This window comes from Camelus ferus, chromosome 12 (assembly GCF_009834535.1).
Source record: "Camelus ferus isolate YT-003-E chromosome 12, BCGSAC_Cfer_1.0, whole genome shotgun sequence".
NCBI classification, from domain to species: Eukaryota; Metazoa; Chordata; class Mammalia; order Artiodactyla; family Camelidae; genus Camelus; species Camelus ferus.
The window spans coordinates 4,938,788-5,148,108 of record NC_045707.1 but is presented as its reverse complement, the minus strand read 5'-3'; the positions used below and the strand labels follow the sequence as shown (position 1 = coordinate 5,148,108).

Sequence of the window (209,321 nt, the reverse complement as noted above, 5' to 3'; positions counted from 1 at the left end):
TGTGGCTGGCTTCATCCCTGCTCACGTCTATTTTCCCAGGCCCTCCTGTGTAATTCAAGTCCCAGAATAGCCCACCTCATGATATATTCTGAGATAAGCTTCCTAGGGCTGACTTTTTTTTTTTCCTCCATGGCAATTTGTGTCATGAGCACCTGTTATAAAACTTCGGGGGCTTTCTCACGCCTCTGTGAAATTCGTGCTTGCTGTCTGTTCCCAGAGAGGATCAGAAAGAAAGAGGTGGTGGTGATAGCTGGTGCCGTGGGGAGGAAGGGTGTAGCCCCTGGGACTGGACAGTTTCACCTGTGACCGGCCCTACTGGCCTGGAGAAATGAACACACTGAGGCCTTTCCCCGAAGGTTCAGGGCAAATCTCAGGCTTCCATCTGCTCGTTCAGAGTGATTTATTGAGCACCGATTAGGAACTAGGCAAGTGCCTGTCCTCCCCGACTTTCCAGACTTCCAGGAGTTGGTTGTATCTGCAACCTTGGGAGCACATAGGCTCTTCTCCCAACCACGCTGCAGCTGCCCCTGCTTCCCAACACCCCGGGTGCCCGGCTTCTCTGCACCTCCCTGCCGCTACTTCCCGGCCTCCTTGGTCCATCCCTTCAACACTGGTGTCCCTCGGGGCTTGGCCTTTAGCCCTCACGTGCTCTGTGAGCACTCCCACCTCCCTATGGCTCAAATGACTCTCACACTCCTCTCTCAACTCCAGAACTTTCTCCTCTGCTCCATACCAGTTGATCAGACCGCCTGCTGGTCATCTCTGCTTGGACGTCCCACAGGCACCTCCAAGGCAACGTGTCTCAAAGGAACCCCTCGTCCGTGTCTTCTCTACCTGCTCACACTACTGTTCCTTCTGGGTCTCCCTCCGCCAGAGTGACGCCACCGTCTGCCTGGCTGCCCGCATGGGGAACATGGATGCACTTAGGAATTTACCCCCTCATGGCCACTAGGCCAGACAAGGCTTCTTCTGTGATGTCTCCTATCAGCCCTCCTGGCTCCATCCCTGCTGCTAATGCCCCTCCGTTCCCCCCGCCCTGCGTTGTTACAAGAGCCCCCTAACTCCCTCCCAGCTCAATCTTGTCCCCTCAAATCCTTTCTAAAGTGCAAATATATGGTGTCATTTCCCTGCATAGAACTCTTCCAAGGTTCCCCATAAGCAAGGTGCTTTTGCTTGGATCATAAGCACCTTGTGGCCACTTATGATCCAAATCTGTCGGGTTTCTTCCGACTCCTCTCCCTCTTCCTGAATCTCTCATGGCTCTGCTCAGGGAGATCCTGCGGCTGGAAAGCTTTTCTGTCCAGTCCATGAGTTGCTTTTCTGACTTCTTTGTCTTCAGCTTGGTCACCTCCCCCCCCAGGCATCTTTCCTGGCCCTGCAGGTCTGGGTCAGGCATCCTCGCTTAACACCCTGCCCCTGTCTAGCACTCGAGCTCTGTGTGAAGTGGCCTGTCTCCCCAGCGGTGGTAGGTTCCCGTGGTGTTCCTAGGCATTCCACCCTACACACTGGACCAGTTTCCCCCTTTTCCATCATCAGTTTACTTTAAACTGACCAGCAATTCCTTCTCAAAACTGGGTAAGATTTTCTCTCTTCCCTGGGATAGATTAAGAACATAAAAATAATAACCTGCAAAAAGCAACCTGGTTGAACTTGAGTCCTTTCAGCCATTCAGTTACACAGTTGACTCTGTGTGTGTGTGTGTATTTGTGTGTGTGTATGTGTATTTGTGTGTGTGTGTGTGAGACAGAGAGAGAGAGAGGGAGGGAGGGAGAGAGAGACTGACTATGTACAGAAGGATACATTACACGGTGGACATTTTTGATCATCTTTAAAGATGAAGTAGGATTTTGGCATCCTTCTGAGAGGTGCAGATGAAAGGGCAGGTGGGGTTGGGGGCAGGATTGAGAAGGGAAGGGAACAGAAGGCAGAGTTCAGCCGAAGTCCTGCCCAGCAAAGCCCAGGGGTTCATGCTTTCCCTCACCCTGGAGACTCTTCCCCTGGCCCTTTCCCCAGGGCCTGGCTGCTGCAGTGCCTCGTCAGAGTCAGCTCACTGCGTGTCCTGGTTGCTGTGACCTAGAGCAAGTGGTGGTCACTGGAGAGATGGCTGTGGCAGATTAGCTTGGAGTCTGCCCTCTCGTCTTCAGTGTCCCATGCTCAGGGTGTTTCTGCTGGTTTAGTATCAGAAGACTCCTGACCATGAAGTAGTGGGACCAAGGCAACCTTAGGTCCCAAACCAGGCTTTCACATCCCTCGTCTCTCACTGCCCGGGCAGAGGCGCTTCGCCTGACCAGATGGCAGCATCCCAAGGGCTTCACGCCCAGAGTCAGAGGGCAGCACGATTACTAGCAAATATGTTGCCTCCACTGTTAGATTAAGTTTCCAAGGGTAGGAACTACTGTACGGGTTTGCCTTTTTTTCCCATAGTATCTAACCAGAGTGCATGCACTAAATATTTTAAAAAACTAAACTGAATTCTGAGTATTGTTATCAGTGAATATACTGATTTTATTAGCAGCGTACATGGAACACTTTGTTAAAGAGGATTTGAAAAAAAAACCACAGACCCACTCACGGCTCAAAAGGAGCTCAGAAAACAAAAGGATTTCCAAAACTGTGTCCCCTGCTGTCCTTGAAGCTGTGAAGGAGGCAGAAATTCCATATGATTTAGGTCAACTGAATACGTTCAAGTCTTTAAAAATAGCGATTTCAGGTTAACAGCAGGTTAGGGATCACCGTCTACAAATAATTATTTAATTTCTAGAGAGAAAAATTCAGATTCAACATATTTTCTAAGCATTCCCCAGGCATCAGGCATACATTTGCTCGTTCCATCTTTACATTGTGTATTACAACCTGATGGATGATGATATAACTAATAAAGCTGAGGCTCAGAGAGTTTTAGCAACCCAAGCAGAGTCACACAGCTAAGAATTCAAAGCCACATCCATTTGCCACCAAGTTTGTGGGACCTGAGGGCCAGATGGTCTTTACAATAGAACTGCACTGTCCAATATGGTTGCTGCTATTTAAATTTAAATGAGTCAAAATTAAATAAAAGCACTCAGAAAGCTGCCATTCTAGGTAGTAACAACTTCTAGGAAAAGCAGGAAAATTGTGCTTTTCACATTTGCATCCCAGGTCTGATATGGACCTGGCACTGAGGGGAAGTTGAGTGGATGAATGAATGAATAACTGAGTGAGTGAATGTAATGCTCAGGGCAAATACAAGTTAAACAACAAATTAGTTTGGATCATGGTGTAAGTGTGTATGTATATATATATATGTGCATTTTTGTGTGTGTATAGAGTGTGTATTTGTGTGTATATATGTGTCTGTGTATATAAGTGTGTACATGTGCATGTATGTGAATATGTACACATCTATATATGGGGCAAGGACAGGGAGAGGGATAGGCCAGAGATACAGGCCTTGTGAGAATTCTTGAATCCTTGAATTCCACAGTGAGTTTGAACTTGACTCTGCTGGCCATGGGAGCCATGGATGGTGCGGGAGCTGGGAAATGGCAGGATGCAAACTGTGCTTGAGATGGATGCGACTGGCAGAGGCAGAGAGAGCCACTGCTGGGCTCTGACCACATTTGGTGGAGGGAAAGAGCTCTGCCCAGTTGGATCTGAGGCTGGGAGGCTTCAGGAGGGCAGCCGCCAGAGAGACGGAGCCTCTTCTCACTTCCCCTTGGCAGCAGCACAGACGTGGGGAGTTCCGAGCAGCACACGCACTCCTGAGCTGTCTTCGCCCCTGCTGGGCAGAGTCCTGTGGACTAAACACCTCTCCTTCCCAGTTGCTGGCAGTCCTGGGAACTGGGATGTGTCTGAAATATTTTTAGACAAATTTTAAAACAGCTCTAACCCCAACCAAGGGACCTGAGCTGAGATTATTTATTTACTAGTGTCTGCTCATCCCTGTCTTTGGGGACTGGGCTCCAAAGTCACAAGGCACAGACCCCGCGCGTGCACACATCCCCCTCCAGGGCAAGGCCAGAACAGCCACATGTCAGGAGAAGGTTCCGCACAGGGAGAGTGACTCTAAGCTGAGGGTGAAATCAAGGAAGACTTTATGAAGGAGGTGGCATTTTCCCTGGCCTTGCAGGCTGGCTAGAATGTGGACAGAGGGAAATAGAAAGGGAGGGGAACTCCAGATGGGGGATCTGCAAGAGCACAGTCACCAAAGCAGAAAATGCAGGGCAAAGGTTTAGGGCAGAGGGTAGCCCAGAGTTTCTGCCTCCACCTCACCCCTTATTTCGGGGGAATCTCTTGACCCTGGAACCAAGCATGGCTGGGGGAGGTTTTCTGGTAGAGAAGGTGCCTGATCTGGGTTGGGTGAGGTAGCAGGGAGCTTGGAGGCAGGCCGACCAACCAGAGGAAGTAATGGTGGCCGCGAGATGCTGCCTCTGCTTCCTCCTCTGCCTTGCCCGCCCAGCATTCTCCCTCTGTGAATCACGCCTCTATTTGGCCAGTACCCTCGGTACTTTGTCCCCGTGGGCCACCATTGCAGAGCAGTCGTCACCTGGAAGAGGGTGGGTAAGGCCCAGGGCGGGGAGCTCTCCCTGAGTTAGTTTACTGTATCAGCAAGTTATCAGTCCGCTAAGTGCCGAGAGACTTACCCCAAAGGGGCTGAATACGCAGGCTAGTTTCAAAGGAGAGTAGGTTTTTGCAGCAACTCGTCTGGGGTGGGTAGGGTGGGTGGGATGGGGACGGCTGCCTCTGCCAGGACGGAGCATGCAGTGGGGCTGCCCACCCTTTGCTGGGCTCCCACCAAGTAGTTCCTACAATTTTGTTGACTTCTCGTGACAGCTCAGTGCTGCTGTCACCAGTTCTCTAGAATAGCTCGGAGAGGTCAAGGCTCAGACTTGTCAGGTGCAGAGTCTGGACTGGGGCCCAGGTCTGACTGGTTTCAAGCTTGTGCCTTCTTGACTTTTCCACATTGCCTGCAGGGGGAGTTAGAAAGAAGGGGGGACTAGGGTGCAGGGCTCAGAGACGTGGCTTCTCTGCAAGGCTGGGAGAATCTAGAGTGCCCCAGAGTGCATCTGGCATCTGAAAGTCCCCGACAACCCCAGTGGTTCTCATTCCTTCTGTACGAGGTATGAATTCCTCCTCCCACCCGCCCCCAGCCAGGCGGAAACTCGGCTGTCGGCTGTCGAGTGGGGGTGGAGAATGTTCCCTGATCTGACTCCAGCATCCTGGGCCACATTCAGACATAATCCTTTTCACCACTGTGTGTATGGCAGGAAGGAAAGATCAGAAGTGGCCAAGACTCAGAACTGGACAGACCAGCTGCTGGATGGGGTCCAGCCTGTCCTCTGGGGTCACAGGGGCCACCGTGACAGTGGACATTGGGTGTTGGTGGTGGTGCTGTGTAGCCCGCGGCACCTGGGGCTCCAGCACAAAGTCACAGGGGTGAGAGGGGTGAAGCGACCGTGGGGAAAGGAGCAGCAGGTATTTGGAGATTCAGGCGGGCAGTCGGGCAGGATGGCAGCGGTGTTAAGAAAGTTCAGCAGCGGGAATCTGGATTCTGGGACGGGGATTGGCATGAACAAGACAGGGGAGGCGCTGGCTATGGCAGAGGTCCCAGCACCGGGGCCTAGGCAGGGCGGGCCTGAGGCGTGGCTCCAGTAGGTGCAGAAGGGCCAGTAGGACCGAGGAGTTGGCAGGCCCTGTCTAATAGGACAGCAGGTGTTAGCAAGCTGGGGACCCTAAGAGGACATCTTTAGGAAGACTGGGTTCGGGAAGGAAGCTGGGGAGCCCACAGACTTATGAACATTGATTCCAGAGGCTAAGTTTCTACCAACAGAAGGGAGAACCTCTGTAATTTCTTTGTGTCCTAATGGAGACACAGGCTTGCTAGTTTCTCTATTTTATTTTGAAGGCAGACAACTCAATCCATTCCTTTTCTGCACTCATCTTGAGTCATTCTTACCTAAGGGGAGTCTGATGATCAGTGTTTATTTCGTTTATGCTGCCTTCGTGCGTCAGTGGTTTAGAGCAAGAAGAGACATGGCCCCTCCCTCATTTTACTGATAAGGAAACTGAGGCCCAGAGGGGTGGAGAGACTTCCCTGAGGACCACTGGCCCAGAGAGAGTTAGGGCAGCGTCCAGGCTGTGGACCCCCGGCCAGGGCTCCCTCTCCTCTGCAAGCCTCAGCTCATCTGGACTTGCCATGGTAACCAGGCCTGCTCCGGCGTGGGCAGAACAGGCTGTGGAGCAGTTACCTAGCAACTCCCCATAACCAGGTCAGAGCAGGGGGAGCGAGGCACCAGGCTGCTCACCCTGGGGAATTCAGACCCGTCGAATAGGGATCACCCACATCAGATCGTGGCCACAGGTGACCCTGGATAGAGCCATACCTGGATGCACCTGAGTGGGGGAGTCTCACATGAGGGTCAGAGAGTTGCTGGGACTGTGGCACAGACCCTGGATGGCTGGGGCCCCCGTCCCCACGGCAGACACAGGGCCTCACTGTGTACCCTTCTGGTTTCTTTGAATAGCGTGGAACCTGTCCCCATAGACATGCTGGCTTAACCTGCATGTGGGAATCTGTAGAGGAGGGCTGATGGCAGGGTGTGTGTGTGTGTGTGTGTGTGTGTGTGTGTGTCCCTGTAGGCATTTCAATCTGGAGGGGGAAAGCTGGGATGCTGTGTTCCCTCACAGCTGCCTTCTTGTTCCTTAATTATCTCAAGAAATGTTTACGGAATGACCTGGCCATAAAATAAGTGAATCTTTTTCTTATATTCCCTGTGAATTGGGTCTTGACAGCCATCACCCACTGCCACCCAACCCCGCCTGCTTCTTCCCTGGGCAGATCTGTGCCTGGCTTCCCGGATTCTGCCTCCTGTGGGGTCCCACCAGTTGATCTAAGCCAACCTCGGTGGTGTCATCCCTTGGAAGCGGTTGGTTTCAGAGTGGCAAGTGATCTGGTCATTGCCAGAGGGACCTGAGGGAATGGCTGCTAAAGGACTCTGGGAAAGGTCTTTCTCACTAATCAAAATTGGGAAGGAATGTGTTTCTTCTTCATTGGATGTTGTCAGTCTGCATCTGATGCCTGAAACTGCAACGGCCACTGACTAGAGACACCGTTGATGCTCCGAGGATGGCATTGTTGAGCCATTGAATCCAGCAAGCCAAGAACTGCCCTTCCTCTGGACGTCTCGTACGGGACACCATAAACCCCTTGTGGCTTAGGATACTTCTGGTCAGGGCTCCATGTTCCTGCAGGCAAAGTCCTCCTAACTGACCCTCTTGCTTCTTGGCCTCAGAGTCACTCACTTTCCACTAGTCTGAGTGGGGTGCTCAGTAGATGCCTGGACAAAGCTTGGTATTAAAGGTAAAGTATCCAAAGAAAGCAAATGTCTCTCGGAACAAGTCAAAGCTATGACACCTTGATTCTTCATCTGCTGGGTTGGAACTAAAATCGGACCTGCAGCTGCACGCCCAGCCTCTTACAGGTCTGAATATGCTTTTCTTAAAGAGCCTGAAGGCTCTCTCATATTCCTAGCATCCCGCACACTTCATTCATTCATTCATTCATTCATGCAGTGATGTATTCGGGCTGGTCCCTACCTGCTCGTGAGAGCCAACTGTGCACATCTCTTCCCCACTGTGAGTTCAGTAATGGCATGGTGATAGCTTGAAATCAGCCATGGTGGGAGGTTTTTTTCTAAATGGACTTAATTTTTAGAGCAGTTTTAGGAGCAGATTTTTCTTATCCTTCCTATCCCCACACATGCAGAGCCTCCCCTGTTATCAACATCCCCCAGCGGGGTGGTACATGTGTTACAGCTGATGAACCTACAATGACACATCATGTAGTTTACATCAGGGTTCACTCTTGATGTGGGTTTTGGCAAGTGTATAATGACACGTTGCCACCATTAGAGTATCATAAAGGATAGTTCACTGTGAAACCCTAAAACTCCTCTGTTCCACCTATTCTTCTCCCCCCTGGCCCTTGGAAAACTTTGATTTTTTTACTGTCTCTATGGTTTTGCCTTTTCCAGAATGTCATACAGTTGGAATCATACAGCACGCAGCCTCTCCAGATTGGTTTCTTTTGCTTAGTAATATGCATTTACGTTTCCTTCGCGTCTTTTCATGGCTTGATAGGTCATTTATTTTTAGCACTGAATAGTATTCCGTTGTCTGAATGTCCTGCAGTTTATTTATACATTCACTTACTGAAGGACATCTTGGTTGCCTTCAAGTGCTGGCAATTATGAATAAAGCTGCTATAAACATTCATCTGCTGGTTTTTGTGTGGACATGTTTTCAGCCCCTTTGGGTAAATGCCAAGGAGCATGATTGCTGGATCGTATGTTATATGTTTAATTTGGAAGAAACTGCCAAACTATCTTTCAAAGTGGCTGTACCATTTTGATTTCAATTCATTTGCCCCAGCGGTGAATGAGAGTTCCTGTTGCTCTAAATCCTCGCCAGTATTTGGTGTTGTCAGTGTTTTGGATCTTGGATTTTCTAAGAGGTGTGTAGTGGTATCTCATTGTTTCAATTTGCATTTCCCTAATGAGAGATAATGTTGAGCATCTTTTCATGAGCATCTTACTTGTGATCTTATATCTTCTCCAGTGAGGTGTCTGTTCAAGCCTTTTGCTCATTTTTGAATCAGGTTGGTCATTTCTTGTTGCTGGGTTTTAAGAATTCTTTGCGTATTTTGGGTAATAGTCTTAGAAAACATACCTATCAGATGTGACTTTTGCAAAGATGTTCTCCCATTCTGTGGCTTGTCTTCTCATTCTCTGGACACATGGTAGGAATATTTACATCACAGAATTGATGAACACGACACATCAGGGCCTTTCCCCCGAGAGGCAGTAGTTAAACACCTTTAGCAGCACACTAATGCATTCACGCATCATTGATTTATTGGGTGAATTTTTTGCCCTTATCCTCAAACATTTTCAGTCCCACTGGGGGAGGCAGGGCGCTGCATTGCTGGCTATAGTACGGAGTTCTGAGAACTGACATAGAAGCACGGATGCTATGGGACATGAAGGAGGGGTATCTACATCAGCCATGAAGTTGGGATGGCTTCCCAGTGCAGAACTTGAGCTCTGAGCTAAGTTCTTTAAACTGAGTAGCCGTTGTCCAGATCCATTCCGCCCAATAACGTAGTCATTTCTGGCTATTTAACTCACTCACTAGACACACTGCACACATGGCCAGAGGCCACTGCATTGGTCAGAGCAAATAGAGAACTTTTCCATCACTACTGCAGAAAGTCCTATTGGACAGCACCAGTCTGGACAAAAAACGTGGGAGAAGGGTGTTCCAGGCAGAAGGAACAGAGTGGGAAGACTCAGAGGCCTGAGACAATGTGACTCATTCTGGGAAGAGATGGGAATATCTGCTGAGCTAACAGGCAGCAGTCCGATCACACAATGTCTTTAGTGCAAGGCTAAGGAGTTTAAACTTTAGCCTGAAAGCTACGGGGATCCCCTGAAGGCTTTAACAGGAGCCTGATGCCATCAGCTTTGCAAGTTAGTAAGATCTCTCTGGTATTCGATGGAGGCTGGATTAGAGAGGACCAGCCAGGAAGCAGGGAGACCAGTTCTGAGACGACTGCAGTCACCTGGGAGAGAAGTGAGGGACATCTGAGATGAGGCAATGATGCCACGTAGATAGATGCAGAGAGAGGGCAGAGTAAAGGGATGTGAAGATCCGATGGCTGACTGTATCTGGCTCCAATGAGGTGCTTTGTAAGTATCTGTTGATTTACTGAATGAGTGATAGCCAAGCCCAGATTGTACAACTTGGGTGCACATCCCCTGGGACTCTGGGTGGTAGTTATTGCACAAATGAAGAGGTCCAAGGCTTTTTTTTTTTTTTCAGCTGAAGGAGAAAAGGGCAATAGGAAGAGAGATGGAGGGAAAGGTGGCCTCCCCTGTCCTGTCTGATGGAGGGAGGACTCCGGTGAAAAGGGAACAAGCTGTGGGGGACCCTGGAACCAAGCAGTGCCTCTCTGGGACCCAGGGACAAGGGCTGCTCAGAGCTGGGTGCAGGCCATTCTCCACCTGACCCCCTTCCCCAACCCCCAGGCCTCATGGACTGCAGGGCAGATTTGCTTTCCTAAAGGATCGGGCTGTTTGACCAACAGACAGATCCAGTACATGGTGGCTCTGCAGCATCAGGGAAGACGTTGTCAGCAGAGGGTGTTCTTGGGGACCAAATGTGGCCAGAGAAGATACAAGCAGACTGGCACTTAAACTCATGAGTGATAAGCCCCCTCCACCTTGTGGACGGAGAAGTAACTGGAGATGTTGAGGGCGGGTGGCTAAGAGCTACTGTAATTTGGGCATTTGCAATTTTTTTTTTAATTGAAGTATAGTCAGTTACAATGTTTTGATTCCTGGTGTACAGCATAAAGGGCATCAATGTTAATATCACCTTGTGTGTATGTATGGGTCTGTAAGGTCTGGGACATTTGGATTACGGAATGAATGACAGGTGAGATGAGGCAGGTTTCACTTGTTCATTCACTAAACAAATATTTATTGAGGCTTGGTGTGCCATGAACAGTGCTAGATGCTGGGCGTACAATGGTTTACAAAACAGATGATCCTGCCCCTGCGGAGCTTACCGTCTAACAGTCATACAAATCATCCGTGCATGTGCTATTCAGGAGAAGCTCTGAGAACCACGAGATCATCTAGTGGGAAGGATTATTCTAGATTAAGGGTTAGGAAAGGACAATTTGGGCAAGTGATGTTTAAACCGAGACCTGGAGATGCATGGGAGTGAGTCAAGTAGAGAACAGGGGATGTGCATTCCGGGGAGAGGGAACAGCAGGAGTGGACGATCTGGGGGCAAATCCTCAGCCATCTGGAGGCTGAGAGAAGGCCAGTGGGGCAGGGGTATGAAAGCAAGGAGGAGAGAGGCTGGAGAGGGTGGTAGGGGCCAGGCCTCACAGGGCCGCACTGGGACTTTGGATTTAAACCTAAGTGTGTTGGGTAGAGGAGTGAAGTCATCAGATCCACATTTTCTGAAGCTTGCTCTGTGGTCTGTGTGGAGAACAAGAGGGCATGAAGGAAGGAAAGGGGGGAGGTGAATTCAGTTGCCTGGGGTAGGGATGACGGTGGCATGGCTGTGGTGACAGAAAGAAGTGGAGGAATCTGAGGGGTACTGGCAACAACGTTTTTCTCAGGCTCTTGCCTTGGTGTAGACAGGCCGAAGTGTTGACTTTTGACAGGGTGAACAGTAAATATTTGGACCATGCCAGCCTGTCCCCCATGCGGCCTATTTCTCTTTGAGTTACCTGAGATCTGATGATGTCACAGGAGCCACTCCCCTGCCCCCAAGTAGGACCACACCTGATGGGAGATTAAGGATTTCCTGGGAAATCTTTCGTAACTTCTATAACCTTTGCTCATGTTTACAACAATTATTGTTGGGAAATCCCCATTTGTATTTTATCCGAGTGCTTCTTGCCCTAAAGTTTCCTGATTCTTGATGGAAATGAAGATGCTAAAATAAGAAGTCTGGGCTGCCAAACACGAAGGATGTTATGACAGCTTTGAATCGTGTGTCTATCCCACAGCCAAAGTGACTTATCTGTTAGCAATAAAGAAAAATGACTGAATATGCCTAGAAGAGGGCTTCAATTAGATGTCCGTAGCTGTCCAGCTCATGGCCAAGTCATTTGCCCTTGCTGTTCAAGTATGGCCCATGGACCCAGCAATCAGAGTTTGAGAGAAATGCCGGATTGAATCAGAATCTGCATTTTTTAACACACTCCCCAGGAAATTCATAGGCACATTCATTTTGAGAAGTATGGCCTCAGGTTACCCCAAAGCCATAGAAAAGCGGGTGGGCAGTGAGTGGCCAGGGCAAGATATTTGAAATGCTTCAAGAGTCAGCCAGCTGTTAGGGAGACAGAACTGGTCCAACAGGAACCAGATTTTCTCTGGAAGTTCCCTGTGCCTCCCAAGTCACGCAGAGCAGTTCAGCTGAATTCAGAGACAACGTATTGTTTCCTGGTTGTGTGGCTGGTGAGAGGCACCAGGGGATGGCGGATGGGACACTCCCCTGCAGCTGAGATGCTGTCAGGTGGAGAGCAACTTGCCCTAGGCAGTGCCAGAGGCCAAGGAGTGTCAGCCTCCCCTCCCGGACAGCATGGACAGAGTGGCCTTGTCCCCCGTGGGCCCTTGTTTCCTGTGGGTGGTTAGGATGACTCTCCCTTCCTTCTGAAATGAGACATATGACATGCAGGGACAAGGCTGTTTCAGCACCGCAATTAAAAACACTCCCACAACGGCCTCTGCTGGAACAGAAGGTCTGGTTCCAGGGGCTTGAAAGCTCTGCCCATGCTGTGTGGTCAGCCCCTCGAGGCCAGTGACCCCAGGCCCCCACCTGAGGCGTGTGTGACACAGACACCAGACACAGCCAGCAAAACAAAGGCACTCATTTTATTACTGCTTCTTGAGATGTGTTTCAAGGCACAAAACCCAGGCCAGAACCAAATCTTTTCCCTCTGTCTTCACTGGGGCTGGTCCTCCCACATAATCAGACAAATGGATGAAGTTTGTGAGCTGGTTAAAGCATATGGTTTGTAAATCCTGTCAGATCAAACACCACTTTTGGCTTTTATTTCCTGTAGCATGTTCACATTCTCTAGCACCGAAATAGCTTAGTAGGGCTGCTCGGCCTTTGCTCTCTTTCTCCCATTCGTTTGTCTTCATTCCTGTGGTGTCTTCGCCCCCTGCCTTCCGTGGTCTGTGTTCCTCTGCTCCAATTCCTCCCTCGCCACCTGCCTCTGTCCCTCCTTCCTGGCCGATGTCTGTCCGCTGACTCGTCACCCGATGTCTTCCTCGCCTGTGGCATGTAACCTCCTGTCCCTTCTCCTCCCTTTGTGCCTCTCAAGCTGCTCCTTGACCTTCTGAACCGTCTTCGCTAACTCCCTCCTGCACTTTCCTATCCAAAGGCTGTGAGACGCTCCTCATTCCACTGCCCCTGCCTGTCTCAGGCTGTTTTCTCTTCCCTCCTGAGACCCACCACAGAGTCCTTTCTTTCTCCCTGTTTCTCTAAAGGCAACACGGGGATCAGAGAATAGTGGAATTCAGAGGCAAAGGGACACAGCCTACGTACGTGACACTGACTGTTACTTCTGAGTCAGAAACTCTTCTTACATCACCTTTGCTCGTGGCTGCCTGGTCCTTCCTTAGCAGGAAGGGCTGGGAAGAGGACAAAGCAACAGGCCCCCCCACCCCCACGCTCCCTCACCAGCACTTCCGCCCCAGCCCTTTCTTTCCTGTCTCAGCGTGTGTGTGCACACGCACACACACACACACAGACTTGCACACACACACACCCCTCCTGGGTCCCTCAGGGCAGACAGGCTTGTTCTGGCTCCACTAAAACACTGAGCCTCCACCTCCAGGGTCCCTGCTCCCCAGCCAGGCTGGTCTGTGATTCACGCCCCCAGGGTGAGCTCAGGGAAACACAATTCTATTTTGAGGTGACAAGGGGAGACAGTGGCAGTGGGGTTCCTTCCCCAGGTGCAGCTTGTAGGGCAGGGGAGGTGCCAGCAGTGGTCCAACAGTCAGAGGGAACAGGAAGCTCTCTCAAAGCCAGCTCTGGCTCAGGGTCATGGTCAATCAACCAACCAACCAATCGATGGGTCAATTGCGAACGCAACGCTCCCATAGAGTGAGCTTCTCTCTGTGCCACTGGGAAAAGCATCTTCAAAACACAGACAACCAAGAGGGAAAACAAATAGTGCCCTGAAGAGAAACCCTTGTAACCGTAAAACCATGGCTCTAAAATCCAGCATTCTCAGCCAGGGCTTCTCCAATCACTTTACGGAGTCTAGGATGTTGCCCTGTTGGTCGCCGGGGAAACAGGTTTCACTCAAGTAAGCCCCTGGGGGATTTGTGAACAATCCCTCCATTTCCCAGCGCCCCGCTCCTGGCGGAGCCTCCATTTCTCCATGTCAGCCGCAGGGAGGAGGATGAGCTGAGGAATGTTCACTGCAGGGAGATGAAAGTCTCGGCTGAGCACCAGCCAGGGGGCCAGCCCTAGCCTCGTACCCCTTCCAATGCCCAGCTCAGACTTCACCCCCAGTGCAGCAGTGCCCACCCTGGAGAACAGGAGGGAAGCTGCCCTGCACGCCCTCAGGGTAAGGAGGACTGGCGGGTAAGCTGGAACACGCCCCACCAGGCCCAACTCCGCCCTGCTGTTCCCTGTCCAACGCCAGATGTGGATCCCTGCTTAGCAACTCTCAGCAAAAATTCTCAAGACCAGGAGGAAGTGAAGCGGTGCATCTTAAGGACAGGAAGAATTTCAATTTCATTTCGCTGCCCCCGCTTCCCAACTCCCCCACTGCCTTCTGCACATCCGCTGAGGGGAGGGAAAATAAGTAAAAATATAATTCTCTACCTGAGTTCCTTTCATATTAACTAATTAACCAACTAAACTGCCAATAAATTACTATTATAAAATGTGTGTGTGCATAGGCATATACGTGTGTGTATGTATGTATGCATGTATATGCACACACACACGTATGTTTATGTAGTTCCAGCTTCTCTTTCTTGCCCCATCACTTGCAGGTAGCTTCAGACAAGAGCCTCTGATTCCTCCAGAAGGGCTTCACCGCATCATGGGCGCCACGTAGTTGGCCGGGAAGAGGCCCAGTTTGTTGTGCAGGCGGCCAGTCCACCAGGACGGGTTGGCGCTGTCCAGGACCTCCACCACCTCTCCGCACTGGAATCCTAGCTCGTCATCCTCCAGGGCCTCAAAGTCGTACAGCGCCCGGGCCCACCGCACTCGCTGTTGGGGGAAGCACAGAGAGGTTCTGCTGAGCTGGGGGTGGCCGAGCTGGTGTCGGAGCCACTGGCTCACAGAAGAGTCTCTGCTGGGTCTGGCACTGAGACAAAGCCCTCTGAGAGCAGCCCGCCCTAAAGGCTGACGAATGGCTCCCCAGAGACATTTCAAACCCCACTGCAACTGAAAGCAGACCCAGATACAGAGTCCTGAGCAACGGAGACGTTCTTCTCCAAGGCCCCAGGAGGATCCTGGAGAACGACTCTCCCTACATCAATAGGTGGTCTTTTTATTCTCTTCAAGTGACAAACAGAACACAGTGTGCCCAAACCAACAGCCCTTGGTGCCAGCGCAGCCAAGTCAAGATGGATCTCTGTGATAAAGGCAACAGATCACCCTCTGCTAGAATCGCAGCCAGGAGCTATGAGGACCGGGCAAGGCCCGACAGCCAAGCTGAGAAGAACAGGCTGGATGGTGCCAGCTGGGATTGGCTCTGCCCGGGAATTCTCACCCCACCGTCCCTTGCTGGGTTCCCAGCACCTCTGTGTGAGCTCCACGCAGTTTGGCATCTCTCCTGGCGGGCCAACTATTTTTCTAATTGTCCCCTTTGCCTCCTGCATTGAACCCAGAGGGGGATATTCACATACCCCGATCACCTGGAGTTGCACCGGGTCTGTGTGTCTCCGGTGCATGAGGGCGGCATTCATTTCACTGCCCAGGACCCCGCCACAGTGCCCGTCGTTTATGTCCAGGCTGCCTCCACGGCGGTCCTAGAAACATATGCGACAGGAGACCCGTCGTCACCCTTCCGGAAGCATACCCCATAGGCTCCCCCAGTGCCTTGCTCGGATGCCATGGACACAGCCCAAGAATACTCACTGATGATGGCAGTAAACCCTAGACGATGGAGAGAGGGGAAACAATGACCAATGTGGAGATGATGCCGGATTTCATTCATTCAGTCAAGGAATGTTTGTCAGGCACCTGCCATGTGCCTAGTACAGACCTAAGCTCGGGGGTACGTAGATGGAAAGAGAAGGCCCCTGTCTTCATGGAACATCAGTTTAGAGGGGGTATCACACACATCTAAGTGATAAGTGAGCAGAGAAAAGAGTGTCTAAGTCTGCCTGGGTAATAAAGGAAGGCTTTATAGAGCAGGTGATGTTTGAACTCCAGTTTAAAGGAGGAAAGGGCATTTCAGGCAGAGGGGACAACATATTAAAAGCCTCAAAGGCATGAGAGAAAACACAGTGGACCATCCTGGTAACTAAAGGTAGTACAGCCGGAATGGGTGCTTGTGCGGGGAGTGGGGGAGGGAGCAGGGGACGAGGCTGGGGAGACAAATACGGGCAGCTCACAAAGGACTTTGTACGCCCTGCTAAGGAATTTAAGAATGATGTTATCTGGCTGTATTGTCCACCTCCTTAAGTCGCCTAAAATCCCATCTGGAACAAGGCGGGGGATAAATAAATAAATAAGCAAGCCTCCATTTCTGATGTTAATCTGTTTTTCTTATAGATCTCACCAGCCAGATGGGTTAAGGGGCATGAAGAAACTTGGAATTGCACTGATAGGAAAACGAAGCAATTGTTCACCGAGTCCTCGGGGTGAGTGTGTGTGCGTGTGCGTGTGCGTGTGCATGTTCAAGCAGGGAGCCATTTAGTTCACAGAGACTCCTTTGCCAAGAACAGTTTACCGTATTTCTGCCATCTGGGGACCCAGGCTTTTCTTTATAAACTCAGTGAGACCTGACGGGGCTTGGCGGGGACCAGGATGTTCCTCCCTCATCCAACAGTCCCAGGGCCACAACCGACCCCCAGCAGTTATTTGCTTTGGTTGTTTCCAGCACTGTGGAGGATTTTCACACACTAAGTGGCAGTGGGGAGAAGGTGGCCTGAGCCTAGGGGAAAGCAAGCCCTCCTCCCCACTTTGCTGGGCCCAGCTTCGCTCTTGGGAGATACCTGATGAAAATGCTGCTGCTGCAGGTACCGCTGCTGTGGCGGCAGTTGGGCTGCGGGATACTGCGAGGGAGGGGCGGGGGGCTGGTCTGACAGCTTCCGATTCATCGAAGGCCGGATCTCTTCTCCCACAGCCCCACTCAGGGGTAGGCCTCCCTGGGACCTCCGGTCCAGGCTGTTGCCCCGCTGACGCTGAGAGAGAACAGAGAAGATACAGATCCATTCTCCTCCCGCGTCTGCTGGCCCTACCCCTCCCTTCTGGCAGCTGTGCCCAGACTTAGCGCTTGACGGCTCCAAGAAACAGCTGATGGGGTGGGGACAGCTTAAGGAGAATGGACGGTTTGGATCATCAGGTTTTCAAAGTGGCCTCAGCATTCTCAGATCCTCCCAGTTTGGGGAGTATGGGTGTCTGGTTCACAGACTTTCCACATGGTACCCATCTAGTCCATTCCCAGTGGGCTTGTTTTTCTCTGTGTAATCAAGCTTACATATTCCATTTTCCTGACACAATGCCACTCCTCCTTATCGCGTGTTGCCACACCACTGGACATCCTACCCTCCAGATAAGCTCTGCTATTGACTTTGCATGATTCTGAGCTGTCATTTACAGCCTGGTGAAAGAGACCCAAGCAGCAACGCTCTCGCAGCACCATGGAAACCAGGCCTGCCGCTGGGCGTGTTGGGAAGCAGCAAGACCTTTCTCCTGAATGCTAGGACAACCTCGTGAGTCAGAGATACTTTCTTGTTATTTTTATTTAACAAACAATTACACAGGGCCCTGGGCTCAGTGTATGCCAGGCACTGTTTTAAGCACTTTGCAAAATGAACTCTTTTAATCCAGTTTAATGCAGTTTAATGTTGTCTCTCTTGTCTCTTTGTGCACATCCTTGTAAATGAATACCTCTGTCCATTTCCTGGTTAAAAGTATTCACAAGGTCTTGGTTAACCTTTGTTTTTCTTTCTGAACTTTTGTGTGCACTCGGGAACACCCTTTTCCCCTTTGATTATAACTTCTCAGGCTTAAAATCAACCCATTACTTGAAAGGGATGTTTTTTTTTTTTACTTCCCCAAAGCACATGTTGCTTGGAAAGTCTCAATGCCTTTTCAAATAACCTGTTGTTGGGATTTCAACTACCCTAGTCAATGCCTGTTTCTATAATATCCATCTCTCATAACTGTTATTTCTTTTGAAACATTATTTTATCGATTGTGCATGTGTGAATTTATTTATGGGGGGTAAGTTAACATTTCCTTAGTGCCAACTGTGGGCAGGCTCTGTGGCAAGAGCTGTAATCATGTTATCTCATTTAATCCTCACAACAGCCCAGTGAGAGAGGCATTATATTCTCTCCATGCTATGGATGAGAAAACTGATGCTCAGAAAGTTTTCTTAACTTGGCTATGTGATAAGAATAGTTAGCAATGAAATCAGGACTTCAAGCCAAGTCTATCTGATGCATTTTCTATTAAAACAATACTTCATACTCCCAACTGTTCCAAGAGCATGAATTCCACGGCCAGTTTTCTCCTCCAATGCCCTCTGCCTCCCCCGCTTCTGCCACCCCCACTTCTGTCACAAAGCTCTACCTGCTGCTTTAGTCCTGGACTCCAGGCTCTAATATTCCTGAATGTTACCACCCACCACCCAGCTCCTTCATCCTTGGGCAACTCCTGAGCTAAGGTGAAAATTGTGAGATAGTAACGTCTGTGAAAAACGAAATACCAGCATCCACAATAAGAGCCCATGTGTGCTGAGTGCTTGTAGTGTGATTAGGGATGATGTAAGGGATGGGGACACATCATCTTCTCTAACCTTCACAACATCCTATGAAGTTGATATCACTATTATCCCGATTTTACGGATGAGAAAACTGAGGCTCAGAGAACTTTCCAAAACCATGGAGCTAGGAAGTGTTAAGCTAGGATTTAGACTGCGATCTGACTTCAGAGTTATTCTGCCTTTCAGAATGTGCAGGGACCTGCCCATCAAATGCATGGTCTTGGTGGTTCATGTAGGACCCAAGACGCCCAGAATCTCTGAATTGGGGCTGATGGGGACCTGAAGCATACCTGATCCTCCCGGGTTCTGTCCCTCAGAAAGATCTGCTTCTGTTTGGAGATGGAAGTCGTCCTGTAGTAGTCCACCAGCTTGTTGAGGGATGGAAACTTCTCTGTCCACAGGAAGTAATTACCCTTGTTGTCTCTCATGACTTTGAAGTGCTGAACATCATCCTCATGCCTAGAGATCAAGGCAAATCCAACACTGTCTATTACATGGTGACCATGTCCCCGCCTCCAGGGCTGACTGCATCCAGGGATGCTGGAGTTCTGTCTGGGTAGGAAATGGAGATATGGGTGGCTAGCCCGTCTCTGGGCAGGTGGGCTGGCCCAGTCAAACTCCAGGGGGAGATTTGTGGGCAGGACCACTCAGGAAGGACACAGGCTGCACTAGAGATTTTTTTACTTGAGCAGAAGTTAATCTTTCTTCGGCCACTGGAGCTGATCTTTTACAAGAGAAAAAAGTTCCAAATGCTTTAAAGGCTATGAGGTTAAGGACTATTTTTTTTAACAACGTTCTTTTGAAACATGGCAACTGCTGAAACATTACTAGGCTAAGGACTCTGCCAAGACTAGAGCGGAGGAGTTTTTCATGCCCTTGTTATCTTTCTCTTAACAGAAATAGTTTGAACCAGCTCTTTTAAGCCTGTAAACTACCAGAGAAATTTGTCACACTTTGTTCTGTACATAATGGGGATCTCTTCTTTCGCATAAATAAGGTTACAAAGTATTTTGAGCTTTTGGGAAAAAAATGTGCTGAGGCTCAGAGAGGTGGAGGGCTTTGGTCAAGGTCACGGTGAGTGAGTGGCAGGGCTGCGGCAAGAATCCCGGCTCTCGGTTTCTAGTCTAGTGAGCTGGGCCTGTCATACCATGCACACATGCTAACTTCTTTTGGTTTTTTTGCTATTATTATTATTATTATTATTATTATTAATTATTTTCATGCTAACTTCTTTTAGATCAGCACCCTTGACACCAGCTGGACTCACAAGTGATGGGACACATTTGTGCCAGGGTTGGAGAAATTGAATTGTATTCACTGGAAAGGGAGGACTGGCCTTTTAATAATAGCTCCAGGCTTTCTCCACCACAAAGTCATTCTCTTTCGGATGTCAAGGTCTTTTTTTTTTTTTTTGGTCAAATGAACATACATTTATATCTACATATAAACTTGTGTTAATGATAGCAGTTGTCCGATCCAGCAGAAAGGTCAAAAATTTAAAGCATGCTTGAGAGTAAAGATTCCTCTTTCTTAGGGATGGATTTAGTGGTCCGCGTTCAGAGAGGACAGGAATTCTGATCTTCATTCTCCTCTTATGCGCTGGGCTCTGCTCACAGCCAGGTGAACCCAGACAGTGATGCCTGCTTGACCAACTCAGGGATATCACCGAAGCTTTGTGATCATCGCCTGCTCTTCCCCTTTCGGTTGTGGCCACTCATATAAGCTTTCTTCACTCCAACACCACGTGGCTCAACTCAGTCATCACTCCTCACATCTGGGTGAGGAGGAGGACGCATTCTTGTGATACAATTATTCATCTACCACCTCTTAGTCAAAGAACACAGAATGAGAAACATTAACCCTTTCCCTCTCCTGTGCTGAGAGGATGGATGTCAGGGCTGCAGTTGGTCATCTGGGTGATGGAGAGAGAGTGGCTGGACCATTGTCTCAAATTCTGAGAAGGGCGGAGGAAAGGATGTAACTCAGGGCTCCAGGCTCTAAAGTCTAAATATTTCAAACCTTTAAAAAATGATAGAGCTATACTTAGCTCTTAATTATCTACATCCATGACAGAAAGCAGATGTATAAGTAAACAAAAAATAATTTTGCTTTGGAATATATTATACTACATTTCTGCAGAAGAAGTAATATAATTCTGTTTATGGTAATAATCACCATCACAAAAAGCTACATTGTCTCAACAGTAGGGGAAGACTGGCAGAAGTCAAGACTGCTCTTTTTTTTGTAGAATTCAATTTTTTTTAAACATTAAAAACCTTTTTTTGGGGGGGGGACATAATTAGGTTTATTTATTTATTTAAGTGGAGGTATTAGGGATTGAACCCAGGACCTCGTGCATGCTAAGCACGTGGTCTACCACTGAGCTATACCCTCCACCCTTATAAAATTCAATTTAATGAAGGAAATATAAATCCTAATTCCTAATTGAAAAAGCCAGACTCAACATCATGCAGACCAAAGGCACGAAGAGATGCCTTTCAGTCTAACAATTTGCTTGGCTCTTGCCTCTAAGTGTGGCCCTTAAGAAATTGGTTTGACTTGTAAGATTTATTAATAGAACAGAATTTCATTAATTCAGATCTAGTAAGTTTAGAATTTGTGATACATCAGTATTGGCCTGAGCTAAAACTTACCATTGCCCAAGTCATGAAAAAGAACACTTCAGTGAAGGAAAATTAAAAGTTTAAGCCTGACTGCAAGGGCAGTGCTCTGGAGCCCAAGCTCTTCTTGAGCCCAGCAGGGGCACATATGCATACAAATGGTTGACCTATTATTTTTAAGTCCTTCCTATCAATTCCTCAATATACCCTTTCTTTCTAAATAGCAAACTGGACTCAGCTGATTACCCGAGATTGGATTTATGAATTTAAAGCACTACGGCTGCATGTCTTTCAAATGCTATGGCATCACGCAGACCGGCATTTCTGGTCGGGTAAGTTGACAGTAAGGCCTCACTGTACAGGTTGTCGGGCCTCCTCCTAGACTACGATCGGCTTTAATTCTTGCACTTTCACGTGTGGTCACCAAGTCTGATGTGTGACTTGTGATCCCCAACACGCTGACCACACACCGTGTGTTCAGACTTGGGGCTTCTGCGTGGGGGGCTGTGTCATGTTTCAAGCCTGCGCTGAGTCATTTCCTCCCCGGGGCTGCACAGGAGCCAGACTTTGCTGTCACAGGCCCCCACCCCAGGCCTCCTGGGCTCTGCTGCTGCCCGTTCGGTGGTTTTACAGGGCTTGGAGGTGGCCTTTTTGTACAACTACCCACAACTGCAGTTGTGACCTGCGGCGGGAACTCAGGGTTTTGATTTTTTCAGACCCTTCCTTAGACAAACATCAGTGGTAAAAGAAAAGGTTAAGATCTCAACCTCAAGATGGATGTGGACAATTAGGAACTCTCTTTTCCTTCTCCCTTCCCTTGCCTTCCACAGATATTCATCCAGCACCTATAGGGTGCAAGGCTCTGTAAAAGGTACAAAGATAGTAGATAAAAATCCTGTCCTTCCAGAAGCACCTGGGCTGGAGAGGGAGGCTGATGAATGTACATGTAATTTGGGCCACAAACTAAGGAGTCATGTACATGAGTTACGGGAAGGAAATGGTGGCATCACAGTTGATAAGATGCTTGGGCCTCTTGGCTGCCAGGTTCCTGAAGTCATAGGTCTTTTCAAGAGGGTGGTGTGGGTCAGGGTGGAGTCAGGAATGACCAGTACCTGACAGATATGGAGAAGTCCCCTGGGGAGCTCTGGCTGGCCCGTATGATGAAGAAACCGACCGCCTTGCCCATCAGCAAGTTCTCTGCCTGGTGTCGCGAGAGGCCTTCGTGAAACCATCTAGCAGGTGAGATAAAAGCAGAGGATCTTGGTGAGATGCCAGAGTGATGGTGTGGGGGAAGACGGGGAGAGATGACCCACAGGGAGAGAGGCAGGGGACTGTGTTCAGCAGAGAGCAGAGAGAGATCAAAGAGGGGCCAGGAGCTTTTGAAACCAAACAAACGCTCCAGCAGTTGGCGGGCGAGGCTAGGGTTCCCCTTGATGCACCCACCTTGCTCTGTACTGCGCCCCCTCCCCCCCCGCATCCCCCACAGAAGTGTCTCTCTGGCTTGGAAATCCTGAATCATGGAAATGTGCCACTGCTCCAAAATGGGACAGCGTGGGAGTGACTCCTTGCAGGGAGCGGCCGCCTGCGGCAGCTTGGAGAGGAATATCTCCAGAAAAGAACTGCAGGGACAGACAAGATGCCAGGAGGCAGGGACCCCTTTGGGAACTGGGGCAATCGGGCTGGAGCCGGGCAGGGCCTTGGGCACTGGCTCCCAGGCTGAGACCTCAGTGGCTGGGAAGGAGGGTTACAGCCCAGGGTCCTTGGGTGGCCTGGGGCAGGTCGGTTTTGCTCTGTGCTAGGCAGAGGCTGCAGGGCACCCAGGGAGGCCCGCACGCACACTTGGAAATGAGTGAGGCTGGCAGCAGCCAGACAGAGATATCTACACAACCCGCTTCTGGGCCCTCCCCAAAAAGCCAGGCTGGAAAATCTTCTTTACTGTAGAAAAGAAGAAACTGAGGAGAAACTGTCTTTCAGGGAAGCAACCAGGGTGGTAGCCTTTGGAAGCGTTGCTGCAGGCAGCATGGCGCTTATGAAGAAGGCCCGGGGGGCAAGACAAACAGTGGCTGGAACCGCAGGGCAGGAGACCGGAAACCTCTCTGAACCGTAGAAAAGCGGAACACACGTTGGCAATCACTCCAAGGCCAAAGGTGGGGCAGCGCCCCTTTCCTTCAAGGTGCCTGCCCTAACTGCTGCCCCTGGAAGGCTAGTATGGGTGTCCCTTTAAGGGGAACGTCCAAAGGCCACGCTCTGGATTCCTTTGTGAGCAATTCCCTGTGCTGTCTGGAGTTTAGGAACCGAGCAGACAGGGAAGGTGGAAGGGATGTCCTTATTCCAGACCTGGGGCTGCAGGGGAAGGGTGGCTGGGCTTTGAGGTGCAGGAAACAGAGGGTTTCTGATGTCATCTGCCTGGAGATCCTGCCAGAGAATTTGCCATACAAACCTACATGGCTGACAAGCGGCCACCGCAGGAAACGTAGGAAACGTGATGGGGAGGGGAAATGAAGGGTGCCTCCTCCCCAGCAGCCGTCCTCAGAGGCAATATCTCAGGCAGCAAGCAGTGAGGGGACTGTTTAGAAAACACACACTTGTCCTCCAACAGGAATTTGGTAAGTGATGTCTTTCAAGACTTGCAAAAATGTCCACACACACGACATATGAAATGAAATGCCAGGGTTTCACATTATCTTATTACTCCAAAGCTGTTCATTCAGTCATTTAACAGCTTTTATTAAACATCTATTTTGTGCTGGGCCCCCTTCTGGGCCCTGGGGGTACAGTGATGAGCGGAACCGGTAAGAATCCTTGCGGAACTTACATCCTAGCGGGTGTGGGGAGACACACCACAAACAGCAAAATGATTAGAATACAGAGTGTGTCAGGTGATGTCAGTGCTGTGGAGAACATGAAAACAGAGGAGATATGGGGAGGGGGGAGTAATTTAAAATCTGGTGACGGGGAGGGCCTCCCTGGGAGGGGACATTCTAACCCTAAAGGAGAAGGTGGGAGAACCAGGAGGGAGGGTAAGTTGACGGTAAGTTGCTGACGGGAATGGTCCAGCAGAGAAGGCGGGAGGATGTCCCGGAAGCCAAATGAGGAAGGTGTTTCCACAGGAGGGAAAGATTCCCCAAGTCAAATTGTGCTGAGATGGTGGCCAACAATCGACCACGGGGACCAGCGGTTCACTGTGATCTTGATCAAAAGGTTTCCAAGGAGTCGTGGGGGCTCCAGAGAGAACGGGAGAAGGAGGGTTAGAGACAGCGAATATCACAGTTCTTTTGAAGAAGTGGAGGGGTAGCTGGAAGGGGATTTGGGATCAAGAGTTTTGTTATTTGGCTTAGTTTTTGTTTTTTGGTAAGATGGGAGAAATTGCAGCATCTTTGCTTGCTGACGGGAATGGTCCAGCAGAGAAGGCAAGAAAGTTGATGCGGGAGAGAGGGGAGAACTTGGGCTAGAAGCACAGATGCTTCTTTCCTAACAGCTGCAGGAAAGGCAGAGTCTCAGAGGTTGCAGGATGTGGGTGGATGCAGTGAGTCAGGTCGGGGTGGGGTAGTGGGGCTTTTCTGGGGGCCTGCACTGTGCTGGAAGCAAGGCATCATCTGGGAGTGTGGTGGGGAGGGCTGCAGGTGTGACGCGGTCACCTAGAAGATACAGGGCAGCATCAAGGGCCCCGCTGAGGTCAGTGGGCAACCTGCAGGTTCAGTGGTCAGTGCCGGTGCCCTGGGAGCGGTACCGCTGCGCCTCACCAGGATCATCAGCAAAGGTTTTCTAACAAGCCTTTGCTCTTTGGCTAGACCCTGACTCTCAGACAAGATTAGATTTCTATCTAACCCTTGTGGTCAATTCTTGAGACGCACGAGACCCAATCTCAATTTTTCGTTTCCTCTTTACGAAGGGAGTTTCCCCGACTTCTTTCACTGGCGTGAGCATGGTTTCAGGAAGGCCCAGGGCTGTTCGTTATCCTGGCTGGGACGGAGGCTGGGTTGGGAGACAAGAGAGAAGAACCCCCGAAGGAGCAGCTGTGGAAGTGGGGTGGCCGACAGCGCCCCCTACTGGAATTCTTGGAAACCCTGTGGCTATGATTATAGATAATTCTAGTTTATAAACTTAAAATAGCGATACTTGCACATGGTATAAAATTCGGGGGAGAATGCAGTGAAATGCAAGTCTCCCTCCCACCCGTGGCCTTCAGCTGCGTGGTTCCCTCTCCAGAGGCAACCATTTTTGACGGCATCTCGGCTGGGCGTGGGTAATCTTTACTGCTGAAAAAGCAAGGGGAGTGTGTGTGGGCAGGCCCGTCCCAGCAGGCTGGAAATACTTACTCAGGAAACTCCATGTCTATAAAATTCTTGGGCACGTATCCTTCTTGGCTCCCAAGCTCCGCCTTGAACCACTCCTCTTGGTTACTTAAGATCTACATGGAAGAGAAGGAAGGACACCAAGAAGCAGGAGAAAGGGGCTGCAGGGCGCAGGGTGCCCTTTGGGATTTAGAAGAAAATAAGACAAAGGAACCACTTAGCTGCTCAAGGGCCAGAGCAGCGGGTCTATCTTTGGGATTTGGCTTCTCTTGACCCCAAGCTCTTTTTGTCCATTTGGGCCATCCACTCACGTGACCCCACCCTGGGTGGCCCCCCAGACTCAGTGCTCAGGGGCTTCCCTGAACCCCCTTCTCCTATTTTAGAGAGTCGTGTCCCAGATCTTAGCACCTTAGGCCCCTTATCTAGGCGGGTGGTGAGAAGGAAGGATCGGCTACTCCGTGACTTTCTCCTCTCTGCCAGGCAACTAGGAATCTTTTACAATTTCAATTTGTTCTTAAGTTTTTTTTTGAAACTAGCAAATTAAAACTTAAACATCCAAGTGGGGGCTAGCTTTGAAAATATTCACTCTTGGTGGGGGGAGGGTATAGCTCAGCGGTAGAGCACGCGCTTAGCATGCACGAAGCCCTGAGTCCAATCCCCAGTACTTCCATTAAATAAATAAATAAACCTAATTACCCCCAACAAGGAAAAATTAAAAAAAAAAAAAAGAATGAAAACATAACTCTTGGCTTTCACACCCCATGTGTTTCACAAACAGTTTGGACATAACTCAAGACATTTGGAATGCCTTTTCTAAACTTGCTTTTAGAGCCAGATCATAGGCAAAACCAGAATTGCTGCCTCATTACTATACAGTCTTACCTTGACCATGACCTCAAATGTTATCACCTGCCTGGATTACTCATATGATTCTCCAGACTTAGCTCTATGTGGTTTCTGGTTATTTCAGAAAATCGTTTACCGTTAAAAGATGAATATTCACTGCATCCTCTGACCCCAAGAATGTTTCTAAAGTATGTAGCATAGACTCAAATAATAATTCAAAATGAAGATGGTAGAGCAAAAAGATGAGAAGGATCTTGATGATGCCATGGAACCCCTGAAGAGCCACCCAGGAGCCCTCTGACTACTGGAATTTGCATGAGAAATTATAAATCATTGTTATTGTTTAAGCCATTTTTAGTTTCTGTTTCTTGTAGCTGAAAATGGGTTAACTGATGGGAGTGTGATGATAACAGGGAAAACAGAAGACGGATAAGAAAGATCACCTGGAGGAGAGGCCATCTGGGCTTCCCAGGCAATGAAAGGAGTTACCCAGGTGAAGTCTGAGGGCAAAAGAACTTCTTCTGGGGCACGAGGAAGTGAGGACATTCTGGGGACGAAACGCCTCAGTCTAACGGGAGTTTAGATTGTGACCACAGGACCAGAGACAAGGGAAACCAGGGGCACAGGGCTTTGTGGTCCATGTTGAAAATTCTGGATTTTTACCTCAAAATTTATGAAGAGGCATTAAAGGATTTTCAGCAGGGAAATAGCACAGTAAGAACCAGAGTGAAGAAAGGCGTGCTGTCTCAGAGCATGATGTTGGATTGAGGGGTCAAGTCACGGGAGAAAGAGATGTCGGAGAGAGATGTGTAGCCATCCGGGGAAGAGATGGAGGGGCTCTGGGCTAAGAAGAGGTGAGGACATATTCCAGAGGAATCAGGAGGCACAAATGGCAGGATTTAGTGACGGTTGGCGGAGCTAAGGGAGAAGGGGGATTCTGGGATGGCTCCGGATTTCTGGCTTGGGAGATGGAGTGGGCGGTGATGCCTTTACTAAAATAGAAAACACAGGAGGAGGAGCAGGTCTAAGGGAAAACTCCTGGACTTCAGACCGCGTGTGGGTGAATCAAGTTGCCCTGGGAGGTCTGAGGAGGAAAACTCTGTGAGCAGTTGGAGATGTGTGTCTGGACTTGATGGAGAGGTTGGGACTGGAGTTTGGGATCCTGCAGTCACTTGAAATTGGTGGAGTTCAAACCACAAGTTTTTCTCTGTCCCGGAGTTTGGGAAGAGAATTGAAGAGAGCTAAGTAATTGAGAAGCAGTGATGACCTATTTCTAATGTCACACCTGAGGTGGTAGAAGGGGGACTTTTAGTTTGGGAATGAGGAGGCTTAGGTCCTAGCTTGTCTCTGTCACTAAGTGTATGACCTTAGACGAATCAATTTCCATCTGCAAAATGGGGGCAATAAAAACTGGCCAGCACCTCATGGAGCCAACCCGAGGATCAAGTAAGCCCTGGTATCTGGAAGTCCTTCAGAGAGTATGCACCGTTTTTTTTTCAAGAATGTAATTCTGTAAAAGGTGATATTCTTATGAGGGAGAACTCCAGTTCTGAAGGACACGGAAGGGTTTATAAGTTCTCTAAAGTGTTATATGTTTATGTTTTGAATTCAATCATTTGTTCTGAAGAAATAAAAGTGTGTCCCATATTTGAGTTCTAGAATTGCTGAGAAAAGAAAACTTTATAGTTTCTAACATCAAATGTGACTGTTGGTCTTGCCAAGGACGCGTGGGTACGTGTGTGCTGAGGGGGGTAGTGGGTGGGGGAGGCAGGAAATCTAGGTCAAAAGAAGAGTTAGGAAACTCCGCACCAGTGCCTGGTCTTCACATAAAGAACACAAGGGCATTTTGCTCCATGCCCTCTCCCCTGAATTTAAGGACTTTGGAATTCCTTTCTCCCGTCACACAGGAAGGCGACGTTTGGCTTGGGTAGCAAATGTCAAATACGAAGGTGTACAGGGATGAGGTAGAAGAGGCCATTTGGAAATTGGCTCATTGCGGCAGGAACCATACTTTGCACTTAGTTCTCTGACCTGAAATTGGCTGTAATTTTAGGAATGGTGGTTCACACCCATCTACCTCCTCCAGCAACTGAAAGATTATCCCACTATACAAGCCACTTTCCCCCACCACCTGCTGCTCGGTCTGCCTGAGATTGTGTTCCCAGAGAGGTGAATTTATAGGCTTTTTATGGTGCATAGAAGGCAAGGTCTTTTAAAAAAATCTCATTTTCTGCAAAGAAGAATCTTTGGGGGGAGGTGGTTTCCTCCTGCCGTTGTTGGCCCGGAGCCATGCTTCCTGTTCGTCTTATCTCTCCATCCCTCCCACCCCGTTCCCCTATCTCTTGTCCCCATCGTGTAAACCTGGGCAAGGGGCTCAGCCCAAACATGTGAGGTTTTACCCTTAACTTTGCTGTAACTTAATTCTTATAATGTTGCCTCCCAGAAATCATTTTCTGGGTTACATGGCCTGAGAATAAGTTAGATGTGGGAAGAGGACAAAATGTACGGTTGGAAGAATTTTAAAACTGGATGAAATTATAGCTCTTAGAGGCAGAGCAGAAATCTGAAGTGCTGAAGGAGTTAATTACATAGGATTAACTCTTAGTGCCCCTTAGTCGCTGTTTTAGTGGGAAGAAGTGGGGTCACGTTTAGATGCATTACAGAAGCAGACAGAGATGGGCTGGGCTGAGAGGCTTTTTTTTAAATATCGACTGGCAAATTCTAGTGGGAAATCTAAGTCTGGTGCGGGGAGCAGCTGCGGGGCCAGAGGTTGTGACATGGACACGAAACATCCAACTCTTGACTTTTTAAATGTTTTTCTCACAGGAGACACGGGAGCAAGTCATTTGGCAGGAGTTCCCTGTCCACTGTCTGGCTCACCATTCTGGGAATGGCATCTAGTGAGCACCTACTGTTTGCAGTTAGGTGCTGGGAATAGAGAGGAAGGAGCTGGGGCCTTCACCCTTGGGAACTCACAGTCTGGAGGGGGTGGTTTGGCAGTGAGCTAGTCAGTTTGTTTTGTACCTTCTAATGACAAAGGCTGTTTAGTCTTTCAGCACTAAAGGCCAACCACGAAAGAGCATTCCGGGAGTGAACTGCCCGGGCAGTCAAGAGCTGGCCTTGAAAACAGCTGTGAGCCTCCTGGGGCTTGTTACCCATCTCTGGAGGAGGGGGCGGACGGAGCATGTCTACCACCACGATACAGACCTCCCCGGAGGCTCAGCCAACATGCCCCTTTCCACTTTCGTCTTTACAGTGGCTACAAAGGACAGAATTTTAAAAGAAGGAGGGCTTTGGCCTTCTGATGGAATTCTAAATGTGTAGAAGCGCAGTTTAACAATCCAAGGAAGGCATACCAAGCCCCCGTCTGGGGCCCTGACTTGGGTTAGATGCTGGGAAGATACAAAGACAAACCTGCAAGGATCTGCTCTCAGACCAGTGGAGGGCTCACCCACTCACTCATTCATCAAATATTTATCCCCCTTCTGCTGCTCTGGACACTAAGTCAGACCCAGCCCTGACCTGTACAGACCTCTGGGGGGTGGAGGAGCCACCATGTAAGCAGACAATCAGGATCACACGGGGTCAGGCAGCAGCGAGAGGTGGCTGCTCAGGATGCAGAGAGCTTGGAAGCTGGGCCTGCTGGTAAAATACTGTCATGTGAGGCCAGATCGTAAGCGCCTTGAATGGAGTTTGTGTGAAATGCTGTGGAGGAGCTAAAGAGGTATGGTCGGGAGGGGTGGTTGGGAGAGGGGAGGATTAGTGAGAGTTCCTGGGCAGAGGTGGTCAAATGTCTGTGTGAGGGAGAAGGGCATTCAGAGTACGAGGGAGAGCCTGGAAAGGATGGTGGGTATATGCAGTGTGACCTGGGGCATTTCATACACAAAAATGTGCATGTGTGTGCATGTGTATGTGTGTATGTAAGTGTACGTGTACGTGTTCATGCACACCAGCACGATGTCCTTGGGCAGTAGTTTGGGGCCGTAGGGTTTAGACTTCAATCAACTGGTAATGGGGAACCAGAACTCAAACTGAGTGCTTTTGAGTAAGGACATAATATGATCTGGTTTGTCTTCTAGAAAGCCTCTTCTGGGACTAGTTTGTAGGATGAAGGAGGAAGAGATGGGAGGCGATGAAGTCAGTCAAGGCCAAGCTATGGCAGTAGTTTTAACAGTCAGAGGCAGTGGGAACGGGTGACACTGACAATGTGGAGATCATTTTTGAACATCCACTTTGGGCTGGGGCTATTTATTACCTCTAATCCTTTCCACAAGCCTGTAAGATACATATGGCCTCCACTTATAAAGACACTGAAGCTCAGAGGGGGCGAGTGACTGACCCAAGGCCACACAGCTACTAAGCTGGGACTCAAACTCAGATTTATCTGGCCCCAAAGTCCATGCTCCTTTGTACTGTGTCAGATTCCTCTCCAGTGAAGAAAGGGATACAATGAAATAAAAACTTTCAGAGCAGCGTAAGGTGTTTGGGTGTCAGACAGGGCTCCATTCAGCTGCAGGAGAGGGACAGTGAGCAGGGTCCGATCCTGCAGGCGTTTAAGTAGGGTCCTTATATTCCACACTAAGGAGATCACTGCTGGTCTTTAAGGGAGTGTTGGGGGTAAAAGACAGATTCCAGAGGGTTCCAGTGGAATGAACGGGAAGTGAGGAAGTAGAGACATTTAGCACAGAGAATCCTTCCCAGCACTGGCAGGGAAGGAGAGGAAAGAAACAGGAGCTGGACTGAAAAGCAGAGTTGAGGAGAGTTTTTCATTTCTTTTTACTTTTCTGGAGAATAGGGAAATTTTAAGCAAGAGAGTAGGTTCTGTTTGAAATGGGAGGTGAGGGGTGAGAGTTGTCCCCTTCTTTGGGCTTCCTTTGGGTGAGAACACTCTAGAATGTCAATACTCACATGGTCACAGTTCCCCACAGGGAAGGGAGGGACTGCTCACCGTGTTGCAGAGCCCTCTGTGACCTTGGTAAGATCCCAAAGAAGTGAAGGTCACATTTTCCTGGGTCAGCAGCCCCAGGAACAGTTTTGACCTCGAGAAGCTCGACATTGAAGGCATACTGTTTGCAACTGCCTTAGTAGGTCTTGCACGGTGAGAGCAGTTAGGGGGATAAATACTGGGGGGTTCAAATCCAAACCATCATTCTGCCTGGTTTGTGCTCTGCAGACACCTTTGGAATCATCGTCTTGCGTACTGACGGGGTCCTTCCTATAGCAGACATTTATCTTAGTGGAGGGACAATGGTGGCCTCAGCGACACTGGGTGGTCTGAGAAGGCCCACGTGGGCTGCAGAGGACCTGGGATCAGGATATCTGAGGTGTTCCGAGGCCAGGAGGAGGGCATTGATGCCTTGGTTCCCCAGTGGCCTCTTGAAGGCCTTGTGTTTTTTGGCACAAAACAGGGGCTCACAGGCGGGGTCTGGAACTGTGGTGCAGGAAACGGGGGAGAAGTCCAGGCCCTCTTCAGCTCGGCGAGTGGCCGCTACAATTCAAGCATGGCCATAAGACAAGTTTTAAGAAGCCCCTGAGTTGGCCAGGTGTGCATGGCCTTTGTAGACCCGAGTCTCAACTCTCAGCTGCCTCTCCAGGCTGTCCCCACCCACACCTCCCTCTTGTAAGTCCCAGCCATGCCCAGCATCACAACGCAGACTGAGTTCCGCCTGGGCTTACTCATCTCTGAGCTTTAGCCAAGAGCCCAGCCCACCTTCTTGCATTCTCTGACAACTGATGGCACCACCCAGTCCTACAACCCCATCTTTCAAGGTGGGGTCACTTGTCCCCCAACCCTTGCTCCTGAGCATGTGGATGAGAACATCTATGACAGCCCTCAGGGCAGGTTTGTTCCCCCTCCATGCCACGAGCATCTCAGGGCAAGGATGCTGGCTTGTGCCAAGCGGATTTCCATCACCCAGCCTGGTAGCTGGTGCCCAGGTGCTCAGAAGGAAGCCTTTTGATTGAGGTGAACTTCTCTCTTTGAAAGGAACTGTATATATTTCTTGAGAAACAAAGGCATGGATTGTGAGATTGACTCAGTGACCAGACCAGAGACACCTAAACTCTGTCAGGCTCCCCGGGGCCCCACATCACCTACCTTCAGAACATCTCCGGCGTGAAAGCTCAGTTCATCCTCACCTGAGGCGATGAAATCGAACTTGGCAATGGCTTCCATGTTGTAACGTGAAGCTGGAAGAGAAATAATGTGGTCATTGTGCCTTTCTGGCAGGAGGGGGGCGGCAGAGCCAGTGCCAGCGGGCTGGTAGGGGAGCCCTCAAAAGTCTCCAGCTGGGGAGGGAGGTGCGGGAGCAGCGTGAGGGCTTTTGTTTTCCGCAAGAGCTCCCAGAGCCTCTAGGACCTGCTTTCCGGCATCGTCCTCTGAATCCCCAGATGCCAGGAGCAGGGAGTGAAGGCCAGCGACCGACTTTCCCCTCTCCTTTCTTCGTTTGCTGTCCTGGCCTGTGACCATTTCTGGGGCATCGCTGTTTCCGGTTGATAAGGACGGAAGACTGACTATCATCTCTAACTTGGGGCCCGAGGGATTGGAAAGACTGTTCGGTAAACACTGTCCTGAGGCCGTCCCTTAGCAGCTGTATTTAACCAGGCAGCGTTAATTAGACAGATGCCATTTTCTCTTTTACATCTGAACCATTTAAGAGAACTAGACAGCAGCGGTCAGTGGGGAACGCAGCATCCTTCTGCACGGTTTGGGAGTAGAAAGCACTCTGGTTTTAGAGTTGAGAGACTCAATTAGTTAGATTCCTTCTTTTATTATTATGGTGACGACCAAGTACATTTTGGAAATTTCCGTTTTAATACTTCAATTGAGTTAAAATATTGGTCCCTCCTAGTAATACATGAGACCTGTGTAAAGATAAATAAGTAAACCTACAAATGAAATATAGCTGTTTTTTTGGAGACAGTGGGATTTAATAGAAAGAGAGCAGAGGCCAGGTGTTGCTGGCGAATAGCTGTGTGCCTCCTGCAAGTAACGAAATCTCTTGCAGTCTCAGTTTCCTTATTTGTGAAAGGAGGATCATAATGCTCAACGAATAAGGACATAAGATTAAAATAATGACGAATGCAAAATGTTATACAAGATAGAGCTAAGTAGCATTTATATTTTAGAATAATTTTATGGAATGAATTTATCCTCAGCAAAGGTAGCCTGGCCAAAAGCAGCAAAAATTTTCTTCTGATTTCTCCCATCATCTAGAAACTTTTCTCATTGAAATTTGATATTTATTCTCCATGACCCTCCAATTCTTTGGTTCTCTGCTCACTGTCAGGACACCATCTTGAAAGCTGTTGTTTGGCATTTCTGTTTTGCAAAATTTGCCTAAGTCTGAAACCCTTCAGGTTAATAACCCTTAAATCTACTTGACTTTCAGTGACCGGTAAACTGGGATCACAGTTGTCCTCTCAGTGGGAACTTCTGCCCAGGTGACAAAATTTAGGTAAATAAGGAGGGTAGTGGCCAGTGGGAGGGTGCAGCACGCAGCAAGCGGAGGATTAAAGCCGACTGCAGCAGTGGTGATAGCAAGAGGCTGGTTCCTCTGATTCGCCACATTCGCTTGGTCTTCCAAAGGCAATTTGTAGAGCTGAATATTACCAGTCCCAAAGATGGATCTTAAGCAAAAAATATTTCAGGAGCCAAAGTAAAATGTCACAGCCCCTTGTCTGAGCTTTATCACCAGCCAAAAATTATTTCCAAATGAAAAAAAACCACATATATTTGGTGCACTTTCTTCAAGATCTGTCCATCTAAGGCAAATTAAAATTTTTGTGCCCTAGGATGACCCACTCAACAGGAAGGAGTACTCTGCCCTCCTGAGTGACTGTGAAATGCCTCTGCTGATTTGATTCACCCCATTACTTTAACGTGCAAAGCTTCCCCTAATTAAAGCCTTCCCTCTAGTTTGCAGGAAGATGGGCTTCTGTGGGTCACCCTCATGGTATCAACAGCAGACACTGGTCACATCAGGAGATCAAGTGTCAGGTGAATGGTCCTGAAAACCAAGATCCCATTTCTATGCAAATTTACCTTAATAAGCAGGATGGAGACAAGGGGAGGGCAAGTGCTAAGCATATTAGAAAGTCACATACATTAGAGATGGAAAAAAAAAAAATCCAAGGCTTGCTCTAGATACGACCTTGAGCTTGGGAAGATCTTTCCGACATTACATGTAACTCAGATCAGGCCTGGGTGCTGGGTGCAGGCTGGCTGTAAGTCACCCAGTGAGAAGGCTGTGGCAGAAGTCAAACTGCTTCTGAAGAGAGGCACTTTCCTCTACCTTCCCCCAGGAGGCGGGTGGGGTGGTAAAGCCAACCGCAGAGGCACATCACAGAGCTCCCCAGCTTATAATGTTAATCCTGGGTTGCAGAAACCCAATTAAACAGGCCCACTCTTTGTGCAATCACTTTGAAAAAATTTGTTTGTGTCCCACTTCCATTTGTAAAATGAAATCTGTTCAGATGCTGTTTGGTAGGAGGGAGGTGTTCAGGGTGGCGTGGGGGACGCTCTGTTTTTGTTCAAATTGCAGGGGGCTTTGCAAATTCTTCCCTCGAATTTACCATTCTCTGCTTCCCTAATAGCAGAGAACAGTAAATGTGCCAGCCCCAGGGGCTGGTCTTCTGTTTGATCATAAAACTGCATGGAAATTTATATCCTACTCCTCTATATTCATTAGTTTTAATTTTGAAAAGTTAAAAATTACCACCAGGGAAAAAAGAAAACCCTGTACCCACCACCACAGCAACTGGAAAAGAAAACAAGTGATGGAGCCAAAGACGTGGTAGCAACAATTCCAAGAGAGAAAAGAGGCAGGGGTGGGGGGCGGTGAGAGAGACAGAGAGAGAGAGAGTTCAGCGGCCTCAAGAACTCAATGCGGTGGAGCCTTCTCGCTGCTCTTTGCAGTTAGAGCGCTTCTGACCTCAGGGAAGATGAAGACAGACACCTCTTCCGAGAGCCTCACTGATGGGCTAAATGTGCTTTCCCTTCCAGTAATCAGCTTCAGAAACGGCTGCAATGATACCTGAGTGTGGAGAAGTGACAGCATCCAGGTGCCAAGCCGCTGCCAGCAGCCTCCACCTGCTCAGCCCAGCCCTTCTGACGGTGCCATGGGTCCAGGAAGCCTGCCTCTGAACTGTGCATGGCTCCTGCCCGCAGCGCCTGCTCTGCTTCTCACCAGCCCTCTGCATCTCTCACCCTCCCACTTCACGAATTGCACGGAATACTGATTAGCAGCCCTGGGACACAGACCACCGCTGGACACCTCCACACAGGACACCCCCAGCACAGTTTTCTCTGCCCTTGCATTTCCGCTGAAGTTTCTTGTACCACCAAAAAACCCCCGAAAAAGTCAGGCATGCTTATCTACTTCTAAAATACATCACCGCAGAGGATTCTGAAAACAAAAGCTAGGAGACAGCTCTGTAAAACAGCCTCCATTTGAAAGCCAGATTCAGTGGATGTTCAGAAACATGTAGTTACCATCAAAATGGTACCGGGAGAGAAACTTCTTGAACAGTTTCAGCTCCTCCTAATTTGGCTATGAATAGCCAAGCCTTCCGTTTTGTGCTTCTCTTAAAAAGAGCAATTGCATAACACCACAAAGCTCTTCGAAGATTCAGGCTTAGGACCCAGGGAAAGGAGCCAGGGCTCAAACTGAATCTTGCCAACACTTCCTATTTTGCTGGGGGGAGCCCTAATTTGAATATATAGGACTTGCCCCTGTTTATGCTGTCATTCAGTTGAGATAATGTCTTGGGAAGAAAAAAAACATTACTCTTTTTTAAAAAATTCTTTTTTGTTTGTTTTGTTGGGGAGGTAGGTTGGTTTGTTTGCTCTTTATAAGTATTTTTTTGTAGCCTATTTACCAGGTTATTAGCAACAAACATAATTTGTATTAATTTATTTATTGATAGAATAGTGAGGAGTTTACGTTTTAGAACTTTGGCTGCAGTGACCAGAGGAGCTTAGCTAAAAGTGTAAAATGATACCAGCTCTCTAAGTTCACACAGTAATGCTTGGAATCCACACCCTTTCTACTGTCAGGCAGAACCTCTCCTGGAGACAGTGTGAAGGCAGACAGCGTCCTCCCCCTTGAATCAGCAAGGTCAGCTCAGTTCTGTTTCGGAAGTGGGAAACCTTACATGGCCAGGGAAAAAATGATGACAGCTAAGCCTCACTGTACACAATAGATATGTTCTCGAAGAGTTATTATGATGGACGCTCATTCTGCAAAGGAATCCCATTGCAAAATGAAAAGAAAAATTTGTTATGCAAATAGCTACTTTTTCATTTATCTGTGTTAAAGGCTGGGTTTTCATGCATTGAGTCTTAAAAAGGGCACATCTGTATGTCCCTCTTGGCACCTCACACTGTGAGTTAAATAAATATGTTTCCTCTTTTCTTAAACCCCAAGCATCTTTTAAAAAAACCTCTTCTACTGATATATAACGTTCCACCTTGGAGTATAGACTAGGGGTCCTCAACCTCTTTTCTGTAAAGGGCAGGACATTGTCTGCTGCGACCACACACCTGCACTGTTTTCCGGGAAGGCAGCCGGAGAGAACAGTAAACAAGCAAGCGGACTGGGGTTCTGATAAAATTATGCTCACTGAAACCTGAATTTCATATAATTTTACATGCCCCAAGATATTCTAATTATTATTTTGATTTTTTCCAACCATTCAAAAAAGTAAAAACCATCTTACCTTGTGGCCAGAAATGTGTGATGAGTCAAATTTGGCCTACTGGCTGTAGTTTATGGGTCCGGGGCCCGGATGTCCTTGGCTATATCCTGTCTCCACTAACAGTCTGTAAACTTCTTCAGGGCTTAGGAGTAGGTGAACCTGATATGAATCTAAGATGTGCCATTTACTTCCCAAGTGCCCTATTTCTTCGTCCAAAACCTGGGGGCAATCACACTTACTCCACAGGGCGGTTGTGTGTTAATAAAGACCCTGGCACACAGTAGGCATCAAATGAGTAGTAATAGCAGTTGTTATTTATCCTTAGATGCCCAGCAGCACCTAGTCAGTGCTTTGTAGGCCCTTAGCAAATGCTTGTTGAGTGTCTGGAAACATGATAAATGACCTGCCACCAGAGTTATAACTGTAATTGATTTCCACCGGGAAGGGGCAGCAGGCGGAAGGACCCATTTACAAGGATCAATTAATTTTCCATTCAAAAGTGCCCTAACTGCTCAGCAAATTCAGCCAGAAATCGTGAAACACACGTCCACACGGAAGGTCTGATTTATTTAATCCAATAGAGGGCAATGGTGCACCCCAAACCGTGGATTCCACCTCATAACTTTTCTATGCATGACGAGTCCCCACAACCTTTATCTAGACAGTTTGGCAACTGTCTTCCTGGTCTCTGGTGAGTTTTAAGGCATCTAAACTTTAACATTTCAAAGAGTCTAAAACCCATAAAATACAGAATTGCTTAGATGGAAAAAGAATTGGAAGACATCTGCTCCCACACATTTTCTGATGCTTAAATTCTCTCTGAGCTCCCTGGAAAGCTGGTCCCCTTTCATCTCAAAATGACTAGTTCCTCACTCTTGCTTTTGAGCCGAGGTTTATGATTTGTGTTGAAACCCCTACTATGTATTTTTCTTTTATCTGAAACGTACAGCTGTGGTTGGGCCTTTCTGACTTTATCATCTCTTTCTGGGCATTAGACATAGGAGTGGGAAACTGAGGAAGGTCATAGACCGCCCTTCTTGAAATTTCCTAAGTGGAGGATGGACAACTACCTATGACTCATCTGTTAGCCACTGGTTAAATATTCTTCTAGAGACCCAAACCAATCTATTCTGGAAAAGAATGTTAAAAAAAGAAGAAGGAGAAGGAGAAGGAGGAGGAGGAGGAGGAGGAGGAGGAGAAGGAGGAGGAGGAGAAGGAGAAGGAGAAGGAGAAGAAGAAGAAGAAGAAAGAAAAGAAAAAGGCTGAGCATGGCTAAGAGATGAAGGGCTGATCTTTCCTCATTTTGGGCCCTCAGGTGACATTTTTGGTCTATTCTAAACCAGCAGAATCCTCGCCCACAGGATACCTTTATAATCAGCTGGCCACGTTGGAAATGTTAACCTTCTCGCTCAGTGTCTAATAGGGCTTACATACTTCTTTACTGTGCCTGCTCTTGAATTACTTCTAACTCATCCTCTGGAGCCCTTAAAATAGAGGGCCTCAAATCCTGTTCTAGTAAGATCCTGCTTCTGGTTTCTCTGGAGACTTGGATCTGTGTCCAGGTGCCAGTGGGAGATGGAATCATGGCAGCTACAACCAAGACAGCCGTGGGAGTGGCCACCAAGGGCTTCTGCTTTAAAAGATTTACAACCAACACTTCTTTGCTTATCTGGGTCTCTCAAGTCAGACATGCAGGGCCGTTTCTTTTTGGGTTTTGGACCTCAGGGGCCTTCTAGGAGGACCTGGCCTATTTCCACAGGTGCTCTCTCCACGGGGTATAAACAGTGCTGATTTTTATTGCACCCAGAATAAGCAAAGACAAGCACATGGACCCCACCAAACCAGTTCTGGCAGACATTTTTAGGACCCTCTAAAAGCCTCCATTTTAAATGCTTTTGAGCACACGGGACATTCTTATTTTCCCCTCATCCCTAGGTGACTCAATTTTCCCCCTCCTAAGCCCTAGAAATGCGTAAATCCCCTGGAATGGCTGGCAAGGGTGAACACATGGGACTAGAGGTGCCCTTTGAAGCTTGTCCGAGGATAATAATTCCTCGGTAGCTGATCTGCTGATGCCAGTCCTGGAGGCCACCAGGAAGTGGCTTGTGAATAGAAGCCATCAGGGAGTTTCTCCATCTCTCTGCGCTTGTGTGTCCCTTACCAAACAATTCATCCTCTAGCCGCTTCACTGCGGAAAGCGGTAGTGGGTTCCTGAGTGGGATCCGAGACATGGCGGGGGGTCGTGCTGTGCTCCCCTCCCAGTCTGGGATGGCTTTGGGCTCAGCCCGTAACCACCCACCCAAGGCTGGCTGTACCCACCCGGCCTTCTAACACCTCTACCAGGGCACTGCCTGCAGACCACCTGCCAGCCTCTTAGGTTCAATCCAACCTTGGATCCCCAGCCCCACCTGGACACTTTGGCTTTGCCCTGAGATTTTTTTTCCATACTTTTCCTACTTTCCAAATGGAAACCATCTTCCCAGCTAGAAGGCACTTGGTTTCCAGGTTTGGAAGCTAAAGAAAGATATTTCAAAAACTAACAGATAAACTTTACACAACTGGAGAGTTCTTCTAAGTCCCTTAGATCCTTATTTAATCAAATTGCTCTTCTGCTGGTCCCTGTCTGTCATTGTGGATTAGGGAGATTTCATTGGTCTCAGTGATGCTTCCCTCTTTTTAATTAGCTCCTCTTGTCCTGCTTAGCGTTTTTTTTGTTTTGGGGAAGGGAGGTCAAGGGGAGGGGAGTAGAAGAGGGAGGCAAATCAGAAGGTGGTCCCTGTGCAGGTCCCCTCCCCTGCCTTGTAAATTGAGCGATGCCGAGACAAATAGTCATTTGCTTTTCCTTCTTCTGATTATTCATTACCTTACTCTTCCCCCATCAACACCAGTATGGCTTATAAAACATACTTTTTTTTTAAGTTCAAAGCCCATCATATAAAATCTCATTTGTCTTCAAACTTTTTATAAGAAAAATATCTTTCTTTAAGCGTAAGTGTAAATTTGCCACTCTCTGCAAGGTGAGGCTGCCAGCCACAGTGACTTGGTTTCAAATCTCAGGTCTGTTGCTCACTTGGTAGCCGGAGGAAGAATGTCTCTGTGTGTCAGTTTATTCATTGAGACTGGAGATGCTAATCTTCACCCCCGGGTGTTTCGGGAAGAGGATGTAGAATGCTGGGCTCATTGCTAGAGTTCAGCAGTTTAGTGTGTCTTTCCCCAAAGCATCTTTGCCTCTCGGCTATCTACCATTGTTTCTCGTAGAGAATAGAATGTCAAGACTTCTTTAAAAGGTGTAAATTTTAGCATATATTGGGGCCCATTTTCCCCACTTACCCTGGGCAAGTTCTGGTTTCTCTCTACTTACCTCGGAGCCCTGGCTGCAATGTCCTCAGAAGGTACAATGCATCGTAATCAAGATGATCCAGTAAGTAGAGAGAGAAGATAGCACTAGCCAGAGGAAAGTTGGGAAATGGAAGATTGAGAAACAGAAAACTGTTATGGCTTCTAAACCTTGCCGTGGGCCCAGAGCTCAGTCACCGTGTTGCTATCTTTAAACAGGAAGCCCCGGGACAGCCGAGCAGGGAGAGCTCACAGAACAAGCCTCCCCGACGCCTAGAAACAAGAACCAGTTAAGACTAAGCTCCATTTACTGACGTGGCCTGTCATGTGCCAAGGGCTTCAGAAATGGTCACCCTTTGCAACATGCATTATTATTATTATTATCATTCACATTTTATGAAGGAGACAACGGGGTGAGAGATTAGCGTAAGGGTCTGCTGGCTCCAAAAGCTGTGCTTTCTCCTTCATCCAGCTGCCTCCACTGGTCCCAGCACAGTAGTGAAACTGCTGCTAACTAGCTGAGTGCCCCTGAACCATCCTGGGCTGCTGTCTTTCAGACAAGAAATTGACGGGAACGATTCTCAGCTATCTGCAAACATTCAAGCTCACTGCTCCTTGGTCAAAGAGGCAACGACTACAAAAAACCTGGATGACCTCAGACCAGCAATCATATGCTTTAAGGCAATTGCAGACATGGGTTTCCAATCTCAGTTAGTAAACTTACAAGCAGCTGTTCTCTTTTCCTTTTCTTTCTCTTCCTCTCCCTCTCTTTTTTTTTTCTCCCTCCCTCTTCCTCTCTCTTGATGCCACATATTTCTAGCCTTTCCCACATTCAACTTTCCCCACAATGTGTTCTGCTTTTTTCAACTTCTTTTTCCTTCTCTTTAAAAACATCAGTAACTTACCATGAATCTAGTTAGAAAAAGTGTCTCTAGAATGTTCTTGTTTTTTGATCTTCTACACTTATTTAAATAGCCCCATGGAAACATCCATACAAAACAACAACAACAACAAAAAAACGAAACAGAAAGAGCCCCCCTATGCTGGCAGTGTACCTCTCGCCCCGCTCTGCTGCAAGACGATGTCTCTCTCGCCACTTCCTCGTTTTATCCTGTTTCCTAAAGCAAGAACAATCATCTGCAGAAACACCATGAATCCTGCTGGCAAAAGCCAACGATGAACAAAGCATTAAAAATACCCACCTAGAATCAGAAATTACTTAATGAGCCCTGTAAGAAGGACGAGAAGAGTGGTGGTGGATGTGAGTACAGGGCGAGAAAGAGACAGACAGACAGACATTTTACAAATCTCCAGGCTTCATTTCTGTTCACTTCCTATTTTCTAGTCACATCATGATTTCCCCTCGAATATATCACTGAGATTTTATGGTGCCTTCCTGTTCGCTTTCCTTCTCTTCCCTTCTGTTTGCTTCGTATTTGTTTTTATTGATTTGGGGGCTGAAAGCTTGGCTCATTTATCACATATTTGAAAGCCACCATCTTCTTGCTCTGTCGTCACCAGAACTGTAACATCACTCACAAACGCCACAAATACTCTCAGTGTCCCCTCTCCTCTTTCTCACCATCTGTGCTCTGCACTGCCTTAACTCTTATTCGGGCAAAGCACAAAAGGGTAGAGTGGATGGTTGCATGACCACAGCTGCTTTAATCTTCTTGTCACTTTTACTTAGAGTCCCAAGCCCCCATTTATTATTGGAATGCGGGTCATTTTTTTTAGTTCACTGGTCTCAAAGCTTGCAAAAGTGGACATTAAGCCATGTGACAGCTTCCCTTTCCTTCATTTGAGAAGTCTATCCCTGAAAAGATAAAAGTAATTACATTTTTATTGATCAAGCCGCCCCATAAAGGTACGTAAAAAGCTGCCAATAGAAGGGAGGATATTGAGAATTACTTCCCTCAAGTGAATAACTATAATAGTCTGACTTTTTGGAAATGTAGGTCTTAATTCGAGTCTGCTTGAACTGAGGAACTCCTGTAACTGGCTTTGTTTAAAGGAGTTCTCTTTCTTTTTAATTGCCATTTCTGATCAAGCAGGGCCCTAAATCTTGGCTTCTTGAAGTTGGAAGTGATCCAGAATATAGGTCCAGTCTTTCCCTGTTTAATTGAGTTGATAGAGAATGGGTGGGGGGGTGCACTTGGAAGGGGCAGACTAAGAGTTTGATGAATTGGTTCTATCGAACCAAAATGTCTCACTATAATTTTCAGTCTGAATTTTGCCCTAAGAAGAAAAATCAGATTGAATATAAGCAGATGATGCTCACAAGTCCTAAATTCTTGTGTCTAAGCTTAAATATCCCCCCTGGTCCTCCACCAGCCTCAGACTCCTTCTCCTAATCATTTTCTTCAGGTCGAATTGCAGTTTTTCAGTGTTCTTCTCAAAGTGTATTACCTAGAGTTAAACCCAGTGTGCAAGACGTGGTTTGAGCCATGCTGAGCAGTACAGGACTATCTGACGACTTTACCCGCACAGTGGAGCTTTGTAATTGTCACCTTGTTAGCTGTTAGGGAGTTGAACCACCACCACTACGACAAAACCCCAAGTGTTTCCCAGCGTGAAGAGGAGCCAGGCCAGGCCTCCCCACTTCTGCTGGGGGCTTTTCTGGAACCAAAACGTGAAGTTCAAGTTTAATCCTTCTGATTCTCCTCCTGTTTTTGTCCTCCCTGTTGGCAGATTCTACAGTTCATCACAGCTCGTCTGGCCATGGGCTTGCATTCTGCCCCTCTGGGTCTCTCTTTCAAGTCTCTTTTCATAAGCAAACTTAATGCAGTTTCGGTATTTATTCCATAATAAATGGAACGTGGGCTTTGGAGTCAGGCAGGGTTGGGTTTGAATCCTGCCTCCTTCATTTACCAGTTGTGTGATCACAAGTAAATTGGTTCTCTCTGAACTCAGTTTCCTGCCCTAAGGACTCCCTCCAGGCTGCCACTGAACTTTTCAATCAATATTCCTTGTGTAGCCACTCCAAACCCACCAGATTAAGTAGTTAGCATTCCATCTGTCTTTCTTCATTTTGTTCTCTAGGGTATCATGAAAAATGTAACCAAATGCCTTGCTGAAGGCAAACTGTGCTGTCCAGTAGCCCTTTCCACAAAAAAAGAAAAGGAAGAACAGAGTCCCTGCCTCCTTGAGGGATGTACTTGCGGAAACACAAAGTGGAAGCCATTCATCATCTCCCTCACTTTGCCTCTTCTGTGTTTTCTGTTCCCCACTCCTTGTCCTCTTTTCCAGTCTGTTGAGTTTCCTTTTGTTGTGTCTCTTAAATAGGCTGCTGTCACATTAGCTATCAGCCCCCTGTTCTCCCTCCACCCTGTGCTGCCTGCTTGATGGAGCAAAGACTCCTATGTGTTGAAGTCTTCTGACGCACATGCTTTCTGAGGGTCATTTCTCCATTCAGATTTCGTCAATGTCATGTTGTCACGCTACCTCCCAGATCCACTCAAGACTCTCTTGTTGTCATTTCAGGCCTCCAGCAATCTCTCCCCAACTCGTCTCTCTAAATTGGCTTCAGAATACCACCGACCCCATGCAAACGTGCTTTAGTAAATGGCTTCTCATCATCCTCTCAGCATGCCATCTGCATCCTTGCTTCTGTACTGGTCCTCCTTCTGCCACTTAACTCAGGCTGCTATGTACCGTTGAGCAGGTCGTCCACTGTATAAGGGCCCCTGGCTGGGGCTTCTGTGGCAACTGAAATCCATCTGGTATTCTCCTAATCAAGCTGCCAGTCCTGGTGTGTGGCTGTATCTGCTGAAAGTTCGGGGAACACTTTCAAATGTAAATAAAAGCACCTGGTCTAACTTCAACTGCTCCTTCAAGGCCTTACTCAGGGACCGGCCGGTCGGCCCCTGTGCTCTCGCTCTCTCTTACTCTTCTGGGGTCCTCAGTGCACCTACCCCTTGCTTGCTATGGCCACCACGCCAAGTGAGGTGGGAAAGCACACGGGCTTTGGAGTCAGACTACCAGAGTTCAAATCCTGGGGCTACCACTGGCTGTCTGGGTGACCCTGAGAGAGTTATTTAATTTCTCTGAGCCTCAGTTTCCTCATATTTAAAGCAGGAATGATAACAGTGCCTGCCTTATAGTGTTCTTGGGAAAAACGTGAACTACCCACCCAAACCACTTAGCGTGGAGCCCGGCACACAGTAGGTGTACTTAGTCGTTGTCAGCTGTTGCGGCTTTCCATATACTCCTCGATTACTGAGACATGTTGTGGCTCAAGGGACGTATGAATGAGAAAATGTACACCTCACTAAGTGGGGGTTCCAGATAAAACACAGAGCACTCAGTTCAATTTGAATTTCAGAGAAACAACAAATAGTTTCTAGCATAAATATATCCCCAATGTTTACCTTCTCCATGGGACTCTCAAAGAGGTAGACTGGCTCATTGTCAAGAAGGATGGCAAAGGATCATTTGATCTTTCTACCCTCTTGTCCCGACTCTCCCCTGCAGCCCCTGCACCTCACACAATGCCTGTCCCATGAGATCTTTTACAAGAAAATTGGAGGGTGGGTTATCCTGTGGGGTGAGAACTGGGGTCTTGGCAGGGAGCCTTAGGATGTCCTTGTGAAGGTCACCGTTTGTGTGTAGAAGTCTGTATTTTCTCATTCATACATCCTGTGAGCCACAAAACGTCATACTTCCTACTTTCTCTATCTTTCTGGTGTTATTTGCTACTTTTCATATTGTGCCTTTACCATTATGCATTCTGGAATACTACGTGTTTCGAGAAGTGGGTTTTACATGCTGGAATTTCTGTTTTCGTAAGTGAATTATTTTGTAATCCGTATTTGTGGTAAAGCCAGAATCCTCTAAGCCTTCTTCCACAGTCTGATATTTCTCTTGTGATTATGCTGGCATTTCACATCGTTATTTTCAAATTCACTATCTGCTTTCTCGTATCTGTAAGTTGTCAAAATTTTCCATGCTTGGTATTTGCACCAAGGTAAAAAAAAAATTTCTGGGCATCAGCCCCAGTAACGATTAGTAGTCCCATCATGCAGTCACCAGGCTGACATTTACTTGCATCACTGTGTATCTGGTCCCGATGACAAATAATCCTTGAATGGGTGGCTGGTACCTCAGCCTTTCTTTATATGATTTGTGCCTTCCTAGAGCCTTGTCTCTTCCCAGAATAATCACAGAGGAAGTCACTAAACCACCGACAGTACCAGACGTGGTTCTGTGTTATCATGAACTTCTCTTTTTTATAGTCTTTTATTTCGAATCCTCCATTGCTGACTCCTTGCCCAGATTCTTTCTTCTCTCTCTTAACTCTGCGAGCCCAAGAAGGGCAATTTCTCCTTGGGCTCGTCTTCAGAGTCCCTGCTGCTTGACCTCACTGGGCTCTCTCTCTTCTTATTTCTCAGGAGTCTCTCCTAGACTTCAAGCATTCACTCAACAAGCATTTTCTGGGCCCCACTTTGTGCCGGGGATTGTGCTCAGCACAGAGATGCAGAGGTGACTAGGGAGCTCCTGATGGCCCTTAGGTGGCTTCCAGTCTTGCAGGGCACACAGACCAATTGACCAAACAAATGAGAGCAAGTGTGATAATGGTGTCAAAGTGGTTGAGGAGCCCAAAGGAGTCCAGCCCGGGATGGGTACAGGCACAGGAGGGACCAGGGCATGCTTCCCAAATGAGGTGACGATTGAACTGAGCCTTGTGGACAGGCAGAGGACACATACATGACAGACAGAGTCGTACGTGCAAATAGGAGCTGGGGAGCCCAGCTGGTTCATTGTGGCCATTGCAGACTGGCCAGATGGGGTTGGTATTTCCGTGTGCAGTGGGTAGGACATGGAGGGCCTGCCAGAGCATTCCAAGAATGTTGGGCTTTATCCCAAGGGCTATAGCGATTCACTAAACATTTTGACAACATTTGCTTTAGGAAGTGTTTATTCTGGTGGCAGAATGAAGGCTTAGCGGGCATGGTCAACTGGAGATGGAGAAACTCTTTGCAGGAGTCTTGGTCAGAAATGATAAGGGCCTGAAATATGACAGTGAGAGGCCATGCTCTTTCTCTTGGAGCTGGGCCTTTGCACATGCCATAGTAAGTGTTTTACATGTATTATCTCACTCAGCAATTGCAAGAAACTAAGGAGTAAGAACTACTATTATATCCATCTGACAAATAAGGAAACAGGTTCAAAAAGGTTAAATAATTGCCCAGGTTCACATGTATCAAAATCTCTAACATTGTTCTTTGTCTTAACTCAAGAGAATCACTAACTTTCTGACCAATTAGGAGTGGCTAAAAGGCAGAGAAGAGCCTAGAACAGCACTGCTCTATAGAAATGTAATGCAAGCCACGTATGTAATTTAAAATATTCTAGCACATTAAAAAGTAAAAGGAAATTATTTTCAATAATTTGTCTTATTTAACCCAATATATCCAAAATATTCTCATTTCAACATGAAATGGTATAAAATAGTAAAGTTATTCTGTGGTTTTTTTCTAACCTAAGTCTGGTGTGTATTTTATACTCACAGTGCACCTTCATTTGGACCAGCCATATTTGAAGTACTTTGTAGCACATATGGCTAGTGGCTGCCAGTATTGGTCAGCATGGGTTTAGAAAGACTTTCATTTTCTGCCATGAGCAATATGGCAGATGGCGATAACATTTTCGGAGGTATGAGAATATAGGAAGAAAAGATCATTTGGAAGGAGTTTAAAATGTGAAACCTCTAGGTAGAGATTCATAGTCAGGGGTTGAAGCTGTAGGTGTGGATCTCAGCAAAAAGGGCTGAGTGAACCCATAAAGTTGGGAGCTATTCTCATCTAGATGGTTGTTAAAACCCCAGGTAAGAAGAAATCACATGGGGAGATTATGTAGAAGGGCTGAGCCTTTGGAAACAGCAGGAAGGCATGGATGCCTTGTGCAGGTGAAGGAGGTCACTGGTAGCAGCAGGTGGGGTATCTCCCCTCGATCGGGAGGGGAGGAGGACAAGGTGAGTGTGGATGCGGAGGGTAAGTCTGTAGGTAAAGGGTGTGGGCAGGGGCAGGCAGTAGCCCTCTAACCCGATGTTGGTCGGGTTCTCCTGGCTCATTTTACTTCTTTCTTCTCTTCTATAGAGAAATGAACCCTAGCTTTTATATCTGACTGCTCACAAAATCTGTAAGTGAAAAGGGGAGGAAGAGGTAAACAAAATATAAATACTTATCCAGCCGGGGACCAAAACCAAGATGAGCATTCATTTCTCCTAATTGCCTCCCCATTCTCTTTCCTCTCTCTCTCATTAAACTTTTTATTTTGAAATAATTATAGACTCACAGGAAACTGCAAAAATAGTACAGAGAGTTCCCCTGTATTCTTCATCCTGCTTCCTCCAACAGTGATAAAGATATCACCATAGTATAGTATCAGAGCCAGGAAACTGACATTGGTACAGTACTATTAACTGGACTTCTATCTTCTCTTTCACCACTTCCTCCGAAGAAGTACTCTGAATACAGAGTCAACATGATGTAAGATGTAATGTCCCAACTGGGTCAGGAGTTTTGTGTGTGTGCGAGAGGTTTTCATCCCTGTAACTAAATGACATGCAGCAGACACTGCACCAAGTGCCACCTAAGCGCTCAGGTCAAAAACACTTTCTCACAGCCATTTGTCATTTGCACCAACATTATGCAGTTAGACCAGGCTCTTTTCTGTCTGTTTGGCAATTGTATCATTACGGAGAACAGCAAAGAAAAATAGACTGCTGTGCTGTTCCCATCAGCATTTATAACAAGGAATGTGTGGCTCAGAAGAAAGGAACAACATGCCTAAGGTTGCACTGCTATATGACCTGGGTCTCATTGACTGCAGAACTCAAGCTCAAGTTTACGACATCGCACTATCTCTTGGCAGATGGCAATATCATGGCCTTGTCTACAAAGCAGAAAACCAATGGATTAGAAGGGAGTCAGCATTCAGATAAGTGACTCATCCAACTTTCAAGCAGGGAGGATTTCAGATGAACCCACAGAACCCAATGCAATAGGATCTTCAATAAATGCTAAGAGGTTAATCGAACCAGCTCACAAAACCAACAGATCCGAAGGAGATAGGCACCTTCCTCAAAAGCAGACTCAAAGACAGAGCCAAGAATCTCTTTGCTTCAAACCAATGAGAGAAAATGAAGCCAACTTGAACGGAACAGTGGCTGTCCATCAACCAAGTTTCTGCCAGTGAGAATAACCCATTTATTCACAGAGTGAGAGAGTTCCTCTGTATTTTCACTGTAAGTGGTAATTTGTTAACGGGTAAATATGGAATGACTGTAGTTCTCCCTTGGAGATAAATGAGCTCACGTTCTCAAAAAATAATACATCTGGCAAGAAGCAGAAGTCAGAAAAAAAGAAATATTTCATCCATTAAGATCTGGAAAGCAAAAGGAAATAGATATTTCTGGTAGCTGACTGAAGAGTTTGGCCTTGACAATTCCTGAGCAGTGGAAAAAGGAAAAATTTAGCAGGAATAGTTTGAATAAGGGTGGTCAGATGCCTAAAGGCTGAGTGATCTCTATAAAATGGCATTTCTCCTACATGGGTTCCTTATTTATTTTGTGCATCTACACTTTCCCTTTTATCACCAAATATGATATGTATACTACAAGTAATAAAAGAGTTGCTGTCAAATTCAAGAAGACAGGCTGAGAGCAATTTGCAGTTGTGAAGACAAACTGAAGGGGACAGGACAGAGGGAAGAGGGGTCCTTACTCCGCTGGAGCCATTGGAAAGGGTTTTCAGCCTTCAAGTGCCAAGACAGCAGCAAACACTTGACGAAGGGTGAGGAAATCGCTGAAATCAATTCAGTCCTGTAAATGCTGTTATCAAACAGTCAAGGGTGAGGGGGGAATGTCCCAGGTTTGACTGCTCTGCACTGACCAGAGTTGAAATCCAGCCGAGAGATCAGTTTTGCAATTGACCTGCCCCTTAATGATGCAGTTTGGCCATTGGTACCAGACCCCAGCCATTGGTCTACAGGTGAACAGAGGCAGCCCGTGTTTTGAAATCTATGCAGATGCTTACATAGACCCTGCTCTCCAGTCAGACAACAAGACCACCACCAGATGTGACTTCAATGTGCTTCCCCTTTTAGCTATTTAAATGTGAGACATTCCTCCTGCATCTAGTCCACTTCCGGGGACTATTTTTATCAGGGTCTTTTCCACCCCAGCTCCAAGACACATCACAGATATCCCCACAAAAGTTCCAAGAGTCAGCAATGAAATAAACCCAATGCCAACGGACTCGCACACCCAGGCAGGCAGAGAAGGTCACGGCAACTGTCCCCGAGATCACTCGGAGCTGCAGATAAGCTGGGTGGGGGTAGCACAGCTGGCTGATAGGGCAGAACTAAAATGTGATCAACGGCATCTGGTTTCCTCTCCCTCTGCAGTGTTCACAGAAGTGATCGTGAAAAAAGGGAAGAAGTGAGGAGGAAAAATAAGGAGAGACAGGGCCCCTTCTGGGAAAAGAAATCTAGTCCTGAATTCTCAATTGCCCATTCAACCCCAGAAGCCGGTGACCGCTTCCACTGAGCACCAGGTGACAGACAGGCTGAGTTTCCTCCAGGCTGGAGCTGGTCAAGGGTGGCAGCTTCTGCCTCAGTCTTTCTGCTCTCTCCCTTCCCCATTCCAATCACGATAAACACATTTATACTCACTTGATTATGTCAGCCAGACAATGCTCCCCTAATTGGCAGTGATCAGGGTTCCAGAACCTGCTGTCTCTCTATCAGGCAAAGCGATAAGGAGCCGCTAATGCAGTCCCCGTTAACAATTTCCAGTGGAATAAAAAACAATCCCCTGACTCGTGCATGGCAATGAATTTTCCTAACAGCTCCTAAAGCCAACCCTTGAGGAACTCAGGCTTACACGAATCTGCCCAGCATAGCATGCTTTTATAAATCTTCCCTACCCCCAGCTCAAGTGCATTTAAAAAAAAAAAAAAAACCATAGCTACTTCCTTCTGCTCGAGGTTCTTTTGTTCTTTAGCGTTTTTTTCTTTTTTCTTTTTTTTCTTTTATAGGGCTTATGGAGCTAACTGTCATTTTTGGTTCTCAGTTCTTTGCAAATTTCAGGGACATCTGGCACACAGTTGACTGCTTTTGCTAGCTCTGGTGTTTGTAGATGTACACAGTCTCTGCCACGTGTGCATGTGAACACGCCCTATGTGTAACTTATGCGTGTATAATTTGGAGCTTGAGTGCATTGGTATCTTTTGATATGTAAGTGTGAATACCACAATACTGATCATAAGTAGTTGCTCAATAAATATTTACTAACTGATTGAATGCACCAAGAAGGCAAATGCCATTCATTCATTCATCCGACATTTGAATGCCTCATATGAGCCAGGCACTGGGCTAGATGCTGGGTGTTCAGTGATGCGTACTCATGGTCCCTGCCCTCAGGGAGCTCACAGCTGAAGGGCGGGAGACAGGCACATAACAGGCAATTATAAGACATCTAGGAAACATGGGGATAGAGCCCTGGGTGGGGTAGCACAGAGCTGCAGGGAGGGAGACCTTATCCACCGAGGGGAGGAGCTGAGGCCATGGGGGTCTCCTAAAGATGGTGAGGCCTAAGCTGGGATGGTAAAGGGTTCTGGACAGAGAGACCAGCAAGATCGATGGCAGGACCCAAGAAACAACAGGTGTGGGTGGAGGACTAGAAGCTGGAGGGTGTTGAGAGAGGGCATCGAGGCAGGGAGCTGCAAGAATGAAGAGGGGGCTCAGGCAGGGACTGGATCTAGGTGGGGGTTCTGGGAGGAGTCGAGGAAAGGAGTTCCAACTCTCTCAGTTAGGGCCCCGATTCTTCTGGATTTTGCCAGAATGTGCTCACACCCATCTCAAAGAAGAATTTAGACCAGCTTCGAGGCTTTGCTGGAGTGCAGAAGGGTGAGCTGGTCATGCCCTGACCCTGACATTGACAGACGAGCTGCGTGAAACTGAGCAAGGGCCAGCCTCTGGATGGGTAAACTGAGGCGTGGGCTTTGCGGGCTCTGAGATTCCTACCAGGTTTTATATTCTGAGGTGCCTAGACTCTGTGAGGTTTGCAGACAGACCACACCTGGGCCTGTCACGTACAAACCGTGGGGATTTTAAAGGAACGAGGCTACTTCCGAGCAGCATGCAGCGTCATAGCATCACTGTCCTACAGTACGGAGACAGCTAGGCACACTGAATGCAGTTTCATAGAAGCCCCTCAGAGGCATTCACAGGAATGTACTGCCTGATGGAGATGTCCTACTGGGTCCCCAGCCGGGGTCATGGCCTCATTATCTCAGTTCTGAAGACCTCCGATTAAATTCATAGCATGAATCTCTGTTTGATTTAGTTTCTGTAAAGCATTGCTTGGCTCACATCCTTTCTGCTCAAAACCTCTCAACGATTCCACTTTACTTATAGAATCAAGCCCCAAATTCTTAGAGTGGCATTCAAATCCCTAACTTACCTGCTGCAGCCTCCACCTCAGCCAGGTGGGACCCCTAGCAGTGGCGTCCACGACTGTCCCCACCACTCTGCCCCGTCTCACTCCAGCCCCCACCACAGGTCCACCTCAGATTTGAGTCCATCTCCTCTGGGAACACAGTCTTTCTCTGACCCTGTCCTTTCCATTACCCTGTCCTTTTCAGAATCCTGTATAGCGCTTACTGGCCATGTCGTTCACTAGCATCTATTAATTTTACTTTGTGGTTTCTGTCTTGAAGCCCCAGCTAATTTGTAAGCCCCAAGTCTCATTCCTCTTTGTAGCATATGGACCAAGTGTGGGATCCAGCTCACGGAAAATGCTTGCCGAAGATGGGTTTCCTACACTGTAGCCTCTATGAGACGACTGAGTAAAATCCACGGGAAGTATGATTACTATCATTGTTATCATAGTGCTGTGGGTTGAAGTTTTTTCCCTCGTCTTGGAAAAAAAAGGACCCTCTGAGAGACTGGTTTGGTGTACCCCTTTTGGAGTAATGAGACTGTGGACTATTTCTCCTACGATTCATAAACAGTATTTTACATGCGTTACTTAGGAGCTTAAAGTTCATCCAGGAATGAGCTATTTCACAGATAGAAAGGAGCATATGTGCAATCCTCCAGGAGGAATAATCACTCTGCTAAATTTAAAGGGGAAAATGATTAAACACTCCAGCCTGAAAGTAGAAATGGTTTAACATCACCTGATCAGAGAGGAGCATGAGAGACTTAATTTCTGGCCCCGAGATTTCTGGTTTTATTGTCCATGTTCCGCTGAACAACACACAGGGTTTTTCGCAAAAGGGAAACTGGCATTAAGTCACTAAGGAAGATCCCCATTTCCTTACTGAACCAACAGCATTTAAGGAAGCTGAGCTCTGCCCATATGTCCTGCTGTGCAGAATTTGTAACTGGGCAGTTAAAGCCGCCATCTAGGCTGGCAGCTGTGATTTTCCCAGAAGTAGAGCTTCAAGAGGAAAAATAGCTTTTAAACATCAGTTCCATCTTTGCAAATTGGATCTGTTCATGAAAAATTGTTCTACATCCAGATTTTTTCCTTTTCTTTCCTCATTAGTAAAGGATGTGATTATTTCTTTCTCACCTGAGTGGAAATTCATTCATTGACTCAACAAACATTTACTGAGCACCTACCATGAGGCAGACACTGTTTTAGGTGCTGGGGCTACAGATGTGAACACAAGAGGCAAAGTCCTTGGCCTCGTGGAGCTTGTCTTCCAGCAGGGGAGACAGATAATTAAATAAGTAAACAAATAAATAGGTACCTATCATGTCAGGCACAGATAACTGAAAAAATGCTAACATCTTATTGTATCTGGAAAAATTAATTTCCAGAAAATGAAAAATTAAGACTCTTCCATGAATACTATCTTAGCTCATGCAAGTCACATATATTAAGGGGTATTTTTAAAAAGGTTAACTATCAGGGAATATATTCACTGCTCTTTGCACACGACATTGACATTCCCTACTGACCTTCAACAAGACTTCAAGAAGCATTTCTAGGAGAAGGATTTGTGCCAACTTGTATTCGCTCCATTAGGTACTATGGAGCCATATGGTACTATATGGCCCTGTGGCCCTCACAGTGGTCCACACTGGAAACCTGGAATTCCTTCTGGACTCCTCCCTCTCTTTTCTTCGTATTTCCCAAATCTGGCACCCCTCCCTACTGGGTCTCTAAACCCTACCCTTTAAATATGCCTAAAATTGACTCCCTCTTTCCTTCACCCTCTCCTCAGTGCAGGCTTTATAATCTGTCCACTACTCAGCCACCTGTTTTTCCTCTCTGACTCTAGGCTCAGATGCCTCCAGTCTCCCCTTTTCATGGCTCCTAGGATGACTCGTGTAAATCACCCCTCTCTCCCCGGCTCCCCAGGCCTGCAGGACGGAGCTCAGGATTCTTGGGCTGATTGCTGCAGGCCTGGCCCCAGCCGACCTGGGCAGCTTCGTGTCTCAGCATTCTTCCTAGATCCTGGCCCCTGTCACACCAGCACCATGGAAACTAACGGTTTCTTCTTCCTTGAATACTCTCCTCTTTTCCTGTCAATCCTTGCCATCCTTTAATATAGCTCCAAAGTCTCCTCCTCCGCGCAGCCCTCTTAGACCCACCAAGATGCTGAATTCTCCCTCCCTTCTCCCCAAGGTTATCCTGGCACCGGCTCACTTCAAGGACAGCATCTCATGCAAGACTTTTGCCATACTTCTTTTACTTCTGTGTCTTCCCTCCCAAGCTGTAAGCTCCTCCAAGCAGGAAGTGTCTTATTTGTAATCTTAGAGCAGAGCACAGCGTCTGGTACATAGTAGGCCCTCAATAAATATTTGATGAATGAATGAATGACCTATGGTCTCATCTGACTTGGCTTGTGCTGAACTATGCATTTGAGAGTTAGGTGACTGGCAGTATAACAGAATGAAGCCAACTGACACATGTGGTAAAGGACTTAACTTTGATCTTATGAACAATGGTTTTAAACATTTGAGCTAATGGACTGCAGATGATAAGGGATTTCAAAACTAAATTTTCCTAGACAATATTTCTGTGTGTACTAAATCTGGAGATGGTTGAGAAGTTCAAATAAATGATTAAGGCATGTAAAACAGAACGATTAAGTAATCTGGATCATTTACTGCAGAAAAGAAGCTTGAAGAGACAATAATGGTTTTTAATGAAAAGAAAGATTACTCCAAGGATGGCTAAACATCTTCCTTCTGCAGGTACACAAAAGAAGAAGAAGTAAGATTAAAGTGCTACAAAGATTCAAGTCAAAAACAAAACAGAACTTAATAGCTTCCTGTTGGGACATGTGAGCCCACTTCAAGTTACTGTTACAAATAACTCACATGTGTTGAGGGCTTACTCTGAACCAGGCCTTGTTCTAAGTGTTTTACCACGTATTATTTCACTTGGTCTTCATAGCAAACCCATGTGGGTTCCTTTTAGTTAAGTTATTCCCATTTTACAGATGAGGAGATGGAGGCATGGGACGGAGAGAAATTTACCTGGGCTGCAAGCCGGGAGATGGGAGAGCTGAAATTCCAGTCCGGGCTGTCTGGCTCCTGAGACTTAGCCCTCACCTACTCTGCTTACTGCCTTAGTAGGGCTGATATGGACACCAGCCCTGCACCTGAGAATGGAGGCCTAAATTTAAGCTCACAAATGCTCCATAAGCTCATTTGACCAGTTTAAATTTAAACAAGAGGGGGAGGGTATAGCTCAGTGGTAGAGTGCATGCCCAGCATGCACAAGGTCCTGCGTTGAATCCCCAGTACCTCCATTAAAAAAAAAAAAATAAGCCTAATTACCTCCTTCCCCCAAATAAACAAACAAACAAATAAAAATAAATAATAATTTAAAAAATAAATTTAAACAATAAAATCCTTGAAAACATTAACTGTCCGTCATTGCAAGGACAACTAACTGTCTTGTGGGCATAATTACACTATTGTGTGTGTGTGTCTATGGAAGTTAGAGTACCCATTTTTCTTTATTCTGGTGAGTTGGCCTACCAGCTCTTGTACTTCTAATGAGACGGTAAGCTGTCTTGTTTTGTTTCCAGCAGTCAGCACCCATAGTTTAAGCATACACACGTGTGCATATATTTACAAGACCTGACATAAGTCGAGTCACATTTAGGTACGATGATTTTACTTTCAGAGTGATGGAATTTATTCTTGGGGCTAAAAAGCCCCCACCTTCCTCCCTGTTTTATTTTTCCAAGGCGACCTTGTTTAGCCTGCCTCGGGGACGTAAGCGGTGGGGTCACTGTCAGCACAGAACAGGGGCAGCTTGCTGAGCAACTGTCTGTGCAGAAGGGAGTCAACACTCATCGGATCTGCGAAGGAGCGTGATTGAGCCCCGAGCTGCATGCGGGCTGCAGGAGCCTGGAGGCTGGTTCAGAGAACTGGGGTGGCCCGCAGGAGCCCTGTGAAAAGGGTGTGAATGAGTCACTAGACTTTTCAAATTGACTGAGATGGCTTCGGTTGATTTTCTTCGAATTTAGATGTGTTATCAGGGTTCATACCTTGGGCATAACGGGAAGATGAGTGAACATTATCTTGCTAGAGCCCCACCTTCGATCTTCGGCAGGGCTGTGATAAGATTTGGGGCAAGATGTGACTCGGCAGGAGTGCTCTGGCCAGCGCGCGTGGCATGTGCCCGACTCGCACTTCGGGGCCTCATGGGGCACTTCTCAGTGTTCTGAGCTGGGAGGAAACCCAGTGCGACAGGTGCGAGTGTTTTCTGTCATCTGCACCCGTCGGCCTGGGTGGATATTTACCATTTTAGGGCATCAGGAGGCACTGCTGACTTGTCCCACTTTGACTTCATGGTCTGGGAAAAGCATTTGCTTTCTAACATCGGGGCCACCATAGTAACCAGAGAAACGGCGGCTGTCCTGACCAAGCGTTTGAGTTCTGGAAGTTCACCTAACCTGTCTGGCTTCAGTTTCCTCATCTTCAAAATGGATCTAACCATGGATCTAACCCTTGGGGAGGGCTAAATAGACTAATACATGTCAAGGGCTCAGAGAAGTTCCTGGTATTTCGTTAGCACTAAATTAATTAAGTTAATATTAATTAAAATTTATATTAATGCACACGTTTTGTCCATACAACTTCATATTTGGCAGAGGACTGACTCCATCACTTGCACAAAATAGGTGCTTCGTAAATATTTGTTAAATGTTGAAGGAAATAGAGGAATGGATTCAGGGCATACATGGGTGATACCCTGTTCTGACTGCTCAGTGCCCTGTAATTCAGGGACAGGCCAGCAAAACTGGATGTTAAGATTTAATATCTCCCATAGAGAAACACCTATATGCAAAAGCGAAGTGTTCTGCGATCACACATCCCTGCAGACAAGAAGGGAGAGAGGACAGCTGTGCGTGAAGCTCACAGAGGCAGTGGCTGGAAGAACTGAGCTGGGACTATCACGCTTGAAGAACAGGTCCCCTGACTAAACCAAATCAACCGAAATCTCTAATTTAACTTAACAAATGTTAGAACTACATAATATATGTTATTTCTGAGTCTACAAAAATAAGTGAATATGAAAAACAGAAGTCAAATCCCTGACCGATGTTTACATTCTGCTGACTTTCTAACAATGACAGCTTCAACTTGAATCGCTTAATTTAAAAACAGAAAATGAACACTATCATGTTTCAGGAGCTGGTACAGTATGACAAAAGTACCTTAATATTAGGTTGAATCATATGAAATGGCCACTTTTGGTTTAAAAATGGTCAGGCATTGTCCATTTCATACAGTTCAATCTAATGTACTTAAGCTAGTTGACACTAAATCAAAACTCTCATATTACCTCGCCCTTTATTGCCTTTTAACTATGACTATAAAACTAAATTGGCCAATTTCACCGTTCTTAGCCTCTTTGGCCTCGTAGAGTTTTCACAGAGTAGGTGCTAAAGAAATGTTTTATCAATTAAGCAGTATTTTCTGCTATCGTCTCTTAAAAATCAGGCCTAAATTTTGCTACACTATCAAATGCGGAGACTGTTCTTAAAATATAATGAACAAAGTATTAGCTTCACTTCATGTTTCACGATTTAGATAAATCCTTTCTGTTCCTTGTTTGGGCAGCACTGGGAAGCTAATTAATGCATTATTAATATATCGTAGAGGCAAACAAGACTGCTTGCACAAACACCATGACATGAATAAATTCAGGTCAGAAAGATTTTTGCAAATGAGGACAAATGTTATTATAATAATGAGAAATTATTGTTTATATGACACATCTCTGCGCATTAAAACACATTACAGACTTACAAATGAAGGGAATGGTCGAATCAGGCAGCCTTCTGGAGATTCCAATCACTTAGGGCCCAACTGGGGCATCCAAAGTACCCCACAATGAACTAGAAATGATAACCTTTGGGATCCCAGGATTGAACGCATCATTATTATTCATGTAAGGTTTCCTAACATTTGGGCTTGGTCCCAGACTTGGGAGCGTTTACTGACATAACTGAGCAGACAGCATGCAATGGTTTTCAATTCAGAAAGTAACGAGCTCCTTCTATGGTGGAAGAGATGGGGAAAGTTCAGGGAGGGGTGTGAAGAGCCTGTGACTTACTGCATCTCCTTGGGCCTCAGCTTTCCCATGTTTGTGAATTACCTCCTAGAGACCAGTCATTCTCTGTAACATCTGTCGTTGTGGGATGATACCTGAAAAGGCTATGCATGTCTTTGGAGGTGGGGGAGGGGGGAGTTAGAGCTCTAAAACATATTATTTTTGTTTTGGTGACCCAGAGCTGTGAGAGCAGACATGTTGCATAAGCAGAGTTCTGAGAAAACAGATTTGCTTTCATTTTTCAAACAGAAGAACCACAATCCTCTCTATGTTTGGCTCGTTATACAAATTAAATATATGGGTAAGAGAGAGCTCACAGAATCAGCAATTTTAACCTTTCCCCCGGTGCTGAGGATTTCTCTTAGAGATTTTTTTGGAGCTTGGAGCAAGCACAGTTCTGCTCAATTTGTGCCGTCTAATGAGATCACAGCCCGAGGGGCTGTGCTCCGACAGTAAAGTCTTCATGCTAATTACATTTTAGAATGGTTAGGGCAGGAGTGGTTCCAAACATACTTGAGGTAATAACTAGTCATGTATCCAGAAGGTTAACAGTTCAATCAAAGAGAGAAAAAATTAGCATATCTTAAGAAAGAGTTCAAGTGGTTTCATACAAGAACACTTTAAGTCTACAAGGGTACTTAAAATACTGATAAGCCAGGTAATTCTATATTTCCCTTTTTAACTCGTTGAAAGCCCCCGATTTCAAGGTGCAGTGTCTGAGAACAAGAAGTATCTGGCAGGTGAAGGGGAGAAGTACGTAGTTAGGGAAATTGGCTGGAGTTTTAGGTTAGGGGTCTGTGCCAGGACTACATCGCAGAGTTTGGTGGGGGGGCCAGGCTGCTGATGAAAGAACACAGGCGATGCTGGAGAGTCTGGCATTGGGTAAAGGCTCTGGGCCAATCTTCCATTATAGTCACAACACAGCTTTGGTCCATGCTAACAATAAATCCCTCAAATAATTGTATATCAAATCACTATAAACAAAATTATAATCTGCTTTCATCAATGCACTTTCCATAACATCTGAATTTTTCCTCAAATTCCTATTTTTCTATGATTTCTAATGAACACAAAAGAGCAGCAATTGGAAACTACACCCATTGCTGGCTATTTTAAATGACTGAAGTTATCTTTCATTTAGAAGGGCACAGTATTTTAATTAATTTAAAAAATATTTATTGAGCACCTATTACGTACTTGGCAATGGTTAACATGGCTAATTGTTTTAGAGATGATTCCTAAGAAAGACTTTCTGTTCTGCTAACAGTAAAGTATTAAAATAACAAAACAGCTCAAGTACTTTTTTTAATATTCTAAAAAGTGGCACTTTTCATCCTCCAAGAGCCCCACACTACACAAGGAGTTCCCTTCAATACAAGTGCAATGCAGTGTGGAATTGTGTGGATCACAGTCTATGGACCATTGATTTCAAGGGGTACCATATTCAGTAGATAAAATACAGCTAAGCTGGAAAGCAAAGGATGACTTTTTTCTAATTTAAAATACAGGAAAATTTTGAGGCTGAAAATCAAGTTAGAAAGAAAGTTACTCAACTCACTAACTTTTAAGTAGGATAGGGTCTTTTATGTTCATTTAAAAATATGAGATATTTCAAAGGTACAGAAAAGTACAAAGAATGAGAGAAGCCTCTGTCTACCCACCACTCCTAGGGTTTTTAGGAGTCTATTTAACAGACTCCGTTCTATTTCAGAGGGTCCTACAGTTAGTTGCCCAGGTAAGGACATTTCTATATCTGAGACCAGCCTCCAAGGATAAAGCCTCTTCATAGAACATTTTTGGCCCCGTGGAATTCTCTCCCTTACCCTCAGGCCATTTTACTCTGAGCTGTTACTTTCATTCTTTGAAGGGAAGGAGGACCTGGCAGATGCTGAAACAGACCTGCTCTTTAGCAAGTCATAGCTGATTCAGGGAGATCAATACCTACATAAATAATTCTGAGGCTGAGCGCTGGGGAGAAAGAGATGAATTCTGTCTGGGGAAGAGCTGGGGAGAGAGAGTGGGTCTGGGGTTAACCTGTGAAGGTTGGCTGGGATTTGGAAGGTGACTGTGGGGGATGGGGAAACTCAAGCAAGAGGGAAGACCTTGTTCCAGAATCATGAGCAGACAGTCCTTGGACCAGAGTGTGTTCTCAACAGAATGGGCATGCTTTGGTTATTAAAAAAAAAAAAGTTGGAGGCCTCTAACTTATTGATGGAGAGGTCAAGACCTCAAATTCTCTAATTTTCTTTTCCAACTGGGTTACCAAGTCTTACCGAACTTTTATATATAATCTGGCTGCTTTTTAAACCTTAAAATCATATAATACAGTAATAATTTACTTTGGGAGAGCATGTTACAGTTTACAAATGGCTTTTTTATACATATTATTACATTTGATCCATATAACAGCCCTGGGACACCACAGGCTCATCTCCACAAGCGATTTCCTTTGAAAATAACTGCTAGTTATAGAAATCAGAAAAATTTCCACTGGCGGCTTTATTGTATTAGAAGCACGAGCCAGGATAAAGGCAGCAATTTGGGAGAAATGAAAGGAGGGGGTCCCAAGCATAGACACAAACTGAGAGTCCCGGGAGGGTGGTGAGCCTGTGGTTTTGGAAATGGAGAGAGATACTGGGGAGACAAGCGTACAGAAGAAAGTAGAGGGTGGAGTGAGTGGGTGGTGACCCAGTGCTGGGTGAGTGGTGGTCCTCAGCACAGTGCTGAGCACACAAGCCCATGATCAATACTTGTTCCCCCACGAGTGGGCTTGGGTATATATCTTGAGCAGTGCCGTGTGAAACACGATTCAAAAATCTAAAATGGTGGCTTTTAGGACACAGGTATAGAATAAAATAAGTATTTTTAATAACATTTTCTCATTTTACACACCTGTGTTCTCTCTCATTCCACATCCCCATCGACTGTACATTTGATAAACTGTTTTTCAATGCATACACTGAAATGGTGCCCTTCTGCAGCTACTTTATAGACGTGAAAACAACTAGTGTACCATGACTGCTGTAATCTAGTTGCAATAAATCTTACTGATGTAGGATGCATCAACATATCCATTTAGCCAGCTGCAAATCAGTTTACTCTTCTACTTAGAGACATGATGTGAAATGAAATTAATCCAGTTGCAGCAAAGTGAGTGCATTCAGCTGAATAAATCCCTTTACGTGGAAAAGAACTTTGTTTTGCAGCTCACTGGAAACCAAACCCACATGGCAGTATAATGCCTTCTCTGGAATTGAACAAATGCCTTTATCCCAGTTTTATTTACAGCTAAACTCACATCAGAGCTATTTTATATGATAGTGGACTCTGTTGTCCTTAGGTGAGGGTCACAGTGAAAGCATTTGCAGGACAACTAAAATGTTACAATAGAACTTAGCCTAAGGACATTTGCTCCATCTAGACTATGAACTCGGCAAAGACTGACAACTCCTTGGAGAGAAAAGAGACTAATAAGAACTAACAAAACCATGTATCTCTTTTTATATTTTTCCTTCTTTGCATTCTAGGGTCAAAAGGGCAATTGACACACATTGTAGATTTAATAAATACATTTTGGTGGTGACTATCACACGCAGGCAAGGCTTCGAGAGGGTCCAGAGGTTGGGTGACACACTAATGGAATGGAGATTCTTAGCTTAGAGAAGGGGAGACTGCCTTCGGGAGTTGTGAAGGTAGTTTGTGTTATTCGACATTACGGGCTGTTAGAAAGCTCATCATGTGCAGGTGGGATGAAAGAAAGTCGACTTACATCCGGGGAGGTGATCCAGGGTTAGGAATGGGGAAGAAGTGTTGATTTAGATGGATTAGAAGGCATCAACACAGGTCCTTAAGAAATCTTTCTTTGGAATTTTACAGTTGAAGAGTAGGTCATTTTTCTGAAATGGTTTTGATGCCGTGCAGTAGGGAAATGACATGGAGGACCCCCTCAAGTTCTGTTCCAGTTCTTATCCCATGATTTTCCAGCAGCCAGTGTCGGGACCGACTTGTTTCTTGCCCATCTTTCTCCATAGCTGGAAGCACTTGACCTCTTACTTAAGGTCAGCCATACCGTACACCTGGCACTAAGCCTCTTCCTGGTTGGGAGGGATTTAAGAAGCACACTCCAGCCCAACACTCAGGTAACTGTGCATCAGGTCACCCCCAGCTGCTGGCCTGGCTCTGAGGTGTCCCATTCTAGCAAGTGGGATTCTGCCTTGAATCTAAGTCCACGTCTTACTGGATTTACCTGAAATCCACCCACGTACTCCTATGCTAGCACCCCAACTCCTTTCTTGCTCTCCAGGTCTAACATGATTTTGAGATCACATCTAGTACCCAGTCTAGAAGCTTTCTCTCTCTCCAGCCCATACCACCCCCTCTCCCCATTCATACTTGGTGTCCAATCTCTGAAGCCAAACCCTGTTACCCAAAGCCGGCTGTGCACAGGACACTGATTATAACCTGCCCTAGATCTCTCCTCTCACCTGTGGTTGGATTCTCTACTCCCAGCCCCCCATGTCCCCACCATCATCACTCAGACCACTGCCAGTCGTTTGTTCTTTTCTTGGCCGCATGATGACATGCCACGTGGCTTCATTTTCTTACATTCTGCTGTGAATGATTGCATATCTGAGCCCTTTTCTACAAACCACATGCGTCTACAACAGGCCTTCTCAACCTCAGTGCTACTGACATGTGGGGCTGGTTAAATCTTTATTATGCGGACCATCCTGTGCGTTATAGGGTCCTTAGCAGCATTGCTGGTTTTCACCCATTAGATGCCAGTAGCAGCCCCCCTCCCTGACCTCTAAATTGTGACCAGAACCCAGAAAGGCAAGAGCATTTTAAAGCCAGTTATAGAAACTTTGAAAAATAGCTGGATGTATATAGAATATTTAAATCTGGTCAAATTTTAACTAATGACTCTAAACTATTAGTAAACACCACATGGTACTTTGCAAGTTTTGCACCAGGACACAGTGGGTAAGGGCGGTAAAATGGGGTTATGATGGCTAAAATGGGGTGAAATCCCTTCATCCCAGATCAGTTCTCCTCAGATTTTATTGTACAAAAGAATCATAGAGGAATTTTTTTAAAGATCAGAGTCTGATTCAGTAGTAGGTTTGAGGCAGAGTCTGAGATACTCATTTCTAACAGGCTCCCAGGGGATGTTAACACCATTGGTCCCCAGATGTCACACTGAGTGGCAAGGCCCTGGGTCACAATCACTAGTGAGAGGTGGGGGAGGGGCTATTTGAATCTTAATGATTACAAGGTTATGAGAGCAACATTAAAATTTGCATTAAAAGGACAGATTGGAAAATTATAGATGTTCCTGAACTTTTCTGTAATGAATGAAACTGCTCACAGAGATGTGTTTTGAAATGTGACATTTCTATTAGCTTGAAATTATAAATATTATACAAGTTACCTACAAAAACCTGTGACCTGCTAAATTCGTTTGACAGGACTTCTTTCTTTCTTTCTTTCTTTCTTTCTTCTTCTTCTTTCTTTCTTTCTGGTTGGGGGAGGATATTAGGTTTATTTATTCTTAGAGGAGGTACTGGGTATTGAACCCTGGACTTCATGCATGCTAAGCATGCACTCTACCGCTTGAACTATACCCTCCCCCCAGCAAAACTTTTAAAGGTTTCCAAAAGTCTGATGGAAACCTAAACTTCAAGGTCTTTGTTGCCCTTGTTTCACGAAGGAGGAGGCTAGGGGTAAGGATGGGCCCGGAGGAGGGGATGGAGAGAGAAGAATCACTTTAAATGGAGTCTTGCAATGAAACAGATTCATATACCTTCCTCACATGACAAATAGTCATGTGCTGAAATTATACTGACACCACCTGATGTTATTATAACCCCAAATCAGGTAACCTCAGTTATAGCTTTAAAACAGTTGCAAAAAGAATGCTATTCACTGTAACGTATAGTGATAAGGGGAATCAAATCTTTGGAAAGTTGCCAGAAGCCTGTTATAAAATCTTTCTCCTCTCATATAACACTGCCTCTGGGAACTTTGACTTAGAGGTTTACTGACATCTGACTCATTGTTGCACGTCCTTGGGAGGCAAAGGGCCGTTCACATTTGTTCCTAGTTTACAGTTAGGAAGATTAAGGTTTGCTAATCTGTCTAAAGATGTAGATAATAAAGTCCTGACCTGCTGGAGGCCTCTTCCAGGGATCCAGTGTTGAGATTAGCTATGCCTCCGGTCAGAAGATAAGTACTCACCTTGGGACAAGAGATCTAATGTGCTTTGAAATATTTTGATAGGTTGTTATCAATTTGATCAAGTGTAATAGAGTTAAATGTCTCTTTAAACCTCTGTGCCTAGGGTTTTTGGCTGTTTTTTTTTTTTTTTTTTTTTTAAATCAATAGCGCAAGGACAGAATAAGGACGAACTGGCTTAATAGTAGTGCATGGGAACTCATGGGTATGAGTTGACCACAATTTCAGTATGAGTCAGCAGTGTTGAATGCCAAAAAGACTAATGCAATCTCAGGTCATGTTAATAGAAGTATAGGGTATAGATGAAGGGAGGCGACTACTCCATGGTATTCTGCATTTGTCAGACCACTCCTGGAGAGCTCAGTCCCAAGCAGAGCACCATGATTTAGGAGGGACCTTAGACTGGAGTCCATTGGAGGTGAACACTTAAAATGATGAGAGCATGAAAACCACATCATAGGATGAATAGTTAAAAGAACAAAGGATATTTATGTTCAAAAAAGAAGACTAGGGGACATGATAAGAATTGAAAGAAGAACCAGTTATCCAAGAAAAAGACCTTGAAGTACAGTTTCCAGTGGCAGCAGTTTAATTTCTGGATCCCTAAGGAAAAGATTTACAAGCGCCTTCTCTACTGCTTGTCATTGGCAAAATGAACAGGTCTTTAGCAGAGAAGACTCTGTTCCGCCTATGATTTCCTTGAAGTGCACAAATTTGTGGATGCATTTATGCCTCTTTGCCAAGCCATCTCCATCTGCCTGCAGGTGCACCTCCTTCAGGAAGCCCTCCCTACAAAGCCCCGCCCTGAGCCACTTACTCCAGCTCCTCCTCAGGAGCTTGGCACTGTGGCAGCATTTTCTCTCCTTTGTCCTAGTTTCCCTAATAGCTCGTTAGTTCCTCAGGGAAAAGGACCCTATTTGCCTTTTGTTTTTATTACCTTATGTGTTCTCAGTACGTCTGGCTACCTTGAATTAGAGACTGAGGGGGTGTCTGCTGACAGTAACCAAAAGACGAATTAAAGTAACCAGGTAGGTCATTTTTTTTATAGTGTCTACATGACAAAGCATTACAGCGTGCCCTTTTGATGATAACAACACCTAATTGACCCTTCACTTTATGAACTAATACAAGCTGACAAAGTTGGCTGTGTAGTGTATCTGACTTTTCCCTACAGCTTGCATTTTAAAATGAAAGTTGTTCATCCGTTCTACTATTTAAGAGCCCCATCTTCCTTGTTTCACGTCTCGGGGATTACTCTCCAGCTAGGAGATTCTTTGACTTCACACACTCTCCTTCTTTGTTTATTTGGATATTTACAGGGTACCAAGTGCCCAGTCACAACAGCATACAATATCTGGTTTATAAAATGAGTTAGTAGTAGTCTATTTAACAATATTGGTCTAAGAAATAGAGATTCCACAAAATGAGTTTGTTTAAATAAGAAAGCACCATGTTAGGCATTTTTAAAATGAAAGAGAGCATATTTATAGTATAGCAAAGACATAAACATGCTTTGAGGGTAGCAATGCATGGCTCTTCCTAAGTCTCCCGCGTAGTAGGTTAAAGAATGGTACCATTTCACTCAAGGACAGAAGGGTGGATGGGGTGCAGTGACTCACTCACGAAGCTGAGAATGGAGCGCAGAACCCAGGAGCTACGTTCATGCTCCGTCACTCTCATCACCGGACAGTATTACCTCCCACAGTCCAATGACCTGACACGGTACAGAGCAAATTATACACTTCCCTGCAGGAAGCTGATACACCTCCACTCGCCAGCCTGACGTTCAGTTAGAAAACACAGTGAGCAAAAAGACAGGGCCCCCAATTTTCTATCATTGGCTATAAATGACAATTAGAGACCAATACCTTCTTGGTTACTGGGGTAGCTGCCTGTTTGTGCTAATAGCACGTGGTTCAGATTATTCCAAAAGGCAAGAGCAGGGTGGTTCCTATGATGAACAGAAGTCCTTTGGTTCTGAATTTCCACCATTTGACAACTGATATTATAAAACTCTGGTTTACTGACCTATGGAGCAGGAGAATTTTCTGCTTGTTTTTCTTCCTGGAGAGATCCAAAATTAAACTGGGGCTATATCATGGATTTTGCACACTTGGCAGCAAACGCTATGGACACTTTTTATAAATCTGAAACAAAGGCTAACCTACAAATTTGTGCTAGTTATACTGACTCAAAGATTCTTCCAATAGCCCACAAAGTAAAGGGGTTGGTTCTGTTCTTCCTTGTCTCAGGGCTTCTGCGTTCAATGCTGCGGGCTCTCATGACTCTCCAATTTCCAAGCCATTTCAGGGCATTAAAGGAAATAACTCTTAATGATGGAAAATCAGGTGGAAGATTTGCGTCCTTCAAGAGAAATAACCATTTCAGAAGGATAAGTTCTATCAGCCCAAAATAAGTCCATCAGCGATCTTTATTTCCATATTATATTCTGAACTACCCAAGAGGGATCATAAAATACCGTGGTATGTCTGTCTGATGCAGAGCACAGAGTCAGAGCAAAATTGCTGGGAGACAGTCAGCCCTGCAGGAAAATGAGGCAACCAGCAGAACCGCACTCAAGCAGCTCACAAAAACACTATTAATGTTTATGGTTTTTAACAGGATTTGGCCATTGCAAAGAAACCCATCTGAACTGAATGCCAGCTCTTATGATTTACAGGGCAGGGTGAAAGGTCTTGCCATCTGTCACAGAAAAGGTCACTTCCCTCTGCTCTCAGACCCAGGGGGATTAGGTAGTTTGCAACAGAGAACGGAAGGGGCTTCAGCAAACACGTGGTCTAACCACTCACTTCACCAAGAAGGAAACTGAGGCCCAGAGAAGTTACCAAGTCTTGTTCAAGGTCACGCAGGTAGTTCCCAGTAGAGCCAGAATTCAGATTCCCAGAGCCTTCATCTTGGGCTCCTGTGTCTCCCAAATGCTGGGCCCAGATCAGTGCAGCAGAAGTAGCCCTGGGCCACAATGTTACAGCCTTGGTCCTAAGTCTTGGCGGACATTAGCAAAAGTACCTCAAGCAAGTCGCTGAAACTCCTGAGCTTTGCTTCTCCCACTCAGCAACATGAGAGGCAAACTATGTGGTCAGATCAAATGAGATAATGTGTGAAAATGCTTTTTAGAGCTTTAAAAGACTCGGGGTAAAAAAAACTCCAGATAAAGGACATTTTTTCCTGTTAAGGACATATAGGCGGAGTCCAGGGGAATCCATGGACCTCTGGAAATTCTGTGTAAAGGTGTGTGAGGAGGAGTGCTAGGCATTTTTTTCCCTCTTGAGAGAGTTTCTTTAGCTTTCTTCAGCTTCCTAAATGTGTCTCTGACCCTCCCCTCCACCTCTAACCTCACTACCACCAGGGAGAGCTCTGCTTTGGATCTCAACATACTTACGATCAACCTTAAGGGTTGCTATAATACATTAAAACATAACAATTTTCTTAGATTTAATGTATTGTTGAGATCTTCCTGCTAGCCTTACTAATTCAATAATCCACTTTTTTAGAATATAAATCTATTTAGGGGAGAGGAGCTAATCTGATGTCACATTTTGCTCCACAAAGTGCTAAAAATCTATGACTTACAAAATGATGAATAGAAATGTCAAATTGTAAGTCAACCAGGTTTTTTTTTCCTATTAGTTCTTCCCTAGTAATATTTCCTAGTTATTCAAAAAGATTTTTCTTTAAAATCACGTTGAATAAGAGAACTAGCTACTTATTATTCACTGAGTTCCTACTGAGTTCCCCGCAGTTTGTTTCTAGTATTTTCCTACAAAGCACTAGACAATAGACACAAATCATAAACCGTTTGCAGGCTGCTACGTTAAGCCCGTGGCTCTGGAAGGCTGAGAGGTGGGGAGGAAAACAAATGAAAAAGTATTATTCATGACCAATTGATCAATTAGCCTGCTTTTCATTAAAAAACATAAAAACGCAGAATCAATTCAGCAACGACTGTGTTGGAAATGCATAAAAACATTATTAATGTCGGATTTTTCCCCCCTTTATTTTTAGTTCTCTTTAGAAAATTACTCTGGAGAGCTTTCTGTAACGGGGCAATTGAAGGAGTGAACAGACGGCACTGGAATCCCTTTTTAATGCTAATGAAGGAACAGGGACCTCTACCTGGTCGATGAGGCCTTCTCTGTATAGTTATGTTTCCGAAGCCATGGCCTGATGGACGGAATATGTGAGTGAGCGAGATAACCAACCAGGGAAGTTACCTACTGACAGGACTCATCCATCGTCCCATAAAGAAATCCAATGTGGTTTTTATAAATCTGACAATGGCTAGACTCTTGTGTTTTAGTGGTAAAATCTTACACAGTACAGTAACGTGAAAAATGAGAGGGATTTTTCCCCCCTTGACTATGTCAAAATACCTTCTGCCCCAAGGTTCTGAGATCTCTTAACTCCCCTCTTGTATCATCCGTTCAGTTTTTTTGCCTTCCTCTTCCTTCGGAGTGCTGCATTTTTCAGGGCTAGCATTCTCTCCTATGTTTGAACTTCCTTCTCCAGAGCCTGAAGCTATATAAATGCAATAAATATACGCATCTATGCTTAATAGAGTGCTATTATTCTGATAAACAAAATCTAAAATATATTTTGGTAGCTACGCTGCCAGATTTTCAATAACTTAAAGTAACTTAAAACTGGGGTGGTGGCGAGATGGGGTGGTGGTGAGATGGGGTGGGGCCTTGTAACTGATTTTCATTCAGTTCCACTTGTGTCTGGTCTCATTCCGTGCACCAGTCTTCAGAGAGAATGCTCTGGAACCCCACTGCCTGGGTTCAAATCCAGGCTCTACCACATACTAGTGAAGTGACCTTGTGCCAGTTACTTACCCTCCCGTACCTCAGTTTTCTCACTTACAAAATAAGGGTGACACTAACCCTTGCTTCACTGTGCCGTTATGAGAAGCAAATGAGTTCACACCTGAAAAGTGCTTGGCAAACAATAATAACAGACACTGTTTTAGAAACTTTACTTGTATAAATTATTTAATCTTCAAAACTACATGATGAGATAGGTACCATTATTACTCTCATCTTATTGTGTAAGAAACTAAGGCACAGAAAGACTAAGTAACTTGTCCCAGTTGGCCTGGTTAGTAACTGGAGGATTGGCCTCCACCCCAGACCATCTGGCTCCACAGCAGCACTCGGTAATGTTCCTCCTCCTCCTTCTCCTCCTCCTCATTGCTGTTGTTATTACCTGAACTTAAACACTCAATAAGTATCTGCTGTTGCTGCTGATAATGATGAATGTGTATGTCAGTCCTTCTTCCAAGTGTGGTAAAAATGTACATGATTCCCAATGGAAAGGTGGATCCAGGCAAGGATTATCACCCAAAGCCACTGGGTGAAGTCTGTTGGGAAACAGGATTTTACCACAATGCCGAAGTGCCATCCCGTCAGATCACTTGCTAATTGCAAAGGGGGGTGGGGAAGTACCTTCACAACAGAGGGATCCCTGGGGTGAGATCACTACCTTGAGCCAAGACCAAACTGAGCACCCTGGCGTGACGTGTCTCCTGCTGAGACGCAATATGGAGCACCTTGTAAAATACGTTCAGTTGAAATCCAATCAGTGCTTTAGTCCTAACTTGGAGTTTACAGGGAATACAGGGGGTAGAGGTAGAGGAACAAATTAAATGACACCATGAGGCAACAACAAATCCAGAACGTGGGACATCCTATAATGTGGGACATCCTATAACATGGGACATTCTATAACACCTAACCTTAAAAAAAAAATCCAACATTGAATAAAGACATAAAACCCTAATGCAGAAATGTATTTTTCTTAAAAAAATTAGATCCTAGCTTTTTAAGGTACAGAAGACATTTGTGGGACAAGTGGTTAAGGTTAGATATGGCCTTGAGAGTAGATTTTATTAATGAATTACTGTTCATCTTCCTAGGTATAATGATGGCACTGCAGTTATGTAGGAAGCTGTTCTTATTCTTAGATGTGCACTGAATTATGTAGGGATGAAGTATGATTTTGTCTGTAACTTACAAGTAGTTTAGAAAGAAATACATATAGACGGAACAAATATGCCCCAAAGTTAGCAACTGCTGAACCTAGGAGGTGAACATAGAGGTTTCAATTCACTAAATATCTTAATCTTCACATACTTGGTTTCTTTTAATTCTCTAAAATGTTTGCCTGTAAATGCATCTTTAAAAAGAAAATTGTTTTTTAAAAATTATTTACTGAATTCCTATTGGCTGACACTTATTGAAACTTAATATTAACATTGTTGAAGAGAACTCAGTGCCGAACACAAGGCCCAACACATAGGAAATGCACAGTAAGTTTTACAAATGTTCATTTGTTAAATAAGGCTATATTTTCCTGAAAATTGTAAAGAGGCAACAACAACAATAAAAAAGAGAGGGACACATGAGGCTATGATGCTCCTTAAAAGATGGAGATATGCTGGTCTGAGAAGGACAAATGAGGGCCAATCAATGCAATCATTTGACTCAAAATAACTCAAGTCATAAAGACTTTTGACCAAATTTTGAGTTTGTTTTATGAGGGCACAAAAATGAAGCCTCTGTCCCTAGGACTCATCCAGCAGCAACTGTTACTTGTTTAAGAAATCCCAATGGAATCACACTTGATGCCACATTTTTGAACGACTGGAGACTTCTCTGGAGCCAAGAAAAGAAGCAAGTTCTGCTCAAGTTCAGGCATGAGCCCTGCAAGTCACCAACACCAGCAGGTGTTATTCTCTGAGAATCAATAAACAAGTGGGAACCAGGCTCATTTTCAGCTCTTCCAGAAGGCAAAGGTTCTAAAAGAGACGGCTCCAGGCACTAAGTGAGATATATTTTTTATTAAAGGTGGGAAGAAAATGATCAAGATTCACAGAAACAATACCGATATCACCCTGCATTTTGATAGCGCTTTTCTCTGAAGGCGCTTCAGGTCTAAGTTAACTCCTGTATTCTTACAATATCCCTGTGAGATAGATAGACGTAGAACAATTGAAATAAAAAAAATAGTAAAAGGGATTTTCATCGGGGCCTAAGGTATAGAAGGTATTCAAAAAGATATTATATTAGCAATAGAGACATTTCATTTTGAACAAATTGATCACCTCCTTCCCCTCTGCTTCAGGAAAGTCATTTTAAAAAGATGAAATCTACTACAATTTAGGGAGAATAAGATTACTGTTTACTACATGGGAGACATTCCAAATTCAATCTAAAAAGATAGTTTTATTCAATGATGTAAGGCTGTCCCTTTTAACCAAAAAAAAAAAAAAAAAAAAGTTCTCCAAGAGGGCACAAATTAGAATTTTTAAAACTTGAAATTTAAACGCACGTAGATGGTCCTCCATTTACACAGTGTTCTTTATTTAGTAACAGATCCTTTGGTAAAGAGAATCACTTTAAAATTATTTTATAAATGAAGTTTTATAAACAATATTGGGTTGCTAAAGCAGAGTATACTTTTACCAAATGTGCTTTCTGAAACCAAAAATAAGAAGAAAAAAGGAAAGAAAAGACGACCCATTAAAGAACTAATCAGTCTATGATAAATGCAGCTGTAAAGGACAAAAGGTTTCCCAGCTTGAGGTTTCCCACCCTCAGATGACAGGACACGAGCACATGTAATCTTTCCTATTGGAGTTTTAGACCCTAAATATTTTCCCTCCTCTTAATTCATCTGGAGATGTACATTTTTAATAATGTGCAGATGAAGTTACATGTACTTTACTACCAAGGACCAATTCCAAGTATATAAACACCATATTTTCAAATTAGCACAGTCTTTGGTGGGTGCATTCAATCGCCAGGTTCAGGGGCAGGTGGGGCAGAGAACATAAAAGAGTCGTGTTCAGGCTCGATGCCTGAACCAGTGACAGTCTTAGGGAGGACACAGTGTTAACAGTTAACACAGAGACACAGACAATACTCTCTCAAAACCTATTTCAGTATAAAGTTTTCTTTTTGTAAAGAGACGCAAATTGGTGTTCTTTGTAAAGGCAACATAAATACTAACAGAAGTAGAAATGCAAGCTACAGGAGAAATCCTGACTTGTAGTACTGGTGTTCATTCATTACTGCTCAGCTCTTCACCTCCCACGCCCCACGCCCCCAATTTGGAATAAATACTGACACTGGTAAAGTGGAATTTCACCTCTGTAATCCCAGGGTCTTAAGTCTTTCCCTGAGATGACTCAGAAGCCAATCGGTGAAGTTTTTTGTGTAACGGGCTGGGTAAGGAACAAGTTTTCTCCCAGTTCATTCGCTAGAAGTCGAATCCCAACATCACAAACGTTACGGCAAAAGATTTAGAGACCTTAGTTGATGGACCAAAAATTGTAAGGCATTTAGAGAGCCCATGGGATTCATTTTCATTAGGTTTGACTCCTAGAGAACAGTCTGCAAATTATAAAACTGTCCAAAATCTCTAGAGCATGTGGACTGATGTATAATGACGTACCTTTCAGAAGAGAAGGGGTTGAGTCTGTGGCTTTGACACCGAGTTATTAGAATCCTCTCTTGCAAGAAGGAAGATGAATCCAAGCATCAAAGTTACTGCATTTCAGAGTACAGAACCACCTCGTGCTGTCTTCCAAGTACCACACTAAAACAGGGCACAGGCTCACGGAGCCATTAATAGTGCCTCCTCCTCCCTGACTTCTTACTCCCTCCTCCAAACTCCCCCCAGTCAGCCCTGCAGTCTGTAGTCAAACCACACAGGAACTAGCAGATACGGGGCTTCAGAGAGTTGGGTGTGAGCCTTAGATTATGTGGTTTTGTTTTCTTGCTGCCAGAGTTGAACTAAAATGCAGGAGGTTCACTGAAACACTTTTGCTTCTTAATGCTTAGTTTCAGTTTTAACAAGTTTGCCCCAAATGATGATGTTCACATAAGAAAATTTCTAATCCTAGAGATGGTCCATTAGCAAGCTGCTGCCGGTCTTAAGGAAAATGCATTTTCTCTGAGGCTATCCAAGCAGCCAGAGAAACATTAGGACGTCTTAGGGGAACTCGCTTAATACCGTTGTGGATCACTCACAATGTTAAAAGCCCAGAGAAAATGCTTCTTTAATGCCCTCAGCCCATAAGATTACCCTTAGCCCGTAATATTACCCTTAACAACAATAACAAAAAAGAACAGCTCTGAGCCAGGATGAGTTCTAATCCCAGTTTTGTCATTGTCAGGTGTGAGCTGGGGCAGGTTACTTAGATTCTGGGGACTTCATTTTCTCATGAGTAGGTTGGATTAAAATATTTCTGGGATTTTAAGATTTTTCACCTAACATTTTTGTCACCTTCAAAGTCCTTAGTTCTTACCTTGAAATTGATAGCTCACCCTCCTCTTTCAGCTCCTTCCTCCCATACCAAGTGTAACTTTCGAAGGCCTCTTCCTTTTTGTTCTTGCTAGAAAATAAATTGCCAACATTGCATCTTTTGCACAAAATTAGAAACATTGCTACTTGCTAAGTGGCACCATTCAGGGTTGGGCACCAGACTCGAGATAAACAGGCTCACAAGATGTTCCCAGCATTAATCTCTCGAAGTCTAAGAAGGAGGGTATCATGTAAGACATAACCTGGGGATCTGGAATTTAAACTTATTCTGCATTATGAAATGGTATTCTTTTCTATCTCTTTGCCTTTTATACCTAAACCTTGCTCAAGATTTCCTTGGTGGGGGGGGGGGGTGCTTTCTACTTGGTTATGAAAGTTTTTTAAATTGAAATAGAAAAGATGAATCCGGTGTGGAATTATTAGAGTACCTTGGTTATAGCAGGTGCTCAGTAAATTACTGGTTGAATGACTTAAAGGAAGTAATTCGCTCCTCTTAACTCTGTAATAAAGGACTTTCTTTTTATTCATGCAAGTTTGTTAACTCTTCTTAAATCCAAGTGGCGTCTAAACAGGGTCCCAACTATTTCCACATGTTATAAAGACAGAATTTTTCAGGATAACGTGTGGCTGATTTTAAAACAGGAACATCTCAAAATTGGCCTCAGTGTTCTTCCGTCTTCATGGTCTAAGGGCCTTCTCGGATCCCACCATTACAATCACAGCCCCATCACTAGTTCTCAAACACCAAAATCCTCTGGCCAGAGTCCTTATCCTGAGTCAGTGGTTTTGAAGTGGGAAGGAAGGGGACTGTTTGCTAACGCTAAACAGGAAGACCATGGTGTTCTCAGCCACGCACCCCAGTGAGGAAGCTACTTTTTCCAGGGAACTACCCCCGGGGAGCAGAACACAACCCCTTTCTATTCAAATATGGGGCAGAGGGCAGAAGAGGAAAATCTCACAGAGAAGTTATCTTGGTAGTGAGTAAGGACTGGCAGACATATTGGGAGGGAAACAAGGCCACTTGAGTGGTTAATTTCACAGCAGCTCTGTTACTGACCCAGTGCAGCGGCAGAACCAAAGAACAAAGCCCCTCAGGTACGAATGAATGCTAGCATTTCAGTCCTCACCATCATGGCTACTTAGAAAAATGTCAGTAAAATTGGGAGGATTACGGAATATATGAAATCTGGACTTATCCACAAGGGAGAAATTTTCTTTTAAAACTATACTTTAAAAAAAATTTCAGCAATTCCTTTTGAGGGGTCATTGTTAGGATCAGAACTTCTTGTATAAAATTATGTTTAACTTTATGGTAATATGTGTACTTTTCATCCAATAGTATGAATTCAGACATTCTCTTTTCATTCATGCAATAAATAACGTTTATGTGCTTACTCCATGTTAGGCCTCCAGGTGCTGGGAATGTATCTGTCAGGGAACAAAACATGGTCCCTGACCTCCTGGATCTTACATTCTGGTAGAGGAAGAAATAATACATAAGCCAGATGGCTGTACTACCATTGCGAATTATAAAATGGGTCAAGAGTCAGAGAGAGTGTGGCTGAGGTGGGCGCTGTGATTTTCTTGGGAGATCAAAGGACATTTGAGCAAAGTTCAAAACAAAGTGAGGGATCCAGCCTGATGGCTCTTTGGGGAGACGGCTTTTGCAGTATCTGGAGTAGCAGGTGCAATGCCTTACGGTGGGAGTGAGCTTGATGCAATGAGTGAGGCAGAGAGGAGTTGAGATGGAGGTCAGGGGTGGGGGGCAGAAGATGCAGGGCTTCACTGGTCATGGCAAGGTCTCTGGATTTTATTCTTGGGAGCCAATGGAAAATTTTGAACTGGGGAGTGATATGATCTGACTTGTGTTTTAAGTTTTTCAAGGCTGACTCATAACTCTGTTGAGGTTAGATTGTAAGAAAGCAAGAGAAAAGGCAGGGAGATCAGGTAGGAGGGTATCCTGGCAGGAGAGGAGGGTGACTTAGGCCAGATAGTGGGAAGTGATTGAATTCTGAATGTACAGGGTGACCAGAAAGTCTGAAACCATAGATATTATTTTATCATGTATTAGAATGTGGCATTGATATACCATTTATTACCTACTGAGCACATATAACCCAGACTTGGTAGCCACCCTGTGACAAAGGTGTGCTTGTAGAAATGATGTGCAGTGTGAAAGACAAAGAGAGTGTCAGTGATGGCTCCAAGGTTCATGGCCTGAGACACGAGAAGAAAGGATGTGTCGTTAACTGAAACAGGGGAGACTGTGGGAGAGTGGGTTTGGAAGACGAGACCAGGAGTTTGGTTTTAGACATACTAAATTTGAGCTGTCTATGAGACCTGCCAGTGGGGATGACAGGGGAGTTTGATATATAAGTCTGGAGGTCAAGTGAGGTCAGGGCTGACGATGAAAACTGGGGGGTTGTTGAGAGAGAGAAAGGTGTTGAAAACTATGAGACTGGATAAAACCACCCAAGAAATGAATATAGACAGAGGACAAACCACTCCAAAGTAGAGAGGTCAGAGAAATGAGAAGAAACCAGTCAAGGAGATGAGGAGGAGGAGTGATATCCTGGAACCAAGTATGGAAAACTTTGTCCACTTTTATAAAACTCTGAGTTCAGGAACAACAACAGCAAAAAACAAAAAAACAAACAAACAAAAAACAAACAAAAAAAACCCCACGCCAAGTTAGCATTGTCAAACGATGTCTGTATTTGGTGGATGAGATAGCACTGCAACTAAATTAGGGTGCCCCCAAATGGAGGAAAGCAGATAACAATCTCTTACACAATGTCACCGTTAAGGGAGTTAATTGCACTAGGTTGGTAATACATTAACCTTTTGCCTGAGCTAATCGACTCCTTCACTGCTCCTGGCCTCTCCACCCTCTGCCTTGGTTATGACCTTCATCTCTTATTTCCAGAACCATTATAACATTCTGCTCTTTTACCAGTCCCTCTGTTCTGCTTCCAATCTACTTTTTTGAACATACCCAGATAATTCGTTCTAAAAGGAGACAATAACTGGGTTTAAAAAGAAAAAAAATCAGGATCTCTGAACTCAAAATAGAACAGGTAGACTTGTGACTGAGAAGGTCAGTGGAGCTTAATATCCAGGACTAAGATTTGTCCTTCGCATAGGGGAATGAGCACAGAAATGCATGCAGGAGATTTGGGTTCAAGTTCCAGTTAAATCACTTGCTAGTTAAATATTTCTCAGCAATTCATATAACCTATTTGTTCCCGCAAACTCAGCACAGGTTCACCTCCTCCAGGAATACTTCCTTAACTATGTAGTTGAGATAAATTCCTTTTTCACTCCCAAAACAATCTATGCTTGCCTTTATCATGGTAATTTATTACATTTACTGATTTATTCTTATTTCCTCTATTAGACTATTAAACTATAACTTCCTTATATTCCCACAGCTCAGCATAGTGCCTGGCACATAGCAGGTGCTCAATAATGTAGAATGAATGCGTGTTCCCCAAACTTAGCATTCTCACCTGTACAATGGGATCACAACACCTATATCTTAGAGTTCCTTTGAAATTTACACAAGACATGCATATAAAAAGTCTTCATAATCTATAACTCAATGTGAAAAATACTTTTGGCTTATTCCTTGCTACTTGATAAAGTCCAACACCTTACCATGGCATTCAAGGCCCTGAACCATCCATTTCTAAGCCATCATTTCAATCACCCTCTGGCTACTGCCGTCATGACTCTGTATTACAGCCAGCTAGCTCGGTTATAATGCACCAACTTCTTTCATGTCTCCTATCATTTTATATTATACTTAGCTATTTACATGTCAGCATCAATAATATAGGCTGCTATTATAATAATTATGATTGAAGCAGTAGGAACTAAAAACAAATGTAACTTCCATCTACTAAGCATTTTCCTATTCTCTAAATCTTTCTCCTTTCATTCTAGTCAGTATCCAACTCAGCCACCAAGGGGCTTTAAAACATGGGCTTGATTACATTTTCAATGCCTACTGGATAAAATCACCTGGTATACAGACAAGGTTCTTCATGATCTGACTTTGTTCTGCCACTTCATCTCCCTCTGCTGTTTTACTAATAGTCTTTGAGACAGCCATAGTAACTACAGTGCTTGCCATTTCACCAAGGTAATAGGCTCTCTCAGCTTCGAGCCTTTACACGTGATATGTCCTTTGCCTCTCACGGCTTCCTCTACTTTGTCTATCCAGTGAACTCCTGTCATCCTTTCAGATTCAATTCAAATGTAAACTGTCTGAAACCTGTCCTCAAATACTCCTTGGCAGAATTTGATGCTCTCTCCCCTCTTACTACACTATACATATCTGATCACAATCTTCTGTGATGGTGCTTGCCACATCTACTAGCCTGTAAACTCGTCCAGTGTCAGACTGTCCTATCTGAGTCCTTGCTGCTTTGGTGGGGTGCCTGGTACATAGTAGGTGCTCAATGAAGGTCAGCTGAATAGTTCAAGGACTACCCATCAAAGGTACACAAAGCCCTCACTGGAGGCACTCCCCATGTCACTGCCCATCACACACACTTTCCATCTCTAGAGACTATTACTAGACATTACATTCTTTGTCCGTTTAGGTGAAAATTAGCTGGTGATGTTGTCTGCAGTCAGTTAAAATGACACTAGTAATACAAATTGTAAATTTTATTTGTATAAGATTAGGGCAGCGCCATAGCCCAACACACTGTTAAATTGACATTTACCTTCATGCCACTGGATACCCTCCAACTGGGGGTATTTTAACCTGCAGCATCCCTCTCGCTGGAAGCGCTGTGAGACCCGGGCACCAGGCCCAGCAAAGGCCGGAAGTGAGGGGCCGGAAGTGAGGAAGCGGAAGTGGGGGAGGGCGTGAGCGCTTGGGCCTCGTTGCGAGGGAAAAGGCCGCGACGCCAAGGCTGGCCCTTCCCCTCAGGTAGTAGCGTCTCATTTCGGGGCAGAAGTGGGGATGGAGGGGGCGTGGAGGGGCGCTATCCTGCCGGGGTCCCAAGCCCGCGCCCTCAGCTGTCCGCTGTCCGCTGTCCCGGTGCGGGCGGGAGGGGGACGAGGCCCACAGGCCTGCGTGCGGGAGTCACTGCTGTGTGACGCCACCACGTCACTCCGTCCTTCCAGAAGCTTCTCCAAGGCCCAGCCTCCCTCTGCCCCTTGTGATGTTCTTTCCATCAGAACAGTTACGCCTCCTAGTGCCGAGGTATTCACTGTGATTGTTTTCCCGTAACAACGTGGCCCAGAGCTTATTTTCTCCTGTCTCCTGTGCAGGCGGAAGCTGTATAAACACAAGAGCCGTTCTCGCCTCATAGCACTGCCCAGAATGCGGCTTTCCAGAGATGCCTCTTGGTACTCAGCCTCTTAGACGTTCTTGTCATTACTGTCCTAAGTCTTTGGATAAAGTCAGTTTGGCTCCTCAATCTCTTATTCTCAATTCTGACAGCCAAGAAGTTTTGTAAACCAGTTTTTTCCCCTAACTCATTTGGCCACGAGATCTGAACGGAAGCAAGCCATGTCTTTACTTATTCCAAATATTCACAAGTTTTTGTTGCAGTCATGTTTATGTGGTCCATTGTTTTGGGTGGCCCCAGACTTTACTGTGTTTATCATGTAACATGGTATAGGCATGGCATTACCCTTCCCAAAAGCTCCCCCCACCCCCCAATTGAGTTTGAATTCCACAAGTCACCTGGCCTCAAAAGATTCAGATAATAAGTTGTGGACCAGTGGTTTAACTTCACTTAACTTACATGATGTCCTATTATGATTCAGGTATAAAGTTGGGGGAGAAAACAGCCTTTGCCAAAGCATTGTGGAAGTGGGTAGATGTAAAAAGAAAGTTAATGTAGGGAGCATGTTTTATATTTGTTACTTCCTCCACAAAGTTATATAAATGGTAGGAACTCGAGAAATACTGTTGACTGATTTGAAAATATTTGCTCAAAACTCTAGAATTTAACTTGACTATTTCGAGTGGATTGTATCTTTTCAAATGTCATGTTTATAATCCAAAGCTATAGAATCAATACAAGTTTATCCCAAAGCAGATTCACCCCACCATTTGGTGATTCAACACCTGTTTCTTGAGTGCCTACTATGTGCTAGGTATGTGTTACACAGTAGGATTACACTGATAGAGAAGATGCTTGTGGTCTCTGCTCTCAAGGAGTTTCCAGTCTTATGGTGGAGAAAGACAAGGAGGAAATGACAAATCGATAAGTATACATCATGTTAAGTGTCATGAGGGGAATAACCAGGTCCTGAAAAGAACATGATGGGAAGACTTAAGTAGTAAGGTTGGTGGGTGAAGGCCTCTCAGAGGAGGCGACCCAAATTTGTGACATGAAATATCTTACTTCCCTCCATTTCTAAATATACAGAGATTTGGGTAACCAGACAACCAAAATTCAGGTGTGAGAATTTACCCTCTTGGGCACCACTTTTATCTCAGATGTCACATCACTGTAATTACAATCTCAAATTTTTGAAGGTATGAGTAAACTGAGTATTTGCATGTAGCTAGGTATCTAAAACACATAGTAAACCAACATGTAACTTACAACCAATACCAATTAATTGAATGCCTAGTTAGCTTAAAAAGATACCAGTAGTAGAGTGATGTCTTATATCTTCTATGTTCATGTCACAAAGTGCTGTACAGTAGTAAATGGTACTAATTCACTTAGCCAGACTTTTTTCTTTGTGTTTTTTTTAATGGTTTAAGAATATATTTAATTTTGGTATGATGTCCAGTACATCCATTTTAAACTACTCTGTTAGATGGGAGGCTGTTATGTAGATAGTTTTCTGGGGAAGAAACTTCATTTAAGAAAACATTTTTTATGGCTGAATAGTATTCCATTGTATAAATATACCACATCTTCTTTATCTAGTCATCTATCAATGGACATTTAGGCTGTTTCCATGTCTTGGCTAGAATAGTATTCCATTGTATAAATATACCACATCTTCTTTATCCAGTCATCTGTTGATGAACATTTAGGCTGTTTCCATGTCTTGGCTATTGTAAATAGTGCTGCTATGAACATTGAGGTGCAGGTGCCTTTCTGAAGTAGGGTTCCTTCTGGATATATGCCCAGCATAACCCCATTTGCAGCAACATGGATGTTCCTGGAGAATGTCATTCTAAGTGAAGTAAGCCAGAAAGAGAAAGGAAAATACCATATGAGAGCGCTCATATGTAGAATCTTAAAAAAACGAACAAACAAAAAAAACCATAAATACAAAACAGAAACAGACTCATAAACATAGAATACAAACTTGTGGTTGCCAAGGGGGAGGGGGTGGGAAGGGACAGACCGGGAGTTCGAAATTTGTAGATACTGACAGGCATATGTAGAATAGATAAACAAGATTATACTGTATAGCACAGGAAAGAATATACAAGATCTTGTGGTAGCTCACAGTAAAAAAAAAATGTGACAATGAATATATGTATGTTCATGTATAACTGAAAAATTGTGCTCTACACTGGAATTTGACACAACATTATAAAATGACTATAACTCAATAAGAAAATGTTTAAAAAAACATTTTAAAAAATTTCAAAATGCAAGTTAGAGAATAGAGGAAAACCTAAAAATAAGGATTTTGTCCCTCCAAAATAGATATAAGTAGTTTTCCAAAAAAGAAAAACATGATTTTAACAACTGTTGTTCAATTCCAGCAAATTATGACTCTAACAGGCTTTTTTTTTTTTTTAAATAGACTTGTAAAGAAACAGATCAATATTTGTTGCTCTAAGCCGATGTCACAGTACAACTCTGCATTGAGTGATCTTGGTAGAGAGGAAAAAAGGACAATAGAAAAAGAAAACCCTCATGATTGAAAAATTTAATAGCTTATTGAAACACATTATAAATCAAGTTTTCACTGCAGGAGTGAGATAAAAATGTCTGTATTAGAAGTGCAGATGAGAGAAAATTAGAAAATTGTAAAAACACACAACTTCTCTTTTTCTTCCTAGATTTGATGATAGTCTCTTTCTGAGAAATCTTAATTAGACAGATATATTTTCTTTTTTCTTTCTATCCTCCTTATTTGAAGATGTGTTGCACTTTTACCAAAAAACGAGTGATAGTTCCATTTAGGATGCTTCTGAAAGTTTATGTTTTCCTCAGATACATACACAGAAATTAATCAGGCCTGAGTTAGGGATTGAGAAGGTCAAGGAGGAGAAACAAAACTGAAAATAACAAACACTTTTGTTATGGATTTTAACATTTTTCTTCTGTATGTGTGCAGTTGCTCTAGTAAAATCTGATTATAGATTTTGGAGGCTTTGTTGGGTCTGGATACTCCTCAGGGCATCTTTTTCTGAAGCTGAGTAAAGAAAGTAATTGAACCTTTTCGTTGAGCTTACCAGCCTTACCAGGACTAAAATATTGGTTTAGGTTAGATACCGTGAGTTAGATGTGGAGTCCACTAAGGACAGTTACTTGTCTTAATAGTTGATGACCCTCCTTCTTCTCTTTTAAACGAACAAGAAAACAGATCATATTTAGATCTGATTCTAATGACTTGTAAGTGCTGAAATGAATACAATCATAGGGGCAGCTGATGATTCTAGGACTCAGTTTTCACCATCTTAATTACTCTCAGGACATAACAATTTTATCCATGACAGCAAATCTTAAGCAAGAGATGTCACAGTGCAAGTCCCATTTTCTTAAACTAATTTATCCACTGTTCATGTAATGCTCTATAATTATTTTATTTCTGGCCAAAGGGGTTCAATGAAACTTTCAATGGAAACTTTTAGGTCCAGAAAGACCACCTGTATTTCTTTAAATAACATAGGCCAATCCCTTATAAGAGATTTCCCTATATCGATCCTAGGAACATTTATATGGTACCCTCAATTCTGGCGTAAGTGAGGGGCTGATTTAGAAACTATAGCTAGATTTTTTGAGACTGAATTGACCTTCTATAGACATTTAAGAAAAAATGAACATGTATTTTTTTCTGCTTTCCTTTGCAGGAAATTGATACCTTGTCAAGACGGAGATTGCTCATTTGTATTTGGGAGCAGCAGAACTGGGGACCAACTACTTCTCAAGGGTTTTATAAACCAGTCACATAAACTCCTGTTCCATTGCTCTCATCTTCCATCTCACCTTCAAATTTGTCTTACCTATGGCTTTCAGGAGGCAAGTGAAAAACTTTGTGAAAAATTACTCAGATGCTGAAATAAAAGTCAGGGAAGCAACTTCTAATGACCCTTGGGGTCCTTCTAGTTCTCTGATGTTAGATATCAGTGACCTGACTTTCAACACGATTTCTCTCTCAGAGATTATGAATATGCTCTGGCAGAGACTCAGCGACCATGGGAAGAACTGGCGACATGTGTATAAGTCCCTCACCCTCATGGATTATCTCATCAAGAATGGATCAAAGAAAGTCATTCAGCATTGCAGAGAGGGGTTCTGTAACCTTCAAACGCTAAAAGATTTTCAACACATAGATGAAGCTGGAAAAGATCAAGGTACCTGTTGAAGAAGTTTATACAGTGTGCCAATAAAGATTAAAGGTTTGGGAGGGGATCATTTTAAAGCAGGAGCTGTGGAGTTGTTCTTAACAATACTACCTCCCTTTCCTCTGGGACCAGTTGTTTCCAGTTTAATCCTTTGTGTTGACTCTTGAGTGCCTCAGAGAATAGTGTTTTGTTTTTTTTTTCAAAAGGATGTGTACAACTGCCACACTTAGGTTCCTGATAAAATAATACCTCATAGAAAATGAACATGTAAGAGGTCACATGGTATTTGTCTTTCTCTGACTTGTTTTGCTTAGCATAATGCCCTCAAGGTCCATCCATGTTATCACTCAAGGCAAGATTTTATTCTTTTGGACCTTGAGGGCATTAAGCTAAACAGAGTAAGTCAGAGAAAGACAAATACTGTATTCTGTCTCTTACATGTGGATTTTATAAAAAGCTCAGATACAGAGAACAGATTAGTGGTTGCCAAAGATGGGGAATGAGGTGGGGAGAAATGGATGAACTGTTGTTGTTTTTTTTTAGTTTAAATAAATTGAATTGAAAAATAAAATGAAAAAGAAAGTACACCAGAAAAGTTAGAAAGTTGGACTTGAGGTCCTGCTTAATTTAAATATGACAAAATAGTAATGAATTCTTTTCCATGAACAAATTTCATGATTGAAGTCAAGGAACTATGTCCTTGGGGTAAATATGTTATCTTGGGGAGCTAATCCAACCTTTTACCCCCTAGGACCATTTTGTAAAGATCATAAAGATATCTCTTATGTGAGTTAAAAGCTCAGAGTCTGTCATCAAATTGGGTTGTCATTCAGCCTGACTCTACTACTGACTAGCTGTGTATCCTTAGGCAATTTGCTAAATTACCTGATGCCTCAGTTTAGCTCTTTGTAAATTGGGATGATAACAGTATGTATCTCAGGATGCTTGTGAGAAGTAAAAATATGCTGGTTTGCCTGTTTCTTCCAATAAGATGTCAGCTTCATGAGGGCAGGACTTTGTCTACCTTGCTCATTGCTGGGTCTTGGTAGAAGAGGAGCTGTCAGTATTTGTTGAGCGACAGAATAAATGAAAGAAACAATGAATAAATACACAAAATGATCTAAATTTTGTTTAAAAATTTATGTTTATGTATATAACATTATATAAGCATTTACCAAGTGGTACTGGTAGGATTAGAGGTGATTTTTTATTTTGTTTTATATAAGCTTGTATATTTTAAAACATCTTATTTTATAATTAGACCAAATAAAACCGACATGGCAATGTGAAAAAAAGAACAAAGTGAATAAAATAGGAGGCATGGCAATTTGACATAATAATGTCACTGTAATTCATAATTATAATTAGACTGGAATTTAGTCATTAATGTAAGAAAGTGTTTCCAAAGACTATGGAATCTTCAAAAACTATTGATGGAAATAGTTTTATGAATACAAAAATTTAGGTCATAAAGTAAGTTTATCGGGGGTGGAAGAGGAGGTGAAGTCAGGGAACAGTATATTGGATACTGAACTGAGATGATTCAGTGGTGCCAGATACTCTACAATGGTAAAAGAATCAGCACTTCCTCCCCATCTAATGTAAAGTTATAATTTGTATTTAAAGTGAATAGTCTTATGAATCATGAGAAGAGGATAAAATTCAGTGCAGTGTCTGTGTTAAGTATTCATTTTAAAAATAGACTCTTTTTTTAGAGCAGTTTTAGGTTTACAGAAAAATTATGCAGAAAGTACAGAGTTCCCACATACCCTTCCCCACCCACGCATGGTTTCTCCTGTTAACATCTTGCATTAGTGTGGTACATTTGTTACAATTAAACCAATATTGGTATCAGTATTAACTGAAGTCCTTAGTTTACGTAAGGGTTCACTCTTTGTGTTCTGCAGTTCTATGGGTTTTGAAAAATGCATGGTCATGTGTCTACAATTCCAGTATCATGCGGAATAGTTTTACTGCCTTGAAGATGCCCTGTGCTCCCCCATCCATCCTTTCTCCCCTGCCGTAAACCCTTGAGCTTGGCAACCACTGATTTTTTTATTGCTTCTATTGTTTTGTCTTTTCCAGACTGTCATATAAATGGAATCATTCGGATGTAGCTTTTCCAGAATGGTTTCTTTCACTTAGCAATATGCATTTAAGATTTTTCCGTGTCTTTTTATAGCTTGAGAGCTCATTTCTTTCTCTCCTTCATTAAAAAAAAAAAACAAAAAACGGCTTTATTGAGATGTAATTCATATGCCATACAATTAACCCATTTAAAGTACACAATCCTATGGGTATTGGTATATTATTAATTTTTAAAATTATGATAAAATGTATATAACATAAACTTTGCCGTTTTAAGTGTACAATTCTGTGGCATTAATTACATTCATAATGTTGCACAACCATCACCACTATTTCCAAAATGTTTTCATCACCTCAAACAGATACTTTGTAGCCATTAAGCAGTAACTCCCCTGCTAACCTCTAATCTTTCTGTCTCTGTAAATTTGTCTATTTTGGATACGTGTAAGTGGAATCATACAGTATTGTCCTTTTCTGTCTGGCTGATTTCACTTACCTTAATGTTCTTCTGATTTACCCATGTTACAGGATGTATCAGAACTTCATTTCTTTTCTAGTTGAATAATATTCCATTGTATGTACATACCACTTTTTTCTTTTTTGTCTATTCATCTGTTGATGGTTTCTTGGGTTGTTTTCACCTTATGACTATTGTGAATAATTCTGCGGTAAACATTAGTGTACAGGTATCAGTTCAAGTCCCAGCTTTCAGTTCCTTTGGGTGTATACTTAGGAGTGGAATTGCTGGATCATATGGTAAGTCATTGTTTAGCTTTTTGAGGAACCACTAAACTATTTTCCTTAGTGATCACACCACTTTACATTCCCACCAGCAATGTAAGAGGATTGCTATTTCTCTACATCCTTGCCAATGCCTGTTATTGTCCATCTTTTTCATTATAGCCATTCTACTAGATGTGAAATAGTATTGTGGTTTTAATTTACCTTTCCCTAAAAACTAATGATGTTGCTCATCTTTTCATGTCCTTGTTTGGCCATTTATATGTCTTCTTTGGAGAAATGTCTGTTCAAATCCTTTGTCCAGTTTTAACTGGGTTTTTTTTTGTTTGTTTGTTTGTTTTTGTTTTTGTTGAGTTTTAAGAGTTCTTTATAAATTCTGGATACAAGACCCTTATCAGATAGGTGATTGCAGATATCTTCTTCCATTCTGTATTGATTGTCTTTTTATTTTCTTGATTAAATTTTGATGAAGTCCTGTTTATCCATTTTTCCTTTGGTTGCTTGTGCTTTAGGTGTCATATGTAAGAACTCATTGCCTAGTCACAAAGATTTATACCTGTGTTTTCTTCTAAGAGTTTTATAGTTTTAGCCCTTATATTTATCTTGGGTTCATTTTCAATTAATTTTTATATACGGTATAAGGTAGAGGTCCAAACTCATTCTTTTGCATGAGGATGTCCATTTGTTCCACTGCTATCTGTTGAAAGGCTGTTCTTTCTCCATTGAATTATATTGGCACCCTTACAGAAATCAGTCAACCATAAATGTATGGGTTTATTTCTGCACTTTTAATTCTGTTCCATTTATCTATATGTCTATTCTTATGCCTGTGCCATACTATTTTGATTACTCTAGCTTTGTAGTAAGTTTTGAAATAAGGGAATGTGACTTTATTTCCAAATGCAACTTTGTTCTTATCAGCATTGTTTTGGCTGTTCTGAGTCCCTTGAATTTCCATATCAAGTTTAGCATTAGCTTGTCAATTTCTGCAAAAAAGACAGCTAGAATTTTGTTTGATCGCATTGAATCTATAGATCAATTTTAGGAATATTGCCATCTAAATAATGTCAGTTCCTCAAATCCTTGAACATAAGATGTCTTTCCTTTTATTTAGGTCTTCTTTCATTTCTTTCATAAGCGTTTTGTAGTATTTATTGTACAAGTCTTACATTTCTTTTATGAAAATATTCCTAAATATTTTATTCTTTTTGGTGCTACTATAAATGAAATTACTTTCTTAATTTATTTTCAGATTATTCATTGCTAATGTATAGAAATTCAACTGGTCAACTGATTTTTGTATATTGATCTTGTATTCTACTACTTTGCTGTAATAATAATTAGCTGTGATAGGATTTTTTGTTTTTGTTTTTTGATGGATTCCTTAGGATTTCCTACATACAAGATTATGTCATCTGCAAATAGAGATAATTTTACTTCTTCCTTTCCAGTCTGGGTGTCTCTTATTATTTCTTCTTGCTTAATTGCCCTGGCTAGAACCTCCTCTACTGTGTTGACTGAAAGTGGTGAGAACAGGCTTCCTTGTCTTGTTCCTGATCTTAAGAGCTTTCAGTCTTTGACCATTAAGTATGATGTTAAGTATGGGTTTTTCATAGATACTTTTTATCAGGTTGACCAAGTTCTTCTCTGTTTCTAGTTTGTTGAGTATTTTTATCAGGAAAGGGTGTTGACTTATGTCAGTTGCCTTTTCTGCATCTGTTGGTGATTATGTGTTTTTCTCCCTTCATTCTATTAATATGGCGTATTACAGTGATTTTCATAAGTGAACCAACTTTGCATTCTTAGCATAAATCCCACTCAGTCATGGTGTATATCTGCTCTTTTTTTAGGTGTTTATTTTAGGTCAGGTTTGAGGCTTAATGATGAAATTGGAGAATATCTTTTGGGTTTTGATCATGTTATATGTCATAATCCAGAAATTTTAAAGACATCAACTTCCATTAGGATTAAATCTATTATTAAAATTAAAATTAAATACTGATTAAAATGTTGCATGCCCAAAAGTTAAGTTTTTAAAAGGCATAATTTTTTGGATAATAGTGAATGGAATATAATCATTTATGTACTTTACAAAACAGCTATTTTATCACTGTCCTTAGCACTGTGATAATTTTTTTTTTACGTGGAAAGAGAGGATCAGCCCTGCTCTAAAGAGTTTATGAGCTATTTTGAGAGATAAAACAAGTAAGCATGTAATTATAAATATACTGAAAAACCTATTTATGCATTTATATTTATGCCTTCTATATGTACAAAGTATAATATATATGGATATAAATATGCTATCATAAAGGTCATAAAGGTTTAAATACACTATCATAAAGGTCATTCAGATTCCCTAACAGTTGAGCTTAGGATCACAGAAGTACAACTATACTATATTGGACTTCGTAAATACTCTTGACTATTTGTTAGCATGAAGAGCACACACACAAAAAATGCAAGTTAGAACTGAATGTCAACAGAAGCATAGTACAGATGACCCTTGAACAATTTGGGGTTAGGGGTGCTGACACTGCTCCCCCGTGGGCAGTGGAAAATCCACATATAACTTTGTAGTTGGCCCTCCCTGTCCCAATTCCACATCCTCAGAGTCAACAAACCACAGACTGTGTAGTACTGTAGTACACATTCATTGAAAAAAATCCATGTATAAGTGGACCTGCATAGTTCAAACCCATATTATTCAAGGGTGAACTGTAATTATTTGTTGATTATGGAAGATACATTAGTTATTGATTGATAACATTAATACACATTAGTTATTAATAAATATTAATGAAAAATAATTCCATTTGGGGAAAATATTATTTCATCTTTATCTTTTATACATTTCTGTTTTTGTGTTTGTTTCCTGCTAAGTGTAACATATTTGAATAGTAGCTGTTGGCATAATTTAATTTATATATAAATAAGTGTGTGTGTGTGCCCATTTTTGGATTAGGTTGTATTTTTTGTTATTAAGTTGTATGAGCTGTGTATGTACTCTGGAAATTAAGCCCTTGTCAGTTGCATCATTTGCAAATATTTTCCACAATTCCATAGATTGTCTTTTTGTTCTGCTTATGATTTTTTTTTTTTTTGCTTTGCAAAAGCTTGTAAGTTTAATTAGGTCCCATTTATTTATTTTTGCTTTTATTTCTATTACTTGGGTAGACTACCTTAGGAGAACATTGCTAAGATTTATGTCAGAAAATGTTTTGCCTATGTTTTCTTCTAGGAGGTTTATAGTGTCTTGTCTTATGTTTACATCTTTAAGCCATTTTGAGTTTATTTTTGTGTATGATGTGAAGGAGTGTTCTAACTTCATTAATTTACGTGCTACTGTCCCGTTTTCCCAGTACCATTTGCTTAAGAGACTGCCTTTTCTCCATTGTATATTCTTGCCTCCTTTGTTGTAGGTTAATTGGCCATAGGTCTATTGGTTTATTTCTGGGCTTTCTATTCTGTTCCATTGATCCATATGTCTGTTTTTGGTTACATATAGCAGAATGGAACAGTTAGGAAGGGCCTGAGAACTGAACTAGCTCTGTTCACTAATCTGGGACAGGAGATGAGAAATTTATCCTTTTTTTTGCATCTATTTCAGAGTTATTTAGGTCGAAGATGGTATGAGAAATGTATAACTTATATTCTTTACTTGTGCTTTTGTGGCTTAAAAATTCTTCACTCAAGTATACCTAATATGGGCAAATAGCTGGACAGTGTTGACATGGCTGGGCCAGTCTCTTATTTTAGGGTTAGGGCCCATTACTGGTAAGGCTCAAACTTGTTAGAAAAGGCACTATATTCCCGTAAATGATTCAGGGTCCTGAATGTCCTTGACATTCTCAGGTAGAGTGTAACATTCTCTCCTTATGTCCACAGTATCTATGTACCTCTGTCAAAGCGTACTGGTATCCCTCTCTGTATCCCTGCAAAACTTGAATTTCTTAAAGGTGAGAACAGTGTCCCTAGTGTCCCTTAATACATTGCCTGGAAGTAGGATCATTCAATAGGTATTTGAAGAGTGGGTGATTAATACCTTAATATTTTTATACTTAACCAACTTTATAGCAATTGACTTTCTTTTAGGAGTATAAGAAATATAAGTGTCAGAATTGACTCCTTTAATAACAAAATTTTCTACTTCTTTACTACAAATTACTTTTAAAAATAAATTTTTAATGCTAACAGTGCTTTATTGAGATATAATTTGTATGCTATAAAATGCATAGATCTTAAATGTAAAGTTTGATGAATGTTGATAAACGTAACCATCACCCATTCAAGATAAAGAACATTTCCATCATCTGAGAAAGTTCCTTTATTCTCCTTTCCAGTCAGTCCTCCCTCCTCCCCAGAGGTAACTACTATTCTGATTTCTCTCACCATATAGATTAGTCTCATTTGTTCTTGAAATTCATATAAATGGAAGCATACAGTATGTATTCTTTTGTTTCTGGCTCCTTTCTCTCAACATAATATTTTTGAGACTTATCCATGTTGTTGCTTCTATCAGTAGTATCATTCCTGTTTATTACCAAGTTAATATTCCATCATATGACTATGTCTTCTGTTGATGGATATTTGGATCATGTGTAGTTCTTGGCTGTTATGAACATTCTTGTGTAAGTCATTTTGTGACCATAAATATTCAGTTCTCTTGGACATGTACTCAGGAGTGGAATTTCTGAGTCATTGGGCAAGTATGTATTTAACTAAAGTTTTCTAAGATGGTTTTACTATTTTATACTCCCGCCATCAGTGTTTGAGAGTTTGTTGTTCTACATCTTTGTCAATACTTAGGTATTGTTATTTTTAACATTTAACCATTCTGATGATTATATAGTATTGTTTCAATTTGTATTTTCCTGAAAAGTTGCTGAGCACTTTTGATATGATTTTGGCACTATGCACATCTTTTGCCTATTCAAGTGTTTTGCCTATTAAAAAAATTTTTTTTTGGTCTTTTTATCATTGATTTTTAGGAGTTCTTTATCCTTTGTCAGAAATACGTACTATAGATATTTTCTCCAAGTTTGTGGTTTTTCTTTTCACTTTCCTGATGTCTTTTGATGAAGTCCAGTTTGTTTTTTTCTTTTATGGGTAATGTCTTTTGTGCCTTGTCTAAGAAACTTGCCTACTCCAAGGCCATGAAGGTGTTCCCCTATGTTTTCTTCTAGACATTTTATAGTTTTAGCTAGGTCTATGATCTAGAATTAATTTTGGGGCATATTGTGAGGTAGAGGTAAAGTTCTTTCTTTCTTATATGGTGTCTAGTTTGAGCATTTTTAGATTTTAATAATAGAGCATTTCCATGTATGGTATCTTATTTGATCCTTACAACATCTCATGAGGAACAAAGGATATGTATTATCTCTCTTACAAAGATGATGAGTTAACACTCAGACACATTAAGTTATTTAGGTAAGGTTGCACAGCTAATTAATGGATGAACATGATTCAAATGTATATATCCTAATATTATTTAGTCCTATTCTATCATTAGGCTACAGCCTCTCAATTTTTAAAGAGTTCTTAAAAATATTGTAACAAAGTTTCACTGAATTACCAGAACAAACTTAATTAAAATTGTCTGAAAAATACCCAGTTGAATGTTTCATACTACAAATAATTATTTAAACAAATTATGGTATTTTTTTTTAAGAAAACTAATTCAGGTTCTCGGAAATGTGTGCATATTTATAGCTTTATGTACTATTTTATTCTCAATTAGGTAAGTCATGAAATTGCAGTTAATTTCATTTAAATGGGCCATTTTACATTTATACAATGTAAATATATATTATTACACACATACATTTAAGTTAAAGGTGGAGCTTTTAAGAAGGTACATTTTAAAAGACAAACTTTCAGTGTTGTTAAAAAGTTACGTTAAGCTATTTAACTAGAAGTAGCATGCTATTAGTGACATTACTGCCATTTTAGTTCTTTACTATCATTATCGGTTATCCAACTTAGGAAATTAGATAGTGCACATTTATATTGATGGCTGATTTTGTATAGGCTGCTTCTCTGTGTGTCCTTCAAAACTTGAGGATGGGCCCTTACCACTCGTCCAGTCATTGCTCACTAAATTCGTCATCTTGGAGTAAGAACTAAAAGCCTTTTAAGCCATAGTTATGAGGTACAAATTAAAATGTGAAAGGTAAATACTCTGGAAGATGTAATACATTTATTTATATTTATGTTAGCTTAAAAATTATTAAAATCAACTTTTTTTGAGAGGGAGTTTGTCTTTTGAGCTCAGGTTCTTCTAAGAGGGGAGAAAAACCCAGGTATTTGGGCTTGGAGAAAGAAGGAGCCTGGGCAAGTAGGAGAAAAAAGGAATGACTCAGATTTTCTTTTCAAGACAACTAATGAATTGAACACAGACAAGCTACCTGGAAAGAGTAAGTTCAAGAAAAAGAAAACATTTCAATGTAAAAAAAAAATAACAAATTTAGATCTTAGTTAGCTTGTGAAGGCTCTAAAAGCCAAAAAACTAAAATTTGGAGGTGTTACGTTTCTTAAAAGTGTGCTTGGGTGTGGGATGCGTGAGGCAGACAGTTCCCAGGCTATACGATGTAGTGGCTAAGCACTGCGGGAAGAAATCAAGTGTCACAGTGCAGTGGACTTAATTTTTTTCTACAGGTGTCAGACAGTAGTAGTCAAAATTCTCTAACCATTGAACTCCCCTGATAGGTGGTGGTGGCTTGATTAGTTACTGCAGTGTAGATGTGCTCATCTACAGAGATGGCTTACTTAACACAAGGCTACTGAGTTCATTTATAGCTTACGTGAGCAAATGTGATTTCCTGTAACAAACATTTTTATACTCTTGATCAACAAGTGGATTTCCTTAAGCAAACATATTGTAGACTTTGGGTCATCATAAGCCTGTTCTTTTATTGTTAAAAGCTTTATTACTGAGTTTAAACAAAACCTTTATACTCAGTTGAATATTTTGGATTGCCTTTTGTTCCTTTCAGCAACTATAGTCATACTAATAATCATAATAGCAAGAAGCAAATCATGAATTTATATAAATAAATGTGCTGGTCCAGCCAGCCTTCCTGCTCTTTGTTTATTGTACTCAGATAGCCAACAGAGGACAGTAACACAAAGGGGACAGTAACAGGTTAGCACTTCAGTGCTGTTTCAGCAGAATCATTCTCTGCTCAAGGTTCTCATCAAATAAAATTGATTACGTTGCATACGAAAGCCATAGAAATTAAAGTCTATATTTTGTTATTTATAGCGCTAATCTCTACTTTCTAGTTTATTAACTTATGACTATGGGAAACTTTCTTACTCACCCTAAACTTTCTTTTCTCATCAGTAAAGTAGACTTAGTTCATAAACTCTCAGGGTTGTTGTGAAGACTGGAGATAATGTCTGAAAGTCAGGCACATAGTAAGTCATTAATCAATGTTAGCTAAAAATATTAGTCACTGGCGTATTTTTACTTTCATTATTTCCTGCAGTGCATATTCAAGTTCAAATGAAGCTAAAGCTCAGTGTGAATATTCTCTAGAAGGTCCTCCTGCTGCCCTGTGGAGTCTCGCAGCTTCTGCCCATCCGCAGCACCTTGTCACCTCGTCCGTGCACGTCTGTTGCAGTGCGCATCACTCTGCTGTAATGACTTACTACATGTCGGTCCCCTCGCTGGCCTGGGGGTGTTTGGAGGGCTGAGATTACTGTATTTGTATCTCTGTGTCTTCACTTGGTTTGTGTAGGTGTCGAGTAAATGTTTGCTGACTGAGTGGCTAGTGGGCTCTTGTAGGCTCAGAGAAGGGATTGGTGGTAGCCTTCAGAGTTTCTCTTTATCCTGTAAGTTCTGGTTTTCTACTTTTTTTTCTAGGTATAATTTTATTTTCATTTCTTCTGCTTAGTGTTTGGAGATCATTTTTGGTAAGAGGATTCTATATCTTCTCTGTAAAATTCCCAGTTCTTGTCTTTCTGAATATTGCTTTTATCATGATTATTGTAATTTTCTTTTGAAACTTCTTCTAAGTGAATATTCTTCTTCTAAGAATACTGCAATCTGTCCTTTATGACTTTTGGTTAATCTTTTTAATCTTGTTGCCTCTCTGTGCTGTGTTCTGGAAAAATTCCTTAGTAGTACTCTTTAATTGTCAGTTCTCTCTTCAACTGTTAGATTCTGGAGTTTGCCTTGGCTGTTGAGGGTTTTCTCTTTTAATCCCGGTGACTATAATTTTCATTTCTAGGACTTTAAATTGGTTCTTTTCATATCCATCTGTTCTTGTTTCATTTCTGCCTGTTTTTGTTTTGTTTTATAATTTCATATTCCTTGTTGTGGCTGTAATGCCTGTGTTAATCTGTTTTAATCATATTTATTTTAAAGTCTTTGTTATTAGATTTTAAATCTGTGACAATATAGAATATTGATTTATAGAAGATTCTATAGAATCCTATAGAACGCTGATTTCTTTTGGAGTGAATTTGTTTGAATTGCTGCATTTATTGGCCATTTTAAGATTTTTAAAAATCTATTTTGTAATTTTAGTTTTGGGGTTTATTTTGAGTGAGAGGTTCTTCCCCAGCTACCCATGTTCATTCTTCCCTTTATATTGATTTTTCAGTTTTCACCTCCAGTCCAGCCTTATAAAGGTAGCTCAGGAGTCCTGCCCTGTGATAATACTAGGGTGTCATCGATCCAGGCGCTGAGCCAGCAAGTGGCTTAGTTTAGTTCCAGGCCTTAAGGATGTATTGTGCCCTCTTGCTTCTAGACCCAGAGCTACAACTAAGTTATAGCCAGTAAGCAATTAATGGCTTTTTTAATTTTTCTTTTCTTCCCAGCCTTCTCTTGCAAACATGGATACCCCTAACATCAAAGAGTGAGACCAGCTCTTGTTCCCTAACACCTGAGGGACTGAACTCCTGGCCGCCAGATTAAGAGCCCGGCAGCCCTGTGACTGCAGTCCTGCTCACTGCTTTTTCATTTTCCCTATGTTTCTGGTTGTGGAGGTTTTTATTTTTTTTCTGAGAACTGACGGTATCTGTTATTGCTGTGTATTTGGAACAGAGCAGAGGGCTGCTTTGAAGCATGAACTTACTGTGCCAACTTGACTGAAGGTTTTTATGAAAATAATTTGAACAGATATGCTGTTTGGGATTCTTCTGCTGTTCCTCTCCACTCTACCCCATCCCCACCTGAAGGCATTGTGGAGGGTCGATTGGAAAGGAGACATCTGATAAGTAAATAATTTAGAACACCACAGGCCTGAACTAAGGGGAATGGAGAGGAGAGAATGGAATTAGATATTTAGTAGGTACAATCAATAGACATGAATGACTGAGTTTGGGGAGGTGAATGTTCATATTTCTGGCTTAGAATGGAAGAAAAACTCACTAAGAAAGGAACGTAAGAAGAAAAGTAGATTTTGGTAGGTCAATGAGTCAAGAATGGAGAGAGGAGTATTGAGATGTTTTATAACAACCGTTTGAAGCCTAGTACATGTTTTATTTGTTTTTTTAAGTCTGGTATGTGTCTTTCTTGCTGGGGCACCCAGTGTCTTTGAATTTACCATATTTCCAAATCTCTTTACATGATGTTCAGTTGTAAATTTATATAGATCCCTCTCCTTCATTGAGGAAATTTTTCCTCAGCATATTAACAAACATTTCTTAAGCATCTCTAAAGCAAACAAGTACAGTTCTGGCCTTCATGGGTGTTACACTCTAATGGAGGAAAAAGACATTTATCACATAGGCAGATACTGTGGGAATCCTATGAAAGGCAAGGTAAGTGCTCTGAGAGTGTGTGAAAGCGAGGTCCTAATGTATGTGCAGGGCGAGACGGGAAGCAGGCTGTTATCTCAGCAGAAGGCTTTCCTGAAACAGTGAAATCCGGGCTGTTCCCTCTGCCAGGCGCTCTCTGCCTGTATGTCTGCACAGCTGGCTTCTTCATGCTGCCTAAGACTCAGCTGCTATGTTACTTCTGCGGTAAGACTTTCCTTGACTGCACCCTAAACTGATGTTTAGCATGTCCCTCCTCTTTATTTCCTTTAGAGCATTAATTTTTACCTAAAATTATCTTCTTTAATGACCTTGTCTCTTTTTTCCTCACCTGTGCCCCTGCTACTTAGAACATTTCCTGAAATGTAAGTGTTTAAGAAATGATGAAATGACTTTGTAAGTTAGTATCTTTGGGAATTGGTTGCATAGTTGATCTAGTGATTTGTATGTCCTTGTCCTTTGCCTTGAGTTTGGGCAGATTACTCAGGTTAGCTTTTTACTTGTTCATTTTTCTATCCTGTTGATCCTCCCCTCCCTCTCCTGTGTCTTTCTAGGGGTTGCCAGTGGTAGCATCAGCCCTCTGGCCATAGTGATGGGTATATGACTTTCAAGCTGCGCCAATCAGAGTCATTCTTCTGGATTTTTTAAATTTGAATAAATGAAGAGGGAGATTTCTTAGGTGGCAGAGTGTGAGGTATGAATCTGGAGCTGTCTGTGGTCATATCCACATCCAAATGGAAGAAGTCAACTTACAAGAGGAGAAAATAAAGGCATTACACAGAGGGAAGCAGGGAGGGGCAAGGGAGAGTCCTGGCAGTTTTCCAGTCTCTGCTTTGTTTGTATCTGAGGCCCAGTTGCAACCACTGGCTTTCTCATGGCCAGTTCACATTGAGTTTCTGTCACTTAAAACCAAAAGATTCCCAATTAAATAGTATATAACTTAATTTTATTTTAACCTTCACCTCAACTAGCAGGCTTTTCATCTTGATGTGTTTTATATAATATCTTTGGATATTGATCTGTTGCATAGTTTAATTTCTTATTTCAGAGCGTCTGTTTTCTCCTTCCCTCTCTCTGTGTCCCTCTCACCCTTCCCAACCCCTTTCCCCATCCCTCCTTTTTTCAAACACGAAGAAACTGCTGCCTGAGTTTATTCTGTTATCAGTACTATTCTACTTCAGTGCTATGCACTTACTCTCTTCTTTTCAGAAATGTATAGGCAGAAGTGAGTAGTTGCCATCTTATTACTATTATTATTTATCACATCCTTCAAGCAAGTTTATTGGGTTCTTGGACTTCTTTACTTTCAATTTTGATGCTTTAGAACAACCAGGTTCCTACTCTCCAGTATCTCAAGGATGGTGGGGAGGTAACCAGGGCAGTGGGCAGCCTTGAGTGGGAAGTTCATTTCTGGGTGATTCCTTCCCTATTTTCTGTAAACTGCTGTGGCCTGACCTTCCTGACACCGCAGACTGCTACCTCGGGGAGGAGCCCTGATGCTTCAGGGAGAAGTCCTTCATCCCTGTGGCTGGCTTTCTGCTTGATGTGCCTGCTAGTCCCTTTGAACTGTTGCTGCTGTCCTCAAATCCCACAAACCCATGCAGACTCCAAGTAGAGTAGTCCATATCTCTCCCATAATTTCTAGTTCTAACCTTTTCTAATTAGGTATGTTGCAAGAAATTATTTCAGGCCAAGCAACTTTCTCAGGCAGTTAAGTTGTAAATTGGCAATCAGTATTTTTCACCCGTCTGACTTGATTTGCTCTATGTCAAGGAGAAAATTGAGACTTTTTGGTAATTTGCTCCTTTATTGATTCATCCACTCAGTAAGTATTTATTGAGCATTTACTATGTGCTAATCACTCTTCTAGACACTGAAGAGTCTCTGCCCTCATAGATCTTGTATTCTAGGTGAGGAAGCAAATAATAAATAAGAAAACAGATAACCATATAATATAATATTAGGTAGTGATCAATGCCAAGTTGAAAAATAAAGCAGGATGAGGGAATAGAGAGTGCTGAGGGTGGGCTCTTTTAGAGAGGGTGGGCAGAAGGAGAGCTTCTCTGAGGAGATGACATCTGAGTAAATACCTGAATGAATCAGGGGTCTAGCCATGCAAAGAGTCCCTGGCAGAAACAACAGCCAGCATATAGCTCTAAGGAGATAAATAGTGTGGTGAGATTGGAGAATAAAGGCAGCCAGGGTGGCTGGAGTAGACGGAGGGAGGGAGAAAGTGGAAGGAGATGAATTTGTGAAGCTGAGAATGGGAAAACAAGTTTTTCACTTCCCTCCTCCAGATCAAGCTATGTTACTTATCTGGGGAAGTAGTGTCTGGCTTGTTGTCCCCAAGGATTGACAGTCACAGCAGGCTTCTATCATGCAACACTGAGTGGTAACCCTAAACACTGTTGGATTTTTTGGTTAAAGACTGTAAGCTAATTAGAGGAAATTAAGGATATTGAGAATCATGCAGTTTGCAGCGGTTAGCAAAGAAGTTTGGAAGGAAGAAACAACTAAGAAGTGAGATTATATAAAATAATCTTGGGAAAGATGACACCTTGAGTAAAGGTTTCTGACACTGTGCATATCACTCCTTAATGAAATGACCAGCAGTTAAAGATCATTGTTGGCCCCTGTCATCTAAATATACCCTGAATTTGACTATTTCTCATAACTTCCAATAGTGGTAAATTATAGTTAGAAACATTAACACTAATTCATCATACTTGGAGCTCACAATGAGCATAGTAGTGGATGTTTAGGGACTGTTCAGTTTACTTCTGGAAGAAGGCTTGGGAAGACATGAGATGTTAATATGGGTTGGTCCCAAGATATGGAGAAGTAAGTGTTTCCTTTATAATTTCTCATGGAGATGGCTGAGAACAGTACTAGTAATACCATATATTTCAATTTATATCTGTGAATTAAATTGAACAGATAGACGATTTTCAGGTAGGAGACTCATGCTCAGACGACCACCTAACTGGCTCAGAGTCACCCAGATGGTTAAGGGCAGCAGCACTGTTAGAATTCTGGTCTTAGTCTGTCCTCTGGTACTGTATTAATGGCCTCACGTTATTTTGGTAGGATGTTTTGTCAAAGAAAACCCAGTTGCCCTCCCCTCTCTTGTTCTACCTAATTGTATTTCTCTAAGGAAGCAGATATAAACAATGGATGCCTGCCCATCCATCACCCATCATCCATCCATCTTTGTCTTTCTCTATCTGCTACTCTCTTCTATATGCATATATAATGGTTTATTTTCCTTATGCTTTACAAATTTGAATGATACTATGCAATTACTTTAACTCTTTAGCCATATGTCATTGTCATACATCTAGGTCAGTACATCTGGATCTGATTCATTCCTTTGTATGCCTATATTGTTTGATTTATTGCAGAATATGTATTACTTTCAAAGGAAAATCCAATAGCATACTTAAGGTGAAAAATGTAATGCCAATATATGATACGATTTCATCATATATTTCTTCTTAAAGCATAAGAAAAGGAATAGTTATGGAAAATTCTAATGACACAGGTTTTTCTATGTTTGCTAGAGGTTTTTTCGCTTTGCTTACATTTTCATTTTTCCCTAATTTTCCTTAAAATAAAACTAATGGTAGCCTTAATTAATATTTTCTTTTTTAAGCAAATTAATGTATTTTTCAGGTTATTATATCCGGGAGAAGTCTAAGCAAGTCATAACATTGCTGATGGATGAACGGTTGCTGCATAGAGAGAGGGAAGTAGCATGTCGGACTAGATGGCGTACCTCCTACTCTGTGACCTTTCCTAAAGGATTACCTGGTGCGGGTAACTCACCAACAGCATGTGCTTCTGCCCCCACATCAGAAATTCCTGCTTCAGAGAAGAAGTGTAAGCTTCTTAAGGTTGCAAGGCTACATAATAAAAGTGCGTATAATGGGCTTTGGACTAAAATGCAATAGGTATTATTTAAGAACAACTAAAAATTATAAAACATTAGGTTTATGTATTGAAGTATTAATACTGTATTAGTACTACTATTATTATATTAGATATCATACTATAGAGAACAAAGATGAAGAATACCATTCAGTAGAAAATTTTATGACTGTTTTCTGAATGCAGTTATCTGGGATTCAAATAAGGTGTTTTTGAGCTTTGAAGGTATTACACTAGTGACTACCCTATTTGACATCATGATTCAGTTTTAAGATGTTCACCATACTGGAGAGTGAAGGAGAACTGTTTTCTGAGGCTAGGGGTCTGGGTGTGTGTGCATTTGCACTATCTGATCCTCCAAATCAAGAAATTGACATTTTAAAAAATGAGCCTCAAAATTCTGAAACTCTTCTAGGACAATACCTTGTGTTATATAACCCTTTCCTTTGCCTAAAACTTTAAACCTGGACTGCTGAACTTAAAGAAAAGGCATTTATTTATAACGTTATAATAGAAATCAGCAGGAAAATACAGTTAGCGTTTCTACTGAATTTATTAAAACATAAAGGAATGTCATTTTGCTCTGACTTCTTTAGTACAAACCTTGTTGATAAATTGTGTGCAAGGAATGGACAGTTTGAGGAAACAAAAACATTAGTGAAATGTGACTTAGGTAACTATCCCGTGAAAGGAGCTGAACTTTGTGCCGCATGTGAGGGGCAGAGTAGGAGGAACAGAGAGTTAGAAGCATTTTCAGAGACTTGCCTCCTGGCTTTATTGTGTAACTCTGTTAAGTAAGATCTTGAAAGAGAGATATTCTAAATGTCAGTAAAGTTTGGAAATTTAAAAATGCTGATAGTAATGCCAACACAAACCAATCCTGCTAAAAATCATTAATGTACTACTCTGACTCAGTTGAGAGATCTCAGATGTTCACTCAATTTGTATTTGTGTGGATAGGGGTGATGGAAAGACAGTAAAAGGTGGGCATTGCAATTATAATAGTAAATACCAACCAAATGCTTCTAGAAGTAGTGGAACCTCTTTCTTTAGGCTACCCAGTACTTTGAAACAAATCTCCAAAAGAGACAGACATATTCTGAAGATTTTCTTAGAGAAGCCTTAAATTCAAACTGATGCTAAAAATAAGTAACGGAGTAAAATAACTCATTATGACTCACCTAGAGTTTCTTCACCCCTTTTGCTACTTCTGTTACCTTTCTTTTTCTTCCACCATTGCTTTTCCTCTTCTTTTCTTTCATTATAAACGTATTTACTAACTTTATAATTTGAAATTTGGCTATCTAGCAGAAATTTGGAGTTACAGCAGTGAATAAAACAAAGTCCCTTTCATCATGAAGCAAATATTCTAGTGACAGAGATAGATTGTTAAATACACATAAACAAAATAGATATAAAATATTATGTCAGATAATGTCAAGTCCTGTAAAGGAAGGGAAAGTGGTGACAGGACAGAGAGTGACAGGGATGGCTTTATTTTAGGTCAAGTAGTGACGGAAGGCCTTTTGGAGGAGGCTGATATTTAAACAGAGACTTAAATGAAGTAAGGGAACAATCCAGGTCTGTCGGGGGTGTTCTGGCAGAGGGACCAGCAGGCGCAGTGCTCTGAAACTGGAACCGGCTTGGTGTAACCAACCATGGCTTAGGAAATGTGTCCCTGCATTGCTGCAGAACTAGCTCAATGCTGAGCCATTTTTATGGTTCATATGAGAAAATCTAGTTTATTGCTTTTTAGTCACTGCTTTTTTTTAAGCCCAAAATGATGCTTCCCAGATTTATGACACTTCTTATTCACTGGACTAAGCTCTGAATGACTTTTGAATATTTAAAAAAATCAATCTACCTGCAAATGAAGTTTTAGTACAGTTAACTTTTTTTCATACCACAAATGTGTGTTGAATACGTACTTACTATATGCCAGACACTGCTCTAGGCCTGGTAAGCAAATTGGGTTTATTTCTGCTCTCACAGAGGTTGTATCTAGTGATGGACTTTCAGTCTGTTTCAAAACACTATGTTCAAAAAGAGTTTTGGTGAATGATGACATCGCTGAAGTGAATCTGTAGTAAGAGTACTAAAGTGAATAGTGAACATTTGGATATAAAAGCTGTAGTAAATTTGTTAAAAATCTGTTACATTATTTAAAAATCCCATTTACCCATCACTGTATATAGTACACATACACAGTAGTTGTATAGATGTGTTTGTGTTCGAAAAAGAGAAATTGGATTAAGTAAGCTTAGCAATATTAACCATATCTATTTAGGTATTTGAATCTGAAACTATTTTAAAGGAAAAAAGAAAACTTACAATTTGGTTGGGTGGGGAGAAGATAAGAAAATTTATTAGGGGTTGTTATTAATGGGACAGGACAAGTAGCAAATGAAAACTTGGAGATGGGTGGATCAGTCAAAATTAGGTGTGCCCACAAGTGATAGTATTAGGGCCACAAAACTGTTAGTAGTGTAAAAATAATAGAAATTTCTCTCTTCTAAAAATAATCCAGAACCAGGTATTATTGGACTGATGTGGCTCTCCATGATGTCAGGGCTCTTTCTGTCTTGTTGCACCACTAAACTCAGCATGTAAGTTCCACTTTATGGTCCAATATGGCTGCTTGATTCCAGCCGTCACATCTGCCTTCTAGCCAATAGGAAGGAGGAAGGGTTGAAAATATGAATGCCTTTTCCCTTTAAGGACATTTATGGAAGTTGCCTGTAACATTTTGGTTTATATACTGTTGTTTAGCACTTAGTTACATGGACATTCCTAGCTTCAAGAGAGGCTGAGAAATGTAGTCTTTATACTAGACAGGCATATGTCCAGATGAAAGAGAATCTATCATTAAGGAAGAAGGAGAGACTAAATATAGGGGACAACAATAGTCCTACCATACTGGGAAAGAATACAAGAAGTGAATTAATCATGGTAATACATGGTTGTCAGTTTAAATGGAATAGAGAATATAAATTCTAATATGTAGAAAAATGTGGGCAGATAGTTAAGAGTACTCAGCACAATTTATAAAAGGAGATAATGAACAGTATTTGGAAATGTCAATTTGATACGACTAGCAACTAGGAACCATTGTAGGCCTTGGAGAACAGAAGGGATGTTTAGCTTAGTCACAGAACTTAGCTTTCTTATTACTGAAAACAGCTGTTGGTGGAAGATAATTCTTACTACTTTCTGTAGAAATGAAGGATATACAAATTGGAGGGAAGCTTTATAAGAGATAGTTGTTTCAATCCAGGCATCCAGGACCTGCTCTAGGGTTATTGAAATGAAGGAAAGATAATGTTTAAAGATAGAATAGAGAGAGGAAATGGAGTGAGTCGATATATTGGAGAAAAAAGAGAGAAATTGAAAATGACTCTTACAATTGAGTTAGAAAAAAAAGGAGGCAAGTAATGGTATCATACAGGTAAATTTCCATCAGAAGGAATTTAAAGACGCTTCTAAATTATTTAGTTATAATGAGATGTAAAACTGAATGCTTTGCTAGGAATCTGATTCCCAGGCTTTAAGATCTAGAGCTGAAACAGCTGTGTGTCACTCTTTGCGGTGAATTAGCAAGGGGAAAAGGTACTCTAGAGAAGGTGTTATACACACATCACTACTTCTACTCCTTTTTTCCTATTCCTGGATGCTTTCCCCAAGTTTTAATTCTGGTAGATAGGTTGGATAGTTTTCATTTAGCTGATTTTGTTGTTTGAAGGCAGAGATGAGCTGAAGGATGATTGCTGCTTGATGGCAAGACAGAAAACTATATAAAGCACAGTGATAACTCAGCTTCTCTGAGCTATAAGCATCAAAGTTAGGTCCCTTCCTTGGAGGTAATCATTATAAAAACCGTCACCATAGACGTTGCTTACAACTAGACCAGCGAAGCATTACCTCGTTGATCATCCAGTCTTCCATGAAGAGCTCTTCAGTGGTATTATTCTTTGCAGAGGAACTTTACCTGTATTAGAGAAGGATTACTCTGGTCTGTATTAAATGTAATGCAACTCTACATCACGGAAATATTTCCCTAAAAATTGTATATAATTCCCATTGGACCAAAAGTTAAACTTCAAAGTAGTTGTCATACTTTTATGAGCAAAAACACCAATGTTGGTATTACGTCCCACAATGAACTTTGTACGGACAGAGAGGCGATGTGGAGGCAGACCTGGGTGCCTTATCACATACAGTCTCAGTGGCAGGACTTATGGTACAAGTGGTGGTTGCCACTAAAACATTTACCTTGATGAATGTCAAGCAGTGATTTTTTTAAAAATTAGAAAATAAACAAGTGTACAAAAGAGAAAATAACAATAACTTATATTTCTACCACCCTAGGTCTACCATTATTAACATCTTAGAATATTTTCTTCTAGTCTGCTTATTTTTCTTCTTTTGTTTTTGTTTCAGAAAAATCACTCTATTCTTGTAAAGCAAAAATACAGGCCCATTGTAATTAATCACTTCCAATCCCATCACTCAAAAGTAGTCATAATTAATATCAAATTAACATGAATTCTAGGCACCTTTTATCCATCCATTTATATATGTATAAAGATGAATAACTAGAGAGAAAATGTTATTATAAAAATGTTATTGTACTCGATGTTATATTTTACTAAAAATATTTCAAGTCTACTTCTGGCAATAACAGTTACTAGGAGCTCCAAGAAACCCGTTTATTGCACAATAACCAAAGACTGGAAACGATACACTCACTATTTGAGACATTTCTGGCTTCACTAGAGTATGGGAAGTCTCCAAGGATCTCCCCCTCCAAACATTTGAATTAATTATTAAATGAAATAAACAAAATAAGAACAGGACATATGAGCTCAGGTAAAAGTGACTTCGAGTTGGTGCCTGTGGGACACTGCAGGTGATTGTAGTGGTTGAGTTGCTTAAGGGCAGTTATTAGTAGGTAAGAAAATGAGTTTTGGGGCTGCCTTGAGAATTGGGAAGGAAAGTATGAGGTTACTGTGCTGAACCCAGACACTCAAGAAGGGGCTGAAGTGATTCTAGGTAGTTCTCTCTGCAAGAAGAAAACCTTCTCAATTCACAGGTTAGGTCCACAGGATTCCCATCAATTAAAGTCAAGACAATGAGCTCACAGTCCATGCACCAAACACAGGAGAAAGTAGTTAGTAAAGAACATATTCAGTCCCCACAGATTGTAGACATTAGAAAGGTTGGATGCACAATGTACAAGAGCTATGTTTTTAAATATTTAAATAAATAAAGGATATAATCACAGTGTTGATAATGGAGGAGGTTGTGTGTGGGGCAGAAGGCTTACGGGAGATTTCTGTACCTCCCTCTCCATTTTGTTATAAACCTAAAATGGCTTGAAAAAAAAAGAGTCTTAAAAAAATACACACAAGCACAACTGTCAAAGCCAGATTTGCCCTTCTCTAAATTAATGCAATTATTCAAATGTCAGTTATGTCTGTCATAGCCTAGGCCCTTAGGCTGAATCAAACTCTTAAAAATTAAGATGGCTTTACTTTAAAAAAAAGATTATTAGGAATGAGTATATGAATTTGAAAATGAGAACTTACAGAAATGAGAAATACCGTTGAAATAAAAAAATTTAGTGAGCTAGAAGCTATGTCCAATGTAAGTGGAATATATGGAAGCAATGTTTAGACATAGAGGATACATGTATAGAGGAATGACAGTTACCATGCCAGTATACGCAAGGTCTTCTCGTCAGCTACAGTGGAGGCCAGATGACTGTGATACAATATTTTCACAGTGCAGAGAGAAAACAATAGCCTATAATTGTGTACCCAGCAAAACTGTCATTCAAGGATGAGGGTGAAATCATCACTCACCGATAAATACAAAAACTGAAGAATTTACCACCATAAAACCAATAATTAAAGGGTATACTTCAAAAAGAAGGAACATTATTCCAGAAGAGTGGTCGGAGATGGGAGAAGGAATGATTAACAAATAGTTAACATGTATATAAAATAAAAGAAACACATTCTGTGTAAAACAGTATTGTCTAACTTTTGAGTTTTAAAAAAAGACAACTAGAAGAGTGGGTAGCCGTGGGATGTAAGTCAGGAGTGGGTCTGCAGATTTATAGTGTTCTAAGGTCCTTGTATTTTTTGAGAGAATAAGAGTATTATCTGACTCTAAATTTTTAAAAGGTAAATGTGCATGATAAATTTTCAAGGGTAAATGCTAAGAGAAGTAGACTGCATAAATTCCAAAGTAGCAAGAAAAAATGGAATGAAAATTTTTAAAATTTTATAAAGGGCAAGAAGCATAGATAAAGTGGGACAAATGGAAATAAAAAAGTAAAATGGTAGAAACAAATCCAAATATATTAATAATCACAAATATCAGTGAGTTAAAAATTCATCTGTTAAAAGGCAGAGATTATCAAATTGGGGAAGAAGAAATCCAGATGTATGCTGCAAGCAGGAGTTCACATAAAGGTTAAAGCAAGTGGGTGGAAAAAGATAAACCAGGCATATACTAACTAAAGAAAGCTAGTGTAGCTATATTAGTACCATAGAAAGTAGAATTTAAAGCCAAGAGCATTATTAAGGAGGATGATAAAAGGTTTAATTCCCCAGGAAGACATAATATTTCTAAATGTGAATTTAACCAATACAATAAATTCAAAGTACATAAAGCAAAACTTGGTAGAACTACAGGAAGATATCGAAACATCTTCCATTATAGTAAATGATTTAAAATTTTTCTCTCAATTGATAATTCAACTAAATAAAACATTATTTAAAATATGGATTTTATAATTGATTATATGTATTATAAAGAAAATCTTAACATTTCAAAGAATTTGTATCACACAGACCACATTTCTAGCAAAAATGCAATTTAGTTTGAGTTTTTAAAATGTAAATTTAAAATTTCTGTACATTTGAATGTGGAAGTATTTTGTTTAGAATCGGGTAGAAGAAAAGGTTCCCATTCTCTTTCCATTCAGTTTTATACTAGAGATTCTAGCCATGACAATAAAACAAGTAAGAGAAATAAAAAACATATGTATTGAAATGGAATAAATAAATTTATTTGCAGATGAAAGGATTTTCATATAGAAAACATGAAAAAGTCTACAGACATATTAGAAATAATAAGAGGTTTAGTAAGATGACTGGCTATAAATATATTGTTTATTGAAATACTAAAAAATGTAAATATGGTTGTCTCAAAATTGCATGAATTTAGTGGAGGGTTTTTCAAGCTTGGTACTATTGACGTTTTAAGCCAGATGATTCTTTGTGGTTGGGGCTGTTCTGTGCAGGGGAGGGTGTTCAGCGTTATTTCTGAGCTCTGCCCACTAGATGCTGTTAGCACACATCCCTTCCTTTTGTGAGAGCCAAAAGTGTCTGCAGACATTGTCAGATGCCCGCTGCGGGCCAAAATTGCCCCCAGTTGAGAATCACTGATTCAGTGCAATTACAATCAAAATCCCACAAGAATTTTTAAAGTTGAATTTGATGGGCTGATTCCAAAGCTTATCTGAAAGAATCAAAAGGTCAGGCATATCCTAAAACATTCCTGTAAAGAATAAAGTGGGGGGCTTGCCTTTTTAGATGGCAAGAATAAAGCAATAGTAATCATGGCAGCATGGTATTGACGCAGGGCCAATGGAACAAACTACAGAGCCCTGAAAACACAACTGTGCCGCTGTGTTACCTTAGTGTATGACAGAGGTGGCATGTCACATTGGTGGGGGAGAATGAACTGCTTAATAAGTAATACCAGGGCAATTATTTAATCATATTGAAAAAAATGGAATTAGGTCTCTACCTCATATCATGCACAAAAACAAATCCTAGAGGAATTAAGGACTTAAAAGTGAAAAAAACAAAAATTCAAAATGTTTAGAAAAGAATTTAGGAGAGTATCTTCTTCACATTGGGATAAGGAAGAATTTCTTATAATAAAAAAGTACAAACTATTTTAAAACATATTTATAAATTTGACTATTGTGATAGGCAGAAGTGTGTGAATAAACCTCAGTGACCCTGGACTCTGCTCTATCTTCTGAGTCCTTTATACAAGGTCCTGCTCATTCTGTCAGGTTGGGAAATGTACCTTGTTCCAATCAGGTGGGGAGATACCCTCACCTTCAGATCATTCACCCAATTCAGTGTGAACATATGGCTTTCACTTTCATTACTGTCAGCATCTTTTTTAAAAAATTAAAGTATAGTTGATTTACAGTGTTGTGTTAGTTATTCCTTTTCAAATTCTTTCCATTATAGTTTATTACAAGATATTAAATATGGTTCTCTGTGCTATACACTAGGACCTTATTGTTTATCTATTGCACACATAGTAGTTTGTATCGGCCTATCCCAAACTCCTAATTTATCCTTTCCCCTCCTTTCCCCTTTGGAAACCATAAGTTTGTTTTCAATGTCAGTGAGTCTTTTTCTGTTTTGTAAATAAGTTCATTTGTATATCTTTTTAGATTCCACATGTAAGTGATATCATATGATATTTGTCTTTGTCTGACTTCACTCAATGTAATAATCTCTAGCTCCATCCATGTTGCTTCAAATGGCATTATTTCATTCTTTTAATAGCTGAGTAGTGTTCCATTTTATACATATACATCACATCTTCTTTATCCAGTCATCTGTCAATGGACATTTAGGTTGCTGCCATGTCTTGGTTATTGTAAATAATGTTCTGTGAACATTGGGGTGCATGTATCTATTTCAAATTAGAGTTTTTGTCTTTTCTGGATGTATGCTCAGGGGTGGGATTAGTGGATCATATGGTAACTCTATTTTTAGTTTTTTAAAGAACCTCCATACTATTTTCCATAGTGTCTGCACCAATTTAAATTCCCCAAAATAGTTGAAGGTGTTTATTAGTATTATTTGTAGACTTTTTGATGATGACCATTCTGACCAGTGTGAGGTGATACCTCATTGTAGTTTTGATTTAATTTCTCTAATAACTAGCGATGTTGAGCATCTTTTCATGTGCCTGTTGGTCATTTGTATGTCTTCTTTGGAGGAATGTCTGTTTAGGTCTTCTGCCCACTTTTTGATTGGGTGGGGTTTTTTTTGTTATTGAGCTATATGAGCTATTTGTATATTTTTGAAATTAAGCCCTTGTCAGTCGCATTGTTTGCAAATGTCTTCTTGTAGACTGTAGGTTGTCTTTTCATTTTGTTATGGTTTCCTTTGCTGTGCAAAAGCTTGTAAGTTGATTAGGTCCCATTTGTTTATTTTTTGTTAGCATCTTTTTTTACTAACTCTGTTATACCTATTTTTTTTTTCTTTAGCTGTTTCCACCTCTTCTCAGTCATAAGGAGGGCAAAAAAGCACTGTCCATTCAGTTCCCCCTTTTTCCAGACATGAGGATATTGATGAGAAACCTCAAAATCTCGTCAACTCGCCAATAACACCTTTGGAAGAGAAGGAATGTCCTAGATTTTGTTTCTTTTCTTGCCCACTGGTTATTTTTGTGTGTTTTTTCCCCCTTTTAAAATTACTTTTAATTACACCTATTTCCATGTCAGATTGCGTTGTAAAAGTTTTTGATTAGTTCTGACCTTTTAAAAAAAAATATCATGAAGTATTTGGCGATGGAAATTCTGTGTTGCAGTTTCACTCTGCTCTCTAAACCAGGAGTCAGCAACTGGAGATTTAGACCTGCTTTCGTGGTGACTGTTTAGTTCTTCCTGTGCCTATAGCTGAGCATTTAACATAGTTTGTGGGTTTTCCTGTTTGCCATTATTATTAAGTAGTATCATATTTTATGTGCTATTGTTAGCAAAATGCTGAGATAAAATTGTCTCAACTCCCTTTTGTTGTTGTTGTTGTTGTTGTTTCTTTTTGGGAGGGGTAATTAATTTTATTTATTTATTCTTAATGGAGGTACTGCAGAATGAACCCAGGGCCTCGTGCCTGCAGAGCACAGTGCCACTGAACTTATACCCTCCCTCACCACCTCAACTTCTTTTTTTTTTTTTAACATTTTTATTGATTTATAATCATTTTACAATGTTGTGTCAAATTCCAGTGTTCAGCACAATTTCTCAGTCATTCATGGACATATACACACTCATTGTCACATTTTTTTCTCTGTGAGTTATCATAACATTTTGTGTATATTTCCCTGTGCTATACAGTATAATCTTGTTTATCTATTCTACAATTTTGAAATCCCAGTCTATCCCTTCCCACCCTCCACCCCTGGTAACCACAAGTCTGTATTCTCTGTCTGTGAGTCTATTTCTGTCCTGTATTTACGCTTTGTTTTTGTTTGTTTGTTTGTTTTTGTTTTTGTTTTTTAGATTCTACATATGAGCGATCTCATATGGTATTTTTCTTTCTCTTTCTGGCTTACTTCACTTAGAATGACATTGTCCAGGAGCATCCATGTTGCTGCAAATGGCATTATGTTGTCATTTTTTATGGCTGAGTAGTATTCCATTGTATAAATATACCACAGCTTCTTTATCCAGTCATCTGTTGATGGACATTTAGACTGTTTCCATGTTTTGGCTATTGTAAATAGTGCTGCTATGAACATTGGGGTGCAGGTGTCATCCTGAAGTAGATTTCCTTCTGGATACAAGCCCAGGAGTGGGATTCCTGGGTCATATGCTAAGTCTATTCCTAGTCTTTTGAGGAATCTCCATCCTGTTTTCCATAGTGGCTGCACCAAACTGCATTCCCACCAGCGTTGTAGGAGGGTTCCCCTTTCTCCACAGCCTCTCCAGCATTTGTCACTTGTGGATTTTTGAATGACGGCCATTCTGACTGGTGTGAGGTGATACCTCATTGTAGTTTTGATTTGCATTTCTCTGATAATTAGTGATATTGAGCATTTTTTCATGTGCCTATTGATCATTTGTATGTCTTCCTTGGAGAATTGCTTGTTTAGGTCTTCTGCCCATTTTTGGATTGGGTTGTTTATTTTTTTCTTATTGAGTCGTATGAGCTGCTTATATATTCTGGAGATCAAGCCTTTGTCGGTTTCCTTTGCAAAAATTTTCTCCCATTCCGTAGGTTTTCTTCTTGTTTTACTTCTGGTTTCCTTTGCTGTGCAGAAGCTTGTAAGTTTCATTAGGTCCCATTTGTTTATTCTTGCTTTTATTTCTTCTAGGAGAAAATTTTTGAAATGTGTGTCAGATAATGTTTTGCCTATGTTTTCCTCTAGGAGGTTTATTGTATCTTGTCTTATGTTTAAGTCTTTAATCCATTTTGAGTTGATTTTTGTATATGGTGTAAGGGAGTGTTCTAGCTTCATTGTTTTACATGCTGCTGTCCAGTTTTCCCAACACCATTTGCTGAAGAGACTGTCTTTATTCCATTGTATATTCTTGCCTCCTTTGTCGAAGATGAGTTGACCAAAAGTTTGTGGGTTCATTTCTGGGCTCTCTATTCTGTTCCATTGGTCTATATGTCTGTTTTGGTACCAATACCATGCTGTCTTGATGACTGTAGCTCTATAGTATTGTCTGAAGTCTGGAAGAGTTATTCCTCCAGCCTCTTTCTTTCTCTTCAGTAATGCTTTGGCAATTCTAGGTCTTTGATGGTTCCATATAAATTTTATTATGATTTGTTCTAGTTCTGTGAAATATGTCCTGGGTAATTTGATAGGGACTGCATTAAATCTGTAGATTGCCTTAGGCAGTGTGACCATTTTAACAATATTGATTCTTCCAATCCAAGAGCATGGAATATCTTTCCATTTTTTAAAGTCTTCTTTAATTTCCTTCATCAATGGTTTATAGTTTTCTGTGTATAATTCTTTCACCTCCTTGGTTAGATTTATTCCCAGATATTTTATTACTTTGGGTGCTATTTTAAAGGGGATTGTTTCTTTACTTTCTTTTTCTGTTGATTCATCGTTAGTGTAAAGAAATGCAACTGATTTTTGAACATTAATTTTGTAACCTGCTACCTTGCTGAGTTCTTCAATCAGCTCTAGTAGCTTTTGTGTGGACCTTTTAGGGTTTTCTATATATAGTAACATGTCATCAGCATATAGTGACACTTTTAGCTCTTCTTTTCCAATTTGGATCCCTTTTATTTCTTTCTCTTGCCTGACTGCTGTGGCTAGGACTTCCAGGACTATGTTGAATAGGAGTGGTGATAGTGGGCATCCTTGTCTTGTCCCAGATTTTAGTGGGAAGCTTTTGAGTTTTTCACTGTTGAGTACTATGCTGGCTATAGGTTTGTCATATATAGCTTTTATTATGTTGAGATATGTTCCCTCTATACGCACTTTGGCGAGAGTTTTTATCATAAATGGGTGTTGAATCAACTTCTTTTTTAAGATCTCCAGAAACAGAAGTTTGCTTTTTCTCACTTTTCCTTATCTACTTATTTCAAATTCAATTTTAAACATCTGCTTAAACATCTCTGCTTTCTTATTCTTTATCCTTTTCATGTTTTCATTTTTTAAAAAAAACATACTTTTCCCCACTAATGTCGAAATACACCTTTCAGAAAAGATTTACCGCACTCACATTCTGTCTCCTGTCCCTCTGAAGCATTTGTCATGAATAAACAGGAGCAGAGAAACAACAGAGAAGCATTCTGGTGGTGTCTGTAGTAGATACTGTGGTGTTTCCAGATTCCTGCTTCAAGGTAAATGCGCTTACTCCCTCGGCTGCTGGGAGAGTTGGTGCCTGAGGGGTCTCAGCTAAGTCCTTCTCTTCAGATTTCCAACATTTGAAGAAAGCCTCTTTGCCTAAGGTCACACCCCCTCCCTAAGAGAACCTGCTGTCAGTGACTTGTGGATGTAGGCCAGTCCCCTTGCTTCAAGGTAGGACAACTGTGAAGAGCCATTCCAGCCCCAAAGCTCCCAGTAGGATTGGCCAAGACCTCTGTTGCAAACACATTACGACTCAGTTTCTCCCTTGGCCCCGGCCTGCCGCCCTCTTTAGTCATGGATACTTCTGAGAGCACTCCCTAATGAGTCTCCCTCACACAAATCTGAGTCTCGGAGTCTGTTTCCTGGGGAATCCAACCTACAGCAATGGCTTTGCCTCAAGATTTAAGATATAGGACAACTATATGTATGTAAATGAAGAAAGAATGATAAAGCAAATGGGACAAAATGTTAGCAGTTGGTGGATCTGGATGAAAAGTATATGTGAATTCTCTGTACTAGTCTTGCAACTTTTCTGTAAGTTTGCTCCAAGAAAGTGAAATTGTTAAGGTTCCAAACTCATGATTCTGCAAAAGCTGAGTATAAATTTAATCACTATGAGATGTTTAAATCTTATCAATTCTTCATTAGCCCACTGAATATTTTCTATAATTGATACATTTATTTTTAAAATTAATTTTGTTATGTAAATGACTTAGTTTACTTAAATTGCACCTGTAAGGACACTGTCAATATGTAGCAGCAATGTCTATTAGATGCTAAATAATAAACAGAACAACTTGAGAATTTAAGGAGCATTTCAATTCCAAAATGTGCGGTTGCACTGTTAATATCTGATAGTTTGAATGTCAGTTTGATATCTCATCTGAGAAATATCACAGGGTTTGCCAGTTCTGCTTTGTGGTATTATCTGAGTGGTACAGGCTCACTGAGATCTATAGCTTCTCTCTAGATAGTTTTTACAAAATACCATCTTGGTATCTAAGCACTCATCTTCGAATGACTCAGTAGCATCATTTCCTGCAGCATCTTCACTTTTTCCTTTGAGGTTTCTCATTCACATGCTGGTCCTCCTTGGCTGTGACTTCACAGTCTCATTTGATAAATAGCTTGTGATATGCAAGGGGCTTCATTTCCACTAAGGAACTAGATGTGTGATGTGTTTTCTCCCCCTCTGCTTGCTTGTGAAAATCTAGAAAGAAATATTGTGTAATCACCTTAATTTAATTAAGCACACTTCACTTACAGTGTTGTGCTTGATACTAAAAAATTTTTTTCTAAATGAATTTCCATAGACTCAGTATATTCTAACTGCCTTCCTTCTTGCCCATAAGATTATTTAATATATCCTTGTAACATTTTAGCTATTCTGGGCTAAAATGCATCTCCAGGTATATAAGATATTTTTTCTTTCACAGTTCTTACTATTCTTCAGTCTTCTTCACACTTGACTTCAAAATTGACTTCCTGAAATTTTTATCAGTCTACTTCTGTGATGTCTAAAACCTAAGTCTATTTCATTTCAAGGATAATTTGTTGCTGAGTGCTCAAAGAGTGAAAATATAGTTCCTGATGAAATCTCTTGAAAGTACATAGATGATCTAAGCCTCGAATTGCTGCTGTTTGCCAATATTAATTATACAATCTCCAAGTCCAAAATAAGCTCATTTTAATTATTCATTTTCATGTGAAGTTATAAGAAAATGAAAAGTTAGAGCCATAAATGCAAAGTTCTTATTCTTTCTTCAGTGTCTTTGGTGTATACCATTCTTACTCCTTTTACCCATGTGGTTCTTTCTGCTTGGAATAATTTCTCCCTCTATGTTTGTCAGGATCCTAGCCATCCTTCAAAGCCTTGTTCAAATTTTACTTCCTATTTGAGGCTCTTTCTGGTTACTCTGGTGCTCATGAATTTTTCTTCCTTTTAGAATGTCTATTTCTAAAGTTAGTCATTTAAAGAAAGTTTGGCCTGCGATTGATCTCCTCGGATTGCTTCCTGTAAGACAAGTCTGTGTGTTAGACTTATCTCATTAGTTAGGCTATAAACTTTTTGAAGACAAGGACTGAGCTATTTTTCTTGAATAACCCATAAAATGATTTTGAAAAATTATGTACCTCCTTACACATTTTTTGGTTGACATGTGAAATTTTGTCTTAAGTATAAGTAAGTGCAAAGGATATAATTAAAAATATCATCATTAAAGACAAAAGAAAACAACTGTTACATGAGTCCTTTAAGAGTATCTACAGGAATCTAAATACTATTGTGATTGATACCTATAAGCGTGCTTTAGAAAGAAAAACATGGCCTTCTTTAATTGTTGGAAATTTTATACCATTCCCTTTTCTCCTTGAGGTCATACTTCTTTTTCACATCCCTCACAGAATTTTATCCTAATAGAAAGTATTTTTATGCTTGTAAGTCTCCTCTACATCAAATATGTATGTAAATTGAAATTATTTTTCTAAATTGTCTGTGACCAGAGGTTTTAAGTGGTAAAATATTCCCTCTAGATTGACTTACATTACAATTATTTTTTAGTGCACAATTGATCAAAGCCACATAAATATATTATAAATGTTTATAAACACTTATTAAACATAAAAAATACAATTTTATTGGAAAGATACATTTTTATGAGAACTGCTTATTTTACCCACATATGAATATTACTTATTTCTTGAAATAAGAGGGTTCAGCATAAACTGTTTCTGTTTTATATTTTTATAGATGTAAATGCTGAGAAGACTTGTTCACGTAAAGTTGTGGGTGGAAATAGATGTTTTATTATAACAATGTCAATCAATTCTATGAATTCCTTCCAAGTAATATGCCAAAATTATATAGTGATTTATTGTTAAAATGTTTTTCATTTCTTGTAACTATTAACTTGGTTAGGTCTTTCTTCACTGTTGTTGAAAGCAAATTATTGGAAGCACTCTACTTAGAAGATTTGTTTAACAGTCATTAGGAGTAATTTACTTTCTCAATTTCTGGGAATAATACCAAAATAACTTTACTAAAATTTATACCCAATATACTCAGAATGTGTGTGAAAAATATGAATAGTACTTGCAATATACCTGTAAATACAATATTTTTTTGAGAAAATGATTTTATTGTGTCATATGCTTCACTTTTAAAAAATTTTTAAAAAATTTTTTTAATTTTTAAAATTTTTTATTGATTTATAATCATTTTACAATGTTGTGTCAAATTCCAGTGTAGAGCACAATTTTTCAGTCATACGTGAACATATATATATTCATTGAGACATTTTTGTCTCTGTGAGCTACCATAAGATCTTGTGTATATTTCCCTGTGCTATACAGTATAATCTTGTTTATCTATTCTACAATTTGGAAATCCTGTCTATCCCTTCCCACCCTCCACCCCCTTGGCAACCACAAGTTTGTATTCTATGTCTATGAGTCTATTTCTGTTTTGTATTTATGCTTTGTTTTTGTTGTTTTTGTTTTTCGGGTTTTTTTTAGATTCCACATATAAGCGATCTCATACGGTATTTTTCTCTTTCTGGCTTACTTCACTTAGAATGACATTCTCCAGGTGCATCCATGTTGCTGCAAATGGCATTATGTTGTCGGTTTTTATGGCTGAGTAGTATTCCATTGTATAAATATACCACAGCTTCTTTATCCAGTCATCTGTTGATGGACATTTAGGCTGTTTCCATGTGTTGGCTATAGTAAATAGTGCTGCTATGAACATTGGGGCGCAGGTGTCATCCTGAAGTAGGGTTCCTTCTGGATATATGCCCAGGAGTGGGATTCCTGGGTCATATGGTAAGTCTATTCCTAGTCTTTTGAGGAATCTCCATCCTGTTTTCCACAGTGGTTGCACCAAACTGCATTCCCACCAGCAGTGTAGGAGGGTTCCCCTTTCTCCACAGCCTCTCCAGCATTTGTCATTTGTGGACTTTTTAATGATGGCCATTCTGACTGGTGTGAGGTGATACCTCATTGTAGTTTTGATTTGCATTTCTCTGATAATTAGTGATACTGAGCATTTTTTCATGTGCCTATTGATCATTTGTAGGTCTTCCTTGGAGAATTGCTTGTCATATGCTTTAGATGTATTTTCATCAACTCTTCAGAACTGCAGATTTGGTTTATTCAATTTTTGGAAAATATTTGCCATATTTACCTAGTTGTCAGAGCCAGCCCTCACTGTCAAAACAACCAGCTGAATCATATTTAAACTTTCTTTCAGAAAACATCTTACTTTATTTATTCAAATATACGTGTAAGCAGATATCACTCTGGTTGCATTCACACTTCTGAATTCTTTCCTTAAGATAAATTTCTAAGGGATGGAGCCTTGCCCTGTTTGTTGCATTGGTGAAATAAGGTGCCCTTGCCTCCGATGCTTTCTTTGCTCTTCTCTCAGGAATGATGCATGCTTTGACAGTACTAGGGGGATGCAAAGCACAAGGACATTAGATGAAACTTGTCAACTGTCCTGCTTCTCCATACTGTCATGTATCTGAGTACCACACATCCTAGTATGAACAGTTTGAACCAGAAGACCCTGTTACTTATACCATGCTTTGTCATTAAAAGAAGTATGTGTAAGATAGGATAGACTTTGAAGCTCTACTTTGGGTTTCTCGTGCCTTGATTAAAAGAAGATTCCCATGTGAGTCTTTTTTTACTGTTGTTTGGTGCCTTATAGATTCTTATGCTTGCATCTTAAGGGAGGATGCACCATAGTAAGATGGGTAAAGAAAATGTCTTTCTTTGTAAAGTTGGAGAAAATCTATTATGAAAGGGAAGGGGGAAAGAACTAGCCTGATGCTTCTACTCAGTTGCATTCTCAGGCAGATCAGTTTTTTTGGTAAGAATATGTACAGAATTTGTGGATCTGGAAATTGAGTCCTTTAAAGCTATCTGTGCCCACCTAGCCCTCGGGAAGTCTTTAAGTACCCCCAGAGGTGTGCATACATCAGTTTGAAGATAGATTTCTTACGCTTTTTGTTGTACCCAGTAATGTGCTGAAATATAGTTGGTACTAATACTTTTGTTTACATAGTAATTAACATAGGGAGGAAAGTGATATTAAGACTGCAAAACCGTTAAGTTCACAGAGAAAAAAATGTGACAATGAATATATATATGTTCACGTATAACTGAAAAATTGTGCTGTACCCTGGAATTTGATACAACATTGTAAAATGATTATAAATCAATAAAAATGTTAAAAAAAGACATAAATTGTCTTAAAAAATTAAGTTTATCAAAACTATAAAAGCAGAAAAGTAGCTTATTTTCATTGGCATATTCTTTTTTGTTTAAATTTTAAAAATTTTGTTATAAAGTTTCCTTTTATGAAATAATCTATACATTTCTGATTACTTTCACCTAGAACAGATGAAATTCACACAGCAGTAATAAAGTTCTTTTAAATATTAATTAGAATAATTATAGTTGTCATTTCTGATTTGCTAAAATGTCATTTGAGTAATTTTCACATTTTCAAACTATTTTTTACAGTATACTATATCTTATTTTTAAAAAGATATTTCAAATAATAAAACTGTAAAATAGAATCATTGATAGGAGAAAGGGCTAGAATTGAAGTTATATTTTAAAAATCAGTCTGAACTTGTCTATTATTATAAAGGGGTATATTAAATGATTAATATTCATAGGTAACCATTGACAGATGATGTATATTTTATAGACAAAATGGATCTTCAGAAGTGAATAACTTAAAAATTACGAGCTAATGTAAAAACATTACTATCTTTTGTCAAAGTCCAATCTTAGCTTTATGTTGTTGACAGAAAACACTTCCAAGTCAGGACTGAAACGAGAGCAGCGTCAAGACATTCAGCTGCCTGGTGGAACCGTGTTGTCACAGGAGATGCTGCCACTCAAGATTAGTGCTTGGAAGTCGACAGAAGTAAGTCACTGTAGTAGTTTTCTGTTGCTGCTCTAACAAATTGCCACAGACTTAGTGCCTTAAATCAATGCAGATGTCTTACTTTACAGTTCTGTAGGGTAGAGGTCTGACACGGGTCTCCCGGGCTGGAATCTAGGTGCCTGCAGGGTGGCGTTCCTCTCCGGAGGCCCCGTGGGAGGACCCGTATTCTTGCCTTTTCCAGCTTCATGTTTTCTAAGAGAGACTATGCTTGTCTTTTAACTTTGTTTTTGATATTTTTTGTTATACAGAATTTTAAATAAGAATAGATTAAACTATCAAAATTTTCCTTTATTGTTGGTGTTTTTTAAAAATCTTATTTAAGAAATTTTTTATTCTAATAAAATAAAGATCTCTTATTTTTCCTTCTAAATGTTGAAATCTTTATGCCCTCTAGAATTTTACTATGTCGTGTAAGATAGGGGTCTTATATTATTTGTACCCCTGTAGATAAGCCGTATGTAATTTATTGAACAGTCCACCTTTCTCTGCTCATTTAAAAAAAAAAAAGCTTTTTATTATGAAGTAATTACAGACTTAAACAGGATATTGCAGAAATAGTACAGAGTCCCGCATACCCTTTACCCAGCTTTCCCGTGTCGACATCTTATATAGCTGTAGTACAGTATCAAAACCAGGAAATGGACACTGGTATGGTATTGCTAACTAGACTAAAGTCCTTATTCAGTTTTCAAAATTTTAATTCAGTGTTCTTTTTCTTTTAACCTGCGTGGGGTGTGGGGGAGATTGTGCAATTTTATCCTGGGTATAGATTCAAGATACAGAACTGTTCTGTCAGCACAGAAGTTCACATGCTGTCCACCCCAACACACTCCTCCCAACCCCATCCATTGGCAACCACTAATCTTTTCTCCATCTCCACAGTTTTATTTCTAGGAAGTATGTAAGTGGACTCAGATAATATATAACCCTTTGAGATAGATTTTTTCCACTCAGATAATATTCTTGAGATCCATTCAGGTTGTTGCATGAATCAATAACTCATGCCTTTTCATTGTTGAGTAGCATCCAGAGTATAGATGTACCAGAGTTTATTCACCCATTCACCCATTGAAAGATAGCTGAGTGTTTCCAGTTTGGGGCTATTTGTGAATAAAGCTGCTGTGAACATTTGGGTACAGGTTTTTGCATATGAAGTTTTCATTTATCTGTGTTGTATGGTAAGTGCATACTAAGTTTTGTAAGAAACTTACAAACTGTTTTCAAGCATGGCTGTACCATTTTACATCCACTAGCAGTGTATGAGATCAGTTTGTCTGCATCCTCACCAACTTTTGGTATTACCACTATTTTTATTTTATTTATTCTACTAGGCTTCTAGTGATATCTCATTGTGGTTTTAACTTGTGTTTCCCGAATGGTTAATGATATTGAACATCTTTTCATGTGCTTATTTGTGGCATCATAACTTCTCTTTGGTTAAATATACGTTCATATCTTTTGCCCATTTTCTAATTAGTTGTTATTGTTTTTTTTTAACCATTGAGTTTTGAGAGTTCTTCATATATCCTGGATTTGAGTCCTATGTCAGATGTGACCTGCATGTGTTTTCTTCCAGTCTGTGGCTTGTCTTTTCTTTTAAACAATGTCCTAACAGAGCAACAGTTTTAAGTTTTGGTGAAGTCAAGTTTATCATTTTTTTATTTTGTGGATCATGTTTTTTTGTGTCATATCTTAGAACTCTTTATCTAACCCAAAGTCATGTAGATTTTCTTTCATATTTTCTTCTAAAAGTTTCATAGTTTTATGTTTTAGATTTAGGTCTGTGTTCTGTTTTGATCTAATTTTTGTATAAGACGTGAAGTATAGGTCGGGGTTCTTAAAATTTTTTTTGCCTACAGATATCCAGTTGTTTCATCCCCATTGTTAAAAAGACTTAAATTTTAATGTGTAGTATGCTTAAGTGCGGATTTCCCTTCTCTCTCTTCTTTGTCACCCTGTGAGGCTTTCTAGTGTGAGGTCTTTCATCTCTAATTCTGAGACAGTTGTCTCTGGTTCAGGTATTTCCAAATGTTTATTTTCATTTTTCTCTCTTTCTTGGGCTCTTCTTATTTGGATATTAGTAATTCTATTTCTGTCTTCATATCCCTTAACTTCTCTTCGTAGTTTCTGATTATGTACTGTTCTTTTTACTTGCAGAGTTTCTCATACTGATTGTCCAGTTTAATAATTTGTTCTCAACTATGTCCATTCCACTATATATCCTGTCTGTGTTCACTATTTTAACATTCTGTTTTTACATTTGATATTTAATATTTCTATTTTATTCTTTTTTATTGTGTTTGTTCATGTTTCATATTGCTTATATCTTTCCTTATTTATTCTAGTATGTGTATTAAGCTTATTTTAAATTCTTGATCCATCTTTTCTGATATCTGTGTTTCTGATGAAACCTGTAATTCAGGTTATTTTAAAATAGTTTTGATCCTCAAAGGGTTGGTTACCGCTAGGGTTCTGACTGCTCTGTTTAGGATTGCTAAAGTTCAGATCTTCCTCTATGTCAGTCCTATCAGGTTAAGTGGGAGGTGGGAGAAGCGGACTCCAGGGTGGAGAGCACCTGTCTCCCCTCCTGTTTCCCTTCAAGAATACCAGTTAATCATTCCTCACTCTGAGAATCAGTGCCTCAAATCAGGTCTTTATCCTTAGCACCCCAAGAAGCAGCAGCTTTTGAGGGAGGCACTCCTTAAATTGTAAACCACCTGCCCTGAGGCTTTAGAAAGAGGACGGGTGACCTAAGAACATCTTCCTAAGAACACTTCACCTAAGAACACACATCTTTAATTCTAGCGTATATAGCTCCTCAAATACTTTTTCTCTATTTCCTTGATATTTTTCTGGTTAATTTCTTCTAGATATATATTGAGCCACTTAACCTCTCATTTTCCATGTCTTTCAACTGCTTTATTTTATTGAAAAATTTTTATTAAAGTATAGTTGATGTACAACATTATGTTAGTTTCAGGTGTACTACATAGTGACTTGATATTTGTACGCATTATGAAATGATCACCGTAATAAGTCTGGTAACCATCTGCCCCTATCAACTGCTTTTATAATTATATGATGTTTGTATCATTATATCCTGCTGCATTTTAGGTAATTAATCAGAACTGTCTTCCAGTTTGTCGTCTTCTCCTTTCCTCTGTGTCCACTCTGGAGTTTTTCCTGTCCATTAAGGGTTTTATTTCAGTAGCTATGTTTTACCTTGCCAGGATTTCTCATTGCATTGCATTTTTATAGGATATCCATTTGTACTTACTTCATCTATGCCTAGTTTTGCTTCTTGTTTTCTTATTCCTTTAGATTAATGTCATCCTTTCCATTATCTTTTTGAGGGCTGTCTATACTTAGTTTTAATGCTTCTTAGATTTCTTAGTTTCATTTTGTCAGGAGTGAGTTCAGTTTTCTTTCTGTTTTGTAGTATTGGTTTGAAGTTCCTGTGAGTGGCTCAGGTTTTTTATCTTTCTTTCTCTCTGAGTGTCCTTACCCTTCCCTGCCTAACAGTTTTTTAGTTGCCTCCTCCTGACACCTGGGACTACATATCACATTCAGGACTTAGACTGGCAGCTTGGGGCTCCTTTTTTTGCTGATGTCAGAGATACTGCAGATCCGCTCCCCAGGTCAAGGGATGCTGTGGATCAGTTGCTGGTGAAGTTTAGTTTGTGTCCTTTCACTACTTGCATAATACTTTTAGAAGCCACAGCGTGGGCTGTGATTGATGCCAGGTTATTTTAACTTCCTTTGTAAGTAGGAGAGCCCAATGTCTAGGCATAATTTCAAGCAGTGAGCCCATCTTTAGCAGTCCTATCTTGGATGGCCACTTCAAATCTGTATTTATCCCTCTGGAATTGGGCGTCTGGTCTTCTCTGCCTTTTTCTGGATCCAGAGCCCCAGTGGTCCACAGCTTCAACCTCTTCACCATTATGTGTTTCTGTGCATGCTCCCATCCATGAAGATGTTCGCCTTGTTTTTGAGCAAGACTTTACCTTTAATTTTCACATTTGTATCTTCTCTTTCATTGATACGTGTTTGGAGAAGGAAAGTATCCTCAAAGTATGAACATATGGAACCATCTTGACTGAAAATTATCTCATTGGCTTATTTGTTTTCTATTTTATTTTATGTGCGTTTCCTTACTAGAAAAGACAGCTGCTTTTTAGAAGCTTTTGAGCCCTTTTTAGTCGTATTCATTACTGAATCTTTAGTTGCCAAATTTTTGTTAACAAAGAATGAAATGAATGAATGAATGAGTAGACAGTGTTAACTTCCTTCTCTTCTTTCCCCGTAAAAGAGGCTTGTTTGGCCTCCTGCTCAGAGTGCTTTGTTTAGTGTTCTGCCACGGTTCCTATGGTGGGGAGTTGGAATTATTTCTCGCCCTTCTTTTCCCAACCCTTTCCCCCAACCCGACTAGGTGTTGAATTTATGTGATTTTCTAGCAGCTCAGAAAAAGTACATAAAATTTCACTGTTTCTTAATTGCATAATAGCCCATAGGTTGAAAATACACAGATTATGTTTAAAGATATGACATTAAGTCAAAATGGTTTTTATTTTATTTTATTTTATTTTTTAAAACATTTTTTATTGAGTTATAGTCATTTTACAATGTTGTGTCAAATTCCAGTGTAGAGCACAATTTTTCAGTTATACATGAACATACATATATTCATTGTCACATTTTTTTTCACTGTGAGCTACCACAAGATCTTGTATTTATTTCCCTGTGCTATACAGTATAATCTTGTTTATCTATTGTGCATATATCTGTCAGTATGTACAAATTTTGAAACCCCATTCTGTCCCTTCCCATCCCCTGCCCCCTTGGCAACCACAAGTTTGTATTCTATGTCTATGAGTCTGTTTCTGTTTTGTATTTATGTTTTTGTTGTTGTTGTTGTTGTTGTTGTTGTTGTTTTTAGATTCCACATATGAGCGATCTCATATGGTATTTTTCTTTCTCTTTCTGGCTTACTTCACTTAGAATGACATTCTCCAGGAACATCCATGTTGCTGCAAATGGTGTTATGTTGCCGTTTTTATGGCTGAATAGTATTCCATTGTATAAATATACCACAGCTTCTTTATCCAGTCGTCTGTTGATGGACATTTAGGCTGTTTCCATGTCTTGGCTATAGTAAATAGTGCTGCTATGAACATTGGGGTGCAGGTGTCATCCTGAAGTAGGGTTCCTTCTGGATATGTGCCCAGGAGCAGAATTCCTGGGTGCTATGGTAAGTCTATTCATAGTCTTTTGAGGAATCTCCATACTGTTTTCAACAGTGGTTGCACCAAAATGGATTCCCACCAGCAGTGTAGGAGGGCTCCCTTTTCTCCACAGTCTCTCCAGCATTTGTCATTTGTGGACTTTTGAGTGATGGCCATTCTGGCTGGTGTGAGGTAATACCTCATTGTAGTTTTGATTTGCATTTCTCTGATAATTAGTGATATTGAGCATTTTTTCATGTGCCTATTGATCATTTGTATTTCTTCCTTGAAGAATTGCTTGTTTAGATCTTCTGCCCATTTTTGGATTGGGTTGTTTGTTTCTTATTATGTGTATGAGCTGCTTATATATTCTGGAGATCAAGCCTTTGTCGGTTTCATCGTTTGCAAACATTTTCTCCCATTCTGTAGGTTGTCGTTTTGTTTTACTTATGGTTTCCTTTGCCGTGCAGAAGCTTTTAAATTTAATTAGGTCCCATTTGTTTATTCTTGCTTTTATTTCTATTGCTTGGGTAGACTGCCTTAGGAGAACATTTTTGAGATGTATGTAAGATAATATTTTGCCTATATTTTCTTCTAGGAAATATCTTGTCTTATGTTTAAGTCTTTGATCCATTTTGAGTTGATTTTTGTATATGGTGTAAGGGAGTATTCTAGCTTCATTGATTTACATGCTGCTGTCCAGTTTTCCCAGCACCATTTGCTGAAGAGACTATCTTTATTCCATTGTATATTCTTGTCTCCTTTGTCGAAGATGAGTTGACCAAAAGTTTGTGGGTTCATTTCTGGGCTATCTATTCTGTTCCATTGGTCTATATGTCTGTTTTCGTACCAGTACCATGCTGTCTTGATGACTGTAGCTCTGTAGTATTGTCTGAAGTCTGGAAGAGTTATTCCTCCAGTCTCTTTCTTTTTCTTCAATAATGCTTTGGCAATTCTAGGTCTTTTGTGGTTCCACATAAATTTTATTATGATTTGTTCTAGTTCTGTGAAATATGTCCTGGGTAATTTGATAGGGATTGCATTAAATCTGTAGATTGCCTTGGGCAGTGTGACCATTTTAACAATATTGAGTCTTCCAATCCAGGAGCATGGGATATCTTTCCATTTTTTTTAAGTCTTCTTTAATTTCCTTCATCAATTGTTTATAGTTTTCTGTGTATAAGTCTTTCACCTCCTTGGTTAGATTTATTCCCAGATATTTTATTACTTTGGGTGCTATTTTAAAGGGGATTGTTTCTTTACTTTCTTTTTCTGTTGATTCATCGTTAGTGTATGGAAATGCAACTGATTTTTGAATGTTAATCTTGTAACCTATTACCTTGCTGAATTCTTTGATTAGTTCTAGTAGTTTTTGTGTGGACCTTTTAGGGTTTTCTATATATAGTATCATGTCATTGGCATATAGTGACACTTTTAGCTCTTCTTTTCCAATTTGGATCCCTTTTATTCAAAATGGTTTTTTAATTTGAGACCAGTTTATTTGATGCTGGTGGCTTTTAAGGGAGAAAATAGACTTAATAGCATAATCTTGTATGCTCTGGAGTCTAACAAAGACATAAAATGTCACCTAGGGTTTTTTTGTTGTTGTTGTATCAGTCTTTAAATTCTCATTATTATTGTTTTTTCTTACTTTGGAGGTACCCACTGTAACTGATGTACATCATTCCACATCTTATATCTGAGCAGAATATGGTACCCATCCCTCAAAGGAAGTTTAAGACTGAGATTAAGATTAAAGAAAGATTTTTCTTTCTCAGAGCATCACTGTATCAGAACACTATTCTATCATCCTATTGACAAGCATTACTGTTATTACTGTCAGGAACATTTGATGCAATCTAATATGTCTCTTCAGTCATCTGCTCTTGTACCAGAAGACAAAACCTACCAAGTTGAATAGTAAATCTAATTGTTGTTGCCAAGTGTACTGCACCTACATTAAAAATTCTCATGTTATTAATAAAGAATGAGAAAGAAATGATATTGTTGATTGCTTAGGCAGAATGAGGAGTGCTTGAAAAGTCTTTTAAAAACTTTAAATAGAAACCTCTTTATTCTCTTTCCACAAATGAAAAACTGATCTGAAAGCAGTAAATAAAATTCTTAACAGAATAGGGCTTTCAGAAGCAGAATAGTTCTTGCCTCTGATACTTTCCAAACTAAAGAAAGCCTTTAAATTTTACACTTAGATGTAGATGAGTTTTCTCTCTGCATACTCTCCAGAATTTTTATTATTAAAATAAAAGCTAATTAATAAGGCTATTTGTAGCTTTTCATCACCTCAAAGGACCTTCCTCTTTTCCTGCTTGAGGAGATTCAACAGTGAGGTTATGATTTTTTTGGTCACAGTTGTTTCCATAGCAACAGTTAGGGATGCTATAAATTGAGTCACACAAAATTAAAGCTGACCAAAGCCTTCAGTGTAGTTGTGAGTTACTAAATTGCTAGTGATAGAAGATAAATGTTTACTTCCTACTGCCTGTGTTTATTATTTGCTAAGTGAAGAGTAAACAGTTTTTATTCTTAGGTTTATTAGCATATCATTTATTATATTTTCAAAAATTTGAACTCATCAGTGCTGTTAGAGAAATGGAAATTATACTTATCCTAATTATGTTTGATTCATCAACCTTTTACTTTCTTTATGCCTTATTGCTCTGTGCCAGGAGTCTTTATTTTCATGTTTGTACTTTTATTCTTTTTAAATTAGAAAGTACTTATTGAAAAAAATTTAAATGATATGAAAGGGTAAAAAGTGAAAAACAAAATTTCTTCTTACTTCTCTATACTCCTTCAGTTCCTTTCCTCAGAGGCAACTATTACAGTTGTTATGAATTTGGGGGAAAATTTTCTTTGTCCATACATTTCTTTTACCTAAATGGATTCATTCAAGATATTCTGCTCTGGAACATATTTTTAACTAAGCAATATATCTTCATCTTTCTATGTAATAAATGAAATCATTCAATGTAAATTGTTCCAAAATATGCTTTTTTCATTAAACTATATATTAATGGAAATATTTCTATTTCAGTACATATAGCTGTGCTGTGTTCTTTTTTTCCATTATCACCATTATTATTAATTTTTCAAAGCAGATTTAAACACAGGGAGAGAAAGAACAGGGGACTAATTCACAAACTGAATAGTTAAGTCTCAGTAATTAACCCTCTGTTCACAAATATTACAACTTACTTGATAAGGTAGATACTAAACACTTGTGACTATTTAAATTTACATTAATAAAATGAAATGAAAACTTGAGTTTCTCAGGCACACTAGCAACATTTCAAATGCTCAACTGTCACATGTAGCTAGTGGCTACCACATTGGATGGCACAGACTAGAGTATTTCTGGTATTACAGAAGGTTCTGTTGGACAATGGTGTCACCACCCTTGCTGCTGTAAGTTCTAAGGTAGAGAACTTGCAGAGACAGAGGCCAAGATGTCAGGCATGTGTTACTTTCCTTTCAGATTATAAGGTGTTTCCAGTGCTGCATGAGTAAGTGGACATTTAAAAAATCTGTTTATCAGCAATAAACATAAAAATTAGTTCTTATCACAACTTCAAATAGAATGCATAGCTACCAAGAATTTTTCTCTTTCTTTTCTTGTTTTTTACATCATGAAATGATTACCACAATAAGTTTAGTGAACACCCATCATTTCGTGTAGTTTCAAAATGAAAGACAAAGAAAAAATGTTTTCCTTGTGGTGATAATTCTTGGATTTACTCTTTGAACAACTTTCATATATAACATACAGCAATGTTAGTTATATTTATCATGTTGTATATTACATTCCTAGTAGTTATTTATCTTGTGCTGTATTTGTATATGAATGAATCTTAATTTATTTAACCAATCCCTGTTGGTAATCATTTAGAGATTTTTAATGTTTTTGTCTATGAAAAGCAATATTGCAATAACAGCCTTGTACATATATTTTTATGATGCTCTCCCAGAAGTGGAATTGCTGAAATGTTATATTTATTTCTAGTTTTGGAAAGTACTGCCAAATTGTCCTCCCAAAAGTTGCACCAGTTTATGTACACCAGAAGTGTATCCCCTCATCTATGCAAATACTGAGTATTACAAATTTTTACATCTTTGTCAGTCCGAGAGGTGGAAAATTTTTGTTTTAATTTGTTTTATTGTAATTATATGTAAGATTGAACAACTTTCCATGTGTTTATTGGGCATTTGTTTTTATTTATTAATTCTGTTCATGTCCTTTGTTCATTTTTCTCTTAGGTTTCTTATCTTTTTCTTATCAGCTTCTAAGAGCTGTTAAATAATTAGCCCGTCATCTGGTCCTTCATCCGTCTATTCATTTTTAGTTTTTCATTTGATTTCATTTATTTTACTTATAGCTTTTTTTTTTTCCTTTGGAAAAGAAAAACACATTATTCCTCCTGTGTTTCTTCCTTACTGTCTCAGTACTTCCACATTTCACTTCTAACCCCAGAGACATGGGTTTTTCACACATTAAGCAATTCTCTGACACCAGCTGGGTTTCTGACATTTTACTCATTTCTTACACTGTCTACCGGGAGATGGCATCAGGTACCACAGATTCAGGGCCCAGTCCACAAGACTTCCCTCCCCACAGCCTCCGCTTAAGATACCAATGGCAAGTTCCAGGTTGTTACATGTACTTCTGGCCGACACTATAAATTAGTGTTCCAATGACCCCCTCCTTAGGTTTGATGATTTGCTGGAACAGCTTACAGTACTCAGGGAAACACTTACATGATATAATAAAGGATATGATAAAGGGCACAGATGAAGAAATACATATGGTGAGATTCAAAATGGTCTTGGGTGCAGGAGCTTCTGTGCCTATGGAGTAGGGCACCTCAACCTCTGGGCATATAAATGTGTTCACCAATCCCGAAGTTCTTTGTATGCTGTACTTTCGGGATTTTTATGAAGGCTTCATCACGTAGACATGATTGATCATTAACTCAGTCTCTAACCCTCTCCCTTCTTGGAGAATGAGGGTTAGGGCTGAAAGTTTCAATTTTCTAACCATGGCTTGATCTTTGTTGTGACCAGTGCCCATCCTGAACCCATCCAGGAGCCCACCAAGAGTCACCTCATTAGAACAAAGACATTCCTATCACCCAGAAAATTCCAGGGATTTAGGAGCTCTGTGTCAGGAACCAGGGTCAAAGACCAAATGTTAGACTGATGCTCCTCATGCTCCTACCATTTAGGGAATTACAAGAGTTTTAGGAGTTCTGTGCCAGGAACCATGGACAAAGACCAAATATATGTTTCTTACTATAAATCAATATCACAGCCTTATAGAAATCAAATTTTAATGTAGCCAAATTCACCTTTTAAAAAATGGTTTCTAGATATTAAGTCATTTCCAGAAAGAACTTCTCTAGTGTAAGACTTTATAAAATGTCACCCTGGCTTCTTATTTTAACAGACTATTTTTCAGATCAGTTTTAAGTTCACAACAAAATTGAGGGGAATATACAGAGATTTCCCTATATACCCCCTGTCCCCACCCCCTACCCCAAACAGCCTCCCCCACTATGAATATCCCTCATCAGAGTGGTACATTTGTTACATTCAATGAACCTAAATTAACACTTTATCACCCAAAGACCATAGTTTATATTAGGGTTCACTCCTGGGGTTGTATATTCTAAAGGTTTTGATAAATGTATAGTGATATGCATCTGCTGTTGTAATTTAGAGAATAGTTTCATTGCACAAAAAATCCTTTGTGCTCCACCTATTCATTCCTCCCTTCCGCCTAACTCCTGGCAACCACTGATCCTTTTACTATCTCCATAGTTTTACTTTTTCCAGGAAGTCATATACAATGGATCCTTTTCAGACTGTCTTCTTTCATTTAGTAATATGCATTTAAGATTCCTCTATCTCTTTTCATTACTTAATAGCTCATTTCTTTTTAGTGCTGAATAATATGCCATTGTTTGGATATACCACAATTTATTAATCCATTCACCCACTAAAGGACATCTTGATTGTGTCCAGCCTTTGGCAGTTATGAATAAAGCTACCATAAACAGTTGTGTGTAGGTTTTTGTGTGGACATAAATTTTTAACTCCTTTGGGTAAATACCAAGGAGCCGAATTGCTGGGTCGTGTGGTAAGGGTATGTTTACTTTTGTAAGAAACTATCCTAGCTTTTTATGCTTCAATTTTTAAAATATATATTTAAATGTTGTCTATCAAGAATTTGTTTTGATAGATGGAGAGTATTAGAGGTCCATTTTTAAAATTTTATTTTTACAAATGATAATCAGTTGTCTCAGCATCATTTATTGAATATTCCATCTTTTCCCCATTGATTTGAATTGTGGCTTCTATCACATAATAAATTCTCATTTATGTTTGGCCCCATCCCTATATTTTCCATTTCTTTATATTAAAGAACTAATGTGTAAAGATAAACTATAACATTAAAAAGAAAGAAAGAAAAAAAGGAAGGAAGGAAGGTTGTTCATAAGGGCACAGAGAGCATAAGGGAGAGGAGGAATGGAAGCTAGATTTCTTTGATTATACCTTGTTTTTAGATTTGTCATTGGAACCCTGGAAATATCTTGCATAATTATAAGACAAAAGTAAACTAAAGAAAGTAATCCCTAAAAATGTAAAATAAAATTGAATAAATTTACCTTTCATTCAGCTGGTATTTTTATTCTGAGAGGTTTTTTGCTGTTTTGTTTTGTTGGTATTTTTGATCTGGAACTATTGTGAGTATAATGTGGGGTGAATCAAGTAAGTGATCATGTGACACTCTATTTGTATCATCTTTGGTGTCCTTGAGACCTGGGATTCTCAGTTTGGGAGAAAGAAGATAGGGATATAAGATAGAAGAGATTGTCAGAACCCAGTAGATCTGAATTGAATTGATTTTACCTTAAATTTTTTTTGAAAATTAAAAAATTTCTAAATTATCCATAGGTCAAAGAGGAAGCTCAGAGGAAATTTAAAAGTACATAGAACTGAATGAGAAGGCAACATGACATAATAAAATATAAGACACACAGCTAAAGTAGAGGTGAGAAGAAAGTTTATAGACCTAAATGCTTACATAAGAAAAGAGGAATATAACTTTTTTAAAAAAGATAAAAGGTATAAAATCAATAATCTAAGATCCTTCTTCAAAAAACTAAGAAAAGCAAAATAAACTGATAGGAAACAGAAGAAGGGAAATAATAAAAAGCAGAAATCAATGAAACTGAAAACAAGAAAACTGTCAACAGGGAAGATGAATGATACAAAAAGCCACTTCTTCGAAAAATATGTAATTGATAAACCTGTAGCAGGACTGACAAAGATAAAGAGAAAAGATCCAAATCACCAATATCAGGATGAAATGAGATATCACTGCAGTTCCTATATCCATAAAAGGACAATAAAGAATTACTACCAACAACTTTATGTTCGTAAATTTGACAACTTAGAAGAAATAGAACAATTTCTTAGAAAGCACAAACTACTGAAAGTCAAACAAGATGAACTAGAACCTGAACAGTCTTATAACCATTACAAAAATTGAATTTGTAATATAAATCTGAAAAAAAAATTTCTGGGCCTAGATGGTTTAACTGGAGAATTCCATAACATTTAAAGAATTAGCATGAGTTTTATACAAGGTCTTCCTAAAAACAGGGAACACTTTACAATTTATTTTATGAGGCAAGTACTACCCTGATACCAATACCAAATAAAGACAATACAAAAAAGGAAAATACAGACTATTATCTCTTATGAAAGTATGCAGAAATCCTCAAAAATACTTTTCCAGTTGAATCCAACAATGTATAAAAAGAATTATATACCACAACCAAATGGCTTTAATCCAGGTATGGAAGGCTGGTTTAACATTTGAAAGTCAGTCAGTGTAATTCATTGTATCAACAAATTACAGAAGAAGAATTACAGGATTATGTTAACTGGTGCAGAAAAGCATTTGACAAATTTCAACACCTGTTTATAATTTTTAAAAAATCCCAGCAAACTATAAATAGAAGGGAATTTCCTTAAAGTGATAAAGCTCATCTACACAAAACCTACAGCTAGCATCATAATTAATAGTGAATGATTTCCCCCAAAATCAGGAACAAGGCAAGGACTCTTACTCAGCGTAGTATAGAAAGTTCTAGCCATTGCAATAAAGCAAGAAAAAGAAAACACATGCCAATTTTAGAGGAAGAAAGAAAACTGTCCTTGTTTACAGGTGACATGATTGTTTGCATAGAAAATCTTAAGGAAATGACACAAAATAAACCTCATAGAACCAGTAAGTGAATTCAACAAAGTTGTAGGATATAAGATCAATACACGTAAATCAATTACATTTCTATATACTAACAGTGAACATGTGGAAACTGAAATTAAGACATATACCATTTATAATCACTCCCTCAGAGTAAAATTCTTAGGTATAATTATAACAAAACATGCACAGGATAAGTATGCTGAAAATGATAAAATACTGGTTAAAGAAAATAAAGACCACCCAATTAAAAGACATACCATATTTATGGATTGGAAGGCTCCATGTAGTAAAGATGTCAGTAAATATGCCCATAATTATTCTGTCGGTTTGATGTACTTCCAATCAAAGTCTCAGCAAAGTTTTAGACATAGGTAATAAGCTTATTCTAAAATTTATATGGATAGGCACAGGCTCTAGAATAGCTAAAACTATCTTGGAAAAAAAAAGAATAAAGTAGGAGTAATCACTCTGATATTAAAACCTACTGCATAGCTATGGTAATCAAGAAAGTGAGGTATGGATAGAGAGATACTTAGGTCAATGGAACATAATATAGAACCAAGAAATAGACCCACACAAATATACCCAACCAATTTTTGACAAAGGTAGAAAAGAAATTCAAAGGAGGAAAGATAACCTTTTTGTCTGTCAAATTATATTGGAACAATTGAACATTCATAAGCGAAACCATGAATCTTAACTTAAACCTTATACAGAAATTCATTCCAAATGGATCACAGACTTAAATATAAAATGCAAAACTATAAACCTTTAAGAAAAATATTTGAGAAAAATCTTGGAACTCTAGGGCTGGCCAAAAACACAATCCCTAAGAGAAAAAAAAAATGATGTCCGACCTCTTGACAATTTGAGAACTTTTGCTCTGTGAAAGACCTTGTTAAGAGTTTGAAAAGACAAGCTAGTAACTGGGAGAAAATATTTGCCAAACACATATGAAGCAAAGGACCAATATCTGGAGTATATAAAGAAGTCTTAAGACTTGACAGTTAAAAACCAAACAATCCAATTAGAAAATGGACAAGTCATATGAACAGTCACTTCAGCAAATACAGGTAACAAATAAGAACACAACAAGTTGCATCTAACATCAACATCATTAGCCTTTCGGAATATGTCATTTAAACATTCAGTGAAATATCAAATAGCTAAAATAAAAAACAGTGACACCACCAGATGCTGGTGATCATGCAGAGATACTGGATCACTCATATACTACTGGTGGGAATGTAAAATGGTGCAGCTACTCTGGAAAACAGTTTGACAGTTTCTTAAACTAAACATGCAGCTACCATTTGACCCAGCAGTTGTGCTCTTAGACATTTATCTCAGGGAGATGAAAACTTACTTTCTTACAAAAATCTGTGTACTGTTTTCATAGCAGCTTTATTTGTAATAGCCCAATTTTGGGAACAGCCTAGATGGCCTATAACTGGTTAAACAAACTGTGATACATCTATACCATGGATACTACTTGGCGGTAAAAAGGAACAGATTATTGATATATACGACAACTTGGATGAATCTCCAGGGATTGTGCCAGGTGGAAAAAGCCAACCCCAAAAGGTTACAACCTGTATGTTTCCATTTATATAACATTCTTTAAATGTTAAAATTGCAGAAATGAAGAATAGATTAGTAGTTGCAGGGAGCAGGGTATGGTAATAAAAAGGCATCAGGAAGGATCCTGATGGTGATAGAAATGTTCTGTATTTTGACCTTGTCAATGTCAGTATCCTGGGTATGATATTGTGTTATAATTTTGCAAGAGGTTACCTTTAGGGGAAACTGGGTAAAGGATACACATCTCTCTGTATTATTTCTTACAGCTGAATGTGAATCTACAGTGATTTCAGAATAAAAGTTGAATTATAGAAAGTGGCAAGTCACTTTGAAAATGGTTTGACAGTTTCTAATGAAGTTAAAAATAAACCTACCCTATGATCTAGCCATTCTACTCCTGTGTAAATATCCAAGAGTAATGAGTGCATTTGTCCACAAAAAGATTTGTACAAGAATGTTTATAGTAGCTTTATTCATAATAGCTGAAATCTGGAAACAACCCAAATGTCCATATGCAGGAGAATGGAAAAACAAATTGTGATATTTTCATATAATGGAATACTTCTTACAAAAAAGAAGAACTACTGGTACACATAAAATATGGGTGAATCTCACAAATATTATGTTAAGTCATGGGAATCAGATATAAAAGAATACATAGTGTATGGTTACATTGATACCAAATTCAAGAACAACCAAACTCAGTGATGGTAACAGAAGGGAGAATACTGTTAACTGGTGGTAGGGGGTATCAACTGGAAGGAACTTTCTGGACTGAAGGAAATGTGGTTATGTTAAGTATACACATAATATTCAAAGTTATTGAGCTTTACATGGAAGGTTTTGCATTTTGCTATATGTTAATTACACCTCAATAAAGTACTGTAAAAAAATTACCCCCCATTTATGGGGAAAAAAAGACATAACCAATCCCACTGTGTAGACTTTATTTGGATCCTTTTCAGACAAGCTGTAGAAAAACATTTATGACACGTTAAATTGAAAAGCTGAACAGTTTATAATTATGATATTTAGGAGTTATTGTAAAGTTTATAGGTATAAAATAATTATTAATGTTAAAGAGTTCTTATCATTTTGAGATACATGTTGAAATAAGTGATATAAGATTTGCTTCAAAATAAAACAGATGAAGGGTGGTAAAGATAACAGATGTAACAGGACTGGCTAGGAGCTGACTGTTGTTTAACCTACGTGATTAGATTGATTATTGTCATTATAAAAAATTAAAAATTTAAAATATGGATGAAAGATACACAAAGGTAGCTTTATTATTACCAATAAAACAGAGTAATTGGCCTCTGAGATAGTTTTTCCTAAGGGTACCCTGTGAAAAGTTAATGCCCCAAAAGAAATCATTGCTTGTCTATACCTGGTGTCTACAGCAAAGAGCGAGGATTTTTTTTTCACTCGTCAGAGGTATATTTTGGGTTTTTTTATTACTTATTTTAATTGAAGTATCATTGATTTACAATACTATGTTAATTTCAGGTATACAGCACAGTGATTCAGTATTGTTACAGATTATACTCCATTGACAGTTATTTCAAGATAATGGCTATAATTCCCTGCACTATCTAATATATCCTTGTTGCTTATCTATTTTATATATAGTAGCTTGTATCTCTTAACTCCATGTCCCTAATTTGCCCCTCTCCCTTTTGGTAACCACCAGTTTGTTTTCTATATCTGTGAGTCTTTTTAAAAAATTTATTTACTTTAGTTTTTTTTTGGGGGGGGTGTGGATTTAGGTTTGTTTATTTATTTATTTTTAACGAAGGTACTGGGGATTGAACCAACCTTGTGCAAGCTAAGCATGCACTCTACCACTGAGCTATACCTTCTCCTCACCTTGAGTCTGTTTGAATATACATTCAACCTGTATTATTTTTTAGATTACACATGTAAGTGACAGACAGTATTTGTCTTTCTCTGTCTGACATTTCACTAAGCACAATATTATCTAGGTCCAATCACATTGATGCAAATGGAATGGGTATTCTTAAGGGTAGAAAACCACCCTGCACTCAGTAAACACAAGTGTATAGATAACTTATGTGGGAGGTCTTTCAATCATAATGTGTTTATGATAATATTAGCACATATAGGCACATTGTATCTCCATAAATTGTCCATACATTGTAACAAACTGAAGCAGTGGGATTAATTTTTTTTCTACTTTCACGTGCTCTCTTGTTTTCTGTAAGGACCTGATGTTATTTTATGAGGATGATCCAAAGCCAGTTTTGCCAACAGTTCCTACTTCCATTATCTCTTCAACTACGTGGTTGTCAGAAGGGCCAACAGACTGTAACCTCTTGCATGCAGGTAAATTGGTTAAAGAATAACAAGTGTACTCAGAAACATGAATGAGAAACACTGGGCAGGAATTGTTTTTCATCAGATTTTACTTTGTGAAATATAGCAACGGTGGCTTTAATTTAACTGTGATAAGGAGGGAAAGACTAGCATGGATAATTCAACCCACATGGGATCCTGTAACCTTATTTTACAGCTTGTTTCAATATTTTTTCCTCTGTTTTTCTTTTTTCTTCTTCATTGTTTTATTTTAAAAAATATTAAAATACTAACTACAAACCTTAAATCTTTTATAAATTATTTTTTTAAAAGCAGAGAATTTAATTTGAGTTCCTCTTCTTGTTTGTATTAATCTTCTCTGATGAAGAGTTTTAAGTTATGGTATTTTTCAGAAGCAAGCATTAGATGAAAATGTGTAAAAAGCAAGACACATGGTATCCCCCAAATTGGCTAGTCATCTCTTGAATAATTAGAAAATGTGTAAAAGTATACAAAACTGCCTCCAATAAATTACACCATCAAATTCCAACCGGGCTCTACTGCTACTCACTATCTGATTGATCCACTGTCGAGCCACTCCATCCTGTCTGTTCTCCAGGAACACTCAATTTCCAATGCATTCTGCCTCTTGGTTTTCTCAGAAAATAGGACGAAAGATCAGCCAAGATGAGAACAAAACATTCTCAGTAGCTTTTATCCCCTCGTAAATCTTTACTTTTATATTCATCCAGGCAGCCTTTCCCTTATCCCAGAGTTGGCTCCTTATGTTCCAAGTGTCATATTCTCCCTCTTCTTTGGACCTTGCCTCCTCAGTGTGCCCCTTATATGGCCCAATATCCAAAATATTAAAACTGAAGTTTATTATATAGATTTATTTTACAAATTCACATGTATACAGTTTTCTTTTAAAGCCAGTTGTGAGAATGATGAGGATATTTTAATAGACACAGAAACAAGAAATTTTGGGTTATGGTGATGTTTGTAGTACAGGGATGGCATTATTCATGTGAATAATTGGTTATAAGTAGTTTTAGTCAGCTTGCTTTGTTTTCTTAGAATACACTTTATGTAAACTGATCCAGATCCAGAAGCTTGAAGGAAGAACAGTAAGGAAAATGTTTTTGTATTCTGATATCCCCTAACATTTCCAGCCCCTAATGTTTAAAATAGACTTTATTTTTGGAACAGTTTTAGGTTCACAGCAAAATTGAGAGGAAGGTACCGAGATTTCCCCATGTACCCCTTATCCCCAAACGAGCACAGCTCCCCCTGGCTATGTGTCTCACATCAGAGTGGTGTGTTTGTTGCAGTCAGTGAACCTACATTAACACTTTTTTTTGTCACCCAAAGACCAGAGTTTTCATTAGGGTTCACTCCTGGCGTTGTACATTCTTTGGGTTTTGACAAATGTATAATGACATGCATCCACCATTATAATATCACACAGAATATTTCTCTGTCCTAAACATCCTCTGTGCTCTGCCTGTTCATTCCTCCCTCCCCCTTGATGCTTGGAAACCACTGATATTTTAACTGTCTTCATAGTTTTGCCTTTTCCAGAAAGTCATATAGTTAGAATCATACAGTATGTAACCTTTACAGCTTGGCTTCTTTCATTTAGTAATAGGCATTTAAGGTTCCTCCATGTCTTTTCATGGCTTAATAGCTCATTTCTTTTTAGTGCTGAATAGGACATACTAGAGTATTTATCCATTCATCTACTGAAGAACATCTTGGTTGTGTCCAAGTTTTGGCAATTATAAATAAAGCTGCTGTAAATATCCTTGTGCAGGTTTTTGTGTGACATTAAGTTTCCCTCTGCCAAGATTTAATACCAGTATGAATTTGAGTATAAGTGAGCATCAAAGGCAACCCTTAAGAGGAAAAAAGTCACAAAACGTCGCCTGAACAATGATTCTACCATTTTACTTGGTTACGATTCTTCTTAACTGGAGGAGCTTTTCCTATTTTTAAGTCTTTCTTTTCTCCGGTCTTTCCTTCACTCTGATCTCAGAAATACCTTGCAAATGCTGATCTTAGCATTTCACTTTCCCAGCTTAAAAACTTTCAACAGTTCTCCACTGCCAGTAGGTCTGTATATTTTTGCACTGTCTTTTAAGACTTTTCATAGTCTGGTCTCAGCCAACCTTTTTGGTCTCATCACCCAGCACTTCCGGTATTCACAATACTTTGTGACATTCTGTTACTTGTATAGTTTCTTCTCCTTAGAATGTCTTTGTTCTGGTTACTTCAGCTGTGTAACACATTGCTGTAAAACTTTTGTGGCATAAAATAACAACTTATTCTGCTCATGGATTCTCTGGGTCAGGAATTAGGACAGGGCACAGTGGGGATGACTTGTCTCTATTCCATGACGTATATCTGGGCCTCAGCCCGAGAACACAAAGGCGGGGCCCAGGAATCATCTAAAGTCTCATTCCCTTCTGTGCCTGGCAGCTGATGCTCACTACCAGCTGGGGGTCTCAGTTTCTCTCCACATGAGCCTCTTTATGTGGTCTCTCCACTTGGGCTAGTTTGGGCTTCCTCATAGCATGGTGGCTGGGTTCCAAGGCTGAGCATCCTGTGAAAGAAAGGACCAGGCAGAGGCTGAATAATCTCAAAAGTCATGTTGCGATACTTCCTCCCCATTCAGTTCAAGGCGATTGCAAAGTCTTGCCAAAGTTCGAGGGGAGGGGACCTAGACACCCACCTCTCCATGGACAAGTGGCAGTGTCACAAGAAAAAAGCATATGGGGTAGAATGTGTATTAGTGCAGTCTTCTTTGTGATATACAGTCTGCCACAATTCTCCACCAAATAATGAATGCTTAACAAAATCCTGTTCATACAGCAAGGCCCAGCTCCAGCGTCACTACTGCTATAAAATCTTTCTACATTCTAAACTAATTTTTCCTTTCAGTGTAGTCCCACAGGACTTTGCCCATACCCCAGAAATAGAATTTATAGTCTTATATCATAATTATTTTATGTTTTATTCATTTTAAAATTATATAAATGATATATGAATATACTCTTATTTTTTAAAATTCAAACAGTATAAACAGCTAAAATCTCCCTTGACTGTTCCTTACCCCAACACAGTCCCCTCCCCAGAGTTAACTGTTGTTATCAATTTGTTGGTTACTCTTCAGGCCTTTCTCTGTGTGTTTACATATATACACGTACCTTTAGAAGTATGCAGAATTGACTTTATGTTGTTTTAGAACGTTATTCTGTATTTTTGAAACTTTAAAAACAATATCACTTGGCAATCCTTCAGTGTATATCAGTATTTAGAGATTTACCATATATTTTTTAAACTCCTGTAATGCCTGGATTTTATAGTTTCTTTCCCTGCTGATAGAAATCTTGGGTTTTTTGTTTTTCCACTATTACGAATAATGCTTCAGTCAATAGCTTTGTGCACATATGTGAGTGTTTCTTTAGAGCAGATTCTTAGAAATAGAATCCCTGGGTCATAATGTATGCCTGATTTCATTTTAATTAATACTGTCAAATAGCCCCTAAAAATATCAATACCAATTTCCATTGGCTTGCTATATATGAGTGCCTATTTATGCACACCTTCACCAGCACTTGATATTTTTCAAGTCTTCTATTTTTTATCATTTGGTAAATGTTGCATTGCATAGTAGGTATAATCTGCATACTTCCATGTACTAATTGGATATTTCTATTCCCTCTTCTGTTAGATAAGCCGGATTGTCTCCTTATATCCTTAACCTGTTTTTCTTTTGAATTGTGTGTTTTTGTTCACTTAAATTGACTTTGTAGCATTTATATATATGTTAATAAGCCTTTCTATTACTTACATTGCCCATATCATCTTCCAGTTTAAAACTTTCTTTTTAGAAGTTTTGTGTTTCATGTAGTTTTATTTCTCTTTTTCTTCAGACCTTTTTTTTGTGTGTAGTCTTCACTTTGTAAGAGGTCTTTTGAATAACAGAAGTTCTCGATTTTAATGAGGTAGAATTTTATTCTTTATGGTTTATACTTTATTTGTACCTTGTTGTTTTTAAAAATTCTTTCTTGTCTCAAGACCATAAAGATACTTCTATGTAGGCTAAAATTTTTATAGTTTTGCTTTACACAATTATACTCTTAATGCAGCTGGAAAGGTTTTGTTTACACCTGAATCAGGAGTCCATTTTTACTTCTAGATGGACAACCAGGTGTCCCCGCATCATTTATTTAAAAGTCTGTCCTTTCGCTACTGAACTGAAGCACCACCTGTATCCTAAAGCACTGTATCATCAGTGTAATGGACCAGTGTGATGTTCTATGGGATAGCAAGAAAATCCAGGTCCGTCTGGTCTCTGCTAGAAGAGGTGGTGAGGCAAGACAGTAAAGGTATCCTGTGTCCCTGCCACACAAAGGCTGATACTAATTATCTTTATTAACAGAGATTTTAAAAGAAGCATTTCTAGGCCAAGAACTGTACAGGAGATGCCAGGGACTGTGTTGATTTGCTGTAGTAAAAATACCACAGCTGGCATTACAGCTCTGATTGGCATCACCACCTCGTTACATCTGCAATAGTCTGTAGTCATTCCCCACAGTCCATCTGGCTTTTCAGAAAAACAAGAATCACCACCTCTACAACTTTTGAGTCTTTTATGGTGGTGCCAATTTCTGCATTTTCTCCAGAAATTTTTTTTGGGGAGTGAAGGTGTGTTCTAGAGGTTTCTGCCTGGTCCTCCTAACCGTAACAGTTTGAACTCCATGGGTGGTGGAACCAGTGCAGGGATTCTGCCAGTTTCTAAGTGTGTCTATTCCCGTTACATGTTCTGAGACCATGGAGATCACTAAAGGTAGGCCTGCGGTTCTGCTGGACCCATGGTGGGTTGAGGCTGAGGCCGAGACTTTGTGTGTCACCTGATTTCCGTAAATCCCTGCTTCGTAGAGGATATGGTGGTGTTGGATCTCCAGAGGTTAGTGTCAGTTAAGAGCCAGTATCTAACAAGACCAGGAAATTCTGTGCCCTTTCCAAGGACAGCCGTTGTTCTAAATGGCTTCAGGTACCTCTGGGGAAGGCTTTTTAGGGTGGCAGTTCAGGATTCTTCCTCAAAGGTATCTGACTTTCCCCTCGATCAGGAGGTTCTGGCTCTGTGAACTGGCTTCAGTTCGGGAACTGGGTAAGAGGCCATGACTCCTCCCATGGTGACGCTAGATTTTCACCTATATATGTCAGGCAGCACTCAGTAGGCTGCCCACCTATTTTACATAGATCTTGTGCTTCATTAATTACCATACATCCCTGAAAGTAAGGGAAAAATAACCTGATATCATTGCGTCCCTGTGGCTTGCTGTGGTTATTGTGCCCAGCTTGTCTCCAGGAGGTGAGCACTGCCCTCTGGCTTTTATCACTCTGGGATGCCCTTATTCCCACTGCGAGCAGGGCGCCCAGTCCCACTGCACGATCCCTGTGACCATCTCCAGCCCACAGATGACAGCCACTGTAAGCTCTTCAGTGGTGCTGGTGCCCCGTCACAATACATTTCTTAATGCATTGCTGAAGAGACTACCTTCTGGGGCAGTTAGAAGGTGGTTGAGCATGGTGTGCATAATAGATTCTTCCCAACGATCCCATCTCCTGGAGCCTCTAAGTTTCCTTTTATAGCGTGCCAGAGAGTGCCCTTCCTCTGGAGGCCACTCCTGAGTCCCATGCACGTAGTGTTCTCTCACTCTCTGGCTCTTGCTGTTGCTCTTTTCAGGTCCTGCTGAAATGGTACAGCCTAGGGAGGCGTTCCTGAACATAATATTAAAAATTGACACCCCACCACCTCCATTGGCACTCCCCCTCCCTCTTCCCTGCTTTATTTACTCTATAACACTGATTCTCTCATGCACTATTTTACTTACGCATCTATTTGAGTTAGTAAGAGAATCGTTTGATCCAGAGGCTCAGCATACTACCCACAGGTATCGTAGTGAGTCTGCTGTTACCACAACTCTGACCTTAAGCTCTGCTGTTTGCCACTTCTAGGTATGTATGATGCTTAGCGAGCAGCTGCGTGTGATTTTTGTGTGTTGGTCATGAGTTGGGTGCATGGCTCTAAGGTCTTCCATTCTGAGGGAAGTTGCTGTATGCTTTCACGTTTCCCTGAAAATGTCTTTCTATCAGTCATCAGAGCTTTTGCAAAGCAGGTTTTGAATTAGAGAACTGACTACAGAAATTTGAGTGGTTATCAACATAGCAACTCTATATTATATGGTTGGTGAAGAATCCAATTAAAACCTTTTTAAAAATTTAATTATTCCCACTTTTTAACTTCGAAAATATGGAAAAACATGATTCATGCATGAAAAACAGACATAAATGAAACTATTAAAGGTTTTTATTGAAATGAATAGAGCAAAGCCACAGTCATTTGCAGAAGTCAATTAAATAATTAAGACTAAAAGAATGGTAACTACATTTAAAGATGTCACCTTTTATTTGTCATGCAGTGGCCAACTTTTTTCTTCATTGTGCTGATTAAAGGAGACACTGACTTTTCAATTATTTATGAATTTTAGGTCAAGAAGCCATCCCACCTGCATTTTTTCTACATTACTAACGTGTGTATGTATTATAAAAATATCATATAACCACCCCTGACATTTCAAATTAGGAGAATCAAGGTTAATCTAAACTAAGGTGACAGATTCTTCATCAAATGACTGTGATCTCTCAGATGTATAAGTCCCAATTTGACTTTATTTGAGTGAAACACATGGCTATATATTTATTTCCAGGAGTGAGTAAATTATTCATCCTGCAGCTATTTACTGAATACCTACTGTATGCTGGGCACTGTGCTAACTGATGGATATCCAATGATGACAAGATCCCTGCCTTTCTGCAGTTTTCAGTCTAGTGGTCTAGTCAGCCCTGGTCAGGTCTAATCAGACAAATGAGATAAGTGTCAGGATAGGGAGAGGACAGGGAAGCACACGAGAGTCCACCTAACCCTGACTGCAGAAGTTACGGGAGGCTTCCTAGAGAAAGTGATGTCCAAACAGGAACCTGAAGGATAACGATGAAATGGCCAACACTTATATTGTGTGTGCTGGGTGTACTTTCAGCATTTTATTTCATTTAATCTTCAAAACAGTCTTACGAGATAGATGAGGAAAATCCACACAGAAATTTGAAATAACTTGCCTAGGTACAGAGCTAGGAAGTGGCAGAGTCAGGATTTAGACCAAAATAGTCTGATCCCAGAGCCTGTGCTGCTGTGTTTCAAACCTTTTGACTGTGACCCACAGTCAGATATGCCTTTTGTGTAATGACCCGGTATACACAGACACACACCTGAAACGATAGTTTCACAATAGTTATTGACAATGACTCTAATCCATTCTATTTTATTCTAGACAGTTTCTTAAAATACTGGATGTGACCTACAAAATTGATTTCATAACCTACTAACAGATCACAGTCTGCTGTTTGAAAAACAGTTCACTACACTATTTTGCCTATTACATGCAGAATGAGCCAGACCAAGTGAGGAGAGAAGAGACTTTCTTAGGCAGAGGGAACAGTATGGGAGAGACCAAGAGAATGGGGTAAAAGGAAGCTGGGTGGCAGGTTTGAAGAACTGAAAGAAATTTAGCAGAGCCTTAAGATTAAGTGGATGGTAGGAGAAGTACCAGATGAAGCCAGAGAGATAAGCAAAGCCTTATCAATAAAAGTGACCATATAATTTATTGTCCAAACCAGGATACCAGAGTGAAAAGAGGCACAGTTAATATTAGCTAGAATAACGAATGTAAGCGCAGAGCTTCCTGGGCAAAGTGGCACTGCTGTGGTCTGAATGTTTGTGTCTATCCTCCAGTTCGTATGTTGAAAACCTAATGTCCAAAGTGATGGTATTAAGAGTATTAACCTAAAATAATAAAACAACCAGTTTCTTTATCAGCAAGGCATGTTTACTCAGGAGAGCAAAGAATTGCAATTTGGACATGCAACTATGGCAATCCATATGCAAATCCAGTAAAGCAAAGCCAGAGGAAGCTCTTTTATAGAGGAGAAGGGGAAGTGGAGAAGGGCTGTTATAAACAAAAAGTCCATTGGAGGAAAATGAGAGTTCAAAGTGTCGTGGCTTTTCATCGGCTGAATTGTGACAGTCTTTCATTGGTTGAGCTGTTGCCAGGCAAGGATAAATTCTTTCTTCCTCCTGCTGGCTCTAGTAAAGTAGTGTCACTTCCTGGGGGAGATGCAAGGTACATCTCCTCCTGTTAGTATCTCTATTGACATTGAGTGGTACGTGCCTGAGAGCTCTCCTTTCTGGCCTCCAGACTCTATTTTAGTGAAGTTTCCCCTTATCAATTTTCATAGGATGTGGGGTCTTTGGGAGGTAATTAGGTCATGACGATGGAGCCCTCATGAATGGAAGTAGTGACCTTATGCAGGAGACCTCACTGAGCTCCGCAGCCCCTTCCCCTGTCTGAGTACACAGCGAGGAGTCTGTAGTCTGTTACCGGGAAGAGGGCTTCCCCGGAGCCTGAGTGTGCTGGCACCCTGATCTCAGACTTCAGCCTCCAGAAATGTGAGAGAGAAATTTCTGTTGTATATAAGCTACCCTGTCTGTGGTGTTTTGTTACAGCAGCGCTAGCAGACTGAGACAGGCGTGAAGGCCTGGTCTCCTGATAATGTGTCTGAATAACCATTGGAGCTTTTGCAGTGTTTCAAGCAGGGGCACAATACAGCCAGCTCCTCGCTTGAGAAAGATGACTGAGGACAGCAATGTAAAGAAAGGACTGGAGGCACGCAAGTTAGGAAGAGCAGTCAGGGGTCAAAACAGAACGAGAGACTTAGAACGTTTCTAAAATGCAACTCTATAATCAGGCCAGGACTCTGAGGAGCTCCCTGTAGGATAAAGACTAACACCTTAGCATAGCGGATAAGCTCCGTTCAGCATGGGCCTCTGCTCTCCCCTCCAGGTTACTTTTCACCTCCTTCGTCCCCCATCACACGCAGTGTCTAGCTAAGGGTGCTGAACTCCTTGCCTTAAATGCCATGTTCTCTCACACTTTGCATATGCCCCTTCCTCAGCTGGGAAGACCTCCTCTCCCCTCTGTCCTCTGTCCCTATTCGTTTGAATACTTAGCTTCAGCTAAGATGTTGCTTCTCCCAGGAAGCCTTTCCTGACTCGCCGATGGCAGGAGTTATTTCTCCTCGTCGGGCTCTCCCGGCACTCCGCACATGCTCCAGATCCAGCGCTGATTCTGCTGTATTGTCATCGCCCGTTATTTCCCCCAGCCTGAAACCAACTAGACGATGATTTTTTTGAGAGGTCTGTGTGTTGTTCATCAGTATGTCCTCTGCCTCTAATCCAGTGCTTAGCGCATAGTAAGTGCTCCACTAAATATTTGTTGGCTAAATAAATATTGTTTGAGATGCCCCTAATTGAATACAGTCGTCCTCACAGTGCTCTTTCTGTATTTTTTGCATATACTTTTAATGTGTCTTCGGAGAAGATTCATCCCAGTTCTTCAAAAGAAGAGCAGCGTGAGCAGCGTAAGAGGGGTACTCCAAGTTCACCTGTGAGGTTCACTACCTGCAGAGTTGCCTTTGGAAATTTTGTGGAATTTTCCTCATCCCTAATTGATATTTGATTGTTATATTAGTTAAAAAGAGTCTGTTTAAAAGGAGGAAATGTTCAAAACACATACGATTTAAAATAATGTACAAGGATCTAGAGAGGGAATGCACGTGGGCATTGGTGTTGGCTCAGATATTATTTATTTAGCTTTTCCTTTAATATCATTTCAAATTTGGTCTGAAACCGGATTCTGTCTCTGGTGTGGCAGGATCCCAGAGACACAGCATGGATGTACCCCTCCCCTTAGTTTCTAGATGTTACTCAAGTTAGTGGGTTTTAGAAGGAAAATCTAGAGGGCAGAGAGAGACCTGAGGGGCTATCTTAGTGGGATTTAGAAGAGGTGGGTGAAGAAAGACAAGGGGCTGTCACAGAGATGGAAGAGCCCTCAAAGGCAGACGTGGCATCTTACTCGTGCTTGAGTCACCCGCATATTTTCAAGCATGTCTTAAAGTGTGCCAGAAGGAGTAGCTGTATTTGTGTGTGTGTGTGTGTGTGTGTGTGTGTGTGTGTGTGTAATTCAAGGTAATTTTTAAATTTCCTGGTGGCAGAAAATATAACTTCTTTCCCATAGTAGGGGATTCTGAGTGCCTGGCTCAGATACTGTCTTCCCAGATCCCCTACTTGAATTCCTGTTCTACTGCTTCCATCCTGTTCTGCTGGATGAGGTGAAGAGGGGTGGGAGAATTCCATAATGTTACTCTTTCTCCAGGCTCCACCTCTTCACCCTCAGAATGAAAGCAGCGTGAGGGGGAGACTTTTTTTCTGTTTTGTTCACTGCTGAATGCTCAGTGCCTAAAAGCGTGGCCAGCTAGTCATAGGTGCTCAGGAAATACTGGTTGGATAGATGGATGACTGGACCTTCCCTGGTTTCCCCAACTCCCAACACTTGGCTCTGGACAGGTTCAGGGTACAAGACCTCCCTCACCAGTATCTAATTCTTGCTTCCTCTGTTCATCTCCCATCTCAGAAAATCTAGTCTGAGGTAGATGCTTGGAGGTGGGGTGGCAGGTACGAAACAACCTACATCAATATTCTTCCCAAATTCCCTGTTACAAGTTAATCTGGCTTTTGTTTGTTTGTTTTCAACTTAAGTCTTTCCTTCTGGACCCACCAGGAAACTTCCTGTTGGGCAGTGGCAACTTCATATTTTGGTGACGTGGAGAAAGGGCCTTGGGGACTCAAGATGTGTGGGAGTTGTGGGGAGGGAGACAATGGCTGTTAATACTTCATCATGATCCTTTCACCCTAGTGTCTCCAGTTTCTAGCACAATGCCCAGCACATAGCAGGCTCTCCATTAATCTTTATTGAATTGAATATTGGATGAGTCAGAACTGGTAAGATGTTGGAGAGAAAAGAGCAGAAGCCTGGGGACATTCTCAGGGTGAAGATGGACTGAGCATAGGAGGGATGCTCAACATTGTTGATTCTTTGTTGGAGCCGAATTCGACTCAATAAAGCCGCGTGTTTTGTGGATTCTGATGCTAATGAGGAGTGTTGCTGCTGTTTATATTGATTGTAGTGGTAGGTGTGCTCTAAACCCCAACTTAGTGAACTAACTCTTTAGAGTCAAAACCCAGAGTTTGTCTTACTTTTCATAAGCAGAAGCTGAAATAACTATCAACAAGTAGATGCTAATTGCTAAATACTAATAAAATGTTAGAAGGGAAGTTTGAGAAATTTGGGTTAAATTCAGCAGATACTTACAGAGTTTCTGCTGTGTGTCAGGCCCTGTGGTAGGCGTGAGATATGCTGGGAGTGTGCAGGCCCTGTCTGCCCTCGGGGCTTCCGTTCTGGTGAAGAGGATTGGCAGTAAACTAGTTAAGTAATTACAGAGCGTGACACGAGCTGTGAGGGAAATAGGCAACTTTTGTAAAGTGATGATGGGAGTCTAAACTTTAGTTGGGTGACCAGAGAAAGCCTCTGTGAAGAGGTGATATGACGTAAGATGAGGATGAAGAAGCCTGGGAAGGAACAATCCAAGTAGAGGGAACAGCAACAGCCAGTTAACTGGTTAGCTTGTTCCTGGAATTGTGAGGAGGCTGGTGAGGCCAGAACATAGCAAATGAGGGGAGGGTGGTGTGAAAGGGGATCAGAGAAAGGTAGGCAGGAGCCCCATCATGCAGGACTGTGAAAGTCACGGGGAGGGGGGTTGGACTGAATTCTGAGTACAGTGGGCACATTTGAAGCAGAAGAGTGATACCATCTGATTTGTATTTACTTAAATATAAACCAAGGGGCAGTGAGTGTTATGAGGGGGTGCAGAAGCAGAAAGACCAGTGAAGAGGCTGTGCAGCCTGTCCAGGACCACGGCCAAGGGTGGAGGCAGTGGCTCTGGAGACTGAGGAAAAGGATGGGAACAAAAGTGACTCCTAGTGTTCTGCCTTTGGGAAGTGAGTGTGTGATGGTGCCATTTACTGAGAAAGTGGGGAGAACAGGTTTGGGGGGGGTACCTTAAGAGCTATGTTTTGAATACATTATGTTTGAGGTGCCTCTGAGACATCCATTTGAAGTCTTGTATTTACTCCAGAAATACTGAATATGAGTACTCTGAAATAACTAAATTGGAACTTAGACGATTGTTTTTCCTGTTTCTTGAAACAGTCTCTTTCCTTGAGACACCTAACTAAAGATTCTAACTGTGTTTTCTGGATGGTGGTATGTCTGCTGTGCATTTCAGAGATCTGAGAATTTTATTACTATTTTAAAAAGCACAACAAACCTTGAATGTAGGTCATCATCAAACATACCCAATCCCTTAATAAAAATTCAGAGAGAAATCTAGTATTTAATCTCTTTGCTCTTCTTGTTGATTATAGTCCAGCATGTCCAGCATGTTCAATTTCCCCTGAAGTTTCATTTCCCCTGAAGTTGGCAGTTTTAACAAAATGTAAATTGTGGTTCTGGATTTTTTCCTCTTCATATTATTGTCTTCTGCAAACATGGTATGGGCGCTTTAGAGGACTGGGTGAAGTAGACGGTGAATGACCTAGTTTCTCATAGGTTGACTAGACTTCTGAAAATATCCTTTTTCCTGTCTAAAGATTTGTGTGTGTGTGTGTGTGTGTGTGTGCACGTGCCCACATGTGAGTGTGTAATATGATAGATGGCACTATTGCACTACAGAGGTACTCTGAAAGTGTGTTAGAGTTTTGCGGCAGGTGTTTCTTTTGGATCAACATGCAGTGTGGCCTTCAGACAAGATAAGCAAAGGGCTACAGCAGTTACAAATCTTGATAACTCAGTTGTGGCTCATGCCAAGGTCAAATGTTTTACATAAATATAGATTTTAAAAGTTGTTTTGCTTCCTGGAGGTATTGGACTCAATTAATTTAGGAAAGAAAAACCCAGAAAGGAGTGCTTAATACTTTCATAATGATAGTTACCAATCCTTTGCTACCTATAAACTTGGAAGAAGCTTTATTATTCAGAAATATTTAATCACTAAATTGTGACACTTCTATGATAATCATTTTAACTGTCGTATCTATCCCTCCTGTGTGGGCCCTTGTCATCTGTGTGTAGCCTGCACTGTTAGATTACCTTTGTCAGTGATCTCTTTGCCTTAAACTCACCCCTGTCTATCTGCCATATAATCTCCATGGTGATCTGTGAAACACACAAATCCTCAAAACAGCCTTTAATGGCTTTTCATTATCTACAGGGTTAAAAACTATACTCCTGACTTCTTTCATTTTCAGCAATGTGGTGGACTAGACACTCTGAAGGTCCTCCTGCAACTAAAAGACAAACAGAACCCTTAGATTCTGGAATAAAAGATACCTTTTAATGCACTGTTGGGTTCTTGGGGATAAAAGAAATCTCTAAGGGCAAAACAGAAGAAAAACACAGAAACCAAATAAACCCAGAACTGAAACCTGGTTAGAGCAGGGAACTAAGAGTTTAAAGGAATCAAAAGGCAGTTTTTCTTGAAGGCGAATGCTGATATCAGCATCTACAGTCAAAAAACTAAGGCTTGAGCCTGCGGCAGGGGAGGAAGCGGAGCCTCAGACTTCTGCATTAAGTGGAGCGCTAGGAGCACTAAGAAGGGGCTAACCTGACTCCTGACAAAAACACAGATCCTTTCTGGAGGAGAGCAGGCCCAGTTTGGACTCCAGGACTCTTACAGATTAATCTGGCCAAACAGAATGTCATGATCAGTGATCACCAAAAACATATGGGAATAAGCCTGCCTGACTGAGAGTCAGCGAAGTCACAGACAGCAGATTTACCTTCCAAGGATTTCAGACATGAGCTTTTAGCTGCAGAATATTAAGCAGCTGAATATGAAATGTTTAAGAAAAAAAAGGTGGAATCAATAAGGGACAGATGACTAGACAGATTTGAAAAATGACCAAATAAAACTTTCAGAAAGGAAAAATAAAATTGTTTCAAAGTAAAAACTCAGTGGATGTGGATGGATTAAACAATAGATCAAACTGCCATCACAATGACTGTATTAGAATGTGTATTAGGAAAAATTCCCCAGAATGCAGCAAAGAGGCCAAGAAGTTGGAAAATACTAAAGAAAACTTGAGACATAAATGATAAATGAAGTTTAATATAACCAATCAGAGTCCCAGAGGGAGAGAATATATATGTAGATAGAGAGGTAGTATTTGATAAGATGGGGGGAGATAATTTTTCCAGAAGTGATGAAAGACATGAATCCAAAGGTACAGGAAGCACACTATATACCAATAGGATACAGAGCTAAAACTGAAAACTCTCATATCATAGTAAACCTGTGGAGCAGTAAAGAAAGAGAGAAAAGCAAATTTCTGTGACAGAATAACAAAACAAACTTCTCAGCAACCACACTGGAAGCCAGAAGACAGGCAATAATATCTTTCTGTTTTCAGAAAAAATATCTGTCAACCTAAAGTGTGTAATCATTTAAGAAAAACAATGAAGTAAAGTTCCTTTCAAAAAAAGACACCTGAAATAAACAGAAGCTGGGTTTACCACCACAGGCCCTCAGGAACTTGTAACCATGTATTTCAGGAATTCCAGAATTAATGTCAGAGTGTAAGAAGGAATGGTGAGCAAAGAAATTGGTAAACGTACAGGTGAATATGAGCAGATGTAGTTTAAAAAACTAATTATAACATTTAATTTGTAGTATTGGAAGGCGGGGTGGGTATAGCTTGGTGGTAGAGCACATGCTTAGTATGCACGAGGTCCTGAGTTCAATCCCCAATACCTCCATTGAAAAAATAGTAATAAAATAAAAAGTAATGTAAAATAATTGTAATTTCTGGTGTTTGAAAAAGAACTGAAATGCTAGATGTTATAACAGCATGTGACTGAGGAGAAGGGTAAATTAGTTATAGGGTTCTAAAGTCTCTGAATAATAATTCAGGAGGTGGGTCAATACAGTGACTTTGGACTCAGCCAGACTACGTATGTGTAATAGGATGTTAAAATGGACTCTTTCTGACTCTCTTTTGCTTTAGAAACTAATAATAAAACAGATACCAGATATCAAATCCATATGTGGAGATTGTTAAAGGAAATGGGTGAAAACCTACTCTGTGACTCTTGAGCCCCACCCTCACCTCACCACATACACACACAAACACACACACAGAGTTTGGAACCTTTTAAGGGGGACATTGTGGTGGAAGAGGGAGAATCTGGTGAAGAAATTTCTCGGACGACAGCTGTTATCATGCTCTGAGTCTCCACGCAACCCCCTATGGGGCAGCAGTGAGAAGACTGCTCCTTGCTAACCCCAGCCCCAGGGAGAGAGGCTTTCAAGTACATTCCCTGGAACTGGAGACCAGTGCCTGACTCATGCCTAGAATTATAGTCAGAGTCTGACTCTGGCCTGGGAGAGGGAAAAGCTGACCAGTAGCTTTGGTGGTAAAACCACAGAGGCCTGGTGATGGCCTGTGACCCGTAGCTGATCACAGCATGGGCTGCCCAGATGGGGGTTATGGAGGAGCAAGAGCTGCCTGTCCAGTAGGGCGGCCTGGACGGCAGGAAGGCCTCAGCAGAAAGATGCTAGAGGCCTGTGAGGACAGCCTCACGTACAGCCAGCTGGACTGGAACTGCATCCAGCCCAACCCTTCAGAGTCACCCCTGGCTTATTTCTCTCTCATATCCATTCTAGCTTCAAAATATATCTAGAATCAGACCACCTCTGTTGCTTGTCCTGGTCCTGTCAACCAGTCTGGCTAAGGTGGGTTACTGAAGCGGTCTCCTAACTTGTGGCCTGCTCCTCCCCTTGCCCCCTGTAGCCTTTCTTTACATAAAAGCCAAAGTGATTTTATAAAAAAGAAGTCATACTGTATCATTCCTTTGCTTAAATCCCTCCAGGGACTTCTCACCTCACACAAGGACCCTCTGATCTGCCTTCCTCTCCCCCCTCTCCTCCTCCCTGTTCGCTCTGCACAGCTGCCTTAGACCCCTTGGTGGTGTTGGGACATGCCAGGTACCCTCCTGCCTCTCCCTCTCTACAGGGACTCTTCCCTCCGACTGGAGCACTCTGCCCTCCACTTGTCCGCATGCGTCTCTCTCTCACCCCCTTCAGTTTTCTGCTTAAATGTCACCTTAACAGTGAGTCTTGTCCCCCACCCCTCCCCCACAAGCCTGCCCATTCCCTGGCACTCCCTGAACCCTCCTTAACTGCTTCATTGTCCTCCATAGACTTGACCACCATCTGACTTACTATATCTAAATACCTAATTGTTAATTTCTTCTTCCCCTACTGTAATGTGAGCTGCAAGAGGATATAGCTGTTTTCATACACTGCTGTATTTTTAGTACCTAGAAGAGTGTGTGACACGTGGCTTAATAAATATCTTCTGAATGAATGAAGGTATGAAATGAAGGATGCAGAGGGAGGAAAGGCTAATCAATCTTAAATGCCACAGAGAATTCCTGTGACATAAGGACTGAAAAATTTCCATTGGATTCAGCAGTTAAGAGGTCAGTGCTAGCCTCCCAGAGGGCAGCTTCAGTTGAAAGATAGGAATGGAATTCAGCTTATAGTGTTTTGAGGAGTTGAACAGGAAAGAAGGAAGTGGATTCAGCTGGGGAAAAATCATTTTTCAGTGTGTTTGGGTGAGGGGAGCAGGAGAAAGATTGAACAACGATCAGAGGGGCCCAGAGAAGAAGTGTTTAAAATAGAAGAGACTGGGCATCTGTGAGCTGAGAGGAGAAGCTAATAAGAAAAGAAGGTGAAGACTAGAAAGAGAGGAAGTGACTTGTGTGGGTGTTTCAGTGACACGGATGGCAGGACAGGCCTGGTAAGAGGGTTTTCTGAACTTCAGGACTGAAGGGGTGGGTGTAAGGATTGGTTGTGGACCAATCAGATCAATTCAGGCAAGAAGCTGAATCAGATCAGTTTAAAAGTCTCTCTTTTCTTGACAAGTGGAGTGAAAATCATCTTCTAAAAGTGAGAGAAAAAAGGTCAAGTTGCTTGAGGAGAGCAGCGAAGGTTTGGAGTTGTCTTTGAGGGAAACAGGAGAGCTCTGAGGACCCAGGCGACTCCCAGGTTCACAGTTGTGAATTTTCTCCAGAAGTGGTCAGTCACCCTGGAGAGAAGAAGGGAGGAGGAGGGGATTCTAACGCACTTCAGACCCAAGGTGCTAGACTGGAAGTCAGTGGGACTGCAGCGGGGAGGCAGCAGGAGGTGGTTGGAATAAGCCGAACCAGACCTTGATGTCCCACCTTCAGAAATGGTGTCATTAGGGGCACCCCAGGGTACACTCATACTCACCTCATGAGGGAGTCAGTGTTGGGGTACCTGCCATGCAGAGAGGATGGGTGCCCATCATAGCCAAAGAAGCAGCAACCACCATAAATGTGTGGCCACAACAGGGGGCAGGTGGGGAAGAGACAGACTCGTGCCTTACTCCCCTCTCTCTGTTCTAGCACCCGGGAAGAGCAGAGCTCAGAGGAGGGGCTTTGACCTGTAAGCTGCTTTGTCCCATAAGACTGAAGGAAAGGAAAGTGAAAGCGCAGAGCAGACCAGGAGGTGGGACAGCACCTGTGTGTGGCGGGGGGTGCCTTTCGAGTAATTAAGAATGGCTGACCTGTCACGGGGCAGGGAATTCGAGAGTGGAAGGAGAGTTGGGACTCTGATTAGATTGATTTAAACTTTCTCACCCCTCACATCCATGTTTTCTTTTTGTTTCATCTGTGTGCTCTACTTTTCAATGATTTCTTTGTCCCTGTCTTCCAGTTCCCAGTTTTCTTAATTTTTTTTGGAGTTGATTTTTTTTTTTATGGAAATATAGTCGGTTTACTATGTTGTGTCAGTTTCTGGTGTACAGCATAATAGTTCAGTCATACATATGCACACAAATCAAATATATCTATGGTGATTTTATCTTCTGTGTTTTGTAATTCCAGTGAATTAACAATGTCTAAAGGCTTTGCTGGTCTAATTCTGCTGACTTTTTTGTATTTGCAGGCACAGTCAGTGCCTAGTACATAGTCGATCCTCAATGTATTTATTGCATAAATGAATGAGTGAAAATATGTGGAAGATGCTGGAATAAAAAGAGCAAATGAAACATTACACAGATAAATTTACAATATAGTTCTTTAAGTCATTTATTAAAATACAAGCTGTGGGTGAAACAGGTGAAGGGGATTAAGAGGTACAAACCTTCAGTTATAAAATAAATACTCCATGGGGATGTAATATACAGTATAAGGAATATGGCCAATAATATTGTAATAACTTTCTATGGAGATGGATGGTTACTAGACTTATGGTGATCATTTCATAATGTATGCAAATGTCAAATCACTACATAGTACACCTGAAACTAACATAATATTGTACATCTATCTATATATATATATACATCTATATATATATGTATATATAAGCAGAGCACTATAAGAACATGGCCCATCCCATCCCCCTCTGCCAGCGGGAAGAGAAATGGTAGCTGTCATCTTGGGTATTCAGTAAGATGTTTCCCAAAGGGACATATACAATATGTGAAGTTTTAATAGGTGAAGTTTTTTTGTGTCTGCTTATTTTGAGTAGTAGAGCATTCATGAGAAATAGCACTTCATTTGAATTCACAATTTAAATGATATTTAAAGGTTTGCTGCAGTATTGCAAGCTTAGACATGAGTTTTACTCAGTATTGAGGTAAAAAAGTTTATTATTGGTCTGTACATCTAATGGGGAAAATGTTTGAGAATTGTAATTCATCTCCTCATCTTTCCACAGCACACCAGTTCTCTTGGCCTTAAATACAAAAGCCAGTGGGCACGAAGGGCATGCGTCCTGCTTGTGGTCTGTGAATACAGAAAGTTCTGTTGGGGGGCGAGGGGCAGGAGAGTGCCTGGTATGCTCAGGTTCCCGTCTGCTTCCAGCCAGGGCTGTGGTTGGGACTCCCTTGTGAGCCACTTCTTCAGACTGTCTGTTCCGTAATAACAATACCCAGTAACTATATTCTTTTACTGTGTGCTGGGTACCACTTCAAACATTTTGTATGTTTAATTCATGTCAGAATTGAACCTCTGACCCAATTTAGCTTCATAGTGTCACCTGTAGGGTTTTACTTTCATTATAAGGTTTGGTTGGATGATCACAGACACTTGTGCTTTCAGGCACCTGCCCATCTCAGTCAGCCTGAAGTGTGCTCTGTAACGTGTGGAGACCTTAGCATGTCAGAGACCAGGTTCCACTTAAACTCTAGCCTAAATTAAGACAGACATTAAGATAGATAATGACCGCTACCAAAGACACTTCCAGCTTCAGTTTTGATAAGGATAATCTATTGAGGAAAATTATGGTTTTTATTATTGGTGGAACCATAACTATGGTTTAAAATTTGATAATGAGTGTCCCTTACCTATTTTATAATCCATTCTGATTCATTTTTGTGGCCTGAAAGTCTTCAGCTATTCCACTTAAAGATTTTTTTAAGGAAAAACACATTTAAGTGTGTCCATATCTCCATTTTTCTGAGAAATTAAACCATTATATCCAATTTATATCAAAAGAAGTAGTAAATATACTTGGCATATTTCATAGCTGTATTTTCCAAATATGTTTTCTTATTTTAACACTTGGATATAATATATACTACAGTTAAATATAATGATAGATGACTTAAAAATTCTCAGAACTTACAACTATGTTTATACACACACACATACATACACACACATACACATGCATACACACACATACACATGCATACACACACTTAACACACACAGATCATAGGGAGATTATAGCTATACTAATTTAATATGATTATTTGGGGCTTTATACTGTAAGGCAAATTAAGATTTTCATATCAAATATGTTATTTAAGTTTCACATTAAATATCCATTTTAAATTAATGGCTTGTCTACTTTAGACTAATATATTAAAGAGCAATTCAAATCACCCCTCTATGTTAATAATTTATAACTGTGGCCTTTTAGCAAAATGGCCTTATTATCTTCAGATCATATTTCCTTTGATTAACATAATTACTAAAGTAGCAAGCAGCCCCTTTGGTTATACGATTTTAAACTACAGAAAGAAGTATTTTGGCATCCATCTTTTGTCATGCTTGCCAGCTCTCTGCTTTGTAGCTGTAATTGGATACTACGTATCAGACCAACAGGGGAATTGATCACAGCAATAGCTCTGCTGGAATATAACACCCATTGTTAGATTCACAATATAATAGAATATAAAGTAATTTTCAGTGATTATATACCTGAAACAAGGCAGTGGAATTACTGAAAAATGAAAAACAGTTACCAGTATTGGACTGTTCCTATCTGTAGGCAAAGTCTCTCAACTCAGAATTAAATTTGAAGTCCTCTTTAAAAAATGACTTCATCATCATCTCCAAACTAGCAAAAACAGTTTCAGTACCTTCGACAGCATAGCTGTTTCTCTTTTGTCCTTAGGCTCAAAACATGGAGGTGTGCTGTTCTTCTTTTCCTTGCTTCAGGCATTTTGGTGATAGCCTGTATTTAAATTTTCTGTCTGATGTCTTACACAGGGAATAAGCTTCTTCCTAAAGATAACTATCAAGAATAACCAAACCAACTTTAATATGACTGACATTTCAAGGTCCTATTTTGCATTAATCAAGTATAGAGCAGGTGTAAAGCATTGTACAATAAAGAGACTGGGTACAGTGTCATAATTTGATACTGGGCTTCCCATCCAGTGTCTGCTGGATAGATACTTGAGAACAAAGCTTTTTGACATTCAGGTTTAAATTGAAAGAAAATGAGAAACTGGCAAGCCAACCAGATTAATTCACTCTGTACTCCTCTGCCTTTTCAGTGGAACTCAGAGAAATTCTCTCCCAGAGAAAGTTGGGACGCCCTCATGAAAAAAATCCCTTTAGTGTTTACAGAGTATCCATTTATGTGCTTTGTGTTCAAACATAAAAAGACAAATTTCTTGCTGTTCTCCTTCAAATCCCCACAAGCTCTCCTGGACTTCAGAAAAATTTCCATAAATGCTGTCTGTTCTTTATATGAATCCAAGAAAAAAAATCTACCTCAGTCCCCTTCCTGGGAGAAGATGGACAGACACAGGTACACAGGCCAACTGTGTACTTAAGGCAGCCCTCCTGCACATGGCCCTGCATCTCGATAGGCGGCCCCAGGGACACGTGGCCTGCTCCCAAGTTCAGCTCCAGCCGCTTCCCAGTTATGAACAGTTAGAATGACTGTTAGTAAAGAAGTGCCTGGTGCAGCTGGTTCTACCACACTCTTTGCTCCTATTTTTATTCCCCTAGTGAGAGGAGCATCAATTTAGAATTCAGGAATCTGGGGTTCTAGTCCTACTTCTGCCCTTGAATCATTATGTGATCCCGGCAAGTCACCTAATCTCTGGAAGTCTCAGGTTCTTGTGTAAATCACGAAGGGACTGAATGAGAACGTCCTCTAAGACTTCTCCTGTCCCACAGTCAGGTTTCTTTTAAAGGCTAGATAGATCATCCAGATATTTATCAGGTGACTGTTAGATATTCCGTTGGTCACTTACGGGTTGAACAAGTTGAATAAGGTGTGTGTCCTGAAGGGGTGTACAGCCTACTGGGGTGACAGAGCTATAAACAAGAGTTCTAAAAAGTCATCAACAACAGGTGTTTACTGCTGGCGCCAGAGCTTAGTGCCTGCCACATACTTAATACACATTTGTCAAATGAATGAATAATATTTGAAATAAAGAAATAAGTGGAAATAAGAATATTCACATTGTGTTATGCAAAAGCAAAGAAAAAAGGGATTCATTTTAACCTGGAGGATATAGAAAAGATTTCACAAAGGTGGTGGTATTTGAATTAAGTTTAGAAGAATGGAACAGTCTTTGACAGAGAAGAATAAGGATGAGGATAGACTGAGGGAACATGAGCAGAAACACAGAGACATGAAAATGTGTGTCCACCTAATGGACATCACCCCGGAAGCTGGAAATCAGATACAAAGAGGGAGAAGAGCATTTCAGGCGGAAGGAACAGCATGGGTGATGCCATGGTGCCCTCAGGGAGCACAGTAAATGTGAAAAACTGGAAGATGTTAAGTAGACCAGAGTCGTACGGTTCCAGGAAAAACAGTACAAAATGAGGCAAGAGAGGTGAATGGGGACTAACCTATGAAGAGCCTTGTAAAAGCATGTTAAGTAGTTTGAGGAAATACTGGAAAGAAGTAACAGGATCTGATTTTCAGTTTAGAAAGGTCACTCTGGCTGTGCTGTGCGGAGTGAACCGAGGAGACAGGGCAGGGAGACCTCTTAGAGGCTGTGGTAGCAACTGTGCTCCAGAATAACCTGCGACTGGGAAGTTGATGGTCATATTTCTTTTTTTGGGGGGGGGATGGTGAGATAATTAGGTATGTATGTATGTATATATGTATGTATGTATTGGAGGTACTGGGGATGAACCTAGGACCTCATGCATGCTAAGCACATGCTTTACCACTGAACTATACCCTCCCTGCTTGATGGTCGTATTAATAGAAGTAAAACAGACACCCAACGTTGAGGAGGCTGGAGGGTAGTGGGACTGCCCTGTGCAGAGGACTAGGTAGGTATTTGGGGCTAGAACTCAGCCAAAGTCAGAGCTGAGAATCACAATGTGGGAATTACTTGCACGCAGGTGATACATCTCGTCCTACTTGAAGTACAGTAAGAGACGACATCGCCCTGGGATATTGTAGAGGCAGAAGAGAAAGAGACCAGGGATAGACTGTCTACATTTTAGAGGAAACAGAGTCAGGGAAGAATGTTGAAAAGATAGCTTGGAGAGATGGAGGAGAGCCATCAAAGTTCACTTGAGGCAGCTACAGAGGAATGAGTTTCAAGGTTTCAAAGTGAAATCTTAAGATTTCACTTTCATTCTTCCTCATCACTCCTGCCTGTCAGTCAAGAGGTCCCCCAGACCCAGCTCCTTCCTTTTTCTCCAGATTTAACTCCTCCACTCTTCACACACTTCGCAGTAGTAACACTGAATGCTTTGTATCTGCCCTGCTTTCCCCTACACTACACTGTCCACAGTCCTCATTCCTTTGCTGAGGTTGTCCCATCTACTTGGACCAGCTTCCTGTCTTTTTCATCCTGGTTGACTCTGTCTCACCCTTTCAGCTCAGTTCAAACACTGCCACTTTTAGAAGACTTCCTTCAACCTTTTTTACATCTTTGTACCTCTAAACCTAACGCAGTACCTCAATGTGTAGTTTCTTAGCACTTGTTTTGGTGTGAAATTAATCTTAGAATCTGAATTATTTCTTTGGTCTCCTGATTGATTTCCCTTATTTCTATTCTCCCTCAGCCCCAGAGCATTTAATTGAAAGAGAAAGCAGTAGTTCATCTAAAGCACTGTATCAGCCAGAGTCCCGTAGAGAGGAAATAATGTGCCAGTTATGGTTCTGACAGCCTTATTGAGATATAATTATCATACAATAAATGCACATATTTAAAGTGCATAATTTAATAAGTTGTGACATACGTATATGCCCATGAAATGACAACCACAATCAAAATCATATTCATCATCCCTCAAAGTTTCTTTGTGCCCATGGTAATCCTTCCCACCTGCCCCTCCCTGCCTGGCCCCATCCCTGTTCCTATGTAACCACTAATCTACTTCCTGCCAGTATAGATTTTTCTCATTTTCTAGAATTTTTTTAGCAGAACCATACAGTAGGTACTTTTGTGTCTTGCTTCTTTCACTGTCTGACATAATTATTTTGAAGTCGTGTGCATCGATAGTTCACTCATTTTTATCACTGAGTAGTATCCCAGTATATGGATATACCATTATTAGTTTATCCCACCTGTTGAGGGACATTTGGATTGTTTTCAGATTTTGTCTGTCACAAATAAATATGCCATCAACAATCATGAAGAGGTCTTTGTGAGGACTTATACTTTGTTTTCTCTCATACAAATACCTAGGAATGGAGAGGCTGGGTCAGCCAAAATGTTTCCCAAAGCAACTACCATTTTATGTTCCCACTAGCAATGTGTGTTACTCTCACCAGTGTCCTGTGAGGTCTTCCACTGGCTAGGAAAAGCGTGAGCTGCCAGCCCGTGTGAGCTCTGAAGATCCTGCCACTGTTCCTTTGGGGAGGTGCCTGCCCTGGCTTAGGCAGTTTCCTCACCTGCATGCACTGATGCGCAGATCTTCAGAGGCCTCTCCAGTGCTCTGCCCTGTAAACTCCAGTCATCTTGGCCTCTGCAGACGCCCAGTTCTATCCTCTCAACTCGGGGATAGGATACCACTGTACTCGGCCTGGGTTGCCACTTCCTTCTCCGTGGCCTGGAAACTCTCCAGGCAGTATCCTGGGACAGTCCTTGGGGCTCACCTTGTCTATTTCCCTCTTTCCGGATTCACTGCCTGTATTGCCTGTTGTGCAATGTCTCAAAACACTGTTTAATCAATTTTGTACAGTTTTTTAGTTGTTTTAAGTAGTAGGTTAAATCCAGCCCCTAATCATCTCAGCCAGAAGAGGAAGTCTAATCAGCACTGGTTATTTTAACAGAGTTTCTTTTTGACCCATGGGTATTTGAAGTGTATTTTTAAATTTCCAAATATTTGGGAATTTTTTTCCTCAGGTATATTATTGTTATTTATTTTTATCTCAATTCCCCTGGCCAGAGAAGTTAATATGAGATTTCAAGATTTCAAGTCTATTGAGACTTGTTTTACGGCTCAGCATATAGTTTATCTTGGTAAACATGCCATGTATACCTGCACACTTACCAAAAGCTGTGTATTCTGCAGTGGTTAGGTGTGGCACTCTACAGATGTTGATTAAGTCAGGGTAGTTGATAGTGTTGTTAAGTCGGCTGTATCCTTCTGACATTTTGTGCAGTCTGTCAGTTGCTGAGAGAGGGGTATCAAATTGTCAACTGTGACTTAGTTGGATTTGTCTAATTCTCTCTTTAATTCTATCAGTTTTGCTTCATTTATTTTGAAACTCTATTAGGCATATACACACGTATAATGTTTATATCTTCCAGATGATTGACTCTTTCGTCATTGTGAACTGTCCCTTTTATTCTTTAAGAATACCCTTCGTCTTGAAGAATATTTTATCTGATTTTAATGTAGCTACTCAGCTTTTTAATACTTAATGTTGCATGGTATATCTTTTAAAATCCTTTTTACTTTCAGTTTATTTGTGACTTTGTTTTTAAACTCCCTTGTATACAGCATATAATTGGATCTTGTTTTTTATCCAGTCTGGAAAGTATGACCGAAAAAAAAACTGTTATAAATTTTTAAGTAGTCACATATATTTTAAGGAAATTGATTATATTTACCTTAATATTTCCCATTTCTAGCACTCTTTGCATCTGGTATAATTTTTCTTCAACTTGAAGTACTTCCTTTAGCATTTCTTTTTATAAAGGCCTGCTAGCAATTATTTCTCTTAGTTTTTATTCATCTGAATGCGTTTTTATTTTGCCTTTGATTTTAAAGAATGTTATTGCTGAATGTAGAATTCTGCATTGACAGTTTTCCTGTCAGCATAAAATACACACACACACGCACGCGCACACACACACACACACACACACACACAAAATTTCCATTGTCTTCTGATCTCCATTGCTTCTCATGAAAACTCAGCTGTCATTCATGTCATTCTCCCCTTATATGCAGTGTGTCACCTTTCTGTGGATACTTTGAAGATTTTCTTTGTTAGGTTTGGTATCAGCAATTTGACTGTAATAGTAGTAGATGTGGTTTCCTCTGTGGCTCTCTTTTTACTAGAATTCCTCCCACCCCTGACTCTCTGGTGCTGTGGTAGCTCCAAATCTTGTCCTCTGGATCATTAAGCCAGTGAGACTGTAGGTTTAGCCAAATTTTTAGCACATGGTATAAAGTTGACTAGAACTTAGGTGATGATTTGGAGAAACAGGAAACTCATCCAGTGCTCTTCCTTTCTTCCAAGTGTTGACCCCCTCCAGTTTCTGCCTGTGGTTTCCCTGCGGGGATAAACCACCAGCCCTAGGGATATGGGAGCAGGGGGAAGAGGTTGGAATTATTAAAATTTAACAGCTTGGAGGATGGGCTCTGTGGGGTGGTGACCCAAAACTCTGTAATCCAGACCTCTTAGAGGGGATCCTGGCTGGCTGGTTGCTAATGTTATTAAGGGGGATATGATAAGGCTGCTTCTACAAGTGTTGGGGGAAAGTACAGACTAGAAAGAATGTTGCTGATGGAGTGAAGAAGCATTGCAGGGGTGATGCTGTCAGGAGCAGGCCAACAGGAAAGTGCAAGTCCTTTCTTCCTGCTCCAGCCTTCCAATCTCCATCTCCTGTTGGCAGAACCTAAGAAGAAGTTAGCTGGCACAGCAGACGTGGTTGGTGGTGTACCAGCCCAAGTATCACGAAGCTAAGAGACAATGGCTTAACAACTGACACAGCCCAGCCATTAGCTCCTCAGAACCCGTGCACATTCTGTTACGTATATTTGAACATCCAAGCAACAAAAACACAGTTTTAAAAGATGAAAATATTTGGAGATGAGAGGGTTGGGAACAAATGGCATTCCTGGTAGAGGCGATGATTTAGGTTTCTTAAATTGTCTGATTTTGTGGTAAACTAGCAACACTTTGGCCCAGGTTAGCCTCCGACTGTGGATGAACATGGAAAGGAAGGTTAAAGTCAAAGAAAATTTTCTTTTCTTTATAATAATTCAGAGCTTGGCAGTGATGATGGTAGAATCTAAATGTGCACTAGGAGGTATGTTGTGATGCACGTTGTGATATGTAAACACTTTACAGCAACTTCCTACAATTCCTGTATCCTCCTCTCTGGTGGGAGCTCTAATGAGACAGTCTTCCTTTCACCTTCTCTCACCTGGTTATGCTTCTGATTTTATGAACTCTGTCTCTTAAAAATAGTTTTGTTTCTTTCCATATCCAACTTCAGATGAAACTATCTGAGAGCAAACCCTAGCACTGAGAGTACTGATAACAATTTGCATCTAGAAATTTGGACCAGGCCCATAATTCATATTCGGTAGATATTTCTATATCAAACCCACTTTAAATTTCAGTTTCTTTCCATTCCTTCAATTCCTTCTATTTGTAATAAATATCATTTGTCTGTTACATATTCCAGTATATTATGTTCTAGGTTCTTTGGTGATACTAGTGAATAAAATGGACAAAGATCCCCACCCTGATGAGAAACTACATTTTAGTAATCATCACAACTGCTCTGGAAAATTGCTGCTTTTCTCCCACCAAAGATTTATTAACATTAACTTGCCATCTAACATAGTGATTTTCATTCATGGCCCTTGTGTAGACACTGGGCAAGAAGACATTCTTTATTTCAGAGGAAAAAGGCTTTTTTGTAGCTGGAGGTTCTGTAAGGATAGACCAGTATGATGTGGCATATTTTCTCTAGTTTATCATGTAAAAGATGAAAGTTTGAAGATACTAAAAATATGTTGGTTTCAGAGACAGATGAGTGGGTGAAGGGAGAAATATTTAAAGACAAGTTATTTGAAGCTTTTCTTGACTTGGCTTCAGTGAGGAGAGAGAGAAAAGGCAGCCCCCAAATGACTGGTGCATCAGGTGTAGCCTGGGTGTACTTCAAATAGACAGAATAGAAACATAGTAAAAAAAAAAAAAAGTAGAAACAACTAAACAGGAGAGAATTCTGTTATGCCATTTAAAAACTTCAGTTATTGAAAATGCAATAAATTTGAAATAGAGTATTTTCAATTTTATTTTTTGATTATAGCTCTTATTTGTTACTTTATAGATACTGTGCCTGTTTCCTCAGAAAAAAGCCCATCTCTGCAGACAAATGTGAGTTTGGACAAGAAATCAGACAGTACCATTACAAATACTGTAATAGAAAACCCTTTGCAAATGTCTCTAGAAAAGCAGCCAGCTGCAAAAAGTTTTGAAACCCTGACAGCTTTACCAGCATTTTGGTCATCAAGTAGAGAAGAGTTGATCAACCCTAATTTAAGGATCTCAAAGTCAGATTCTACCTTCTATAATCAGGCCTCTGTAGAGACACTCTATGTCTCTCCCTCATTCAAAACATTTGACCCAGTGAAGGAGACTGTAATCAGTAAGGACCGTCCGAAAGCAACACAGTCCAGCTTCGTGCAGATGGATGCTGGAAACCTCAAGACCTTAACCACATGGGGTGAGTATACAGAAAAACAGACAAACACAGACCAAAAAACCTCTTTTGAAGTACCCTTCTTTTACTTTTTTCTTCTTTTCTCTCCATTTTTTGTTCCTTCCTTTTACTCTCCATCCATTGGTATTAAAACATGCCATGGAGGTACTTCTCAGTTGAGAAAGTGCCTCTTTTATTAAAGGGCTAATAAGCAGCTCATCATTGTGGATTACAAGTGCTTAAGAAAGCACAAGTTCTGAGCAATTTTGATGCAGAACAAATTAGGAAGAACTAGCGTTAAATAAGAGCTTCCTGTTAGAACTTTAGGTTATTTATTTTAAAACCATATGAAAAAATTGGTTATTATGTATATTGGTCTGTATATACACACATTTAAAAGGGAAAACACATAAATGTGTGTGCGTGGGTGTGTGTGCTTTCTCCTTTTTAGAGGAGCTATGTACTGATTACAAAAAAGGGATGGAGAGTCTCTTCCATTTTCTGTCTTAAGAAACATTAAGAGGGTTGCAGTAATGCTTAGGCTGGATGATAAAGGATAAAGCCAGTTGGGAGTCCAGGTCATAAGTTATTAAATCCTACATTTTATAATTATATTTTCCTCTATAAAGCTAATTAGTTAGTAAAAGAATAATTTGTTTACTGGTACATTTTTCAAAGACTAGTTTATTGGTTCTTATATATAATGATGCTTACTTACTCATATAAATATAAAGTTTTTAATATAAATCTTTTAAACTGCCTCAAATTCAGGTCAGAAGTACGATATAAATACAAACAATGGAAGCCAAAATGTTGAGGTTAAAGAAATTTACCTTGGTGCTAGTAAGGTCAGTGAATAACAAAAAACTCTTTTTGCTGCTCTTTCCAGAATTTTTTCGAATTGAGTAGCCTAAAAATACAACTGATTCTTAGTTTTGTCACCAAATTAACTGCTGATGGGGAAACCAATTAGTATTGGTTATGATGGCCATGTTAGCTTATGTGCATGGCTGTCCCATGGGAAGTTGTTATTTTTGGTTCATTTCTTTCACAAATACCACGAAAAGAAAATTGAAAATAATTTTTGCTCACTGCCTGTGTACCAAGTACATTTAATTATAAAATGTAGCAAGAAGTTCCTCTAAAACCAGTTAGCAAGAAAGACTTTTGCTTCTACTTATAATGAAGTAGACAGCATTAGTCTAATCCTCCACCAAAAATACTGATTAAAGCTGAAAAACTATTAAAAGTCATTATAAACCAATGAAAGTAGAAAACACATGATGAGTCAGGATCCTGGGGAACAGGATTGTGATACTGTGATATAACAAGAAATACATATTTGGTCTTCACCTCTGGTTTCTGGCACAGAGCTCCTAAGAGCCTTGGAATTTCCTGAGTCATAGAAGTGAGAGGAACACCTTTCGTTATTCGTAATAAGCCCCTTTCAACCACACCAACTTTCAGCCCTCCCTCCTGGCCTGTGGGAAGAGGTGAGGGGCTGGAGATTGAGTTAATCATCAGTGCCAAAGATTCGATCAGTCATGCCTACGTAATGGAACCTCCATAAACACCCTAAAGAATGGCTTTAGAGTGCTTCCAGGTTGGTGAACACACAAAGGTTCTTGGAGGAGGGCACCCCCGGAGAAGACATGGCAGCTCTGTGCCCCTTCCCTGTACCTCACCCTATGCACTTTTTTCCACTTGGCTATTCCTGAGTTGTATCCTTGTGATAAACCAAAAATAGTAAGTAAAGTTCTTTCCTGAGTTTTGTGCACCATTCTACCAGATCATCAAGCCCAGGGAGGGGACCATGGGATCCCTCAATTTATAGCCAGCAGGTCAGAAATAGAGGAGGCTTGAACTTGCAGTAGGCATCTGAAGTGGGAGGCAGTCTTGAGAGATTGAGCCCTTACTCTCTGGGGTCTGCACTAACTCTGAGTTTCAGTGTCAGAATTGAGTTAAATTGTAGGACACCCAGTTGGTGTGCACAGAGCCTTGGAGAAATCCTTGGTGTGGAAAGCCCTCATGTTTGGTGTCAGAAGTGATGTGAGTTGAGTAGGAAACTAGTTCACATTTAGCTGGTCCCACATTCACCTCAGCTTACCCCCCTTGCATCATTTGCCTATGAGCAGAGCAGGACGATAGAAGCTGAGAGAAAATTATAGGCCTGGGCTTTCCGCTGTCTCACTGAACTTGGAAGATAGGGTTGCAGTTTGGGGCTTCCAAGGTGCCAGGGACTCAAGGAGCCAATATTCTAGAGGGGAGGAAATCACAGAGAAAAAGTCCACAAGTCTTCGTGTAATTTCTTACATTTGCCTCTTGCTAAGCTGATCATGTTCTGGATGAGGTGCCAAGAGACTAAATGGGAAGCAGCTTCTGAGACCCAGTGAGCTGAGCAGAGATCCTGGTAATTTTGTGGTGCTAAGAGACAGGTTGAATGAACTCCAGTTCAGGATGTGCTGGATTGTAGGAGCTCTGCTAAATACTCCGTCCTTTCGGTTGGGACCTCGAACAAGCTACACCCTAAGCATCAGAACTACACTCTAGGAGTAAGGACAAGCCAGAAATAGAACAGCCTTCTCAAATGCTGAACCCCAGCTTCAACTAGAGCAAAGCGATAGCCTTGTATTCCATCTGTCTTCTAGAAGACACTGAAATCCTTTCTTGAGAGCTGCTGCAATTTCATGCATAATGTTTGGCATTCAACAAAAAATTACCGAGCATACCAGGAAATGAACAAATGACCAGAAATACAGGAGAAAAACAGACAACAGAAACAGACTCACAATCTGGATACTGAAATTACAAGATCGGTACTTTAATCATGATTAATATGATCAAGAAAACAGAAGGAAAGATGCGTAATTTCATCAGAATAGAATACTACTATCTATAAAGAAGAATCAAGTGAATTCCTGGATTCCAAAGCTGAAAAGTACAGTAGTGGGGAGTTAGTGGACATAAAGTGTTTAGGGTGGGACCTGGTACTTGGTGTCATAGGCAAACTTCTATTACTACTCCAGTGTCCGTATTTTTAGTTCCACTTTTAGAACTGGAAGACCCCAGCCCCCTCCAACCCTTAATATCCCCTCTGGTTATTTCCAGAAGTACCCAGGAGTTTCTCATTTATTCTCAGGAACAAGTAGACCCTTATCCTTATAGAAAGGGCATTCAGGCTGAGGAATAATTCAGGGCTCAGCTGACCAAAGAGGTTATGAGGACCTCCAGTTCATTCTCCATGGAGCAGCCAGGGTGACCTGATGACTGATACTCCCCACTTAAACCGTGGACTGCGCCTCCTGTTCCTAAAGGTCAAAGAGCCTCCTGGGCTTCATGCAGTCTGGCTGCTTCCTCTCTCAGAAGCCTGGTGCTCTTTCCATTTGTCAGATAAACTAAGTGACTTCACCACCTTTTTACTCTTGTTTCCTCTGACCAGAACACTTCTGACCCACCCCTTCCCTAGCTCACTCCTGCTGATCCTTCATAGGTCAGCTCACTTCTTCAAGATTTCCTGGTCCCCTAGATTATTTCAAATCCCCCCAGCTGTGTGCTGTGTTAGTACCTGTAATCATCCTACCTGGCACGTGTTGTCATTCTAATTAAATATAACTACGTAAGCACAAAGTTGTTAATTCCCCGCCTTCCACCCATGTAAAATATCAACTTCACGAGGGAAGGGACCATGTGTGCCCTGCTGATTATTGTATTCCCAGCACCAGTCACAGGGCCTTCCTTGCAAACCCCAGCTGGAAAGTGTCCATAAAGAAGTAATAGAAGAAGATACTGGAAAATTAAACCAAGACAGATGACAAGGAGCTAGGTGTGCCAGATTGGGACTTTACTTTGAAGACAATGCACGTCACTAAAGGTTTTAAGCCAAGTGAGTGGCTTTATAAATGTGTTTGAAAAATTACTTGTGTCAGGGAATGTGGAAGGTTCATTTGGAGGGGGTGAAACTGGAGGCCAGAGAATTTCAGAGGCTGTTGTGGGAAAGGACACGAGGTAAGGGGTAGGGGAAGGAGCCAGTGAGGTGAGGAAGAGGTCCCGAAATGGAGTGTGATCTGGGGAAGACGGGCTGGGATCCAGACCAGAAAGTCACCGTGTGCTGCGGGCCTGTGAGGAAGGAGGGGGAAGGATGTAGCAGACGTTGTTGGTTTTAGTAACTGAAACGTACTGAGCCTTCGTGGGCCGCACACTGGACGTCGTGGCCTCCGTATCTTATTGTCTGAGGTCACCCACCAAGACTGAGGGTTTGGAATGGTATAAGGGCCATGAGGGGACTGGAAAGGACTTAAGACAGCCACTCTAGAGAACGGAGGGAGGGGTGATGAGACACTGAGGAGAGGAAGGAGCAGTAATCTGTAGCAGGCCGGATTTGCAGGAGCCGGTGCTTTTCTCCCACAGTGCTGAGCATCCTGGGCTAGGAGTGAAAAAGGTAGATATTTAAACTGAAATAGGATTAGGACTGCAGCCTCTGGGCTAAATCTGGCCCATGGCCTGTTTTTTGTAAATAAAGTGTTTTTTCATGAACAAGTTATTTATTTAAGCCGTCTCCTGCCATAAGCAAAAGGATGGAAGATCAGTGTAATGGTCATCACTGGATACAAGAAGATGAGCTTAAGGTCCCATACACTTTTCTGGCCCACGTGTGCAAAGCAATGGTCCAAACTAGTGCTGCGGTCCCTACTGGGTAGTGGTCCGTTCATCTTCACGGCCAGTTGGAAGCAGACTCACATGAGGGTTACGGAATAGGGTATGATTACCATCTCCCCAGGGAAAGGGCTTGGACTTGAGGTGGAGATGGGGGTGGGTGACAAACTCGGGTCTCTCCTCCTTCCTGTGGTGCCACTTCAGAAGGACGTTCAGCATGCTCACTCCCACCCTGGAGAGCGCCACGAAGTAGGTGAGGTGCTTCCACGTGCAAGCTGAGCCCTCCTCACCATGGGCGCCACACCTCAGGCCGCCCCAGCTGCAGCCCAGAAACCCAGGACCCAGCCACTGCCGCCATTTTCAGCCTGGACCACCTGTAAATAGAGTTTTATCGGAATACAACTACACTACTCGGCTTGCATGTTGTCTTGCGCTGCTTTTGTGCTACATCAGCAGAGCTGAGTAATTGCAACAGAGCCTACAATATTTACTGTCTTGTCCTTTATAAAAAAGGTTTACTGACTCCTGGATTAGGAATTAGCAGCAGGTAAGGCAGAAAACACATCAACAAGGGAAGCAAGAAAATGATTAAAGTGATGGATCCTGGGATTCTAGACTGGACAAGAAAGGAGGCCGAGCCAGGAGGGCACTTAAAGAATGAGAAAAAATTGAAGGATCACTGTGTCTCCTTTCTCAGTGAGGCCAAAGTATAGATGCAGTAAAAGGAATGTAAAAGGCTGAAAGTAATGGAGAAGGAAAGTAATCTTGGAAAACAAGATTTCAGAGCAGGGCAGTTGTGAGTGATGACATGTTCTATGGAATACTCAGAGGAGTGAATGGCTGAAGGTCACTGTGAGAAGTTCAAGAAATGATGAGGCTAGGATGGACGGCTGGTCTCCATGGACACTGGATGATGGAGGATAAAGAAGATACTACCGATTTTCTGGGTTTGGTTTAGGAAGTCATTTGCTTATATGAAAGGTCCATGTATGATGTTATAAACTCTTTGGAGATAATGAGCTGGGCAAATTAAAAAATACTCACATACTCATATTTTAGTGGTTTTCAAATATCAGGGAGGCTGTCTAAGGCAGCCACCTAATACACTTTAATATTTTTACTACATGAGAGGGACAGATTTGCTGCAGCAACATCCTTTGACCTTAGGTTGCTGAATAACTCTGTTCCTAGAACAGCCCATTCCTTCTGCTCCTCTGTTTGTTTATCTGTGGTTTTAGGTCGTTAGTTTATCATGCACACTAAAAAGGAAAAGGGAGCTAGTAGATACTTAAAAGCCAGATCTGGTGGCAGGCAGCTTTCATCACATTCTCATAAGCCACAGTTAGGATAAGTGTGTTCCACCGCACTGGATTTTACTTTCTAATTTTGGAGGAGGGGGAAAGAAATCTATTCTATGCTTTCTCATGTTGGGATAATGGTGGGCATTCTGCCTGGCTTCATCCTTTCTTTCTGTCACATTGGTTCCATTTTTTCACTCTGAATTTCAGTGGTTGTTCTTTGTGGCTATTTTTCAGTTCACCTTTGCTAGGGAAAGAAACCAAATGTGACACACACATAAAAGACTCATTAACCATGCCTTTTTCTTTTTGTCTATAAAATCCTTCAGAGCTGGAACAATTAACAATTTCCCTAAAAGAAATCAGGAAAATGATAGAAAACAGTTCTGCAAACCATCTCAGCTAACTCTGAGCTACAAGTCAGGCTGGTTCAGAAGCACCATGCAGAGCAGAGCATTGAAAGGAGAGGGGAGTCTTGTCACACCCACCAGGGAAGTCACAGTGGAAGTGCTGCCCTGCCCCCCAGACCCAGCCCGGCCAGTCTTCTAGCTGCGCAGCTCCCACCTGCTTTTGTGCACACAAAAAGATGCACTGACTTGATTTTTTTAATTTAGTGAGCCAGATTTACACTTTATAGGTAAGTGAGAAAATTCATCTTTAATCCAGTAATCCAATTTTCCCAATAAAAATGTGACATACTTGATTTAGAGGCAGACTTCTTAGCATTTCTCTCTAACCCTATGTTACTCCTAAGTCTGTTTCTTCTGTGTAGCTTATTTATAATAATGACATTAAAAATAAAATTTCAAATATTACATGTTTTAAAGATTGAGATCTAATTCATGTACCATAAAACACACCCTTTTAAAGTGGACAATTTAGTGATTTTCAGTATATTCTCAGAATTGTACAACCATCACTACTAATTCCAGAACATTTTCATCAGCCCCAAAAATCCTGTACACATTAGCAGTCCCTCTCCGATCACCCTTCACCCCAGCCCCTGGCAACCACTGTTCAATGTCCTGTCTCTGTGGACGTACCTATTCGGACGCTTCGTATGATGGAATCATGCAATACATGGTCTTTTGTGACTGATTCTTTCACTGAGCGTCATGTTTTTAAGGTTCACCCATATGGTAGCATAAATCAGTACTTCATTTCTTCTTATGGCTGAATAATATTTCATTGTATAGATAAACACATTTTATTTATCGATTCACCAGTTAGTTTGATGGGTGTTTGGGTAGTTTCCCCTTTTTGGCTATTACTCTGTTATGAAGATTTTTCTAAATGTGACATCTTTAAACCTAGCATCAGAAGAGTCTAATCCGTGTGTGTAGTTAACAGGACAGCCATTATATATCTGCTCAGAAGACTGAACAAGATGAATTGGAGAATGAAAGAAAAATCTCTCTGTTGTGCAGTGACATGTTTAGTGGACCAAAGACCTGCTGCTAGCAGGAAAATTTACATTTACAGCTAATGAGAGTTTTAAAATATTTCTAGAAATACATTTGTCATTTTATTCTTGCAGCCCAATACTTCTAAATGCTTTTTAGATTTAAAATTGTAGTATAATAATTAACAGATCCAATGTTATTCATGAGTATAAAAAATTAAAGATAACCACATCAGCAATGGGAATAATTTTATCAGTGCTATCTTCAAGCGAGTGCAACATTAATTAGCATGCATGTATCACACAATGCGATTTTTAAATACAGCCATTTATTGCTGCTTATTTGCAATATTTGCTGCGTTTCAGCTCTGGTGGGTAGACTATGAGGAGGATGAGTGTTAACAGATAACTTCTGTAGTGAGCCAGAGGAGGATAACTGAACGGGCAGGGAGAGGCACCCGGCAGTGCAGCCTGAAGTGTCTGGTACAGCTGCAGTGTGTTTGGAAACAAAAGTAAATTGGCGTGCAGCAATTAGAGATGAAGTGGTTTTTTATGAGCAAAAGCATCATGTAGCCTATGAATCAAAGCTTCAGAACTGTAAACAATGATAAGCTATTTACTCAGCAGTTGTCACCACAAAGCAGGAGAAAGGTGGGCACACAGTAGAAAGCAGTGATTCTCAAGCCTAAGCGTGCCTCAGAAACACCTGGGGGCTTGTTAAAACTCACTTTGCTGAGCCCAAGTGCCCAGCTTCTGACTCAGCTGGCCTGGGGTGAAGCCCAAGGACTTCATTTCTACCAAATTCCCAGGTGATGCTGCTGCTGCTGGTTCAGGAACCACACTTTGAGAAACACTAGCATAGAGTTAAATGCCAGATACTAATCACATCATATATACGTGATGATCGTAACTGTGTTATCTTTAAATATGTAAGCTAACATTGTATTAGCATTTGACTCGAATAGTACTTTCCTCCTGGCTCTTAAATGTTCCTTATTAAATTGTTCTTTCTGAGCAGAATGAACTATTTCTAGAATAGAATCTTAGTATCCTAACATATATGTTCTGGGTCCTAGAATCTTAGAATCTCATCAAGGGTGTATATTTCTGTCATCTGATGCATTAATCTTGCCTGAAACATTTCTACCACATGGTCATTCAGGCTGTGCGTATCAAGAAACTGATCGTTTCCCAAAGCAGCTCGTTTCAATGTGTGGAAAACCATGATTATTAGAAAGTTTTCTTTTTTTAATTGGGCTGAAATCTGTTTCCCTGTTACTTTTGACTGTTAACCCCAGTTCTAACTTGTGCACAATATGAGAAATGGAAGATAAGTGTTACTAAAGTTTTGTGACTATCTTCAGATAACTAAATATAGCCTGTTGTGCTTTGTCCCACTTTCCCTTTTTGGGTAAAGATTTACAAATACACAAGCCATTCCTTATAGATAAGATGTCGAGTCCCCTCACCCTCCTGATTGCCTGCCTTCTAAGTTTTATATCCAGAATTTAACATAATTCTGTAATAGAGTAAAAATAATTCTAATACAATGGAATGGTGTAGGCGCAGACCTTCGTGGTTTAGATTATATGCTTTTAACATCAGAGACTTGAATTTGAGTCTCATCTCTGCCCCTTTTTAGCCTTGTGATCTTGGGAAAGTTTTTTGTTTTTTTTTTAACCTCTTGGAGATTCCTTTGCCTCATGTTTTCAGTGGGGTTATAAAACCTACTCCGCATGTTATGTTGGAGGGTGGTACTGAATAAAGAGAACTGGAAAACAGCTATCTGAAGAGCAGTCGCATCCTCAAGCCTCTCCTCCGGGCCAGACAGATGAAAACTGCCCCGAATATTCACCTACCCTCACAACCTCCGCCAGAAGTCTAGAGATTTGTTTTCTGGAGACGGTAGACGGAGGGCCTCTGAAATGAGAGATGCTAGGGAGAGTTGAGTGTGCCAGTCCTATAACAAGCACTGCAGGATTAAGTGGCCATGTGCAGACCAAATGAGTTTCCTGTCCCCTTTCCCTCCTAGACTCCCAGCACACTGGGAGCCAGATAGATCTTCACCTTCTACGCAGGGGTAGAAAAACTATTCTCACAAGAACCTATAATCTCAAAGGAAACAGCCAAAGATTTTGACATTAGTGGTTCCCCAGCAAGTGACCCACTCAATTGACTATACACTGAAGTTCAACGTTGACAAGTCCCTCACTCACACTGAGAGCTTCCAATCAACTTTGTAATCCTTTATTCTTAATCATAAACAGACAGAAAGGTGTACCAGACATCTGAAAGAAACTTCTAACATGAAACATTGAAGCAAGAGATCTGAGAATATGTTGCACCCAGGAAACAGGAAACAAGAACAGGTTGTTACAAGAAGAATTTCTGAGAACCAAAAAGAAAGAAAGAAAAGCTCTTAGAAAAGATAAAAATATAATAGCAGAAATTAACAACTCAGTGGTAGGATTGGAAGCTAAAATTGACAGAATTTCTAAGAAAGTAGAGCACAGAGACAAAGGTAGGGAAGATGGGAGAGAAAAATAGGAAGATTACAGGAGTCCAGGCGATCTAACATCTGAGAACAAGAGGAGGTTCAGAAAGAAAGAACAGAGAAAACACAGGGAAGATGAATGATTAAGGCAGTCAAGAAAGCGTTCTAAAGCTGGAGGAAATGAGTTGCCTGATTAAAAGTCAGTTGACTTAAAGTTGACCTCAATGAATGAAAAAAGTCCCCCTCAGGGCGTACGATGTTTCAGAATACAGAGGACAACGGAAATTTTATGAAACTTGGGAGATAAAACAGGTTGTATACGGTTATACACAATGACTATGGATTAGAATGGCTCCCAATCCAGAGCAGTAATGCTGGAAGCAAGAAGACAGTGGAATTTTGCCTTCACAGTTCTAAGAGAAAGGACTTTGGACCCAGAATTTTTTATCTAACTGAACTATTATTAAGTCTAAAAGTAGAATACTGACATTTTTCAGACATGCAAGTTCTCAAAACTTTTACTTCTCATGCATCCTTTTTCAGTGAAGTCCTGGGGAATGTGTATTCCAAAATGAGAGTAGCCCAAGGAGAAAGTCGGGATGCAGAAAACAGGAGGGCGGTGAGGGGCTGCCAGACGCCAGCCGTGAGCGTGGCTCAGTGTGGCAGTGTGACTCAGGACCCAGTCGGCACGCCCATTACCACGTACCCTCTTTTTAATCCAAGTCTGGAATGTCTGGATAAGCCTGACCTAGATGTGTTAAGTGTTCTTGTCTTGACCACGTGTTAGTGAACTTCCTGCTTTCCTTTTCGTGTCCTGCTGCTGCATCAGCCGAGAATACTCACGTCACCCCCATAAGTTTTGTGATTGGAATTTTCCCTAAGAACTGGAGATAGACCTCAGAGAGCTTTGAAGCAGAAAATAGAAGCTGCCTGCCCTGGCCATATTTTTCACAGGAGGTCCAATTTAGTTTAGAAGGACATGAATATGTAAAAGAAATAAAATAATATAGAAAGATAAGTCATGTATGCTAAGTGGTAAGCATTAATGTCCCTGTTCTGTGACTTACAGTGAATAAGTTCTTGTTTTGTTTTTAAGTAGCAAGTCCAGAGTTACTTGCAAAGACTTTAGCACTGGACTTTGCCAGTTTGTACCACCTCATACACAAATGAATGTAAATAGACATTCCTAGGAGACAAGGAGTTCTGTGTCCAAGGAAGTTTGAAAACACTTGAATAAATTACAGTTGGCCCTTGAGCAACATGGGTTTGAACTGCACAGGTCCGCTTATACATGGCTTTTTCAGTAAATACGTGCTACAGAGCTACACGATCTGAGGTCGGTTGAATCTGCTGATGCGGAACCTTGGATGTGGCGGGCCAACTGTATAAAGTTATAGGGGACTTCCGAATGTGCGGAGGGCCGATGCCCCTAACCCCTGTGATGTTCAAGGGTCAGGTGTTCTGTAGATGCCTCAGAACCTTAAATGTGTTAATGGATGTTGGTAATCTCCTAATGGGAGGCATAATATGCAAGTGGCCAGTCTCATTTGACTTTGAAGCCCTGTTCTCACAAAATATCTTTTTACATCTTAAAGAACACAGTGTTCCCCAGAACAGTTTGGGAAATAATGATTTAGAATGAAGTGTGAAAGAAGAGTTTTCATATGATTTTGCCAGAAAGGAAGTTAAAAATGTTATCAGATCTTTAATTTTATGGAAAGTACCTTTAGAATGCTTTTTATTTTACTTATAGTTTCTTGGTGAAAAAAAAAATTATATGCATGTGCTAAAGTGTCTTAGATCTCAGGGTGGACTGAGTCTTAACTATATTTGACCACTGAGAGGAAAAGATTAGTTTTATAACTTTGGGTACTTGTAGTCAGTTGTTCATTTTGCCATAAGAATATTCTTTGTTGGGAAAAAAAAAGATGAAGGAAACTATGTGACATGTTTCTTTGACTTTCTACTTTAAATGTCAGCTTAAAATACTGGCAGTCAGTAGAATAGGGTGTAATATTTTACTTTTCTGCTCTCTCTGTTAAGTGTAATGTAAAAATATGTTGGGCAAGATTTAAGAGTCAAGATGAATATTGATAACTCTATTTTGGTTTCATCTCCATAGTATTGTTGATATATAATACATTTTTAGGTTTTCTCTGTTTCCTGCTTTGGGTTACTTGGGCTTATTATGACTGTTTAACATATTAAATTCTAAGTAGTTTATTTATGTTGAGACCTTTCAGATAGGATTTTACATCGTGAAATGATTTTAGTTATCACTCTCATTTGTATGTTGCATAATCTTTCTCTCTCATTTATACATTTTAGTTTCAACTGCCTCTGAGGGAACATCTTCCTTTTCTACTTTATCCATGTCATCTCCTAATTTAGCCTCTCCAGAGAAGTCTGTTCATCTGTTACCCCCAATTCTGGCTGGACCTTCTTTCTGGACTTTGTCCCACCAACAGTCTTCTGCGCCTGTTAAAGAGAAAGCTAAGACAGCCAGGGTTCATCACCCTTTTGCTTCTAGGGGCCTGCTGTTCTCTGATGAAGAAGAAAGTGACTACCTCAGCCTACTGGAAGTTCTTCCAGACAACTCTGATTCTGCCAAAAAGAAGACAAGTCCTATTTCTAGCAGTAATTGGGTAGAGTTTTCCACCCAAAATGTAGACCATTTTACCTCTATATCCTGTTCTAGTTTTCAGGCAACCAAAGACCTGCCTAGGGAGCCTGAAGCAAACAATTCCACTAATGTTCTTCTCGGGGAGGTAAAAAATGCTATAGTCAGATTACACGAAGATCTGAGCATGGTAATACAAGAACTTAACGTCATCAGTAGCCATCTGGTAAGCTTGAGTGGGAGTAGTCCACAAATAGGCGCGTCTTCGCAGTTTCCCAAGGAGAGCTCGGATCGAGTTTAACAGTCTTAATAGCTGTTTTTATAGAACTCATTTCCCAAAGACTAAGACGTTAACCTTCTATAGATTCTCATTATTATGGCAAAATAGGGTGATGGTTTGATTTTTCCTTGTCAGGTTTATTAAACAAGTGTATCTCAAACCAACGAATTCATTTGGGTGGTTTATTTTTTTAAAGAGAAATGGAATCACCTTTGATAATATCTTCAGATTTAGATATTAGTTCATTTGAAACTGAAGAAAGTTTCATTCTTCCATGCTCTGTACTTTACCTCAAAATATGTTAAGCATTAGTGAAAGTTACAGTAAGACTTCAAACTGCAAATGACTATTCTAGAGCTTTTGGATAAGTTGGCAGTAAAAAGCCCTTCGTTTTCCATCTGTGTGGAGTTTCATTGTTAACAAGCGTTTGCCTTGACTTAGGAGAACCGAGTCTGGGGTATATGTTTCACATGTTCTCATGTCAAGTTTCAGGTTCTGCAAACCAAGGGCCAGAAATCTTTTCCCTTCTTGTGGATCCACAGTTGGTTGGGAGTTAAGTTGAGACAAGTAGGACATGGAACAGGTGTTTTATTTTGTTAATGTATAATGCAAAGTGAATTTAAATGTGTACTTGTTTCTTGTATTTTGGAAAATAAATTTGATGTTTTTCATCTTATATGTATCTTTTTAATTCATTAAGATAGGCTTCAAATAGAAATGTCTCGATTATTGTATTTATTGGGAAAATGATCTGGTTTGGGTATTACAGAACAGTGTTTCTCAATCCTGCTATAGATTAGAATCACCAGAGAAGTTTTTGTTTCGTGTTTAGTTGAGAGAACAGTGTAAAGGACTCCATGTACTCATTGCTCAGTTTCAACAATTACTAACCAAGGGCTAAAATAATCTCTGATAATTTTGAAGAAATGTGAGACATTTAAAAAGTATTCTAATGCTTGGGTGCCACTCCCAAATCAAAATTGATTTTCATGATGCAAACTGGTTAAGAACTAGAAGGAACTGTTAGTGCAAAAACTCTAAAGTGGGAGGATATTTGCGTGTTCGAGGACTGTCAAGGAGGCCACTGTGGTTGGTGTGAGGTGAAGAAAGAGGAGAAGAGCAGGAGATTTCAGTTCATGGTGGAAAGGGCAGGGAGTGGTGCCGGATGAAATGGTTGTTGAAGACCGTCATTAGAGATTTTGGCTTTTACACTGTGAAATAAATATTATGACAGGCATTTAGGGTGAAAAGTGATATGATGTCACTTATGTTCTAAATGGTCACTCCGGCTTTGGGGGAGAGATGGAGGCAGGGATTTGGGATGAGGCAGGCAAGCCAACCAGCAGGCTGTTGCAGTTATCCAGGTAAGAGCTGACATGGCTCAAAGCAGGGAGAGCATGGCAAAGGTAAGTGACAAGTGATTTGTTTAGGGATTTGCTGGTGGGTTGGATAAAATATATAAGAGAAAGAGAGGAGTCAAAGATGAATCCAAGGTGTTAGACTGAACAACTCAAGTTCAAGGTGAAGTTGCCATCAACTGAGATGAGGAAAGTGGCAGATAGAAAAATTTTGAGGCTTTGAGGCATTCATTTTTGAAGAGGTTAAATTTCAGATGTCTATTAAGTAACCAAATCAAGATATCAAGTAAGCAGTTGGATATGAGTGTGAGTTTAAGAAACAGATCTAGATTGGAATGGAGGCTGACAGTTAGTAATTAATTCTTATTTAAAGCTATGAGTCTGGATGAAATCACCCAAGGAATCAATGTGACAGTGGAAAGCGGTTGAAGGCCTGAGCCCTGGGGCATTTTAATGAGGTCAGGAAGAAGTTGAGGAACAAGTGAAGGAGACTGAGTTCCACTGAGGTAGGAACAAGACAATATAGTGTGTGGTGTTTGAGATCCAAGAGTGTTTTTCTCTTCTTGGCCCTTTTCTCCTTTATGTGCCTTACAGAAGCATCTTGTCAAGTTCTTCCCAAAGCCCTATTAGATTTTGGTCAGAATTGCATTAAATCTATTAATCAATTTGGGGAACTTTTTACAAATTTAATTTTCCAGTCCATGAGCATGGTATATTTCTATCTGTGTTCATACTGCTGTTATCTTAATGTTCTTCAATAAGCTCATTATTTCCCCCACAGAGGGCTTCTATTCCTTTTTTAAAAAATTTAATTCTTTGTTCTTGATATTTGTATGCTATTGTAAGTGCTACTATTTTGCCATTTTTTACAATTTTAGAATTGAAGAGTTTATAGAAATGTTTAAGGTATAGTTGTACATTGTACATTCATACAGCCTTTACTCAGGTTCACCGTTAACCTGTTGCCATGTTTACTTTATCGCCCTCTCTTACTAAACACATGTATGTCTACATACGCATTATGTAGATATATGGACACACACACACACAGAACCACTTGAAAGTAAGTTTCAGATATCATGACACTTAACAGCAGAATATTTCAGCACACTTATTGCGTGAATCCGGGTAATTATTTCCCAACCTTCCTTCCAGTTAACCAGTTCTCTCTTCAGCTATGTCTAATCTATTATTAAATCTTCCCATTGGGTTTTTAATTCAATTATTACATTTTTCATTTCTAGAATTCTACTTGAGTCTTTTAAGATCTGCTATATTACTTTTCATAGGTTTGTGTTTCTCGCAGCTATTTTCAAGTTTATCTTTGCTAGTGAGAATGGTAAACAAACTAGTGTAGAATTCTCACTAGTAAGAATACTAAATAAACTAGAGAGTGTTCTTACGAGCAAATTATTTAGAATGGTTTAATACATACATCTAAAGCTATAAATTTTCCTTTACATGGTTGCAATCCACAAATTTTTAAAAATTGAGATATAATTCACATGTCATAAAATTTACCCATTTAAGGTGTACAATTCAGTGATCTTAGTATATTCACAAAGTAGCACTATCCTATTCTAGAACATTTTTATCACCACAAAGGGACATCCATACCTATTAGAGGAACCCTCCCATTTCCCCTCCCTCAAGCCCCTGGCAACTACTAATCTACTTTCTGTCTCTCTTCATGAATTTGCCTGTTCTGAATATCTCATATATACGAATCATGTAACATGTGGCTTTTTGTGTCTGGCTTCTTTCATTTAGCATAATGCTTTTTAGGTTCATCCATGTTGTAGCGTGTATCTGTACTTCATTCCTTCTTATGGCTGAATAATACTGCTTTGTGTGGAAATACCACATTTTGTTTATACACTCCTCGTGGGCATTTGGGTTGTTTGCACTTCTTGGCTGTTACGAATAATGCTGCTATGAATACTTGTGTGAACATACGTTTCCAGTTTTCTTGGTCAGATACCTAGGAGTGGAATTGCTGGGTCATAAGGTAACTTTTATGTTTTGAGGAATTGCCAAACTATTTTCTGAAGTGGCTGCAGGATTGTACCACAAGTTTTGATTTGTATCTTCATTGTCTTTTGGCTCAAAATATATTCTAATTCCTGTCATGAGGGAATGTGGAAGCATATTTCTTACTTTCCCAGCGTATTGTACTCTCTGAGAATTCTGGCATCTAACGTATTTGCAGGCCATTTCGTGTTACCTGTTGCCCTGCTGATTTGTGCTCATGATGCTGTTTCCTTGTGGACCTGAATATTCTTGACTGTGTGCTGGTCATGACACTTGAAAATTTATTTGTGTGATTAATACAGGAATTTGTTTTTTGCTTCTGCCAAGTACCAGGCGCTGTTGCACCAGCATACTGGTTAGGTCAATCAAGGTCATGGCTTGAAGTTTTCTATAATACCCAGGTTAATCCCAGACTTAAATTCCTCATAAGAGACGGTTCATTTCCAATTCACTCTCAGTGTATAACCACTGGGTTCCACGAGAAGTTCTCTCTCTTCTTAGATATTGCCACCTGTGTGATGTGATTTCTGTTCCTATCAGCTTTCAAGGCCATCAAAATGAAAGTTGAAAGTGTTGAATTCAACAAATGCCCTTAGGGAAAAGAGGCTTTTATGATCATTTACCTGTCAGGTCTCTGTCTTCTTGAGTGCCTATTATTTATAAGACTCTGTACCAGATACAGTGCTGAACAAAATCAGATACAGCTCCTGTCCCCACAGAGCTTGAGTTCTAGAGTTCTGGAGAAATTTGATAGATTAATCAAAATGTTTTTTTTTAATGTAGAAGGTTAATAATTCTGAGAAAGAATATTTAGTATTTGACCTGGTGGAAGAATTCTTAAGGAAATAATTTTTGAGCTGAAACATAAATTCCAGGATTATTAAATAAATGCCACCAATGACACATTGGGCAAATAAACTTCTTTTTGAAATAAAACCCAGCTTAAAATAAGTACAAAATCTTAAGACCTCTTCTGTTGGTTTTCTTCATGTATCTGGGAAATCCATCAATGACTTCTTATGGGATAGTAAGATACAATATCTTCTTTTTGTACTGACTATAAAATTTATTTGTTGTACGCTGCCAAGATTTGAGAAGAAAAAGCTTCCAGAGATAAAGCACTCCTCCCTCCCCATCCCCCATCACCAACACTTGCTGCATCAGACATACTGGAATTTACTCAGAGAAACCTCAAAAATAACTGAGGCAACAAAAACTGTCTCTTTGAGAAAATAGCTTACTTGCTGTGTGCTTATTGCGTGCACACGTACCTTCAGATTTTAACTAGGTTTTACATAGCTCATATATTTTAATTCAACCATTTGTTAATTAGTATAATTAACAAGCACTTATTTGAGTTTCTATTTAGCCAACTCCATTAAACGAATAGAATAAACTTGGCTTAAATTAAGAGTGGGTATGTTCTGATTGACTTTGTAATTATCTTAGATTAAAAATACTTCATTAGATGTTATTCTCTTAAGTACCTTACTTGAAACTTGAGGATCTTATTATAAGGCGGCTATAAAAATAATTTACAGTTTGCTTACTGTCAAATTACTCATGTGTTCATTCTTTAAATATTTATTAAGCACCCATTATGAGTAGGTAGTTTGCTGGGCTTTGGGGATACCTTGGTGAACAAGACAGATGTGGTCCTAAATGAATGGGTAATTCGGGTGTAATATGTAAATTCTATGAATTTGGGAAGCACAGGACAGTATGGGAGGGCTTGGTAAAGAGCCACAGCCAGCTCTGATCTGGGGATCAGGGAACACCTCCTGGAGGAAAGGAAATCCAAACCAAATCCTGAAGGATGAGCAGGATTTAGTCAAGCAAAGGGACTTAGGGTAGAGGGAGAATTTTCTAGGCAGAGAGAACAGGATGCACAAAAGCTGGGAGCCAGAGAGAAGCAGGAGGGTTTGAAGACAGGATGTACAAACTGCTGGGGCCAAAACCAGAGCACGTGAGTGTCCCTTTACGCATCGACACAGTGGGTAATGGTTAGGTAGCATCTATAGACTGAATAACAAAAAAGGACTGAGTGGCAAGAAAATGGATCCTATTGAAAATGAAGTGTCATAAAAATGTGGGGTTAAAGGTCTTCCAAAATCCATTTACAAACTGATAAAAAAAAAAAATAGGCTTTAAAAAGGGTTTTTAGAGACCTTGGTGACATCTTCCCACCAAATGAGTCTGTTGTGACAGTGGTTTGCTCCTGGGTGTGCAGGGAGTCCCTTCCTTCGTGTGCCTTTATTTTAAAGGGAAAGGGTGCAGAGACCAACCTGACCCATCAGTTACGTGGTCAGTATTACTGGGGTCTCAGTATACTGTTCTTCTAGGGTTCACTTTATTTATAGCAGAGTGGCTTCTGAGATGGGATAAAAGCGTTTAGATCTGTGGAACTGAGAGACCTTTATTTCTTGCAGAACACCAAGTAACTGGGGAGGCCAAGCATATTATTGTTATGCCAGAACGTATGTGCCACCTTTTATCAGCAGGCAGACTTAGAAAAAAGTAAATTGGCTCAGAAGAAACTAGGTTTTCAAGATGATTTTGTTTAGTAATTTCAAATTCTGTTTTCTCACTGATGGCGCAGAAAGTTCTCAGAGATGTGGTAATTATTGCAGAATTATGGCTTCAGGCATTTGTAGCTATTCACACAGTAAAATTCCATCATGAAATATCACGATCTCTGTGTTCAGTTGTGCTGCAGCTGAGAACTTGTCCCCTGTCATGTTTACTGCATCGTTCTTACCCCACAGAACACCGGAGCAGAAGGCAAAAAGCAGTAGTTCTAGGACTTGGTGATTGATTAAAAATGGGGGAGGAGAAATAGGAATGAATCAAGGATGAGCTCCAGAGATCTGGTTTTTATATGTCTGTGTATTTGTGTCTGTAACAACAGCAGCAGTAATGATGGTTGACATGCATTGAATGCTAACCACGTTCTAAGCACTTTTTGATTCTCTCAACAACCCTACCAAGAAGGGTTATCACATTGCACATGAGGCTAAGAAAAGCGAAGGAATTTGCTTGTTCAGGGTCACACAGGTAATAGTGAGGGTCAAACCTGACCGGAACCCTGGTCTGTCCGGCTGCAGAGCTGTGCTTATGACCACTGGCCACACGGCCTCACCATTCAGGGTTAGGGTGGTGCCATTGGCTGGGATGGGAAAGTGAGAAAGCTGGACAGGTCTGGCCTGTCTGCCCCCTGCTTAGGAAGCTGTTGGAGCGCCTGCCTTCCACACCTGCCCTCCCCATTCACATCCTGCTCGCCAGCTGGTCGCCCTCTCCTAGAACCGCTCAGCTGAAGCTGCCACCCCAGACCGTCTGTATCTTATTCTGTTGGTTCCCATTTCTGAAGGTCCGTCTGCCTCCACACTCACTCCCAGCCCTTCCTTGCCCTCTTTCATGTCTAGACCCAAATTAACGGAGACTGGAGCACAGCTAGAACATATTAAGAGCTGGTTTGGGGGTGAAGAGACTGTCCCAGTTTCTCTTTCTCGCACCTAATTAAAGCTGGGAGATGGCATGTAGCTCCACACACACGGTTTTGATTGGATTGGATTGTTATCACCGGTTCCCCCTAGCAGTGGAGAATTTTATTTCTGATGGGTCTCTGCCTCTGGTGAATATAATGTGCACTTGAAAACCATACAGAGCAACCCAGAAATAGCTGACAGAAACTAAAGGAAAAAATTAGTTTTGAATTTAGTTATGTATAACAGTGATATGTTCATACTTCATTTTTTAAAAAAGTGGTGGGGAGCACTTTCTCCGTAGTGTCTCTTGGTGGTTGGTTTCATTACCTCTGGTGCTAATGGTGTGATGTCTGCTTTACTTCCACACCCCTGTGTGACAGAGTCTCACGGGGCAGCCACCAACCCTAGAGAGCTGGCTTTTATTAACCCTAAACCCATCTGTTCCACCTGTTATCTCCCTCACCCCTCAAAAGAACGAAAAATAGAAAAAGGACTGAACCAGAAACAGTGACACACTAGGTTAAGTTGAATGTGAGAATAAATACACAGCTTGAAAGGCAGAAATTCCAAAAATAAAGAGAGCTAGCCAGAGGGAGGCAAACCAACGCGACGCACGGAAGGCAGGGGGCCCGGCGGGCGCAGCGCCCTGTCCCTTTCCAGGCAGATGCCAGTCAATGCAGACCCGCTGTGGACTGTGTCAGCTGGCAGCTTGAAAGCCTTGACAAGGGACTGGAAGGGACTTAATCGAGAAGCTGATTGGAGGCTGAAAGAGGCGGTCGTAGGGGAGGGGGGTGGTCTGCAATGGGAGGCAGGGAAACAGGGCCCCAGCCTTAGTGGGAGCACAGCAGGGCCCGAGGCAGAACCAGCAGGCACACATTCCCCTCGTGGGGACCGTGAAAGAGGATGCAGTTCCCAGGAGCTGTCAGAAAACATGGAGCCAAAACTATCTGCATTCCTGAGGCAAGGGGTCCTTACAGATGATGCCACCGCCCTTCACGATCCACATGTGTGCCCCCAAATAAACAGGAGCCTGTGGAGGCCCTGGGACCCGGAGGGGAGGAGGGCTCTCCCAGAGGGGACAGGGCTGCCGGCCCTCCGTGCCATCGGGGCGGTCTTGACGGTGGCTGGACAGATCTAGGCCAACTTACTCTCTTGTTGCTGGGAACCACTGCTGAGCGTGGCCCTGCCACCTTGGCCTCGCCACCTTGGCCTCTAAGTCATCACTGCTGGCCAGATGGGGAGGGCTGCATTAACTGCTTCAACTGGGCAGTCCTACTGGGGACAGTAATGGCGAGCGGCTGGGGAACAAAAGGTCCAGAGGCTCTTTTACTGCCGGCTGGGTGGGGGCTGGCTGCCAAGCCTCATTCTGAGTCTGTAGATTTCCTCTTTTAAAGTATTTTAGGAAGCTGCAGGAGGAAACGCGACACACAAGCTCGCTGCGCTCACCGGTTATTTATCTTGGAAGGTTTTCACTGCTCAGTCTCTTCAAATCCCCTTGGCCTCATGCTTCCTAATGTTTGTGGAGCACCTTACAGTTGGCAAAGCACTTGAATACACCTCTGTTTAGTCTCATGACTCTTCCGAGAGAACGAGGCAGATGGGGCTGGGGCCTCAGAGAGGCTGCGTCAATGGCTCAAGGTCACACAGCTCTGAGCAGTGGTGCTGGGATGCTCGAGGCATCCTCTCCGGCTCCCTGTGCCACTCCAGCCCCTCTCCCAGCTCAGGAAAGCGACAGCATTCTAATCAGCTGCCAAAAACTCAACATGGAGTCTCTGCCCTTAAAATTGTCTTTTATATTCTTAATCTTGTAGATTAGCTTTGTTTAAGCCATTAACATATTTCATCATCTCTAATATATGGAAATTAGTGTTTTCATGAGGCTCATTAATCTTTGCTTCTTCCCCTAAAAAGCCAAAGTTATTGGAAACAGTATTACACAAAGCCCAGAACACCTCGCATTCCTGAGATGAGCGGAAGGGGGAGGGTGGTTATCACTCTGATTCTGCCTAAATGACAATCACCGAAAGGGCGAATCTCAATGACTAATCCGCTGAGGTTTGCAGCCAGGCTCTTTGCTGTTTGACATTAGAACTTAAGCAGTTTTCACCAGCTTCTCAGCCCATCCCCATTACTGCGTGGAAAAGTGCAGTGAATAGAGATGCTTGAATGTTAATAAGCAACTGATCGAGTAATTATAATTCTACATTTTAAAGAATTTTAAAATAATCTTGGGAGTGGGACAGGGTTGGGAGTGAGCGTGTACCTTTCTGTGGCTTCTGTCTTCTGTCTCTGCTGCTGGCCAGTGCAGACCTGCCAGCCCCACGTCCAAGTTTCTGGTCTCTCTGGAGTGTTTGTCCCATGGGATGAGAAGCGTGCCTTTACCATAGCTCCCTTGGGAGGGGGGTGGAGGGGCTTCCAATGGGCGCACTGGTGTAACCAGAGCCCTCCAATGGAGGTCAAGCTGGTTTTGCTAAGCAAGGGGCCGGTCCATGCTGACTGCCCCCACAAGAGAGAGGAAGCTGACCACCACCATCATCCCTGTATTAGTGCCCTCACACCTGGTGGCTTAAAATAACAGTAATTGATCATCTCCCAGCTCTGGAAGCCAGGAGCCTGTGATCATGGTGCCACCTGAGGGCCGTGAGGGGGAATCTGCCCCAGGCCTCCCTCCCAGCCCTGGTGGCTGCTGGCAGAGTCAGGCTTCCTCAGCTCGTGGACGCCTCACCCCCATCCTCCGCCCTCATGGGGCCTCCCCTGTGTCTCCTCCCACATCCTCCCTCCCGTGCCTGTGTTTCTGTGCCCTAGTTTCCCCTTTTTATAAGGACACCTGTCACATTGGGTTAAGTCCAGCCTAACCATCACCTCTGCAAAAACCCTGTTTCCAGATGAGTTCACATTCTGAGGTACTGGGGTTAGAACTTCAACAGATGTCCTTCAGGGGACACAGTTCAACCCGACACAATCCCCTTTCCCACACGCAGCCTGTCTTCTACCCACTTGTGAACGAACATTTCCATAAAGGCAGGCACTTCCCCGGCACCCACCTGGCTCAGCCCAGTCCTGCTCCCAAGAGAACACAATGTAACGTGAGGCCGACCCCCTTGTATTCCCGTCAACCACTCAGGACTATGCAGGGTCATGGGGGATGGCAGCCTGAGAAATGCACAGTTTGGGGATCAGGCAGTGGGAATGTGACCCCAGGCTCTGCAGCCCTGGGCCGGCTGCTCAGCCTTCCCGAACCTCTGTTCCTTCGCCTGCATCATGACTCAATAGTACCCACCTTACCTGGTTGTTGTGAGAACTGAAAGAACACATGTCGAGATGACTTGCACGTGGTAGGTGCTCAATAAATGTTCTTTCTTCTGCCATCTCCGTGTTTCCCACAAATCTCATAGTCTTGGGATTTTCGATTGACCAGACATTGTTCTATAGACAGTTCTGCAACAAATATGTACTTTTTGAGCTAAATTTATGGTTTCATTCGTTGACGAGGAGAAGCATTTTCTAGTACCTAGGTTTTCAGAATCCACGAAGGGGTTCCAAGCCCACTGGCGGGCTGCCTTCTTTGAAAAGGACACAGGTCCAACGCCATGCCTGGCGATAATTGACTGTCACAGTGTCTCTCCAGGTCCCATGTTGCGTAGGCCTTTGTGTCTGCCGTACAGAAATCAATTGCCCTGTTCCTGGGCGCCTGCACCCCAAGGAGCAGCATTCAGAAGAGACGAGCTGCCCCAGAGCACACATCTCTCTGTTCGGGGCTCCGGCTGACACTCGCTGCATCAGAATGATGCTGGTGGGGGGGCCACCCCTGGCCGGGGTCACTGCCGTCTCAGTTTTGTAGGCAGAAATGCTGGCTTTATCAGCTTTTCCAGAAGTGCTCAAGCCAGAGGAGACTGATTTGTAATAACCCAAATCAAAAGAGACTGTCTTATAAGCCGGACCCTTGTTTGGCACCAGACTTCAAGTGTTTATTCACTCAGTTGCTTGTTCATTCACTCATTCCACAAACGTCTACGGAGGGTCAGGCCCTTTCCCGTGTTAACATACTTAATCCTTAAAATAACCCCAAGAGTTCTCATTACCCTTCCTCGTACAGATGGGGAAACTGAGGTTTGGAAGTATGAGGTCATTATCCTTGTGGTGGACCCAGGATAGAGGCTGGAAAGAGCACGGGGCACCAGAGAGAAAAGCAGTAGGGAGACGAGGCCGGAGAGGTAGGTCGGGGTCTGCTTGTAATCCTGGGGGTGTCCATTCAGGAAACCCACACACTAGCGTCCTGGTGATTGTCAACCACGGAGGGAAACTGTGTGTGGCCACAACACTTGCACGTGTGCACCTCTCTTGTCCAGCATCTTTCCATCGTTTCTTGGGGTATCTCTAGCAAACCACAGACAAGCACTCCCCCAGAAAGCGTTCCCTTATCAACATTCTTGCAGCCAATGTACTAATCAGTTCTCCCTAAATTGTGCTGTGGTCACAAACAGCCCAGATTCTCGGTGGCTTACAACCACCACGGCTTATTTCTCACTCAGGTTAAACCTCAGCCGCCGGTCAGCCGAGGCTCTGATCCTCCTCATCTTTCTGGGATCCAGAAGGGACCCATCCCTGGGACATGCTCTCCTGGCAGAGGGAACGAACAATGGGGGAGCCGCACGATGACTTTTAAAACATCTGGCAAAAGTTGCTTCCCTCATAAGCCGCTCGGCCACGCCTGCAATCCCCCATAGGGAAGGAGGAACTCTTTCCAGTCAGGGCAGAAAATAATTGGCCATAATAATATAATCCACTGTAACAGATTATTTACATTTATGAAATAACAGCATTTCCCTCTCAATGAGGCACCTATGAAGATCAAATTAAATACAGCGTGTATGGCAGCAAACTGTCCATTTTACTGACAGTTTTGTAGTGCCCAGCACAGTGCCTGGCACACAGTAAGTGGGCAAGAGTTATCTGTGGGACTTTATTCCTCAGTGAATATTTACCAAGCACCTACTCTGTGCCTGGCACTATTCTAGGATAGTTCTTGGCATCCACTGGAGAATGAGACAGGCAAGACTCCTGTTCTCACAGACCTCACAGCCCAGTTAGCGGGCACAGACAATAAACAACAAAATGAGGATTCCAGAGAGTGGTAAGAACTGCAAAGAAAATAAAACAGAATAAAGAAAAACAAGCCAGAGAGTGTATGACATGAATCAAAAAACGATGCCACCAAGAGGTAACTTTGAGCTGAGACCTGTGTGATGAGAAGGAGGCAGTTGTGAAAAGAGGTAAAGGATGGGCATCCTGAGCAGAAAGAGCACAGCACGTACAAAGGCCCTGAGGCAGACGTGAGCTAGACTGAATAAGGAACACAAAGACGGTCAATCCGGCCGAGGTGTCCTGAGCACGGGCAGGACACACACAGAAGGCTGCTGGAGATGAGGGAGGGGCCCCCGCTCCTGTTCTAGTGCGGCTTCCAAGGTGGCCAGAACCTAGCAGGTGCTTAGGGCACAGCGGCGTCTTAGGAAACTCCTGCTCCAGGAAGAGTAACCATCAGGCTGGGACAACAGCCAAGCCAGAGGCAGAACTCCTCCCTGGAGGGGCTGCAGAAGCCCTGCCGAGTCTTTCTTTCTGATTCTCCTTTTTTTTCTTTCTGGAGAGGGGCAGGTAATTAGGTTTATTTATTTCAATGGAGGTACTGGGGATTGAACCCAGGACCTCGTGCATGCTAAGCACATGCTCTACCACTGAGCTGTACCCTCCTGCCCCGATTCTCCTTCTTGATTCCTCATTGGCCCCTAGAAGCTTCTCTCAGTGCAGCATCCCTCCGTGACATGTTATAGTTTCCTAAATTACAGCTGATTTTATTATTTTTCATGGTGGCTGCTTTCTGATGACCTAGAGATGGACTGCATTCTTATAAACACGCTCTCTCCAGCTCACAGTGTGGGATGGGCTTAAACGAATCCCAGCCACTGTACACTGATTGCCAGGGGCTCTGCCTCCAGACCATGGCAGCCGCTGACTTCGGCCTGGGTTTCAGGGTGACTTTCATTGTGGGGACCTGGATCTGGCCACCCACAAACAGTGGAGTCACACAGTACGCACATCTAACTCCACATCCACACGTCAACTACGCCCACTTAGAGGAGAGAGGGAGAGTCATTTAAGTCACACGGTGAAATCAGGCCTCAGAATGAGCCAAAATAGCAGACGAGACTCTGCGGTTCCCTCAGCACCCTGGTGCCTCTCCTGTTGTGAGCATCTTTCCTCCCATGGTCCACGAGACCCTAGTGTTTAAAGGTCTGGGAGATCTGAGGTCACCTGGCTCCTGTAAAGGGATGGCATCGGTGCCAGCGTGCAGGACCTCTGGGTGGGCCGTCCTGCTGCAATTCAGGATGCCAGTTTCACGGGGAGACCTCACCAGGGGATTCCCGGGGAGCCACCACATGGGCAGTTCCAGTCTTTGGGCTCATTTCAGAGCAAATCACTGAGTTGCTTGTACGGGGATGATGCTGGAGGAGGCCTCTGTCCTTGACAGGGAATCAGAAGACCAGATTCTGGTCCTGGCTGGCCACTGAGCTGTGTGAACTTGGGCCCAGTTCCCCAGCTGCACACGAGGGCCTTGGGGTGGATGGTTTCTGTGGCCTCTCCAAAGGTGACATTTCTGTGATCCTGCAGCAGGCACCTGCTGTGGGGACAGGGAGCACTGAGTAACCCTTCTGGGGAGGGGTAGTGGGCAGAGACCACCTCTGGGTGTCTGGGTCAGAGGAGCCATGGAGAGGATGCCCTCCTAAGCCAGACTGGAGGAATTAGCGCCCATCAGGAAGGCATCAGCCTGTTCAAGAGCCCCTTTAAAAGAGGCTGTGCCCCAGGAACCAGGCTGATGCAGGCAATCAGCTGACCCTCTGGTCCAGGGTGTCTCCCTAGCCAGAGGTCTCTTTAGCATCCAGTGCCCCCGAGACAACAAAGGTAAGGAGTCAAGGTGGAGCAGGGCCGGGCCCAGGCCTAGGCCTGATTAGAAAGAGTCTCAAACCTTGGGTGGGGACAGGGCAGGGCCCCTCCTGCCAGAGGTGTGGAGGCAAGGGGAGTGTTGGGAGCAGGTGGGGGAGAAGAGAAGGAGGCAGGCCCACCGTGGCAGAAGCCACACCCTGCAGAGGCTGCGAGGCAGCACGAGCACCCTCCCAGTGCTGGGACAGCCAGAGCCCTGAGAGGTGAGTTGCCAGGGCTGGGGACCAGAGGAGGGGACTTTTGGCTTTGGGCCAGGGCTGCGGTGGGGGAGGGAGGTAGAGGGAGGAAGGAAAGGCGGAAATTAATCATAGTCATGCACCAAGCTCTGCAGAGTGGGTGTTGCCTTTCCCATGCTGCAGTGAGGCAATTAGGCTCAGAGAGGTTAAGGAATTGCCCAAGAGCACACAGCCAGGACAAGTCAGAGGCTGGAACTGAACACGGGTCTGCTTGAGGCCAAAGAAGTGTTCTTGCAATGACGTGACACTACGCTTCCTATCAGAAAATAGCAAAGAGAAAGAACAAGGGCTAACGAATGTGTGTGTGTGTGTGTGTGTGTGTGTGTGTGTGTGTGTCCCCAGGGTAGGGGGCGGTGGGGGAGAGCAGTGATAAGAAGATACAATCAGCTAGAAAGGAGAAGGGGAAAGACAGAGCAGCTGAGGGAGAGAATAAAGACACACAGTTGCAAGCATGAACTTCAAGGACAGACAGTTGGAAACTTTCAGAGGTTGTCAAAATCTTTCTTGATGAGTTTTTTCTAAAGCCCTGGTAGTCAATTGATGGCATAACTTTGGGACAGGGCCAGGGCCAGCAAAATGGAGCTAATTAAATAACACCCCACCACCGAATGTCTTCCCAGAAACCTCTCCATCACCCCTGCAGGGCCCCGAGGCCCCACGGAATGGCTTAAAAGGCACAGTGTTCATGCCACGATGTAAAAGACCCAGCACTTCCCATCTGTAGCTGTGCCTCATAATGTTTGCTTTCAGGCTCTGGGGCCCAGGTCTATTAAAATTCTGATGCTTCTGTAGCTTTGGGATTGGATAATGATAGAAACTTCAGCAGAGGAAGAACAGTCTAATGGCAGCCAGGACAGCAGAAGTTAAACACAGCGGGCGCGGGCACGGCGCGGGGTCCTCTCACAGCCTAGCGTCCTGATGCGAAGAGAGTGCCTCCACCACTTAGGGCTCGTGGTCACGGCTGATTCCTGGATGTTGTGAAAGACGGGAAGGATTATTAACATCAGTAATAACAACAATAATAACACATTCGTGTCCTTACATTCGTATTTCACGTGTGGAATTGATATCTGCAGAGGCTTTGATGTTTAACAAAGTGCATTTTATACAATTCCCTCTCCTCGTCCGGACAACACTCTTGTGAAGTAAGCAGGAAACACAGCGTGGAGCCAAGTATGCCTGGTCCCTCCTCTCCGTGACAGGGCCAAACTGCGCCTCCCGCAACCCTGGAGGCTAGGTGTGCTGTGTCACTTAAAACGTGGCTGAAGCCCTCACATTACGAGTCATGTGTTCGCTGCGCCAGAACAGCCTGGGTCCCAGAGTGGGAGCCGCAGAGCAGAGGCTCCGGCCAGCGGACGTGTGTGTCAGTGGGACCAGGGATGTCACTGCAGCAGCATCCGGCCGCCCTGACTGGTGCAGCAATTAGCCGCATTTTCAAAATGAACAAATAAAGACACACTTCCCAAGGCCTCCTAGATATAAGCTTGCAGTGGAACCTCAGTCTTCCACAACTTCCTTGTCATCAGGCAGGGCGAGGATTGAGTCCAGCGCAGCTTGGAGGTTAGGACGGATGACTGGGGCAAGCTTAGCCCCTGTCAGTGCTGCGGTGCTCCCCTGGAAAGCAGAGACGATGAACAGGGGCTGGTGGGGAGAACCTACAGCTGCCGTATGGAGAGCGCAAGGCGGTAATGGGTGCTCAGGGCTCCCCAGACACCCTCCTTGAATTGCTCTTCCCTCTGCCCTCAGCTAAGTGGAGGTTTTATTCCCATCTGGGCTGGAAATCCAAAAGGTGTCTCCTTTGTGTCCAATGAGAACATTTTTCATTTTTCAAAACGTATTGTTGTCTGGGGACAATGGCGTGGGGCAGAGCTGAGCTGCCCCTGAGAACACACGCAGACAGTGACAGCCTCCCCGGGAATGGCGGCACCTCAGAGTGGCCCAGTGTCAACGCGAAAGACCTGTAATTAATTTTTAAATTTGCTATTATCATGCGTTTAGGCAGTCGGCTGACGTTTCACTTGGTTTTGACCTTTAAAAATGTTACAAGCAATATCAGCTTTTCTCCGATGTGAAGGACACCAACCTAGAAGCTATAAAAACCACAGCCTCGTGGACTGGCAACCTTCCTTGCAAAGTTTTCTCTCGTTTCCCTTTATTTTACTTGTCATCTATATAAAGAAAATACACACACACACCCCCTTTGTTTTCTGGAAATGAGGTATATTTTCCATCCCTTTGTCTTCTGCTCCCAAAGTGACTGTCACACATTTTTTTGTATGTGGTAAAATATATATAACATAAAATTTACCATTTTAGCCATTTTTAAGGGTACAGTTTAGAGCCATTAAGTTCATCCACTTGGTGGTATATCCATCACACCATGCGTCCCCTGAGCTTCCATCTCCCCAAACGGAAGCTCTGTCCCCATTAGACACTAACTCCCCTCCCCCTCCCCCAGCCTCACCCCACCCCCATCATTCTATTTTCTGTCCCTGTGAACTTGACTCCTAGGTGCCTCATGTAAGTGGAATCACATAGGATTTATGTTTTTATGGCTGGCTTATTTCACTTAGCAAAATATCTTCAAGGTTCACCCACATTGTAGCATGTTTCAGGATTTCCTTCCTTTTTAAGGCTGAATAATATTCCATGGTGTGGATAGACCACATATTTTTTTTTTCAGTGGTAAAAGACCCTGAATGGCTAAAATGGTAAAAGACCCAGTAGTTTCACACCGTTTTTCAGGTTACAAAGTTGTCTCCACACTTTATTTCATTTTTCCCTCAACAGTGTTTGCAGGTTAGCATGATTACCCTGCCTCGAATGTGAGGAACCAAGTTTCAGAGGCGCTCAGGTCACGTCCCCGGGTGGACGGGCAGGACTGGGACCCAGGGCCCCTCCGTCTCCACCCCATGACGCCCTGGTCTCCAATGTTAGAAGCAGAACTTACTCTTTGTTCAAGCTGATGCTCACTTTTCCATCTTATTTCACTCCTCACTTCTATCTATTAATTGGAGTTTCCAGCAGGGGCTCAGACCAGGTCAGGGTAGTGATATAGTCTCGTCTCAAAAAATTTTTGAGAAAGAAGAGGGAAAAAACCTACCCGAGTCTCAGTCCCCTTGCTCTGAACCGAGTCTAACTCCTTCTAGTCTTTTATAGAAGATCAGAATGATCGTGGAGGAAACATAGCAGAAGGAAATCTCTTATTTGCACTTAAAACCAAGCAGGTGAGTCTGGTCAAACTGGAGCAGAGCCACACCGGCTGGGAAGCCAGGGAGGTGACAGTCACTGCTGTTGGCCGAGCACCAGCAGCAGCAGTGCTCTGCCAGGGCCTTTCCTCCCATGTCTGATGGCGACCCTACCAACAGGACCGTCTGCCCCATCGTGGACACAGGCAGGCAGGCGGGAAGCCTTAGGGGTCAGTACAGCTGCAAAGTGGTGCTGCTCCTCTGCCACCAGGCCGCAGAAGGAAAGGGAGGCCACTCCCCAAGTCCAGCTGCGGGGAGGGGGACCTGTGACAAAGCTCAGGCTGGGGCTCCTTCCACTGCTGCCACCGCGGCAGCGCCTGGGGACCCTCCTCAGAGACAAGACTCCAAACACCGTCCCACCCCGCGCCCTCCCTGGACCACGTTCAGATAGGAAGGTATTGATGGTCATCTTTAGCGCCAAGATATTTCTTTACTTATTTTAAGTAAACTGTGGACATTTCCTGAGTGCCTCTGCTACGTGCCGGGCTCAAGGTTAGGCACCAAAGCACCAAGATGAAGATGCCCTTATCTGGGACCTTGAGGGGCAGACTGGAGACGGCGCCCCCCCACCCCCATTACCACACAATGGACTGTTCCAGAGGCAGCTGTGCGGGGTTGGGTGACTGGCTAATTCTGCCCGGGATGGGGAGGCGAGGCACAGGAGAGATGCTATTGAGCTAAGTCGACAAGGCTGAGCTCACCAGGTGGAGAAGTGTGGTCCACGCTTGACAGAGGACACAGGCTGTGCATCAGTGAGCAGGGTGTCTGCCGGGAAGGGCCGGCTGGTGAGTGACAGGAGTTCTGGGAAGCAGGCAGGTGCGCCATCTGTAAGACCCTGAAAGACAACAAACACGGGAGTTTAGATGTTCTCTTGCAGGCAATGGAGAGCCAGGAAATGTCTGTGGGGGAGAATGGGGTGAGTCGGCGGCTGATGGACAGACCCAGGGGACTGGGGCCAGAGGGAAGGGCAGCGGCTGGGAAGAAGGGAACACTAAGCCCATCCCCACCCCAGGGCAGGCCGGCTGCAAGGATGGAAGATGGTCATGGAGCCTTCTGGGGAGCAGGTGCGCCCTCGGTAGGCTCCCAGCCCTCAGGGCAGCGTGTCTGCTAACAGCTGCCGCGCCTGGACTGAAAGCATCCTGCGCTCCAGCTCACTGAGGCCTGGCCTGCTGCTGCCCGGGAGACACGCCGGTGGCCGCACATGGGGCCGTTGGAGCTGCAAATGAAGCAGCGAGGCCAGGCTGGCCAGCCCAGCCTTCCACGGGGGCTTTGGGGTGTCAGAAGGGGTGCAGGACCATCCCCTCCCCAGCCAGCCTGTGGAGGAGCCTGAATATCATTAGAGGCTCATTCTGCCAACAGCGGGCCTTTCCTCTCCCAGCACCGGCTGTGGCGGTGGCATTCAGCCCGGCCCCTCTCGTTAGCTGCGTGATCGTCAGCGAGATCCTTAAGCTCCTTGAGCCTCAGTTTCTGTACAGAATTGACCACTTTCCTTAACAATGATTAGACCTGCACCCTCCAAGGCTGGCAGTAAAGGGACACTTCGGTGGGGAGGGGGCAGCTCTCCACAGTTCACCCATCCCTGCGGCAGCCACATGACCGCACCCCTGCCCAGTGCCCAGGTGAGGGGTGCACCCTGCCCTGGAGCCCACAGACCGGACTCAGGTGACAACAAGAAAGCGAGTATGAAGGGTGATGGTGCCCACGTGGATGCGACACTGCCTCCTCTCTGGGTTCAGAGGCTCTGCTCTGTTTGAACAAGATCCTAAAGGAAATCGCCCTGGTGGTGTTCCCAGTCTGGCTCACACAGCACCAAGGTCACATTGTGTGCCTCTCTCTCCAAATCTGGATGCAGTGACTTCACGTGGGTAGCTTGACATCGGCCATAGTGGAATTATTTATGCCATGGAAATTGGCCAGTACTACATAGCAGGGCTTTTTTTCTCCCCAAAGAGCTGGTGGTTAAACATTTATCAGCATGCCAATGGTTAGTCCCGCATGCCTACCCTGTGACCCAGAAATTCCACCTCTGCGTAAAAACTATGAAAAAGAGGCCATCCATCCATCCAAAGACAAGGGCAAGAATGTCCTAGTAGCCATATTCATAATAGGCAAAGAGTAGAAATGGGCCAATGCCCACCAGGATGAGAATGGGTAAACTGAGTCCCACATGTACAATGGATACACCTCATAAAGAAAAAGGATGAACTTTTGATACACAATACAGGGCATCCTGGATGAATCTCATAGACCTTATGAAAGAAGTCAGACACAAAAGACTACAATTGTTTCTTTCCATTTATATGAAGTTCAAGGACAGGCAGAACTGGTGTAGAGTGACAGAGGTCAGAATAGTGGTTACCCTGGGGGCGAGGGGAGTTGGGATTGAGTGGGAAGGGGTACCAGGGCCCTCGGGGCAGGGGAGGCTCTTCTACATCTTGATGTAAGTGATGGTTATGCAGGGATACATGTACATAAACACAGATCAAGCTGTGGTTTTGGGTCCGTGCACTTTGCCTGGTACGTGTCTTACTCTGTATGTTATATACCTCAATTAAAAAGGAAAGACTCTGTGTGTGTATGTGTGTCCTCCTCCTCCTTCCTAGCTCCCGGTGCACCTCAGCCCCATCTTCCAGGAGCTCAGACCTTCCTTAAAGTGCAGACTCAGGAAAGACTATCTCCCCAGTTCTGGTTTTCCAGAACACCCAACCCAGGGCAACTGCCTTTAGAAACCCAAGAGACAGGCTCCCCCTTGCCCTCCACCCAGAGGGGATGACTTCATGCACAGAGCTGAGGAGGATGCGGTCGTCAGCACAGGAAGAACAGCCGGCGTACACGAAATGCAGAGAACAGCGGTGCTGCTGAGATGCTGGGGGGGGGGGGGGGGGACCCTGGGTGTGGAGGGTTCTGTGGTCCGTAGCAGGTGCAAATACAAGTTTGCAAACCCAGGCATTTGCCCAGGACTAAAGGGGGCAAGCCACTGTGACAGGTTGGGACAAGTGTAAGTAAGACGAGTCAGCACCAGCACCAGGACCAGCTAGGGCTCTTGGCTGTAAGTAGCTATAAGAAGCTGACTCCCTGAGGAGGGAAAAAAAGGACTTTAAGGGGGGTGGGGATATAGCTCAGGGCAGAGTCTGTGCTTACCATGCACTAGTTCCTGGGTTCGATTCCCAGTACCTCCATTAAAATAACTAAATAAATAAACCTTATCCACCCCCTCAAATATAAATAAATAAATAAACTTAAATGTTAAATTAACAACAACAAAAAAGGACTTGTTAAGAGGGCATGGTCAGGACGGCGGAAGCTTCCGAGCACGGCCGACCTTGAGCTCACCCTCAGTGAGCCTGGGACGCCGCAGTGGCACCCCGGCCACTTCTGCAGCCGAGACCGCTGCCCCCAGAGAAGGAAAAAGGCCCCAAGTCGAAGCGTGCTCTGCGCCCCAGCTGCAAGGCAAGCAGGGAAAGGAACGTTTCCAGCTCCTTTAGGGGAGGCGGTCTTCCCACAGGACGGGGTTTGGGCCAAAGTGAATGACCAGCGTCCACCGCATACCCCTGCTTTCCGTGGCCCTCGAGCCGCCAGGGCTGCACCAAATGCCCGTGGTGGGTGCACATGGGTGGGTCCGTCCTGCCGCTCCCGCTGTGTTCGCCCAGCCTTGGGGACAGGATCCAGTGTGCAGAGAATTTGAACAAGGGCATTCAATCAACCCCAGACGGATTCTGAATTCTAAAGCCAGGCCAAAGACCCCTAAACAGGCCTCCACCAGACTGACAGCCAGGCCAGCCCACATTATCACAGTCACTCATTCAAAATCCCAGGTGAGGGGCCCCTGGGCCAAGGGGACAAGAAGACAGGCATGTCTTCCCGAAGCCACAGCAACGGAATTGAGCCCAGAAGGAAGGTGGGCTGTGGGGGTGGCAGGTAGACGTCCTGCTTCGTGGTTTGGCTCTGATAGAATGAGGAAGGACAAGAGGGAAGGGCCCAGGGGTGACTGGGGCCTGGGGACCAGGAAGCTGGTCACGTCTCTGCCAGAGGTCAGAAGGTCAGAAGGTTGTCATGTCAGTCTGTCTGCCTCTGCAAGCCTTGGCTGGTGGACTGCCTGCTTCCTGATTCAGGCTAAGAGAAGAGTCCTGACCAGATCGTAACAGTGACAAGGAGTTAATGCTAACTGAGCTCTGCAAGGGTGCGAGGCTCATGTTCAGTGCTTTAACTTCAGCATTTCATTCAATTATTGGCTGCTCCTGCCCACGTTTGACAACTGAGGAAACTGAGGCTGGAGGAAGTGTGGGCAGGGGACACCTTTCCACAGGCTCACCTAGTTAGGACGCCCCAAGCTCGGGATCTGAACCTATTTCTTCTATCCAGGAGCTGGGATGCTCTGGGGAAGGCAGGCCTGGGGTACACAGCAGAGGTCTGGACTGGCCTGGGTATTGGGGGTGGGGGTGAGGCTGGCGTGGAGGATCCGGCCCACAGGACTTGGGGTGTAGCATCGTCTGAGTCTCCTTCAGGCTCAGGACAGAAAGAGGTCAAACCTTGGGGGGAACTGGAGACACAGCAGAGTGAGGTGAGACCCAAATATGTGCCCAGCATCCCGCCAGGCCACCTTCAGGAGACCTTAGGTGAGGCTCCGAAGCTCTCTGAGCCTCCATTTCCTCATCTGTTAAAAGGAGAATGAAGACTTCACAGGCTTCTTACTCAGATCACGAGAAGTGATGTGAGTGACACACCAGGCAGAGATTTAGGCTGTATGAAAACACTACAGATGCTCAGGAAATACTAGCTGACTAGGTTAAATCCAACCAAGCACCCGCCAACAAATATAAATGAATACTGAATATGCCTGCTTAACCACGGCTTATGGGTGGCCCTGGGCCAAGGGCTTGGGGAGAAGGTCCCATGTGTTTGTGCAGGAAACTTTCTCCCTAAAGCTCTGAAGAATCAAATGTTCTAACACCTATCCTGCTTTGCAGTTACTTTTATTAGAAATCATGAATTCACCGAATTCCTGCCAGCTTAGGCCCTGACCCTATTCCACAGCAAATGCCCAGCACAGGAGGACAGCTCCCAAGCCCGCCTCTGTGGTGTCTGCTAGACATGTAGGGAAATGTCCAGTCACCGGGTGGCCCAGAGTGGGGTGGGGTTTCACAGGGAGAGAACAGCCGGGCCTTCCCCCCAGCCCCTTCCCTTGCCTCCTTTGGTCCCCTCCTTTCTCAAGGGCACCAAGTGGTCAAGTTTATAATGCCTCAAGCCTCTGCCTGGTGAAGACATTTTTAGAGGAAACAGCAAATCTTTTCTGCAAAGCCACCGCCTCCCAGGCCATATGCAGGCAGGCATTGCCTTGGGGCTCAGACTCGGGCCCCCAGACAGAGCGGGACATTGACCCTGCCTGGTATGTAGGCTCAGCCTGTCCTGTGCTGCTTGTCACAGAGGGTGGGGTGGTGGAGGGACCTGCGGGCCCTGAAGCCCCCCTGGGGGGGGGGGGCCTGGGCCCCAGTCTCCCAGGCCTATGATGCCGGCTCCAGAGTCCCAAACCGCCAGTTTCAGAGCCAGGGCTGGCCAAGGTGCCTGCTGGCTTCTCCCTCATGGACCCCCCGGGGGACCAACACTCACCTCCCCCAGGGCCAGCCTGGGCCCCAGTCTAGACCAAGGTCGTCCCCACCTCTATGTTTAAGGGCAATTTTTTAAAGATTCATCACATTATTAGCAACAACTTGCTCCTTCCTGCCAGAAAGATGCTAAATAAGTGTGTTTGTTATTTTCCATCTTTAAGAACTGCTTTGCAAACCGAGACAAATACAAACGGGAAAAGCACAAGGGTTTATGTTAAGTCAGACATCCTCACCTGCCTCCCCCCTCTTCCCACGAACATTTCTGCACCAGCGCAGGGTCACACCCCACCGCCCACCCTGTTTTTCCTTACCCAGTGCTGCACCTGCTGCTCTTCACTTCACGAGGCATCTTTGCAGCTCTTTTGGGATCAGGCTGCACAAACCAACTCTGTGCTCTCTAATGGCTCCTGGAATTTCATTACACAAAGGCTCCATGCTGTGTAGTGTTTCAATCCCATTTTGATGGAAATTTAGGTGGCTTCCATGCTGTAGTAAATATCTTTGTGTATTTGTGCAAGTAATTCCGTGGAATAAATTCCTGGATGTGGAATTGCTGGGTTGAAAGTCAAGGCCGCTGTGGATGTCACATACTGGCTCTCTGCTCCCGTCAGGGTCGGTCCACAGCCTGAGGGGTGTCCTGGTCCTGCCCCGCCTGTCCACCTCCCCATTCCCATAAACTCTAATGCAGGCCTCACAGCCAGGCCCACCACATTTGAGAGTCATTCATTCCCTGATTCATCCATTATCTTCTCCGACCAGGCCTGGTGCTAGGTGTTGGGGGTTCACACAAGGCCCAGCTCAGCCTTCGGAAGCTTGTAGCCTTGGGTTAAGTCCTCCTGTTCTGTGAAGTCTCCTGGGACCACCCTCTCATGCCTTCTGCAAGATCTTGGCACCCTCCTCCTCTGGGCTCCCACAGCAGTCCATGAACAGTCTGCACTTCTTTTTGTCTGTAACAGAGATTTACTTACACACCTTCTGGAGAAATCTTCTTCTACCCTCACGGGCAAAGGATGTCCTCCTTCCATCCCAGGAGACCAGTTCTGTCCACCCCTGACTGGATGAGGGCCAACTGGATTCCAGTCCTGGGACCCCAGAGACCTGGATGTGAGGCAGATGTTGTTGGCCTTGGGTGGAGGTGCAGCTGAGAAATGGAGGGCAGAAACAGCTCTGGCTGCCCGTGGAGAATGGAGCCTGCATGCAGGGAGGGGCAGGGCCCGAAGAGGCAAGGAGAGGTACCCTCCATCCCTGCAGCAAATCCTGGGAGATCTGCCACAATCCTGACAGCAAACTCACTAACTCACTTTACTTAAACTGGTTCAAAAGAGGTTTGCTCCTTCTGACCCAACAAACCCTAGGATGCTTCCCCTCCTTGACTGGGCCCCTGGGGTGGAGACCAGGCTTCCGGTTCTGCATCCTCGGCCCCTAGCGAAGTGCTGACAGTCACCTTCTAGGGCACTTGCCAGGTGCTGTGCTGGCAGCATCACCCAGACCCCGTGAGGGAGCACATGCCCCTTTGAAATCAGGACACTCAGGTTAAGAGGCTCTGTCTCTTGCCAAGAAATAACAGGGTCGGGGGCTTTGCTATAAGTCCACATGTTATTTACCTGCAGCTGTTTCCCACGCTGATGTTATTGGTAGGAATCCAGCATTCTCTCCACTGGTACCAAGTTTCCTCGGCATCCCATCCAACCCCCAGACCTAGGTGTGACCTTGGAGTTGCAGAAGTAAGCATTTCTGAGAAGTAGAATAAACACAGAACGCAGATGACAAGGCAAATGCACCGAAAGGACCAGGCTGTAAGCATGTGCCCCCTTGGGGTGACCCCAAGGGTCCCTGGGCTTTCGAGAGCCCCAGGGCTGTGGCATCTCCATGGCTGTGCTCGAGGTCCTTTGTGGGCCCTTGAGGAGGAGGAAGAGGTGATGAGACCAGCCTTGCTTGGGAATGCAGGTGGCTTACTGTCTTTCTGAGGCTCTGCAGTGTTGGAACAGGGAACGCTGTGTCTTGCTGGGGCACATTGTGGCTTAGGTTATAGAAGTTAGAAAATTTTAAATTTTCTCCCCGTGTGACATTTCATGACCCTACCCCTCACCATCATCATGACAAGCACAGGGACACTTCCAGGGAAGAGGGGAGCATTCAAGGTACAAGTGACCCTTGTCCATAGGGACCCCATCTGGTCCTTGTCACCACCTCTTCATGGGTTCTGAGAATCTGGGGCCTATTTGCCCAGGACATGAGAGGTTTCCAGATGGATCCGCATCCTGGTGCCATTTGGGTCCTTCCAAATGAGAACATGTAATGAAAACATAATGATGCGACTCTCGGGTGGCTGAGCTGAGGGGACCAGGGCTCTGTGGACTGAGCAGCCCTCCCCAGCAGATAAGAAGATGCCAGCTGATAGCAGCGGTAACTGAGTAGAATCTGGGAGAGAGTGCTGTGGGCCAAGGAAGTGGGTCAGTTGGTCTACAAAGAGGAAGTTGACAGGGTAGGTCCCAGGAGCCGAGGGGACATGGGGCTCTTGGTCCCCTCCAACCAGCCGCCTTCCTCAGGGTCCCAGCCAGTGCTGGTGTCTGGCCTCAGGCGGTTCTGGGCAGCTGTCTCAAACCGGCTTGGGGGCTCCATCTGGGTGAAGTCAGTTTCTATTGGCAGCAGGGACCCCGGGAGTGACAGGGTCAGGTTTTGGACAGAGCTATCATTCCTGGGGAGATGGGACACTGAGGACAGACAGAACCAAAGCAGGCAATGCCATTACACAGTGTACTGAGAGGGGGTAGGGTTTTACAGCCCCCGGAGGACTTCCTGGAAGAGGGAAAAACCACAGACACTTCTTATTAAACAAGTAGCCACTCTCCAGCAAAACCTAGAGAGTTGGGGAGGGGAGGGTATCCAGGCTGAGAGGCTAGCACGAGCAATGGTTGAGGGGACAACATGAGCTGGATGGGGTACTGTAGCTAGCAAGGAGACAGGAAATGGAGAGAAGCCTGGAAGAGCAGGGCAGATGCCAGGGTGAGGGAGCCTCGTGCCAGAAGTGCTCGGGAGGCACCAAAGGTGAGGGACTGATGCAGTCAGATTAATCTGACCCCGTGGAGTCAATGTGGAGGGCGGGCAAGGGGCCCGTGGGGTCCAGCGGGAGATGACAAGGTGACCTAGCAGACAAAGGACACCAGAGATATTTAGAAGGCAAAGTTCTCAGGGCTTGAAACTCAGGTCCCTTTGGCTCGGGGCCTGAGCACAGAGAGCTGGTGGACTCGGCAGGTCCTAAAACTGAGGTGGCTTCAGCCTGCAGGTGGCAGAGAAACAGTCCTGGGGCAGGAGACTGGGGGAGGCCTTTGTACTCAGAGCCCAAGGGAGGGAGAGGCCCCCACAGCTACGCAGGCTGGTCACTAATTTAAGAGCAAGTGGCACCTTCTCCAATGATTGCTGCAGGCTGCCCCGGAGGCCTTGCTTCTGGAAGGCAGGGAGCTGCCTTTCAGCTCTAGGTAACAGCAATTCCATTCACATATTAGAGTCTCGGTCCTAACAGCCTGCTTTCATGTTCCGAAGACAGAAGATAAATGGCCCTTATCATTCTTCTGTAGCTGAGGTCAGCACCAAAGTACATGGAGTGACCCGAGCTGCTTTTGTACCTTGTTTATTACGCACTTCAAGACCTTTCTCCAGGAAGATGCATCTGGGCTGAGAAATGACTCCTTGTTTAACATGGGCCAGCTCCACAGGACTGGGTCGAGATGCTCACACCTCCAGTTAGAACTGCAGGGCCAGTCTGAGCCTGGGACTGCGGGCCAGCTGGAGTGACTGTGTCCGGGCCCCAGCAGGCAGGAAGCAGCGTCCAGGCCTCAATTAGCTGCTCGGCAGGGCGGCAAGCCTCTCTCTCCAGATGACCAGGCAGGGTGTGGCAGGAGCAGGAGAGGAAGGGGTGCTAGTGAGGGCCCTCGCCTGCCCGGCTCTTGCGGGGAATCCTCGGGGTTACTGTACAGGAAGGGTGACGATGGCCATCAGCAGCGAGGATGCCAAGGCATGGAGGGAGATGTCACGGAGCAGACGTGGCCCCTCCACCCAGCACCCTCCCCTCTGTTCTCCGTTGGGAGGCTGGGAAGGCCCGAGGCCTGTTCTTTGTTGGGTGAGGCTGATGGATCTTAAAGCACCCCCAAAACTGGGCAGCGCCTCCCCGGGCTTGAGCCTGGTGTGTTCGGAGACCTCTGTGAAGGTCAGAACAGAGCTGCAGGGCCGCTTCCAAGCTCCAGACAACTTAATCAGGACACAAGCCAGTCTCCTCATTACAGACCTAGGTCCTAGTCCATCTTTCAAACTAATGAGAAATCTTGTTTGGACGTGTTGAGCTTTTTTTTCTTCTTCATTTTTTATTACTTTCCACCAAAACCTTACCTGAATACAAATCTGTCCTCGTCAGCTCTGCAGCCAAGCACTTTAACCCCAGATCTGCTCAGAACTCTGGCCCAGGAACCAGGGCTGAGGCCTATACGGCTCACCTGGGGATCCACTCAGGAGGCAGAGTTGACACTCACACTTCTTTCTTACTCCCCGTCTGTCAAGCACCAAGTTTCACGGGTGAATAAAAATCCTGCAAACAAATGGTTCACGTTCCAAATGCTGCTCTCTGCCAGTGAGAATCTAGTTGCAAACACAACAGCAAGGTTGTTCAGAGTGGAGGGTGGGGAGGGGGGAGCCTGGAGGGGAGGGGACCCCAGGAGGGAGAGGGAAGGGCAGGCACTGGCTGCTGGGCTGGGGGTGGGTGCTACTTCCCAGACCAGGTCCAGGATGTCCAGACCAGACCATACAGGGAGACAGAGATCAAAGCAATTTGCTGCCAGGGTGCAGGCCCCATAGGACCAAACAAGAGCCATTTGGTATAAGGAAGGTGTCCCTGTTTTACAGCCCAGTGGCCTCAGCAGGACCCAGGAACACGGCCCAAGCTGGTCCTCAGAAGGCAGGGGCATATTGGAGCATCTACCAAAGGCCAGGCTGGACCTTTAGCTCCCTGGGCTTCTGTGCGAGTATGTATCAGGTCCCTACTCTTTTCTCTGGGAGAGACTGGGGTTGGTGAAGCAGTTGGTCTCCTAACTAATGACAGAGCAAGACCTGGGAGCTCGCGCATGGTGGAAATCAGGGTTCAAACTGCGTCTGCGCTGAAACACCACGGAACGCAGGTGGCAAGGTTTCACCTGTGACCTTCTCATTTGCCAAAGGAGAGAACCAGGTCCTGTGCTGGAGGCTGGGCGTGTGGGAAGGCCTCCTGCCACCCCCAGCCCTGCAGACCCCTCCCGGGCTCCCAGAGGGCTCCCCCGACCCGCACAGCACAGCCTGTTCCCGCCACGAGCTGGGCGGGGCCTCAGAGCCTGAGTCAGGGGCGCTTTCCCCAGCGCGGGAGCCACCTTGACACGTGGCCCTGCGTGGAAGGAGGGGCGGCACTGCCCCCTGGGGACCAGAGTCACCCAGGGGAGCTATGAGTGAGCTCCAGGGTGAAGATGCGTCCCCACGCTCCGGAATGAGTCTCAGAGATCTCTAGAAATGCTGCGCATCCGAGAACATGGCCACGGGGCGAGGTGCCCAGAGGTCCATCTCCTCGCAGTTGTCTGCAGGGACCCTAAACAGAAAGCAGGGCTCTGCACACACCTGCTTGGTGTCTGAATCCCCGCCCTGCCATGTATCTGCTGTGTGACCTGGGCCCCCACAAAGGGGTGATGGTGCCGGCCTGGCCCCCACTTATTTGTCAGACAGCCGTCACTCTTTGGGCCACCAACCCCTCTTGGCCGTTCCTGGCCCCAGGCAGCCCCCAGAGCTGGGACCCTCCCCTGCTCAGGTGGGGGATGCAGGCCCAGGTCTGGTGTGACCTGCCTTGGGATTAGGGGGCCAGGAGGAGGGCCATCAGACAGCCAGCTGTGCCCCAGAGAGAGGTCTCAGGCTGAGTCCCATCAGCCTCCCCCAGGGCCAGTGCTCCGCCCAGGCACCTCCCACGCCTGGTCCAGCAGTTTCCCCAGGATTCAGAAAGCAGGCCCTTCTCTTCCTGCCACAGCCGGCTTCCAGCCCAAGCCGATTTCTCAGCCAAGACCTCTTTCCTGATATTCGGCTCAGTTTCAACCCATTACTCCTCATTACTCTCCTGAACGGCTCTTCATAAAGCTTCTCCTCCTCCACGTTTGGTTCACGTCCTTCAGTGGTTTGCAACAGGACTCGTTTCTTGGCTCAGGGACAGGCCATCAGTCTTCTTAATCTGACTTCATAAATCAGCCACCTGGGCATCCTCAGGTGCCCCCACTGCTCTCTTCAACGCCTGAGTCCTCTGAGGGCAGCACCGGGGCCTCCAGCCTCTCCAAGGGGGGGCTGTGCTCCCCCTACAGGCCCACACACCCTCTCCCTCCCCCTCTCCCCGCCAGCCAGGTGGGGGCTCACAGCTGCTCCTAAAGGAGTCCCGCCAGCAACCTGGCAGCTGCCTCTCCTGTCAGCAGGGCCTTCTCCTGGAACGGGGACATCTCAAGCTTGTGGGGATCAATTGTCCATGGCATTCCACTTCATCCCCTTCCAGGTGGCTGACAGCTTCAGTGGAGACGAGGAACGAGGACTTTTCAGGACCCTAAACCAATCCCAAAGGGACATGGCCTTCAGTGTGGAGAATGGAGCAGGACGTGTTCAGGGGCTGGGGCTGGGGAGCGGGGAGGGCAGTGAGAAGCCTCCCAGAGCGAGGGACCCTGTGTGTAGGAAAAGCCCCCAGGTTGTAGCCCTTGGGGAGCCCTACTTGTCACAAGCGAGGGGCAGGAGGACCAACAGAGTCCAGTGCCAAGCCTGGCACACAGTGGGCATTCAAGAAGGCTCCCTAAGAGGCAGAAGAGAGGTGGCAACTCTGATGAAGAGAAATAGCATGTGTGTCTGTGTCTGTGTGTGGGGGAGTTGTATGGGTGTGCTATCCTTGCTTGATGAGGTGTGTGTGCATGCCGGGAGGCTTCCTGGAAGAGGGGTGTTAACCCTGCAACAGGCCAGAATGACTTGGGATTATTAGGCTAGTGGTTCTCAAACTGTGGTCTGCGACGAGCAGCACCTGGGAACTTTTAGAAATACAGATCCTCAGGCTGAATCAGACGCAGGTGACTCAGGTGAGAACCACTGGGCTGGGCTGTGGGAAGACTGGCACAGGGGGACCCAGCATCCTGGGGATTCTCTCTTTTGGCCAAGAGTTTGGGGCCTGACAGCGCTTTCTGGGCTCCAGTCCAGGTGCTGAATCATCCTGCAGGTCGACAAAGTATGCACCCGGGGTTCAGGCAAAAAGGAAAAAATTTCTCATAGGAATTGACATTTAGTCTTTCTCCAGAAAGCATTGAAATCATCATCATGGGAAGTACCAGAATCTTTGTTGGACGTTTTATCTGTTTTATCCCCCAGATTAGACATGGTTAAGATCACTCCACCAAGTCCATGTACGCGAGACCTCCCCGCCCGCTGAGCTGTCTCTTCCCCCTCCTTCCTCCTTTAGGAGTGGGTCTTGTGAGGGGCTGTGAGACCTACCCTATCTTGGTTTTGTCTGACAATGTCTTCATCTTGTTCTTGAAAGATATTTTTACTTAATACAGACTCCAGGTGGACAATTAACGGACTCACGTTTTGGTCTTTGACAATATTGTTTCCAGGTTCCTGGCCTGTATCTGCCCTCAAGGAGTTAGCCTTCAATCAAATTGTCGTTCACAGCTGGGTCATTTTCTCATCTCTCCAGTTTCTTGTAGAACCTCTTTGCTATTCTGCACCACTCTGATGGGTCCAGGTGTGGATTTTTTTTTTTTAATCCCTTGCTCAGGATTTATTGTGCACCCTCAACTGAAATGCCTGTCTTTCATCAATTCTGGAAAATCCTCAGCCATCACTTTGTTGAATAACGAGTCTGTCCCAGTCTCTGTTCTCTCCCTCTGTCACCCCAGGTAGGGTTGTTTCTTACCCTAACTTTCTTACCCTAACTTTCTCGTCCCAGCCTCCATTTCCTATTTTCTGTCTTACCCTCTGTTCTGTGTTATGCATTCTGATAATTGCTTCTGCTCCATCTTCTCGTTCACTGATTCCCTCCTGAACTGGGTCTATTTGCTGTTCTGCCCATCCATGGAGTTTGGTGTTTCAAGTTATTACATTTTTCATTTCTAGAAATTCTATTTGGCTCTTTTTCATATCCCTCTGATCATTTTTATACCCTTTTCTCCCCCTTGTCTGTGTTCTCAATTCTTCTTTCTTGAAACATTTTTAAGTTACTTATTTTTCATTCTAGTTCTGATCATTCAAACATCTGAAATTTTTTTTATCTCATTTTTCATGTGTGGTTTCTGCTGACTCTGACTCATCATGGATTGTTTTCGCCTGTGTTTTGCAATTTGAGACTGTGGGCCTAATGAAACTCTGCAGGGACCCAGAAGGACCCAGAATATGTGGGTGTGCTCCGGCCGTGTGCCCTGCCCGGGTCTACCAACCTAACATCACTTTAGGTTAATGTCTTGGCTTGGGGTTTTTGGACCACTGATCTCACAAATTGGAACCCCAATTCCTAGTGAAGATCAGCCTAAACTGACACATTCTCAGGAGGAAATCTTTTTATCCTCATTCATTGCAGAGCCCTTGACAAATGAAATGAATGTCCTTGGCTCGAAGGTTGATTTTTATAGCCCACCCTTATGCTGAGGGTACCTCCCTGGAGGGTCCCAGCTTGAGATAAGGATCTCACTTCCTGTTCCCACTTCCCACGCTCTCATGAGCTCTAGATAAGATAGTGTCTGCGTTGTTGTTAAAACCCAAAGTTCTAGGCTCCTGTTGGCAAATGCCTCGAGGCATCCAGAGGTCAGCATTTGCTTTTGGTTGTGGTGTCACCTCCCAGGTCATTCCTGGCTTTCAAGAATTTTCCTTCCTTGCAAACTTAGCTATGCATTGAATAAAGAAGTCTGTGGTAATTGAGCCTGTATTTTTCAGTGTTTATGTAGTGCAAGTGCTCCCCCCCCTCACCTTGAAGATCTGACTGTAGCAGAACAGATCTTACTATTCACTGAACCATTGCTTCCTTTGGGGCTCACACCTAGACCACATTCCCAGCTAAGCATGGTTATATGCCCGGTGGGACCATTTCCAGGTGAGGCCCATGAAAACCTCCCACACGATCCACAGGGGAAGATGGCAGAGCCACAAGGTTTATGCGCCTACATCCCTGATCACTGCTTGAAGGGGAACTGCCTACCGTTCCAGATGTGAGATGAGCAGGAAAAAGTCACTGGAACTTCAGGGTTTACCTGCTATAGCAGCTGGTGTTATTTAACTAGTCTGTGGGCCTACCATACTGCCAGGATTAAAGTCTCACTCAGAATTATTGCACGATTTAGTATGACGTGTATAATGGTGGCAGGTGACTTTAAGGGGTTTTTATCCAGCCTGGCTCTCAGGAGGCAGGACCACGGGTCACAGAGCCCGAGGGGCTCGCTGGAATTGCCATCGAGATGATGGTCTGAGAAAGATCCCCCTTCCCATCCCTGCCTTGTCGCTGCTCTGAGCCAGGCCCCACACGGGCCACCGAATCCCCAGACCACTCAGGCGTCACCCTGCTCTTGAGGAGCTCCTGGGTGTTGGGTCACAGACGCAGAAACAGGCAAGCCCAAGACGAGGGGTTGAGGGTCTCAGTGGACCAAGGGGCTGTGCTGACTCAGGCAACGGCCCCTGCAGACCGAGGTTCCAGGCCTGTTGGGCAGCACCTGACCCAGGGATCCCAGGGTCCACTGAGCTGGAGACAGAGTACCAGGCACGTCTGGCCCCAGTCCAAGCACATGGGACTCCAGAGGGCAGTGCAGCCCGCCTGGCAGGGAGGGGTCCAGGCATGCTCAGA

At 42.6% G+C, this 209,321-nt stretch overlaps 2 protein-coding genes and 1 long non-coding RNA gene across 8 annotated transcripts; 2 read left to right on the top strand and 1 right to left on the bottom strand.

Annotated features, from left to right (window-relative positions):
- Nucleotides 1-12,411: 12,411 nt before the first annotated feature.
- On the bottom strand, nt 12,412-73,558 carry GRAP2 (GRB2 related adaptor protein 2). 6 transcript variants are annotated; one of them, XM_032492294.1, is made up of 8 exons: nt 73,481-73,558; nt 32,386-32,477; nt 25,467-25,558; nt 22,260-22,379; nt 18,817-18,985; nt 16,749-16,937; nt 15,435-15,557; nt 12,412-14,793 (listed from the first exon to the last, which is right to left on the bottom strand). In XM_032492294.1, exons 2-8 carry the CDS (start codon nt 32,461-32,463, stop codon nt 14,614-14,616), a joined length of 951 nt encoding a protein of 316 aa, XP_032348185.1. In that variant the 5' UTR covers nt 32,464-32,477; nt 73,481-73,558; the 3' UTR covers nt 12,412-14,613. The 6 variants fall into 6 exon arrangements, with proteins under 6 accessions (XP_032348185.1, XP_014423735.1, XP_032348184.1 ...); XM_014568249.2 differs by lacking the exon at nt 73,481-73,558 and adding an exon at nt 72,625-72,833; XM_032492293.1 differs by lacking the exon at nt 73,481-73,558 and adding an exon at nt 49,998-50,506.
- Nucleotides 15,567-35,427, top strand: LOC116667527. The gene is made up of 5 exons (XR_004324345.1): nt 15,567-15,805; nt 16,306-16,394; nt 17,356-17,468; nt 21,372-21,479; nt 35,293-35,427. It is a non-coding gene; the product is annotated as an uncharacterized LOC116667527 (long non-coding RNA).
- Nucleotides 73,559-82,668: 9,110 nt separating the features above from the next.
- On the top strand, nt 82,669-177,124 carry ENTHD1 (ENTH domain containing 1). The gene is made up of 6 exons (XM_032492292.1): nt 82,669-83,017; nt 99,275-99,517; nt 117,988-118,106; nt 135,449-135,569; nt 163,387-163,782; nt 175,934-177,124. The coding sequence occupies exons 1-6, from the start codon at nt 82,669-82,671 to the stop codon at nt 176,524-176,526; spliced, it is 1,821 nt and encodes a 606-aa protein (XP_032348183.1). The 3' UTR covers nt 176,527-177,124.
- Nucleotides 177,125-209,321: the final 32,197 nt, after the last annotated feature.

Coding starts and splice junctions, on each gene's coding strand:
- GRAP2 (XM_006174720.3), bottom strand. CDS start 35,489: ATGCAGAGGGCTGGTGAGAAGCAGAGCAGGCGCTGCGGGCAGGAGCCA. Junction 32,478..35,323: donor TGTCACTTCTCCACACTCAG/GTATCATTGCAG, acceptor TTTCTCTTCCAG/CTTCACGTTACAACATGGAA. Junction 15,558..16,748: donor AGCAGCAGCATTTTCATCAG/GTATCTCCCAAG, acceptor ATATGTTTCTAG/GACCGCCGTGGAGGCAGCCT.
- ENTHD1 (XM_032492292.1), top strand. CDS start 82,669: ATGGCTTTCAGGAGGCAAGTGAAAAACTTTGTGAAAAATTACTCAGAT. Junction 83,018..99,274: donor TGAAGCTGGAAAAGATCAAG/GTACCTGTTGAA, acceptor TGTATTTTTCAG/GTTATTATATCCGGGAGAAG. Junction 135,570..163,386: donor CTGTAACCTCTTGCATGCAG/GTAAATTGGTTA, acceptor GTTACTTTATAG/ATACTGTGCCTGTTTCCTCA.